This window comes from Diaporthe citri (genome assembly GCF_014595645.1).
Source record: "Diaporthe citri strain NFHF-8-4 chromosome Unknown scaffold_5, whole genome shotgun sequence".
In the NCBI taxonomy this organism is placed as follows: Eukaryota; Fungi; Ascomycota; class Sordariomycetes; order Diaporthales; family Diaporthaceae; genus Diaporthe; species Diaporthe citri.
Genome location: NW_025064850.1, coordinates 5024152 through 5297514, shown reverse-complemented (window position 1 = coordinate 5297514; position 273363 = coordinate 5024152). Strand labels below are relative to the sequence as shown.

At 50.8% G+C, this 273363-nt stretch overlaps 78 protein-coding genes and 1 non-coding gene across 79 annotated transcripts; 45 read left to right on the top strand and 34 right to left on the bottom strand.

The window, feature by feature from the left end:
* On the bottom strand, positions 1 to 1083 carry INS49_011984 (uncharacterized protein; the record flags this gene model as incomplete). Its single annotated transcript, XM_043172691.1, has 1 exon — positions 1 to 1083. One exon carries the CDS (start codon positions 1081 to 1083, stop codon positions 1 to 3), a length of 1083 nt encoding a protein of 360 aa, XP_043024436.1.
* Positions 1084 to 2316: 1233 nt separating this feature from the next.
* INS49_011983 (uncharacterized protein) lies at positions 2317 to 3945 on the top strand (the record flags this gene model as incomplete). The annotated part of the gene is made up of 1 exon (XM_043172690.1): positions 2317 to 3945. One exon carries the CDS (start codon positions 2317 to 2319, stop codon positions 3943 to 3945), a length of 1629 nt encoding a protein of 542 aa, XP_043024435.1.
* A 3366-nt stretch (positions 3946 to 7311) lies between these two features.
* INS49_011982 (uncharacterized protein) lies at positions 7312 to 8784 on the top strand (the record flags this gene model as incomplete). The annotated part of the gene is made up of 1 exon (XM_043172689.1): positions 7312 to 8784. The coding sequence occupies one exon, from the start codon at positions 7312 to 7314 to the stop codon at positions 8782 to 8784; it is 1473 nt and encodes a 490-aa protein (XP_043024434.1).
* A 4080-nt stretch (positions 8785 to 12864) lies between these two features.
* Positions 12865 to 15326, bottom strand: INS49_011981 (uncharacterized protein; the record flags this gene model as incomplete). Its single annotated transcript, XM_043172688.1, has 4 exons — positions 12865 to 12984; positions 13079 to 13200; positions 13280 to 13517; positions 14061 to 15326. The coding sequence occupies 4 exons, from the start codon at positions 15324 to 15326 to the stop codon at positions 12865 to 12867; spliced, it is 1746 nt and encodes a 581-aa protein (XP_043024433.1).
* Positions 15327 to 16250: 924 nt separating this feature from the next.
* INS49_011980 (uncharacterized protein) lies at positions 16251 to 16964 on the top strand (the record flags this gene model as incomplete). Its single annotated transcript, XM_043172687.1, has 3 exons — positions 16251 to 16526; positions 16600 to 16833; positions 16887 to 16964. The coding sequence occupies 3 exons, from the start codon at positions 16251 to 16253 to the stop codon at positions 16962 to 16964; spliced, it is 588 nt and encodes a 195-aa protein (XP_043024432.1).
* A 7025-nt stretch (positions 16965 to 23989) lies between these two features.
* INS49_011979 (uncharacterized protein) lies at positions 23990 to 32053 on the bottom strand (the record flags this gene model as incomplete). Its single annotated transcript, XM_043172686.1, has 9 exons — positions 23990 to 24017; positions 24095 to 24672; positions 24722 to 24988; positions 25199 to 25849; positions 25974 to 26024; positions 26121 to 30475; positions 30516 to 30803; positions 30921 to 31811; positions 31876 to 32053. The coding sequence occupies 9 exons, from the start codon at positions 32051 to 32053 to the stop codon at positions 23990 to 23992; spliced, it is 7287 nt and encodes a 2428-aa protein (XP_043024431.1).
* A 3706-nt stretch (positions 32054 to 35759) lies between these two features.
* On the top strand, positions 35760 to 37238 carry INS49_011978 (uncharacterized protein; the record flags this gene model as incomplete). Its single annotated transcript, XM_043172685.1, has 1 exon — positions 35760 to 37238. The coding sequence occupies one exon, from the start codon at positions 35760 to 35762 to the stop codon at positions 37236 to 37238; it is 1479 nt and encodes a 492-aa protein (XP_043024430.1).
* A 933-nt stretch (positions 37239 to 38171) lies between these two features.
* On the top strand, positions 38172 to 40068 carry INS49_011977 (uncharacterized protein; the record flags this gene model as incomplete). Its single annotated transcript, XM_043172684.1, has 5 exons — positions 38172 to 38333; positions 38387 to 38468; positions 38556 to 38916; positions 38977 to 39148; positions 39214 to 40068. The coding sequence occupies 5 exons, from the start codon at positions 38172 to 38174 to the stop codon at positions 40066 to 40068; spliced, it is 1632 nt and encodes a 543-aa protein (XP_043024429.1).
* A 187-nt stretch (positions 40069 to 40255) lies between these two features.
* Positions 40256 to 41182, bottom strand: INS49_011976 (uncharacterized protein; the record flags this gene model as incomplete). The annotated part of the gene is made up of 3 exons (XM_043172683.1): positions 40256 to 40622; positions 40697 to 41044; positions 41112 to 41182. The coding sequence occupies 3 exons, from the start codon at positions 41180 to 41182 to the stop codon at positions 40256 to 40258; spliced, it is 786 nt and encodes a 261-aa protein (XP_043024428.1).
* A 1180-nt stretch (positions 41183 to 42362) lies between these two features.
* INS49_011975 (uncharacterized protein) lies at positions 42363 to 43619 on the bottom strand (the record flags this gene model as incomplete). Its single annotated transcript, XM_043172682.1, has 2 exons — positions 42363 to 43172; positions 43254 to 43619. 2 exons carry the CDS (start codon positions 43617 to 43619, stop codon positions 42363 to 42365), a joined length of 1176 nt encoding a protein of 391 aa, XP_043024427.1.
* A 2851-nt stretch (positions 43620 to 46470) lies between these two features.
* INS49_011974 (uncharacterized protein) lies at positions 46471 to 46884 on the top strand (the record flags this gene model as incomplete). The annotated part of the gene is made up of 3 exons (XM_043172681.1): positions 46471 to 46506; positions 46619 to 46689; positions 46755 to 46884. 3 exons carry the CDS (start codon positions 46471 to 46473, stop codon positions 46882 to 46884), a joined length of 237 nt encoding a protein of 78 aa, XP_043024426.1.
* A 2623-nt stretch (positions 46885 to 49507) lies between these two features.
* INS49_011973 (uncharacterized protein) lies at positions 49508 to 50380 on the top strand (the record flags this gene model as incomplete). Its single annotated transcript, XM_043172680.1, has 3 exons — positions 49508 to 50120; positions 50182 to 50284; positions 50353 to 50380. 3 exons carry the CDS (start codon positions 49508 to 49510, stop codon positions 50378 to 50380), a joined length of 744 nt encoding a protein of 247 aa, XP_043024425.1.
* Positions 50381 to 55760: 5380 nt separating this feature from the next.
* INS49_011972 (uncharacterized protein) lies at positions 55761 to 56600 on the top strand (the record flags this gene model as incomplete). Its single annotated transcript, XM_043172679.1, has 1 exon — positions 55761 to 56600. One exon carries the CDS (start codon positions 55761 to 55763, stop codon positions 56598 to 56600), a length of 840 nt encoding a protein of 279 aa, XP_043024424.1.
* A 3434-nt stretch (positions 56601 to 60034) lies between these two features.
* On the top strand, positions 60035 to 60949 carry INS49_011971 (uncharacterized protein; the record flags this gene model as incomplete). The annotated part of the gene is made up of 2 exons (XM_043172678.1): positions 60035 to 60263; positions 60327 to 60949. 2 exons carry the CDS (start codon positions 60035 to 60037, stop codon positions 60947 to 60949), a joined length of 852 nt encoding a protein of 283 aa, XP_043024423.1.
* Positions 60950 to 62481: 1532 nt separating this feature from the next.
* On the bottom strand, positions 62482 to 63620 carry INS49_011970 (uncharacterized protein; the record flags this gene model as incomplete). Its single annotated transcript, XM_043172677.1, has 4 exons — positions 62482 to 63191; positions 63247 to 63328; positions 63382 to 63508; positions 63580 to 63620. 4 exons carry the CDS (start codon positions 63618 to 63620, stop codon positions 62482 to 62484), a joined length of 960 nt encoding a protein of 319 aa, XP_043024422.1.
* Positions 63621 to 64305: 685 nt separating this feature from the next.
* Positions 64306 to 64982, top strand: INS49_011969 (uncharacterized protein; the record flags this gene model as incomplete). The annotated part of the gene is made up of 2 exons (XM_043172676.1): positions 64306 to 64545; positions 64617 to 64982. 2 exons carry the CDS (start codon positions 64306 to 64308, stop codon positions 64980 to 64982), a joined length of 606 nt encoding a protein of 201 aa, XP_043024421.1.
* A 67-nt stretch (positions 64983 to 65049) lies between these two features.
* On the bottom strand, positions 65050 to 66693 carry INS49_011968 (uncharacterized protein; the record flags this gene model as incomplete). The annotated part of the gene is made up of 1 exon (XM_043172675.1): positions 65050 to 66693. One exon carries the CDS (start codon positions 66691 to 66693, stop codon positions 65050 to 65052), a length of 1644 nt encoding a protein of 547 aa, XP_043024420.1.
* Positions 66694 to 67483: 790 nt separating this feature from the next.
* On the top strand, positions 67484 to 68365 carry INS49_011967 (uncharacterized protein; the record flags this gene model as incomplete). The annotated part of the gene is made up of 1 exon (XM_043172674.1): positions 67484 to 68365. One exon carries the CDS (start codon positions 67484 to 67486, stop codon positions 68363 to 68365), a length of 882 nt encoding a protein of 293 aa, XP_043024419.1.
* A 489-nt stretch (positions 68366 to 68854) lies between these two features.
* INS49_011966 (uncharacterized protein) lies at positions 68855 to 70107 on the top strand (the record flags this gene model as incomplete). Its single annotated transcript, XM_043172673.1, has 4 exons — positions 68855 to 69015; positions 69073 to 69202; positions 69271 to 69352; positions 69455 to 70107. The coding sequence occupies 4 exons, from the start codon at positions 68855 to 68857 to the stop codon at positions 70105 to 70107; spliced, it is 1026 nt and encodes a 341-aa protein (XP_043024418.1).
* A 3702-nt stretch (positions 70108 to 73809) lies between these two features.
* Positions 73810 to 75812, bottom strand: INS49_011965 (uncharacterized protein; the record flags this gene model as incomplete). The annotated part of the gene is made up of 2 exons (XM_043172672.1): positions 73810 to 74456; positions 74528 to 75812. 2 exons carry the CDS (start codon positions 75810 to 75812, stop codon positions 73810 to 73812), a joined length of 1932 nt encoding a protein of 643 aa, XP_043024417.1.
* Positions 75813 to 76362: 550 nt separating this feature from the next.
* On the top strand, positions 76363 to 78165 carry INS49_011964 (uncharacterized protein; the record flags this gene model as incomplete). Its single annotated transcript, XM_043172671.1, has 1 exon — positions 76363 to 78165. The coding sequence occupies one exon, from the start codon at positions 76363 to 76365 to the stop codon at positions 78163 to 78165; it is 1803 nt and encodes a 600-aa protein (XP_043024416.1).
* A 2213-nt stretch (positions 78166 to 80378) lies between these two features.
* On the top strand, positions 80379 to 81985 carry INS49_011963 (uncharacterized protein; the record flags this gene model as incomplete). Its single annotated transcript, XM_043172670.1, has 5 exons — positions 80379 to 80558; positions 80631 to 81003; positions 81066 to 81183; positions 81241 to 81905; positions 81978 to 81985. The coding sequence occupies 5 exons, from the start codon at positions 80379 to 80381 to the stop codon at positions 81983 to 81985; spliced, it is 1344 nt and encodes a 447-aa protein (XP_043024415.1).
* A 411-nt stretch (positions 81986 to 82396) lies between these two features.
* On the bottom strand, positions 82397 to 84132 carry INS49_011962 (uncharacterized protein; the record flags this gene model as incomplete). The annotated part of the gene is made up of 3 exons (XM_043172669.1): positions 82397 to 82751; positions 82815 to 83742; positions 83820 to 84132. The coding sequence occupies 3 exons, from the start codon at positions 84130 to 84132 to the stop codon at positions 82397 to 82399; spliced, it is 1596 nt and encodes a 531-aa protein (XP_043024414.1).
* Positions 84133 to 85594: 1462 nt separating this feature from the next.
* INS49_011961 (uncharacterized protein) lies at positions 85595 to 86835 on the bottom strand (the record flags this gene model as incomplete). Its single annotated transcript, XM_043172668.1, has 4 exons — positions 85595 to 85644; positions 85700 to 85901; positions 85955 to 86064; positions 86145 to 86835. The coding sequence occupies 4 exons, from the start codon at positions 86833 to 86835 to the stop codon at positions 85595 to 85597; spliced, it is 1053 nt and encodes a 350-aa protein (XP_043024413.1).
* An 810-nt stretch (positions 86836 to 87645) lies between these two features.
* Positions 87646 to 88782, bottom strand: INS49_011960 (uncharacterized protein; the record flags this gene model as incomplete). Its single annotated transcript, XM_043172667.1, has 2 exons — positions 87646 to 88365; positions 88423 to 88782. 2 exons carry the CDS (start codon positions 88780 to 88782, stop codon positions 87646 to 87648), a joined length of 1080 nt encoding a protein of 359 aa, XP_043024412.1.
* Positions 88783 to 89867: 1085 nt separating this feature from the next.
* On the top strand, positions 89868 to 91715 carry INS49_011959 (uncharacterized protein; the record flags this gene model as incomplete). The annotated part of the gene is made up of 4 exons (XM_043172666.1): positions 89868 to 89925; positions 89993 to 90771; positions 90863 to 90919; positions 91032 to 91715. The coding sequence occupies 4 exons, from the start codon at positions 89868 to 89870 to the stop codon at positions 91713 to 91715; spliced, it is 1578 nt and encodes a 525-aa protein (XP_043024411.1).
* An 892-nt stretch (positions 91716 to 92607) lies between these two features.
* Positions 92608 to 92970, top strand: INS49_011958 (uncharacterized protein; the record flags this gene model as incomplete). The annotated part of the gene is made up of 2 exons (XM_043172665.1): positions 92608 to 92761; positions 92834 to 92970. The coding sequence occupies 2 exons, from the start codon at positions 92608 to 92610 to the stop codon at positions 92968 to 92970; spliced, it is 291 nt and encodes a 96-aa protein (XP_043024410.1).
* Positions 92971 to 94379: 1409 nt separating this feature from the next.
* INS49_011957 (uncharacterized protein) lies at positions 94380 to 98385 on the top strand (the record flags this gene model as incomplete). Its single annotated transcript, XM_043172664.1, has 9 exons — positions 94380 to 94853; positions 94919 to 95352; positions 95404 to 95438; positions 96127 to 96144; positions 96198 to 96749; positions 96978 to 97282; positions 97364 to 97631; positions 98103 to 98135; positions 98195 to 98385. The coding sequence occupies 9 exons, from the start codon at positions 94380 to 94382 to the stop codon at positions 98383 to 98385; spliced, it is 2310 nt and encodes a 769-aa protein (XP_043024409.1).
* Positions 98386 to 98985: 600 nt separating this feature from the next.
* Positions 98986 to 100399, bottom strand: INS49_011956 (uncharacterized protein; the record flags this gene model as incomplete). Its single annotated transcript, XM_043172663.1, has 5 exons — positions 98986 to 99241; positions 99319 to 99403; positions 99463 to 99592; positions 99650 to 100069; positions 100133 to 100399. 5 exons carry the CDS (start codon positions 100397 to 100399, stop codon positions 98986 to 98988), a joined length of 1158 nt encoding a protein of 385 aa, XP_043024408.1.
* A 1002-nt stretch (positions 100400 to 101401) lies between these two features.
* On the bottom strand, positions 101402 to 105334 carry INS49_011955 (uncharacterized protein; the record flags this gene model as incomplete). Its single annotated transcript, XM_043172662.1, has 3 exons — positions 101402 to 102581; positions 102642 to 103962; positions 104980 to 105334. 3 exons carry the CDS (start codon positions 105332 to 105334, stop codon positions 101402 to 101404), a joined length of 2856 nt encoding a protein of 951 aa, XP_043024407.1.
* A 595-nt stretch (positions 105335 to 105929) lies between these two features.
* On the bottom strand, positions 105930 to 107569 carry INS49_011954 (uncharacterized protein; the record flags this gene model as incomplete). The annotated part of the gene is made up of 2 exons (XM_043172661.1): positions 105930 to 107215; positions 107299 to 107569. 2 exons carry the CDS (start codon positions 107567 to 107569, stop codon positions 105930 to 105932), a joined length of 1557 nt encoding a protein of 518 aa, XP_043024406.1.
* Positions 107570 to 108442: 873 nt separating this feature from the next.
* On the top strand, positions 108443 to 109120 carry INS49_011953 (uncharacterized protein; the record flags this gene model as incomplete). Its single annotated transcript, XM_043172660.1, has 1 exon — positions 108443 to 109120. One exon carries the CDS (start codon positions 108443 to 108445, stop codon positions 109118 to 109120), a length of 678 nt encoding a protein of 225 aa, XP_043024405.1.
* A 3092-nt stretch (positions 109121 to 112212) lies between these two features.
* On the top strand, positions 112213 to 112877 carry INS49_011952 (uncharacterized protein; the record flags this gene model as incomplete). Its single annotated transcript, XM_043172659.1, has 2 exons — positions 112213 to 112253; positions 112322 to 112877. 2 exons carry the CDS (start codon positions 112213 to 112215, stop codon positions 112875 to 112877), a joined length of 597 nt encoding a protein of 198 aa, XP_043024404.1.
* A 1239-nt stretch (positions 112878 to 114116) lies between these two features.
* INS49_011951 (uncharacterized protein) lies at positions 114117 to 117062 on the top strand (the record flags this gene model as incomplete). Its single annotated transcript, XM_043172658.1, has 4 exons — positions 114117 to 115352; positions 115406 to 116346; positions 116395 to 116727; positions 116798 to 117062. 4 exons carry the CDS (start codon positions 114117 to 114119, stop codon positions 117060 to 117062), a joined length of 2775 nt encoding a protein of 924 aa, XP_043024403.1.
* A 561-nt stretch (positions 117063 to 117623) lies between these two features.
* INS49_011950 lies at positions 117624 to 117722 on the top strand. The gene has a single exon. It is a non-coding gene; the product is annotated as a tRNA-Arg (tRNA).
* A 2076-nt stretch (positions 117723 to 119798) lies between these two features.
* INS49_011949 (uncharacterized protein) lies at positions 119799 to 121191 on the bottom strand (the record flags this gene model as incomplete). The annotated part of the gene is made up of 5 exons (XM_043172657.1): positions 119799 to 120109; positions 120163 to 120424; positions 120475 to 120666; positions 120729 to 120776; positions 120841 to 121191. 5 exons carry the CDS (start codon positions 121189 to 121191, stop codon positions 119799 to 119801), a joined length of 1164 nt encoding a protein of 387 aa, XP_043024402.1.
* Positions 121192 to 122562: 1371 nt separating this feature from the next.
* Positions 122563 to 123113, bottom strand: INS49_011948 (uncharacterized protein; the record flags this gene model as incomplete). The annotated part of the gene is made up of 4 exons (XM_043172656.1): positions 122563 to 122622; positions 122677 to 122756; positions 122852 to 123027; positions 123103 to 123113. The coding sequence occupies 4 exons, from the start codon at positions 123111 to 123113 to the stop codon at positions 122563 to 122565; spliced, it is 327 nt and encodes a 108-aa protein (XP_043024401.1).
* Positions 123114 to 123975: 862 nt separating this feature from the next.
* INS49_011947 (uncharacterized protein) lies at positions 123976 to 124867 on the top strand (the record flags this gene model as incomplete). Its single annotated transcript, XM_043172655.1, has 3 exons — positions 123976 to 124170; positions 124252 to 124379; positions 124471 to 124867. The coding sequence occupies 3 exons, from the start codon at positions 123976 to 123978 to the stop codon at positions 124865 to 124867; spliced, it is 720 nt and encodes a 239-aa protein (XP_043024400.1).
* Positions 124868 to 126893: 2026 nt separating this feature from the next.
* INS49_011946 (uncharacterized protein) lies at positions 126894 to 127688 on the bottom strand (the record flags this gene model as incomplete). The annotated part of the gene is made up of 2 exons (XM_043172654.1): positions 126894 to 127020; positions 127090 to 127688. The coding sequence occupies 2 exons, from the start codon at positions 127686 to 127688 to the stop codon at positions 126894 to 126896; spliced, it is 726 nt and encodes a 241-aa protein (XP_043024399.1).
* Positions 127689 to 128193: 505 nt separating this feature from the next.
* On the bottom strand, positions 128194 to 130059 carry INS49_011945 (uncharacterized protein; the record flags this gene model as incomplete). The annotated part of the gene is made up of 5 exons (XM_043172653.1): positions 128194 to 128215; positions 128301 to 128909; positions 128970 to 129116; positions 129174 to 129900; positions 129957 to 130059. The coding sequence occupies 5 exons, from the start codon at positions 130057 to 130059 to the stop codon at positions 128194 to 128196; spliced, it is 1608 nt and encodes a 535-aa protein (XP_043024398.1).
* Positions 130060 to 130819: 760 nt separating this feature from the next.
* Positions 130820 to 134849, bottom strand: INS49_011944 (uncharacterized protein; the record flags this gene model as incomplete). The annotated part of the gene is made up of 8 exons (XM_043172652.1): positions 130820 to 130967; positions 131182 to 131266; positions 131322 to 131669; positions 131706 to 131947; positions 132014 to 132177; positions 133605 to 133734; positions 133798 to 134714; positions 134775 to 134849. 8 exons carry the CDS (start codon positions 134847 to 134849, stop codon positions 130820 to 130822), a joined length of 2109 nt encoding a protein of 702 aa, XP_043024397.1.
* Positions 134850 to 136060: 1211 nt separating this feature from the next.
* Positions 136061 to 137500, top strand: INS49_011943 (uncharacterized protein; the record flags this gene model as incomplete). Its single annotated transcript, XM_043172651.1, has 1 exon — positions 136061 to 137500. One exon carries the CDS (start codon positions 136061 to 136063, stop codon positions 137498 to 137500), a length of 1440 nt encoding a protein of 479 aa, XP_043024396.1.
* A 28-nt stretch (positions 137501 to 137528) lies between these two features.
* INS49_011942 (uncharacterized protein) lies at positions 137529 to 139235 on the bottom strand (the record flags this gene model as incomplete). The annotated part of the gene is made up of 7 exons (XM_043172650.1): positions 137529 to 137922; positions 137973 to 138036; positions 138086 to 138264; positions 138313 to 138463; positions 138523 to 138769; positions 138918 to 139079; positions 139134 to 139235. 7 exons carry the CDS (start codon positions 139233 to 139235, stop codon positions 137529 to 137531), a joined length of 1299 nt encoding a protein of 432 aa, XP_043024395.1.
* A 621-nt stretch (positions 139236 to 139856) lies between these two features.
* Positions 139857 to 141124, bottom strand: INS49_011941 (uncharacterized protein; the record flags this gene model as incomplete). The annotated part of the gene is made up of 3 exons (XM_043172649.1): positions 139857 to 140669; positions 140733 to 141022; positions 141079 to 141124. The coding sequence occupies 3 exons, from the start codon at positions 141122 to 141124 to the stop codon at positions 139857 to 139859; spliced, it is 1149 nt and encodes a 382-aa protein (XP_043024394.1).
* Positions 141125 to 142712: 1588 nt separating this feature from the next.
* On the top strand, positions 142713 to 144144 carry INS49_011940 (uncharacterized protein; the record flags this gene model as incomplete). Its single annotated transcript, XM_043172648.1, has 3 exons — positions 142713 to 142829; positions 142889 to 143321; positions 143381 to 144144. The coding sequence occupies 3 exons, from the start codon at positions 142713 to 142715 to the stop codon at positions 144142 to 144144; spliced, it is 1314 nt and encodes a 437-aa protein (XP_043024393.1).
* Positions 144145 to 145278: 1134 nt separating this feature from the next.
* Positions 145279 to 147827, top strand: INS49_011939 (uncharacterized protein; the record flags this gene model as incomplete). Its single annotated transcript, XM_043172647.1, has 3 exons — positions 145279 to 145794; positions 145880 to 146682; positions 146738 to 147827. 3 exons carry the CDS (start codon positions 145279 to 145281, stop codon positions 147825 to 147827), a joined length of 2409 nt encoding a protein of 802 aa, XP_043024392.1.
* Positions 147828 to 149273: 1446 nt separating this feature from the next.
* Positions 149274 to 150137, top strand: INS49_011938 (uncharacterized protein; the record flags this gene model as incomplete). The annotated part of the gene is made up of 2 exons (XM_043172646.1): positions 149274 to 149605; positions 149711 to 150137. The coding sequence occupies 2 exons, from the start codon at positions 149274 to 149276 to the stop codon at positions 150135 to 150137; spliced, it is 759 nt and encodes a 252-aa protein (XP_043024391.1).
* Positions 150138 to 151070: 933 nt separating this feature from the next.
* On the bottom strand, positions 151071 to 152465 carry INS49_011937 (uncharacterized protein; the record flags this gene model as incomplete). The annotated part of the gene is made up of 6 exons (XM_043172645.1): positions 151071 to 151533; positions 151598 to 151692; positions 151834 to 151944; positions 152067 to 152131; positions 152186 to 152244; positions 152413 to 152465. The coding sequence occupies 6 exons, from the start codon at positions 152463 to 152465 to the stop codon at positions 151071 to 151073; spliced, it is 846 nt and encodes a 281-aa protein (XP_043024390.1).
* Positions 152466 to 153120: 655 nt separating this feature from the next.
* Positions 153121 to 154179, bottom strand: INS49_011936 (uncharacterized protein; the record flags this gene model as incomplete). Its single annotated transcript, XM_043172644.1, has 3 exons — positions 153121 to 153338; positions 153419 to 154036; positions 154113 to 154179. 3 exons carry the CDS (start codon positions 154177 to 154179, stop codon positions 153121 to 153123), a joined length of 903 nt encoding a protein of 300 aa, XP_043024389.1.
* A 605-nt stretch (positions 154180 to 154784) lies between these two features.
* INS49_011935 (uncharacterized protein) lies at positions 154785 to 155777 on the bottom strand (the record flags this gene model as incomplete). Its single annotated transcript, XM_043172643.1, has 3 exons — positions 154785 to 155258; positions 155323 to 155595; positions 155673 to 155777. 3 exons carry the CDS (start codon positions 155775 to 155777, stop codon positions 154785 to 154787), a joined length of 852 nt encoding a protein of 283 aa, XP_043024388.1.
* A 572-nt stretch (positions 155778 to 156349) lies between these two features.
* On the top strand, positions 156350 to 157580 carry INS49_011934 (uncharacterized protein; the record flags this gene model as incomplete). The annotated part of the gene is made up of 2 exons (XM_043172642.1): positions 156350 to 156403; positions 156531 to 157580. The coding sequence occupies 2 exons, from the start codon at positions 156350 to 156352 to the stop codon at positions 157578 to 157580; spliced, it is 1104 nt and encodes a 367-aa protein (XP_043024387.1).
* Positions 157581 to 158019: 439 nt separating this feature from the next.
* Positions 158020 to 159279, top strand: INS49_011933 (uncharacterized protein; the record flags this gene model as incomplete). The annotated part of the gene is made up of 2 exons (XM_043172641.1): positions 158020 to 158106; positions 158617 to 159279. 2 exons carry the CDS (start codon positions 158020 to 158022, stop codon positions 159277 to 159279), a joined length of 750 nt encoding a protein of 249 aa, XP_043024386.1.
* A 988-nt stretch (positions 159280 to 160267) lies between these two features.
* INS49_011932 (uncharacterized protein) lies at positions 160268 to 160858 on the top strand (the record flags this gene model as incomplete). The annotated part of the gene is made up of 1 exon (XM_043172640.1): positions 160268 to 160858. The coding sequence occupies one exon, from the start codon at positions 160268 to 160270 to the stop codon at positions 160856 to 160858; it is 591 nt and encodes a 196-aa protein (XP_043024385.1).
* A 26-nt stretch (positions 160859 to 160884) lies between these two features.
* On the bottom strand, positions 160885 to 162434 carry INS49_011931 (uncharacterized protein; the record flags this gene model as incomplete). Its single annotated transcript, XM_043172639.1, has 3 exons — positions 160885 to 161463; positions 161559 to 162094; positions 162146 to 162434. 3 exons carry the CDS (start codon positions 162432 to 162434, stop codon positions 160885 to 160887), a joined length of 1404 nt encoding a protein of 467 aa, XP_043024384.1.
* A 4628-nt stretch (positions 162435 to 167062) lies between these two features.
* INS49_011930 (uncharacterized protein) lies at positions 167063 to 169055 on the top strand (the record flags this gene model as incomplete). The annotated part of the gene is made up of 4 exons (XM_043172638.1): positions 167063 to 167244; positions 167310 to 167383; positions 167448 to 167621; positions 167824 to 169055. 4 exons carry the CDS (start codon positions 167063 to 167065, stop codon positions 169053 to 169055), a joined length of 1662 nt encoding a protein of 553 aa, XP_043024383.1.
* Positions 169056 to 171958: 2903 nt separating this feature from the next.
* On the top strand, positions 171959 to 173923 carry INS49_011929 (uncharacterized protein; the record flags this gene model as incomplete). Its single annotated transcript, XM_043172637.1, has 2 exons — positions 171959 to 172132; positions 172193 to 173923. The coding sequence occupies 2 exons, from the start codon at positions 171959 to 171961 to the stop codon at positions 173921 to 173923; spliced, it is 1905 nt and encodes a 634-aa protein (XP_043024382.1).
* Positions 173924 to 174823: 900 nt separating this feature from the next.
* On the top strand, positions 174824 to 176996 carry INS49_011928 (uncharacterized protein; the record flags this gene model as incomplete). The annotated part of the gene is made up of 2 exons (XM_043172636.1): positions 174824 to 175101; positions 175256 to 176996. 2 exons carry the CDS (start codon positions 174824 to 174826, stop codon positions 176994 to 176996), a joined length of 2019 nt encoding a protein of 672 aa, XP_043024381.1.
* Positions 176997 to 184445: 7449 nt separating this feature from the next.
* Positions 184446 to 184678, top strand: INS49_011927 (uncharacterized protein; the record flags this gene model as incomplete). Its single annotated transcript, XM_043172635.1, has 2 exons — positions 184446 to 184622; positions 184676 to 184678. The coding sequence occupies 2 exons, from the start codon at positions 184446 to 184448 to the stop codon at positions 184676 to 184678; spliced, it is 180 nt and encodes a 59-aa protein (XP_043024380.1).
* A 6379-nt stretch (positions 184679 to 191057) lies between these two features.
* Positions 191058 to 191593, top strand: INS49_011926 (uncharacterized protein; the record flags this gene model as incomplete). The annotated part of the gene is made up of 2 exons (XM_043172634.1): positions 191058 to 191200; positions 191356 to 191593. 2 exons carry the CDS (start codon positions 191058 to 191060, stop codon positions 191591 to 191593), a joined length of 381 nt encoding a protein of 126 aa, XP_043024379.1.
* Positions 191594 to 192485: 892 nt separating this feature from the next.
* On the top strand, positions 192486 to 193067 carry INS49_011925 (uncharacterized protein; the record flags this gene model as incomplete). The annotated part of the gene is made up of 4 exons (XM_043172633.1): positions 192486 to 192648; positions 192711 to 192856; positions 192913 to 192977; positions 193037 to 193067. The coding sequence occupies 4 exons, from the start codon at positions 192486 to 192488 to the stop codon at positions 193065 to 193067; spliced, it is 405 nt and encodes a 134-aa protein (XP_043024378.1).
* Positions 193068 to 193509: 442 nt separating this feature from the next.
* On the top strand, positions 193510 to 194599 carry INS49_011924 (uncharacterized protein; the record flags this gene model as incomplete). The annotated part of the gene is made up of 2 exons (XM_043172632.1): positions 193510 to 193554; positions 193613 to 194599. 2 exons carry the CDS (start codon positions 193510 to 193512, stop codon positions 194597 to 194599), a joined length of 1032 nt encoding a protein of 343 aa, XP_043024377.1.
* Positions 194600 to 195035: 436 nt separating this feature from the next.
* INS49_011923 (uncharacterized protein) lies at positions 195036 to 197909 on the bottom strand (the record flags this gene model as incomplete). Its single annotated transcript, XM_043172631.1, has 4 exons — positions 195036 to 195930; positions 196135 to 196228; positions 196281 to 196460; positions 196517 to 197909. 4 exons carry the CDS (start codon positions 197907 to 197909, stop codon positions 195036 to 195038), a joined length of 2562 nt encoding a protein of 853 aa, XP_043024376.1.
* A 763-nt stretch (positions 197910 to 198672) lies between these two features.
* On the top strand, positions 198673 to 199432 carry INS49_011922 (uncharacterized protein; the record flags this gene model as incomplete). The annotated part of the gene is made up of 3 exons (XM_043172630.1): positions 198673 to 198950; positions 199030 to 199290; positions 199345 to 199432. 3 exons carry the CDS (start codon positions 198673 to 198675, stop codon positions 199430 to 199432), a joined length of 627 nt encoding a protein of 208 aa, XP_043024375.1.
* A 1063-nt stretch (positions 199433 to 200495) lies between these two features.
* INS49_011921 (uncharacterized protein) lies at positions 200496 to 202961 on the top strand (the record flags this gene model as incomplete). The annotated part of the gene is made up of 3 exons (XM_043172629.1): positions 200496 to 200690; positions 200790 to 201791; positions 202836 to 202961. 3 exons carry the CDS (start codon positions 200496 to 200498, stop codon positions 202959 to 202961), a joined length of 1323 nt encoding a protein of 440 aa, XP_043024374.1.
* Positions 202962 to 206537: 3576 nt separating this feature from the next.
* INS49_011920 (uncharacterized protein) lies at positions 206538 to 208852 on the top strand (the record flags this gene model as incomplete). Its single annotated transcript, XM_043172628.1, has 3 exons — positions 206538 to 206647; positions 207240 to 207764; positions 207838 to 208852. The coding sequence occupies 3 exons, from the start codon at positions 206538 to 206540 to the stop codon at positions 208850 to 208852; spliced, it is 1650 nt and encodes a 549-aa protein (XP_043024373.1).
* A 2287-nt stretch (positions 208853 to 211139) lies between these two features.
* Positions 211140 to 212572, bottom strand: INS49_011919 (uncharacterized protein; the record flags this gene model as incomplete). Its single annotated transcript, XM_043172627.1, has 3 exons — positions 211140 to 211983; positions 212051 to 212445; positions 212504 to 212572. The coding sequence occupies 3 exons, from the start codon at positions 212570 to 212572 to the stop codon at positions 211140 to 211142; spliced, it is 1308 nt and encodes a 435-aa protein (XP_043024372.1).
* A 739-nt stretch (positions 212573 to 213311) lies between these two features.
* On the bottom strand, positions 213312 to 218272 carry INS49_011918 (uncharacterized protein; the record flags this gene model as incomplete). The annotated part of the gene is made up of 7 exons (XM_043172626.1): positions 213312 to 213702; positions 213762 to 214027; positions 214168 to 214743; positions 214792 to 215117; positions 216091 to 216891; positions 216942 to 217255; positions 217308 to 218272. The coding sequence occupies 7 exons, from the start codon at positions 218270 to 218272 to the stop codon at positions 213312 to 213314; spliced, it is 3639 nt and encodes a 1212-aa protein (XP_043024371.1).
* A 597-nt stretch (positions 218273 to 218869) lies between these two features.
* On the top strand, positions 218870 to 223036 carry INS49_011917 (uncharacterized protein; the record flags this gene model as incomplete). Its single annotated transcript, XM_043172625.1, has 6 exons — positions 218870 to 218918; positions 219003 to 219207; positions 219274 to 219406; positions 219464 to 220898; positions 221672 to 222813; positions 222902 to 223036. 6 exons carry the CDS (start codon positions 218870 to 218872, stop codon positions 223034 to 223036), a joined length of 3099 nt encoding a protein of 1032 aa, XP_043024370.1.
* Positions 223037 to 223716: 680 nt separating this feature from the next.
* Positions 223717 to 224991, bottom strand: INS49_011916 (uncharacterized protein; the record flags this gene model as incomplete). The annotated part of the gene is made up of 1 exon (XM_043172624.1): positions 223717 to 224991. The coding sequence occupies one exon, from the start codon at positions 224989 to 224991 to the stop codon at positions 223717 to 223719; it is 1275 nt and encodes a 424-aa protein (XP_043024369.1).
* A 1857-nt stretch (positions 224992 to 226848) lies between these two features.
* On the bottom strand, positions 226849 to 230352 carry INS49_011915 (uncharacterized protein; the record flags this gene model as incomplete). Its single annotated transcript, XM_043172623.1, has 2 exons — positions 226849 to 229205; positions 229263 to 230352. 2 exons carry the CDS (start codon positions 230350 to 230352, stop codon positions 226849 to 226851), a joined length of 3447 nt encoding a protein of 1148 aa, XP_043024368.1.
* Positions 230353 to 231684: 1332 nt separating this feature from the next.
* INS49_011914 (uncharacterized protein) lies at positions 231685 to 232415 on the top strand (the record flags this gene model as incomplete). The annotated part of the gene is made up of 2 exons (XM_043172622.1): positions 231685 to 231709; positions 231835 to 232415. 2 exons carry the CDS (start codon positions 231685 to 231687, stop codon positions 232413 to 232415), a joined length of 606 nt encoding a protein of 201 aa, XP_043024367.1.
* A 611-nt stretch (positions 232416 to 233026) lies between these two features.
* On the top strand, positions 233027 to 234181 carry INS49_011913 (uncharacterized protein; the record flags this gene model as incomplete). The annotated part of the gene is made up of 1 exon (XM_043172621.1): positions 233027 to 234181. The coding sequence occupies one exon, from the start codon at positions 233027 to 233029 to the stop codon at positions 234179 to 234181; it is 1155 nt and encodes a 384-aa protein (XP_043024366.1).
* Positions 234182 to 234365: 184 nt separating this feature from the next.
* On the bottom strand, positions 234366 to 236137 carry INS49_011912 (uncharacterized protein; the record flags this gene model as incomplete). The annotated part of the gene is made up of 3 exons (XM_043172620.1): positions 234366 to 235699; positions 235753 to 235873; positions 235928 to 236137. The coding sequence occupies 3 exons, from the start codon at positions 236135 to 236137 to the stop codon at positions 234366 to 234368; spliced, it is 1665 nt and encodes a 554-aa protein (XP_043024365.1).
* A 1071-nt stretch (positions 236138 to 237208) lies between these two features.
* INS49_011911 (uncharacterized protein) lies at positions 237209 to 239581 on the top strand (the record flags this gene model as incomplete). The annotated part of the gene is made up of 1 exon (XM_043172619.1): positions 237209 to 239581. One exon carries the CDS (start codon positions 237209 to 237211, stop codon positions 239579 to 239581), a length of 2373 nt encoding a protein of 790 aa, XP_043024364.1.
* Positions 239582 to 239792: 211 nt separating this feature from the next.
* Positions 239793 to 240975, bottom strand: INS49_011910 (uncharacterized protein; the record flags this gene model as incomplete). Its single annotated transcript, XM_043172618.1, has 2 exons — positions 239793 to 240616; positions 240861 to 240975. 2 exons carry the CDS (start codon positions 240973 to 240975, stop codon positions 239793 to 239795), a joined length of 939 nt encoding a protein of 312 aa, XP_043024363.1.
* A 799-nt stretch (positions 240976 to 241774) lies between these two features.
* INS49_011909 (uncharacterized protein) lies at positions 241775 to 242129 on the bottom strand (the record flags this gene model as incomplete). Its single annotated transcript, XM_043172617.1, has 2 exons — positions 241775 to 242019; positions 242078 to 242129. 2 exons carry the CDS (start codon positions 242127 to 242129, stop codon positions 241775 to 241777), a joined length of 297 nt encoding a protein of 98 aa, XP_043024362.1.
* Positions 242130 to 242906: 777 nt separating this feature from the next.
* Positions 242907 to 244987, bottom strand: INS49_011908 (uncharacterized protein; the record flags this gene model as incomplete). The annotated part of the gene is made up of 3 exons (XM_043172616.1): positions 242907 to 243112; positions 243251 to 244345; positions 244567 to 244987. 3 exons carry the CDS (start codon positions 244985 to 244987, stop codon positions 242907 to 242909), a joined length of 1722 nt encoding a protein of 573 aa, XP_043024361.1.
* A 485-nt stretch (positions 244988 to 245472) lies between these two features.
* Positions 245473 to 248184, top strand: INS49_011907 (uncharacterized protein; the record flags this gene model as incomplete). Its single annotated transcript, XM_043172615.1, has 5 exons — positions 245473 to 245540; positions 245611 to 246253; positions 246324 to 246560; positions 246656 to 246969; positions 247026 to 248184. 5 exons carry the CDS (start codon positions 245473 to 245475, stop codon positions 248182 to 248184), a joined length of 2421 nt encoding a protein of 806 aa, XP_043024360.1.
* A 5656-nt stretch (positions 248185 to 253840) lies between these two features.
* Positions 253841 to 254215, top strand: INS49_011906 (uncharacterized protein; the record flags this gene model as incomplete). The annotated part of the gene is made up of 2 exons (XM_043172614.1): positions 253841 to 253906; positions 253973 to 254215. 2 exons carry the CDS (start codon positions 253841 to 253843, stop codon positions 254213 to 254215), a joined length of 309 nt encoding a protein of 102 aa, XP_043024359.1.
* Between the last annotated feature and the right edge of the window lie 19148 nt (positions 254216 to 273363).

Genomic DNA, 273363 nt, shown 5'->3' with positions numbered 1-273363 from the left:
TTAGTCGATGTCAGCGGCCGCGTTGCGACCGTGTCCCTGGCTGGCGCCGGCTCCCCAGAATGCGTCGACGGTATCATCGGCCAAGCCATCAATGACGAGGTCGACCTCGCGTTCGGTGAGCGCATGGCATTTGATCACGCCGTGGTTCTTGACGTAGTCCACGAGGCCGGCAATGCGGCGGCACATAGTCTCCCTGCACTCAGGGGCAAGGTTGCCTGAGTATTTGGCCTTCCAGGCCGCGATCGTTGCATTCTTGTTGAGGCTGTTATTATCGTACCGGAGCTTGACGACGCCAAAGTCCCGGTTCATGCGAAGCATAGCATGGAGAATGAAGCTGACAGGCACCTTGTCGGTTAAGTTATCGGGATCCGCGATGCGTAGCTCATGCATAGCCTTGACCAGGCCGTCAAGAAAGGCAGAGGGGAAAAGGCCGCCAGTGGTAAAACGGTCATATACAAACACAACGTGGATATGCTCTTGGCCAACGGCAAGGGTAGCGTCGCTGCCGATAGGTCGGCCCTCACGAAGGTTTTCCATGGCCGGGCAATGTGCATCAAACGTGAGGTTGGCGATATCACCAAAATTGCCCATGAAAGTAGCCACGTTCTGGAAATACTCCTTGTTCTCAAGGAGGGTGGCGATGGCTGCCGGGTCGGCCTTCTCGGAGCGGGTGGCCTCTGCAGTCTTCTTGGCAGGCGACGCAAAGGGGTTCTTGTTGGCGAAGATGTTCGCCGACTTGTAGACGCGCTGGTCCTCCTCTTCGTCTCCAAGGAGGCTAATGGTCATCTTGCGCTTGCGACTAGGGGTCGCGGAGTCAAGCTGGAGGCGGCGAAGCACCTCGGCTGGGGACTCCGGCTCGGTGGTTCCCTCGCCGATCTGGTTGACCTTGTTGGCCATAGTGAGGATGGCGGCCTTGTTGGTCTTTGCACCGGTGGTCCACTCAGCTGGGTACAGGTCGGGGTTCTCGCTCATGTGAGTGAGGGCTGCCGCGGCGAAGGTGACGGCTGTCGCCTCCTTGGAGGTGACCGAGACCTCCTTGTCCATGCGGGCGGACTTGCCACGAGTGTTGCGTGCCGGAGCCATCTTGTTACAGTTGCGTAGAGTGCAGCGGTGTCAATTGTTGGGAGCAGGGTTGTAGTACCACGGGCTGGGAGGGTTCGCGAAACGGTCTGAAGTGGGAGTGCTTGGTGTGAACTGCTGATCTGTCTCGGTCAGTCCCAGCTCCTCCAGTGTTTGTTCGCCCTTCCATGTGTAGGGGCAGAGGTTCCAGCCGCGATACAATGAGCTCTTGCGGCTGACCGCATGGCTCGGCCACTCGCTTGCTGTGCTCTGATGTGCGGCTGCGCCGCGGGTGTGTCACTCCAGGACCCTGAGCGGTCGGATACGGTACCGCATAGAAGTCGGGCATGTTTGGGGTGACTGACCTCGACAAGATTTAGGGTGACGGAGAGCAAGGGCGCCCGAGAAGGGTATGCCAGCGCGGGTGTGGAGGCAGCGGCGGGATTTGATGGAGCGAGGTAGGCGTCTGGTGTGACAGGACAGAGGGAGTGGGTGGTATCGATGGCGAACGTCAGGACGAGAGTCTTGGACAATTCGCCGTGGATTCACTAGTGGAGGAGGCAAAGTCGAGGTGGACAGACAGTTGCTTTGTGCGTGGGTGAGTTCACCGTTGATTCACGGTGGATTGTTTACTTGGGCCTGGCAGCTCCACGCGTAGTTTGTGCACCTACGTGGGCGACGCGACGGGGGTTACAGTTTGGGATTCTAGGTAGTCTCGATTTCCTATGCTCTGGAAGCTCCTTGTGCCTCGAGCTCCTCGACCAGGTTGTCGTCTACAGCAAGGACGTCCCCGCCGTCTACTTCACCGCAGCCGCTCTCAAATTCGCCGGGGACGCCGTCGCGGGATGCTCTGTTTACTTCAGCAACACGCTGCGCTGCGTTGTGAACCGTGCTGATTGATGCTTGCATACATACTCCAACCTTGACTCTGTTCACCACATAGGCCTGGGCTTTGGCTGTCCGGTTGGTCCTGTCTCTTTATAACCACCCAGTTTGCCTCTCCGTGAATCGCCCTCATCCATCAGCTTGTCCAGTTCAGTACTCCTGCCACTTCATCTCCCTTCACGAACGCCCGCCAGCATAAAGTCTTTAGACAACAGCGCTTTACTCCAACCTCCTGTACCAGAAAGTCCGCCTCGGTTTGTACCCTTTTGTACCCTGTGACCTGGCGCAAGGATTGAAAACGCACCAATACTGACATTCAAGAAGAACGTCGATTCCCCTCCATCTCCTTTCGAACGTGAACTGTCTATAAGAATGGCCGGAAGCATGACCAGCGACGACGAAGAGTTCAAGGACTTCATGGACCTCACCATGTCGGATGTGCGCTCTGCCCGCCGCGCGGACGCTTCTTCCCCAGGTCGTGATGACCTCGCTCCCTCGCCCCTCACGGGCAACAACGGCTCTCTACAGGCGAACGTCAGCAAGAAGCAGCAGCCTGCGGATGGTGTGCCCACCAGTTCATATACTTCGAGCGGCTATCGTCGATCTAGTGGCAACGAGAATGTGTCTGCCGCGGTGCAGACTAGCACTGGTCATGCCGCCGATACTGTCGAGAAACGAAAGCCAATCCTCTCCAAGGGCCACCAAGTCAAGATCGCGGACGTGTGCATCGGTCAGGTCGAAGTTACTGGCACTGATCGCAATGCTGTTATGGCAATCGACGGTTGTCTTGAGTACCTCGCGGAGCACGCGGGCCAGAGCATTCCCGAGTGGAAGGAAACCCTCAGTGGCAATGCTATCGAATACCCGCTGATGGCCAAGAGTGCAATCCCTTTCATCAAGGAGTTTCAAGCCAAGGTAGAGTCTCTGGTCACCAAGGGCACTCCAATGAATGACCGCAACGATTTGGTCCCCGTGGGGGTTCCCGCCAAACTGAGCGCCAACGTCCGTCCATCTGCCGGAGGTGCCGCCGCCGAACAGGAGCTGCTGGCCGTTGACCACCAACGCGCTATAGAGGAGCTCAGTATGATGAAGGCTCTTTGCAAACACCTCAGTCGCCGTCTGATCACGGCCCAGGGACAGGCCAACCACATTGAGTGGCCCATCAACATGGAGGATGACCACCTCGTGGCCGCCATCAGTCTCCCCAACATCTCTGACGAGGACACTGCCGTGTCTTTTACGTTCAGCATCGTATGGAGCACCGACTCAACGTGGATTCTTCCTATCGAATTTGTCCCTGTTATCTACGAGCTGTATACCAAGCACATCCTCCCCGACCAGCCGGACCCTTTCGAGCAGGCTAACCTGGTCTTCCTTGCCCGTATCCTAGGCCTCGACGTCTACCTCCCTGCGTACAGCCACAAGCTCAATGTGGATACCAAAGTTGTTGTCGAATTTTGGAATGAAAGGGAGGTGAACGATAAGTCCAAGCCTATGACTTATAGTCGCATCACCAAGGCCGCCATTCGCTTAGCTATCGCGCATGAGATCATCATCAAGAAGTCTTTCAACCACCTTTTCACAGTCGGTATGAAAACTCTTCGGAAATCCACCGCCATGACCGCCGACGAGGCCTGGAAGATCATCAGGTCATACAAGCGCCTCCGGCCCAATGACGCTTCGGATCCACGGGAGTCCTCCTCCCCTTCATCCGACCTGATCCGCAACGAGGAGGCTTTCCACATGGCCACCATGGACACCGAGCCTGATTCGACTAGTCCTGACCATCGTCTCACCGCCAGCAACGCTCCAGCACCGGTGACTTCATCAAAGCGACCTATATACATATCTTCCGACGAAGAAGGGGAAGCCAACTCTCATGGCAACCTGGATAGTGTGCCAAAAGCATACATGGCTCACGGCGACTCTGCCACTCTCAACAAGGACAGCTCGAAGGGTAAGGAGGAACACAAGCGCCGAAAGCTCAACACTGCCACCTAGGCAGTCAATACAGAGGTCGATCAAACGCAAAGCATTCAGCCGTGTAGAAAGATGTATTATTACCACCGCTCTATAGCCTTCCATCCTACGATGATAGCAATCAACAGACGTGGTTCACCATAAATACCACGCACGGAATTCACTGTGCATTCACGTAGAATTCACACGCAACACCAATCAATAGAATATTGCATCGAGGCGATTTCGCCGGTCGCTTTCCCATACACAACATCCCGCCATTATAGTTCCCTGGACGAACCAATGAGCTTTGAAACCGTTCCGAAGCACAATGGCAGCATTGAGATCAGCCTCCTCCTGCAGATGGTATTCGTTCACAGTTCGGATGGCGGCCTCGATCAGACTGTCGGCGGCCTCGGGCCACGGACACGGAGGAGCGCTGGCCAGTGGTCCACATGTGTTTAAGGTTACACCTCCAAGGCACTTGGGGTTAGGCTTGGGGTTAGGCTTGGGGTTGGGGGGGTTTGGATGGCAGAGCGCTCCTTCCCAAGCTGCTGTGGAAGTGTGGAACTGTGGAACTGTGGAACTGTGGAACTGGTGGAACTAGATCCTGACGGTCGACTGCGAAAAGTCACCGGGGCATTGGATTACTCATAGCATGTAAATCGCGCACGGGTTAAATTTCTGTAGTGTATGCTATGAGAGCGGAAATTCGACGATCGCCAGCCAGCTGATACGGGCAGTTCCCACCTAACTACATAGGTCTGTGATCAACAATAAACTTAAGCAAATCCACGTTCTTCCTGGAATATTAATTGGCGAAAGTAAGGCTGCTTGCATTATATAATAAATCCTTCATTGAACTCGGCGGGTGCCGGATTGAATGCTCGATAATATCACGGGGAATCGGTGAATCATGTGCCACTGTCTTACTCAAGTTTATGAGGCTCTGGCGGAAAGCCTACTCGGTCATTAGTCCTGTACTTCTGCTGCTGACAGCCAGCCGGTGGGCCTCGATCGCGTGGCTTGCCCTCCCACTGGACTCTCCCACAGCTATAGGTGCGGCGGGTCGTCAAGACTCAGGCTCCGGTATGCTAGCCTGGATTGCCCCATGATCCATATCGACCGCCGTTCTCTTGCCGAAAAGGTTGCGGATCACGGGCTCATCGCCTAATAGGGGTTGCTGAAGGGGTATTATCTTGGATAGCATCCGCCTGGGAGCCCTGACTTGGCTTTCTGGATGTGCGAACGGCCTGGTTATTGGACCTTGGTCGTGCCCAGGTTGTGAGGGGGTCACAGGCTGGCTAGTCTGGATGCCGTGGTCTTGCTCGAGTTGGGAGGGTGTTAAAGGCTAGCTAGTCATGGGACCTTTGCCTCGCCTAGGCTGCGACGAGACTATGACTCAAGATGGGAAGACAGATAAATCAACGCCTATTGCTAGGTATATGGACCACAGGGTACCCTCCGACTGCTCCATGATGCTCAGTTCTGGGATATTATAGGTATCATCAATGTCTGTCCAAATTGTGCTCATCTCTCTAATAAGCATATATAGTTCGCTATCATACTCCATATCTTACCAGCCGATAGACAATAACTTATCACTTCTGAGTATTCTAAGCGCAAAGGCGTGGGCGAGCAGCTTCTCGCTTGTTACTTATAGTTGTTCGATCAAGTCCAGGTATGCAATCTCTTCATTGATCTCGATAACGCGCGAGAGGACGAGGCGAACCCTTTGGGTGAGTGCAATCATGCTTATGTAGAACGGTCCGTACAGCTGCCGATGGTTCATTGGGACTTCTCCCAGGCATCCAGCATGGGCGGTAATGTCCGGCTCCATGCCCAATATATGCCTGCTCATAGGTTCGGGGGCGTGGTCATGTAGGAACTTCAGATGCTGCAGCAACAGCACATCTTGTGCCTATATCTCCATAACCCATATCTCGCGGAACCATTGGCGCAGCGCAACGGCTCGGAGGGCTTCTCGCGCTAACATGTACTCCACCATATCTATTAAGACTCCAACATGGCAATAATCAAGGGCCTTACGCTTAACCTCTTTCCCAAGGTTAGCAAACTCTTTCTGCATAGCCAAACGTCAATCCTGCATACTAATACCAAAGGTATAGCAGCATGAGCCTTTCGTGAATGCTATACGCACCACGAAAGGGAGGTGGACGGGTTTTAAAGGCAATGATTGGGCAATAAAGAGACACACCAAGAGTACCAATGCAAAGAAAGCACTAGGGCTATCAACGAAACTTTCTATTGGCAACCCTATCTTATGATCTGGCTTTTCAACAAGCTTCATGCAATGCGCAAAGTCTACATTACGGCTCAGGGGAGAGGGACGTGGTTTGGTTATTGAACCTATGGTGAACATATCTAGCAGGAAACTTAATTCAAAGGGCAGGCTGGGCCTAATGACGAGACTCAATTCGAGGGGCAGGCTTGGCTGGGAGATGAGAATGAACTTAATGAAAGGCCCTATTCCTTGCGCGGAACTCCTACTATATATTAATCACCTGCCACAAGGCTTAACATAATTTATGCTAAAGCATTTAAAGACAAGCCAAATAAGTAAATGGTAAAGGGGCTAATGCTTACCCTCTCACAGCCGAGCTGCGTTGCATGGGATTTAATGCTCCACTTAAGAATGGGGTGGCCATGAGGCTTAAAAGCCCAAATAAGCTCCCGGTAGCCTTCCAGAGCCTTGCCTCGATCGAATAACCATAATCGTGCTCGCCGAAGTCTTCATTCTCTGCCATGATGCTGAGCCGATCTGCTCGCGAAGCGTGTTGGTTTATAATGCGCCCGTGTTTCATTAAAGACGGGAGCAGAGGAACGCCTAACCTTAACTAACTCATTCTCGCCGGAAAAGGTGGTCCGGCATCTCTGCAATTAAGATGGAACGGAAGGTGCGGGTGAGCAGGAGTGTGGATATACACACATCAGCAGGAACAGCCGCATAGTGTCTTATATTTTCTCGATGTGATGTGCGGGAAGGAGCCAGGTGCCTGGACCTCCTGCCTCTCCCCAAATCACCCCTGTCTGTCTCTTCTCCCCCAGAAAGTCCCTTCAAACCATCCCCTTCAATGTAGCCTTCACCATATGCAATTGGCATATTCGCAAGCCCCCCCCCGCCCTGTTCGAAGAATCATTCACATTTGCACTGGCTCAACACAAGAACAGACCATTTCCTACTCAGCTTAATTCGTGCAGCCGCCCGTGTTAGCGGTGGCCGAAGGCCCCTGCCTACCATTAGACGACATCCCAGGCCCAAAGTAAGGAGAACCGTCCCGTGCAAAACGCCTACGTCCCAGTTGTCGCTGCCTCTTCGTCATATCCGAAACACTACTTCTTAGGCGAGCTAATTGACTTACCGACGCCTTCCCAGTTTCTCGCACGATGGCGTTCGTGACGCTATTCGCAGGCGCCGCCGCCGCCGGTCTCATGTGGTGGAAAAGGTCCAATGACAGGGCCGATGAGATTTACCAATGGCTGGCCTCCACTGATTACATTCGGAAACGGGACCATGTGAACGAGGAGAGCCGGCATTCCATGGATGCCATCCTTGTCCACCTACGCTCTGGCAATCAGTACGCAGCCATGGATATTTACAAAAACCTCTGTGGGCAGATCTCGGAGACCACGTATCGCCAGTCCGAGCTCGTACAACGCTTCAAGATCGAGTTCCCTCGAGAAATTGTCCCGTACGAGTTGGCCAAGACCATCTTCTTACCAAAATTCCCTGCCACTATTGAGGTAGGCCCAACGGCCAGCGAAGTAGGCCTAATGTCCGTCGCCGCAGCAAACGCATCGATCATTGCCGATGCTCCCATGTCAGTACGCGCTCAGCCTCCCTTCGAATCACAGCGGCTCCATATGAGCGGTAATTACTTGAACCAACCCGAACCTGCCGCCAGGTATGGTGTTTCGAACGCGCCGAGCCGTGCTGAGCCGCAAGGCTCGGCTGGTGGCGTCCAGCCTGACGCAAGGCCAACGGGAGATCCACGACACGGCATGACCGGTGGTAAACCCAGGAGTCGTCGTCGAAGCATGTCACCGCCCCCCGCCAGGAGGTCCGCTCGGGCGATGGGAGACACTGTCGATATTTTCGACCACCGCGTTAGATATCGTTCCCGGAGTCCAATCAGAGGTACCCAAGCCGACGGGCCATCCAGATCCAATACAACGGCCGTGGATCCGAAGCGTCACACGAGAAACGCCATAGACATCGCCAATGTCGATAGTGACCGGTGGTCGGAGTGGAGCGGATTCACACAATGGAGCCGGCGTCCAATGACCGCATCATCAGACTCGAACGACCGCTCTTTGGCAGATGACGTCTCGAGAAGTCTCACGTTCAACTCCGATTCCCAAAGCGTCGAAAGCGTGGTGCCACCTGCATCTCAAGAGCCCGACGATACGCTGACCAGGATAGAGAGATACGTTGGGGGTCTCAGAAAGACAGAGGTGCTTGGTTACGTTACCCCTTTGCAGATTACCGCCCGGGAATGTCAGATTTCCGTCGAACGGATGATTAGAGATGTGATGAGACTACCCGTGAAGAGGAAAGTTATCATGTATTACTCCGGCAGACCCCGCCTGACCCATGATTCGGCCCACATCGCCAGACACATCAGCGACGAGAGGGCCGACGGCGGTTCCGATCGACCATATCGTCCACATAGATGGTTCTCTGCCATGATCATGGCTACCGGTGATGAACAGGAAGAAGAGTGCCTTCACTGTCGGAAGATGAACAAAGAAGGCAAAGTTATGACATGGGGTCCCAAATGTACGAAGACCAATGTCAATGGTCTGGACCGGTGCGCGAACTGTGAGTGGCACCGGGATAAAGGTTGTCATTCGCAGTGAGAGTATGGCTTCTTCTGGGTCCAATCGCGTCCTTTTCAAAAGGAACTTGGGCTTGAAGACTGCGGATATATATTGTCGCTTCACTCCATCTCTGTATTCTACCCCGATTTCTTTTCTCTTTTGTCTTGAGAACATGCCCAATGGCCATGCACCTCATGGAATCCTAGCTATATATTTGGCAACGCTGGCTATCTCTTCTTTAATGTTACTGCACTTAAGAATTTAAGGTTTGATCCCTGTTTGTTGTCTATGGATTACACCGCTGTGCTCGTGTATGTATGTGCACCATAGAATTGTAACATGCATCCGCAGTCGACCTTGCCATCGACCTTGCCCACCATGTTTCTTGCAAATGTCGACAGTGAAACGGTCGCTGACATTAGGGATGGCTGCGCGAGGGAAACAGCGCGAGTCGGGAGAGCCCCCCAGCCCCTTGGTAAGAAGCCGGGTCTCCAACCCCTCGAGACCAAGAAGCTAAGTCCCAGCCCTTAGAGGGTACCAATCTGTGTCAACCCCATCATTTTCAACGTCAATATCGGGTATTGCCCAGGGCGAAACGTCCATAACGGACCGTCGTCTCCATATCCGTCTTCCACCACCACTCCCTTCCAAGGCTCGTCTAAAGTCCCACGAAATGGTAACGACGCAAGCACCGATTTAACCCAGCTATACTTAGGAAAATTGCATATCAGCCTCGAACACCGCCCAATATAAATGCTTCTATCCACACACACTTCGTCTCCGTTTCCACCTTTGGGTCACTCAGCCAAATACAGTACTCCATGGTGAATTCACTATAAATTCATATAGGATTTACTTACAATAACAATAAACTATAGATTACAGTTTATCAATACTGGGTTGTATCAGAAAAGCTTTTGGTCCAGGAGTTTGGGTAAGATTAGTGCACGTAATAACTCACCTCTTTATAGCTGGAATGTATTCAATCCCATGGCTACATAATCCCGAGACTAAATATTGCCCAAAGGAGTCGGCTGGGTGTCCATAGCTAGGGCCTAAAGAGCAGCAGCTCGTTTAAAGTATGCAGTGGATGGATTTAGCTTAAGAGTACTGCCCTGGGTGGAGCCTACGAGCTTCTCTAGGGTCAAGCTAAACTTAGCTCTCTAGACATCCAAGTGAAGACCGTAGGGCCCATCATCATTAGATTTAAATTGCCACTAAAAAGATGGCTAGCGGCACGCGGATTTATGTGTTGGATCGTCCAGGTCGCACCAACTTCCCCGCCACGGTTTCCATGGAGGAAGCAAAGGAACCAGCGGTATCGGGTAACAAGCTGTGAATTAACCGTCAACAATCGCAAAGCGCAAGTGCAATATAAAATAGCTCTTTTAAATCCATAGTGCTAGATTAAAGGGAAAGTGCGCGACGACGAGGACAGGATTTATAAAATAAACGAAAGCCAATGTTTTAACAGGAAAAACGATTCTGCAATCAAGTATTTGCTAACGATCGCGGAGCTTTCTGCCCACAAAAGGGTCCATTCAACTTTAAGTCGATATAAGACCAAAGCTATGTCATAAGAAAGGTAGGCACATACGCACTTACCTAGGTACCTAGGTATGATAAACTACCCTGGGATAGGGCTGCTCCTGCGTAGGAGGATAAAGCTGCCGCCGGGGACTGCTCCCCCCGCCATTTCCATACCCTCCCAGCTTAGGGTACTTCTTCCTTCCCTTCTTTAAGCGATAACCTGCACCTCCCTCCCACAAGCACCTGCTGCTAAACACATAAGTAAATAATGCCTTTCGTGCTGGCTAGACCTTTATGTCAGAACTTTTAATAAGCTCACCAATCGCTTCATCTCCGGTCAACATTCATCACGCAACACAATCCACATTAGCGATCCTATCTCTCTTGCATACACCCTCTTCATAAATAACAACCACTTACAACCAACCCAGATGACGGCCTCTCACTCATCACGAAATAACGGTGCCAGCTCCACATTCCACTATAAACCCCAACGATCCAACTCATCTTACCCAACATGCCACGGCCGGCCGAATACTCATCCCCGCGCCATTTTCATCAAACACAGCTAATGCTGCCCACAGGACGACCCATAAAGACAAGTACATTCCCGTCCAGCGTCCCACGCAACCAAGTCAACCATTGGTAACTAAGCGCTTGCCCTTGCATAGCAGTCCCAAAACCCTACCAACCGCCATCTCCCACGAGAACATGCACTATCACCAAACTTTCAACGAAGGCCCAATAGCTATAAGATCTACAGCGTCTCACCAAAATAAAATCACTCGTCTAAATCTAGTATAAATAACATCGCCCAATATATTGTGAACATAATACTAATCTCATAGGCAGTCTTCAACATACAAATGAAAACATTCAGGCACATATATACCCAGGCGGTACCCCCAAATATTAGCGAGTACATTAGCTATGCAAGCTCATCTCGCCAGCCGCCATACCTCAGCATCATCACGGGAGAAAGACAATATGCTGGAATCTCAACTACATCGGACATACACCGGCAACCATTCCACCCCAGGTCCAATAACCCCCAAGCCCAAACGCTCTACAGACACCCTCGCAAAGCCCATCTCTCAAGGCTTAAGTCCAATTACCCCCAAGCCAAAAACTCGTAATATAACCGCGAGACATATAAAATATAGCACGGCATATACCATCCCTAAAAGATACAATACCCTAGGCTAAAGCCGAACGCAGTCTCAGCTACGCAGCCCCTGCAACTTCTGCAAAGGCAAAAAGTCAATCGCATCATGCATCTATGCTACATTGGTAGACACCACAGGGCCATGGCGGACTATATTCAAATCATTGCATTCATGCATGCGCGAACAGAAAGTCAACATATGCCTATCTTTTCTACCTTTAAACAAACCTAACGCCTCCATCACCACTCTCATTCAATGTCAACAAGCAAACGCAACTCTAGCGACCCAACATCCGCATCTCCTAAGACAGTGCCTACACTGTATCACTCAACCAAGGAGACTTCGCATACAACGAATCCCGCTCGCGAAGATGTTGTTAATTAAATCCAAGGACGACCTTATTCAAAGCATAACGAAACGCATAACATTATCCCACACATGCAACAATAGGCGATGATGTGATTGGGTGCTCTATTGCCTATTGGAGATCGGGATGATCAACTCTAAAGAGCGATCAAGGTGCTTTCACAAAGCATATACTGCTCATCGCGACGAGAAGCCCATACCCAAATTATGCTCAGCACATCCAAACCGACCGTGTAATCTATAGAAGGCCATCAAGGCAAACTTTTATCCTGGTAGCATAATTATCAAGGAAAAGACTTTCTTCCTGCGGAAAGAGAGCCCATTTGATTTATCCAAGAGGGAGATCGGTAAGATCCGCCCTATTATGTCGGCAAATAGCAGCGTCATACCATGCACAAACCTTGCCGAGCTAAACCTTACCTGGATCGACTGGGATGAGGATCACCCAGATACACCTCAACATGCCTCCCAGCGCGCAAATGTACTGCGGGCTCGGGTCGGCGATATCATACATGAAAGCCAGGCATCAATGGATTTATGCACGGACCCACACCATAACCGGACGAGAGTTGAGCGTGCACTCATCAAGTTTCTTGATATTGATGTTTAACGGCAATGATGCATGTGAACGGGGCGGAGTTTTGTAACATGTCTTTCGTGGCAGGTCCAATGGCCAACAGGACAGACGTCGCATGTTACATAAACGGTTAATATTACGGTGGTTGCTTATGCCCCAAAGCCAAGTATTAACGTAATAATATATGCTCTGGCACTAATAACTAAATCACTTAAGCTTCCGGGAAACCCATAATGATAGGCGAGAAGCACTTATTACTCGATAACACGCTTTAGCGGCCACGTCCTTGCATCTTACTCGCTATTAAAAGCATATCGATGCCCTACCACGACATACCAGCCAGTTCCCACTCCCATATAATTCACATCCAGGCATAATCCGTCAAAAAAAAATCGCGCGCAGGGTGCCGCGCTGCGGCGGCTGAGGCTGGTGTCATGACCGTAGACGCGCGGGGATGTGCTGGCCACGGACACGGAGGCCCTAGTAGTGTCGCAGATCATGGTGGGCCCGGATCTTCTTCAGGCACTTGAGGTCATCACGGAGCTTAAAGTCGACACCATTGGCGGGGACCTGCGAGTCCTTGCCGTCAACAATATCGCGCTGTTGATTAAGGAACCCTGGATTGCTACTAGTCAGCATGATAGTTCTTTCTCTCTTTCCGTCTCTCTCTATCTCTCCCTGTGCTATGTCATACTCTTGCATGATTCCACCATCTGGGGTGCAACGTGGGTTCGGGGTTTGATTTCGACGTATAGGCGGGAATCTTGTACTGGGTGAGGTTCTGGATGATGGTGACGATACGCTTGAGCTCCTTGGCTGTGTGGATGATGTTAGCGATTTGGTTTGATTCCGTTTCAGGCTGGCCTTCAAGGCCTCGTGTGGATATGAATCGTACAGGTGAGCTCTCCGGCGCGCTTGTTTAGGTCGACATCGCCCTTCTTGCAGACGAGGTTGGAGTAACGGCGACCGACACCCTTGATCTTGGTGAGGGCGTAGACAACCTTCTGCTTGCCGTCAAGATTGGTGTTGGGCAGACGCGAGGTGAACTCGAAGTTCGACTTCTCGCCCGGCGCTGCCGTGGTGGCGTTGGGCGACAGGCGACGTGAACTAAGGGCGAGCTGCCATTCATGCGGCTGCGCCGTGTGTGGTGACGTCCAGGGATGTTGTACCAGAAGGGTCGAAGAGGGCCAAGTTACGGAATGTATGGTGAGTTCACGGTGAAAGGCGGCGCGGACGCGGGGAATACGGGAAGGACGCACAAGGAAAGCGGGAGGTGCCTGCCGCGAGTGTTGAGCCACGCCCTTTCGCCAATCAACTTCTTGCCACGATTTTCACATGCACACGAGCTCTTCGTTCAAAATAACCGTTATTGATCTATCTGGGTTCGCCTCATGGTCAACTTGACTGTGGCCCGACGGTGTCATCCACTGCGGTGGGACCACTCGACCAAAACTAAAACAAATACAAAAGAAAGCAGGGACGGCGAAAGCTCGTCAATCTTGCCGCGATTGTCCACCAAGATAGAGAAACGAAGGTCGCCCGTGGTCGCACCAGTGTGAGGTTGCGGTTGCTGTCTAGTCGATATCCGCCGCATTTCCGCCGGGGCGGCCACCGCTGGCGTTTCCCCAAAGGTCGGCCACCGCGTCGTCGGATACACCGGCCGCGATGAGGTCAACCTCGCGATCGGTTAGAGCGTGGCATTTGACCACGCCGTGGTCCTTGACGTAGCCGACTAGGCCTGCCACGCGGCGACGCATCTCCTCGATGCTGGTGGCGTCGAGAGACGCGGCGTACTTGTTCTTCCATGCCGCGATGGTGACCAGCTTGTCAATGCGATCATCCTCGGTGTATCGGATCTTCACGACGCCGAAGTCCCGGTCCAGGCGCAGCAAGGCGTGGAGGACGAAGCAGACCGGTACCTGGTCGGTCTTGTTCTCGGGGTCGGCGGCACGAAGGGTGGTTACAGCCTTCATCAGACCGTCGATACAACCGGCAGGAAACAAACACGCGGTGGTGTACTTGTCGTGCAAAAACACGACGGCAACATGGGCGCCGGCGACGGCGAGCATATCATCGCGCTGGGCAGGGCGACCGGCCAGGAAGTCTTCAACAGCGGGGCAGCGAGGATCGAACTCCAGGTTGGCAATTCTACCGAAGCGACTCATGAAGGTGGTCATGTCACGGTAGAACTCCTTGGTCTCAAGGAGGGTGGCCACGGCAGCCGGGTTGGCCTTCTCGGACCGGGAGTTGTTAGCCTGCTTCTTCGCGGGCGACTCAAACGGGTTGGTGCCGCCAAACTTGGGCGCGGTATTGTAGACGAGTCGGTCCTCGTCATCGTCGACCAGGTTGATGGTTGCGTGGCGCTTGCGGCTTGGAGTGGTTGGGCCAGGCCTGAGGTTAAGGCGGCGAAGCACCTCGGCAGGGGATTGGGGCTCATTGGTTCCCTCGGCGCCCTGGTTAACCTTGGTGGCCAGCGACAGGATGGCGGCCTTGTTGGTCTTTGCTCCGGCGTTCCACTCGGCAGGGTACAGGCCGGGGTTCTCAGCCATGTGGGTAAGGGCCGCCGCGGCGAAGGTGACGGCCGTTGCCTCCTTGGAGGTGACCGAGACCTCATTGTCCTGACGCGCGAACTGGCCGCGGTAGTTGCGGGCTTGGTCCTTGGGAGCCATGATGAAGGGGCGGTTACGGAGAGTTCCGCGTTCGTGAGTGTTTGGTGGCGGGCCGTGTGAATACGGGCTCGGCGGGTTCGTGGTGCCGATCGGGGAAGGAGTGCGTGTCATATGCTCCTGTTCAGGCTCCGCGGTCAGTCCCAGCTCTCCCAGTGTTTGTTCCCCTTCCCAAGTGTTGTCAAAGAGCTCCCAGCCACGGTACAGTGGGCTGTCACGGTTGATCCAGGTGGGAACGGGGTACTGCCGGATGTACGCGCGGGCTTGCGTTTCCATGATAGCTCGACCGATGGGACTGGCTGGTCGTGTAGGGGGTCGCATAGAGGTCAGGCATCATGTGTTGACTGACCTTGGGAGTGAAGCGAACGGCGGGTGATGGTTCGGCGTGCCGGCGACGGAAGGGCAGACTTGACGTCGGCAACAGATGGGATGGGACGGCGACTTGTGTCGCAAGCAAGTTGCGGGATGGTTCGTGGCGCAGTGGAACTTGAGGCCACGAAAGATTGAGAGGCACGGTGGTGTGGTTGAGGGAGCTGGACACGCGCGGTTTCACCGTGGATTCGCGGTGAATTTTTACTTGGGCCTCACACGCGTGGCTTCACCGTGAATCCACAGTGACTTGTTTCCTTGGGCATCACGCCCAGTCAATTGATCCGTGCGCTACGGCGTAATGGCTCGCTGTCACGGCCCTGGCCACTCGGCCCTGGGGGGGCTTCCTCTCCACGCCCTCGGGGCGCGGAGAGCTTGCGGCTCTTCCGCCATAGGCGGGAGGGCTTCGCCTGGATCTGTAAGATGGGGCTCCTCCTGGGCTGCGCCCTTGGCCTGCTTGCGGAGAATGTACATCCTTCGAGCCTCAGAGTCCTTAATCAACTCGTTAGCATGCATATGGCTGGCCGGCATGCACACGTTATACTGATGCGGGTACCTGGCCAATTTAATAAGATACTCTGTTATGGATGGACCTAATGTCAAGTAGGAGCACCTTGAGGTGGGACCTGTGCCCGGACGGTGGAAGCTGGCGGGACGGTACGGCAGGTGCCAGCACCTGCTGTATTTGTCTGCCCAGTGCCCCTTCCATCTCACCAACCACCTGGGATCCTTCTCGCACCCTCTCTTCAGGCGGTATCCCATTCAGCCCATGTCACCAGGTGTGAACTCTTCTTCGCCTCCTAACAAGCAATCAAACGCAACCTGCCCATGATGCCGGTCCCAATACTGAATTACCTCCAACATTTCACCGCTGACGAGCAGCGTAGCACACACGACACACGCGTGTTCGTTGTGACCCTTTCTAACGGCGCTACTCTCGATCCTGTGACGCTCGGAGTTCCGGCCTATGCGACTGTCATGGATGTGGACGCGTTCATCGAGGAAGTTTGCCGTGGTACTGCACCCGATCCTCTCGCACGTGCAGCCACGCTTGTCCAGGACCTCCTGGCCCTCACATTCCCAATTCTTTGCCACGCTCATACAGCTGTTCGTTTTTCTCAGGTTAGCTTCTAGTCGATCCCCCCCGCGCGGCTGGAAATGTTATCTAACATGAAGCTAGATCGTTAACGCCAATCAGGGCTTCGAGGCCGCCGAGAGTCTGATCGAGGCCGCCGTCCGAACTGTGGACGAATGTCACTTGCATGAGGAGGCTGATCTCAATGCTGCCATTCTGCTTCGGAATGATATCTTCGCCGCAGCTGCCACGGTGGTTACCGTGTCTGCCAATATCATGATCAATGTCCTCGGAGAACTTCGAGACGCTGGCGAAATCAGCGAGGAGCAGTTCAATACTGTACGCCATTCCGGGTCGCAGGTGGTACACACAGCAGCTGACCCGTCTTCCAGGATGTCCTCACCGTCTCGCTGAATGGCTTCAAGCTGCGTGTCTTGAGACTTGGTTTCAGGTCTCATTGGTTCGTCTAGGGAACCCGCATGGCTGGCATTCTATGTACGGGAAAGTGACCGGCGAAAGCGCGCACCCGAATCACTGCCTCTCTCGACCCACCTCAGGACTCCAAGTTGTCTCACCACGCGGACGGGGTCCCTTTACCGGCATATGGTACCTCATCTCGTACCGCGCAAGCGTAGCTTCGGCAACCATTCAGTGTGGTGCCTGGACCGGGGAGAGGCTGGGAGGCAGCAGCTTACTGTCATGGTCATGGAGTATATGCGTACAATAACTTTGGTGTTGTGTTCTCGTTCTTGCCTTTGGTCCGCTCGCGTGCGGCTTTTTGGCCCGAGTAGCTTGCTTGGTGTCTAGTCACAGCCCTTCATTTGCATGATGGCAGTGCGGGAGAATACAGTATGGTGGACCACGTATATTCACGGTCAATATTTGCCGGGAGGGACGTTGCGAGAAAAGGGATATGTGGCCATTTGGCCCCTAAATGAATTCAACATGAATACACCGTACAAGTGAAATCACGGGGTATTCACGACTGCACTGTCAACTGCGACAAGCAAGGTAAGAATGTTTTGAAGAACAACTATGCCGACATCCGACCTGTCTGGCTCCAATGCTCAACCAGATGCCATTGACCGCTGCAGCCGCTGTGTTGCGAAGGGCACGCACCAATGCCGCCGCGTGAGCAACCCCAATCTCTAAGTCTGAAATATATGAGAAACTGACAGTGTGAACAGTTCAGTGAGGAGACCTATTGCTTCTAAATCGGACGTGTCCAGGTGGTCACTGGGGAACAGATGATACGGTGGGATGAAATTGTTCGGTCACAGGCGTAATTAGAATCGAGAGACTGCTTACAAAATGCACTCTCATTTGATGTTGATCAATATTGCCACCATCGTTGAAGACGTTAATAAAGTCTAGCCAACCTGCAAACGAGTGGGATTCTTGTGCCGCGGTGCAAACGTGGTTGTACAGTGGTGCAAAGACATTGGTGTTTCGGTACCATTTTCTCCTGCTACAGTTCCCCGATCTTTATGCTTTGGAATGTTCCAGAATGTATCACTTTGGGATCCATAGCAGGTAACTCACGGGTAGTAGCCGCATACCTCGCCGTCGACTACCAGCGCTTCATGAAGGAGATCGGCCTGCGAGGAGAATGTCTAAATCACGGTTGTTACAGTTCCCGGTGAATTCACTGTGAATCCATCGTGGATTTACCGTGAATGCACGAACCATGCTTCCTTAGCGGTGAATTCACCCACAACAACACTATAGATTGCAATCGATCAACGGTGAATCCACGGTGAATTGCCCAGGATAATTAAAGTGGCCTTGGGGGCTACCCATAACCGTTGCAAAATAACCAAGGAACGGCGCCGCCGGATTTCCCATGGTGTATGAGTTACCATGGAGTCCACTGTTATGGTGTAAAAGTCAACTGACTGCGTGAGTCTACTTAACATTAACATTATCGAAGATGGCTAGGAATGTATAATGGTATACCTTCCATAGCGTGCATAGTGCCAGAGACTCTGTTCCCGTTCCTCTCGTAATGCTCAACAATGGAGGCAATACTGCCGTGCTATTGTACCTTTGTTGTGAGAGAACTGTTGATACGATACCCTTTTGGTGAATTCATTGTAAATAAGATTAGTGGCGGGAATAAGAATTATAGATTAACGGCGTTAAGGGTAAATCAAGCTTGCATATCCTATGTGAGAATTAGGTGGTAAAAGATTATTCCTCCAAAGGTAGCGTAGGCTAAGCTTAAGGATGGTTTCGCAGGGAACAGCAACGTGCTTGTGATAAAGAGAGATTTGTTGTGATGTGACTCGATACTCGGATGTATTTGTGATGACTATTTTCAGTCGAGAGGTCGGTTGATATCACACAGGAGGGCCCAGGGTCTGATATCGTGATAATTATTGGAAAAAACCATTCATAGCGCATCCACGGTGGATTCACGCGGGATCGACCGGCTTTTCATAGCATCTAATTAGCGGCATATTTACCATAAACACCGCGCAGGGGACTCACATAGAATTCTCTCAGGCCTAACTAACGGTGAGCGTACCGTGGTTGGGCGGTCCCATAGTGAATCCACCGTAAATCTGCTTTAACCCATTCATACTGCATCGAATCCCCCCCCCCCCAAAGCTGATGATTTGCTTTCCATGTATAATCTTCTCGACGTCTGGGTGGTCGATATGGGTTGATGGGATTCTTGAAGTGTGCGGTGGATAAGCCGTGGAGGAGCGGTAGACGCTTTGGTGCTGCCCGCGCGGTCGCATGTTGATCGTGATCTGCCAGTGACTACCATTATGAATCCGCAGATTCAAGGTGCATCATCGGCGCGAGTGCGCTTCGTGGTTCAGTCGGCGTGTTAGACATGATGAAAGCAACAAATGGCGATGCCAGAGGGTATTCTCCCGTAGACGGTGCTATGAGCTGATTATCGTTCCCAAGTGGACGGCGGTGTTTACTCTGACCCTGGCGTGCCGGCGGAACCCAATCCATTTTTGCCGTATTGGGCGGGTGGCGGGGCGGACTGCGCTGCGCGGGATCTCGAGGGCGGTTGACCGCGGACCAGTCTGTTTTGGCGACGCGTGCAAGTCGCGCCCCGGTGCAATGAGTTGTCGGCAGGAAACGGCAGGGCTGCGGGTTCGAGTCATGCGAGTGGTAAACGGCTGTGAATTTATGTATTGTCGTGAACGCCGTGAAGTCGCCGAGTATGGTTCATGGGATTGGACTGATGGCGTGGCGGGTCGGGCCGCGTGCATGGACGTCACGGCCGTTATTAGGGCCAAGATCATGAATTCTCGACGCCGCAGTGTTCTGAAGTACAAAGTGACTTCCGTGCCAAGGCGCTACCGAAGCTTGCCGAGAAGTTACTCATGGGGGAGGACCCACCTCGGAGCCTCAAAAAATTAGAACACTAGCCAGTGTTATGCAGAACGCTGTGAATTGGGCGTTTTGAAAAACGACGTTCTTATAGAATTCCAGCGTTCTGAAGAGGAAAAACAATGGAGATTATTGCCGAAAAAGGTTGCGGCGCGGACGGAGATTGCGGTGGGTCTCGAGATACTTCCCAAGCCGCGTTTAAAGACCGAGCGCACCCCGTGCTTAAAGTTTAATTCCAGATTGAGTATAGCGCCGCGGTGTGCTTTAGAACACTGCGGCGTTTTGGAATCCGTGATCTGGGCATTATTAGCATACCTGGTCCGTACGACATTCCTCCGCGTTAGCACCAAATCACTGGTATATGAACTGGTCGGCACGCCGGCCGCCAAAGGGAAAACTTAGACTACTTTTGTCCATGATGGACCTGCATGACCAAAGCAAAACCAAACACCTCCGTCTTCCCCGTCCCTCGTCATGGCAAAACATTAGTGCAACCACATGGCCGCATGTGCTCCAGCGTATCGTCCTGCTCGGTGGATGTCGGCGGCGTTGCCACTGACGCGAGAGTTACCGGCGCTCCCCGGACTACATCTATCGCGTCGCCAGCAACGCCAGTGGCAACCAGATCGACCTCGCCGTCGGTCAACGCGTGGCACTTCACCACACCGTGGGTCTTGACGTAGTCGATCAAGCCGGCCACGCGGTTGCGTATGGCGTCTTGGCTGGCGGCGGTCCGGGAGTCGCCAAACTTGGCCTTCCACGCGCAGGTGGTGCTCGGGCGGTCGATGTGGTCGTCGTCGTTGTAGCTACCATAATGATGGAAACAAAGGTATGAAATTCAATGGTCCCTGTGGATTCAAGGTGAATCCCTGGTGAATTTCGGGATACTTATAAATTCACGGTACTTTCACGGTGAACTTCCCATGAATTCACCGTGAACTCGCCGTGAATTTATAAGTATCTATAAATTTATAGAGAATTTACTTAAAATCTACTTAAATTTATTAATATTATATTTATTTTAATGAAATTAAAATGTTATTATTAATTATTCTAAAAATATATGATTAAATTATAATAAATATAATATGATGGGAACCAACGTATGAAATTCGATCTCCCCCGGGGATTCAAAGCGAATTCGCGGGGAATCACTCTATCTATATACATACACGGTGAATTCACCGTGAAACCATGAATTCACAAGTGCCCGTGAATTCACGGCGAATTCACCGTAGATTCACCGTGACCCATCCGTACTGCATCATAATTATAATATTAATTTTTTTAAAAAATAAAATTTATTAAATATAATATATTTTTAAAAGATTTAATTTATATAATAAATAAAGATTTTAAATTAAATAAAATAAACTTTTTAATAATTTTATTTATTAAAAATAATATATTTTTTAATAATTTTATTTATTAAATAAAAATAAAAAAATAAATTAAATTTAATATTAATATAATTTATTAATAAATAATATATATTAATAAATAATATATTTTTATAATTTTAATTAATTTTAATTAATTTTAATTAATTTTAATTAATTTTAATTAATTTTAATTTTTATTTAATATAAATAATTTAATTATATTTAATTTTTTATTTTTAATTAATTTTATTAATTTAAAAATATTAATATAATTATAATATTAATTTAAATTAATTAATTTTTAAAAAAAATATATATTTAATATTAAATAATATTAATTATATTTTTAAAAAAAATTAATTTATTATAAATTATTAATATATATATATATTTATATTAATTAATATTAATTAAATTAAATTTATTATAATATAATTAAAATTTAATTAAATAATTTTTTTTTTATTTTTTTATAAAATTTTTATATTATATTTAATTTTATTATAATTATTATATTATTTTTTAATTAATTTATTATAAATTAATTTTTTAATATTATTATTTATTTTATTAATTAATTATTTTTTTTTTAATTTTTTTTAAATAAAAATTTAAAATTTTTTAATTATAAATATTTTTTTAAATTATATTTAAATTTTTTTAATTTTTTAATATTTAATAAATATTATATTAATTTTTTTAAAAATATAAATTTAATTTTTTAAAATAATAAATTTATATATTATTATTTATATATTTTTTATTATTTAATTAATAATTTTTATAATTAATATAAAAATTTTTTTTAATAAATAAAAATTTTATTTTTAATAAAACTTAATTATTAAATAATTTATTAAATATTTAATAATATTTAAAATTTTTATTTTTAAAAAAAAAATAAAGAAAAATTATATTAAAATTTATAAATAAATATTAAATTTAAAAATTATAAAATTAAAATTTTTAAAAAAAATTTTAATTTTTTTAAATATAAATTTAATATTTTTTATTATAAAAATTTTATTATAAATTTTTTTAAATATAAAAAAAAACTTAAATTTAATAATATAATTAATAAAAACTTAAATATAAAAATTAATTTAATTATTATATATATATTTTAAAAATAAATATAATATAATATTTAATAATTAAAATAAATAAAATAAATATAATAATATATTAATAATAATAATTTTATTATTTTTATAATATTAATTAAATTTAATTAATATATAATTTTTATAATTATTTATAATTAATATTTAATAATTAATATTTTTTTTTAATTTAATATATTTATTAAAATATTAAATTTATTTTAAATTAATTTTATTATTTATTTATTTATTAAAAATAAACTTAATAATTTAATTATTTAATTTATAAAATAATAAATATTTTAAATAATTATAAATAAAAAAAATTTATAATTTATTTATATTAATATATTTAATAATAATTATTTATTTTTAATTATTAAATTAAATTAATTTAATTTTTTTATATTTATTAATATATATAATTATTATTAATATAATAATTATATTTATTATAAAATTAATTTTATTAAAATTATAAAAATTATTATTTATAATTTTATATTTAATTATTATATTATAAAATAATTTAAATTAATTTTTAATAATTTTTAAATTTTTATAAAAAGTTTTTTAATAATTATAAAAATAATTAAATTTAATTTTAAAAATAAATTATAAATTTATAAAATATTAAGCTTAATATTTATTAATATATTTAATATTATATAATATTAATAAAAAATTAATTATATTTTTTATATTAAAAAATTATAAAAAAAATTTTTAAATATTTTATTTAATAATATATTAAATAAATATTTATTTTTTAATTTAATTAAATTTATATATATTAATATATAATTTTTATAAAAATATTATTAATTTATTTTATAATAAAATATAATTTTAAAAATATAAAAAACTTTAATAATTTAAGTTATAAATAAAGATTTTATATTATTTTTTTAAAATTTTTAAATAATTTAAATAATTAAAAGAATTTTATTTTTTTTAAATAAAAAATATATTAATAATTATTAATTTTTAATATATTAAATATTTAAGTAAATAAATTAAAGTAAAATTAATATAAAAAATTAAAATATAATTAATATTAAAATAAAACTTTTTTATTAAAAATTAATTATTTTAAATTAATTAAATTAATTAAAAATAAAAAATTAAAAATAATTAATATTAATTAATATTAACTTTTTATTTATTTATTAACTTTAAAATAATATTAATATTAATTAAAGTTAAATAAAATTATAAAAATTTATTATTTATTAATATTTATTATTTATTAATAAATTATATTAATATTTTAATTTAAATATAAATAAATATATAAATAAAAAACCTTATTAATTATATATATTTATTAAGGCTTTAAGCCTTATACCCTTTAAATATAAAACCCTTGCCTTATAATTTTTATAAAACTTCTTCCTTATAAAAAAGTAGCGCCGTCTTAATTTAAATTAATATATTAAGGATAGCTGCCTTATCTTTATATTCCCTCTTATGATATTAAAAACGTAACTTATTAGCGGCTTAGCTATGGTGCATATTAAAACACTAATAATTATAGGTTTCGGCGCAAATAATGCGAGGGAAGGTGTCCCTCTCCCTTTTGGCACAGTGGAAAGATTGCAGCGTCTGTATTATTAAATATTGGCAGCATTAATACATCTTGCCCCATCATTGCCACTAGCTGCTGGCCCATTTGATATCTTTACTGGAGACCCCATGGGTGGGCCATTAGCATTCACCGGGAATCTCCAGATCTCACCACTGAAATTCTCAGAACCATACAAGTACCCGTCATCCGAAGCATAGACTGCACCCCAGGCGTTCCGCTGTGTATCACCACTACCCGCAATATCCCCGAACTTGGCCACCGTGGTCCAGGACTTGGCAGCACGGTCAAATTTGAGCAGGTAAGTATTCGAGCCCCCAAGTGCCGTCCTGGTGAGGCTGTCAAATCCCAGGGTCCAGAGGTAGTTGCCACCACGCGGTACGTAAGCCCAATCCACAATGGTGTAAGCCGGCGCTGCAGTGCCTTTGGCCACTGTTTTGCCATATGTTGACGAGCTTGGTTTCAGGTCGACCTGTACCCAGTCCTTACCGCCTGCGGAAGCCCAGTACTGGGAGTATTCATCAACATCTCCACTGTTGACGACGTACGAGGTACCCAGGCTCCCCATGTTGACAACGTCACCCGACGCAGATATCCTGAGAAGACTATTGGGGATCTTTGCAGTAGCAGCGGCATACAGGAAATTGTCGCCAATGTTGTAGCCCATTGCATTTATAGACGTGCCGTCTCCCATGGACGCCTTGACGGTGACATATGACCCAGTGGTGATGTTAACCCTGTATAGCGTAGAGCCCTGGACCAAGTATCCACTGGGGTCACATTTCAAGGCTGGTTGTACCGACGGGCTCTGGACTATCGAAGTACTGAGGCTTGTACCAACCTGGGGAGTAGTGGATGTGACAGCAGTGGATGTACTCCCCGATGTAGACGTCAGTACCGATGTCGAAAAGGATGTGAGGCCAGAACTCGTATAAAGTGTAGACCCTGACTGAGAACTGAGGCCGACGGAGGAACTGTTGGCGGCCCGAGATGAGGCCGCAGTGGATGAGGAGCTGAGCAGAGAAACGAGGGTCGTGAATTGGGTATTTGGAGACAGTTGAGAACTCAGGCTAGTGGATACAGTCCGAGAGGAAAGTGTAGTGGGCACGCTGGACACGCCGGACACGCGAGCCGACTGGGTTTCCGAGCTGACGGACGACACACTGGAGGCTGAAGACGAGGATAAACTCTGAGAGGACGTCTGTGAGATCAGATTAACAGAGAAACTGGTCGACGGCTGGGCCAGAAACGAAGTCAAAAAAGTGGCTGGTTGAGATGACAGGCTCGTTGACGTCGAGCTGAATGTCCGTGTTGGGATTTCCATGCCTGATGAAACTGGCTGAGATGATGAGTTCGTTGGCGTTGAGTTTGACGTTCGTGTCGGGATTTGCGTAGGCGGCAAAGATGACTGGAACGATAGACTTGGAGACGTCGAGCTCAATGTCCGGGATACAAAACCCGTGAACGGCAGAGATGGCTGCGAGGATAAACTTGTCGACATCGGGCTCGAGGTTCTTGTCGATAGTTCCGTAGACAGCGAAGATGGCTGGTGGCTTGAAACCTGAGTGCTTGACGGGAGGCTCAATATGACGGTAGACGACAGAATCGACTCGGATCTCGACCCAGTAGACAAGATACTGGACTGAGTGCCTGGGAAAAAGGACGACAAAAATCCAGGGCCAACTGTGCTCATACCAGTCTGAGAGACAGTGGAGTAACTTGGTCCAGTTGGATGCGAGGTGATACTCGTGGACAGTAGGCTCGGGAAAGGGGCAGACGTGGGATCCACGGACAACACCGAACGAGGACCCAGATCCGAAGGCGAAGAGCTCGATTGTACACTGGGACGCAGCGTAGACGACGACGATATAGCCTTGGACGTGGCTCCTGTGCTCGTACCTGTGCTGAGGATCGGCGGCTGGGAGCAACCCCTGTCATAGAAAATGTTACTGGCCCTGATATCCAGAACAACGTGGATGTCCAGACTGAATCCATAGAGGGCACATGCAGGGCCAGTAAGAATGCCGAAACTAAGACAAGCGGGATTAGAATTACAAAGCGCACGGCAGCGACTAAAGGTTGCCGAAGCTGCATCGGCATAGAAACCTATACCAAGGGCAGTTAGCTTTAACATTCTTCCAGAGTCATTATATAACTAGAGTACTTACCGATATTTAAACCATCTTTATCATAACCACGAACCCCATTGCATATTGGTGTAAAGGTGGGTAATGCAGCTGTCGAAGACTCGTCATCACCATCGTCATCTTCGCCACTCGTCGATGTAGCGCTGCTGGTCGGTGATGTTGATCCAGAGGACGTAGCCTCGGTGGACGTTGGTTCGATCGACGTTGATTCGGAAGATGGAGGTTCGGTCGAACTTTGCTCCGAAGATGTGATTGTGGGCTCACTGGAAGTCTGTCCGGCAGACGAAGACTCGGAAGATGTTGCCTCGGTTGATGTAGACTCGACAGACGTAGACTCGGTGGACGTTTGGCTGGGGAAGGTGGACTCAGAGCCACTTGACGCCGTCGACGTTGGCTCAAAGGATGTGGACTCGGATGATGTAAAACCGGAAGAAGTTGGTTCACTCGACGTCTGCCCAGACGTAGATTCGGAGGAAATCTGCTCGGTGGACGTTGACTCAAGCTGTGTGGATTCAGTTGACGTCTGCTCCGTCGATGTCGGTTCCAAGCTTGAGAATGAGCTGCTCGGCTCTGTGGAGCTTGCTTCAGTTGAGGTTGCTTGAGAAGAGCTGGATTCCGTTGAGAACTGCTCGGTCGTGCTCTCCCCAGACGAGCTTGAGCCAAGAGTGCTTTCCCCAGTGGTGCTTGGTGCTATTGAACTTGATTCCGTCGTACTTCCGCCACTTGAGGTGGACTCCGTCGAACTTTGGCCGACCGTGCTTTCCTCACTCGTACTGGCACCCGAAGTCTGTTCGGATGAGCTTGGCTCGGTCGACGTTGGCTCGGAAGACGTGGATTTCGACGAAATCGGCCCGGTGGAGCTTGGACCACCGCTGCTGGGTTCTGTCGAGCTCGATTCGATGGACGTGGATTCAGATGCCTCAGAAGATGCTGATGTGGTTGGCTCAGACGAGCTCGACAATTCAGTTTTAGAGGCCGTGGAGCTGAAGGAGCTCGAAGATGACTCTTGGTCCGAAGCGCTTGTCAGGGATGAGGCCTCAGAGCTGGCAGGTATGGAACTAGTTGCGCCGGGAGAGCTCGACTGCGTCTCGCTTGTCCCGGGCGGGCTTGAAGTTGTGAGGAGGTCGCTCGTCGAAGTACTGACAACTTGCTCCATGGAGGACGACTCCAAGCTGCTCTCTAGGCTGGAGCTCGGGTTTAGGCTACCAGACTCGCTGCTCCCACTGCTCGTCTGTTCCTCAGAAGAGGCAGACGACACCAGGCTGCTCAGTTCAGACGTGCTCGCCTCTGTAGTGGTGCTCTCTAGGCCTGACGAAGAACTCGACTCTGCACCACTAGATTGAGAGGAAGCCAACTCAGTAGAAGCGGTGCTAAGCTCCTCACTCGACAATGAGCTCGGCGGTGTGATACTCGGCTCAGAGGTTATGAGTTCGGTAGAGATGGTGCTCGATTCTCCGGTCGAGAAAGATGTCGACGGCACACCACTCTCTTGAGAGGTGCTTGAGAAGGATGTGGAGCCCACTATTGTGTTACTGGCCTCAGTGGAGCTTTCGCCCACAGTGGAGGACGTCACATCGAGGCCGCTGGTCGGAGTGCTGAACGGTTCACTGGTGGACAGAGACGATTCCGTGCTTTCTTGGCTGCTTAAACTTGAAGTTTCAAGAGCGCTGGTCGAAAATCCCGATCCGGTGGGTGTTGAAGACGTCTCTTCGTTACTGCTTGTGCCAGAAATTCTGGCCGAGGTCTCGGTTGCGCTCTCCAAGCTGGTTGGCTGGGATCCTGTGAAAGACGAGGAAGCTCCAGATTCACCTGTGGAAGTCTCTATCGGGCTCTGGGACTCTGTTGACGTTCCAGCAGAGGTTTCCGAGCTCTCGAAAGATGTGGGTTCGCCACTTGTCGCAGTTATACTGCCAGACTCGGTCGACAATGTACTGCTATCTGGCTGTGAACTCGTTGGCTCTGTCGAGAACAACGATGTACCACTACTAGGCAGCGTACTCTCAGCCTCGCTCGACGGCAAAGAAGTCGAAATGCCTGTAGGCTGACTCTGCGACGAGGATTGTGCCTCCGTGGATAACGAGGTTCCTGTTGAAGCATCGTTGCTAGTGCTCACTTCCGTCGAAGAAGGACCCGGGGTAGGACCTGACGGCGACGTCACTTGTGTAGAAATGCTACCCTGCGAAGTCTCGATAGTTGACACAAAACTACTGGTGCCGGTCGAGAGATCCCCGGGACTTTGTGAGCTCAACGCCTGAGAGCCGGTGGACAAACCCGTCTCACTTGACAGGCTCGAGAAACCTGACTCAGTTGGTGACGGAGAGGTGGTGGCCTGGCTTGACTCAACAGACGAGTCGAATGGAGTGCTCGATACCACCGTTTGGCTCGCCTCAGTAGATGACTCTCCTGGGCTTGATGTGGATTGCTCGGCCTCAGTAGACAAGCTCGGCGGCGTCGATATGCTTGTTGCACCCGAGATCGACAAGCTAGTCGGCGTCGGGCTCTCTGCTGTAAATGAACTCCCTGAGCTTGAGACGGACTGCTCTGATGAGCTCGGGCCTGGCTCGCTCGTTGATTGACTCTCCAGGCTTTCGCTAGACAGAGCAGTTGACAGCAATGGAGTGGAAAATTGCGTTGTAGACTGGGCTCCGGACGACTGGCTGCTCGCTTCAGAGGACGGAAATGGAGTCGTGGAAATCGAATTGCTTCCCGCAGACGTCGACAAACTTCCCGAGGTTTGCGAAACTGTACTGGAGAAGCCAGAAAGCGAGGTTGAGGTGAATCCACTCGAGATCCCAGACGAAAGCCTTGACGTTGATAGGATAGACGAGCTTGACGAGCTTCCTGGGACAACAATCACGTAGAATATCTGGATGTAAGGGATGCTCAGCTGGCCCGTGACACTGAGAGATATAGCAAAAGATCCCTCAATGGCCGTGGTCGGGACAACACCGGCAATCTGCCTTTGAGCAATGTCCAGATCATCCTGGAGGAAGGTTAGCAGGGCTGGAATGGAGACGAGGCCATTGATGGTGTCCGCAGGGTTAACCAAGTACTGGGTCAACGTAATGACGAAAGACTGTCCGATGGTTATGATGTTCGATGGGACAACCAGAACGTAGAGTAGCTTGGTATATAGACCATTTGGCCCTACTGCGCTCATAGCCACCTCAACGAGACCCGCAGCTGTACTGAGAGGAACAGTGCCGACGATTTGCTGGTTAGCAGCGTTCAAGGCGGAGTCGAGGAAGGAGGCGGCAGGGTCGGTGCTGATGCCCCTAATCGTATCTGACGGGCCATCCAGGTAACCGCCCAGCGTTATGGTGAAAGGCTGCCCAGGGAAGACCCTCTGCAGTGGAGCAACCACTATGGAGACCAATCTGGTGTAATCTCCAACCTGCCCTGTGACGGTGAGGGTGGCGGTGATGGTTTCTGGGATGGCACTGATCGGGACCGTCCCGGTTATGGCCCGCCCAGTTGCGTCGAAGCCGTCCTCCAAAAAGCCAATGAGCGGACTGGTTTCAAAGTTCGTGATCGAGTCCGCGGGATCATCCAGGAAATCTTTCAGGTCAACGTTAAAAGGCTGGCCGGGAATTATGGTCAGAGATTCGAGGACCAGTACCAAGAAACTCCTGACATATTCGCCGGTCTGGCCAACAGCTGTGAAAGTCACAGTGATGGCATCTCCGACGGCTGATGCCGGGACAGTACCAGATATGGTTTTGTCCAAAGTGTCGAGTGCATTGAGAAACGCTGTGTTAGGGAGCGTGGAGACGCCAAGGATAGTATCTTGTGCGAATTGCATGTACTGGGTCAGGAAGATATCAAATCGCTGCCCAGCAAAGACTCGTTCGACTTCGAGGACAACCACGTCAAAAGTCTTCGTATAGGTATCACCAAGTAGGCCTGCGACTGAAAGAGTCACAGTAATAGTTTCCGCAGTGGCTTTGACCGGAACCGTACCAGCAAGGACGTTTAGCGCTTGGTTGAGGTTATTCAGGAACGCAGTATCGGGGCTCGTGGTGATGCCTTTAACCTGGTCAACCGCGTTATTCAGGTACTGCACCAGATTGATGTTGAAAGCCTGGCCCGCAATGACCGTCTGAACCGGGTTTGCGCCAGAGCCGGATGGTGACGGCGTCGCACTCGGCAAACCCGAGGCTCGAGATCCTGACTCGGAAGGCGGCAGCACATTCGAGGTAGGGATGACAGGCTGCGATGCAGGTGACGTGCCAGACTCGCCGGCCGGTGGAGAAAGGGGCGGGAGAGACGGTGACGCTGTTGGGAAGCCAGCCGAGGGGGTTGTAGGCTCAGGTATGGGCTCTCCACTGGTAGATCCGGGTCCTGATGGCACCACCGGCGGTGAAATACTAGGCAGCCCGCCTGTAGAAGACTCCCCTGGTGGACTTGGTGCTGACGATTCAGAATTAGGCAGTCCACTCGTAGGGTTGACCGGTGGTGGCGAGCCTGAGGTCGGGAACGGAGGCACACCAGTTGTTGAATCTCCCGGAGGTGGGCTCGGTGCCGATGCTTGGGGACTGGATGACCCACCCGTAAGTCCACCTGTAGAACCAGCCGGTGGCGATGGAGCTGTAGGTATCCCGGTTGACCTCGGTGAGACAGGCACTGAAGAATCTACAGCTGGTGACGACGCCTGAGACGCGCGACTTGTGGAGACCACGTTTGGGGTGGTGGCCGCTCGCGAAGTCGAGCTCGTGCGTATCGAGGCAGTGGATGGCAGCTGGGTGACTGCAGGCAGTTCGTTGATATAACCATCCACGCATTGGTTGGCTGCGCGAATGTTTATGTTCTTTAGCATATTTGAGCGTCAAACGGAAGGACTTCATGGATGACTGACCTCTGAAGAGAAGCAGTTGAACAGTGACACAATCAGCTGGCCGGCCGAACGATGCGAACGTCGCGAAAATAGCGCTGCCCACAACACAGAATGTAGCCTCTCCATTGTAGAACTGTGGATTAAACCAGCGCAAAATGCCGTCGACGATCTCAAATCTGGTTGAGATGGAACCTTGGGCGGCGATCGTGAAGTTGATAAATGGCACTCCGAAGTTGACAGACAACGCCAACCCTGTGGCTACCTCGAACAACTGGCCATTGAACGTGTAGTATGGAGCAGCTCTTGAACAAGTGAAGGTTACATTAGTATTGGAAATGAATCCAAGGTTGGTAGTCAGTGTAGGGTCGACAGCCCGTGGATCTATGTCCCTTCGCTTCCCTGGAGCCGGCTGTGGCACAACTTGAGGTACGAGAGCCTCTACGTTGACTATATATATGTCTGGAGCTGGAGCCGGAGAAGGTGAGCCTTCTGGTGGAGAAGATGCAGAAACTCCGCCGCTCGGTGGGATGACGGGACCTGTTGTGCCAGGAATCGGGGGGGGCGGCGAGTAGGGCGGCGGCACAGGCGGTCCACCGTAACCGGGAGGCGGCGGCGGAGGCTGGGGCCCATATCCGTTAGGCGGAGGCTGTGGACCATACGGATTGGGCGGAAGTTGAGGATCATACGGATTAGGCGGTGGTTGTGGACCATATGGATTAAACGGCGGTTGAGGACCATACGGATTGGTCGGAGGACCATATGGATTGGTCGGGGGTTGCTGGGGGCCATATGGATTGGTCCGGGGTTGCTGCGGACCATATGGTTGGGGTGGAGGCTGTGTGTACTGTGGTGGAGGTTCATTTCCATCAAAGGATCTTGGTGGAAGCGCACCAGGCGGTAGGTTCGGCAATCCTGTTTTTCATCACGTCAACCGTCACGACGACCTCTGTACATCGCACAACTTGGTTTCACGTACCTGTGTTGGTGCTGCCTCTGGGCTCTAGAGTGGCCAGGTAAGTGGTGACATAGGTGATGCAAATGGATTCGGATGTATCTTGAGAGCCATCATGTTGACGTGGGTCTATTGGGCCTTCGATGATCTTGCTTAGGCAGAGCCCAATCGCAGGGACGAGCGCAACCAAGGAGGACCTCATGGCTACGCGCATATGCCCAGGCGTCGTGAGAGGATGAGTGACAGCAGGATCGCGAGTGGAGGGTGAACACGTTCTTCTACGGTGCGCCAGGGTCGAGAGGATTCATAAGTCTACCTTGTCCAGTTTTCGGTACACATTTCACCGGGAAACCAGGTATGACACAGAGTTGTCGATCACTATCAATTGAAAAAGCTGTAGCCATGTGTATACTCATCAGGCCTTACATAGCAATGATCGGGGACACGGTGAACTCGCGAATCAGTCCATCCATCTTTCGGCATGGCTTGCCGGCCCGTCGAGCCACTTCTACGCGAGGTATACATGGGAGCAATCCTCCCGCCATGGTTCATTGGAAACGGCTGGTGGCGAAGAGAATTCTATCCGTGATGGGACTGGATGAGGCTCACTGCTTGTGGAGACTTCGGCCACACCCGCTCCTAGCGAGGCATGGGCTTACGTCGAAGGAATGTTGGATGGATTGAATAGGAAAGGTAGTCCCCGTTGAGTTTCAGCTAACTCAACGGGTAAACCTTCCACGGGAAGACCACGGTCTCGACACCGTATCTGCCAAGGCAACGTCCCTTCAAGTGTAAGACATCATTGCCCACTTTGTAACAATTGAAGTGGCCCCTTGCTTCGAGCTCTCAAGGGGACCCGCCACTCAACACTTGACCTTGGTAAAGCGGGAGCACCCGTCTACTAATTGGGCCTCACAATCATTGAAGATGCAGAGAGAATTGACGGGCGTAGGCCTCCTTCAGTTGGCTTGCTGAGATGTCTTCCCTCAAATTGCCCGTGGACACAACAGACAATATTGGAGTTTCTCACAGGGACTACTAGTAGTGCCCGGCGGCTGTCTTACTTGGGACTTTTAGAATGCCACTATCCAATCTGGCTCTCCTTGTCAATTCGCTAGCGTCGTAGATCAGGGGCAGTCAACATTGACCATTTTGCCTGTTGAGTCTCGACGAGACTGTCACAGCATTCCAGCAGCATGCCTTGCCAGTGAACTCTTACGATCGTAGCTTGAGGTCCCGCGGGGGGCCGGGCAATCGTCTGCACGAGTGACGGGAAGCAGAAATGAGTTGCAATTCTGAAACAGCGCCATTGCAGAAGCTGCATTTCATACTCAGCTCCAGTTCCACTGTCACAATGGGTTTGTGGGATGGCACCATGACATAGCTGCCTATGTGCGGATGTGCTGCCTCATCATGGAATGACGTTGTTCATAACTATCATCGCGTGGTTATGGTCAGAGTAACAGGGTAAACTCAAAACGGAGATGTCATGTCGGACAGTGATACTTGATGGGCTGGTGTCACTCACTTTTATGTTCAATCCAGCACTGCTTGGCAGCAGGTTTTGTGTTTACAGAGTGTTCTGGTCTCCATTCCATAAGATGTCGGTATTGCACATGGTAATTCTAAGAATAGAAAATACTGCCTTTGACGGCTGGAATGTAGGTACAAATTTTTGATGACGAAAGGCAATGACTTTCAACCCCTGCACTTATTTGGAGGTACTGCACTACGCATGTCTACGCTCCGGCTCGGTGAATACCGCCCGGACCTGAGCGCAAGTAACCCTTTATGCTGAAATTTACACGTTATTGAAGCTAGAATAGACGTTTTGGTTTGTAGCATGTAGGGTTGAATGATGAGATAGTTTCAACGGCGCACTTCGTAGTTACTCCACGGCTGCTCAACATCAACTATATGTGAGCTATGCTTTTTGAGTTTCTCTCTTAGGCTAGCAGTCAGCTATGGGCACTTATGTTTACAGCTCTTCATATTCAGGCCACAAGGAAAATAGGAACTGAGCTGTCAACGTGGAAGGTCCGCAGGTCCTTGGACGAACAGGAGAGTGGTGTAAGTACCTTCATGCACTGAAAAGGCGGTCACTTGTCACATGGAATGACAGACGTGGGGGTACCACCGTGTTCAGCGTGTTGCAGACTTTCCTAGAGCGAGAGAACAGTATCGAGATCGGAAGGCGCGCGTGAAATCGGTAGCTGGTCTAACTGGTAAACAAACAACCCGGATGGTAGACGGGGTGACACTGGCATGGGACAAGGAAATGAATTTAGATTTGACCACTAGCCTCGTCGAGGGGGTTTTCTCCCGGCACAAACGTTCTTCATTTATAGCACGACTCTTGTCTCGGGTTGAAACGCGCTTGGCGTAGATATTGCACTTGAGAAAGCACCAAAGGCATGTCACTTCAGTTCAGTTTCCCAAGCCTAGGCGTACTATACGCTGAAATCAGCAAGAGTTCTAGACCTTCTAGACCTCGGACATACTGGGCGAAACGATTCAAGATAATTTGATAATGTCTTTAGCTGTGTTGTGTATTGCTGAATCAATCTCGCAGAAAGCCTCTGGTGCACACAAAGCTTAGATCATTTTTTCAAATTAATGATATCGTCTATGACAAGCGCACTGCATACTCTAGGAAGGCCAATTTCTTGACAAAAGCAATCCAGGTTTCTACAATGTCGCATATACCCCATGGAATGCTAACGGGTATTTCGGGGCACTACAGACTCAAAATATGGGGATGGCATTCAGATAACCAGATCGTAGTCTTGTGCACATAATCAGCCTTGGGAATCTATGAGTGGAAAGACCAAGAGAGCTGTCGGCCGGCTTAGTCGAGGATATACACATCGCCAATTCTTAGTAGTAGACAGTATCATACCGGCCGGGTGCACCTGCAACACCGTGCCAGAGTCTTGGAATCCCAAATACAGATGTGCATTCCTACTAAAAGTATCCAAAAGCCTTCGTAGTTATCGGCTTCGCCTCGCCATGCCTTAACTGCAGCGGGCGGACACGGCGAGCAGAGTACAAAGAATACATCACAAAAACCTTATACATCCGATGCACATTGTGGGAAGTTCAATCCAACGTAGTTAAACTGTCCGCAGACCTTATCTTGTATACCCTATGTTTCCTCTTATAATTTCGGACTATGCACACTCACATCTTAGAATGGATATGGGCCATATACACAACCGGCACGGTCCGCAACGAGCATCAGAAAACTCCTACTGACTCGGTTGACTTCATTATCAACCAGATGGCAGTCGGCACGATTGATAGGACATGCCGACCTGGGTTAATACGGAGCCCCGACTCCCGAGGCATTGCTCGAAGCTGACTAGCCTGTCTTATCTCCACCGGGACGGTGATCACCGGTGGCCCCGGCTATCTCGTCGCAGCGGCACGGTCGTTGGGGTAGTTAGCGGACGGTTTGCCGGGCCTGGAAATCACACATGCAATCGGTAATCCTGGATATCGGGCTCGTGACTGCTTTCTGTCGCGTGCCCGAACGTTGGCAGGCCTGGCCCCCACGCCCCATTTTATCACTCAGGGCATCGTGCATGTGCTGTGGGCCTCGCGTGCCTATCTCGTCTGAATCGTCTCGGATGGATGGACCCCCATGTGTAAGACGAATCACGCCTCCTGCAATGGTAATAAAGCCCACCCCAGCATTGGCTGTCAACCTTCTGACTCCACGTTCGAGGTAACATCTCGTTTTTCAGCAGGCTCCCTTCCAAGTTGTTGACCTAAGATATTGATTTCACGAGGCCCATCAGGCAACTTTCATTACATAGGAGGGCAGTCTGCCCCTCTGGCCTGCCCGTCTTTTGTCTCGGTTGCCCACCCGTCCTCCTTCTTCCTCGCGCCTCTGCCCTCTCTTCACCATGGCTGCATCAGATTCCAAGAGCGACACAGCAAAAGTCGCAACCATGCCCGAAAATGCGACCGACGTCGCCCGCGTCAGCTCGAACCAGGAGACTCAGGTCATCGATGTCGACACGGCGTATCTCACCAGCAGCCGTACCACCAAGTTCTTCCGAAGCGTCTTGTTCCAGATGATCATGTTCGGAGCGCTTTCCTTCGTTGGCCCAGCTATGCAGGATGCCATCTCAAACCTCGGTGGCGGTGGCCTGTCATCTCCTTACCTCGGCAACTTGGCCAACGCTCTTAACTATGCTGCTGGCTGCCTGATCACTCTCTTGGGCGGACCCTTGATTAACAAGATCGGCATCAAATGGAGCTGTATGATCGCTGCTGTGACGTTCCCTCTGGCCGGGTCCGGATACTACACAGCCGCGAGATATGGGACGCAGTGGTACCTACTGTTCGAAACGATCCTGGGTGGCTTCACCGGCGGCTTTCTGTATGTGGGAGAGACTACCGCAATGCTGTCGTACCCACCTCAGAACGACCGCGGCTTCTACCTCGGCGTCTGGTCCGCCATGAGGAGCTCAGGCTCTGTCATCGGTGGCGCCATCAACTTCTCTACGAACTATAGCCAGGACTCGGCTGGTGGAATCGCCTGGTCAACATACCTGGTCTTTGTCGGGCTCGAATGCACCGGTGTCATTTGGGCATTCTTGTTATCACCTACTAAGCAGGTCCGGAGGAAGGATGGAACCAAAGTGCCCACTACTGGGACCGTCACCTGGAAGGGCGAGTTCGCGGCCCTCTGGCAGCACGCGCAGCGGAAGAAGACCTGGCTGGTCTTCCTGCCCGCATTTTACAGCTTCTTCTATGGAGGCACGATGGGGACCTACCTGTCCTTGCATTTCTCCGTGCGGGCCCGCGCCCTCTCCACACTGATCGTACCCATCATCACGATCGTCATGGTCCTCCTGTATGGAAAGATGCTGGACATGAAGCGCTGGTCCCAGGCTGGACGCGCATGGACGGCGTTTGCGTTGTGGCTGGTGCCGCAGATCGGCTGCTTCATCTGGATCGGGATTGAATACGCGAAATTCGGAAAAACCTCCGGTACTGGACTTGATTACGGCCTACACGGCAAACGATGGGCCGAGGCATACCTCCCTTATTTGATCATCTTCACGACCGGGTACTGGACGCAGTTGTCCCTGTATTGGATCTTGGGCACATTCTCAACAGATGTCAAGTCAAGTGCCAGGACGGGTGGCCTCTTCCGTGCCTTTGAGACTGCAGGTCAGGCCGTTTCATACGCCATCAACTCGAACTACGGCAGTGACCCGCGCACGCCTTTCTACGTCAACTGCGCGGTGTTGGCCTTGACCATCCCGTGCATGGTCTTCCTCATCAGGATGGTTCCCGAGGCTCCAGCTGAGATCGACATTGACGCTATTGATATACCCCGGGACGATAAGGACAGCAAGGCGGTCGAGACGTGAGGTGGGGAGGAAATTATCGTCATCTTTGAGGACCGGTAAATTGTTGATCGAGTTATTTTCGCCGAGCCTTAGGCCTAATGCATTTTTTTTTTCATTACAGCACACCTTCCCGGCATGACTCTCGATTTGTAACAATCATCGTGAATGAGTCAGTGGGGCCAGCGAGTCGGGTCAGAGCAGCTAGCCGGTGTCAGTCGGTGTCAGTCAGGGCGGACTATTTAACAAACCCGGCATAGCCGATGTGCCGTCATGGGCCGCGCAGACATTGATTGCCCGAAGTGCTGCGAGCGTGCCTATCACCTGGTATCTCGGCAAGCACTGATGGAATGAATGCCATCACGATTTGAGACGGATCACTATTACAACGGGACGGTGGCTTATCAGATCCGGGGTAGTTTTGGTGGTGGAGGCGGCCCGGGTGACCGGTGCTATCTGATCGTTTCCGGTCAGGGGTAGACCCACAGGGCTCCACACCGAGGCTGATACTGCCGGGGAACAGCTCATCGGGGCTACGCGTCTGCACTTCCGGATCCGATCTCGCCAGCGTGTCGAACAGCCTGTTCCTGGGGATCCGGATCGAGGCGAGAGTGAGTGAGTCCACCCTCGTCCCACCTGACACTTGGCCCTCCATAGAAAAACATGGTACGTCCGCAAGGCGGAAGAATCTCTGGGCAGAGGCAGAATTGTCTGACCGCCACATCTCAACCTGCCCTCAGCCGGCCTTCAATTTCGTCACTCTTCTTCACACACAGACAGAGTCAACGCGAGCAAGAAAGAGCAAACTCATCGTCCAGGCCGACTGCCGACTTCGACTCCTGTTGACAGGCCTGATCCCAGCCGGCAGACCGCTCTATAAAGTCAACACCCTCCGTCTCAAGCTGGCTCCGGCCAATCCATGGTCTCTGCAACGCAGTGCTCTTCTCAGTCAACACCATGGTCCTCCCCATCACTAACCCTTCCAAGTCCTACTGGATCGAGGCCGCGGAGTCTCCCCTGAGGAACTTCCAGTCCACCCCAGACCTCCCCCAGGAAACGGATGTTGTGATTGTTGGGAGCGGTTACACAGGCACCACGACGGCATATTGGTTGCACAAGGTGAGCACCTGAAACATCAATAGCCGTCAATGAGATTCTGACAATGGAAAAAGCACACCGCCAAAGATGGGACCACTCCACGCATGCTTATGCTCGAGGCAAGAGACGTATGTGGCGGCGCGACAGGGCGGAACGGTAAGTGCCGAGATGAATTTTTCAGAGTCATGCCAGCGCGGGGGAAAAAGCAACGAATGCAGGGCTGACATGATTCCACCTCGCCAGGTGGCCAGCTCCGGCCACATGCCTATTCTCGATACCCGAGCTGGTCCAGCAGGTTTGGCCCCGATGGGGCATTGAAGTTGATCAAGCATGAGATGGCCCACCTCGACGCCTTCAAGGCCCTCCTGGCCGAGGAGGGTGTCGCGGAGGAAGTTTGCTTCAAGCTGGGTGAGACATTTGACGCAGCCATGACGCAGGAAGCATGGACGCGCCTCAAGGGAGCATTTGATATGTTTGTCAAGGATCACGGCAGGGACGGCGAGGTGATCCGAGAGTGCCGGCTCGTCGAGGATCCTAAGGAAGCAGAGGCCATCACCCAGATGAAGGGGTGCATCGCAGCTATTCTGCATCCTACTGGCCAGGTGTGAGTGATCTAGCACCACATTTCACATGGTTTCCTCGGACTGACCTAGTGCACAAATAGATGGCCGTATAAGTTTGTTCACGCTATACTCCGCATTGTGTTGGGTACAGGCAAGCTCAACCTGCAATCCAACACTCCAGTTCTGAAGGTTTCCGAGAGAGATCAAGACGGATACATCACTGTATCTACTCCACGCGGCGACGTTCGCACCAAGACCGTTGTCCACGCCACGGTATGTCCAGACCTATCACTCAATTCAATTTTGAACATTAAGAGCTGACAATTGCCAATGACAAGAACCGATGGGCTTCACACCTACTGCCCGAATTTTCTAATCTCATCTTCCCTTGCGTCTGTACCATCGGTGCCATCAAGGCCCCTGAAGGCTTCATGAAGCGCACCGGCGCCCAACACTGGGACAGCTGCGTCAACAACTACCACGTGCAGCTTCCACCACCCCATAACACGCTCATCATCGGCGGAGCAAAGGCTGTCGTCGCTCACTACCCTCACGTTTGGATCCGGACCGATTCAGAGGACAAACTGCAGCCCGGAGTCGCCGAATTCTACAAGACGTGGCCGAAGAGCGACATCGTGGACTGGCCAGGCAAGGAAGACGAGGCGGAGCTTTCCCTCGAGACAACCGAGGGCGGCAACTGGACGGGCGTCGAGTCAACCAGCATCGACGCGTTCCCATTTGTCGGTTCTGCCCCCGGTCACAGCGGCCACTTCGTCGCGGCCGGCTTCAACGGCCACGGCATGCCGAGGATCCTCCTCTCGACAGCCCACATCACACCCCTCATCCTCAAGGAGCTCGGGGTCAAGTGGACCGCCCCTGACCTGGTCGCTGCGTACCCTCCGCTGCCAGAGCCGTTCGTTGCCACAGAGGAGCGCGTCAAGGCGTATACCGAAGCAGACGCCAAGAAGAATTATGAGGACAACGTGCGTAACCACGAGGCGAGCGCCGCAAAGCCGTTCTGCAACGAGCCTCGGTGCCTGTTCTGGAAGACGGACGGCGCGACGAAGGAGGTGGACGCTTCCGTTGCGGCCCAGGGGCCGGTCCCCTCCGAGCATGAGATACTAGACGAGAAGACATACTTGAAGCACACTCTGAGCGGGAATGGGAATATCGGAGTGATGGGCCAGGCGTGACAGCGTCCAAGTGGACCGCCATGTGTGGAGTTATTAGGCGTCAACTGCTGCGTTACTGCACTTATTTTCTTGCAACATGTCGGCGCAATCTGGGAAAAAGGGCCCACTGAAAAGCGTGTAAACAGTTCAGAGCATAGAACACCCGGGTCCATACCCATATAATACAAGTACCATGCCAGCTGATAATCTACTGCTTAATGACAAAAACCCAATCTTGTATCGCCGCGTGTGAAGTCCCCAGTTTTGACTTGAGCCAACACACATTTGACCCCGCCACACTCGTGTCCGGCTGGTAAAAGCCCCAGCCGGCACCCACGCAGCTGTCGTTCGCGGCACACAGGTTGATGCAGTCCTCGGCTATGTCTGCCTCCATGTGGACCAGGTCCCGGGTGTTGGCGTCCGCGTTGCTGTTGTAATCGATCGCGCAGTATACGTCAAACTTGGCTGGGTCTGTTGTCGATGTGAAGGTTGTTCCGTTCGATGTTGGGCATGATATTGATGATTCTGGGGTCGCTGTTGATGAGGGGCTTGGTGTTGATGAAGCAGGTGCGTTGCTAGGTGAAACCAATATAGTCAGTACTGATGAGCATTCCGCCATGGTGAACCGTCCAAAGCCTTGGCAACTCACCTGCTCGACCCATCACCGCTCTTACTCAGACCCAGGCCGAGGCCGAGACCAAGTGATAATCCCAATACCAGTACGGCAGCGAGAGACCCTAAGATCAACCAGAGCTTCTTCCTCCCTATCTTGAGGTGCACTGAGTCTCCCGGCGGTTTCTCCATCGCCGCCGGTGGCGGCCCATCAAACGGTATCTTGCCATCGGGGGTCAAGGCGGAAAAGGCCGGCGATGAGCCCGTACCGGTATATGTTGACTGTCGATAGGGGTCGAATGGAGGCGGCTGACCATATTGCTGTGGATTGTAGTTTGCGAAGTGCTGTGCGTGGTTCAACTCCAGGCCTTCGTGGTAAGCCACCCTGTTGTGTTGCACTGTCAGATACCCCTCTATGTAATTGAGAACCAGATAGTATAGCAACGTATAACAGGGCGCGCTTGATGCCGCCTGAAACTGAAATTTCAAACCCGGCGGGGACGACCGGAGGTCGGAGCGACATACTGGGGAGCTTCAGCTTCGCGGGCAACCTCCAGCCCGGGCTGCTCTTCGTGGGCTCGGTATTGAGCCATCACCCTGTCACGCACCTTGGGCAAAGCCCTCGAGTCAGGTCGGCAGTCTCCGTGGAGGTGTCTATGTGAATACTGGCGTGTGTCGTTGGCAATGAGCAGGCTTATGTGACACCAGTGAATGGAGTTTGTTTCTGACGTGGATCAGAACAAGAAATGGTGGATTAGTTTCCGGATCGCTGAGTCTTGACCGTTTCTCCCAGATTCCCAGGTCTGAGGCGAAGGATCCGAGATCTGCGCACGATAACGCCCAGTATCCTTGCCAGCTGGGTAATGGAGCTCCTAGAAAAGGACTAGACGAGCCACAAGCGCTTATTTACTAGCTCCGCAATTAGAAAATAGGCTCAAGCTGTTGCCTATCCAGTGGGTCTGGATCGTTCCGCCCCTGCCTAACGTGGCGTATTGGAATATTCGTTTGGGGTATGATATAATCAGGCTGCCGTCACTGTCCAAAACATCTAGAGTCTGGATTGTGCTTTTTGTGCGACGCTCCAGCTGCACGGGACAGTTCACCGTGTAACACTCCAATTCTCAAAGCCTCACCACAACGCCCCCAAAGATGCACAACGCAATGTTTCGAGTTTGAAATATTCGAGGGCCCCATGCAGGTCACAGCGACGCCACTCAATTATTCTTGCTTACTGTTTACCTATCCACACGCGGGCGGCCGCCTTTGGCGGTCCTGACTTCAGCCCTCAGCCAAGCGACCTCCATCTGGCCCCAATCCGGCTCCTGGCCGGTGAAACTCAAAGCTCGGATATCCGAAGTGTTTGGCCGCTTTCTAGCAGTAGATTACAAGCGGTCATAAAATGGGCTTTCTGCGGCGTCCTGGGTTACCAAATCAGTATACTGGACCAAGAAGTTGCGCAAGAGCGACACAACTTACCTACTAGTAGGTGCTCATGAAAGTTCCCACAGCTGACACCCTACAACTAGAAAAAGAGAACGTTTGCAAATATACAAAATCTGTTGTATGAATGGTAATGAAGCTCTCTCGAGTTCATGTCGAATATATACATCAAAGAAACTCTCTTCTATATACAGACCCCCAGATCACTACCCACGTACTTGCTCGTTCCCGTCGTCCGCACGACCCGCAACAACCGACCTTTCTTAGGGCTTGTATGTCTTGAGCAGCGAATCGTAGTACTTGTACCCGATTCCACTTGGCGGCTCATATCCATAGATGTAGTCGCCCCACCACGGGCCACCTCCCCACCAGAGCGCGCCCAGCCAGACATCGCTGTTGGACTTGAGGGTGTTGAGCAGGCCCGTGACGGCCGACTTGCACTGGTCGTTCGCCCCGCCCGCAAACTCCCCGATAATACCAATCTTGCCGTTGGTCTTGAGCCACTGCGTCGCGCTGGCGACGCGCTCCGCGCCGATGGTGCCCGAGACGCAGGTGGCCGAGGTCCCCGAGCCGTCCGAGTCGAGGTACTGGTGCATCTCGTAGACGATCTTGTTCTGCGGGTCGGTCAGGGCCTTGAGGTTGTCGTTGACCGTCGCCCAGGTCCAGGCGCCCGAGTACGAGTTGCCCTCGACGAAGATGTACTGGGAGCTGGCCCCCGCGGCGCGGATGCCGTTGATGGCGGCCTGGTTCAGGTTCAGGACGAGGGTCTGGTCCATGTCGTGGTACTCGTTGTTGGTGTCGAAGATGACCTTGGAGTTGCCCTTGTACACGGTGGCCAGGTTCTTCCAGAAGGTCTGGAAGCCGGCGGTGTCGGTGATGATGTTGCCGTAGAACCGCCCAAAGTTGTGCGGGTCGACAATGGCATAGGCACCGGCGTTGGTGATGAAGTTGACCGTCGCGGTCAAGTTGTTGAGATATGCGGTTGCCAGCGAGGACGAAACCGTGGTACCGGTAACGATCCGCTCCATAGAGAAGGGGATCCGGAAGCTGTTGTAGCCCGAGCTGATGAGGGTCTGGTGCCAGGTTAGTTCTCATCTGCAGGTCACACTCACATATGAACACGGACGGTAGAACATGGGGAGCCAGTAACCTACCTGGAGAGCGGTGTTGTCAGGGAAGATGAAGTCCTTGCCCCAAAGCCCAGGGTAAGAGTTCGAGCCAAACTCAGCACCAGACTCATCCACCCCGAGGAACTTGAAGCCCGTCGCAGAGGGAGCCTTCGATGTCGTGGCGCTCGGCTGGGGCGCTGAAGTCGAGCTGGGCTTGGTGGTTGAAGTTGACAGCGTAGTAGCCGCAGAGCCCGGAAGACACTGGGAGTAATACTGGTTGGAGTAGGTGCAGGTGTATCCAGACACACATGTCGTCGTGCCAGTCCATCCCTGGCCACCGCATTGTGCGTAGGCAGCGCCCTGCGCGAGAGCGCCGGCAATGAAGGCGGTCGAGGCGATCAAGGACTTCATGATGAAGGCTGAGATCTGCGATCCTTGGTGGTCCACGAGTCACACAGGCTCTGTCTGCCCAAGAGCTTCGGCGCGGGATGCCAATGCCATTTATACCAAGGTGGGAGCATCCGTGCCACCTGGATGGTGTGAGGCCGAGCTAGGCCGATGCAGTCTCCAATGCGATGGTAATCTTGCTCAAGACGTAAGAGCGCGGGAGCAGGGACGCCGACGCCCACATTAAGACGGGTGTCTTAAGGAGAGAAGCTTCGTTCTAATTAGCTTGTTCGCCTTCGGGACATCTAGCCGACAGTAGTGACATCCAGATGCGCCCCGGGCTTCCTCTTAGTGGCGGGCTCTCGTGAGCCGCATACCGCGATGAGCTTGGACCTGGGCTCTAGGTCCTTGCAGCGTTGCTATAGAAGGCGCCCCAAGGAACGCAGAAACGGCTGAGACTCTGTCTGAGTCCGTGGGCCGGTGGCACAACGCCACGGGTGACATGATGATTGAGGACTGGGGTAGCTCTGGAGTCCGGTCCCGTGATACTGCGTTGCATGTCAGTTGGCAGCAGAACGCGGTGGGTCATCTGGGACGATGGGCGGTTTCCTCCGTGAAATGCGGATGCAGAATCTCCGTCGACGGTTTTGGGCATCACGTACCCTCATCTTAGCCTTTACCCTTCCAATCATCCGCATCCTTGGCGGGAGTCCTGCCTTACATAATCAGCCCAATGCCGAACAACGGCTGCGTTTCCTCCAGACAGGTCAAAGATCAAAGATGGATAGTGACCTATCATGGCTTTGGGGTTGTCTGAGCAGGTAAGTGGTGAAAAACGGGAAGCGTTTCCGGTTAACGCCTGATCAACTACGCTCTTGTTCCCTGTAACACAACGACGACCGATGGCGTCTATTGCTGGGGCGGGATGCGCTTCCGGGCTTTGTCCATCACATCATCTGGGAAGTTGTCGAAATCCAGCAAACGGAGGCAATGGATTCGAAGCCTTCGTTGCATCCAGTCACTCAAGCTCACCGTGACGTGCTCAGACATGTGCGCGTACGGCCTGTAGGACCTCGGGAGTGTTGATACGCTGAAGAGAATGCGTTTGTTCTGGTAATTTCAGCAGAAATATGTCTGGCACCCTCTGCGGCGTTCCCGTAAATTCTCATAACAGTCAGATATTTTTTTTTCCTGGACTCTAATGTCGATTGTGGCTGCTCAAGGGGTAGTGCAAATTGTTCAGTCTCGCTACTCACGCGATGAGTTGACCATTGTCTGGTGGTAGACACGCCATGCCGCCCGCTTTTCCCATTTTCAACACTTGGCAAGAAGAAAACATGTTCTTCAATTTCAAGCAATTTCAAAACAATTTAGCTGCTCGCCCTTTACGATTTGTATCGCATGGTAAGACAAAGACTAAGTTTTGCACACGGTTGCCGGGCAAAGGGGAATCGAGCCATCCGTCAGCAACGACGGGGTGACTCTTCTTAGGCAAGGCAACTGTTTCACTCCACACACTAACGGGTGTAGATTTCAAGGTCACACCATGTTTGGAGAATCTGATTCCTTCAACAATTGCTCAGCCTCAATGTTGCTTGCTAGTGCGATCAAAACCCGGGCAGATGCCCTGGTCACGCAAAATACTGCGGTCGGATCAGTAATATGAAATTCGTGAGAACGTGCCTACCCATGCACCTTCAACCCCTCAGAGCTTCTCCCGTCCAATTAAAATGCAGCTGTTCTCTAGATTACAAAGATTTTGGATCCAACACAGCGCCCGCGGAGGGGTTGCGATCCTAAGCCGTGGAACACTCTCCAGCACCGCGCTGTCCAACCACCTGTCCCAAAGTGCCAGTGCAACTATCGGTGTCAGCTGAGGGTCAAAATTGGCGTCAAATATGTGGTGTTAGAACCTCGGCTGAAGGATAAATTGTAATCACAATGAGCATTTAGTGAGCTGTCACTATTGTTTCTGTACTTGCATCGCTTAGTACATGGCTCGAACACCAAAGTCACTTGTTTTGCATGATTTTATGTTTCTGTGACTGGTGGCATCGCCGGAGTATGAGTAACCAAGAGTTGATTGTTGGAATTGAATTCCCGATTGGATTGTTCGGACTTCAATGCAGAAGATTCACATCCAGCCTTTATCGAATGGGACCCGAGAGACGGTGCTGGGCAAGAATTCATGTGCGGTGAGATTTGTCGTCGAACCCGATCAGCAAACAGGCTCAGAGGGCAAGAAACTCATACAAAGTGAATCAAATTATACGCGTCTCTCTGTTGTTTTCACCAAATCAATCATCCTTGATTTACCTATTGCCCATCCCGAAACAAGTGTCAACGCTCATCCGCCTCTCGCTATGGCCTTTGCAGACCCAGGGACAGCCGCTTCAGCTGAGGAACTTCTACAGCGGAACAGGTGAGAATAGCCGGAAATCCAGTAAATCATTCTTGAGTTTCTTTTAAGTCCGGTACAGAGACAATGCCAAAGTTCACCGTCCTGAACTCCTCCTAGAAGAGAGACGTGCAGCAGGTTCTCCAAGGCCTAGAACGTTTATATGTAGGAACAGGAACATACCTGTCTGATGGAATGATATTAAAGAAGACTGATTTTCCGATGACTAGTCTGCTGCTTTGATCCACGGGTCGACCCGACAACCTTTCTTGGACTCAAACCTTGGGGTGAGACGCCCTGCGTTACCGTTCTTAGCAGATGCGCAGGCGGTGACCCGGATGTCTCAAACAACAACATTCCGATTACTCGTCCAGCGGAGTTGCATTGTGGGTGCAATGGCTAACGCGGGATATAGACGCGCTCGTCGTCAGAAACGGAGGCGGTGCTGTAGGCCCGCAGCTTCAAATTCTCCTCGCCATGGACCACTTCCTCGGCACACTGGAAGATGTATTCGTCATCCAACACACAGGCGAGTCTTCGTTTACAAAGAAATGAACGCGGTATGGTCGCCTGCTTACATGGCACAGACTGCGGAGCATTGCACATGACTGAAGACGGCATCAAGGGGTACCTGAGGGATCGGCACCTGGGCGATGACGAGCAAATTGACAAGCTTCAGTTCGGAGTTGGGAACAAGTACGTGCCAACGCACCTTATTGGTCAGGCCTTAGTTGCTCGTAGGTTTCTAACCAGCATCACAGACTCGAGCAGCGTGTTTGCGATAATGTCAAACTCGTCAAGGATTCGCCTTTCGTGCGTGAGGAGCTCAAGGCTCGCACGAAGGGACTGATTTACGACATCAAGACGGGTGTGCTTACGGAGCTCCAGTAAAGGCAATGCCTTCTACAAGTAAATTCTACTTGAATCAGTGGGCAAGGACAACTTGACACGACAACTTTCTTTCCTATGCGCACACTTGGTTGTATTGTCGATCTCTTATCCCGTGGCCAATTACCATCATCCCTTCTTTATTAGAGGCAGAATACGGACGCGGAGGTTTTGCGAAGAATTAAGCTTAAAATCATTTCGATCTCCATGCCGTAGTCTGATCCAAATCCAGAATAGTGATCTAGGCCCCAATCGAGCGTTCTTGTCATGCATCATTTTCCACCAAAATCATGACTGCAGGAACACCGAGGGTTTTAGGTAAGAGTCGCATCTCAGCGGACAATCCTGGCGTCGACGACAGGATCTTTGCGACCTGATACATACACAGGTCCTGCGGTACCCACGTCTGCGAATCATCTCCGTGCAGATAGAATGCATACCCGATCCTACGCGCAGGGAATAGGCTTACCCTTGTCGCATGCCACGTCTGATGGATTTATGTGAGACACACCGGTCACGTTCTGGATCCCTACATCTTTCTATACCCCAGCACCGTAGGACCGGGTCCGAGCGACTAGAAGGGATTCTCGGCTTTCATGTGGAAGATCAGGGGGCTACGATACATGTGTGAACGAAGCCCCAGATGAAAATGTCACCTTGGTCACGTTGGTCATCTTGAGGGTCGCATAGCGAGATGACCACGTCAGATTCGATCTGGTGATGAAGTCCAGACCTGCTAACGTCCAGTATTGGAAGTGCTCATGGCTTTAGATTATGTGCTGTCGCGAGCTCGGGGGTGGGAGCACGGTGAGCAAGGTCGATGTGCTAGTAACGATCTCATCATGTCATAGAAGCTCGTTGAGCAGAGGACATTTACTACTGCTCATGTTTGTTGAGGATAATAGGGCAAGGATCAAACCTTGAGATGGGAGGCCAAAGCACGTGAGCAATACACTGACGTTTGCTTCAATCTCCGTCCTCACCATGCTTGATCTCCAGCAAGGACACGACCGCACCCGTTTAATTTGTCGCTTCGGACACCTTCCTAGAGAACATGTTGCTCTGTGTGCGTTTTTTCGGCCCAAGATTGAGGTGAAATGAAACGGAGCAGCCGCGAGCATGGGACAGTTCGCTCGCTCGGAGGGCAATATATTCCATGAAATTGGCACATTACCAGCCCTCACATATTATCCTCCTCCGAGCCTCGGCTTTTTTATGAGCACGGGAGCGACGCGGCATGCTGATCAGAGGGTGATGATTGAGGAGGCTCGCGCAAGGTCTAGAACGCACGTAATAACCCATGTTCTGGCTGGACAACGGGAGTGATGGGGTTCGCAGGTAGGGCTGACCATGCACGTCCTCGAGGTGGACCCCAGTGAGGAGCCGAGCGTTGAGTGTGATACATGAGTCGTGAGAAAAGCTACTGGCAGATTGCAGCTGAGCTGGCTGCGTTGGCCCGGGTGCTGAAGTCATCGAGTGCTTGTTTATTGCGGTGGTAGCAGCGAGCTTGGGTAAGGATGGCTGGTCCCTTGCAGGAACAGTTCATCTCATGTTGGGCTCAGGTGGAGGCGATCTCAGGTCGTGGACCCTGTCAGACTGCTTGGATCGGCGCCTGGGCGGGTGGGATACCCCTGAGTTTGCTCATTTGACACCACCACCTGGTGAAACGAGTGCGGAAATGAGCCCCAGATTGTGGTCAAAATAAACTCATGTCGATTCGTCTCACCCACCACTCTTCCGTCGGCTGCAAGCTAGTCGATTCCCTCGCGTAGAGATTATTTTCTCCACCGCAGCTGATGAACAACAAATTCCAACCTCTACCCATGGTTCCACCAGCGGAAGCCCGGCCTTGCCAGGATTTCTCCGTCTTCTATCTTCAGCCATCATCAGCCATCGGCGCCAGCATCGGCGCCCCCCGTTGGCCCCCAGGCACGGTCAGGATCCGTCCTCAGGATCCCCCCCCCCCCGCCGACAGGGACACATCACGCTGTGTCCCGGCGGCGCGGCACACACCTGCCATGTCCCGGGCGGATGCCGATCCGCCAATCCAAGATGACCCAAGATTCGTGGCGTGCGCCAATCGATGAGACTCGGAAGAGCTAGAACCCATGAGAACAGGCGAAGATACTAGGCCTCAATTTGCGTGAAACGAGCAGCCGCCCCAGTCTCGTTAAATGAGTGCGCGGAAAATCCTCCCACCCTTGCTTCGGCACGCTGAGCTGCCCAGGCCTGCCAGGCCCTCGCTCGGCGGGCGAGCACTGCGAAGAAGCAAGAAACCGGCAGATTGATATTTGTTCCTGCACGATGTGATGACGTGCCCCGCCTTGCCCCAGATAATCCAGGTGCCTGGATGCCGGGCGCCATCACCACCCACACGCAGGTACAAATCTACCGCGCAGCCCACGATGCTTCCACTCTTGGAAATCCTTTCTGGCCTCACCCACTGAGCAAGCCTCACAGCGTCTGTCTCTCATTCAGCCCATCGGCATTCCGACGTCACGACACTCTTTTGGAAAAACACCCCACCCGCGGCAGAGCCAGCTTGAACCAAAGTACTCAGACCTCACCGTCGAGCCACCGCATCAACGCTATCACGAGCCTCCCGCAGAATTCACATTCAGCCACAATGCAGTTCTCAACTCGCTCAGCCCTAGCGGCCCTCCTCATGGCCACCGACGCCCTGGCCTGCGGCAAGGGTTACCACCACCGCCCCAGGCCCACGACGCTGCAGACCTCGACCCTGATCGCGACGCCCGTGCCCTCATCCACCCCCATCGCCGAGGCCCCAGCGGTTCCCACCATCCTCCCCACAGTCGTCGAGAGCTCCTCCTCTGCCTCGTCGTCCTCGTCCTCCGTCGTCATCGAGCCGAGCACGACTTCGTCGTCCTCCTCGGCCGCGTCGACGCCCACCACCCCTGCCACGTCCGGCCTCACCGCCGACGAGCAGGCCGCCCTGGACAGCCAGAACAGCGCCCGTGCCGACGTTGGCGCCACCGCCCTCACCTGGGACGCCGGCCTCGCCAGCGACGCCCTCGAGTGGGCCCAGCACCTCGCCTCCTCCGGGTCCTCGGGAACCCTGACCCACTCCACCACCACCTCCGATGGTGAGAACCTGTACTGGCAGAGCAGCTCCGGCTCGCCCTACGCCAACGCGGCCAACGCCTGGGTCGGCGAGAAGGACCTCTACAACGGCGAGGCTATCACCGGCACCGGCAACTTCGAGGAGTACGGCCACTACAGTATGTTTTTCACTAATTCTTTACATCTCCTCTGAATGCTGTATACTGACTACTTCCACAGCTCAAGTCATCTGGGCCTCTACCTCCAAGGTTGGCATGGCTGTTGCATCTGACGGAAGCGGTGGATACTACGTCGTCGCCCGCTACAACCCTGCAGGTAACATGTAAGCGCCTCCCTCCCCCTAATTTCCTCCCGGCAATCAAACCATAAAATGCTGACATAATGAACTAGGATTGGCGAGACTCCCTCTTCTGGTTAAATTTAAACATCTTGCATTTGCCAGCGATTCGCTCGGGCTTTAAGCGACGCGGCATCTGGGAGGCGAAAGCGTTTGACGGTGTAGACCTCCAAGGGTTTCTTGGATCTTGCTTCTGGTCAAGACTAAACAAACCACCAAAAAACCACATCAAAGATGACCTTCATCATTTCTGGGATGGCTGAGGAAAAAGAAAAACTCGCCCATCCATGTGCGCATGGTCCGGTCCTTCACAGGACGGTCCCCGCAATTCCTTGTTTCGTTCACTTTGTACATATTCTGCATACCACGATCATCACGAACGAGATCACGTTGACATCATGAGCTCGGAAATTGTGTGCCTGACACTGAGTGTGATTCTGAATGTGATACTGAGGAAAGGTGACGTCCTATTGTGGATGATAGACGTGTTGTGGTCACTCCCGCATGAATGTAATTCCACCCATGTTGTTGCAGTCTGCAAGGTACGCTGGTAAGGTCCACATCAATTTCGGGATGACATTGAATACATTCATGCACACATGATTTAAGCCGCAACAACCTCCCTCTATCAAGTAAACGTGTTTGAAAGATGGGACGTGCGAGTGAGTGGGTTGAGTCCAGAATGTGGGTAAGTGTTTTGGGAGGGGGGGTGGTTGCCGTGTGGGTTCATCTGCAGGAGTTTTGATGTAACATGATAAGCCTCGACTTGGTTCGGTCGGCGAACAACCACTTCCAGGATGCAAATGCAGCAACGTCCACAACGTGTTTTACGCTCTTGACGCAAATAAGTATGTACAAGATTAATATTTGGTTGAGTGTGACTTCGAGGAATAGGCCTATTGCAGGTCCAAATTGCACTGAGGAGTCCAAGTTTGAATAGCTTCTGCTTGACCATGAACTAAGAGGGCCAGGTTTGGCAAGCACAGAGTCTTTGCAGCCCCCATTACTGGTATTGTGTCGAAAACTGTTAAACTTGCTACATATCTAATTACTATTGATTCATCGGTCCCTAGAGGTTTCATTATTTGGCTACGTGCCCTGTGAACTGTCGTTGCCACCCGGCCGGGGTCCGCGTACGATGGGACAGCCAACAGTCTGGCGGTGCCTCAAGACGCTCTGATCGGCGCCAGTCCGGAACCGAAGGCATGCAGGTCCGACGGGCAAGACAGGCCCCTCTTTGAGTCATGGGCTTCAGGAGACAGCCGTGGCGTTGATGTCCATTGCATCCGGACGCACGTCCAGAGCCCCGAGGACCAATTGCTACACCGACACATACTTGAATGTCATGTTCCGCCCCGACCCGTACGCGAGGCCACTGTGAGGGCATCACCCGACGCCCCATAGTAGGTAGGGTATGCGTCTCTAGTTCCCGGGTGATACACTGGCGTTTGGCCTTCGCCACCGGGGAAGACACATGGACTCGCCTGTCGTGCTTGCCTGAGTAGCACGTATAAAGTAAATCTCCTCACGTTCTCAGCAAGTGAGCTTGTGCGCAGATGGGTGTATCTGTCTCTGAGCTGCTCTCGACGCTCGGACATTGAGCAGTCTCTGCCTTTCAGCTCCGGCACGGAAACGCCTGTGCCTCAAAGTAGTGCCTTTTCTAAATCCGTCCATCATATCGATAGATATGGGAAGAGATCCGAGTCAGTATCTCAGTACCGATTTCTTAAAGGTCCAATGGCTATTGCCACCTGCTATTTAATGGTGATCTGTGTTTCGTTGCAGGCCAAGGCACAATCAAGCGATGGGCAGCTTCACAAAGCCGGATACTTATCCGACATCTGGACACGCGGAAGCACACAAAGCATGTTGCAGCTCGTATACGGGCCCCTGTATCTATCTGGTCCCCTTCAACGCCACTGGCTGGCACGGCTGGATGGACATCTTGATCCGAGGATGTTTGCTGGGAAGTTAAGCTGACTTCCACAGCATTGGTTTCTCCCCCCTGCAGGACCAGATCCTATCAGAGCTCCGCCGACGATCACTGTGGCGACTTGTACAGCTCTACGCAGCATGCGGGCGACTGCGCCATAAACAGACACGACTACCACCCTCCTACAGATCAATAATCCGTCGCCAATGATAGGGGCCGATCGTCGATACCGCCTGTCAACCAGTCTGTCGTAAAACGTGGGACAGCAGCCCACCCAGTACTGATTATTGCACTACGCCCAGGAACTGCAACTGTCCCAGGAGTGGGAGCGACTTCATGGGAGGAATACGGGGAGGCTCAGGCTATGGACGCATCACTGAGAGCTTGTTCTGGCTCACTGCTCGTCGATCTTGGCGCCCGCGCTGGACAGACCCATGCATGCCATGGTTCGGAACAATTGGCCATATGGGTCTATGTTGTTCAACATCTCCACATTGGTCTTAGTGGGAGCTGTAAGCGACGCTTACTCGGCACTTAGCAACATGTCAAATGTCTTTGGCTAGCTCGACTCGGTTTATTCAACCGAAGACAATGTGCAGGCACGGCTTGGCGCAGGGCGAAGGTTGCGTGCGTTGGGATGGACATGTGCATGGGTTGGTTCCTCTGTGATCTTGATGCCCAGTCCTTCCGCGGATTACACCATCGCCTGCAGAAACCTCAACACATGGCTCGAATATGGACATGGCCCATCCCCACCCCGAGCTCCTCTGCAGCTCCCAGCTTTGCAACTTCAATCTTGGTTGCTGCCTGCGCCATCAGCATCGGAGACCGGCACAGGCTACTGACGCCACGTCTTATGATGCCAGCGCGTTGGCAATGAGACGCAGAGTTCGATCAACAGCAAGCATTGCTGACCTTTCAGTCGTCGCAGCTTCAACCAATTGTCTCGACCCGCTGCTCCTCTATTAGGTACTTTTGTGGCCACACCCACCGATAACGCGGCTCGGTTTGTCTCAGCCACATTCGGAGCACCCTCCGACTAAGACCAGAGGTTGCTCGTCCAATCTCAGGCTGCCATTTACGGAGGATGGGGGGGGGGCCCTCTAACCCGCAAGAAGAAGCGAAGGGACGACAGTGGGGGATGATCCAGCCACTTCTTGACGGGATCTGCAAGTGATAAATGATCCAGGCGGTAACTGGAGAAGCAGGTCGAATCAGGCATTGCATACGGTTCCCCTCTGAATGCTTGGTATTTCTCGTGGTTCTCTGCACTCGCATATAAGGCGCATGATGCTCAAAGGTGGGCGACAGTGAATTTGAAAGCTTGGTGTTTGTCTTTTTCAAGAGCACATGTAATTCATCCCACCGATTTCATCCAGTGTTCGGGATCGTTTGCTTCATTTGGACATGATCGACTCGAAATTCAGAGACAACGGTGCGTCCCTCCACGTTCCTTGGGTATTCGTGTTGCCACAATCATGTTTGGCTTGAGTCGCCGATACAGCAACGGTTTGCTGAGTCTGAAAGACATTCAAGGTCGATGATGCGCGTCTGATGCGCTTCCCTTCCCCCGTCCACAGTAGCAGTCTATCCCGTAATTCGGCTCCCGTGCCGTTCATCGGCGACTCTTGCTTTCGTGTCCCAGATGGGCGTTGATAGGGCGACCTGGGAGAAGCAAAACGCAGAGACGCCATTGCACCCAAAGGCAAGCGATGGTTGGAGCGCATATAGACCGCCCTGTACATAGCTGCAAAGGACATTGAACGTCCAGCTCCGCAATATATTGCTCCATCGAGCATGGCTTTCGTTTGTCAAGGACGTTGAGCCTCAACGGTTACGCCCGGCAGGCATTGCGGGCCAGGTCTGGGTGATCTCTGTTGGCACCCGGTCACGCAAAGCCACACGTCCTACCATAACTGCATGAATGGAGGGGCAAAAGGGGCAGATGGAAGGGGGGCCTCTTGGCTATCCAAAGCAGAGACACTTGCATATGTGTGGCGAGTCGACAACCCGATCAGCAGTTACTAGTAGGGCCTAGAACCTCCCGGGTTGACCACTCCCGTGGCCAGTTTTGCTTATGGTTAGGCCGTGTGCAGATCCAACGAGGACAGTCTGCACAGAGGCAGCGCACCCGACCATCAGTTGATCCTGGAGCCCTCAACGGATGGCATTCCATCGATGGCATTCCAGAATCCCATGTAAAAAGATCTAGGTGACATCGACAGGGCATGTGATGAAATCCCGATCTACATAATCATGGTCAGTACTCGTAGAAGCGTGGGCCTACTGCCTGTCATGGTGAGACAGATCGGCTGCAGCAAGGAAGGGGGTGTCTTTAGTTGAGTGCTTATCCAGGCTGACATCGTACTTCACTCGTCCAGCGTATGCAGACCGACGGCAACTTCCATACTCTCGATTCAGAGCAGTCAAGCTCAGATTAACTCACCTTCTGATCTTCATAATGGTAAGAGCCTTTCTGTTCCCTCGTCCTCTCTTTTCGGCCCTCCTATGCCCCATGCACGACTTTCCCAAATTGCCTTTTACGATCTTCTCGCTAAAAAACAGAGCCAAAACTTGTGTACCTTCAATTCCACGATATCTTCGGGCAATCTCTGACTCCTTTGGAGCTGTTTTTCTTTGTTCAGTCTGAATTGAATATCACAGTCACAAGTGCCTTTGGCCTATGTTGATCTTTCTGATTGAACAGGATCTAAACGACTCGCATCGGGCACTCACTGCTCACCCTCGTTGGCACTACATCCAACGCACCGCTCTAGTCCTGCATATTTGCTCAGAGCTAGCCTAGACCTTTGCAGATCCACGTCTTGTCTTGTTGCTATGGCTTCAATGGTCGAACCACCTTGGCGACCGGTCAGTGGGTCCTCATCCCCAAAGAATGTCCACTGTCTCTCCGGAGGAGTAGAAAATGTCGACAACAAGCGGCAAAACATTGGCAACCCTCTGTCCCCTCCTCGGAGTTCGAGTCCTACAGCACCACCAGCGACTGACGTCGACTCGGACTCCTCCGAAGGATCTATACCCAACACTCCACCGCGACCAACGTCGTCAAGTACAACTGGGTCCAGCGTGGGTTTGAACACAACGAAAAGCCGGCCCGGAAGCTTCGCAAATTCTCTTACTTCCACTGTTCTTCCAACAATCGGAGATACTGAGGGGCCGGAGGCACAGGCCAAACAACGTCAGGGCGCTGAACTAAAGCTACAATGCGATTGGAACGGAGCGCCTGGCAGCCTTCACGGCGTGTTTTCCAAACCATCATCTCCCCAACAGTCTGAAAAGAGCAAGGAGCATGGCGCCACTGGCAATGAAAGAACACAAATCAGACTACCGTCTCTCAATATTCCAAACCATAGGATCAATTCGGACACCCAAGCAATGGGTCAACATGCTCACCATCTGGACACAACACCATCACTGAGAACAGCCCCAAACAATAACCCCGATGGCGTACGAAGGGCGTCTTCTGCCTCGGAAAGATCGGGCTGGTCAACCTCTCCGCCTACATCAATGCCGCCCCCGCCATTGCCGTCACAGTCCTGCGCACCACAGCTGGAATCATTCCCTCGGATCGTCGAGAGAGCACCAGGGATGCCTCGAACCAACCCGCTCTCTGTTTCCGAGTTAATTCACCGGGAAGCCACAGGCACAGAAGCCCCACCCACGCCACGCCCCCATGCCCCCACAGCTGCTGGTGACCGTGTCCCCTCACTCGCGAGCGAGTTCATGGACACCCTGAAGCTGCGCGAGAGGGTCTCAGACGCCAACATGCCCACGTTCCTCCGCGAGCTGAACCACCAGCTGTCCCTTACCGGCCTCCTCCGCGAGGCCCGCGAGCACATCTGCGGCACCCTCGACCAGACGGAGCACCAGCGCGACGTCTTCGCCACGCAGACAACGAGCATGCTCAAGATGGACGGCGCCGCCCGCGACATGCGCGAGGTCGTCGCGCGGGCCGTCGTCGGCATGGGCCGGCGCGACCTCGCCGGGTTCGAGTACGAGCTCGTCCACATGCTCGACGGCGGCCTGCACGCGCCCACGAGCCCCTACCGCGAGGCCCTCTGCTGCGCGGCCTACGCGGCGCGGTTCCCCGAGGACCAGCAGGCCGAGCTGAGGAGGCAGCTGAAGAGGATGCCCCCGGCCGCGTTCCAGGGCCGTCAGCCGCACACGGGCACGAAGGGCGGCGGAGCCGGCGCGCAGCCGAGGGCCCACAACCTGCCGCCGCTGAGGGAGTGTGAGAAGCTCGGTGACATCCGGCGAGCCGGGACGACGAACGTCAAAGTCCGGAAAGAGCAGGTCAGGCCTGCAAGTTATAGCTTGAGGGAGTTCCCAATATTCCCAAGTCACTAAGAAGGGCTAAATCGGGAGGCTTGGTTTGACCTGGTTTGAGAGCTGCAACGTTTTCTCGTCCGACTTCACCGGGGTATAGCGACCAGCAGTACTCTCAACCACCTGATAGACATGCTTGGAAGTTAGCCACGCGACATATGTCAGCCATGGTTGAGGGCATGATGGTGACTAGCAAAAGTTTTACGAATGATGAACATTTCTGGGTTAGAGAACATGAGCCGCGGAGCAACAAGAGGCTGCCCTTGGTCTAAAATAGTCACAGGTACTTCCTGTGCTTTGTCGTCTTGGGATTAAATCGGTCGGCAGGACTGCCATAGTCGCCCTAGAAATACGATACGCAGGGCCAATACCTATAATCCGATCAATAGAGAGCTTGATCGTCGAATTGCATATTGAGGTGTGGAAAACAGAGAACGGCTACAACGAGAGCAAACCTGGAAAACAAGGTCTTTCCCAAAGTTCTTGAAATTGCCGCGAACATTCTGGGTGGCCATCCAAGCAACTTCGAACCGCTTACGTGCGTATTACCAATATGCGGGCTGAACAGAAAATTGCTGTGTTCATCGAGAACCAGAGTTCCGTGTATTGCAGCACGTAGAAAACAGAATATCCGTCCGAAAGGCTGAACGTCAACATTCAAGGTCTTGCATCCATAAAAGGGGCGGCTCCGCAACACGATCGACGGATAACCAGATAACGACGCACAAGGTACGAGACTTGGCGCCATCTCTCCACTACATAGTCTATAAGTTGCAAGGACGTTGCTTTCGAAGATCACCTGATTAGGTGAAGGAGATACGAGTACCTCGAGATGTCCCCATTGTAGGCTCACTAGTGAGTCCAATAGTCTAGCTCGGCCGTTTGGAGTGTGGCCGATCCAAACGAGCCTTGCGCCTCCAATGTTTGGTACAACACAGAGCATATGCAGATCGCATACCGCTAGAATCACTATTGATGGGCTGGTGGGCTACATAGTGCCAAGCCTCTGGAGTTGACGTCGTTGACCTCGTCGCTTTTACGAGGTCAAGCAGGGATTCTGGCGAAGAACGCCGCTGAAATGAATCATCTACTAGACTCGAGGCAGTACCAAACTGATATCTTCTGAAGAGCAGCTAATTGCTCTAAAATTCCAAGACAAACTTGAGGATTGGACGAGGGCAAACCAGAAATGGGTTGGGTGTTTTGGGCCTGGGGAGCGGGTGGGTGGGAGGCACTCGGGTCGGGAGAGGACGATGATGACATAAGCCATACAAATGGCAGGCGCCAATTGAAAGGCTCCTTCGGAAAAGATCCTCAGCGGCCTTGTGTGGTGCAGCAGAGGCTGAATGAAGCTGACAATCCCAGATCTTAGCCTGGCCATCCTGCCAGCTGCCAGCGCATCTAGATCCAGGCCAGACAGGCCGACGAGTGGTTGAAAACAGGGTCACAGGTGCAGATGCAGGAACAGGCGGCAGATGCAGGTACAGCAGGCCTGGCCCACAGTTTTCGAGGCCGGATAGCCAAACAATGGCGCGGTGGGCGCGAGTGGGTGCTCAGGCAGCCAGGCACAGGTCGCATGAAGGGCAATCAAATCCGCTATCCCACATGGAATGCCACATCGACAACCCCATCGTCCCCCCACTCATCCGCCGACAGCGACCCTACGGCCTGACAGCTCAGCAGCTCTAGCAGCTGCGCCCCCCTTCTCGAGGTCCACCCTCAAGGCGAGGACGGGCCGACAGAGTGGAAATTCCCCGAGGTCATTTCCTCCCCTCAAGCCCAGCTCCACTAACAGGCTCATCAGCAGGATTGATCACCTTGGAGCCCTCCTTGCCTCCGTCCCACTGGTCCTACCATTCCGCCAAACCGCCAAACCACCAAACCACGAGCAGCCAGGCAGTCCGTGCAGCCTGAAATCATGGCAGCTCTGCAACTTAGGCCCATGCAGCACTTTGCTTAGTGATGAGGACCGGCTTCAGCGCGGATACAAGCGCAGGCTCACGGCTGCCTCTGCCAGAGATTTTCCAAGCCGCGGCACGAGATGACGAAAGGGCCCGGCGTGGAACAGACGCATGCAAATCGATAGCACAGCACGACCCTCGCGAACCCACCGACATTTCTCCCTCACGAGCGCAGGACTGATAACTGTTTAAAAAAAAACAAAAAAACAATGGGACTCACAGTCCCAATAACAACAAGCTTCTGGTTGAGTGGTTCCCAACGGCAGCTGCATTAATGTTATCCCAAAAAGTGGGCTGCGGTGGCCTTCGCCGATGCCGCTAGATTTGGGGACAACATCGGCTGCGTTCCACCTCGGGGGCACCTATTTTTGTCACTGGATTTCGCCGTCTTTGGGTTGGCTGACTTGGCGCGAGCCTGGATGCGACTCATTCGCCACCGCGCTGTTTGGTTCTCGCCAGAATTGTTCAATTAAAGTTACGACACGAGGCCCTGGCCGACGGGGTCTCGGTTGACCCGGCAAAAGAACGGTGCGGCCTGCCAACGTGCAAGGTTCAACGGCCATTCCCTTGCCAGTCGGCTGATGCGTCCAGTTTCTATTGGATGCGAGGCAATGTGAACGGTGTTTGTTGGCAGAGGCTTGCCTGGGGAGAACTGACGAGTCCTGTTTGCAGTCCTCGCTCACAAAATCCAGTGTCTGTTCTCACCAAGCGAGAGCTGTCATCTGATCGCAGGATGTCCATCTAAACTGTGGGATAAGCTTATTCAACACATGCGCGACGATCACTGTGTCGACAGGCGCAGACACAGGGACGTGCACGGGCCCAACAGGACCACGACAGCCTTGAAAAACTTACTCAGCACAGGACTCCCGGTACATTGGTCGAGGCCGCGCTGGCTACGCTGGCTGTTGACCGCCCAGCCCGTCTCAAGGCGTGATTTGCCAGCCATCTGCCATCTTGTGGTTCATCCGCCGCCTGTGTTTACTACATCATTCAACCAGATTGGTCAATATGATGGGCCAGCAGGGGAAATTGCGACGTTAAGCCTGGCAGAACCAGGCGGCGGACGGGGAGGGTCCTACTCTTCCAATTTGCCCCTGAATCTTATTAGTGCAATAGGCCCGGGCTGTGCCTGGGCCGAGTCATTTCTCACCAACGCTATGGATGACCCCTGAACACCCCCGCATAAGCAGATGCAGGTCCCTCCTGCGCTGGCGGGCGCGATACGACGATGGCATCCACCTGGGACGAGGCGCCGGCTGAGGCGCAAGATCCAAATAAAACTCTCGCCCCAACGACGCCGGCCATCTTCCACGTTCCTCCTCTCCTCTTCACCCCCGAAGTAGAAACCGGTCCTGTATAATCGGAATCATTCACCAGTCACTCTTTTAACCCGAATTATTATAATTCAGCCATTCTTTAATCACCTGCTACCTTGCGCACTGCTCAACCCGTCTTCAATATCCAACAAAAATAATTCATAAATCAGCCAAAATGCGTGTCACCATCACCGCCGCTACCCTCCTCGCCTGGGTCTCCGCTGCCCTCGCTCAGACTGCTGGCTTCGATGCCATCACTGTCCCCGCCAAGGACGAGTCCGTCCCGGCTGGCTCTACCTACACCGTCAAGTGGGACTACTCTCCCACCTACGCTGGAACCGTTTCCATCCAGCTGCTCCAGGGCGCTGACCCCACCACCCTCCAGCTTGGACCTGTCGTTGCCAGTATGTCTTCCTCATCCAAAGTAAACAGTACTGCGTGAAACCAGTCACTAACAACATCACTAGGCGGTCTTGACAACGCTGCCGGTTCTTACTCATGGGCCGTCGACTCCTCCCTCGGAGCTGACGCCACCTACGGCCTGAAGATCATCTACGACTCCAACCCCGAGGTGTTCCAGTACTCCTTCCCCTTCCACATCTCCAAGGGCGCCGCCTCCAGCTCCGCTGAGGCCCCGGCGACCACCGCCCCCGCCGCTCAGGTCCCCGCCAACCAGGCCAACGTCGAGTCCACCATCTACTCGACCGAGATGGTCACCATCACCTCGTGCGCCGCCACCGTCACCGACTGCCCGGCCCGCTCCACCGTCGTGAGCTCCACCCTGAAGCCCATCACCACCGGCGGCGCCCCGGCCCCCTCGGGCGCGTCTTCCCCCAGCGGCGTGCCCGTCCCTCCCCAGCCCCAGACCACCCTGACACCCGCCTACCCCGTCGGTAACGGCACGACCCCCGGCGGCGCCATCGGAACCGTCACCCTCAAGACCTCCTCCTCCGTCGCCGCCGGCACTGGCTCCATCCCCGCCCCCACCACCACCGGCTCCGTCCCCGTCACCGTCAACGGTGCCGGCCGCGTTGCCGCTGGCTCCGTTGGCCTGATTGCCGGTGTCATGGCCGCTGTCTTTGCTCTGTAAGATGGGGCACAGTGGATATGGATTTTTCTAGAGAGACATTTGGTTATTGGATGAATGGAGGATACGTGGAACATAATGTTTGGATACCCACCCTAGATGCCCCCGCCAGGCAGCCAGGTCAATTTTGAATGAAGACGATTTTCGGTGTGATTTGATTTTGTACCCGAAATGTGCATGACGATACTGCTTGAAGTGACATGTTTGGCTGCTATTGGAAACCTGCTGCGGTAAGCCAGCTCCTGAGTCTCACTAGAGGCCTAGGGTTTGGTGAGTTACTTGGGTAACCTGTTGTTTCTGGCAAGGCCTCCAAGCGGTGCTGTTTGAAAAAGAAAGAAAAAGAAGGTGCTGATCACGTAGACCTGCCCGGGTGGCTCGCATAGAGGAGGTGAGCAACGACAAGTGGCAGCATTAATTAGATTTCATCTTGTGAGGATACAATCCTCTGAGGCTCAGTATCAAGCCAAATATGTACACTGCAGTAACAAATCTGAGTAGACTGTTCTACAAACATGACGTCCGTGAACGTGCAGCCCCCTTAACTAAAAGAACGGATATTCGCACCGGTCAAAACGGATGGCACACCGGGCACGGACCACCCATAATCACGTGACCTCCCCTAACGTTACCGCACCACGCTTTATAGCTACAACTATTAGCGCCTTGCAAAGCCGTTATTATTATTAATTAATTTAATATTAAAAATAATATTTAATAATTTAAATTTAAAATTATAAATTATAAATATATAAAATATAAATATAAATATAAATATAAATATAAATATAAATATAAATATAATTATAATTATAATTATAACTTTATTTAAATTTTATTTTTTTAATATTATAAAAATATTTTAAGTTTAAAATTACTTTAATTTTAAAATAATAATAATAATAATAATAATAATAATAATAATAATAATAATAATAATAATAATAATAATATTTAAAATAATAATATATTATTTAAAATAATAATAATATTTAAAATAATAATAATATTTAAAATAATAATAATATTTAAAATAATAATAATATTTAAAATAATAATAATATTTAAAATAATAATAATATTTAAAATAATAATAATATTTAAAATAAAATAATAATTTATATAAATTAAATAAGCATTAAAATATTATATAATTAAGTGTAATTAAGCGATTTGCGTCCTTAGAAAGTATAAAAAAAAGCTGCTTATAATGAAGATAATGATAAGTCCATTTTTAAGGGTAACTTAATACTGCACCATACTAATTTGGTGGCAGGGCGTTAATTGTGCGTTAGGGCTGGAATGGGGAGGGGTCCGCGCCCGGTGCGCCATCCGTTTTGACCGGTGCGAATATCCATTCTCTTGACTAAAGGCCTCTGCACCAGGTTCAGACTTTTGAAGCCCCCTTAAACAAAGTTCTTGCGGTCTCCTCAGCCGACGTTTGCATTCGCGAATTAGAAGAATCAGAAGATCAGGTACCCGTCAAACCGTAGCGGTGCCATACATCCACCTCAGCCAGGATCAAGACCACCAAGAGGTTACCTATTGATCATGGCTTCCAAGAGAGACTTGATTGACGAAAAGGCGCAGTCGTTGCACCATTTCCGAGTTCCCAGTGGGAATGGATCAAGTGTCATATCCCGTACTTCGCCGCGTGAGGACGTTGCTTTGCCCATCTCCGGGCTTTGTTCGCCACATTTAGAGCATCTGAAGCCGCTACCGTCTCCAGTTGACCAAACGGAGTCGGCTTTCCAGGCCTCGGAGAGACAGAGGTTTTTCAACCCACCACTCAAAAGTTCGTCGCCAGCCTTGGGGAAGTGGAGTGTAACAAGCGCGTTAGACACGTCCTTTTGGAACTCGGGGACTCGCTTCATGAGATCCCAGATGACATGTTCCGACATGTGCTCGCGCAAGCCACAGGCGAAAGCAGCAAACAACTTGTGAATTTGTCGTGCACCATAACTTTTGTAAATCTCCGCAACCGCTTGACTAAAATCGACGTAGAAATTGGCCAGGGCGTCCTTTTGATCGACGGACTTGTTGTGGAGAGCCTCGCGGGTGACTAGGTAGAACCTGAAATTGTGGAAGAACCATAGCACGGCGGCGAGCCTCGAAATGAGGTACTCCTGGATCGCCTCCTTTAGATCTGGCAGCAAGAAAAAATCGGCGGGGCGCCACAGAGACACGGTCTTCGCCAGAACGGCGATTGAAATACATCCCTTTCTAGGCTCTGCAGCTGGTATGTATCCTGACATCGTGTTAATGGCTTTCTTCAGCATACACATAAAGGAAATTTCACTCACGGCCTATGTAGATGAATTTCAGGAGCTCATTGACCTGCTCTGGCTGTTCGTCTTGTAGGTAAATTCGGCCAGTCTGTGCCTCCTGCTATGAATCAGCCAGGCATCAACCAGATTATGCGGTAGTCTGAAGCCTACCTGCCAGTTGTTCTCAAAAGCCTTCTCAAACCAGCGACATCGACTTTGCAGGATGACTTTGTGCACCTTCCATGTTCTTCCTTGGCAAATGATTTCAACATCGGCAAAATTGCCGGATTCTAACAGGCTGTTGTTCAAATTAGCATCGTAGCTTTGATTAAGATCTATATCATTTGAGTGGAGAGCAAAGGTGCTTACTCAAGATTTTGCTTGGCCAGTCTGTCAAGGTCAGTTGCCATCTTGTCAGGCCGTTGGCAACGCGAGATTTCGACGGCGGAATTGTGCTACCCAAGGTGGAGGCGCAAAACGAATTGGGCGTGCTTTTCATTGCTAGGTGCAGCTGGTTTCCTTTGTCGAGAGTTTTTGGGATGCTGCCGGGTGGGTGAGTGGTTGCACCACACTGTTGCGTATTTGGCAGGCGAGGCACTCGAAAGGGGTGGTGGAGGCGAAAGGAAAGTTCGAGGTTGGCGCAGGGAAGAAAAGCAGCGGGGTTTGCGACCTCATGCGCTTGAAAAGTGTTGCCTCGACACTCCTAGGTGGTGGCTAACCCACTTGCACTCGCTCAAAGACAAAACGCACATGTGTAGTTGACGTTGGTGGGTGTGAGGTACCCTGGCTGTACGAAGAGAGAACCAAGTAAGGAGTGACCCATCCCAATGTTTCTCTTCGACACAAACACCCAGATACCTTCTGACGGCACGCACCCTGGGGAGATTGTATCCTACGCAAGAAATAGCTCATCTCTTGGCCACATTTGCCATGTTCTCTGCAACTCGATTGTCACTCTCCCGGTCTCTGATGGGCGGTCGCAAGTTGACGTCATCGGCCCAGACGTACAAAAACACTGCCCACAAGATCTCAGTCCTGCCGTCGTCACCATTGAGTTCGCAACGGTCCCCAATCAGCTCGAAGCCACGGACAATCATGACTTCCTCGCCGACCGACCCAGGAGTGAGAAGCACCGTGCACGGAGAAGAAACCATAAAGAAGGAAGACATCGCCTGGAGAACCGCGCACCCATACGTGAAGCCCTCAAACGCCGATGACTTCAAGGCAGAATGGGAGGGATCGTGCCACTGCGGAAGCATCAAGTACCTACTGGGTAGGGAGAAGCCACTATCCTCAAAATACTGTCACTGCGTCGACTGCCAGAGGATGCACGCGGTGAGTGAGGCTCCGAGAAGCTGGGGCTCAGGGAACCTCGAGACCGAGGGGACTCTCACATGTCGTCACAGGCTCCGTTCCAGTGGGCAGCAATCTTCCACAAGTCCGACTTCCGCTTTCTCAACGGCGCCCAGGGACTGAACTTCTATTCACCTTCGCTCCGACGGCCTCTCCACGATCTGCCCTGCAAGGTCTACTGCGGGACGTGCCACACACCCATCATGGACGAAGGCAGGCGGATGATTATGCTGTTCCCGGAGCTTCTCAAGGGCATTCACTCTCAAAGGGGAAAGCAGGCGTTCAAAATCGGAGACCACATCTGCTGGGGTGGTCGGGTTGTGGATGAAGGGGTGTTCGATGGCGACGGGGTGAGGAAATGGAAGGGAGTTGACAAGCAGAGTGAGTTGCTTGATGACGGCAAGAATGGGAAGTTATAGAGGAACATACAAACTGTGATCTTTGATGGAAAGGTGGCACATCTCATTACGATATAACCATTATACGTTACAATGCCACCCCCACAGGCAGCGCCACGACCTGTTCGTTCGTCAGGTACCCGCAACTCGCCACCGTTGCAGTCGAGCTCCCACCAGCGGCGGCCTGGTTCTCAGTGAGACACAGCCCCGATGCGCCATTGATCAGGTTGCCCGAGACGAAGTAGTCCCATCTGTTCTCCTTCCCGACGGCACATCCTGACTCCTGAGACGCAAGCTGACCATTCGTGCCGACAGTCAAACATTTCTTGGTGCTGAGCAGGCTGCTGACATGCCCATCCGGCTTGACCCTCCAGACCTGGGCGTCCGTGCCGCTACAATTGGACCACGTGACAGCTCCAGAGCTCGAGTCGGTCAGGCAATGGAGCGAGTAGGTGTTGAAGATGAGCCCGGTTGGGATGGTGCGAATGCCGTTTCCGGCCGAGGGATTCGAAAGACGGAAGACGGCCGTGCCGCGAGATGGCACAGCCGATGCCTTGATGCCGTCTGCCTCGAGGGATACCGAGGTCGTTTGGTTCGTCCAAAGGTCCTTGACGTTGATCGAAGACGGCGTGGGCAGTTCATCAGGGAAGATGCCAATCCGAGCCCACGACACTTCTGTATCCCCGGAGCCGTTGCCGCGATTCAACACCGTGACCAACCGATCCCCGTTGTACAAGCTCTTCGTGAGCACGTCCCAGGTCCTATCCTGGCTGACCAAAGTCGCCTGCTGCACCAGGGGGTCCTGATCCACGGCGATCAGGTCCCTGTTCGTGAGATATTCGACCTCGGCGTGCGTGATGTTCAGCAAGTCCGTGCTGAGTATCAACGGCGCCGAGAGGCTGCACCACAGGGCAAAGTGGCTCTTCTTCTCGGTCAAGGTGTAGTCGAAATGGTCCACGTTGAGGAAGTCTGGGTCGTTGAAGTAGCCGGGCCGCTGAAACCTCGCCAGCCTGACCTCCTGCCCGTAATTGAACAAGACCGAGTCCCAGCCCGTGATATCCGGCCAATAATTCGTACTGTTCCACACCAGCGAGTCCCTCGAGTGCCTTGCGAGCTCGCCGTACTGTGGCACCCACTCCATCACTGCGTACCAGCTGCTGAGGTTGCTGGCCTCGGCGAAGTATGCTGGGGCAGATTCCGAGAAGATCATCTGTTTTGGCCACATCGAGGCCAGGATGTCGTGCCATTTCCCGTACACCCTTCGGTACGTCCCTTCCGTGGTGTCTGGCATGTTGCAACCATCCAGCTTCAGGTACTCGAAGCCCCAGTTCACGAAGTCGTACGCATCGATCTCCTCGTACCCATAGGCCCCAGGGTAGCCAGCACAGGACTTGAGCCCCGCATCGGTGTAGATGCCTGGGATAAACCCCTTGGATTTAATGAAGTCGGTGAGCCACGGCAGGCCGCGGGGAAACTTGGCCTCGTCCCACGCCATTGAGCCGTTCGGTAGGCGCTCCATGAGGGACCAATCGTCGTCGAGGTTCAGGCGGTTGTAGCCGGCCGTCAGCAGGCCTCTGGAGATCATTGCCTCTGCCGTATCGACGAAGAGGGACTCGTTCAGCCCTCCCATATACCTGGCCCAGTTGTTGAACCCCATCGGCGGCAAGGGAGAGAGCAAGCCAGGTGGATTGAAGCCTGCTGCAGCAGGACTTGCGAGTAGGAGCTGGGCCATCGCGAGGAGCATTATGGACTTGCTTGGATCTTCTGGGGCTGGTGCTGTCCGAGTCTATGGCGTGCTGACAGAGTCATGAGCGAGAGACAGTCGACAGGACCAAGAGCTCCCTTGGAAGCACTTGAGTGGGAGGGCAGTAGTGGCCCGGCCTCCATCTCACACAAAGCCACAGATGCAGCGTGTTGAGATTATCCCCGTTCTTCTGGTCTAGCCATATTGTTCATCTCGCGCCAAACTAGCTGCTCACTTTTGGAGCCGTAGTGTGCATATATTGAATGCACACATGCACCCCATCGGAGTTCAGTGGTCTCCAGGCTGCAATGGAGGGTAGAGGGGGTCCGAATTGGCCTGCAGAGCGGGGTCGACATCGTATCCGGCCGCACCGGCCTGACAGTTCCCGGTGTATCGGGCCACCGGCGCGTCTGACGGTTAGCAGCAGCAACGTGCACCGAGGAAAGTTTGTAACGTTTCATGCATTTCGCTGGATACGTGATGCGAGGCTGTCGTGATGACTGACTGCAGTGGTTGTAGTCCAACGTTGCTGGCTGAGCCGCGTCGAGTTCCCAGAGCGAGGGTTCCCATTTCAAAAACCCCGACAACAGGTGCGGGTCAAACCCGGCTTTGTTTCTCAGAAGGGGGGGTTCCCTGTCTCGACTCTATGTCAACCTCACTCCAGCTGACCTCACTCGACGACCAACGCCAAGGCATATTTAAATCCTCAGTCTCACCCACGTCGACTCAAGAGCAGCCTTGGAATCACAACCACAACAAAGACTGGATATTTCTCACAATGGCTGCCGATTCCCTTCTCGAGCGTCTCAACCGCGACGGCTTCGTCGTCATCCCATCCGCCATCACACCCGACCAGCTCACCAAGCTGCGCGAGGCCACCGCCGAAGTGGCATCACTAGCCCGGGAGGGAAAGTGGCCCTCCGTCCGCACACTCCCCAAGCAGTTCCCGCCCTGGCCCAAGAACAGCCCAGAGGTAGCGAAGGGCGGCATATGGGGCGTCCAGGGCATGATGCACCCGGACCTGCCCAACAGCTCCACGTTCGTGCAGGTCTACTTCAGCGACGCCATCGTCAACCCGACCAAGGAGCTGCTCCAGTGCGGCGACGACGAGCTGGTCATGGAGCTGTTCAACCTGCTGGTGCGGCCGGACAGTGACTTCGAGCTGCGGTGGCACCGCGACGACATCCCCGCCACCGCCACGCCCGGGGAGGAGCTGGACAGGCTGAACAAGCCCGCCTTCTCGGCGCAGTGGAACCTCGCGCTGTACGACGACGCCAGCCTGATCGCGGTGCCGGGCAGCCACACGAGGGCGAGGACGGAGTTTGAGAGGAACGCCGACCCGTTCGAGCAGGAGATCCCCGGGCAAATGAGTGTCGAGCTCAAGGCTGGTGATGTGGTGTTTTACAATAACAACATCCTGCATCGAGGGATGTACAGCTCCAAGAAGGAGAGAATGACGCTGCATGGGAGTGCTGGTCACGTCGACGGCTCGGCGTTGAGGGCGAGGAATGTGCTCCAGCATGGGCTGAGGGACTGGATAGATAGGGTGGATTTCAGTGGGCTGGATGGAAAGACGCTCAAGCGTGCTCAGAAGATGAAGGCCAGTCTTGTCAAGCTGGGGAATGAGGCTGGGGATGTTGGGTATTCGCTAGACGGGTGAACAGGTAGCTTCTGGGCAGAAATAGGCACTGACGCAGGCGGTCAGAAGCATCGATGTGGGAAATCTGGCTCTCCTTCACCTCTCTCCCCCTTTTGTGTCAAGGCAGCAGCAGTTTGAGCCCGAGCCACGCAGGCTTTGACAATGAGAAAATCATTTTAGCTGGTAACTCCAAGCAGTGCCTCACTCATGGCATTCCAGCGTACGCCGAACTATCTTTCCAGCTCGCATCTGCAATCAGGGCCTGTTTGCAGCTACACACATGCTGTGAGTCGTTCCCAGTTTACGACCCCGAAGCTGGCTTTGGCCCCACCCAAGACATAGTGTGAATCCCCAGCTAATCGTCAATGTTGTGTCTGCTCAAGACTCCAGAGCTCCTTGGATTGGACTTCCCATTCTCAAATCATTCCCCATGCCCACCCAGGTCTTCTGACACCCTGGTTGCTTCCCGATCGAAATTTGACTAGAAGCCTGGTCGTGGCCCAGTCAGCGATGATGGCTACACCTTCGCAAACGTCAGAGACGCCTGCAGCGTCTACGACGTCTAAGAAGTCGTCGATTACCTCAGATCCAGAGCTCTCAACAGCCGACAAGACCGATGTCAAGATCGTTGGGGCTTGGGTCAACAAAGCTCATCTGGTCTCCGACCTCAGGTAAGTCAACGGCAGTCATCCGCATCAGCCGACCAAATGCTGAATCAAGATCAAAAGTATGCTAGAGAGTGGCTCGTTTTCCGATTTCACTGTGATCTGCGGAAAACAAGAGTGGAAGGCGCATAGACTTGTTCTGAGCCGCTGCTCTTACTTCAAGCCGATTGTTTCTGAGCAAAGCGGCTTCAAGGTGCGTCACTCTGTCGATAGAGATTGTTCGCGCGAAGCACTTGCTAACCGCTCACCGCTTCATTTTAGGAGACAGTCGAGTCCAGCATCACAATCAATGGTTTCGAGCCATTCGAGATCGATTGGCTGCTCCATTACATCTACAGCCTGCGTAAGTTTGTATCCGTGGAGGCCGGCATGGAGGCGGGAAAGCCGAGGCAGCGTGATTCATGGCTATGTATGTACGCTTGCTAGCATTCGCCACTTTCGTTAGAAATCGATTGCGACCAAGCTCAGGCGAGCAGCCCACGCAATTCGTACCTTGAAACCTGCGTCCTTCTCTGGAGTCTCGGAAACCTTTTCTGCCTTGCAGCGATCTGTCAGCAGACCCTGAACCTGTTGACCGCCCGATGTAAGAAGCTATACATCGAATCTCGATCAATCTCTGTCACAATCAATAAAATCAGCTTCTTGCCTGATATCGAAGCCGGCATCCGCGCAGCATGGCGCGCTGACCGGGTCGCGGGGCCGGCGCGCAAACAGCTCTTGACTGTATGCTGCGGTCTTCACCCAGTTCTAGGAGATCAAGAATCATTTATCAGTCTTCTAGAAGAAGTTCCTGAGTTCGCTACCGAATTTTTGAAAGCTCTTCTGGGATATCCTGGGATGCAGGCAGGCAGCTCGGCGCTTCTAAAACCCGTTTGTCACCAATGCAAATCCCCCGTACTCGATCCAAAGCAGGGAGATGGTAAGAAATTCCTCCAGGGCACCTTCATTTCGACACCGTTCTCAGTGAGCATATACAGTGGAGGTTGTGCTTTCTACTGCTCCAAGAAATGCTACAACAAAGGCCGTCTCAGCTCCTGGAAGTACCCAGACAAGCCTGAGGAGGTGCAAGCTGAGGACACAAGTGGCGGTGTGCTTTAATCCTCCAGAGCTTGGTATGTAAAGAGCTTTCAGATTCATGAATCGCGGACGAAAATTCTTGGGCGATGTCTTTGTCCGTTTCCTCAAAGGTCACAGGTAAAGCGAGGTGGGCCACGCTTGTGAGCGTCAGACTGAAGGATCAAGTGGAAGTTGAATCAAAGAGAAGCACAAGACGAAGATCAGTCACATACTCTTAGAGCCACAATGTTGTATAATAAGTTTCTTGAAGACAGCACAGATCGTTGCCTACAATGAACGCTCAGAGTATCAATTTCCCCAGACCCGACTACAGAATCCTCAGGAATTGGCTGACTGCCATGGCGCCGATTTCATCGAGACCCGGGCGTGCTAGCCAGGCGTGGTAACTGTACACGCCTCACACTACGCCGAATCGTTTTCCATCACATCTGAACAGTCTCTTGGTCAGCTTCCTTCGGTGCAGTTGCATTACTTTGAACGTAACACGTCTCGATATGATGCCGTGACAGTCCGCTCCAAGGAAATTGAGGTTCACACTTCAAGCACATATTCCCGTGCGACTACGTATTCCACTTGAGATCGACATTAATGGTCAAGCTTGTAAGATGGCCTGAAGTAGGATACCAGAAACTTCCGAGTAACTGCAAGTTCCAACTTGTATTGGTTGGTCATTCAAGCACGCTTTCATTCTAAGGATCAAAACAAGTAGAGCTTTCTCTATGAAACATGTTGAAGCCAGACACACTGCCCTTTATTGGCTTTCATAGCGACCGACGCTTTTATTGTAAATACAAACATTCGCACCCGCGAAAACGAAAGGTACACCGCTACATCACTTGTACCATAAGTACCTAAGTAGCTACAGTAAATAAAGCGCATTACCCAGGCCAAAAGGCTTTAGCTATACTTTTTTTTTAACTATTTATTAGTTTATTTATTTTTTACTTAACTTTATAATTATTCCTTAATAACCTTAAGCTTAATTCTATAAAAATTACATATAACTTAATAAATATCCTTATTTTTATAATAAATGCCATAAGGGCAATGCATTACATGCACTGCCAACAGGGTGCACGGGCCCCACGGGTCACGTGTTAATTAAATAAGGCGCGCAATGCCCTTTAATAACTCCCTTTAAAAACCCTTTAAATTAAAGTTAATTAAGCCCCGTACTTATTATTTAATTACACCTTAAAGTAATTATTATAATTTTCTCTTTTTAAAGAAATATTATAATATTTCTTTTTACCTTTATTTTTTGCTTTCCTTTTAATTTTTTTAAAAATAATTTTATTATATATATTATTTTTATTTCTTTAAATAATTTTTTATTAATATAAAAAATATTTAAATATTTTAAAATAAAGTATTATTATATTTTAACTTTTATTAAAGTTAATTTTAAGATTTAAAAATTAATTATAATAAAAGTTAAAATAAAAGTTTTTTTAAAGGTTATATATAATCTTATAAAGGGATTAAATGCATATTGCTTAAGAAGTATATATATATAAATTAAAAATGGGACCACTTACCCAGGCCAAATCCATACATGCATACCCAACAAACCCACACACACAACACCCACACACCCAATACCTATACACCCACACACCCATACACCTAACACCCATACACCTAACACCTACACACATAGATGTGTGAGCTAGGTATGGGTGTTGGGTGTGGATGTTTGATGTGTGCATTCTGACATGGTTTAGTGCTAGCGATGTACCGGTGTACCCTCCGTTTTCCCAGGTGCAAATCTCTGATTTCTTTATTGTAGCTGCCTACAAGTCTCATCCAGACTACACTTTTGTTCATCTGTAAACGCGGTGAGTTAGGCCCCAAACACGGGCCACTTTGCCTCCATGTATCCGTGGTAGCAGGCTCACATGGACATGCCAAATAATATATAAGGAAGAGGCTCCGGCTCGTTTGAGATCGAATTGTCCGAACATCCCGTGTCACTGCTCGCCATAGAGCCCGTATCCTACATCTGCCTCCTTTGGAAACGCGTGACTCAAGATGCCGACATCTGACCCATGGGGAAGAGCTTTTTGGCTGATCCCAGACGACATGAGGGAGATTGAGAAACCTGTCCAACAATCAGGGAGCCCCACAATTTCGGCCTCCAAATTTAAGGATGATATCAAGTTTGCACCGGACCTGGCTGACCTCTCCAAATAAACATTTGACTGAAATCTGTGAACAGGATGCTTGAGACCGGATTCTTTGCCGACTGTACTGTGACCTGTAGAGATCAGTCATGGACGACACACAAAGTCATTCTCAGCCGATGCCCCTACTTCGCCCGCGCCTTCTCATCCAGGAACGGCTTCAGGGTACGTACGGGACAGAAGAAGTCAACCGAAGTGTCTCTGAGCTTTCAAGCTAATAGTGGACCATCCATGTCTTGCTAAAGGAAGCAGTTGAGTCAAAGGTCACTATTGAGAACTTCGAACCGTTCGAGGTTTCCTGGTTGCTCCAGTACATATATGGATTGCGTAAGGACATGCTTGACCATCAGTATCGGTCATAGTTCTTTAACTAAACCAAAGGGCTCTAATTTGTGCTAATAAATGGTGCATGCCTAGGAATTGACGTCGAGAGTGCCAAAAAGACCAGCCCGAGCAAATCATTCCTAGAAACCTGCACACTTCTTTGGAGCATTGGCGACTTCTTCCGCCTCACAGATCTGAGCCAGTCTGTTCTCACTCAGCTGCAGCGACGTTGCAGGACCCTACTCCTCCAAACTCGCTGCGCGTCTACAATGCTCAAGAAAATTGAGTTTCCTGACCTGGAGGCGGGCATCCGAGCGGCTTGGCGCCCTGACAGAGTCGCCAGCCCGTTGCAACAGGATATCATGGGCCTCTGTGTCGGCATCCATCCGTTTGTCAAGGACCATAACTCCTTCATTGGCCTCCTTGACGACATGCCCCATTTTACTTCGCAGTATGTGAAGGCGCTCCTGGGCTGTCCCCGAATGCAAAGGGTCGAATCGCACGTGCCGTATGAAACCAACTGCTCGAATTGCCGAAACCCCATTTTCGACCACAACGGGGAGAGCACTAGCAGTGAGGCCTTCGTTTGGACTCCGACATCTTTAAATTTCTGGGACAATTGCCCTTACTGGTTCTGTTCGAGGGCTTGCTATAATGCACAAGTCCTCAAGAGAATTCTGTGAAGATCTGTGGGGCTGACCAGTTGACGGCTCAGAATTGTACCTAGGTGATCATCCTGGAGTCTGTGGGTTTACAAGCCATGCACTTGGGAGGCTAGTGGGAACACTTTGCTGTGGAATCTAAGAAGGGAAAGAGGTAACGAGAAAACTTGGTATTGGATTCCAATAGACTCGCTTGCTTCTCAGATCCGCCAGAAGTTCTTGCTCAATATCACGTTCCCTTTTGCTCCTGACCCGACGAGGAAGCGTCCAAGATCAAGAGGCGCTCAGTCGAGGTCCTTAGCAAGACTAGGGGTAGTTTCTGAAGCCGAACAAAGCATCCTTTTGGTGGCATTTTAATCCATATTCTGGCTGGTCTGAAGCCTCATAATTGAATGCGACTTACATTTCAAGTCCTCCAAAAATGTGCCATTGAGAGTGTCACTACAACAAGACCCCCTAGAGAATCCGAATCAACTGACAATTCCACCACACAACCAGTCGAATATGAACAAGGGCATGGGCTAACGAGATACGTTGACAGTATGCTTCGCAGACTACTGCGCATCCAAATCCAACAAGTCAGACTCAGGTGCACCGCGTCGAACGTAGCACACCTCGATGTCGTCGTCCAAGTTGGCTTGCACGCGATACGTAGTGGTGCCCTGGCCCTCCCTGATCTCATCCTCCATCTCAAGGTAGTGATCAATCACCTCGCCCTCGATCATCCGGTTCACGCCGTTGATGACGCTCCGTGCTCCCAGCTGCTCCACATACTCGTCGTGGGCGATGATCCGGCAGACGGTGTAGTCCTTGGGGACCTGCAGGTCGATGTCGCCGACGAACCGCTGCTTCTCCTCCTCGCGCGAGACCACGACCGGTTTCGCGAGCTCCTTGCCCAACTCAGTCAGGTACTTGTGGGCAACGGCAGCCTGCTCTGTTTGAGAAAAGATCAGGAAGGGAACAAACTCAGTGATCCTTCCTGTCAGCGGCGCGCCGAACTGCGAGATGGATTCTGTGCGAAGGGTCTTGCAGAGACCCTTGACGAGTTTCTCTGAGGTAGCTGGGCCCCCGGATTGAAAGAGAGCTGCTTCGTTGTTCTTGCAGAACTCATGGATGGTGTCGTCAAAGGCGTTGGTGGCTAGGATCCAGATTGCTCTGGAGCAGTCCACTGTCTGCTTGGCCTTCCTGTCTTCGTATTCACCTGGTCATGCCGTTAGTCAGATCAATATCCAAGGCAGCTGGGACTCAACCTCCCGAAGTCTGGGATCTTACCGTTCTGAAATGGGAGCAGCAGCGTCTGGTGAACACCCTTGCTAGTCTTCTCAAACTCGTCCAGAAATACGATGCATCTCTGTCCAGCGTTGCGAGCTAGGAAGCTGTTCAGCGGCGAGCTGTTCTCCCAGCCCTGGTAGGGAGCCCGAGCTCCAAACATCTCCTTCTCATCGCTCTTGTTCGTACAATCCACAATCTCCATCTCGAGGGAGATAAGCTCTCCGAGCCTCCGGGCAAGCTCCGTCTTGCCGTGGCCAGACGGACCAGCGAAGACCATGACGAGGGGTGACTTGGAAGGCTTCGCGAGATGGCGGAGGAGTCGCTTGATGAGGAACTGTCCCGCTGGTGTCTGTCCGATGAGGAAATACGGAACTCCCAGGAGGTTGTCGGCGTCCTTGTACCACGTCACCTGCTTTGCCCGGGGCCCGTGAGTCCTGAGGATGCTGGCCATGTGCATGTAGTACCGCTGCCTGAAGTTGAGACGGGCAGCGATCATAGCCCGCACAGGAGGAGTACACCATGACATGCTGGCCTGCGACAGCTCAGGCATCTCCTGGGTTGGCGGTCCCTCGGCAGCCAGGTCCCGCGTGAGCGGGAAGTAGAAAGCCCCCGGAAGGACTGCTGGGTTGGCACCAACGCTGAGGAGTGTGGCGACTAGATCAGTGGTGTCATTTCTGAACGAGCCGCCCAAGGCCATGGCATAGGCGAGCAAAGGAACACCCTCAGACAGCCCGGAGGAAGCTGTCATGTTGACATCTCCGCCGTACTTGCACCAGAGCCTGATAAGCTCGGGATTGCGCGTCTCTGCCACGTAGAAGACAGCCGGAAAACCCGCAACAGTTGCATTTATATGGGCTTGAACGATGTCAGGGCTGTAGAAAGCCAGGTAGTTGCGGACCCTGTCGCAGCTCTCGCCATGTTGGATGGCACCGACGAGCTCGTCAAGGATGAATTCACCGCTTCCATCCTTGCCTCCGTTTGTGAGGGGCTTGGGAGGTGGGATTCGCGGAAGGATGAAGTCCCACTCCTCAGCGTCGTCTCCGTGGTCCGATGATGACGACTCCGATGGAGGTGTAGGGCTTGCCGTGGTGCTTCCCGACCGAGGCTGCTCGTCCGCTAGTACCACAGGCTTCGAAGGCGGTCCAGGCAAGGCGACGATGATCTTGTGGTACGATTGAATTGCCTTGTCGGGGTCGTTGTCGTTGCTTCGGAGGAGCGCTCGAGCTCGGCCATTGCTCACGCCGAGGGTGTCCGCGACAAGCTGCTCATTGTCTGGAGGATCCATACTGATCCGACACATACTCTTTCGTGTACCTAGATATGGGAAGGGGGCGATGTGGTCGCCGGACTTGCAGTGTTGTCAACAGTCAGAAAGTTTGGAGGGTTGGGCCAGGTCGTCTGGCGTCTCGGCCAAGAATTGACAAGAAAAGAGCAGCCTCAAAACGGTGAGAACATTCGCCCGTTGATCACAGTGAATGGAATGGTTCTCTTATCTGACATCATGGAAGCGCGCAGTGCAACCAGCACTGGCGGTCGGCCTCCTGCATCTACCCCCGCCAGCTCGTTGCAACACACAGGAAGACAAGTAATTCCCTGCCGTTCATTCACCGCAAAATTCACCGATGCTGATCATTGCGAATCTAACATGGGCTCCAAATCCTCATGGGTCTCATAATGCCACTTCACGATGACCTTGCGATTCAATCAGCTTCGTAGGAAGGTGCCACTCAGCCAATTGCCAAATTGCACCGCATGACCACTCAGTTCTGCATACCTCCCCGATACCTGCCCACATTTCTGACAACTCACACCAACTCGCCTCTTGATTCATCAACATGCCGCCGAAAGCTGACGCTTGGCGCGATCGCCCATCCGCTGGCCAGAGTGGCAGCACGTCTGCGGTCTTTGCCTTCACAACAGAGACTCCTCAGCCTCCTCAGCAAACGGGGCCCACACACGGAGCAACTCTTCAAATCGAATCTGACCCCAACTCCGCCGTACCGCAGCCAGGCAACCAATCCCCTACAACAAGTGTACCCACAAAGGATGAGGATGTGAAAGACGCCCCTACCGCGGCAGTAGTAGTCGCAGACCAGATCGACCAGCTGGAGAACGAGGTGGTCCACTTCATGAACCTGTCATTGGAAGAGAAAGAGAAGTCAGACGTTCTGTCTGTGCGCCTTGCGTCTGTGACACAGGAGAAGGAGGATATAGAGCGCCAGGTCGACGAGCTTGATCATGAACTCAGCCAAATTGAATGGCAGAGCCAAGAGGGCCAAGACGATGGAGCGTCTGCCACAGACACAAAAGACACGATCTCAAGAGTGCATGCCAAGATCACCAACCTGAGGACCACGGCTCAGAGACTGGAGAGCGACTTGAACACTCTCGCTATAACCGGCGAGCAACACACCAAGACCATCGCTGAGCTGGAAGAGCAACTCCGCATCGCTAGAGAGCAGCTCACCCAGAAGACGCAAGAGGAAGAGCGCTTGCGCAAGGAACTGGAGCAGGCTACGAAGACCGTCCGACCAGAGAAACAAATCAATGAAGAGCTCCGGGGCAAGATACAGACACTTGAGCATGAGTGCAACACCCTCCGCATCTCGAACGCCTGGACCAACAAGAAATTGACAGAGGCTGAGCAGACTACAGATACTCTCAGTGATCTGGTCAAGCGAAAGGCATCGGAGCTGGAAGGTGTGCGAAAGGCTGGGGCTTCCCAGGGTGGCACTATGCGTCAGGAGCTAGATCTCAAGCAGAAAATGATCGAGAGCCTGACCGCCACACAGAGCGCTCTTGAGGCCAGGTGTAAGGAGGCCGAGTCTGCTCTTCGAGAGCGGCCGAGAGTCAAGCACATACCGGTACAATACCAGCCAAGCGGCGCAGTTGAGGCCGCCCGAACCCAGCGCGAGAAGATTAAGGAAACCAGGGTCAAGCAGCCGAGCCACAAGCACCAAAACATAGAGCCAAGTGGAACAGTCGAAGCCGCCGTCTCCCAGCGCGAGAAGGAGAAGGACGCCTGGATAAATAAGCTCACCCAGGAGCTCCGGGGCAACCAACAACGCCGCGTCCGTGCAGTCGCCATCGGCATCGACCTCAGCGGAAGCGCGGCCGGCAGCCTCACGGAGGGGATCAAGCGCCTCTATCGGCACCTCCTCGGCGAGCTGCGGCGTTCCCCCTGCCAGACCTACGTCATGACGGTCGTCCACGGGCCGGGGGACACCGTGGCCGTCAATTCCAACTTCGGCGACACCTGGTCCACCCACGAGAGGGTGCTGGTGGCTCAGAAGGCCGATGGCATGGAGCAGCACGTCGCGTGCCTCCGGAAGATCAAGGAGGTCGCGGTCAACACGGGACTGGTCCTGGACCTGCAGGTCGTCTTGCTCGGGGACAGCAACACCAGCCCCGCTTCGCATGTCGGCTCGGAGGAGGTTTGTCATGACTTTTCCTGCAGCAACCCGACTGTTCATATCCACTCGGTCGCGGTGAAGACGGGCAGCGCAGAGGAGACGGAGAAGTACTGGAACAACATGGAGGCCTGGCAGCCGTGGAACTACGCGAGTTCCACAGGAGGCAACATGATGGTGTGGTGGCAGAATAGTCCGCTTCCCGACCTGAGCAGCCTTGTGTACTGAGCGAGAGTCTGGATCCTGGTCAGACTGGGCACTTGGAGTTGCCGGAATGAGGACTCACACCTGGGCATCTATGATGCATACCTGGGCATCATAGGACCCTGTCGACACCGGCTCGTGGCCACCGATAAGACGGGGTACAACTATGAGGGGGCTGTCCAAATGTCTTTTGATACTTCAAGCCTGGCTTGCAATTATGCATAACCCAGACACCGCTAGGCAAATGGGGTTTCAGGTAACTACTTACTTTGCTTGGTAAAAAGATCTGTACTGCTTTTTGAGATTCAATAATGCAGCGGTAGACATGAGAGACTGAAGTTTGGACCTCCATGAATGTTCAGCAAGGCGCGTAGCTGACGCGAGCCTTGACAAGGCAAAGCACCAGGGGCGCGACCCCTAATTGAACTTTTTCTCGGTGAGGATTTGTTTTCTGACGAGCCTAACCTGCCTAGTCAAAAGGCCACTAGGCTCGTCTGAACCTTGTACTCCTCGTCCAGAAAGGGACCAAGTGCCGGATAAGCATGGCCGGATACGCTCGTTTCTGCTCAGCTTAATTTAAAAGAACAACCTTAAAAGGGCAGGTCCTGCACAGAGCAGTCAAACACCCCTAATACTCAGAACTCGCCTGCATAAGCTTTCATCTCATACCGACCGCCCGAACTAGTCACATACGAGCAGCTGATGTCACCCCGAGGAGATTTCTGACCCACAGGACTATTGTGACGCTATCGATTCCGACATCGAGACGGGAGAAGATCGTCCAAGGACAAGACGAAAAACAAAATGTAACACCTTGTCTTTGGTGAGACGGACCGCCGTCCTCTTGACACAGACATCCCACGATCTCGGTGTCATTCGATCGCCTATCCACTCTGCCTCGCAGCTCCTTGGTCCAGAGGAGGGGGCCCAAGCCGTGTGGGGCCGCCCCGGCTCGCCACGAGCTGACGGAGCACTCGACACGACGGAGCTCCCTCGATGCCCTCACGCATCCACTGCTCAATGACCAGTGCCAAGACCGCGTGGCATGCATGTGCGTGCCGTCTTATCATTCGACATCACATCCCCCGGCGCCTGGGACGCACCACCCTGCCCGGTTGCTCTGGTGCTATCACTCGCCTCGGGCGGGCACGGTGACATAGTTCGCGCTATGACACTCTGTTCCTTGTATTATACTGATTTTGAGACTTAAGAGGGGGCGTTTTCCAGCGTCGGAACGGGCGGCGATTGAGTCCACGTGCTGTGCCGCCAGGGTCAAGGTTCGAAAGCATCCTTTCTCCTCTTCTTTCCTCTCGTCCGCAAGCCACGGGAGCCACGCACGCCACGATTTCATCGCCAGTTTCTGCATGTTGGTTTGTTTCGTCGTGTGGGGAAGGGTGGGAGGGGAGAAAAAGGTGTGATAACGGCATCCCGAGAGGCGGCGATCTGCAAAGTCGGTCTATAAAACCACCCAATTATGGTCCCTCCCCTGACTGCAACCCTTCCAAACGTAGCTCGCTTCTGCAAGCCACATCCCCACACACATGTCGTTTCCCAGTACGGAAGGGCATTGGCAGTTTGCCAGCTCCCGCCCAATCACCACGGCTGCCGCTTCCGCGGGGGGGGATCACAGAGTTTGGAGCCTCTCCTGTCACCGGTGGCCCAAAACGAGGGCTAGGCTCTGCAGGCTAGGCGGGCCCCACTGCTTTTGGTCTTCCTCCACGCGAGGAGGAGCCGGGTTTAAGCTGTGCCAACGGCCGCGCTACACTATTTTGGGATTTTACGCCGCACGGCATATATGAGGATCGGCTCCACATCCAGCAGTCCTCGCTTCCTTCACACGCCTGACCGTGCGGCCCAGGAGGGCGGCGCAGAGGAAGGAATGACGAACAAGACCTCGTTGGGGGAGAGAAGGAAGGGAAGAGAGGTGCTGTGCCGGGCATGTCATGTGGGCCGACCGGGGGACGAACGACAATGTTGCATCGGTTATCCACCCTCGTCGATTTGCTCCTCTTGGGTCGCCGTTGGGAATCTGGGCCCTGATCTGAGCTGGCCCTAGTGTGCCTTTGCGGATCGATCTGCATAGATTCCCAATTGATCTGTACGATGAATAAAAGCGAGCACGGCCGGCTTTCTCGCCCGTCCGCCTTGTGGAACTTGAGATCTGCTCTGTCTTTTCTCTTTCCCTTCTCTGATCTACACTTACTGCGTTTCATTTTGGAGCGCACCCCATTTTTATCATGGCCTCGTCGGGCCAGTTGTCGCCAGAGATGGCGGCCGAGAACAAAGGCCCTGGGATCCTGGCTGCGTGCTACACTGTCGAGGCCATCGCCAGCTTCTTCGTTGCTGCCCGCCTGTTTGTGCGCGGCCGGATGATGGGCAAGTGGCAGCTCGACGACTGGCTTATAATTGTCTCTATGGTTTGTGGCCCTAAGGTGCCGTCGTGCTAAGCTCGCCCGGATCACATTGACTGATACCTATATCTGATTTAGCTATTCGGCTGGATCGCCGTCGCCTTCACAACTGCTGCCGTCGCCACCGGGAGTGGTAAGCACTTCGAGGTGCTGACGGAGAGCCAACATTCTAAAGCAGTATTTTGGACCGTCATGGGCTTCGGCCCTGGTGTCATGTCGTTCGGCATACCGAAGCTCGCTGTCGTCGCCTTTCTTACACATATAATGAACCCGAGCAGGATCCACCGTATTGTCATGTGGGGGATGGCATCGCTATGCGTTTTTAACTTGTTCCTTTGTGTTGTCTTTCATTTTGCCCAATGCACACCGGCAGCGTCGCAATGGGACTTCTCACTCGAGAGAAAGTGTTGGAGTCCATGGATCTTGATATGGTGGGCCACGTGGTCTGGCTGTGAGTCGCCGTGCCATCCTGGGGCCGTCCTCAACTTCTCGGTTACTTACTCATTGAGACAGATTTCTCTGCTTTCCTCGATTTATACCTGGCCGTGTACCCGTCGATCGTTCTTTACAAGCTCCAGATGAACCGCAAGAAGAAGGTCGCCCTTTGCGGTGCCCTGGGGATCGGTTCAATGTACGTGTCCCGGATCGATGGACTCAGTTGCGTCGATGAAGCTAACTCACTGCCCAGAGCCACCGTCGTCGCGGTATACAAAACAACTAGACTACCCTCATTAGCAAGCGGGGACTTCACCTATTCAACATCCGACCTCGTCGTCTTCACCATCGCCGAGGGCGGCACCATCATAATAGCAGCCTGCATCCCGGTCCTGCAGCCCCTCCTCGAGATGCTCACAGGCAAGCGCGGCTGGATGAGCAGCGACAGGACGTCCGGAGGCCGGCCCTACCACCAGCAGCAGTACGGCGGCCGCGGCGGCCAGAGCTACATGGCGGAGAAGTCGGTGCGGTCCGACTTCGAGCCGCGGCGCAAGCAGCGGCGCCTGGACGACGACGACGACGACGACCTCCTCATGACGAGCTTGGAGATCGAGAGGGCCCAGGGGAAGGACGGGTTCTGGACGGCGGGCCAGCCGCCCGTGCCGCGGAGGGCGGCCCTGCCGAGCACGCCCTCGCGGGCGTCCTCGAGGACGAGCATCCGGGCCCATCCGAAGGCGGCGTGTCCTGCACGTGGAATTTTCAGCCGGCCTCGCAGGAGTGAGGATACGACGGCTATCCCGCCGGTCATCACGAAGACGCACAGTATCAGGGTCGAGTATGAGCCCTACACGGGCAAGTCAGGGTCGTGGCCTCTTCCACAGGATTCGTTTCCGATTGGCGATGATGCAGGCCGTGATGGTTCGAATGCTGGTCTTGTCAATCAGCGCTCATTCTCTTTAAGCAGCGTCCAATCGCAGAGTGCGTTGCGAGGTTCATAGTCCTTGGGGTAGGAATGAACTCATCAGCCCCGAGTAGCTGCAGCGATTAACTGTACAACATATCACCAATCGTCTTGTTGATCGTTGGGGTTGTCATTTCTATTGCCCAGAAATGGGCCCTTTGGATGTGCCCTGATGTCAAGTCGGATTATCACCGGGTATGAACGCCTGTCTGGGCTCTGTGTCACTCCCAGACCTGGGCGTAGTTGGATGGCCATTCACCAATAACCATTAGGTCAAAGCCTTTCATTTAGACATTAGAGTATGTTGGGTGTCCACACCGGACACCATCACGTTTCATACTTCTCATCAGCCGGGTATCAATATGCCAACTCAAGAATCCAAACAACCTGTTCCAAGCCGAAACGCCTGTTGCAACCACCATGCGCTCTCAAACATCTGCATTGCTGCTCAAGCATGGATAGCCTGCTGAACATGCGGGTAGACCTGGACCATCTGGTGATAGAGGTCTCCATGGTCACGTATCATGACCTCGGGGTCCCAGGCCGACGCCACAAATATCGTGTCGATGCCGCTGGACAGCGGGGTGGTAAAGATGTTGCAGATCTGCAGACCGATGAGGAATGCAAAGGCAACGATGACCACCGTATATTGGCCATTTGAGTTGTAGGCCGGGTCTGTGAACTCCAGATACAAGAAAGCGAGCAGGGCGGTGGCGAAACCGATGAATGTGGCACCAAAGGAGAAGACAGGCCCAATAAGGCATTCGTTGACGAGTGCATCAATACCGCGATCCTTGATCATCCTAAAAAACCAAAAGGATTAGTGATCTGGCAACAGTCAGAGTGTCATGAGGGTTAAGACATACTTCCAGGTATCCTTGGCTGACTGGAAGTAAGAACGGCCGTAAAGGGCAATGTGCGAGAAAGCGTATCGGTTGACGAATTCGATGACCCATTGGAGGATGGAGATGAGACAGCTGAGGACACAGAAGAAGATGTAGGCGATCATGTCTCCTGACTGCCCGCTCTGGTCACGCGCTGTCTGGGCCAACATCCTGAGGAAATTAACAATGGCAACAATGAGGCTGCCTAGGCTGATGGATCCAAAGCTGTAGGTCAAAGACCGCCTCAGTGCGCCGCGTGTGACTCCAGTGGGGTACGCGCGCGAGTTAAAGTACCACGATCCGTAGACACCGGAGACAGTGGTGTGGATCGTATTCTTCAGCCACTCAGAGAACCAGTATGAGCAGAATGTGATGAACACTATGAGGCCAGTGACTTTGGCATAACTGCAGCCACCTGCACCAGTGTTACAGGCCGGGTTATCGTTGCTGGGCGAAAATTTGACATAAACGGCCGTGAAAGTAACAGCGAACCAGGCCGCGAAGGCGGCACCGATGAGACCCCCCACAAAACTGACCATGTAGACGTGGCCGTGGTGGTTGGCGACGTTGATGGCGGTACGCAGCATGAGCGCACTGAAGGGTATGCGCGGGATCCACGAGATGAAGGCGAAGATGAGGAAGGCCACAAAGATGAGGAACACGATGCCTCCCGCGTAGTACTTTCGATAAAGCATATAAATGGCCGTTCCCAGGCCCCAGATAATGTTCAAGATGCCGGTCGCCCAGATCAGCTGCTTGGGGAAGGTTCGGGCGAGGAGAACGTAGCCGTAGCTGAAGACGATGGCGATGCAGAGGCAGAAGACGAACAGCAACAAAGTGTTGGTGTTGATGCTGATGTCGCGGCTGTTGCCATTGTAGATTCCGGTGCCGTTGGAGCTTCGAGTGGCAGCTATGGTGGGGGAGAGATCACACGTCAGTCGGTTGTGAGGCTCTGGGGAGACTGTGCAGGACGTGAAGAGATATTACCGTAGCCCTGAATCGCGATGCCAGACACGGCAACGTAGCCAGCCATGGTGAGCACGAAGAGGATGCCGGCCCAGATGTCATTGTACTTGGGCTGCTCGATCTTGAAGGCCTGTTCGAAGGGGATCTTCTCGTTGCCATAGCCGCCGTTGTTGGGCGGAGGAGGTGGCGCCTGCGAGTAGCCATACTGCTGCTCTTGAGGGGGAGGCGGGCCGTATCCCTGGGGAGGGTATTGCTGCTGTTGACCATACTCCTGAGGCGGATATCCCTGGGGAGGGGGATACCCTTGAGGAGGATACCCTTGCTGCTGTTGCATGATGATAATGCTGTTGATCAACTGATGGACCGATGTGGTTGATGAGATGCTGTGGGATTAATTCTCCCAAGCGCGTGCGTCGTGATGATGCCTTGAGGTCGTGAATGGACCGATGGTGTTGTGGAAATGGATGGTTTCCTGGGTGGAATGTGTTTGTTTTGTCTGGCGCGGGCGGCTACGGTGGGGAGATTTGGTGTGACCTCATCTAAAACAGCTGAGAGGGAACTACAGCTCACGAGTGCAAGAGCGAGCGAACAGAGCAGAAGGCCTCAGACTCATGGATAAACGGCAGGTGGGATGTGATGAGAATCGACAGGGATAAGCTGCCGGGAGTCCACTGAACTTTGTTTCTAGCGACTCGCTAAGGCTGAAACGGGTCTGGCGGGGAGTGGCCCTAGCTTCTGATACAACCTTCGACCTCGCCGGCCAACCAACTTGTCTCTGCCAGCTGGACTTTGATTGTTGGCAATGGCAGGATGGCAGACTGGAAGAGAAGTGGGCTGTGGACACCAAGCTGACAGAACGATGGCACTCGGAAGAAGGTGCCGTCTTGGTGACATGTTTTGTGGGCGGCTGAGGCTGGGCATTTCGACGTGCCACGCCTGCCAATGTCCATCGGTGGGCCTCCAGACCTTCCCAAGCAGGGAGGCGAGCTCAGGGGGTGGGCTCCGGAAAGGAGGGGTCGGTGTAGGCACAGAGAAAGCTTGAGTCCCAGGCACAAAAAGCACTAGACTCCCGAAGTCTTATCAGAGTTTGATCATGGCCTGGCTCGTGGTTGCCATTGGGCAATGGCCGCATGGCCTAGGCCTGGTGTTGTCTCTAGTCGGCCTAGATGAAAGATTCCTCCATACCGAATCCATGCAGGCCAAAGCTTTTGGGCTCATGCATTCCATGACCATCCTTGCTAGCAGGACCCTGACAAGCTGAGCCAGTTTGTGCCGCATGGCTCCCTCGTTTATCCTATGTCCAACAACAGAGCCCATGTCGACAAACCCTTCCGCCCATGATTGGCTAGTACCGACTCACTTCCGTCCTGCAATGTGGTCTGGCGGCCTCTTCAGAAGCGGCCACAAGAGGCTTCAGTTTCTGCCCACAGGAGGCCGCAGACTTTTCCACGGCCCAGGAACCACACCTGGGGATTACGGTGCTGATGTCATTGTTTAAGTCCTCAAGTGGTATAAACCGTGCCACTCAAAAATATCGGCTGTATTATAGCGATGCTCAAGACAATTCATATGCCGTGTGTCCAAATTCTACGGCAGACCAACTTCAGATAGAGTCATATGCCATGCTGCCCATCACTGAAATCAATTGCTTCGGCTGAGGACATCACACCCGTTGCGCGACTTCTCGCCGAGTTCATCCGCTTATGGCAAGTTGAAAATTCACTTTTCCAATGCAAGATACCTCCCCAACTTGTGCAATAGCAACGCCGCCTGGCACGTCACTCGTCCTTGGGCGACTACAGTTTACTCTTCTCTTCAGGAGACTTCACCTCGACAAGCAGTTTTCCTACTCGAGTTAGTTTCCAATCAGGACTGCAAAAGGAAGAAGGACGACGCCTTACCTGTGTTTCCACCCTTGAAGAGGTCCACCAACGCTTGCTCAGCCACCTTCAGGCCTCCCTTCACGACAGTCTCTTGTCTCTTGAGCTTGCCCTCGGCGAGCCACTGCGCCAGCTGCTTCCGAGCTGCTGGGTATTCCTTGACAAAGTCGAACACGATGAACCCCTCCATGCGTATTCTTTGTGTAATGACTTTGGATATTTGCTGAGCCGCATGTTAGTGCGAGAACGGGATGTAGGATCAATGCTTTTACATACCCGTGGTCCCTTTGGGTCTTTCGAGTTGTACTGTGAGATGGCACCACACATGACAAACCGCGCATTCTTGTTCGCCCTGCTCAGGGCCATGTCCAGAATGTCTCCACCAACTGCAAGTTCAACCATCAGCCAAGCTCAGCCGAACCGACCAGATCAAGTTGCCAAAACCGCCTGCCAGGCAAAGACTCACCATTGTCGAAGTAGACATCAATATACTTCGGCGTTGCCTCCTTGAACTTCTTCCTGAAGTCAGGGTCCTTATAGTTCAGACACACGTCAAACCCGAGCTCCTTCTCCAGCCACGCGCACTTCTCATCGGATCCCGCCAGGCCAACGACCCTCGCCCCAGCAATCTTAGCCATCTGCGCAGCAACACTGCCCGTCGCCCCCGCCGCGCCGGAGACAACCACCGTCTCCCCAGGCTTAGCCTTCCCGATCGTAGTCATGCCGAAATAAGCCGTAAGGCCCGTCATACCCAGCACGCCCTGGAGGTCCGTGACCTTGCCGTTCGCGGGGAGCGGGATATCTGAGGCCGTCTCGAACTCCTTGGGCCCGGCGATGGCAACCTCGCGCCACCCCGTGGATGCCGTGACGAGGCCGCCCTCGGCCACGCGCGGCGACCGGGACGCGAGCACGCGCGCGACCGACGACCCGCGCATCACCTCGCCGATCTGCACGGGGGGCACGTAGCTGCGCACATCGTCGAGCCAGCCGCGCATCGCCGGGTCGAGCGACAGGTACAGCGTCTCGACGAGGATCTCGCCGTCCTTCAGGTCCTCTGCCCGCGGCGCCGGGCCCTGCTTCTGGTGGAAGGTCTTGCCTGGCACGATGTCGCCCTTGGGGCGCTCGGCCAGGACTACTGAGGTGTTTGTGCGGCTCATGGTGGCGGGAATTGCTGTGAATGAGGAATTGCGACTTGAGCTGGACGGATCGACGGGCTGGCGATAGGTAGGTAGTTGCTGTGTAACTCGACGTTGACCTCGGGACAGCCAAAGGGGCAGAGGGCAAACGTGTGGCAGCCCGCAGCCAAGACTCCGGGAGCCGAGGTACTCGGTGGATCGCCCCTCCGGGATCCGACCTCTAATCGGTGATGATGATTAATCGCGGGGATCATTAACTATCAACTCAATCTTCGGCATCTGCTGTCCTGTCTCGAACTCAAGGCCTTGACGACCTGCCTTGGCTTCATAGAGTCGCTTCCGTCAGCTCTGGGCTTCTCAACTGCGGCCATTTTGATCATAGTGTCTCGAGCGAGCAGTTCCGCCTACCTCAGGGCAAGACTTTCCTGCAGCCGCTCCTTCGATTCTTCGTTAAAATACATGTCTAATATTATACAGAAGCAGCGCCTACCTCGATGGTGAGTATTTCTGTGCACAAGGTTAATCCAGACCATGATAAAAGGGAGCGTCGTAGCATTGATCCCGGGCAGCAACTGATGTTTTGAAAGCAAGCCCGTTACAATAGCCATTGAGGACGGGAAAGGGTTGTCTTTGTCATCGCACAAATCACTAGGGGCAGAACACGGAACACACATGACATTGAATTTATCCTGTTAGGCGTCAGCCCTCATGTGATATCTGATGTCGATGATGGACGGCTGTTATCAGTGAAGCTCGACTAACCTGATGCTGGGTATCCTTGAAAATGTCAATGTGGGTGACATACACAACCCTCCCATCCACGCCATTTCCCTAGAATTTCGTCTTGTCGGCGAGTAGCCTCTTTCCCTCTTTGGTATCTTCAAAACGCTTTCGGAATCGGGCAGCGACTTTTCTTCCGATGGGTGGGATGCTTGTGGTGATCCTCAGTTCCTTGCCCTCACCATCAAGGACGTTAGTCCCATGGATGTTAGACCAGTCGAAATCGTAGTCTGCGACCGCCTCAATGCCCATACTCAGAAGTGATTCGTAGAAGAAGCTGTAGGCGCCGTTCTCGCCCGCCTTCCAGTGCGTATGTGCCAGGCCCTGGACAACATCCACCAGAGACACCTTGTCCTCCTTTGTCTTCGAGGCCTTTTTGATTCGATTCATAAAGGGCAGGCCAGACGGTCTTTTTCGGAGGTCGGCCTGCTTGATTTGGCCGATGATGGTCTCTCGCAGGGTATGCCTAATGGTTTGCGGGAGCTGAGCAATCATGCCCGAGATAGCTAAAACCCTCGCGGGCTCAGAGAGATTGGCGCGCTCCCGGGCGGACGGACAGACCAAGAACTTCGGGAAGGGTCGGTCTCCATCTGGGAAACGGAGTAGAAGCTGGGGGCCGTTTACGCCAGGGTTTTCTCGCGAGGTGTCATCTCGTCTGTTCTCGGTGTTGAAGAGTCCCAGAGAGCTGTTTGTGACTGTGGTGTTCTTCTTGCGACCGGCATCGGCATTGGCCGGCGCGTCGGCTTCTATGTTTCCTCGCGTACCGGCGCTCTGTTGAACGATATCCTTTTATATCATCAAATTAAGCCCCTCGAGCATGAATCCAACCCTCTCTGACCAGGCGTCAGCCTCTAGGTGTTTGGGGTTTCCGACAATTTTAACCATGTAGGGTTTCTCGATAAGCGAATGATGTAGACCGAACTGCGGCAACTTCTTGATGACAATGCACGCCCGCGTCAGGTCGCGCATTGTCCACTTTCCGCCACGGAGCTTGTTGTTGATCCACTTCCAGTGATCCCCGAATCTTGCCTCGCTCAAATCTTCGGCCCGTAAGATGCGCGAAATCTCCTTTCGGTGACGAATCTCGTTCTGGAAATTACTCTTGTACTCTTGGCGAAGACGCTGCGCGTGATCACGGAGAGCACGCGGCATTGGCTGCAAGTGGGGTGGGGTATCGTAGTGAGACATCTTGGTGGTTGAGCGTTGGCGATGGTCGGCGATGGTCGACGATCATGGCAGAGGAGGGATGTGAAGGGTATCTCAACTGTTGCAAAGTGTCAGTGAAAACCCTGTCTTGGTGAGAACGAAGCTGAAGTACCTGTTTACTGAACGAGCCGAAGGGTGGAGTCCTGGTTGACGGGACGTTGGAGGAGCAGAAGAGGCATGCGCATTGGAAAGAGGGACAGCTGAAAGAAGCTACAGGATGCCTACCCAAGGGGGTGGAGAAATCGTGATGTGGTGTGTAAGAAGTTGAAAGTGGCAAAGGAATGGTGGGTTTAAATAGTGGAAAGAAACAGACGCCAAAAAGTAAGGACACGTCCGTTTGCACCTTTTTGCACGTTCGGAATGGCCTATGAAAAGTCAAAACGAGTCTCAGGATGTTGCCAACATGAGATGAAAAGTGTAGTCTCATACCCAATCTCATAGGCAGCTTATCTGGTAAAAATGGCTTCCTATACGAGTTTGAGCCCCTTAATTGGACAATACCATCTGCTGTCATTTGGCGCACCTTTCTATTGTCTCTACCATTCTCGCGTCTGGCAAACATACCCAATGTACGTAGGTGAACACTCGTCAAGAAATGTTCTGGGCAGCCATAGATGATTCCTCAGACTCAGCCAAGTCAACCAGCTCACATCTTCATGTCTTACATTGACCTGCACCCCCTCATCTGCTCACGCAGTGGACCATCACGACGGCCCCCTTTAGCTTCCAGTGATATCCATCAATTGATTTTCTGGTCTGTTAGGTATCAAAATAGGTGCGAGGCGACAAACAATGGCTGCGTGCCGCACCTGGCCATCAGCTCGGAATTGCCTCTTCTGCCTTCTACCTTAGCTACCCAGAAACCCTGGAAACTTTTGATCTCAACTTCGACAACTCTGCCTTTTTCCGCATCAAAGCCCATACCTCCAACCTTCTATTCTGAACATCGACTTTTTTATTGGCGGTCTCTGTATTGAGCGGGTGAGGACCTGGGCAGCTTCACCAGCAATCCTTTTCAGCACTTCGCAACTCAGCTACTGACAGTGTAATCAAGAATTTCGCGCATCATGGCAAACAAGTTTTACCAAGCCCGCTTCAGACATGGCAAGATTCCCCCTACACCCTGTCCGGTCGAGAACGGCGCGTTTTTTTTTGGGGGGGGGGGCCTTTGCTGACCATCACGAACGCGTAGCTGATGGGTACCTGGCGCCCTGTAGCGACGAGGACGTTGCCGGCGATGGCATACTTGACGACATCCGAAACAACAACAAGACCAACTTTGTCAATGCAGTCCACGCTTGCGTTCTCACCCGGCCGGGTATCACATATGCTGACCTCCAAAACTTCCTCGTGGACCATGGCGTCAATTGCACTCAGCCTGTGGTTGATGCAAGCGAAGTAGATATCAATGTACAGCAAACCCTCACGGACCTACAAGGCAGCATCGAAAAGATCTACCCTATTCACTTGGACTTCCTCCCATCCACCACTGACGTGGGCACACGCCGGCGACTCCATGCCATAGTCCCGAGCAAGCATCTAGTGGCAGCAGGCCACGTCATTTCGCGCAACCAACTTCCCGCAGGCACAGGGACTGAATCCCAATCTACTGTCCCAACAGATGACTGCGATGCATTCACTGGCTGGCTCGTTGAGGGTGACCCCGTCACCCCAGGCTCTCCAAACGCTAATGGCCAGCCACCGTTGGCGGTGGCTGCTCCTAAGGAGAACACCATCTCGGTCGGTTCTGGAGCCGACCAAAGCTGTGCCTCGTCAGAGCTTCACGCTCCCTCGCCGACAGCACCGAGCCCGCTTATCCTCCCAGCACAACCCGCGGTGCCGACCCAATCATTGGCTCTGAGAAACAACACCGCTGTCTTCACGATGTCGGCGAGCTTCAACGTCAATGCATACAGCTCAGTTAGCGCCAATGCCCACTCCGAGTCCGTCGTCAAGGACGCAGGTGGTCTGGTAAGTTTACCCTGTACACATGCGATTTAGGTCTTGGAAGTGGTCTGTCCACCTAGCGCACGTCAGGCATAAGCTAATGATAGGGCACCAGGTCCTCCCGGAGATCATCTCGAGCGACAGTGAGCTCTGGGCGCAGGCGAAGCGTGCGGTAAGTCGATCCGATCCCCCCCCCCCCCCCCCTTGGACATATTTCCTCATATTCAGCCATGCCGGCAACGGCCTTTTATCTTTTCTGGGTTGTACACTGAACCGTGTTAAAGATCATTCAAAGACTCCGGTTGACAAACGTCGGCTACGGAGCGTCGGCGGGGATACGATGCATACTCGACCCACCACCACTGATGGGTTGGATGGGAGGCTACACCTTGGGACGCTTCCGCAACTGCTGCAGCCGCATAGTCAAGGCGGCGAACCCAGCTGGCGCACAACATAGGCTCGACGCACACCAGATCATGGCAAAGATGGGGCTAAGGCCGAACGAAGGAGGCTTCGACCCAGCCGCTTCCACGAAGATCGCGAATTCCCTCAACCACATGATCAAGCACATGATGTGGGCATTCGACCTCGTCAAGATGCAGAAGAACAACTACGAACACTTTGTTCCGGCGGACCGATACCGATTCACGAGAATGCTGGGGCTCATGCCAGACGGCAAAATTCCTATCGAATTTGATATCATCTCGACCGATGGCCCGAACAAGGGTCAGAAAATCGGGCTGTGGAAAGGAACCCTGGATCAGCTCTCATGGGACAAAGGCGATCAACGCAAGATCCCGAACAATATACAATGTGAGCTGCTTGTGAAGGAGATCTTCGGCGAGGTGGAGGCCGACGACAGAGCGAACCTTGTGAGACTGGGCAGCGTGGAAGTGAGAGAGTGCTTCGCAGATGAGAACGTCGACCTGAGGGCTTGTTACGAGAAAGTACTAGCATTGAGGGGTTAGGGACCTCGTAGCCGATGAAAACTTGAGACAAGCTGATTGCATTTTCACTTAGCGCAGACTTGCTTACATGGTACTTACGTCAAGAGAGCCTTCTACCTCAGAAGCATAATGTCCCTACTGTGTTATCTCGAGGATCCAAGTACTGTCAATGAAAGAAAGAATTGCCTTACATAACCAAGGGGTCTTGCCAAGTATTTTCCTAAGGCATATTGCTTTGACTGTGTCATGCCGATGGTCCACAAGTATGTAGTTCATGAGCCCCGTTTCCCTTGGTTTCAACGTCGTAAGCACTATGTAGAGTGTGCGAAGATCAAAACCGAGAAAAGTCATTGGCAATGTCATCTTTCTTCGTTTTAGTCAGCCTCGAAGGGACCTGAAAGATGCAAGAGCTCAAATTGGCTTTATCCGTTCAGGTCTGGATTAAAGTATGAATCTACTGCACATGAGAAAAGACTACCTACAAACGGTTGCACCCTACTCTCAAACGATGCTCAAAGTCGGTACCCGGGCCATTGGACCTCAAGTACTAACTGATGCTCCACAACGATACCACGTAGGAGCGAGATCAAACGCGATACTCGCAAGCCTGCAACATTCGTTGCTGAGCAGGGGTCAATTTCAGCTCCGGCAAATCAGAAAAGATGTCCGACACATCATCGACTTCGACATGCATGTTCTCGAAGTCGAACATGCCAGCGTGCTTGTAGTCCATTCCATGTCCTCCACACTCCTTCACCAGGTCGAAGGCTTCGCTCTCAGAGTCCTGTAAATAGACTGCGTCAGCGTATGTTTTTGATGGAGACAGATGTGCTTTGGGTCCAGGCTATGGGATGCATGGGCAAAAGGTCGGCTTTGGCTTCATATCAGCAATGGATTGGTCTGTCTGGCTGTCATGTGGGCCTTCCTTGGCCTCTTTACAGCATACCGCCACGACGTTTTGACCAAAGCTGGCAGCGCGAACGAGGATAACGAGTGGACGTTCGGTCAGGTCCTCTCACTGACCACATGGATACCAATCGGCATTGAACTGTTGGCCGTGTATATATGTAAGTACCCGATTCGACTCCATTGATCGGTTTATCACATAGGTAGATCGACGTGAAACTGACTCCGTCTAGATGACTCGAACAAGTCTTTCCAGATCATTTCCAACCAGTCTCTGGGGATGGAGAGGACTAACACCGAAGGAATTAAGAATGGCATGGCTTACGAGAAGACGTCAGAGGAAGAAGCGATTCCACTAAAAGGAATATAAGGTCAAATGCTGAGAAACGATGACGGCGGGTGGATCGCTAGACGCGAGTGACCTTTCATACGTCGGGGGGTCAAGCGTCTTGACATTGGGACCTCGTACTTGGCCTTGCTCATATGTACAAGGTTGAGACAGCATGAGTCTTTGATAGCGTCGTAGCATAGTAGCATATACGCCATCCCCAAGGGCAACTCATGCAACATTTGGTTGCCCTTTCATTGGATACTTAGATATTCGACGTGTCACATCTTACGCACACGTACAACGAGGTTGAGCATGCCCCTCGACTTGATACATCAGCATCAGGTCAAAGTGCTGACAACAAGCAGTGCTTGGATAAATTTGGATTGGATCTCAAGCGGATAGACCTTGACTAAAAGAGGAAAAGAACCTACGTGGAACCATGCGGCTTTGCATCTGCCGCGAGGGACATTCAGAACACGAAGGTCTTCCGAGATATCCTAGGCTATGAGAAGAAGGAAGAGCGCAACACGGTGGCTTGCCCATCAAGGTCATTGGTCTGAAAATGGTTCATCCCAAGTCTGACTTAGGCTTTTACTCCACTTCTCAACTTGCTCAACGTGATCCAGGAGTGAATCACGACAGGCCGCTCCAGTTAACATTCGAGGACCTGGCTGGCCATTTGGCTGTAGAATAAAGTTTTGAGCTCATGCACTAATCCCCCGGGATAGTTCTTGTCATGACGAGTACACTTTTCAGCCTCTCCGGGCTTCACTGCGACATCCTGCGAGGAATCAGCTCACATCAGGATTCGAGAGCGCTCACGGCATGCGGTCATTCCAAGCCCTCTTAATACTGAAAATAATATACCCGCACCTGTGTAAGTGGAGGTGTGGAAATAAATAGAACTCGGGGTCTAATGGCCCGTATCTAGCCTGCCTTCGAGAAGCAGCTCCCGCCATCCCGGCTTGGCATATTTCCAGATCAGCGAGATGGGGAAACACCATTGAACAATTGATCGCACTGAGGCTGCGGAGAATGCTGGTCTCGACAGGAACACACTCCGAAATTCAGGGATGACCCAAGACAAGGTGGCTGAATCATATCAGGGCAATGAAATGAGATGCTTCACTCCTTTCCCATGGGTAACATCGCGGGCAGGCGCAGCTTTGCATGCTAACGGAAGCCTCTGTGAGATTGATTGTCAGCAGTCTATGACGGCTCCAACGAACTTGCGATCACGGATCGCTGTATGTGTTCAGACACAGTGAGACTGAGTGGAAATGATGCAGGATACGATCAAGAGACACTCCTTGTTGGGACGTGTATTTATGCCGTCGAGTTCCTGCAAACGAGATATAAGAAAGTCGATATGAGCAGGAGAGCTCGCTCCCCCAACGCCACCAGTTGACTCTGTATCACATTTTGTAACTGCCCTTCACAAAGCAAAAATGAGATATCTCTCTGCAGCCACCGTTCTGGCGCTTGCCGCCCAAGCCAGTGCCCAAGATTTGGTCGCAGCCCTGCAGGCGGACCCCGACCTGAGCACCCTCCTGGGCGCCATCTCTGCGGTCCCAGGCCTTGCGGACCAGCTCGACGCCGCCGAAGGCATCACGATATTTGCTCCAGTCAACGCTGCCTTCGAGGCTGTCGACCCGGCCAGTGCTGCCGGGCAGGCAATCGGGAACAACGACGTGGATGGCATCGCCTCGGTGCTGTCATACCATGTGGTCCCGCAGACAATCCCTAGCTCTGCCATCACGGCTACGCCTCAGTTCGTGCCAACTCTCCTCACCCCTGAGAATGTGATTGGCGGTGCTGCAGCGACACTCGTCACCCCTGCTCAGAACCTGGGTGCCCAACTCAACGGGTCGAGTGTCATCCTCCGCTCTGGAAACCTCGCGACATCAACCGTGACCCAAGCTGTAAGTCTATTTTGGAAACTCATAACTCGTAGGTCTTAGCCCGTGGAAATTAACACACGACGTAGGATGTTGTCGTTGGAGGGGCAACAATCCACAAGATTGACTCGGTTCTCACCATCCCAACAAACGCCTCGACCACCGCTACTGCTGCAGGGCTAACCGGCATTGTGGGTGCTCTCACAAGCGCGGGTTTGGTCGAAACCATCGATTCTGAGCCCGATATCACCGTCTTCATCCCTTCCAACGAGGCCTTTGAAGCCATCGCCGATACCGTAGCCGGCCTGACCACGGAGCAGCTCCAGCAAGTGCTCCTCAAGCATATTGTTCAGGGTGCGGTGATATACTCTCCCAGTATTCCTGCTGGCGAGACAGTTGTTGAGAGCGCTCTCGGCGAGCACCTTACTATCACCAACAAGGATGGCGCAATCACTGTCAACGACGCGACGGTGATCTCAGCTGACATCCTCTTGTCGAACGGGGTCGGACACTTGATCGACAGGTAAGAGTTTGAACGCACTTTTGCCTCTACACCTGCTAATAGTTTATTTAGCGTCCTCATTCCAAATGACCTGAGCTCCGGCAGGGGTAAGGAGAATTGCGACTAAGGAGCTGAGATGGGCTTCTGGGCTCTTTCTGCTTGACAAAGCTTGAAGCAAAACAGAAAGCCCTTGGAGCAAGGGCTCGCGACGCAAGTCTTCGTGACGGGAAATTTATTTTTGATCACAAAAGTTCAATTCATCTACCCGAGAATGCCTCTTGGGGACATAGCCCGTATTAAGGACGTGGTCAAATAGTAAAAGACCAATTGGTCGTCTTCACTACCACAGATGCCAAATTTGAGTATTCGGTGCATGAAATGAGTGCAGATGTAACCGACCGATTTGACAGCATCGCGGGGATTGTAAGACAACGGCGCAGTCTGAGACCTCGGAACCTGTTAGCAACCTAGGTGTATGGGCATGAGGTGGATTATCTCGGTCCCGCACCCGGGAATCAGACAGCATTACCGGGCCACGGGTGATCATCCGGGTATTCTTGATTCCCCCTCACGTGTGATTGTACCACATCTGACCCAGAGCTTCGGTTCGCGGGGTACGTGACCTGCTCCGACAGCCAGAGCGGAGGGGCGTCATCAATAACGGGCGTGGCCATATATTCATCGCAAATTATAGTCCGCCGTACGAAGTGTTTCTTGACACAGCTTCTAATTGATCTTGCCTTGTCTCGAGCATTCTGCAAAGCCCTCTAATCGAGATGGCTGTCACTGATGAAGGACCCACCGGCATCAAGGGTGAGTAATCTCGGAAACTCAAATATGTCCACGAACATACTCACATAGTGTAGTGATCGTTATTGGGGCCGGTCTTGGCGGGTGTGCCGCGGCACTCGCCATGAAGCATCACGGGCACGATGTAGTCGTGTATGAGAAGCTCGCAAACTTCCGCCGGTTAGGCGACTCCCTGGGCCTGGGCGAGAACGCACTCAAACTGCTACGACGCTGGGGCGGCGATGCCTTGTATCACTCGCTCACGTCCATTGGAAATCAATCGCCGGATATGCAGATTCGCAGGTGGCACGATGGGAAGATCCTGGCCCAGCAGCCGTTGATGGACATGGCTGGGCACATAGGCCACCGTGGGGATTACCACGAAGCTTTCTTGCGTGGCGTGCGCGATGCCGGCATAGAGATCAAAATGGGATACGAGGTTGTTGGATTTGGTGAGGGCGACGATGAGGATTCCAGACCAAGCGTTGCCTTCCAGGATGGGACAGTGGTCAGAGCTGATGTTGTTGTCGGCGCGGATGGGATCAAGAGCCGCGCACGAGAGCTTGTCCTAGGGTTTACAGACGCCCCGAAAAGCAGCGGGTACTCGTGTTGGAGGGCATATTTCCCTGGTGAGCATCTGAAGGGCGACACATTATGTCAGGACTTCGTTGATCACGATTGCGTGAATATCTGGTGTGTGATCCTTTTCACCTTTTGCATCCACGTTTTCCTATCTACGCTTGTCACCAAATCTGATTTTCGAAGGATCGGACTAGATACGCATCTCGTCCAAAATACCTTGCGTGACGGGGAAGAATTCAATTGGATAATAACACGCAAGCTCTCTCATGAGGCAGACATGGAGATCAAAGAGTCTTGGTTCCAGGAAGGAGACATGGCCGACGTGCGAGAGCATATCCAGGGCTTGGATCCCAGGATCGCCGCGGCAGTCGAGAAAACACCCGCGCTCTTGGACTGGAAGATCTGCTATCGAGATCCATTGCCAACCTGGATTTCCAAACAGCACAATATTGCCCTCCTCGGTGACAGCTGCCATCCACATCTTCCCACCAGTGCGCAGGGTGCGAGTCAAGCAACAGAAGGCGCTGCGGTCCTGGCAGTGTGTTTAAAGCTGGCGGGACGCGATCAGATTCCACTAGCCGTAAGTTTCACCTAATAGCTCAATACTCGCGCCAGTAAGGTGCCATCAAGTTCAACCTCGCACTGACACCATCGGCAACAGACGAGGTCCTACGAGAAAATCAGGTTCGCTCGGACCAGACAGAGTCAGACTGCGGGAGAGGACCTTCGTGATCGATGGCACAACGCTCTTAAAGGGTTAGAAGAGGGAGTAGAGATCGACCCGGAGTCGGTAAAGATGCGCAATAGATGGTTATACGCTTATGATGCTGAGGAAGACACTGTGGCCCGGTGGGAAGAGGTGTCGTCCAGGGTTGCAGAGGAATTGAGGTCGGGCAAGATCGAACCACTTTGCACCGTTCTACCAAAGAGTACGAGTTTGAAAGATACCTAGGTAGCTACCAAGATCTCCGGTATTTGACTGTAGCGGCGCTCGATCACGGCGGCAGGCGCCTACAAACTGCGCTGCGGGGCGGGGCGAGTTCTCTTCACCTGGACATTGAAAAGAAGGACAGGTTCAAAGTAGACTTGCCTATTCCTTGCCCGTGCGTCACACACCACCCAAGGTGCTACTTCCTACTGATATCCTCGGTAATGCTGAGCTCAAGCTCGACTCCATAGCTACAACCGGGCTCGATTGCCGGGGTATTAACATAAAGGAAGCAGCTGTTCCTCCAACGTAATGAGTCCACTGATGCCTTCCATGCTCAACAATTCGCCATTTCTAAGCAGTCACAAACATGGTTTCGAGCTTCCACGTACTCATAATCGCCGGCCTGATGATGGGCCGCGGTGCATTGTGCCTGCCACAGCACGCAGAGGCTTTGGGGACCCGCCCACAGCTGCGACCCAGCCCTACCTGCCAAAAATCACTTGTGAGTTTTTAGCCCAAAGGTTTCAACTGTATTATGCCTGTTTTGACAATCAATCTCAGCGGCGTCGTCCCTTGTCACTCGTATACTAGATCCGAACACCACCACGACCCCTCCAGTCGACAGCACAGATGCCAATACCCAGACGATGACAACCATCACCAGGAGCGACGGCCGTATCCAAACCCTGCCCATCCCGTACCCCATGCCAACCATCATTGACCCTGGCCCTCCAGAAGATAAAGGTCACTAGGGAATGGGCCCCCGATGGCTTGATCTACACCAAATGGTGTATTCTTGATGGCCTCGCCTAGAATCGGGGGGGGGGGGGGTTGCAGTTATTCGTACATGCAAATGTCTTAACAGACTGTCCTGCTGGGTTTGAGCAGTTATCAACGCGATACAGGGGTATTTATTTAATTTATAAAAGTTTAACCCCATTCACTCACTAAGTGACCCATTCCATATAAAGCAATTGTCCATAGGACCGAGCAAGGACTGCACAGATCGACAGCATCTGCTGTTGAGTGATGTGCCCCTGATGATGAATTTATCCCGGAGGGGTTTATCCCAAGGGGGGTTATCGTACAAAATGTACAGCAGAAACATGCCCACTGCAATTTGAGTGGGACGGACGGGATTTTGTACGAGCCATGCTTAGCACGAGTCTGGTTTGATGAACTAAGTAGAGACCCAAGTACCCCGGGAGCCACAAACGCCAGGAGACTGATCTTCCCGACACAACTGCAGTACAGCAATCTGGACAAGAGATAAAATCACCCATGCTGCTGCATTTTGCAGCATCGTTGTCCCGGCCTCCCCACCGGAAAGACGGCATCTCAAGTCCGCTCGTCTACGAGCAAGCCACGCCAGACGGAACGTTTGCGCAACTTGCGTACTTCTTGCCTCCCGTCACCGTGACGCTCTTCCAGGTCCACCCGGTGCAAGCACCTGTCCCACAGACGACCACAACGTCATACCCGCTGCTGGAGACAGCGCCTGACCCGGAGATGGTGTCGAGGGTTAGGCCCGTGATGGGAATGCCCGAGGTAGGAGTGCCGCCGTCGAGGTCTCCTCCGTCGTAGTCCTGCTCGATCAGGATGCCGTACCTGGGAGGTGAAAGAGGTTTTGTCAGGGACAGGGTCCTCCGTCCACGATACTACGGCCCTGTGATAGGGCGACTTACTTCGAGATGCTTGACAAGGTGATCTTCTGGTAGGTAACCCCCTTGATCGTGCCAGTGTCGCCCTCGATTGCCTTGACTCGGATCCCTGATTGGTTGTTAGACTGCACACTTGACATGAATGTGAAAGTCCATTTGTCCACTCACCATTTACTGAGTTCTTGACCTCGTTGTTGTAGAAGGTCACCGTGTCAACCACGTTGTCGGAACGGCCTCCCACCGAGCCAATTGACAGGCCATGACCGCCGGAGCAAACCGAGTTTTCAAAAGTGATTCCCTGGTCATGACATCAGTCCATGGTCAAAGAGAGGCAAACATCAGGCGCTATACTCACGGTTCCGGAATTAACAGCAACACAGTCATCCTGATTATAACAATTCGCACCGGTGATAACAACATTAGACGAACTCCCAATGTCGAAGCAGTCGGTGTTCTTCCCCTTGCTGGTCCCGGCCGAGTTGTCGATGGTCATGCCGGTGATGGTGAGCCCGTCCGCGCCGTTGATGCTGACGGCCTGGATGGGCGTGTTCTGGATGTGCAGGTTGGTGATGGTCGAGGAGGTGAGGCCATGCGCGTAGAAGAACTTGGGCTTCGTCACGCCGCCCGAGCCGCCCTTGCCGTCCCAGTACTTGGACCCGCCGCCATCGAGGACTGCACCGGATGCGCCCTGGATGGTGATGGACTTGCCCTCGATCTGCAGGAGGGGGCCGGCCCACTCTTTGTAGCCCCAGGTTGTCGTGCCCTCGAAAATGACCTGTCATGGTTGGTTTAGATTCTTGTGTGCGCTTTAAGGATGTGGAAAGGAGCCTGCACTCACGGTGGTATCATCCGCGAGGCTGGAGAGGTCTAGAGTGGTACCAGACGGGACGACGAGCGAGGACAGCACGAGAGTGGCGCATGACTTCTGGCTGACACTGGCGAGCGAGGCGCCAGATGAGCCGGAGAAGGTGCAGCTGGTGGCCCTCTTGATCTTGTCGGCGCCGGGGGCAGGGGTGATGGCCGGCCCGGGCTCGGCAACGGGTGAGGCCGACACGCAGGCGGCAAAGGCTGCCACGAGCAGGGAGTAGCAGACGTAGAGCTTCATTGTCGATCTTGACGGCGGCTAGAGACGAATCACGGCAGTGTCTGATGCCAAGGCAGATGCTCAAGAGATGATGTTTGTCTTGGCATCTTGGCAGCCTTATATACACACGAACGCCTCCATCGTGAAGGCGCACCGATCCAAGGAACGCGTCACCGGTGGCCTGTGTAGTCTGCGGAGCATGGCAGCCAACATCCTCCATTTGGTCTTGTCTCCACCACACGAGGGGAAGATCTTCATCCTCCAATAGCAAGACTATCATATAGCCCCCGGGTCGTGTGGTGTCGACGTTGTCTGCGCTTGGAGCCTCGGCTGCCGGACGGGAAATCCCCCCAATCGGGAGGGATGGCCAGGCCAGCACGACCAGCGCCCAATCGCGGCAATCGTTCCGCGGAATGTGAACTTGGCTGACAGCGTCCACATGACTGTTGTTTTCAGCGCGACACGAACATGATTCGTGGCAAATCGTACCTCTAAAGTCCGTCATAACGACTGGTAGACTTGGAGACGTCGCTTTCTATTACGCTGGGGTGCTTGATGGTGGACGACGCCCGTCAACTGGTGTTGGGCAGGTAGCTGCTGCTGTTGAACTCGCAACTGACGGGTGGAATTAATAAAACAGGATGATTAGAGACAGCAATTCTTCACACTATTCTGCTCGCTGGGCAACTGCTCGAAACATTCCCTAGAGCGCTGAACGCTCGTTAGGTCCGCACAATACAATACATTAACTTTTGAATCGGTCAACTCCGCTCTTTGTGTTCCAAAGGATCGAGCCGAAGAGCTGCACTGGAACTGGGTTTCGTCAAAAACAAATTTTTCAACTGTCCAAGCCTTTAGCGATGCTTTGCTCGCATAAGCGGCACCTTCGTAGCATGTGAGCCAAAGTTCATCGCACACATGTCCATTACCAGCCAGACTTAAGCACACTCGAGATAAATCCTGCTCCCCGGAGACTAGAAGACACCAATTTGTGGTTGGCCGAAATTCCTGATACCAACTCTCTCACTTCTTCTTGGGGATGAACATGCCGCCAGTCCAGCCAAATGCCCGATTCAGCCTGCGGCCATATCTTCTGGCGGTGGTGAAAGGCAGTTTGCTTCGTGGATGAGGTTCGTGGAATTGAATGCTTTGACCTAGGCTATTCGTCGCCGGGCAAAAGATCCAGACCGAACCATAAAGCTTCTCAACACTGAAACCCATAGCAGCCATGGCCCGGAGGAAATCGATCCATTGGATCTCTGCCGGCATCGAAGTGGATTCCGCATTGAAGAATAGCGTGCGAAAGACTTTATAGGTGCGCTGGTCCACTTCCACTTGTGTCTGAGAATCTGCGTCGACTGATGATTGGTCTGTGGTATGAACCTCAGGAATGCCAGCCGAGGCGGCTTTCCTGGTCTTCAACTTCGACTTCCGCGGCAGAGAACTGTTCCCATTAGGATGAGACGATCCATGGCTGGGTTGTTCAACATGAATTGCAGAAAATGACATGGCCGCCATGGCGTGGTAATCATCTTGCTGGCGAGGATGGCCAGAACTGGCCGAGCGCATCTGCATTGGCCGTTCGTCAACCCACTCAGATGTTCGCTGGAGTGCTCGGGGTTGTGTAAGCAGTCGATGCAGAGCTGTGGTCTCTATGTTTCCTGCCTTGAGAGACATCTCTTCATCGAATCGAGCCCAAAAGCTATCCAGGTTCGACTCAGCTCGTCGGAGGGTTTCGACTCTCTCTTTCGTGCGGCGCTTCTCAATGGGATAGGTGAACTTGCCCCTCGTTGGCATCCCATGACTCAACACTTCGCGCATGGTTTTGGAGTAGAAAGCTTTGCCAATCTTTTGCCAGGCGCGACTCTGCTCGTCAAAATCCTCATCGATCTGGTTCTTGTGCACGCGCATCTTTTGACTGAAGCCCCTTGCCCATGGCTGATACAGTTCAAGCTGGCGCATGCACTGAGAGATGATCGAAAGCTCACCCACACAACAGGCAATGTATGGAGATAACAACTCTTTCGCACGAGGCTCCGACTCTACAAGTCTCTCAAGCTCGTCCGTCATCAGCGTCCATCGTAGTGCTTCCAGCGGTTTTCCCGACTCCCACAGTGTCTTTAGCAGCAGCATAAGCTGACCGCCAATCTTGTCTATCTTCTTTCCCGGCCGTGGGATGATCCAAAGACCCTTTTCCGAAGAGCTGGGACGCTCGCGTACAACAAATTGCCGCATTGGCGGAGAAGCAAATGACCGTTGCAACTGATAGCAAGCTCCCCACGCCGCCTCGTTCAGATGGAAGTGGAAATTCAGCATCGCACGCTGATATTCCTCGGGCAGATCTTTGTCTGGACAAATACGCGATGCATATTTATCCTGAAGCGACTGCAATTGCCGGGACTCTTGGTGGAGCTGCGAATACATCTCGTAGTGTTTGTAGGCCTCGAATAGGAGTGTCATAACCGCTCTCCCCCAGAATTGCTGCGACTCCTTGTGGTCGTCAAAAGGAGTGTGACCATGGAAATCCTTGATGATTTCTGGATCGTGCTCTTTCATGTCATGAACATGCTCAGAGAAGTAACCAGGGTCCTCGCGCAATGCCCACATGTGGTCCTCGGCGGCTGATGCTCTGGCTGAGAGAAGTGATATGAGTCGATCAAAGTCGAGCTTCGCAGGCACTCGATAGGGTGCCTCGGCGGCAATTATGGCGAGTGAATCGAAACCGTTGACTTCGGTGTCCATCCTGAGACAGGGTTCACTCAAAACTGGAAACCGGTCGCTGAGTATTTCTGTCTCCGTGAGATCATGGAGAATTTGATGACAGCAGTCGACAAGGAAAGCTAACAGCTTCTCTTGTGCTTCGAGGATGAGCAGACCTTCTCCAGGACTGATCTGTTTCTGGTCCCCATCCATCCAATCGGATTGATAGTCACGGGGCACGAGGCTTCCGTACTCATTTTCACCGAGGGCACCATCCATGATCATGATGTATTCACGCAGGAAGTCAGGTTTCAAAGCCTCCAATTTCCTGCCCAGATGCATCGCATCTATATCGCCGGCGGCAAACTGGCCTGGAAGATTTCGGCCCCTGGAGTTGAGAAGCAGTAGCATCAGCTTCGGCTTGCAGAGATCCTCTTGATTGATGTATGGCCATATGTAGTGGTCGCGAAATCTCGTTTGCGTCTTCCGCTCTTCGATCGCTTCTGTTCGAAAGGCGTGGAAGTCGGGGCGATGGACTGCAGCCATGTCGGGCCAGGCGTGAAGCAGGAACTTGAGTCTTTGTGTGCGGGTCTTCTTCATCCAACGCTTTTGGATGGTGGCTTCATGTCGGGCCAGGATTTGATTGAGGGTGTCGTAGTCTTTGAAGATGCTTCGGGTCCTTGTGTTGATTTCCTGACGGACTTCTTGAGGCTCCCGGCGCTTGGTCAAGACCACTTCATGCAATTTCTGCAGGACCACGATCATCCTGAATCGCTCCAAGGCGTTCTTCCAGGAGAAAGCATTGTCCACCTTGTCATCCCAGTAGTTGGCTTCTTCGTTGAAATGATCGTACTCTTGGTATATGTCCTCGACCTCCATCATCGCTGTGGGTCAGGAAGCATGCGTGGTTTTGGGGGACAAATTTGCGGCCGGGTGCGACTCTGCCTGCGGTAGTATCCGTGGTGTGGCAATGGTCGGTGAGACGTACAGCACTTGATTAAATGAGTCGGCGTGTCTTTCCAAGAGGATGAAGCATGATCACTCACGACAGAATAAAAATCAGGTCGCACCTAAGGTTCTGCTACGTAACAGGGTCTCTGTTTTCGTTTGTCCGCGTTGAGTCAGGGCTAGATTTGGGAGACTGCAGTCCACAAGGTAGGTATGCTGCAGAGCTGTCTTTGCAGGAGGGGTTCGGGATGATCGACCTTCTGCCAACCAGATTGTATGGAAGATGGTTTCTTTTGGTAAATTTCAGTGAAGACCACAGTGGTGAGAGATGTGAAGGAAGTCGACTTGCAAGACAGGTTGCGTCCTGGGAACCTTTGAAGTAAGGTGCCAGTGCGTTTGCGTGGCGTTGGTTGTGCGGGAAGGTGCAGGCTCCGTATCAAAACGCGCGCCTGAGTTGAGACTGCAATCAGGTCAAACGGAACAGACTACCGTCTTGTCCGTGCCATTTCATCAAAACGACCACTGTTTAACACACATTGACATTCCAGGTCGTGTGCATTGGAGAAATTCGCTTCTTTTTCGTTCCTGGTATTAATAAACCCAATGGCCAGATAGCAACAGACGCCGTCCCTCCTACGGCATATGTGGAGCCAGGATTTCCAGCGATTGATACCCGATTCTTCTTCCAGAACTGAGCCGCCTCCTCTCCGTTCTTGAACACAAACCGTTCAACAGCCCGTAAACTCGTGCCATGAACCTCCCCAGAATTGCGTCCCCTTGAAAAAAAGAATCTGTGTCCTTAGGCGTTACGTCCTTCCAAACACTGTACTGCTGCATCAAACCCCCTTCCCTAGCGAGCCCTCTGACCAGCTCAAGCCGCCCGTCCACCCAGTCCTGACCAAGCTCGTCGCCCACCTGCGCCCGCCGGTGAGACACATGCACAGCAAACTCACCATCTCCAACAAACCTCTCCGTCACGGCGCCCACCTCGCCCACCTTCCTCGCCAGCACGCCCTTCTGATACAGCCGGCAGAAGACGTGCTTGCCAGCTGTCTCCTGGTACGCGGGGCTCTGGAACCCCTTCCAGACGACGAACGTGCTCGGCCAGTACAGGCACGTCACGAAGTCCCACGCGTCGGTCGAGTTGGCCTCGTCCGGAAGCTTCCGGGCGCCTACCTGCACGTAGTTCAGGGGCAACTTGGTGTGCTTGTGGCCCTCGCGGGCCAAGTCCACATGCACCTTTTGGTACTCGTGAAGGAAGCGGTCCTGCTCCCACGAGGGCTCCTTCTGCACTGCGATGAACCACATCACCTCGTCTTTGGTGTCGTACTGGGGCTGGCTCGGGCCTGATATTGTGAAAACTGGCACTTTGGGTTTTGGAGGGAGCTCTGGAGACCGTTGGTCTATAGACGGGAGAAACAAGTATTTTCTGGACCGCGCAGGCAACGCGACAATTTCGATTGGTAGCCAAGCTCTTGAGGATTATTGGGGAAAGTAGTAATGTATTGGGAAGGGTTGTTTGTCACACATTCTCGGAATCTTCCTCGCGCATATGTGCTGCTTCTGTCCCCGGCAAGTGGGGGGACGCAAGTGTCGTTGGTCGGCACCGGGTCGGGGTCGGAATTACAAGCCAATGCGGGCATTGAGACATGTAAATCCGGGGAAGTGCTTTACACTTCATCCCATCTGTATCAGACGTAGCTTGAAGTCGTCATTGACTGCACGCGAGCGGCCTTTAGGAACCTCCCCCCTTGTGAAGCAAACGTTCAAATCAGATATGTACGCCGTCTGTCTAGTCTAGGTGCTCATGCTACATCCAACAAACCAACCCAATGATACAATAGGCAAAGTTTGACATACAGAAACTCAACTAGCAAACACAACACAGCCCTCACACTGCTGTTTAAATGAAAAGATGGTCGCCGCGGTACTTGACAGTCTGCGCATACTTGTTCGTCTCGACACTGTTCGCCCGTAGGGTATCTGGGTCTCGCTTCGGGAAGCCCTCGAACGAGGCCGCATAGGTAGCCACGCTGTGTGCGACCAGCTTAGTATTGAGCTCCCAGGCGGTCACGTTGACGTTGCCCGTGTCGTCGCAGAGCAGGTGGTAGCACTCGTCGAACGCCTCACCCGCATTGCCGCCAAATAACTCGCGCTCCTCCTCCGTCTTGATTACCTCGGCGCCCGTGGCGATCCCGCCAGCGGGGATTCCGGCACGGATGAACCCGTCGTAGTCGCTGCGGCCGTCGAATGGGATGAAGGTGTAGTTGAGATCGTGGGCCTCGTACCAGTCGACGTAGAGGTCACGGAGCTCTTCTGACCCGGTAGGGTGCGCGTCGTTGGTGGCATTGTAGACTTGATAGGCGAAGTTGGGGCTCGCAAGCATGTCGTAGTCCATGAATAGGCGGACCTTGAGGTTTTCGTCAGAGGACAGGTTGGAAGCGTAGTAGCTGGACCCGACCAGGCCCTCCTCCTCGGCCGACCACCAGGCGAAGCGCACGCAGTTGTTAACACGGAATTTGGTAAGCTGCCTCGCCACTTCTAGGAGAGACAGCGTCCCAGATCCGTCATCGTTAATGCCCGGGCCTGCCTCGACGCTGTCAGAATGTGCGCCGAGAGCGACGCAGTTGTTTGGGTCACCCTCGACGGTCTGAATCACGATGTTCTTCGTGATAGCACTATTGACCCATGAACTGATATAAGCAATCGCATCAACCGTCTCATTGCCCTCCAGCTTCTTGAGGAGAGGCTCGGCATCCGCCAGAGGAATGCCGAAAGTGGCAACGTGGTTGTCATCTGGGGTACCAAGCGTTCCGGAGAGCTCGCCCTTCTCGTTATTGTATATCACAGCGGCGATGGCTCCTGCTTTGCCTGCCTGGGCGGATTTGTCACCAAAGGAGCAAGTCCCACGGCTGATGAAGGCGATGTTCCCTTTGACACTGGATGGGTAATCCTCCGACGAGCATCCAGTATTGTCGACAAGGGCCAGATCACCACGGACGGGCTCCCTGTGCTCCGTTGGGGGAGTTAGACTCATGGGTTGGGCGGCTTCATAGAAATCGTTGCCGATCACGAGACGGAACTCTTGAACCCAGCCAACGTATGCAGGGAAAGGCTGCTCCAAGATCTCGTAATAGTCTCCCAGTTCCGAGATAGATTTTCGGATGTAGTCCAACGTTCCCAGATGCCCTAAAAAGGTGTCAGAAATTGAAATGCCGTTGCAGACGCTGACAGCGCCTCTTCTAAGGGGGCTCAGACGGGTGCGGCATTACCTTCACTGCCGATTACTCGTGTTGGGCGGTTGTACTCATGCGAGCTGAGGTTCGCTATATCATACAAGTCCTGGGCGCCCTTGAGAAGTCTGTCGATGGAAATACTGTCCTGCAGGGCCTCGCTATCAACCAGAGGCTTCTTCGCCTCGGTCAGAGCTGCTTGATGGGCATCGTCAAACAACGGCTGTTGTAGCTGGGCGGAGGACGCAGAGACGGCATGAAGTGAGCTTGTGGCAAGCGAAGCCAGGCCGAAGAGTCGGGACACAGCCATCGTGGTGCCAGCGTCGTGGACCCTCAAGAAGCAGTGATGTGTGTGTTGCTTCTGAGAGACCAGAAATAAAGGCGCGTGCAGCTAGATTGACTTTTGAAGCTGATAAGGCGTGATACTTTGACGTTGCGGCGGTGGATCCCGGCAGGCAAGGGGCGAGAGGCTGGGGAAGCGCAGGGGTCATGCAGGGGCTTGCAGGGGTGGTCGCGGCTCAGATGACCACTGATGATAGTGGGAATCCAGCCAGCAGCAAGTCCCATGGTGCTTGGATGATATCAGCGATATCAAGACATTAGGTTCTCGATCCATAGAGAATATTTCGAGATCTCTTGGGCCCTACAGTTCAACGATCGTACCATACACCGCATGTGCTCCAACCGCCAGAATGTCCAGGACCTCGAACCAAGCTTCTCAGGTCTGTGGGTGCCTCAGTGCCTGCAGTCCAGGGGCAGGCAATGTGCGCTAACCCCTTTCTGTTGGCTGGCTGGCTGTGGGCATTTCCCCAACTGCATCACTCAGCATGTCGACTTGCTTTTCCCTTCGTTTGATTCAGATTTGATCGCCATCTCGTCAAAGTTGTTCGACCTGTCCTTACCTTGATAGCGTTTCTGTTTGCATGGGATCTTCAGCGCAGCTTCGTTCAGATTGACACCGTAGCACCTTACCACGTGCCTCGCTCCATTACGACCCAAGGTCCTTGCGCAATCGAGGCCACCTTTCCACCCTTGTTTCATCACGAAGACAGCTCCGAATCAGGTATATCCTCACGTGCCACCTTCATCCGAGACGGAATTGCTAAGTTCTTGGCAGGCTTTCAGCTGAATTTGAAGCAAGAAGCCAGACAAGGTCTACGACGCGGCTGCAGCGCACTGCAGCATGGCATCTCAGTCGGCTGATGCCACAGACCAACCACGAACCATCACACTGCTCCGTCATGGCCATGCCTGGAACAACATGGTCTCAGGCTTCCCATGCAGAGACCCAATCCTGACGGAACGAGGACGGCGTCAGGCCGCAGCCGTCCAGCTCTCCCAGCCGCCCGACCTCATCGTCGTCTCGCCCCTGACCCGCACCCTCGAGACGGCCATCATCGCCTTCGGGCCCCTAATCCGCGGCGCCGGCGGCCCCAACGCCTCCGTGCCCGTTCAGGTCTGGCCCTCTCTGCGCGAGTGCGGCGACAGGCCCTTCAACCACTGCCGCACCCGCTCGCAGCTCGAGAGGCGGTACCCCTTCCTGGACTTCTCCGAGTGCAGCCGGTCCGGCGTCTACGACAACAGCAGCGAGCGAAGGGGCCACCGCCGGGCCCGGCGCGTGCGCAGGCGCTTGATGGAGCTGTCGCGGACGTACAGCCACATCGTTGTCGTCAGCCACCAGGGCTTCATTCATAGGCTGAACGGGGGCTCGGGGAGGTATCGCAACTGCGAGTGCTGGAGCTATAGGGTTGGCGTCGACTTTAGCATCACGGAGGATGGGGAACTTGCTGCTCCATCGGGATCCAATGGCCCGACGCAGGTGGCGGCCGGTGAGGAGAGCGAGGTCAATGAGGCGGACTGAATGGTGATATAGCCATCAGGTCATCGTTGTACAGCCGTGGGCATGGGAGGAGGGAGTTGTACTTTTTATGCTGATTAGCACATAGTATTTGCAGACAGCTTTTGGGGGAGCGCGCAAGTCTTCTTGCAGGAAAGTCCTCTGGTGTTGCTCGGAATATGATTCGAGAGACCCTCCTCGTTGGGAAAAGTAGAAGGTTCGGGTCATTAGTGACACGCTCATGAGGAAGACAGAAATCCAGGCCACAGTGATTTTCGATGAGAAGACAGGGCGCTTGACGGTAAAGACCATGCTAGATATTGGCACAGCGTTTGACGTATGTCGCATGGAGGGTAGAAAGCAGATCCCATTCTCGAACAGGTACACGTCTCGTCCCTGGCACTTTTTAGACTTGTCTCCCCCCCCCCCCCCCAATAAGACGTTACTTGGATCAGCCCGTGCCAGCTTCCACATCGTATCCTTGAAGCATAAGAGATCCATTGGTCCACTACGCGCAACAGAGGGTCGATCCTACCCACAACGTTCTCGGTCAAACGATCCATAGCAGACGACTGAGTCACGTTGCGTTTACAAAGTCCACAGTTCAGATCTGTGGCAGGTCCATGAATTACCCTATGGGACACGTTGGGTGGCTATGACTTGACTTTGACCACCTCCTTGTCGGCGGATCCTTCGTGCTCCTACTGCTCCTCCTGACTGTTTCCTCCTTGGCCTCCTTCTTCGCGCCAACCCCTAGAATAGAAGCGAAACAGCCTGATCATAGTGACCTTAAGACACTACTTGTCAGAAGTAAACCAGCTTCCCATGTTCCTGTTGGCGACCATGGCTCACATGGGCTGGCACAGACCAAGAGATGTGGCAACCCGCGTTCTGTCAAGGTGTTTGCAGGTCTGCCCGACCTTGCCGTTGGTCAGTTGACATTCGAGGCGTAGGGCTTGTCAGGATGAAAATTGTTGTATCGGGTCCCTTGTCGCTGAACAGCTCTCGAGGAATTTCAAGGAAACTGGTTCTTGTGCCGGGCTACATTGGGATGCCGCCTCGGAGGAGGCCATCTTGGGCGCCGTCTCGGAGTCGATTTTGAGGTGGCCTCGGAAATGGGAGAACAACGAGGAGAGCTCGGTGGGTGGAAAGTCTCGAGGTCTGGGTCCTTGCCGAAGACAGACTCTCAAGCGGGAAACCTGGCGTACGCTGATGGAGATTGACTTCGGGCTGTTTGCTGCCAGATGATCAAAGCCGTGGTCGACTGGAGAGGAATCAGTCTGTGTCACGTAAACGGTGTAGACAGTAACAACCCAGTACCTAGGTAGATCAGACATCAAAGCCAGCATGCTCAGCAGTGACCGCGTCGGCACGATGAACCTTGAATCGGACGCGACGGCATGGTCGAAGAAGGGTTGGGAACTTGAATGATTCAACCAGTACTATATATGATGGCGTCAGCACCTCGATCCAGGACAGATAATGGCAGTTAATTTCAGGTCTCAGGAAAGAAACCCGGTTCAGACTAATCCGGTTAGCAGGGCACCCTTTTCTAAGGGCCAACCTTCAAGAGGGTACGAAGGTGGGCTCTGCTCGACCCCCTGCACCGGATGTGCTGTTGGGGCACTGGAAAGTCCTGAGGAATTCCATAGCTGCACTCACCGAGAGAATGAGGCTACCGAGGATTTCTTTGGCGATGAATTAGACGTCGGACTTGCCGATGACGAGAACGGCTGCTCCTGAGTCGGTCTCAACCTTTGACCGGTGCATCGCGGTACTTGTCGTTTTGGCTTTTGGCCATGGAACCTGTCTTCGTTCGGGACACGGTTCTTGTCGCGGAGGGTGTTGTTTTGTGACGATCCAGTCAAGTCGGCAACCTGTGATATGTTAGTAGATGTCAGTCAACGCGTCCAGGCACATACCTGAACCGATCTCTACCGAAGTAGAGAAAGAAAGAAAGAGCGGACTGTCACAAGGGAAGCCGCGGGTTGCTGGAATAATGCTGGCTGGTATCACACAACAGTCATGACCGGTCACTCTCTCCACTTCTTCCCGCAACACGACTGAAAGTCGACCAGACCACCAGATCACCGAACAACCCAAATCATGTCACCCTAAAAGGGGACATGAAATAATTGCGGACTGTCACGTAGGACAGCCGCGAGCGGGTATCCTCAGTTCACCAGCGGGAATGGAATGGTCTGCAATCAGTCGTGCGCGAAAAGAGTGGATCGAGTGGCGGCGAAGAAGAAAGAAGGAAAGCGACAAAAATCTGGTAGTCGGCCCCCAGGGAAGGTGTAAGCCAGAATTCCATATCGCTTTTATCTCTTATCCACCTCTTATCGCTCAACTGCACCAAGGCACTGGCTGCAGCTTGCAACCTTTTCAAAACATGAGCCATGTTTTTTGCAAGTAGAATTGCGGCCATGTCAAGCCACACAAACCTCGACGTTTCCGAAGAGTAAACTCGGGGCACTTTATTTGGTGTAAACAAGTCTGCAGGTACACGGGCAAGTCAAATTGGGAATTTAGTATGGGTAGCAGTTTCAAGAATTAAATTTGCTACTTGCTCGAAGTTATCATTTGATTGTGCTGATGATGGAGACGTCCACAAGTTGTCACGTTGATGCTCAATTTTTAGCCAACATGTTTGCCATTAGATAATTTGACAGTGTCTTGGAACTGTTGACACAACTGGCATATGGTAGTGCTGTACGGCCTTTTGTTATTAAACATGTGCTGTGTTGTTATGAGCGCGTGCGTCGAGCTGAAAAGGCGTCCGCCCTTGCAGGAGGTGCGAGCGGACACTGAGCGCTGCCAAGACAACAACATGCATTTCGGGATGCGCCGTCGCATACGACCACCACGAATGCGAGCAGCCTAGTGGTCTCCAACGGCGCCTTCTACGTCATGATGTAACCTCTCATCAAAGGAATCACATTTGGGAAAGTCCATGCGTCTGCGGGCCTAGCTGCGGGCATCCCAATCTTGCATCATCCTTCACAAACCCAAGCTTCACGTTGCCACCGTTAGCACCTCAGCCGACCCAGCTCGGGCGGCCACGTTTTTCAGCTTCCGACAGCCAGAGAAAGTGCGAAAGCCGGAAACTTTTCACCATGAAGCTCCTGAGCCATATTTTGGTGGCGTCGATTGTCGCGTAAGTTTTGACCGCCAGATGTCGCCAAACAGGCGCGACCAGCAAAACATCACTGACACTCAAAGCAGCATCCCGGCTCACGGCCAGACTGCGTCGTCAACCTCATCCCGAGAGCCGACGACCACCGTCTCCGCTTCCGGGCTCACGGCCACCCTCACGTCGTCGGCCTCCCTCTCCTCGTCAACCTCCCAGGAAGGCTGCCCCACGGTCACCCTCACGAGCAATGTTTGCCACTCGTGCGCGACGCCGGACTGCGTCGAGCTGGAGCCCCTGACCAATTCCTGCGACTGCCCGTCGGCCATCCCCACCGTCTTCGTCGACTACCCCTGCGAGTCCGGCTGCCGCGGCATCGGGTGCGCTGCCAACTACGTCTTCTTCACGGCCAACTGCACGAGCGAGACATCGAGCTCGTCGTCCGGCTCGTCCGGCGCGGCCTCCGCCAACTCGACCGCGTCGGCGACCGGCACCGGGCTCGGGGGGCTGAACTCTACTGCAAGTGGGATTACCTCGGCCGGCACATCAACGAGGAGCGAGTCTGCCACCGGTACAGGCACAGCGGCGGAGAGCTCGTCCAGTATTGCGGCGGCTGGGAGGATGAGGCCGTTCTGGATGGGTCTTCTGTAGGCCCAACGCGTCTGCGGCGGACCATGTGAGAATACATGCACTGCGGTAATTTTTAATGGGTCACAATCTGGATATCGGTAGGGTCTGAAGTTTCAGCTTTATCCGACCATGACTCGTGGAAAGAAGGATGAGTAACAAGGTGGAGGACTGTGGACAAGGCTCACATTCTTGAGAATACGCTCCGAGCTTCGATTCAAACTGTGCAACAGACTATCTATTTACTGTAATTCTACCTTTTTTCACTTCGGCTCAGGCCTCTGAGTGATACCTCAGTTGGTTCCCCGGTAGACACGATGCCCGGTCAATGTGACGATCCAGCAATTTGGGGTGCAAAATATCGAGATGGTACCACGCGGGATTCTATGGGCACTCCAGTGATTGATTCAGGAAGAAGCCAGCGGTCTGGAAGTTTGAGTGAGGCCCAGTGACCGGATACCGTACCGAGCCATCATGCCGGTCTGCGCCTGGAAGAGGTCAGCTCAAATGTTCTTACTGTAATACACGAAGAATTTGCTTAGCTGCTGCCAGTGGGATATGGTGAACCTAGTTCTCAGGACAACTTCGCAATGCCGTTGAGGCTGTCCAGTGAAACAGGATAAGGAGACAAGTGTTGCAACGACCCCTGTCTGTCCAGTGTCACCTAACACGTTCGCCAGCTCATATCGCATACTGGCTAGACTCTTGCCCTGATTTGAGAAAGGGACAATAGAGAACATGGCAATTCGCAAGATCCGCATATCTTCTTCAACCTTTCCATCCAATGAATTCAGACCGTGTCAGTAATGCAATGCGACGTCGATTCTTAAATATATGTGTGTAACCTGCGTATTTTGGCTATGCTTTGCGGCCGTTTCCCTTGTGTGTTCTCTTGCAGACCTTTTACTCGTTCAATGCTGAAACTTGATCCTTTCACTGAGTATAGCCGTCTCAAATTAATTTGGTGAGAGACACATGTTGGTTGGTTCTCATTGTCCTTGCTGAACTAACCTTCTGCCCGTTCAAATGATGGGGCCAACTGGAATGCAAGAACGCGCCCCAGCCTAATACCATGACAGTGTATGTGCGTTCCTAGTCGTCCCACGTTCTGTGACATTCCAGCACGTATCTGTAAGCTGCTCATTCTCGCATACTTCACGAAAGTCGGCCGTAAATAGAGAACAGGAAAGCATCCAAGCATTACTCTTCTTCAACTCCTTGCCCATCGTTCTTGAATTCAATCATTAATACTCGTCATTGAATATGCGATCCGTGAGACTCTTTGCAATTTTAGCCATTTGGCTGGGCTATTCTATCGCGGCTCCGCTTACAAGCAGCATCGGGGAAGATGACGACGATATTGTTCTCAATATTTTCGGAAATCACCGAATTGTCATCAACGAGGTCGTTGCAACTGTGACGGTGACTGCGTTTCCTGGGAGTGCTACTTCCGGTCCCTACCGCCTCGAGGCTGGACCCGGAGCTACACCACCTGGGTCTTTCCAGCCCAATTCAGCAGTCGGCTCAGGGGCCGGCCCTCCGGGTGATCCCGTCTTGGGCAATACTGATCCTGCAGCTCCTCCTCTCACAAACAAGCCATCACCACCAGCTTCTCAACCTACCGTCCTGGTCCCGGCCTGCGACCCTACTCTGGACCGTTCTTCTTTCGACCATCTTTTATTAAGCCCCAGACAGGATTTCTACTATGTTCAACGGGGTATTGGGTCTGGTAGTGGATCTGTTGCCGTTGTGAAAGTCCCACAACTGATCTATCCTGCCGTCCAGCTGCAGGTCTCCTCGGCCATCCGGCGCGTCACTTGCACCACGGACTCGGCTCAGATTCAGTTTGCCAACCAAGCTGCTTATGATACCGCAATATCTAACTGGAGCAAAGCCGGTACATTCATACTTGTGGCGTACGGTGAAGGTTGCGGGTCTGGCCACGCTGCCGGAGAACAGGATTACCTGGTCGTCACCAGTGTAACCGGAGACGGTTCCAGTATCATCACAGCCGTAATCCGTGTCACTGATTTCGAGGGTGCTGTTGGGCGAGAGACTGTTGTCACCATCGACATCGGCACTTTCAACCCTACAAACGGTACTGGTGGTTTCACTGTCATTCCTGGAGCTGGCGACAATCCGGTCAATTTTACCGTGGGCGGTAATTCGGGCGGAAACGGAGGCGCAAGCGGACCTTCTCCGCCCTCTCCGCCCTCTGCCGACAATCCGGTCAATTTTCCCGTGGCCGGTAGTTCGGGCGGCAACGGAGGCGCTGGCGGACCTTTTCTACCCTCTGGCATGGACAATTTTGACCGGCAGCTTGATAACTTAATCGGATTCGTAAGCATTGATAATCCCAAGTTCGATGCTCAATTCTTCCCAACTCCTGCGAACCCCATTATTCGTCACAGGAGCGCCGCGGATCGTGACTCCAAACTCAACATCGAGAAACGTGGCTTCAGTTCCTTCATATCAACAATAGGCGATAAACTCAAATCAGTAAGTGCTAGTGAACTTGATTGTAGGCAAGATACTGACAACTATCGTCACAGGGGGCACGAGAAGCGGAAAGAAAGGCCACAGAGAATTTGAGTTCAGCTCTTAATTTCTTTAGGGACGCGAGAGACAGTCTTGAAGGAGCAGCTTTGAAAGCCCTGGGTGCCTTGTCTCGCTTCACAAGCATTTCCAAAACGTTGAGCGGAAAATACGGTCTTGACTACTACCCATCGAACACTGATACCAAATGGGGCAGGGCTTACAAGCTGTACGAGGCCAATTCTGTCAGTGCTTACTGTGTTGGGTGCGGTGCGAATGGCCAGGTCATTCTCTCGGGCTCCGTATCTTTCTCAATCGCCAACGGTTTTACTTCCGGCACCATTTCAGCAAACGGCAACCTTCAAGGTGTCGCTCAACTAGGTGTAACCGCGGACGTTGTTAAGCAATTCGATCTCACGGAGCAAGTGATCGCACAAGCAGCATTGAGCGACCTTGTTCTCGGTGGGGTCCTAACAATCGGCCCAGCAGTCAAGCTATCCGCGGGTGCCAATCTCGGCTTCGAGGCCAGTGGTAGTCTTCTTGCAGGAGTCACACTCGACTGGCCTGCCGTCAGCGCGACCGTCGATATTATCAAGCCTGATAACACAAAGATCGACGGATTCAGGCCAGACGTTACCCCTGCCTTCCAAGCCGAGGGGTCTGTCACCGCAAGTGTTACGCCCTATGTGAAAGTGGCACTAGAGTTTACCATCGGTCTCCTCCGGGGCCGGTTCAGCAAATCCGTGGCTCTAGTCGACCAGCCCAGCATCAGGGCGACGGCGAACGTCGCAGGCCAGGCTGGGTCGAGCGATGGTCAAGTTACGGGCTCCTTCACCAACGGGTGCAAAGGCGTTCTCTTGGGTGGCACCTTCAGAAATCAAGTTTATGTCGATATTCTTGGCTTCACGAGGAAATCACTCCTCGATTACACGACCGATCCCGTCTCGCGGTGCTTAGGGTTAGTCTGGACAGCCCTCCCGACTTGAGTCGTACTGACGCTCCATAGAGCCCCTGTTCCTCGAGCTCTTCATGCACGCCAACTACCTGCAAATGGCACCGATGCGCTCACGATTTCTATCATGCAGTCTACAGATGGTAATTTCAACCTGCATGCGGCAGATAACGGAAACATCTACTCGATCTCGTCCGATGATTATACGGACCCTGCCGGCGATGACTCCACGGTCGCAAGCTCTCAGTTCCAAGCTCTCGGCACGACCATCGTTGCGGACTCTAAGGATCGCGTCTTGCATGGCTACGCGGATACCCTTGCCAAGTTTGGCGTGAGCCGCCTTCGATTCTCGCCACCCAGTGCTATTCCTCAAACTGCAAGACTCATGTAAGGCAAACACCAAGCGCTGTGATAAATATGTCGTGCATCATAGAAACTAACGCTACATGTTCCTCAGGGCGATCGATCCTTCTGCGAACCCCGAGGGCGGTGACAGTCTGGGAATCCAAGTAGCTCGTGACACCGCTACGAACGTTTTCCATCTTGTCACCTGTGTCTACGACATGCTCTATCCCAAGGTCTTCCTTGTTGCTGCGGACAGCGTGTATGCGGGTTTGGAAAAGCTTGAAAGCAACGACGCGGACATGACGAAATCAGTAACGGGGGGCCGTGTCCGCCAATGTGGTCTTCTGGCGTATGCAAACGGCTACAGCAAGTCCTAGGCCCGGATGTCCAAATGTTTGATACTAACGCAGTGCACTCATCTAAAGGAAGGCTTTCCTCTTGATGTACTCAGGTGCTTTTTCAGCACACTGATGATGATTGTACTTGTAATGTTTCACTTCGATACTATTTAATACGGCTAAAGAAAATGGAAGGGCTGATTGTGGGAGAATGAGCTGATACAGCGCTGTTCAATCTACTCTTGCAGCGTTGTGCCCAAACCCCAATGCGCCATCTCCTGTCCCACGTTCCTTGACGGTTTGGGTGTCTGTGCGACAGAGGCTTTGTACAATGAGGTACCGGTATACAACTCGCCAGAGGAGTCGCGTGTTTCCAAGTATGTAAATACGGAAGCCTTCTTTCTAATACTAGGTATTTGTGTTCAGTTGAAAACTGAAGGGCATAATTACCCTTATTTGCATATTATCGATCTTCTAGCCCGCCTCCTTAATAAGATCAGTCGGCTATAATAAACGACTCTGTCTCGGACTTCCACTCTAAGCCTGTGATGAAAATCAGAACGGGTCATGGGACATTTCACAATACGAAGCTTTCAACAAGGTCTGTTGGCCCAATGGCAAGGCGTCTGACTACGACTCATGATCAATCGTGAGACACCCGAAATCAGGAGATTGCAGGTTCGACCCCTGCACAGATCAATAACTTACTTTTAGCCGGCGTTGCAAGGTCTTCGCGTTCCATTTTGCCACCACGATCTTCCTACTATTCTGTTCATTCAATTTCAAAGTTTCCTTCTGTGTAGACTGAATACATCCGTTTAGATCTTCTACTAAGCTAGAATAATCCGGAGTGTACCGGGACAGTGCAGCGCAACCATAAGCTTGTACACCGGGCCACAGGTTTCCCCACTAGCGGCCCACATTCCTTCTTCCTGAAAGCGATGCAGCTCAGTGTGTCAATTCTGCGTTCAGCCAGGGGCCCTTCGTCTGTGACAACTTACTTATAATTACAGGTCAACACACTTTGCTATAAATAGCTCAAGATTCACAGCTTTGCACATACATATTCGGGATTTAGCAGTGCAGTGAGGGTCTTCCTGTCAACGGATGGACTAGCTCCCAATGAGTGCAGAGCTCTTCACCACTTGCGTGTGTTATACTTCAATATTACACAAGTTCTCCGAAGCGGTACAGTGGAGATGCGCCTCTATCATATCCGACCAACTCTACGTAAGTACAGGCTCAAAGAGACCTATGATGCATATACTTTCCGTGTCTCAAAGGTTTGACTTGCCGAATAGCAGAAGTACGCAGCAGAAGGCTTGAAACAAAGCCAGCACGCTCTGCACTAAGACATGAAGCACGGTACCTTAGTACATAACGTAAAACATCAGCAAAGTATGTAGCGTACTGACTAGGTACACACTTTGTGGAACTCCTCATACTAAAGCTGGAACAGTACTCAAGAAGAGAAAAGACACGAGAATAAACTGCTGCGTCAGCTCTATATAATTCCTGACAATTCAAATTGTTCTTGCTCTGGATACACACACGCACTGTCTTGTGTTTGCATAGAAGTCTCCAGCAAGCGGAGTCATCAGATCCTTACAACCAAGACGCCGCAATGTACCTACAGTACCTTCTTCACACGACGTTATTCGTCGTTGCGCAAGGCATGATTCCACCGTCCAAGCTGAACGTCACTGCTATTGGAGCACATAACAATAATTCGAGATTCGAGTGTTGGCAGCTCGAAGACTCTGGGTTCACTCCTGCAGTTGTCAAAGGAACAACCGGAACTGCCATTGCATCTTTAGGCGAAGTAGACCGACTCTCAGTGTCAATTGGGCCTGCTGGATTACACGGCGGCCTCCATGTGGCACCACAGCCTCAGTAAGTAACTTTTGATGGACCCAATAGGAGAACCTCTCATTGTCGCCACTGGTACCAATTCCTAACATTGAATAGGTGGGTTGTGATTACCTCCGGAGTCGCACTCCTTACCGTCCCCGAAAAGGATCAGTATCCTGAGCATTTGTTTTCGGCTGGATCGGAATTCGGTCTGCTGTTTGCGGCTGACACAGCAAATGTCAGCCGACTTGGCCATGGTTCATGGTATATTACGGATGTGACATTTCTCCAGGTCCCGACAAAGAATGGAGAAATCCCAATGCATAAGACTTTGCACATGGGATCTTGCTATGCGAATGAGACAGTTGGACTGTCTACCGAACCAATCGATAGTATGGGTCTTCCTTAAGGGATGAATTCTGGACTCATCAAACCGATCCCATGAGGATTCTAAACGTCGACCACATGCTAGGTTTCATGAGAGAAGTGTCCATCTGGTCGAATAATAAGTGCGAGAGGTACCTCAGATACCAGACACTGCTTGCCTTTTATCACCTGGCTTTTTCTAGGTCAGATTTCAACGTACATCTTAATGACACACATCTAGGACACTCAATTTCTGCATGCAACGTGCATTTGGGGCTCGGTTGACAATTATATTTTCATAGGTCCCCAATGGTGAATATCTACAGCACTCATATACTGTCCAGGCAGCCAGTCCGAAAATACAGATCATCCGAGTCTGATTCGATTCCAGTGGTTGAAAAACGCTTGAGCAACAAGGGTTGTACAGTTTGCCTCCCAAAGGACTTTCCCGGGATACATGTACTCAGAGAAGCGAAATCATCGTGGGGCCGGACTGAAGCGCTTGATGCAGTCTGTCCGTCCCCCCCCCCCCCCCCCCCGAGCAAGACACCAAGTGAACTATCCACAGGAGTTGGTGTCGTTTGACGGATACGTTGTCATGACGAACGATGTAGCCTCGTCGCAGTACTGTGTGCAGCCGTTCAGACCGTAGTTGTCGTTGTCGAGCTTCAGGATCCGGCTGATTCCAGTACTGCTTGCTTGGGAGGTACAGTAGGCTGTGATATCAGCCTCACTGGTTGCGGCGGCGCATCCACCCTCAGATCCATCGGCCACACTTTCACCATCTTGTCGCTTCTCGCTGCCGCCGCCGGCCGCCAGGCTTGAAGGGTACTCGATGTCAAAGGCCGGCTTGCCGTTATCGGCATAATCTTGACAAGTCAGAATTAATGATGAGAACAGAAGGTGAGAGAAAGACACTTACACTTTTGGAAGACGGTGCAGAACTCGTCAGGCGCTCCCCTGTTGGAGCCGACGTTCACCGATCCGACGCAATTCTCGGAAATAGCGAAGTCCATGAATGTGTGCACGCTTTCCGTAATGCTCCACGCATTCTTCTGTCCGATCATAAGGGAGTGACCAAGTGTTGTTGTCTTGGAGTGTGCGTATTCCGCGAGAGTCGAGAGGAAGTTGATCATGTCTTCTTGTGTGATCTGCTTGCCGATGGACTCATCCGCCGACAGCTCCTATTCCACCAGTCAGCTTCATCAAACGGAAGACACTCTGATGCACGTACAAATGTATCAATATTATCGGGATCCAGGCCATCGCAACCGATTTGATGAGCGAGGTCGATACGGGATTTGTGGAGCTCGAGGACGGTCGCATCCGTGACGTCGACGTATTTCTCCTGGGCGTAATTTTCTACGGTTTGGCTCGTCTTCATGAGCCCATCGTTCTCCCAGCTTGACCAGTCACAGTCCGTTGTCTTCCAGGGGAAAATAAGTCAGCAGAGTATACAAAATTCGCGGCACTTGCACCTTTACTCACCTGAACTGCGCCCAAGTTGAAGTAGCACAACACAGTGGCCCCGGCCGCCTACTCTCTGTTAGTACACACAATTTGTATCCGAGTAAGTTAATTGCGAGTTGGGTGTACTCACATGAAGTGCGGGTATCACGGTGGGGTCTTTGCTCGCGTGAAAGAGATCGATGTCAATGACCTTGGCATCAGCCGGCTGCAAACCGGCCCGAGGGTCAACTGGGTTTTGAATGTTGATCTGCCACTTGACGCCTGGCTTAAATTCATCTGGGATCTTGGAACCAGAAGTGGCGTTCTGGCCTGCAACGGGCACTGATGAGCCCTCGTTGGCGGCTGCGGGAGAAGTGACGGCTGGGGAAGAGGCGACGGCTGTGGGAGAAGTGACGTCTTGCGGCACCTTGGCAGGGAGGCATTTGGCACTGCAAAGCCCGAGAAGGGGGAGGAACAACACAGTTGCTGCGAATGAAGGCATCCTGATGCTTGGGGGTGTCTAAGGAGCGACTGAAAAGAACGACAAAAAAGGAGCGTAATGGCGTGAAGTGACACCTGGCGGGCACAGGAGGGTTCCCGCCGACCGGGTAACCGTCCTTGATGTTATATTATATATGCTTCCATTTCCGGCTCCTTCACGACCAGGTCGAGTGTAAGCCACAAAACCCTATGCCGAAAATATGCAGGGTGCCGTGACGAAAAGGCTAGTCCGTTTCAATTAAGGATCTACCCGTGCGTGCCCCTTAGACGCGCTTTTTGCCGCCGTCCAATGGGAAAATCTTCCCCAACTCTACTGGCAAAACGAAACAGCCATCACTTTTTAGTCTCCAATAGTGGCCCGAACCGCCGGAACTAATTCTGAGATGACAATCTTGGCAGGACTGTCACGTCTCAATAGCAGAAAAAACGCCGCACAGGCTGTGAGTGATGCTTTTCAGTTATTTTCTCGTGGCGTCAGCCGCTACGAGACGCCGCAAGACCAAAAGGGGATGCAGACGCCAACCAGAGCGGAGCCAAAGCAAGCCAAGAGTCAAAGCATCCCGATCCAAGGGAAGTTTTTTTCCAGTCCTGGCCGGTGTGTCAGCTGCTGTGCCACCCTGCGGCGGCGGCGGGTGTGGCCCAGACCTCCTCTAATTTTCCATCGCAGAATCCTCTGCTGCGTCGAACATTCTCGAGATGACGCGCTGACGGTTCAAAATTCAACATCCAGCCCCTGATTTGGAATTCCTTCCTCACAAATTCACAGCTCCCTTAAAATACACGACCTCACTCTAAAGCATCCCAAGTCTGCACAGACACTCCAGGCGCGATGGTTTAGGCTATTGAAATTTGAGCTTGAAGAGGACTGGCTTACTCAAAGTTCCAGCTCGAGGACAGATTTCATCACGCGGATCTGTCTTGGCGTTTGTGGCGTCTGTTGAAGTCTGAGTTGGTCTCGGGTAGTTGTCAGCGTTGGAAAACGACACGTCTCATACATAAAGGTAACACGTCCAGATCTCGGTACCTACATTGAAGACGACTTCTACGACTCATTAACTCAGCCACAGCAACGGGCGTAAAACATTCCCCCTCGGAGGTACATGTTCAACATCACAAGAAGAACATTCCACACTTTCGATACCGCGAGACGTCAAGAAAAAAAGATTTACTATTATTATTCTAAATGAATGTGGCTACTTTCAGTGTGATAGCTCCAACCGTGAACCCCCGAGTACCATGTATGCAAAAGTCAAGAGTGAGTGACAGGAAAGCAATTGCAATTTCTCCCAGACTGATAACCACACCCTGCAAACTTGTCCCGATCCCGGCATGAGCGCCACCAGGGAGGTCAAAGAAATTCGTGCGTGAGCCGTTAATAAAGCCCAACAATGATATCACCGCGGACGCGGGCAGTAAGGTGGACCTCTGCTTCCTAAATGGCTCATCAGTGTCCCGAGTCAACCTCTTGTGGAATCGGCCAACATACCAAGTCCAGTTTGATCCCAACCTGGAGGGCGGCATCTTTCAAATCACCCTTGGAATCCACAGCCCCACGAAGTAAGTTGCCTGGATGATACATCAGTAAAAGCTTTGGCGTTTCGAGACACGGGTGAACCAGGAGCTCCAATCTGTTGCCAAAGGTCTGGGGCGAGGTTTCTTACCCACTGCCCCGTTCGGGTTACCGCTGAGGCCCGGCATGGGAAGATGATGGTGGCTAGTGAGCTTGTTGTCCCGGTCCCTGTCATCGTTTTGTCCAGCAAAGCGCGGGACGTTGTTGAGGGCGCCTGAGGAGGAGGTCGACGAGGGAGCTGTGGGAGGAGCCGGCGTGGTCTTGGTTCTGTGAATCGATGTAGGTCAGACGGAGGCGATGTCTTGCTTGAACCGGAAAAAGTACATCCGTGGCGATACTCACGGGGAAGACATTGCTTCTCTAAACGGCCTGCCTTGGACGCTTTGGAAAGAAATGGTTTCGATTGGCGGATGCGGAGGAAAACGGGGAGATGTTGGAATGGAGATGTTGCGATGGCGATGCAAGGCTCAAATGAATCCGACTGCTTGTGCTGTGAAGCCTGGTCGATAGCTTAACCTCGAATGCTGAGGGAGGAGGCATTTGGTCTTTATACTTGTCCTCCATCGCATCTTGGTCGAGTCTTGCACCTCGCCTTGGAGAGATGTTAGCACTTGAGAGGTCTGGAGCCCGCCACCTGCATCCCTTCCCGGGTCGCACCCGTGCACCTCGTCGGGCAGCCGCGAGAATTGATCCTACGCTCCGGCCGACGGGATGGGCCGCCGAAGGTGCGGTTTACTCTTTCGAGTCAGCCACATCTAACACATCGAATGTTTTTCATGCGAGGGCTGATGGGAAGCACCGTCGGCACCAAGCTACACGCAAGTGCTAGAGTAGTCTCGATTGCCGAGTCAGCCAACAAAAGCAACTACGGTGCTGCAGCCCGGTGCCAAGCCTGATACACAGCAGCGATCTGCCCGGTTCATCCCCGTCGGGACGTAATTTGGCGCCTGGGATGCACACCCTGCGGGGATCTGCCTTTATGCTTCACATTCCACGTTCAACGTACCGATTGGGCTAAACACGTCACACAAGGGCGCCTCGGACGGAGACATCGAACGATGGCTTGTGCTGTGTCACTCTGGTGGCTCGAGTCAATCTGGGCTCCGGCAGTCCAGGCGGACGCACTTCACATAAGACGCGCCCTCGAGCTGCGACGTCCTCCACGCCCAGAAGGAACACCCGCTAGTGTGGGGTGCTTCCGCTCGCTAAAGCAGCATGTCGCAGCAGGTGTCGTTTATTGTCGCCTTTGCCTCGGTCTTCGGGGCAGCGGAAGCCATCAGGCAGACCCAGGCGAGGGCGCGGAGGCAGGAGCATCGCAGCAGGAAGAACAACCTCGTTGTCCATTGTACAAAGTCTTCGCGGTACAGTCCCTTGCTTGAAGGAAAACATGTGATTCTCTCAGGGGACAAGGTTTGTACCCCTTCTCCCAGCTTTTGTGGTCGCCTGAGGTGCCCAGCTTCGGCCGGCAGTTGACCCAGATATTACTTCCAGCTCTATATCGATACAGGAACAGAGTACGACATTCCTTTCGGTCATCGCTTTGCGGGATATTTCCTCCCGTTCCCAGAGACTCAGCATGAAGGTCTTGTCTCCACAATAATGGATGACCCCCCTATCATGTAAGCAATCCTGACTACATGGAATTGTGGCTCACATCTTCCCAAAACGGTCACTTTAGCATAGATAGACATCGCTGACTGCCTCCGTCAGGAACTGGATCTACATAGATCGCCAGACTTACGAGGTCAAGTTTGGTACACGAGACTGGGCTGAGCCAAACTTCAAAGCCCCGTTCGACTGCACAAGGCAGGACCGAAGACTGACACTCGGTGGATGGGAGGGGTTTATTGCTGTCGAAGAAGGGAATTTTTGGGCCCTGTACTTTGATGTCGAGAATAACCGGCTGCAGTCAAAGATTCCTGAAGGCACTCCTCTACTGGAAGTTGAGCTGCAGCGGATTGAGACGAGGGTACCCAAACCTTTAATGCCCGAGCCCGAGCCCGAGCCCGAGCCCGAGGCCAATGGGGACTGTAAGAAGGAAGATGAGCAAGAGGATATAGAGACACCTCTGAAGTCGGTGAAGCTGGAATCGCCAGAGGTTGATTGAAAGTGCCCCAACTCCTCCATCCAGGCACTCTGAATTCCCAGGTCCACCTTCGATGGGCACAGGATGCTGCGAACTGCATGTGAAGGACACGGTGTCTTCGCCAAAGGACTGGCACGTGGCAGAGGCCGCCCCACGTCGATCCTGCAGCAATTTTAAGCCACAATGTAACCTTCTGGAATGTATGTATAGGCATATTTGGCGTTTGATCGTCTTGCGGAATGTTCTGCAAGCCTAATTCGTTCTCACCCTTCGTATCACTTTCGCCGAACCGGCCCCATGAGGAGGGGCAATGTACGATGTGTATAGACTCAAGCCTCGGATAAGAAGGTCTAGGCCAGAGGCTGCCTGGGACCAACAATGGGGGTCCAGTAAGGCCATGGCTCGCATGGCTCCCACAAGAGCCTTCTCGTGACAATCCTTCAGGAAGAAGCAAGTAGCAGTGGCTGCATGGAATGCGGCCGAGGCCCCTGCGCCAAGAGCAAGGGACGAGACCGCTTCATGAACAGTAGTGATATTGTGGGGAAATAAATTAAACATCGGCAAGAAATGCGGTTTACATCGTGTGCCAACATATTTGCGGCTCGGCTTACTTCGTGCATATTAAGACTCTAACGGTTCCGCTCATCGGGTGTACGGAAGTTGTGGCGGATTGAATTTCTCAGTCACCGTTTCTTTGACCGATGCCGACCCTCGTTGCCTTCTGCGGCTCAATGTTGTCTCTTTCATGCCACAACTGTTTGGGCATCAATTTACTCGCCTCACGTCTCTCAACTTCAGATATTTCTCCGTCAAGACTTGCAACAATAACCTGTCCATCAATCCTTTCGGTGCTTTGCGGACGCCACGGTCGGATCCGCATACGACACGGCCTATTGCCGTATGTACGCATCAGCAATACGTCTCAAGTCCCACGGCATTCTCGTTCCACAACAGTGACCCCACAAGGGCCGCGCGGGTGTCCTAATTACCGCTGCAACGGCTTTTTCACCGCCGGTTCTATGAGCTGATCATTCCCGTCATCAGGTACTCAGGCCGGACCGCTTGTTCAACGGCCGGGCGAGAATGTCCGGCCAAGTGTGTCAGACTCGCACAGGGCAGAGGTCATGGGATGATTGCTCCGCGAGAGAGGTTTCTGTGAAAATCCCTCATACATCATGACTACTAGCTACCCTGGTCCGCTGAGACAATGAAGGCTTCCACTTGTTTTGTTCAATCTACCGCATCCGGTACAATGATGTGCGGATGAGGCGAGATTTCCCATCGACGCTCCTGGTGGACAACACTAATTAGATGTCGAATGGCCCTGACCAGGTATTGACGCCTTCGATCGAAGCTGTGTACTTGCACGAAGCCTGGAGATGTTTTCGACCTCGTAGCGGTGCCGTCTATGAGCGAATTGCAACATTTCAACCATCAGTCTGTGGTTCAGTTCAAGGTAATGCGTCGCAACTTTAGATTATAACTCAGGTATGAGCCCTTGATTTAAGAACTTTGAGCTAAGAGAATTCCAGGCGACAGTCCCCATCAAGTGCATATGTCGTGGCCAAGAATATCAGACGCGTGATATTTGCAAGCGATTCAATCGTTTGAGATCTGGTTTGGATCCGTTGGATCTGCATATTGTTTTATGTGTGCAGTGCTTGTATTATGAGGAAATCTGCCACGCAAGATTGGAAACGGATGCATGCCCAAAATTTGCAGCTGAGCCAGCACAATGATGTTGTTCACGAAACGCTCACCCATCAGAAATTCATCGGGATGCGAGACATCAGCTGGTCAGGAGCCCCATCGAAGTCAAAGACAGGCTGTTCGTGGACCGGCCTAGGCGGCAACCTTCCATTCCAATCTCCGCATAATGTGGGCAATTAGCTTTTGATATATTTCAAGACCTGGTCTGAGCTGGGAACCCCGAGACGAGGTGTGGTCCTTGCAGCTACGTACATGGAGTCAAGATATTGGCCACTCCCTTTATCTTGGGTCCCGTAGCAGCCTGATCCATTGAGTGCGGTGAATACATCGACTTCTCTCATTTCTTGGACGCCTCCATGATCTTCTCTGCCATCTCAACCAAGCTGTCTGAAACCACGTCGACCGCACCAAATACCTCCGGCACCGGCTCGATCTCCCAGACGGAGCACCAGGCAGCCTTGAATCTGATAGGCGAGTCTGTCAGCTTCCTAGAACACTTCGTAGGGCTTCGTCACGGGTTGGACGTTACTCACCCATTCGCCTTTGCTCCTGACGCGTCCCACATGTGCGCGGCGGCAAACCACGTCTCCTCAGCGCCCTTGAACTGGTTCAACACGAACTGGTAAGCCTGGGGCACGGGCTTCCTGACATCCAGCCCATCGCACGTGAAGAAATTCTCGTCGGGACAGTGCAGGCCCGCGCCAGCCAGGTAGCCCTTCACCCTCGCCTTGTCGCCCGTCGTAAGGGCCCAGACGGTAAACCCCGCGTCCCTCAGCTTCTGCCAAGCCTCCTGCACGCCGGGCCTCGCCTTGAGCGCCTTGTACCCCTCGGCGCACACCTCGGCGTCCTCCTCGCTGAAGAGCTCCCTCGGCCTGGGGATGCCCACCTGGCCCAGCACGCGGAAGAAGAGCGGCCTGAAGATGGGGAAGAAGGGCTTGTAGCGGCCCGAGAGGTCGAGGAAGGTGAACTCGCGCTCCGCGCACTCCATCCACGAGAAGCCGAAGATCTTGGCGCTGATGCCGTGGGCGCGGAGGCGGTCGCCGATGCGGGCGTCCAGGATGTCGAAGAAGGCCTCGTACCCGACGCATGTCCCGACAATGTCGAAGACGACGTGCTTGCCGCCACTCGCCATAGTTATTGCGGATCGGCCGTTTGAGAAAAGTTAAAGGCTGGAGAGTAGTGTGGATGAGTGTGGCGATCTTTTCCCTTGGTCTCAATGTGGTCGTTGTGCTGATATTGCTGAGACAGATGTTGAGTGTGGGGTTTGTATGTAGAGGATTTCAAGCTTCTGAGCTGTCCGAAATAAGGTTGCAAACATGTGCGCCGGATGTCGTCGTGACTCGCCGGCCCAGTTCCCGGTCCGTCTCCACTGCACGGGCCGGCCCCGGCAACTTTGCAGTGCGAGATAGGATGTCCATTGGCATCCCTTGATAGGCGATACAGGCCGCTTGTAAACTGCATTACTTTTCGATTGATGACTTAATCTCGGAGGTTTCGAAGCGGGCTACCCATTTCATTTTCAAATGCTGGCGCAAGCGCCAGGGCAAGGAGTATCAGCTTCAAGTTCTAGGCGTGGAGGTACCACACAAATATGCACGCAACATCAAAATCACACTAACTAGAGTGAGGGTCCATGATTAGGCGTCTTTCACGATGTCCCTCGCAATGTGATTTCGATCAGCTTAAATGAGGACCAAGACACAGCGAGTTCTAGCTAAATATAAAGCGCTTGGTCTTAATATACCAGGGAATTACCCTCTTCTCCAAGTCGACATCACTGCTTTCCACAGTCCTTGGGATCTGCCTCCTGCCGGTTGTCAGGTCCATTTCCATGAGTGGCACGACTTTCGTCCGCTTCAGGATCTTCCAACCGCAGAATAAGACGACAAAGACCGCAATGACAATGTAGTTGATGACGAAGCCGACGGCATCGAAATGCCCAATGAAAACACTGTAGCCTGCAATAAAAACAAGCAGAGTGTTAATCGCGATGACAAAAATGGTGCCGTAGGGATACCACAGGGCGCGAAACGGCAGATCCTCAACCCGGTTTCCCTGCGCGATCCAGCCTTTGCGAAACCGCACGTGGGTCACGCCTATGACGGCCCATGCGATGTAAGTAGCCGATCCGCTGATACTCGTGAGGTAGCTGAAGACTTTGCCCGGGCCTGCCTTGTAGTTGAGCATGGAGACGAGGCCGAGAACATTTGAAAAGATGAGGGCGTTTGCTGGCGTCCCATTCTTCGTGGTCTTGGCGAAGAACTTTGGTGCGCGGCCTGCTTTGGCTAGAGAGACCAAACTTCGAGATGCTACGTAAAGCGCTGAGTTCATCGAAGATAGTTGAGCGGTGATCCTGAACAGTGGCAACGTTAGAGGAGGACTGTGGCCTATGAAGAGGAAGGAAGTTGCGTACATTACAACATTAACCACATTCCCCACTTGAGGCGCTCCGGCATTTGCAAAAGCGATGGTCCAAGGTGACTTCCCGGATCTGGTGGCAGCTGTGAGGAGGTCAGGGCTGTCCGACGGCACGATAATACCTGCGAAAAAGACCAGGCCCCTGTGACAGTCAGTGAGTTACAAGACTCCAGAGAAACCATTTGATGAGTTGACTGACATGAATATGATCAAGACTCTCCAGAACGTCTGCTTGATAGCCTTTGGTAAGTCTCTCGTCGGGTTTTTAGACTCCGCGGCCGTGAGTGCCAGCATCTCCGTTCCGCAATAGTAGACCGCTGCAAGCAGGAAACACTGTCCAAACCCATCGATACCGTTGGCAATAGGACCCGGGTCTCTCCAGAACCGGAATCCTATATACTCGCCGCCAATGGCGCCAGTGTTCAGCAGAATGGCGCAGAGGAACCCTCCCAGGATGCAAAAAAGCTTCCAGCATGCGAAATAGAACTCCATCTCTCCCCACACAACAACCCCGAGCAGTGAAGTCACCTGATAAAACGCAAACCATATAAGAATCCAGCCATAGGTTGGTACCTTGTCGGTCCAATATCCCATTATTATCGAGCTTGCGTTGAAGTCGCCGGCGACGTTAGTGACCCACAGGTAAAAGTAATTCCAGCCCAGAGAAAATGCAAGTGAAGGGTCGACAAATCTCCCGGCCAGCTCGATGAAGGCGCCTTGGATGGGAAACAGAGTGCTCATTTCTCCCAGGGACTGCATCACGAAATAGACGTCGACGCCGATTATGAAGAAACATATCAGAGCCCCGACTGGGCCACTGTAGGCTATTGCATAGCCCGTGCCATACCAGATGCTGGCACCAACTACGCCGCCAAAAGATATCATGATGAGATGGCGGTTTTTCAGGCCTCGCTGCAGACCATCATCTAGGCTGGACATCAGCGAGTCTGCTCTTGGCTGTAGAAAGCCATCTTAAACTTACCAATAATGTTCCCACTGTGCAGCACGGCATCGGGGCTCTCCTCCGCAGAATCCTGCGCCGAGGACACATCTGCAGCAGCCCTCTTTCGGTCGTCGGCCGCCATCATGACTATCACTTTCACTCCAATATGGCGGCGCGGCTGAGTTGGACGAAACAATCTCGGAGACAATCCTCAAGCCGAGCCAAGCCAAGCAATGATGCAACACGACGCTCGGCACGTGGATTTTGTTGTACCAGAGCGTAGCTCATGGATTGAGAAATTGTCGTTCGTCCACTAGTTCGCCCACAAGCGCAGAGCCGGCGGTGAAGGAGGTCGGGAGAGCCCTGAGCCCACGAAATAACCCCTCAATCGCTCGCAATAGTTTTTTTTTTTTTTTTTAACCTTCCGGCAATCAGCACGCTGATCTGGGCATGCCGCTCTTATCTCCACCCATGCTAGCAGCGTTGTTGGGGCTTGTTATCGCCTGCGCTTGGACGGGGGCGGAACTGGCGGAGATGAACGCTTGATAAGGTTCAGGCTTTCCTGGCTAACTAGGATCCCCCAGAATTCCCAGCGCCACGGGAGTTGGCTGTCAGGGTTCGTTTTGGAGAGACATAGCGTCATGTCGTGTTACGTGTAAATTGAGTTGCATGCAAACTGTCAAACATTCAAACATCCCGATATTGTTGGAAGAAGGAAATTGACAAGATAGACAACCACATATGCTGTCTTTTAACGCAACGGATACTCCACAGGGACACAAAATATAAGAAATGCTGGGCATCGCTGTTTGAGGACGTTCTCGCCTTGCCTTATCACACCTTAATATTACTTCCTGCCGTCTTGCCACCTGATCTGGATTAATGGCCGCACCAGCGCATGATCATCTGACCATACCATTCGTAACATTCCTAGTTCTCCTCTCGGACTGCTTCAAGCAGGCATCAAAAGCCGTTCTATCCCTCACCTCAAAGTACGCTTCAAAAGCTTTAGGTACGGCGGCCTGAGCGGTAGTATTTTCGTTGTCTTCACTATGTCAGCCATTCTCCGAGTCCATGATACGTAATGTGAAACTTGCGGGTAATACTGTACATACAATCTATATAATGCAAACAAGGAGGCTTGGTCTCGCTTTGCTTGGTTTTGAATGATAAAATCAGGCGTGCGAAAATGGCATAAAGGATTCGATTCGAAAAGGCGATTGCTGTGCAGCCCCGTGATCCAGCTCCGTATGAGAAATGGTACGGTGCAGGCACTTTATCAGCCAGCTCCGGATCAGTCCATCTCTCCGGCCGGAAGATGTGGGCGTCTGGGCCATAGATTGCCGGGTCTGCGAATGTCAGCACCGAGGAGAGCCAGTGGGAGGCATACAGGATTGCGCGTACCGTGGTTTATTGCCTGCGCGTTCGCGAGAATCATGACACCCTTCGGTATTTTTGCACCCTCCCATTCGAATTCCTGGTATGTTTGTCGAGGTGGTAGGATGTGAAGTGGAGGATAGTACCGGAGGGTCTCGCGTACAAATGCCGCCAAGTACGGGGACTTTTCCCCCTCTACAGCTTCCTTGAATGCGGCTTCAGCATCACCTGAGGCATCAATCAACTCCAAATAAGCTTTCTCTTGTGCGGCTTGGCCTGCAGGGCTGGCCAGGTAGGCGATGCCAGCAATCGCTGTGGCTAGTATTGTCTCGAAGCCACCGGACATCAGACCGCCTAGGATTGTGCGAACGTCATCTGGAAGGGCGCCTGTCAGCATTTGCAATACCTTACTTGCAGCAAGATACTTGCCTTTTGTCAGATTCTCCTGTGTATCCGTGAGCAAGCCTGAGGCGACACAATTCTTGTTGCCTTCTGCCGCAATGCTTTCTTTAACTTCCTCGAGCAGTGTGGCAAGCCACTGGTCTCTGCGGCCTCGAACTTGATTCGCAACGGAGGAGCGGGCCTCGTCTCGGAAGAAATAAGATCTGAGATATGGGATGTAATCCTGTGCATTGGAATTCGTAGATCGGAAACTGCACATGCGTGAATGCACTATGTCAGCGCTCGGCCAAGAAGTGGTTTGAAGTGGACCTGCACACCTTGATATGATTTTGGCATCACCCAGGATACGGTGTAGGAGCGGGTCAGCAATGTCTTCGAAGCGTCTCCCGTAACAGAACATCAGAACGAAATTGAGCGCCAGCCGCTTCTGGTAAATGTGGGGCGATACTGATTTGCCTCCTTTGCTCGCCTCGAAGAGTCCCTCGACCATTCGTGAGGTCTCCAGATCCAGCATTCCGGCAAGTCTTTTGATTGCCGGAGACGTTGTCAACGAGCCTACAACACGACGTTGTTTTCTGGTGCGCTCATTCCAAGGATTGCTGCCAATGGTGGAGGCTAGATCTGAGTTAGCTCCGGAGCCCATTACATGAACTTCTCTCAGGCCTACCGGACGTCTTGGAAACAAGATTGTGGAAGGTGTACAAAGAAGGCCTGTCGATGGTGTGGCTCTGCCGGGTGACCAACCACTCTCTCGCGACCTCGAAACCGTTGAGGAAAATCACCCGCCTGTTGCCGAGCCTGGCCTGATAAATTGGCCAGCCATAGTCCTGCGACCATTTCTCCGCTGTGGTCGCATGGTCCTGTCCTAGCATATAGAGGTGCCCGTGCAAGAGAGAGGCGCCTGGGATTTCCGGAACACTCGAAAAGGGAGCAAAGTCGGCATAGAAGAAACGCAAGTAGATGAATGCTGATGTGAGAAGTATCACAGAAATATATACCATTATCGGCGTCACGGCCGGGGCAGGGAAATCTGCCATGGTGATGGTGGCGATGGCGCGTGGACAGGACGAAGCCGAGAGTCTTGAGCACTAGGCTTTAATATCCGCGCTGCAACACACAAGCTGATCTTTCTCAACTCATAAGCTCTCCCCCTGCAGTAAAGTAAAGGGAACTGGATGTGCTAAGATGATTGGGAGGCACACCATTTCGCCTCCTAAACCTGGCTTCGGCATTGCCCGCCGGATCCATTGCCCCAACCGCCGGAACCCGAGACCCGCAGTTTCGCGGTAACAAGGAAGTAACGCTGACACTCCCTTCCTCAGTATGAGCTCGGTGTTTGGTTTAAGACCGTGGAAGCGGGCAGAATATGGTGTAATGTGATTGATCGACTGCAGCAACTTCGGCTCATCACCCAGAGCTGCCGACCCATGTCTGTCAGACTGCCCGCGATATCTGGCGCCAGACATCGTAATAATCCTTGCCGCCCCTCCACAACGGCAAGGTGAAAGCGAGCACTTCCGAGCACTTCAGAAGATATGTCGAATACATCTCTGCTGTAGGCCAGAGGCAGGAAAGCCCCGTCACAAGCACGCACCCGCCGGCAAAAGCTCGACAAGTGGCGAAGATTGGAGGGATGAAAACGTCCCGAGACACCACGACTGAGTGTGCTGCATCGACCAGACACGCTGCCTCTGACAAGATTCTTGCCTGAAGAGATGGGAAATTCTTTGACCGAGCTGTTGTTGCAAACGAGGAGCAGATTCCACATGGTGGGTGATTCACAAGAGCCGGCTGCAGAAGGATCCAGCCCAAGTGGGTCAATATTTCTGACGACGGCATCAACTGGAGAGTCTCGACAGCGTGGGGCAGTGAGGCACGCAGCGGGCAATGCGATGATGATACACTGACAGAGGCCGAGGGCCCGAACAGCTGCTGCATGATCTTGATGCAGTAATTGTACGCCACGTCGCTCTCGGTTTGATTCCAGGGAATGCTACCGCTAAGCACGCTTGTTCGATGAACCAAAATATTCATCATTCTGAGGCAGTTCTGTCAGCATATACACGCCTCAAAATAACAGGGGCTTGGGCGAAAGTCTCACCTTTCAATATAGATCAGCACAGACAACGTCCGCTTCTTGGTTTCTAGCGGCAGTCGCCTTAATTGAGGTGTGGCCGGTATTGTGGGCCCCGGCAATGGGTGGACGGAGGCCTGCTCATCCATGCGATGCCAGCCGAGCTCCAGGCAGGACCTGGTTGCAAAGCTTAAAAGCTCCCATATAAGACCTCTCTCCGGATCCGCGAGCTCGTATATGATGAGCAGCAGCAAGATGACGACGGTATGATCATTCGGCCCCGTCACAGACTGAGCGGCCAGCTCGCCGCCCCACTCACGGCAGGTGGTGGCCACGATCTTCCACGCCGGCGCGTAGTAGCTCTTGTGAGTTGCAGCAATTGCGCAGGCTAGGAGGACGCAGCACCTGTCTGCTTCTCCCATCTGCTTGAGACTCGCCTCGTTCTCATCAGGTAGGGTGACGCTGGCGGGTAGGGCTGGCTCGATGCAGCGCACATAGTGGGCCAGTAACAGACGGACCGTGCTTGGTGACACTGACGCCCTGTCGAGCCTGGACGCTGCGACAACGTTGATGCCCTCTTCTTCGGGATTGATATTCCCGGGGGGCAGGAGCGGTGACTCGATCTTGACACCCTGGTCGAGCAGCTTGCGCACCGTGGCATCGCCGATGATAACTGGAGGGGACTGTTCCAGGAAAAGGGTGCCATTCCGGGAGCGCAAGACGAATTGGAATGCAGCACCCGGATCCGCCGGGTCTGAAGTGGTGTTGTCTGCCTGCTGAGCGTGCGTGTGGTGGACGGCAACGACGGCCTTCAGCTCTTCGATGCGGTCATAGAGGCTCTTGATGTGGCTCCTCGGAACATCTTGCTGCAGCACGTCGTCGTAGAAGGAGCATGAGAGGCCGGATTTATGACAATTTTGGCATGCTGGTAGGCGGGCATCACACTGGGTATGTCAAGTCAACACACCGACCGGGTATGGCACGGCATCCACGCCTCAAGTCACAGCCGCATCTGCGGCCCGAACGGGGTAACAACCAGAGGACTTGCCTTGATACGCCTGGTCCGGCATCGGGTACATGTCTTAAGCATGATCTGTGACTAAGGGACCCGGGGAACGGCAGATGCGATCAGATCCCGAACCTTGGGCGCCAGTGTGTGATCCAGGTGCAGAGGAGAGGACATCGCCGTTCAAATCTGCATGTTTTGTGCGGTGATGCCCGTACGAGCTGCCCCCTTGCCCCTGCCAGCCTACCCGGCTGGTACAGTAAGGTTGGTCCTGGAGGTTACATAGCCAAGGCCAGGCCGGCTGCTAGGTTTGGCGTTGAGAATGACTCGAGGCCGTGCCAGGGCAAACCCTGTCCAAGCTCCAATACGACGACAGCCCAGGGGCGTCTGCGGGCGGGAGGAACCTGGGGGATCGGATCGTCCAACGGCTCCGTCCTCAATCACTGCATGTGATCCTCAAGCTCGTCGTCTCCGGCTCATCTGCGACAGAGGCTGGCACGGTCCAGAAAGTCAGCTTCCTAGACAGGAGTGATAGGATGGACAGCATACCAGACATCCAGCTGGCAGCCTCGGGTCGGCATTCTTCCAAGGTTTGCGCGAGATGCAAGAAGAGGAAGACAAAGGTATGCGCAGCTACACGAGAGACCCCCTTCCTGCCATCGTGGCCCATAGCCACGTGAGATCTGAGTCGCCACCTCAGCTCCACATGCGGCTCTTCGAGTCCCCCGGATCATAATCCGACTTCATCTGAGCTGCATCCTATCCTATCCAAGACATGCGCTGACACCACCCACCATGACCATAGTGTGATTCCGCATGGCCGTCCTGTGGAGCTTGTACCAAAGCTGGCGCTCTATGCAGAGGGTATGGTTCAGGGGGTGAAGAGCTACCCAGGAGGTGAGTTTCCCCTCGGTCCAGGTCGTCATATCCAGACTGCTGACTTGGGATTCAAGTCTTGTACGGGCTCTTGAAACCCACGTCGCTCAGCTGGAGCGTGAGGCAGCGGGTCTTCAGCACTCACCCAACAGCGTGGCCGTTGCATTGGTCTCGAGGCTTGCCCATGCTACGCTGGCAGCAGACAGCCCATCGGCCACGCCATTTTTTCTCTCCTCCCTCTCACCAGCCTTCTTCCTTCGTCCCAGCTGTCCTCCGCTGTTAATATCAAGGATAAAGCCCGACGTGTCACAACCACCTTCACATGCCCGTCAGGTTCGCACGCCGCCTCGCGATGGACCATCGATATCTACAAATCTTGGACAAATCCCACCGGCTGCCCTGGATCAGATGATTTGGAACTATACGAACATCCACCTGCCACAATACCCGTGCGTGCAAGAACAGTGGCTGCGCCAGGTCTTCTCGCGTGTGTTTGCCGTCCACGGAGGAGACACAGATGCCGCCCTGACTTTGGGAATACCCCCTGAGTCTGGCCTGTCCCACTTCGACTACTTCGTTGCCTTCGTTTCGCTCGCCATTTCATCCATCACACTGACCTGGAAGAACGAGACCCAAGCCCGAACGGCCTCTGACGCCTTTTTTGCCATCTCACTGCAGCACCTCCGGCTCGTCCTTGGGGCCACCGAAGTCCAAAAGCTTCAAATCTCACTTCTCCTTGCTCACTATGCCCACATGAGTCCAGGGAAGGTCGATAATTGGGCCTGCATCTCGAATGGTGTCAGACTGGCCCTCGAACTCGGCCTTCACAAGCGGTCTCCAGACTTGGCCTCACACGGTCAGCTCTTCTGGGTTCTTTACGGCATGGAGAGGTCGCTTTGCACTCTGCTCAGGCTGCCTCTCACCTTCCCTGAGGAGTGTGTCACTGCTTCTCTACATATCCCAAATTTTAATGCCATCAACAACGATGACACCAAAAGGCAGTCGTCCGCGACTCACCTCTACCGCCTACGAGCGATGGAAACGGAGATATACCGCGTCTTGTACCTCCAGGACCCCAAAGCTCTGGTCGAGCATGCAGACCTCGATGTTTGGATCAGGAGTATCACAAACCGTCTAGACGAGTGGCTCGAGACGGCAGAGGGCTTCTCGAAGTACCAGATGTTCGAGTTCAGGATGGTCCAGCACTCGTCTGTCAAGTCCCGCGTCTACCGCCCCACGCCGCGCCTGGAGGTCAGGACGCCTGAAGACCGCCGCACCTGCTTCGCTGCCTGCTCAGCGCTGGTGGATGACTATCAGCAGCAGACGAGGCGCCGGCGTCTGTTCTATCCCTGGCACGCCGTACACATCCTCTACGAGGCAGCAATCGTGATGCTGGAGGCTTGTTGGGCCTTACGAGACTACGTACCAGCCAGGCAAGAAGCCCGACAGATCCTCGCGGTCACCATACCGGACTGCTTGGTGCTCCTGACCAAGGTCGGAGAGTCGTGGGATGACGCTGCCCTCTGCTCGAAATATCTCATGCCGATAGTGGATGAGGTTACCGTTGCGTTCAGGGTCAGGATCATGGCCGGCATTGTGTCTCCGCACAAGGTCTCGGAGGCCGAGACGACAGAGAAGCTGCGGAAGCTCCTCTTTCCTGAGGGTCCTCCGTCTTGGAGTGCAGCGGAGTCATCGGAGTCGCTGGCGGCCGAGCCTGAGGTACCTGCTCCCTTGCTGGATAGCAGTGCTCTCGGTGGGCTTGAGGAGTTTAACTGGGATGCGGATTGGAATTTCCTGCAGGACGTGTCACCTGTGTTTACGAAGGATACTCCGTGGGCATCGACTTAGATTGGCTCCCTGATTCACAGCCAGGAATCTACTCTGCTGGCAATGGTCCAGCGCTTTCCACGTCTCTCAGCGCTCCAATCAGGATATCCGCACCTCTGAGCATCTCTTCCACCGATATCGTGAGAGGGGGGCATATCCGAATTCTGTCTGGTCCCGCCGCCCCGGTGAGAAGACCTCTCTGTCCTGCCAAAGATGCCAGTCTCCTTGGTGTGACTCTGGTTGATTTGTCCAGGATCAAAGCCCAAAATAAGCCAGCACCCATATACCCGGCCACGTGTGGTGGGTTCGCTGTTTTCAATGTCGATATGAGCAGCTCCCCCATGCGGTTCGCTTTTCCGGCCAGGTCTTCATCGACGAGCACATCGAGAGCCGCCAACGCCGATGAACATGCTATTGGGGTTGCTGCCATGGTTGATCCAATCCTAGTTGGACTGTTAGCCGTGTTTCGACTCCCGAGTGCCTACTTACGTACTCATAAGGGTCCAGCAGGTCCATAATGCGCTTATCCCCTATCACTCCTGAAAGTGGATACATGCCTAGATAAATTAGAGAGAGTCATCCAGAATGGGTCGAAGGGCGTCATACCTCCTGCCAAAGCTTTCGCCACGACTACCAGATCAGGACGGACACCGTATCTGTGATGTGCCAGGTTCGCACCGGACCTTCCAAGGCCGCACTGTACCTCATCAGCAATGAAAAGAACGTTGTGCTTCCTACACAGCTGCTCAATTTCCTTCAGGTAACCGGAGGGTGGCACGATGACGCTGCTCCAGTCAGCCAAGCCTCCACCTATTTTTATTCGGATATCTCACCCCGCCGAGCCCTGAATAGGTTCCACCATGAAACCGGCGATCCTCTCACCATCCACCTCGAAGGCGTCTCGGACGTCGTCAATGTTACCAAAGCGTATTTCTCTTCCAGCTGGCGATATCGGACCGACTTTTGGCATCAATGGCCCAAAGACTGGTGGCAATCGTCAGACACCTTCCTCCCAAGGTCACCCAAGCCTTCACCGGACTCACGAGGACTTTTCTGATGCTCACTCCTCATCGCCACCGTGCTCAGGGTCACGCCGTGGTAACAACGGCCAGCCGTCAGCACCCAGGCCTCACCCTCGGGAATCCGCTTTCGCAAATATCCCCACTTCCTAGCAATCTTGACAGCAGCATCTGCGGCCTCTGCGCCGCTTGTCAGAGCCACGAACTTGTCGTAACCGAACAGATCATGGAGTCGCTTTGCCAGCTGTCCATAGTATGGGTTGTGGAAAGGCTTCCATGTCAGTCATCGATCAGCAGGTTTCCGTTGGAACTTGATTCGACGAATTCAACAAGCACGGTCCAATGAGAGTGGTGTGATGGACGAGATTCAAGGGCTGCTGGGTATCAAAGGTACGGATAGGGGCGGGAGTGCTACTTACCATGTTCACCACCGCGCATCCGAACGCGGCCTCTGTAGCGGCGGCGACGATCTTGGGATGGCTATGGCCGAAATTCGTAACTGAGTACATGGAGAGAAAGTCAATGTACTCCTTCCCGTCGACGTCCCATGCTTTGGACCCTTGGGCCCTGACGAGGGCTATCTGACCAGTGTATCGGCGTTAGTTTGGCAAGGTGTGGCCTCGGGGAAGACATACCGGGTATGGGGCAAAGCCCCCGGCTACATAATTGTCGTAGAGGTCTACGACCTCCTGGTTCTTCTGGGACACAGAGCTCTGCGTTACCCGAGCTGTGTCCATATTTGGCACCGGCGGGGAGTCTCCTCCTGTTATCTAGAGTAAGCTTCTTACAGTCATCACACCTGCTCGAAGGACGCGCCCAAAGTATCAAGAGGACAGCTCCCTCCTTCGACCAATCACGATACCCTTTCCTGCATGTTCCGCATTTTACGCATTGGCCCGACCGGAGCGCATCTCTCGGCAGCAAGCTAGCAAACCTTACCGCGGGATCGACCCCCTCATGCGCTCGGCTAATCACGCCTCGGGCGGCCCCCAATGCGGGACACTGAATCACACTTGATGCCCAGTGTGCCGCGTGCCGGCCACGAAAAAAAAACGGCATGAATCTGGCGAGATGAGTTGGCTTTGATGCTAGTCCGTGAGCAGCTGGCAACAGCTACGAAATCGGCCTAGCAGGTCCATTTGAGGCGTAGGGGTTGTACCGAGCCACGATGTCCTCAGTGGCACCTAGCGTGCGAGCTTATCAACGAACATCATCTGGTTTCAAATGGGCTAGGAACGTGGAAATCTGCTGTGCAGTAAGATGATCTAAAGTTGATAGGACTCTATCAGCTTTACTACTACCATTATGGCAGGCTATGGACCCTCGAACATGCTTTGAAGACTACGCTTGGTCATGGTCTATATGCCAAGAATGTCGTTCTTGGTGCTCTGCAGCCTCTCTATTGTGGCCTTGAAGACCGCCGGCAATTCCGTCTCCTCAAACGTCTTTTCTTCCCTGATAATCTCAGCTAAGAATTTCGAAGCTAAGTGTATCAGAGGCATTCCATGGCCGTTGAAGCCCGCTGCAATATACTGGCCCTTCTTGCCGGGCACCTCGCCGATATACGGCATGGAGTCGGACGTCCACCCCATGATGCCAGTCCACACATTGTCCGTGTATGCACCAGAATCTTCCCAGCCGCTGAAGTGGCGTTGCATCAGCCCGTCAAAGTATGTGGCGGCGGGCTCGATGAGTTTGCTATCGTCCGTAACGCCGTACCAGTGTGACTTGTCGTGCCAGAAAGGTTGTTTTGCGCCGCCGATAACGATCGACTTGTCGAGGCGCGGGATCATATAGTCGTATAATGCAGGGCCGTAGCGAAGAGAGTAGGTGTGGACTAGGCGAGAGGTGTTCTCTGGCTTTGTGGGGACGATGCGGCTGCATATTCCCCGGACAGGAATGACCTTTTGCTCGAACTGTGGGGCTATAGCTGCAGTGTAGCCATTTGTCGCGAACATGATCTTCTTCGCCAGTATGGGGCCGCGTGGAGTGGTGACTGTCCAGCGTCCAGCTGGGTCTGGCTTGGGCGAGACGGTAGTGACAGGTGTGCCGGTTTGTAGGTTGATACCTTTGGCCACAATCTTGGAGAGCAGGCTCATGACGAGCTTGTAGGGCCATAGCTGCGCCGCAGTGAAAGAGAAACAGCACTTGGCATCTCTTACTCCCGACATCTTAGGCTGTGTTAGAATAATGACCTGAAACTTGGACGGTACAGTCAGGTCTAATCAACTCACAGCTTCAGCATCCGGACCTTCCATGTAATGAACATCACCCAGGTCGGCGACCCCGATTCTTCGTAGCTCCTGATACGCAGCATACGTTGATCTGGCGTGTGCCTCGTCCAGGTACACATCAAGAGCCCTCGTTAGGACGAAGTCACAATCGATCCTCTCCCGGTCTACTAACTCCTTTACCGCAAGCACATTCGCCGCCTCGAAGCGAGCAAAAGCGGCTGCATGGGCCGCTCCATATTTCTCGGTGTACTTCAGGATATTGTAATACACATCAGGCTTGATATGACCGCCTGAAACAGTCAGATTTTACCAAGGTGAACACGGAGGGAAGGGACCACTTCCTCACCATTGCGCCCAGACGCCCCGGAACATGCTTCTCGTGCTTCGAGCATGACTATCTTGGACGGATCCGGGGCATTGTCGGAAGCCAGAAGATGGTAAAGGGTGCTGACTCCGGCGTAGCCAGCACCTATCACGAGTATGTCGCATTCTGAAGGGAGCGCTTCGGTTGATCTGAAGGAGTCAAGTCCGTGGAGTTCGGTTCTCCAATATGGCAGTGTTGCATTGGCCACAGGTAGGCCCGTCTTGGTGCCTGTATTAGTGCTGGAGATCATGTTCATCACGCCGCAAGGAGTTCACGGCTCGATCCTGACCCAGGAGATAGTGGGCTGTCATGTTGTCAAGTCTCTGTTCCCAAGACCACAGCTGCCTACCAAAAGTTGCCGGGCTTAACCGCGAGATTAGCTCCAAACTCAAATCAGGAAGCTCGGCATGTTCCGGCGGACCACGTGGAGGCACCGGCCCGGATCCTTCAATTGTAGGCAACGACGGCATGCTACGTTTGATTCGGTGGTAGGCACCGGTATAGAGTCCTCCGGTAAGAGGTAAGCGTACATAATTCTTAGCCAAAGCTGGGTGGGCTAAAATTGACAAAAACGCCCTTAGTTTTACTCTTCCTGAGCAGGCACCAGGGACCTACACATCGAAACTATGCAACTCTGCCCCTTCATAGGGAAATGGTATTTTCAATATACCACTATCTTTTCGCATTGGAATAATTCGTTGCATCCAGGTTTCGACTTCAATTTGGATGCTGAGCAGCAACTAGAGTGCCACGACCGATCAAGACCACCAGCCAGAGTGCGCATCAAGACTCAAGAATATTAGCCACCGCGAGGGGCAGGTCGACTCTTACAGGGCAGTATCATCGGTGCACGATGTCCTGTTTGTACTGCGGTCTCGCCAGTTCGCAAGACCGTTACTGTTTCGGGCCGCGGCTGCGGAGCGTGGCGGCCCATTTGACGGCCGCATGTCGGCAATGCAACGCCGCTCTGTCAAATCGATTGGCAGATGCTGTTTCAACACTGGGGTGGTCGGCCGACAAAGCGGCCACCCCAACAATGTTCATTGAAGCAAACCAGGGGCCATAGTTTGTGCCACCGGCTCGCCGGTGATGACACAGGTCACCTACCCACGGCCACTTTTCGATGGTTGAGAAGTGACCGACGTTGACCGGCCTTGGCCCACCACTTCTTTGTTCTCTGTCACCAACAGGCTGGCTCTTGACTCGGTAACCCGTCTTAAAATCTGCCTGGACCTTTGAGACCTTTGTCCACGTCCATTCAAAATGGGCTTATCAGATGTCGACATTGTAACGACTCCCATGGCTGACGCAGGGCGGCCATCAGCAGACGCCCAAACCTGACACGATTTCGATCTTGTGTCTCCCATAGGGCCACATTGGAAACAATGACTGTCGAACTTGCAAAGTGGCAAGTTTCGACATTGTCTTTTCAGCTGCCTATGATGGGCTCTCTGATATTTATCTAAGCGTCAAGCCGCAGATCTCCCATCCGGACAGTTTTGGCAACCCGCATTCCTTTCGGTTCTTTCATTTCATAATCCTTCATTATTATAGTACCTTAGATCTCAATCTTATTTCATCTCACGAGCAGGTACTCGACAACACAACCAGTCAGGATGTATCCCATCGCAGGAGTCTCGGTACTCCTTACCATCGTCAGCTTCGTGCTGGTGATGTTGACGATCTTCGCCGGCAACAAGCCCGGATACATGGAAGATTATCACATTCTTTACGTTAGTAGCCTCTTAGTTTGGGCTGCCTGAGACATAGTCACTTCTAACACTGGCCGCAGTTTAATACTTCGACATTGGGCGAGAACCTTATTTCAAATCTGAAGGCCCGGGCCCCCGTCCCTATGCCAGAGCCCACGGCACCTCCAACTCTCCTGGATCGCTTCCACGCCGCCCCAGAGAAGCGCATCGACGTCGGCGGTGTCGTCAATGACGTTGGTAACGGTATCGGAGACGTGGCCGGCCAAGCTGGCTCTGCCGTAGGAGGTGTTGCCACCGCAGCCGGAGCAGCCGCCACCGAAGCGGTCGGCAAAGGTCTTGACGCCCTCCAAGACATCCAGAACAACCTCGCAGACGAGCTGGCGAAGAAGCTTGGTATCAAGGAGTTCTACTCGATCCACCTGGTCGATCTTTGCCAAGGTGACTTCTCGCCCAAAGCCACTGATCCCGAGGCGACCTTCGACGTGAAAGAATGCACCGAGGCGTTCAACTACAGTAAGTGGATGTTTAATACCCCTCTGCGTGAACAGATCGGTGCTGACAAGTACCTGCAGAACTGCTCAACATAACTGCGTTGCTTGACAAGCAGCTCAGCGTTGGCCCCTTGAAGCTGAATATAGCCGACCTGGGCCTCACAGATGACATCCAGGACAAGCTCGACGATGTCCCGAAGATCATCCAGTCCATCGTGGCCATGTACATCATCGCAGCCATATTCATCATCCTAGCCCTGTTCGGATCCTGCGGCGCTATCGCCCTCATCCCCAACTCAGCCGGACGCAATATCGTGATGGGCAACCTGGGCCTCGCCGGCGTAGCGGTCTTCTTCCTCCTGATAGGCAACCTCATCACCACCATCGGCAGCGGCGTGGTGGTCGACAAGGTTACCGACCTCGGCGACAAGTTTGGGCTGTCGGCGGTGCGCGGCGGCAAGTTCATGGCGCTGTCGTGGGGGGCCTTCGCGGTGATGCTGCTGGTGGTGTTCTACTGGGTGTACGAGTTCTTCGCCGAGAAGAAGCGCGGCAGCGACGAGCACAACCGGGCCATCGGCGGGTTCAGCTTTGGCCATGCCAAGTCCGAGGCCGGGTGGAGCGAGACCGACTCGGGCCTTGCGTCCCGGGAGAACTCGTTCCCCCGGGAGCAACAGCAAGACCAGGGCGAATACCCACCGACGCATGACCCCTATGCCCACCGTGCCCCCCGCGGGATGGACCCTGTGAGCCCCCTGGATGAAGTCTCCCTGGGCGGGTATAACAACGACCGGGGCACACACGAGCGCGAGCCTGTCTCGCCGCTTAACTACCGCAACGGGTACTAATGGGTCGGCGGTAAGTTCCAGCTTGAGCATTGAGCCCATTCTGTTCCTGTGGAGCCAGTTGTCGCTGACTTGTCTCAAGCTCGTTTTCTTGAACTTGTTCTGCCTCTGAGGACGGCAGCTCCATGGCCATTAGCCTGAATCCGTGGCAAAACCACCCTTGTGAATGGGTCGATTTAGATGACAGGTTGAGGCGTTGGGGGAAGCTGTCTTTTGTCTGAGTGGCATTGTTTCAAGTTATCTGTTGCTTTTCTGTCTTGGGTATATCACACCTGCGATCCTACACCACCCATGTCCACGTTACATGAGGCTCGTGTGCCAATGCTCCTCGTCTCTTGTACCTGGAAACCGCCTGTCTTTATCAGCTCGAATACCCAATTCTATCCGTTTGTGAATACCTGAGTCCTCAGGCTTGCTCCGAGTGTCTAATCCGGCGACGGGGACCATGCAGTAAAACACGCGTGCGAAGGCTTGTCTTTCCTGCTAATTCCCGAATTTTTGGAATGCTTCCATGGTCACTGTTCAGCAAGCTGGCAGGCTGAGATTATGCCTGATGCACCTTTTGATTACTGCATCTGCAAAAGCAGGTACACAACACAGCTGCCGAGACTCTTGGGATGGTAAGCAGGTAACCTTGGGAGACCCAGGGGCTTGTCGGCTCGGTGCGTGGTCAGTCAATGACGGCAAGCACAATTGTCATGTACCTAGGTAGGTAGGTAGTGTAAACTTTGGGCATTGGTTACCGTGTGTGTCATGTCGTGCCAACACAGCTACTTGTCAGGTAGTGCATTGCTGTGCCCAGACCGTGACCAAAACGGTGGAAGATGGGCGTGGTCCAAGTGGGCTTCCAACGATTTTTAGGTTGCAGCATGGAGGAGCTTGGAGCTTGGAGCTCGGGTCGTGGAGCTTGCCCAGCTGCAGCTGCAGCAGGCGGGTGGGGACGTGTGCTCTCCACCAGCCCACCCGCGTCAGTGTCCGTGCACCGCACTCCACGTCTGATCTGGATTGGAACCACTTTTTGCAACGTCAGTCGCGTACCCGAACATCAACCGGACATAGACCGCACTTCTACCGGTCATCACCCCCCTTCTTCCACCCCCCTGTCTGCGCTGTCTGCGCCTAATGTGATTCCTCGTGATGTCTGGATATCATGAGAATCATCTGGTGTCTGGTACATCAGCCGTACACTCCCTCACAAGCCCACACCCGCTCCCGCACCAACTCCCGCACCAGCACCAGCCCAAGCCGACCACCAGCGTGCCTCCCTACCTGTCACCACCCAATCCAGCCGCTGCACACACACCGCACGCCCTCGCCCACAATGGACGGGCACCCGGCTCGGCCGCTGCATATACTGCCAGTGCCCACGACAGCCTGACCACTGCCCTGCAGGTCCCCATCACTCCCCGCGGCATCGTAAACACCCCGTCGCAGCATCAGCATCAGCATCAACAAGGCCACCAATCGCCGCCGCAGTCACAACACGTCAGGTCCCAGACAGGCCAGTACTCTTCACCCGGAAACCATGCCGCCTCTGCCAGTCCCCAGAGCCAGCAGGCGCCGACGCCCGCTGCTTCCACCTCCTCCGCACATGGCAAGAAGAATACCAGGATACCAAGGGCTTGTGATCTGTGCAGCACGCGAAAGGTTAAGGTGAGCTGCTTTCTGGTCCTGGATTCCCAATGCTGCAGTGAATTCTTCCAGTGGCAGCAACATCAACTTACCCTGCCCGGTACAGTGCGAAGGAGGAACGCCTCCGTGCGCGCCTTGCAGGGACCTCGGCGTCCCATGCACATACGACCGTGTCAAGAAGCGGCGCGGCCCTCCCAATCGAGCTGCCGAGGCTGCGAGGCAGGCTGAGAAACGCCAGAAACTCGAAATCGATGCTCTGAGCGACTCAACGCCACCCCATCAGAATGCCGCCCAGGCCCTGGTCTCTCTGGGCACCCCCGGAACGCCAACAGTCATGGACGCGGAGCAGTGCATCGCGCCTCTCGGCATCCTCAAGCTCTTTGTCGACGATTTCTACACGTACATATTTCCCCTTGTGCCGTTCCCTCACGAACCTACCTTCCGTGCGCAGTTCGAGAGACGCGAGGACCGTACAAATCCCGACTTTCTGGCCTTGTTGGCAGGCATGGTCGCCGCCCTGGTGGCGTCTTTCCCGAGGTCGGCACGCCTCCATCTGAAGGCTTCACACAGCTACGAGAAATTCCCTCGATCTATAATGCTGGTCGACCGTTGTGTCAAGGTGGCCCTAGACATGCGAAATTCCGAGACGATGCTCAAAGATACGGTGACCGTGAATGATGCCGCCGTTAGTTATTTTGTTTGCCTCGGAATGGGCTACACCATGCGTTGGAATCAGTGCCGTCGCTTCATGGGAGAGTGCCTACGCTTTTTACGCGAGATGGGATTCCACAGGAGGAGACCCCCGCCAACTTCTCTTTCCCTGGATGAGCGCAATGACGACCAGCCTAATGATTTTATCACGGAAGAAATTGGAAAACGCATCTACTGGACGCTCTTCTTTGGTGTTCGGTAAGTCATATGGTATTGAACGCAGCTATGGGCTCTCCGTCTAACAGCTTCCTAGGTCCATGACCCAGTTAGGTGCTTCTTCTCGTGACTTGATCGTCCCACCTGCCACACCGAACACGTCATACCCTGACTGGCCTCGAGAGGTCGACGATGCGTACATTTTACCAGACAGGATCCTGCCTCAGCCCGAGGGTACCGTTTCTATCTTGACTGGGTTTGTGAGGTGCATCCAGAATTATCAGACCATGGATGACCTTGTGCGCATAGAGCTCGCACACGGCACGTCGGCATACACCTGGGAGCAGCAGAAGCACTATTTGCATGAATCTCTGATCAAGGTCAAGGCTGTTGAGGCGCAGCTTCCACCAGCTCTGAAGCTTGACCTGAGGGCCCACACGCCCACGAAAACCTATGCAAAACTTGTGCAGAAGACCTCGAGCGATGCCTCGACTTACCAATACGTTCCTCCTGCCTACCCAAATACTCAGCCGACCAACGATGTCCGCCACCTGTTTGCGGCCGATGAGAACAAAAAACGCTACCTGCAGTACGAGATACAAAAGGCCAACCTGTATGCCTCAATTGTGGCTACGCGGTCCCATTATGTCGAGCGGTATATGACTCTTCGCGACATTTATCTCGTGAACAGGCGTGCTGAACAAGCCCGTCTGAACGGCCCCGGGGGCAGTGTTATCTACAGGACAGCCCCCGACATGTCTTCCTCGTCACTAGCCGCAGCGGCTGTACAGGCTGTCAGCGGGCAGATCAACGACAGCATCGACGACATGTTCTTTGCGGAACGTGATGAGGTCGTGCACAACTTCTTCACAGTGTTAATGTCGATCGATCAGCACAACATGGAGCCCAATGGGGCCTCGCTCATCACAAAGATCCGGCAAGTTGCAAGCACGCTACTTGGTGATCCAGATGATCGCAAGCGCTCGTATGAGCTCCAGAACGAGGAGTATTTGAGAGTATTTCTGGAGATTTTGACACGGCTAGAAAAGACGGGCACCGGCACGGGTCCCAGCCCTGGCGGGCACACGGGCGGCACGATGACCAGTGAGGATGAGGAGCAAGAGCTTCGCAGCTGGGCTGATCTACGTGAACAGCAGCAACAGATGGCTCGGATAGCTTTCATCTGAGGGCCGCTGTTGACGCTTCAAGATCAATTCGCACGGAGCTTTCAAAAGGGAAAATGTATAACGGCGCGCTGGTTTGACCGGGAAAAAGTCATTTTTGAAAAAGTATTGATGACATGATGAAAGAGACGAGAGCTTTTACCATGTCTCGCAAAGTATGGTGGATTGGCCCGGCACGATTCGGACATGTCGATCGAGTGCGTCTTTAATTGTGTCAAGGGCCTCGTATTTGTTGGCTACAAGTTGACTGTCATTACTGGGAAAGAATGGGCGCCACCTGACGACAAGATGCAGCCAATCTTGCAGCGAGCATAGCTAAACTGTGCAAGGGCTATGAAAATGGCAGCGATAGCTCCGCGGTTCCAGACCCTGCCCCAAAGGATGTTCTTCTCCACTGAAATGCAGGTTCGTTTCGAGTGCCTCGGGATCGACAGAGTTTGGCCAAGCTTTGCAGTCACGCTGGGCTTCAGGAGCCAAGTTGATCTTGGCTTCAACAGGGGTGCTGCATTGCCGGTCTGCCTCTTGAGCTCGAAGAAAACGATCCACCTCTTCGGCCTAACAAATGAATTAGGAAGATAGCAATAAAGGCCCCATTCAAATTCCACCAACCCGATCGCTTCGGCGCGTCAAGCTGAAGTGCCGTCCGGGGTAGTGCCCGCCTCCATGCTATTGCCAAGACAAAACAGATTCCGTGCGATCCTGAAAGAGGCTTAGTCGAGAGCAGCTTCCATATCCGTCAGTAATATTCGTTGTATTAAGACAAATCCATCGTGACTGACCACCAAGACAGACTATCTAACCGGCCTCCGTCGAGGTAGACTACTTTCGACCAGGCGCACCCACACGCTCGAACTCTTACGGGCGACTTTGGACTAGACTGGCTTGTTGGTCCCTGCTTTGGCCAGTCCCTCCCCTTCAGTCATGGTCTTTTGTTGAAATCTGGTCGAGGCTCTAATCGAGGCTCCTACATGATGTGATTATTGGTGGGACTTCTAGGTCATTCAATTGCTCCTATGCGCATCGTCCTCGATGCTTCTACGGGCCAAGATGGAAGTGTTCCCACCGGATGTTACGTTGTCTCTCGGTCATTTCTCCGAGCTTGTCTAAAGCTTGATGTTGACTCTAGCATGGGCGGGAGGTGTTGAACGCCATTGTTTCATGTATGGTCAGCATAATTGGTGAACCCCGGACGAGGAAGGGGCTGGGTGCGCTGGTGATATGCCTCCTTAGTGGAGGGAGAATAGCCACCAGATGGGGTCAATGCAAGGGCAAAAAGTACGAACGTATAGGTTCCTCGAGCGCGTAGAGATTTTGCACATATAATAAGGATGTCCACCGTGGGTGTCTGTCCATTGCGTGCTCTCCGTCCAGCAGCACGGTCCCAATCCAACCATTACCAGACCAATTATCACATCTCATTCTCACTGACATCTCCTGTCCACCTTCAATATGGTCTCAAAGCTCCTCACCCTGCTGTCCGCCGCCCCTGCGGCGCTCGGTGCGGCTCTCGCAGCGACCAACACCAACCTCCAGACCGCGTTCCCCGCGTCGTCTGGCACCACTGCCCTGGCTGCCGTCAAGACCATCGCCGCCGGCCAGAGCTTCGACGGAGGCCTGAAGCAGTGGGACCGCAGCCCCTCGACATGCAAGGACCAGGCTGAGGGCGGTGACGCCGACGCCGTCTTCCTGCTCGAGGACGGAGCCGTGCTGAGCAACGTCATCATTGGGCCCAACAACGGCGAGGGTGTCCACTGCAAGGGCACATGCACCCTGAACAACGTGTAGGTCTATCCACGCACCAACTCCTTCTTTCCCATACAGACTGCACGCAACCGCGCGATGGATATATACACGCAGTTTAGCTGACAACACACCCCCAACAACAGCTGGTGGACCGACGTCTGCGAGGACGCAGCGACCTTCAAGCAGACCTCGGGGACGTCCTACGTCAACGGCGGCGGCGCGCGCGGCGCCGAGGACAAGGTGCTGCAGCACAACGGGGGCGGCACGGTGGCGGTCAAGAACTTCCTCGCCAGCAGCATCGGCAAGCTGTACCGCTCGTGCGGCAACTGCGACAAGCAGTACGCGCGCAAGAGCACCTTCAGCAACGTCAAAGTCAGCGGCGGCAAGGTCGTCGCGGGCGTCAACGTCAACTATGGAGACGCCACCACCATCTCCGGCTCGTGCGTCGTCGGCGGTGCGCTCTGCTGGCTGTATGAGGGGAACAACAACGGCAAGGAGCCGACCAAGGTTGGGTCTGGTCCTAGTGGCACTGCTTGCGCGACTTCTGCTATCAAGACCAGTGGGTGCTAGGCTTTTCGATGACGGACTGGTGCGAGGAGCTTTTTGGGAGCCGGGCTCGCCTGCGTGACTTCCTTTCTCTTGATATTATTTGAGATGGATGGTGGTGTATATAATCTTCTTCCTATAGTTCGACGCATTGAACACTGAGGTATCTGTACGCATATACGAACTCCTGAAGTCTGTGGGCTAGAAGAAGGTCAGAGAAACATTCGTTGATTCGAAACTTGTGTTCAAGTTTGCGCTCCTCCGTCACACAACTCACGAAAATGCTGCATGCGCCTCGACTTGGAGCGAGGTCGCAATAGATGCATGACTACAGACACGCAGTTACTAACAAAGGACCTGGCCACCTTTGTGCCCATTCGCCAGATAATCGGTAAGATTAGCTCCCGGAAGACCATTGGCCGCAACTCAATCGTGGCCACTTGCAGGGTGACGAATTACCCTGAGATGCTCATCAGGCTAGACTCCTTGGCTGGGCCTGCGGCCAACAGTTTCGCTCAGACACAGCCCCTGCTCTCACTCTTCCTTGCACTTCTTAGCCGCAGCTGCCAAGCACCTTCACTGATGTAGTCAAATGTTGCAGGGACTTGGGAAAGCATCAAAGACTGCTTTTCGCACGTGAGGCTTCCGAGGTGGTCGCGCTGGCGTGCCAGGAGGGTGTATCCATCCTCGTCAGAATTACTGATCTCGCTCATACCTTAGATGTCGACAGGCACGGAGCCCTGCGCCGGACAGATCCGCGTATCCTCTGACGCAGCCTCGTAGAGGTGCTGGCTTCTTGATGATCATTGCGTAGTTGGCCCTGATCTACTACGGTGGCTCTTTATGTATTTCTTCATTCAACATTTTCTCAAAATTTCATATTGTTTGCTGTAATCAAAAGATGTGCTCTACCACATGCTCTACCTGAAATCCTAAAAACGACTTCTTCTCTACTGGCTAAGCCACCGGCGTCTCCTCATTCTCTGGAGACTGTTTCTCGACCTTCGGCGGGCTGGCCTCGCCCTTCGCTCGTATAGGAATGCCCGAAAATGGACAAGTCTTTGGCGTCGTCGGGCTCTTAGGAGCACCATTCGAGGACACAGAGCCCTCGGACTTGTCCTCCTCGATATCGTCCAACACCTTCTGCCCGTCGAGGTAGCCCTCCTTCTCGTACTGGTGCACCTCCATCTCCTCGCGGAACTCATCCCCGTCCCGGACATACCACTTCGCAAACAGGTCGTTCTGTATCCAGATGACCTTGTTGAGCGCCTTGACAAGGGCGATCTTCCTGTCCATCCTGATGCGGGGGTGTGACAGCAGGGCCTCTGTCAGTGTGTCTTGGATGAAGCCTAGGCAGGCGCCGATGTGGACGTACTCCACATGCAGTGGGTGCTCTCTTCCGCGGCCGACATGCATCATGCTAGTAGAATGATACGGTCAGTATTTGTAATTTTTGCGTAATCATAGCCACCATCAAGACTTACCCAACCTTGTCCAAATAGTACCAGAATTCCATTGTGCTGGGATCAGAACACAGTTTGTTCAGGTAGGCCCGCAGGAACATTTTTCTGTGCATGATCTTGAAAAGTTTCTAGTTAGCAATTTGAGGCATATCGCCGTTGAGCACTGTTGACCAACAATCTCCCCATATAAAGGCCGCGCCTCAAACGTTCTGGGTCGACGATGTGGCATTAAAGCGCAAAGAATATCGAGTGCTAACCTGTGGACTGTTCTCAGTCAGAGTCGGGTCGACCGGGCCCTCATAGCTTGTACTCCTCGTCTCGAAAGCACGCGCTGTGATGTCGTATTGTAAGAGCTTGTGGTAGACAATCTATTCATCAATCTGTCAGCAGACTGGCAGTCTAAATCTTCGTGGAGCCTTTTGAAATAGCCTCTCGACCTTGAATCAGGAGTCAAGGATGATGGCAGATTGTGCAGTCAAAGGTGACGTACGTTTACGATGGCGGGTATCAGCTGTTTGATGTATTTTGAACCGGTGATAAGAGCCTCGATATCATCTGTGGCGATGTTAGTATCAATTATGGACGTCCGAAAAGGATTGCAGCACTCACTTGAACCGAAATCTAAGAATGTGTGCAGGTACTGAACCCTGGCCTCGAGATTCGTGTACCTTTCTAAAGTTAGCTACCAAAGAACTGTTGAAGACGTTCCATTTTGCCTATAGACTGTCTCAAAAGCTGCAGCCTAGCAAATGACTCTGGGCATGCAGTGAACCAGACCAAAATTACTACAGCCTGTCCCCTTTAGAGGTGTAATTTCATATCTGGAAGCTACTTACAGATCTTTGCGGTCGACATGGCGCATCGGCCTGAATCCCATAAATGGCCCCATATTCCGCGATTTGGATTATGTGATTTGGGGGTATGAAAGGCTGTGTTTGGCAAAACTGAGGCTGCAACGCAGTGTTGAAAGGGCTGGGCGTGAGATGTGGAGTGATGGATGGCTTGGGTTTTGAGGGGTCCTTTGTCAACTGGGAAATTTATTTCAGAGTTGCACTTGATATCTTTATAAGATGCGCCTATTCACGATGTTTCGTAACGCGCGGGCTCTAATTGAGTCGCCAAAATAAATTGACATCATGTGTTTCTGGGCTCTCTGCTGACAATCGAGGCAGTCTCCTTGGATGGAGTGATTGTGGTCTGACATGTGGGGCCGATTTGGGTGCTGTCGAACCACCACTTCTGTGGAGGCGGGTCCCGAAACGAATCTCCCAGCGCAAACGGCCCTCTCTCAGCCAGGATATAATGGCGCTTTCCAGCCCGATCGCTCCCGCGCACGAAAACGGATTGCCAGGAAGATGACTACTACTTAGTACATATCAAGAATTGCCCGACCTGGCAAGGACTGAAACCCGAGGATTTGGAAGTTGGTAACGCCCGGACCCCTGCACATGGTAAGCTGAGTGAACCAACATCCTCATCTACTCATCGCAGATCCCGCCCGAGTGCCGCCCGAATTTGCCAACAGCAGATGCGCCAGACAAGCCTCAATAGGTCGACGGGATGATTGCTGCACGGCCGCCATCGTTCAGAATGGCATTCCCGTTGGTGAACGAACCGGCGCGACTCGCCAGGTACAAGATCGCCCCAGCCATTTCCTGAGGGCCGCCGAACTTCTGCGTGGGAATCCAGATAGGGTTATCCTGTGTCTCCTGATCCGGGTTGCGGCCGTTCAACAATGTGGTTGTCATTTCCGACGGGAAGACTATTGTTCACCCGTCAGTCTCTCCATTGGGAATACCATAATTGCCTGCTCAGGCGAAAGTTATGGTGGGATGTACTCACGTCCCGGTGCGAGAGCATTGGCTCGAATTGCGTACGGAGCCAGGTTCGTGGAGGCCTGCTTCATGAGGTGCAGGATGGCGACTTTGCTAGCCCCATACGCAGGGGCCGTGAACCAGCTCCTTGAGAAAGACGCCAGGCTCGCTGTGAAGACGACCTGGCTCTGAATGCTTGGGTGCTTGGCCCCCTCGACCGGCGCACCGAAGGCCCCGGCCGCACCAGACACGGCGTGCTTGTTGCCCGCGTCCAGCAGCTCGAGGAAACTGGCCATGGTGAACCACGCCCCGGTGACGTTCACATGGAGCGTCTGGGTGAAGTCTTCCATGGAGGGGCCGAGAAGCTTCGCGCGCAGGTCGGACACGGACAGGGACAAATCGTAGTTGTTCTTCGGTCCGCCGATGCCGCTGTTGGCGATCAGGAGGTTTATGTATCCGGTCTCCTTGGAAACCTGGTCTACGGCAGACTGGAGGGATTCTTTCGAAATCACATCGCACACGATGGGGACCATGACATCTGGGTATTTGGCGGCGGCCTGCTTGATCACATCGGGGCGACGACCGAGGATGTACACCTTGCGAGCACCGTTGACGGCAAGAGCTTCGGCCATGTTCCAGCCGATGCCTATGAGATGGTCAGCGGAGAGTTCAAAATAGAATGCATGGAGGGGAAAGCTTGAGTAGGACGGGTGTGATCTGACCTGTGCCTCCGCCGGTCACGACGGCGACGATGCCGTCAACTCCGAAGATACTCTTGGTATCCAGCATTTTGCTTTTGGTCAATTACGTCGAGAATTATTTGACAAACGGTTGTTATCTCTAGATCTGGCCAGACGTCGACAGTATCTTGGTATCTTGTGGGCGATTCGTGCTTGATGTTGTTCGTCAAGTTCACCAAGCTATCTCGGTAAGATTAGGATCCGCGCCCTCCCAAGCTCGAGGGGAGAGGGGCTAAGCTTAAGCTCGGGGTCCGAACTACAGAAGCTCGCTCAGCAAAGGTCCCGTAGCGCTGAGCCATCTGATTCACAGCTACTCCGCCGTTTGCTCCAGTGCAACGGGAGATGACGTGGGGACTTCCGTGAGTTCGGGGACTGGTAGGCAAGCAGACCTACGTTTGCGCAGTGGCGCAGACATAGACCCGAGCTCAGCCGAACTCCCCTAGCTTTCCGCCAGTCCCGAAACTCACACCAACAGAACTGTGCCCAAAGCATTTGTACCGGCATTGTGTGTACTTCAGGGGCATCTGCAGGTGAATAGAGAGCGGAAGTCTATTGTACGAAGCCAATCGGAAGACCAGGGTTGCCTTCTATTCTCAAGAATTGTACATACAATCAAACATGTTCGAGCCGACAACCGATGACCCGTCGAAGCGATCAAGTCGACCAAGGATATCCACCTGGCTGCATTGTCCCATTGATGAAACCAAGCTTGATGAGCTTCTTCTCAGCAATCTCTTCCTTGTGTGCCTCAAGCTCCTCCACATCCCAGTTGGCATGGATATATCCTCCCCTCAGGAAGTCGGCCTTGTCCGTCGTGAGATAGACCGCAAGAGCCCCAGTCAGACCAGCCTTGTCCTTTGAGAACGGGAGCAGGGCCTCAACGACCATCCCGCGGCCATTCTCAGCCTCGACCATTCCAGGATGGACAGAAAATACGCGAAGCTTGGGGTGCTCTAGATCGAGGAACTCCCCGAGCTTGATAGTAGCCAACTGAGAAGCACTGTAGCCCGACATTCCGGGCATCAGGAAAGATGCACCCAGGCTGACAAGATTGATAATGGTGCCCTGCCCGCCGGTGGCATCGATGAATCCATGGGACATATTGTAAACACCATGCACATTGACCTCCTGTTACACAAGCCACATCGTCAGTCTCGTCATTTAGCCACCAGATGAATGAAGCGAGACTCACAAAGTTCTGCCACCAGTCCGATGACGAAAGCGTGCCAATTGGCCCAACGCCCATGGTGCCAGCGGCGTTGATGAGAACGTCGACGCGGCCGAAGTGCTCTCGAGCCTGGGTGAAGATGGCATCGACCTCATCCTGCACGAGACCATTCGCAGAAATGGGGAGCACCCTGGAGCCTCCGTCGAGCTCTTTAGACACGGAGGTCAACTTGTCCAGGTTGCGACCAGCAAGTACAACTCCCTTGGCGCCAGCAGTCAGCAAAGATCGAGCAACGGCCTGCGTAATGTCAGGTTAGCCTACATGAATCTCCTGACGCTGCTATAGGCGGACGATGGTTATGAGCGTGAACTTACAAATCCGAGCCCTCCAGTCGCTCCTGTCACAACGGCAACCTTTCCCTCGGCCCTGACACCTGGTTTCTGGGCTGGATCGATGGCTGGATATACGTCTCGGTGCATGGTCTTGGTGAGCATGAAGGGCGCCGTGTCTATTATCATTTCGCCAGTCAATAATCCTCCATCGGCTTTCCTGATGCTCATATTCTCCCATGAACAGGAAGGAGGGGGGGGGGGTTTCTGCGCCATGGTATTTGACTTGGATGTGAGATCAGGCAGGGAAAAGGGCTCGCAGGAGGTGACATACAGGCGTTGGCGTCGATGTCTCCTTTAGAAGCCATGTCGAAAAGTTTAATTATTGGAATGTTTGTAGTGATCAAGTCGGATGGGGCCTGACTGAATGAAGCAAAGAGCCAGACGTGTTGAGGACATCTGGAACAGGGCAGCCTTATTTATGCTGGTGGTCGTTGGAAGTCGTAGATACATCTTTTGCTCCTTCCCATAATCAACTGCTAGATCATTAGCAAGCAAGCGGAATCGCGGAATGGCTGACAATAAAAGCACAGATGTTAAAAATCACCAAGAAGATTGGTGTTATTGCAGTGCCAAACACTTAACACTCACTCGCTCAATAAGCAGCGCGGAATAGGGCCGCGACTGCTGATGAAATCACCGTTTCGGCACCGACTGGCCGAATGTCATCACCTAACCCTGGCATTGACATCCTCCCTGACCTGGTCAGTTTCGTTGTTAGCGTGCCGGTCACCGCTTGAGTCAAATGTCATCATCCGAAGATTTGCCAAACCTCAAACTCCCAATCAATAGACTGTATCGAGGCATTTGAAGCTGGCTAACTTTTGCTGCTACTATCTGCAGAGGTGCAACACTCCTGCGGCTGCTTTTGTTTCCTTTGATCTCTCCCTGGCCCTCGACCGGCTTCTCAAGCCAGTCAGTTATCGCAAAGTGCACTCAACACCTTGCCCAGACGCCAGCCACAGTTGGCAAGTCGTCATGTCCATTGTCAAGGTAACCCTTGTTGGGGCGACGGGCAGCCTTGGAGAACCTATTCTTGACGCTCTGGTTAGTGAAGGCAGCTTTGAGATCACCGTCCTACAGCGTGCCTCCTCCAAATCCAAGCCCGGACACCTCGACAAGATCCGCGTTGAGACTATATCCGACAGTCTCCCGATAGACGAGCTCACAGAGAAGCTACGCGACCAAGATGCAGTGGTCGTCTGCTACCGGGCGAAGGACACCTCAGAGCAGATCAAGTTCGGCGAGGCAGCGGCAGCTGCCGGTGTGAAGAGGCTCATCCCGGCCGACTTCGGAAGCTGCGACAGCAGCGGCAAGAGGGAGAGGGAGCTTGTCAAGCTCTTCGACCTTAAGATGCAGATCCGCGGGAGCCTGCAGAAGCTGGTCGAGCAGCACGAGGGTTTCAGCTGGACGAGCCTGGTCAACGGGCACTTCTTCGACTGGGGGCTGCGCGAGAGCTTCCTCCACTTCGACCTGGACACCAGGAAGGCGGAGATCGTCGACGACGGGAACACGAAAAGCTCCCAGGCTACGCTGGCGCAGATCGCCAGGGCGACGGTGAGGATCCTGCAGCGGCCCGAGGAGACGAAGAACAGGATGCTGTTCATCCAGAGTTTCTGCGTCAGCCAGAACGAGGTCCTGCGGTCGTTGGAGAAGGCGATGGGTGTCAAGTGGGAGGTCGAACACGTCGATTCCGAGAAGTTCATCCGCGAGAAGAAGGCTTTGGCGGATCAGGGCAACAAAGATGCCATCGAGGATTTGGTCTTCGTCTTAGGGGCAATCAACGGGAACTGGGAGCAGAAGCCGGACTTTGCTATGGACCTTCTCGGCCTGCAGAACGAGGATCTGGATACCATCGTCCAGCAGGTAGTGTGCGAGAGGACTCCAAATTAAGGCATCTAGACGTGCATCCTGATTGACAAAATGGACATTAAGCTGGAGCAGCTACAACACATCTCCTGCCCTGAACTTGAGACGGGACTGTGCGGGGGTCTTTCACATTGTCATGGTGCCAATCTTGTCATATGGGCGTCCACCAGATGTGCGCCGGGATACATCTCCGTTTTCTCGTGTCACTCATCAGCACACTCTATATGTGTTCCGGCCTCCTAAATCCGGCGATTCGGGCTTTGAAGGATCCAGAAACACGTGTCGTGCCTGAAAGTCACCGAAAAGGCTGGTCTCTCGATGACATATGTTGGACCGAGGAGATACACAATGTAGTTGCCGGAGGAGAATACAATACATTATGTGGGGTGTTGCCATCGTCTAGATTGAACGGCCCGCACGTAACCCACATTTACCAAGCAGATACTCTCACGACAACTGCACCATGTCTTCTCCGACTGGTCTATCCAACACCATTGTGGTACAAGATGTCCTAATTTTCGATGGCAAGGAGTTCACTGAGAATGGCTTTGTTGTTGTGACGAACGGGAGAATTGAAAGGCTGGGCCCAGGAAAGGCAGCCGTTCCGAAAAACACTCCTACACACAGCAAACCCGGATGCACTATTGTACCTGGGCTCATCGATGCGCATGTTCATGCGCTTGGTGGGAATGTTCACTCCATCGAGCAGTCTATCATGTTCGGAGTCACCACTATTCTCGATATGCACAATGAGGCCGAGAACAACAATAGCTTGAAGAAGGTTGGGATTCAAGCACATTCTACTACTCACCATTTGTAACTGAGGCTAATGTATTCATGATACCTGGTGTAGGCTCGCGGACGACCCCTTCGCTAGAGGAAAGTATGCAGATTTCAAGTGCGCCGGACTGGAGCAATGGTCAAAGGTGGCTGGCCAGAGCCTGTCGTCCGGAGAGTCTTCGAGCAGGCCGGCAAGCCAGAAATCGTATGCTGCCCCCCCCCCCCAACATCAGCTGACCCATGGGTTACAATTATAATATTGAAACTGATGCCATACTAGGCCGAGACCCTGATTTCCGCATGGCCCAGGCTCGCGTCTGCCGACGAAGCATCCGCCTTCGTCCAGTCACAGATCGACGAGAGCGGCGCATCGCACATAAAGCTCATGCACGAGCTGGGCGACACCCTCTCCATGCCGGACCTCCCGCGCCCCCGGCTGGACATCCAGAAGGCAGTCGTCGACGCCGCCCACGAGCGCGGGATCATCGCGGTAGGGCACGCCCTCAGCCACGAAGGCGCCTTCGACCTGCTCGCCGCCGGCGTCGACGGGCTCGCTCACTGCTTCCTCGACAAGCCACCGAACGACGAGTGGATCAAGACCATGAAGGAGAAGGGGACTCACTGCAACCCGACCTTGTCGCTGTGCGCGTCGCAGACCGGGCAGGGCGCCGAGCTGCAGCGGCGCTTCGCGGACGGCCCGCTGGCCCGCCGGATGCTGCTTGGCCCGCGGCCGGAGGAGGCCCTCAGGAGCGCAACTTCTTTGACTGCGGAGAGGTTTGGCTTTACTGACAGAGGAACGATTGAAAGCGGAAGGCTTGCGGATCTTGTCTTGCTCGAGGGCGATGGTAGGACGGTTCTGGCGGATGAGGATGTATTGTGCTTGCCTGTTAGCTTGGTCTGGAGGGAAGGAATCCTGGCCGACGTCTTCAGTACCTTGGTGTGAAGTGCCACTTGTTTGGGTATAATTATAGTGCCTCCGCAGGGGAATGAGAATCACTTGCTTGATGACGATTGTGGAGTGTGTCCTATCGACAACTGACAGGCTCTGAAAGGTCGTAAAACCGTCGGATATGGAGCAGTGTGCAAGCCATTTGAGAGCAAGATGCCTAATGGTCATGCAGTCATAAGGCCCGCGTGCTGTTATTCCGTGATCTCGTTTGAGTTGGGTGCTGGCCGCAGCTGGCGGTGATACTGTCACATGCGTCAAGCTGTCCTTGACTCGTTTCCCCCCATCATTTTCTGTGTGCTTTACTACACAAATGTGTTTTCTTTTTTTACATATTATGTTTCCGATGATCCGCTTTCATCAATACTGGATGCGACGTAGCCATGGTTGATCTCGGCCTAGTGCTGCATGTTAGTGGATGGATCCAAGCCAAAAGCATCCCCATGTCGCAGTGAACGAACAGCGATTGCCTCCCATATTATAGTAGCCTAATGCATAAGTTGTGACGCCACTGACACTGAGGCCTCGGGCCCCCAATGTGTACTTAGGCCGGGCTAGGCACTCCCTGCCGCTAGTCGCCTCCCGGGGCTGATCATTTGCACCGCCGAATGACAAAGTCGGATGAGTCGAACTGGCTTGGGGGCTGTGCCACACGGGCACATGATTGCGACCTTTGGGTAACCACACGAACGCCACTAGATATCGCGAACTCGTCCGTTGAGCTGAGAAAACTCATATCAGGCGTCGTCCCGGCTGACAGGCGATTGATGCTCCTCAGAGATCTTGCACAATTCCTGTCGCGCGCGGAAGATCTGTGCTTGTGCACTTCCACCAAAGTCCGGCGCTGACATTTTGAAACCACGAGAAGGAGTCAAAGCGCTAAATGCAAATGTCGCCCGCCATACTTCAGGCCTCACCCCGCCGCTGCCCAAGCTTACCTGGCCCGATCAGAACCCGGACGCTGCCTGCTAGAGCTCATACTTTCATGGGCGCATCAATCGCATGCCTGAGGGCTGTCGGGAGACCGCGATCAAAGACCCACGCGGATGAGATCGACGACAAGCACAAGGCGATCATCATCTCTGGATTCTGTGCCATCGGAAAGACCCATTTCTCATCCAACATAGACGAACAGCGGCAAGGTCGCGGAATGGAGGTCTACGATCTAGACTCGAGCGCATACAGCTCCAAGCCTGGGTTTCCGGAGAACTATATCGCAGAGATCCGGAGGCTGGCAGAGAAGCCGTGCACCATTCTAATCTCAACCCATAGGGGCCTGCCTACGCAGCTAGCGAAAGAGGGTTATTATGTCGCGCTGGTCTACCCTGAGGATGGCCCGGAAGCAAAGAGAGAGTGGCTGCGCAGGCTCGAAGAACGCGAGGAAGCGGGTAAAGACTCGCGACTCTACAAAATCACCGACGAGAACTGGGACCTGTGGTATGAGAGGACCGCTGGTGAACAGATCACCAGTAAATGGACTCTCTCCAACGACCAGTACTTGAGTACTATCTTTGAGGACATACATGCCGACTTCCGAGAGTTCAAAGACCGCGAACGCCAGCAAGACAGGCGATGAAGCCGCGATATCTATCAAGATGGAGATCATTGGATCCGTATCCGACAAAAGATGAAAATGGCCGCGGCATAGCACCCAGCGCTTACGAAGTACGGCATTCCCAACGCAGCGCCGCCTAGGCCGATGCCCCGAACCCAGAGGAACGCCATCAACGGCGCGCCCAGAAGCGAGCCAAGCGTCTTCACCAGCATCACAATTGAGAAAATAGGTGTTTCCGCATCTGCGCCAGGCAATGATGCCTCGCGGTCCCCTTCTAACCGGTCGTCCGCGCTGGAGGAACAGATAGCCGGCGACTTGAGCAGCGAGAGCGTGAAGATCGGGAGGGCGGAACCAAGCGCATAGACAAGCAGCGCCGGCACGAGCAGCCAGATGGTCGCCGATACCGCGATGGCCGCGGCGCCCAGGACCGAGACGCCGAAGCACAGCTTGGCGAACCGGAAGTTGATGCGGCCCGACGCGCCCGGGGACGACCCGTTGGCGCCTGCGACCGCCGAGCGTAGGACGCGAGGGACGATGATGGTCAGCAGCACGAAGTTGACGACCGCCTTCCCCGAGAGGAGGTATCCCGCCGACGCGAACGTCCACCGGTACCGCTTGGAGATGTACTGGACGAGGAGTTTCGTGTCGGAGCTGGCGAGCGATGCGAGGAGGAAGCAGGCGAGCAGGAGGGAGAAGTTGCGGGGGGGTGGCTGGCTAGTACTGCTCGCAGCGCGTGGAAGCGGTCGACGACTGATCGCAGGACCGTCGGCCCCGAGTCCTGGGCTTTGAGAAGCGGGGAGGATAATAGAGGCTGCGACTGTTCGTCTCGCTGGTCTTTTGCTGTATTATGATCGGGAAGCATGGAAATGGTCGGGATAGCGATCGCGAGGAGTGTGATGCCTATCCAGAATGGGAGCCAGAGAAGTAATGTCATCGAGGCAGAGGCAAGCGCTGGTCCCAACAAATTGACAACATATGTAATGGAGCTCATGTACCCGAAATAGGACGCACGAAGTACGTAGTCATCCGTGATTCCAGCGGCGAGTGAGTATGTGATAGAGTTAAAGACGCAATCGCCTCCTAGAAAAGATAGTGCCGGACCTGCTGCGATGGCTTTTGTCGGGAGTATCTGATCGAAGTAGCCGACGATAACGGCCCAAGCCAGCATGAACACCCTGGGAACGAGATTCAGCCACAGGAGGGCCCTTCGGCCGTATCTCTCGGCCACGAACCCAAGAGGTATTGTCATTACGAAGTCTACGTGGGATCAGTACATGTTATCAAAAGCTGGACTGTGTCATTGCTCACCACCAACAATCCACGTTGTGTCCATGAAACCCTGAATCCGGCCCAGCCCAGCTTGTATCGGATCTGCCTTGCAAAGCTTTTCGTCGATATTTCCATCAGGTCCAATGACAGATGGGTCATGCTGGCTGTAGTACTCCTGGCAGAGGCGCTTTTCCACGACCCTGTTCAACGGCAACTGGTACAGGCTCGCCGAGAGGTTGACAAGAAGGAGCAGACCGAGCAGTGCGGCAATGGCGGAGCGCGGCGGCCGTTGGCGGCGGTGCGGCCCGGACTCGGCTCCGTCGTCCATGGTCTTGATATCAAGCGGTAATTCCGCTACTGCCGGCACTGCTTAGAACCATGCGTTGCTCAACGTGGCTCGGCTTCTGTGGCAAAAGTCTTGGCCGAGATATGTCAAGCGGGTCAACCAGAGTGGCTTTGGAAATCAATGTGAAGGCGAGGTGGCGCAAGGTTTGCTTTCCATGCCCTTGAATGAGTGGGTGACACGTGTGTAGGAGATATGGTTGGCGTAGCGTGTACCGCGATACGTTTTCATGGGACCAAGGTAAAGTCAGGTCAAGTGCGGCTCTGGCTGTCCACCTGCTAGGGTCAGATGTGGCCGTTTCATCCAGACCCCCCGGCTAATGGGGGTCGCCCCGAAAGCTGCATATCTGTTAAATGCATCCTCACAACCACCATGGAACCTGCACACAGTTAGGAACACAGAAGAGTCCTAAGTGTGTCGTAATACAGATGACATGCCCGAACCATGATGGCATTTATTAGCTTGCGCTTAGGTAGAAAGCCCTGCTTGGGTTCAGCTTGACAAGGCCAGCGCTCAGCATGGTTGGAAGGTGTCTTGAGCACACTTATTCCAGAATGGTTGGCGCACAGACTTGTAGAAAGGGTCTAAATGAACCAATGACTACATGCTCAGAAGTCACTAATATCTCTGATGGTAGAAACTTGGTATCCGAACAACAATACTATAGCATATATAGATACTCGATCAACAGCCAGTCATAGGAAAACACGCTATATGAAGAGCTACGAAGTGTTCAAATAAAGATACATAAACCGGGAGGGACCTGAATCAGCACTATTACAAGCAGAGTTCAGAGGCGAAGGGGTTGTACTCCAAAAATCAACCAAGGAGAAGTGGGTGCTGCTGTCCATCATACAAAACACATTTCAGAGATTCAAGTTATCAGAGTACCTTACCACGGGACACGATAGCGCTTATGTAAGCAGATTTCATAAGCTTCACGGCCGGCTAGGCCGGCATACACATGCACCTCCAGAGACTATCTTTATATCCAGGAGTTTCTTATCAAGCTTTTTCAACTGCTCTATATAATTTGCTATGTTTTCCACTTCGTACTCCGTGGTCCTTTGGCGCAATGGTAGCGCGGTAAGGAAATATTCCTCCTTTAAATCACGTTAAATAAAATTCTAACTCCAAAATAGTTACTTTCCGGTGGTAAAGGTTCACGGTTCGAGTCCGTGGAGGATCGTTTTTTGCTTCAAAGTCTTCCATCTTTCTCAGTCAAGCCTATTATCCAATCATACCACTATCCAAAGGTGTGAGAGACATATTGAAAGTCGAAACTTGAGTAGCGTTGTTTCGTTTGCTGATGTGTTCAGGTAGATGTTGGTGGATTGATGTGGAACTTTTGCCCTCTGGACGTCGCTCTAGGCCTACCACACGGAGCACTAGGATAACGGGAAAGCTCTCATGTAACATTCCAAGATCTAATGGCTTTGAAAATTTCGGAACTCGTGTAGGGAAAATTTGGTACTTCCGCTGATGGCCTCTGGTGTAAATTAAGTTGATGATTTCTTTACTTGCACCTTCTATTGAGACATACTGTGAGATAATAGCAAGTTGTTCAACATCAAAGAACAACTGAGTAAAATTCTAGAGTCTGTACCAACGGCGCATGCCTTACTGACAGCTTAGTTATTCCACAAGACTGTCGAATGAGCTACATGGCAACCCAACGCATAGTGATGCTATGGAAGATGATCCCCACAACAGCTGTGTGATAGAAAATCATCCCACAGAATTTATTCCACAGCAAATTTTGCTTCAGAATTATCCCACGTAAATTGGTCCCACATAGGATACCCTGAGGGAGGTCACCCTAAAGGGAAATCTCCCATAAAAGATTATCCCATAGAAGGTTATCCTATGGACGGTTGTGCCATGGACGGTTATCCTATGGAAGGTTATCCTATGGAAGATTATCCCATGCAAGTTTGCCCGTGCCAACTCATCCTATGGAAGACTATTCCACAGGAAGAAAGCCCATGGAAGGCTGCGCCATGGAGGTTTATTCTAAAGACTATTCCGCCAGTCGGTGTGTCATTCTCACGGGCCTATCTATCGAAATTTGCCGCCAGGGCGTGAGAGTCATGGCAATCATAGTGTACGCAAATTTGCCCGGGATGGCTGAGTCTGGGCCGAATGATCTGCATTTAGATATCCCTGAGGCCACGACGGCTGCAGCTGTCAACTGAATCATGTCGCTCTTTGGATATGGAGTCGTGTAATCCACCGACAACCTCCATATGCTTGTCAAAGTCGGACATTACTTCTGAGTTCCTATTGTGTCTTGTAGGACAAGAAATCCCGTTTGACTTCAATTTTTCCTTGGTAAAAATGATCAGACGCCTGAGGGCTTTTTGGAATCCTGCAATTGGTAGAATTTATTCTTCTGAAGTACTAGAAATTGATTCAGAGGGGGTATGCGGTTGTACCATAACATTCATATCTGTTTCCAGAGAATATGACAGAAAAGATGGATTTACTTCCCTGGGAACGGATTCTTACAAAGGATGTCCAAGGCTCCATATATGTACCCAGAATTATTGTCGGAATGCACGTCCCAATGACCCGTAAAAAGGTCCACTCATCCTGACAACGTCGAGCAATTGACTTGTGAGCTTTACTGGAGTCGCGTCAGTACATGTACGATAGCTATGCTGAAAACAAAATTCAATGACTGTTGTAGGCATGATCATTTCCACGGTCTACCAAATCCTCACTGTCGCTTAATTGGTCAACATCTTCTGGCATCCCATGTTGCTTGGCGTTATCAATTGAAACTGAGAGTAGCTACAAAGAATGCCCTATGGCATTTCTCATTATCTGTAAGCGCCCAATAGAAGTCATCGGTGGTCCATACGAGGTTTCCAGTGTTGATGAGTTAGGTTCTGTGAAACAAACTATGGTTGCAATTACGTCCGGCGATTACACAGCAATCATGTGTTGTACAAGATGGCATGATGTACACGCAAGCAACTCGATTCCTTCTACACAGCCATCTGTATCATTTTATCACATTGCATTATTCATTACGGAGTCTATTACTGATAAGTTCACTTCGCTACAATTAGCTAAGAACCCCCTTACAGATTTCGATTCTCTTCTAGCTATGAAGTATTCAACAGTGGTATAAGCTGCAAGGCTCACATTCCAAGAGAAACCCATGGTCCGACTGATGCCAGACACTCGGTGAATGACGCGAGTCTTCCCATCAGTGCGGATGGCGTGACGCGTTTTGCCAGAAGCTGCTCACAAGCACCGCCCACAATCATTGCATGGTGTTGGGATCTGGCCCACATACTGCTGTGGCCCACTGTCTGATGCCAGCTGAGTATCAAACGCCGCTCGGAGTTAACAGATCAGTGCCTTGTCCCCGTTGTAAGCTGACGAGAAGTGGATCGGCAAAAGCGGCTCACTGTCCATTCAGAACACTTTGGTCCGAGGAAAGGCACCTCGACCACTCAGCAGAGATGAGTACTGGGAAAACTGGTTCATCTTTGGAATAAATTCCAAAACGCTGGAATTTGAAAACAGGTTTTACTGGTCGAGCAGTCCAACACGCATTCCAGGGAGCTTGCCCATCAGCGGTTTTCCTTCAGGAATGATCCACCAGTCTGCTGGTCAGATTTCTCGCTGAAATTTGGCCATGTAATCGGACTCCCAGCGAGGCTATCTTTGACACGGAAACCACGACAGCCGCGTAGAGGCCACAGACGTACTGTGTAACGTGAAGGCTGGCCGGCTGGCCGCGATGCATACTTAGCCCTGAAGGATTGCGCAAGAGATAAAGAAAAGTGCATGCGGCGGGTCCTCGTAGAGCGATGGAAAGCGAGGTGAGAATCCTGCTAATCAGAGGGCGTGAGGGTCAGACCAGCGTCCAGGCTTTTGACTCGTGTAGGCCGTGCTCTTGATCAATGGGTGTAGGGAGCCAAGTGTTGGGTCATTTATACACCAAACTCAATGTAATCCTCGGCGCAAACGAGGGAGAGATAACGATAGGAACTGCTTGCCTATCTCAGATCTGACAGGATCGACAGGTCGTGTGAGCCCAAAGAGGACAAGATTTGCGTTGCGTTGACTAACAGTTTGCTGCGTCTCCACACCCGTATCTGGTTCCCCGCAAGCCTAAATGCTTTGATATCTGGGGTCGGCTACAAGCGGGTCTCGACCTTGGCCTTCAGTCTCGGTGCACACAATCTAGACTTCAGGCACAACTGGGTCACCTATGCTTAAGAATGGGTCACCTATGCTTAAGAATGGGTCACCTATGCTTAAGAATGGGTCACCTATGCTTAAGAATGGGTCGATCTGCTTCGCAATGGACGGGACAGGAGATGATGAGCACCAATTCACTGACGACTTGCGCCGTCACCAAAGGACCCGTCGTCACACAAGGCTTAGCTAGCTGACATCTGGCGCCCTTCGAGTCGAACCTAGCTGCGACTTGGCGCAATTTTCTCCCACGCCAAGCAGCCGAGCAAAGGCCGCAGGAATAAAAAGGCAGAGCAGACTGCCGGCCGTTGCAGTTTTTTCTCTGACAACATTCGACTTCACATACACGCATTATCCCGAGGCTCCAGCCAGACGCAACCGCAGCTGCAGCCGCGATCATGAAGCGCGACAGCACGACGGATGTTCCGGAGCAATGGCCGGCCTCTAGAGAGGGGAAGGACGAGGAGATTGGCGAGATCAGAGTCCTAGACGATGGCACCCGCAACCTGGTTGGTGCCCAGGACCAGCTTGAGCGAGGCCTCAAGAGCCGGCATATCCAGTTCCTGGCCCTTGGTGGAGCGTGAGCATCCATACCGCTTCCAACCAACAACAACGACGACGACGATGTACTGACCTCTGGTGTAGTATCGGGACTGGTCTTTTTATCGGATCTGGAGCAATTCTTCAGATGACCGGTCCGCTCTCCCTGCTACTTGGATGTAAGTACTCTTCGTCCATCCAACCGAAGGCATCTGCTGGTTGCTAATTACACACCGTCGCTAGATTTGGCTATGATGGCAATGGTGTGGAACATCATGAACAACCTTGGTGAAATTGCTGTCTACCTTCCCCTGAAGGGCGCAACCATTCCCTATTTCGTTGAGCGTTTTGTCGAGCCCAGCCTTGCGTTTGCTGCAGGATGGAATTACTGGTATGCATACGCAATTTTGGTGGCCGGTATGTTGATTTTCTTCCATCTCATTTCACTCTCACGGGTTTCATTTGCCACTTCGTTGCTCTTCAGCATGCTTCAACGAGCTTCCAAATTGTTGGACTGCAGCTCTGAATACTGCTCAGATGCGCATGACCTTGTGTTCCTGCCCTTTCTTCCTCGGCGTGTTTCTGTGTTACCCGATAGCTAACTTGAAATAAAACACAGCCGAGGCTAGTGCAGGTTCCATCATATTGGACTACTGGAAGACGGCCGTCCCTTCAGCGGTGTGGATCGCCATCATCCTTGGTGTCAACCTTGGACTCAACATCTTTGCAGTCAAGATCTTCGGAGAGGCAGAATTTTGGTTCGCTAGCATCAAGCTTATCACCATCATTGGCCTCATCCTCACCGGCCTTGTGATTATGTGTGGAGGAGCCCCAGATGGTGAAGCTATCGGCTTCTGGTACTGGCAGAAGGATGGGCCGATGAAGGAGTATCTTGTCTCAGGAGACACCGGCCGCTTCCTCGCCTTCTGGGCGGCGTTTGCCAAGGCAGGCTTCGCCTTCATCACCTCGCCTGAGCTGATTGCGCTCGCCGCGGGAGAGACGCAGGCACCACGAAGAAACATCCCCAAGGCAGCCCGCCGGTTCATTTGGCGACTGGCCATCTTCTACGGGCTGGGCGCTTTCATGATCGGGACCATCTGCCCCGCGGACGACCCGCGCCTGCTCAGCGACACGTCCAACGCCACAGCCAGCCCCTGGGTGATCGGAATCACCCTCAGGGGTATCCCGGTGCTCAATCACATCATCAACGCAGCTGTCCTTACGTCCGCGTGGTCCGCCGGCAACGCGTTCCTCTACTCGGGCTCACGAATACTGTACAGTCTTGCGCTGAACGGGCAGGCGCCCAAGATCTTCGCCAGGACGGGCAAGCTCAAAACACCCTTCATGGCCATCCTAGCCACCTGGGCCGTCGGGCTGCTCTCCTTCCTGAGCGTGAGCCGCACCAGCGCCGTGGTCTTCGACTGGTTCGTCAACATATCCACCATCAGCGGCTTCATCGCCTGGGTCGTTTGCATAATTACGTACATCCGCTTCAGGAAGGCCATGGTCTTCCGCGGCCTGCTGCACACGCTGCCGTACAAGACGCCACTCCAGCCCTATGCGACCTACTTCGTGCTATTTGTCCTGGTCGTCTTGACGCTCACCAACGGTTTCGCTGTCTTCTTCCCCAGCCAGTGGGACGTCGCTAGTTTCCTGGCTGCATACATCACCTTGCCTATTTTCTTGGCTTTGTACGTTGGTCACAAGATTTGGTTCAGGACGCCGTTCGCCAAGAAGACGGAAGATATCGACGTGATCACAGGTGTGCGGGAGATGGACGCCTTGGAGGCTGAGGATGTTCCACCAGTCCCGAAGAACTGGCTGGAAAAGGCTTGGTTCTGGTTGGCATAAAGAGTTGGCAACACTGCGAGCATCAGAAATAAATTATATTACAAGTGCCCAAATACATTACACACTTTTATACTATTCATCATCATACCCTTTTGTTTGCGCCTCGAGTACATGCTTTCATCCTGTCCAACCTTTTCCATTCATACCAAGGTCGAATCACAGCTGGCAATGTGCCATCCCAATATACAGCATCCGGCATCGTCATACAGAATTCAGTGTAATCCAATGTGGAAGAGCACCCATAGGTCCAGCGGACAAAATGGTTCCACAAAAATGCAGTCCCCTGCGCTCCCCAGCGAGTGTCAACCGCATCTCGTGGCTCTCTGACACGACACCATCTTGGGTTCAGCTGCTCGCTATTTTGCTGAAGAACTGGATCCTCTGCTGAATACTGCTTGGCTTGGCAATCGCTGGTCGCTTCGGCGTGACATCCACCGGCTTGGGCGGTTCGCTTCTTGGTTCGCTTTTTGGCTCGCTCTTTGGCTCACTCCTTGGCTCACTCTTTGGCTCGCTACTTGGTTCGCTCCTGAGCTCACTACTTGGTACACTTCTTGGCCCGCTTCTTGGTTCCTCTCCCTTCGCAGGATTCGCACCCAGCTGCATCTTCTCCTGTAGGAGTCCAAGTTCGACCTGGAGGCCCTCAAGCTCCAGTCTGACTTCGGCTGCTGAACCGTGTATTTGGTCAAGCTGGTTTGAGCAGCGATCGAGTTGCGACGTGGTCCGGTTTACATTGTCCTCTAGCCAGAAACATTCCTGGAGATCGCCGAGTCCCCTTGCAGATTGAGTTGGTAGAGGCGGTGGACGTTGGGTGTTATATTGCAGCGACTGTAATGTCCCCAGCAACGCTCCGCTTGACTTGACATGACGGACTGTCTTCCGGGGAAAGTTAGTGTGCTGAATAGGGTTGAGTGTCACTCCCGGATGTGATGCCCCGGCCTGCACATTGTCGGCAGCAGCCTGAGCCACTCTATCTTGACTGTTTTGACGGAAGAAAAGAGAGCTGAATCTTCGGACCATAGTTTTCTTTTTGTTTGAGAGGTTAATGACGAGATTAGAGACCAACGACACACCTGTGGCCACTGTGTGCTTTAAGGTCTTGAAGTAGTGCTCCATTAGCACAGACCTGTGTTTTATGCGCGCTGGTATGCGGGTGATTAAGGTTTGTCTCTAACGTGGATCAACCCTTGCCTTACAGACTTATTCGCCCGTCACCTGTTTCAAAACAGTTTAGTCTGGGTGTTAGACAAAATCACCCACGTATTGTAGTTCATCCAAGCCTTGCCCATTGTGCATCCTCCCGACGTCCCAAACATTACCTGTCGATCATGCCTTCGGAGCTTAGACTGGTCAGCGCGCAGCGTCTCTTGGCCGCTAGGCGTCTGCTGGTACGTGGATGCATATTGGTGAAAAAGCACAGAAATGATTACATCATCCCATGTCGTAGGTAGTAGGGCATATCTAGAGCTCACTTTCGAATTTCTCCAGGCCGGTTGAATGTGCATTCAAGTCAGAGCATCCAAAGTCTGTGGCCAACTATCCGCATGATACTGGTAAGACTTGCACTGAACACGAAAGAGTAAAGTCATTATCGATCATTTAAGTGCCTTCTTCCGTCCAACGACATAAATTTCCATGTCGCGATGCCGGTAGTTGTGCTACCTTGACATGCCGTTTGGGCAACTGTGGTGGCGTTTTTGACGAGCCCAAGGAAAAGTTTCAAGATAAGATGTGTCTCATGCTTTGAAGCCAGTCCAGCGCTGAGTCGAAATGCTGCCACGTTATTGACACCTCAGCTGCTGCAAGACACGAGGCAGTGGGGACAATGCCGAAAAGATCATGTTATGGACTATCAGAACAATTTTCTCGTGTCAGCCTTGCCATGATGGCTGTGCCTGCGGCTGCATTCAAAACACCCTGGGTGCTTGTCTACCGCCGGGTCTGTAACAGATCGCTTGCACCAGAAGCAAGCACAACGGGTCTTTTACCAGAGCCAGCTGTACAATGACAAGACCTGAAACTTCTCAGGGGCCTGTGCCCTCAAGTAGAAGACAGTCCAAGAGAAAGATGCATGCCTGCTGAAAAGGGCAAGCTCGTGAAAAGGAGCTCGGATGATAGCTTTTCGACTTGCCAGTGCATGAATTGTCGTTGTGTGACTTACACCGTGGGATACATATGTCCAGGCAGCCCACGTCGATGAGGATCCATCCCCAACCCCGGCGCAGCGTAAGGTGTGTGTGTGTTAAACACCATGAATTAAATACCTGCCTGGTCTGCTCCGGCATTTGTCTATGGAGGGAAATGGAAGCACCTGTTTGATTATGGAAGGAGATGTGAGCTGGGATCCAGATTCCAGCGGTGCATATACCCATCCACCCATTATAACTGCTAGAAAGTGGACTGGCTCATCAAAAGGTATTGGAAATATACGTCTGCTTGGCTTGAAGTCGAGAAAAAGAGCTCAACACCGAAGAGCTTTCACACCAGTAGGCAGTGGAAGGATCTCCTGGTAAATACTTACCTCTACTTGCTGACGGAGGCGTACGTTTGCAGCACTTGAGCAGTTTCCTAGTGAATTTGTCCTGGTCGCGTACAGGTGCAACCCAAGTGAAAAGCCTGGGCTTCATAACATAGTGGTGAATACAGACTTAGTCGCCTAGGTATTCAATGGATACACGCCACTTCACCAGGTCGCGAGGTCGCGTACAAAGTGGCAGCTTCGCCCAGGGGTCGCGTTCTCGACCGCGTTCCAACACACCAACATCATCTGGACTTGACCTGACCAGATTGGAATCTGAGACTTGACGACAAATTCCAAGTGCAATTCCATTGTCGTGAAGACATCTGCATCACCACAAACACCTTCCCAAGACAGCTGACGTGACGCGACCGGCGTTGCACTCACCATGGACGGCCAGATCGATGGAGCCGTGGTCGCTCCTCCCCGTTCAGAGCGCGACATGCGTGCCATTCGAAGAGGCATGGGCATACCCGTACCCAACTCACCCGATCAAGAATTCCTTACTGAGGGAATGCGCCGTTCCAAGAGGAGGATGGAATCCGACACCGAGTTTGACGAGGTTTGTAGGGCCGGGAAACCCTTTCTGAAGTAGACTTTACTGACACAAACGCCAAACCAGTACTCAAGCAGCGACCCAAATGCGACTTCCGATGATGAGTATCACACGTCCAAGAAACACCGAGTCGCCGGCCAAAGCAATAGCACCGGCAGAGCAAACACTGGCCGTGTGCACAACATGGTTCTACTTCAGGACAGCAAGTTCTCTGCTGACCGCACTGACATGCGACTCTGGCACGAGCTTCGCTATGTCAGGTCGCTGTGGTCACGAGAGAAGGAGGACAAGCTGCGCCAGGACTGTGCCGCCATCACCGATGGAGACGACATCCAGTCCACCAGCAATGCTGTTCTCTGGACTGCGGCCTTCGATCGATATGGTGTCCCCCTCAGCGACATCTTTACCTACGGAATCCGACCACACCCCAGCAACCTCCGATTCGCCAGGAAGAAGCTCTTGAGCCCCCAGTTCTGCGACCACCTGACCAGCGTCATGGTCCACCCCATCTTCCAGGGCGATGCTGCTCTCCTTCGCTACGTCCTGCAGCTGATCGTTCGCATGCGCGTCGGCATGCATGTGCCGCCAATCGGTACCATGCCAGACATGGACAACGCCACCTTGTGCCAGGTGGATTTACTGGCCGATACGCTTCTGTTGGAGGAGGACACCCCAGAGGAGCGGCTACTCGTCCACGCCGATGCGTACCTGTTGATCTCACAGAAGCAGGGAGCTAGATTCCACCCTGACATTGTCATGCTCGAGGACCTACTCATCGTCCACTTCTCCAACGAGGGATACGAACACACTGCACCCCGGGACGACGCACCCTACTCTCGATGTCTTTTCTACTTGCAGCTGTGGGACCTACAATTCCTTCTCAATGTCCTGGATGGCCTTTCATTCCGCACTTGCTACCTTCCCGTGGATAGGTACAAGGCGATGTGGATCACCGACACCCCCAAGATCCAAGAGTACATTGCCAAGAAGCTGGACGGCCTGGTTCAGCAGTGGTTCCTCAGCGACGAGAGAAACTACAGGATCCGCCAGAATCTGAAGCATGAAAACCGGGGGACGCGTCTGTACGACATTGCCGAAGAGGACTTCAACCCTACCTACGCACGGTCCCAGTATGTGACTCACAAGATGCGGGCGGTGCTGGAGGGTGAGTACCTCGAGGCTCTTTGCCCTCCTCGTCCACTGGGAATCCCCTTCACCCAGAGTCCTGTCACTGCCAGCTCCGCCGCCGAGAGCCCTGCCGTCCAGAGCCCCGTCATCCAGAGCTCCATCGCGCAGAGCCCCATCGCGCAGGATTCCATCGCCGGAACCCCCGTCACTGAGACCCCCGTCGCGAAGAGTGATGCTACCGGAATCCCTGTGGAGATAGAGGAAGAGCCTGGAAGTGGCTTCGAAGCAGTTCAGTTTCCGGTTAACCTGACTAGTTCGCCTCGGGACATACCCATTCGGAGAGTGGAGGAGAACACATGCACGAACACCGCAGGCGCTGCTCTTGATGACCAGCGGACCTCTCCAGAAGCCGAGGTCAAGTTGGAGGCTGAGAGCAGCCTTGAAGACAAGGTCGATGGCAAGAACGGCGACGACGATGGAGCCTACGACGGGGATGCCGATGATTCTGAAGATGATGACGACCAAGTGCGCTCTCGTCGGAAGACCAGTCTTGTCTCGATTCAATCCATCACAAGCTCCCAGTCAGAGGACGACCAGCGTGACAGCCCTTACAGACCTGGTCAGGGACGCTTTCCCCGTCGAGGCCTGCCTCCCTCTGATCCCAAGTGAAGTCGGCTTCGATTCTCCAAGGGCCTCTGAACGGGTCTTGGACATTGTGGTACAGTCCCGGCTCAGCAATATCACCGCACACATAGCACTGATAATGGGCTGAGAACGGTTTCGTGAGCATTACAGGGAGATGGAAGAATGACATCCAGGAAAACTTTACGAAACACTAAAAAACAACGGGGTGAGGCTTGAGGTTCAGGCCTGAGATGCGGACAAGCAAGAGAAGTGCTGGGGGGGGGGGATACCCGAGGCTTTTGTGAAGCCCTTCCAAGCGACCAGGACCGCCACAGGAACATCAACTATCTGGTCAGGGAGGAAGGGGAGAGACATGAGCAGCTCTGTAGTCACTTCTGGAGGGTCAAGTCCGTTTCGAGACTTTGGGGCCTGGCGTTGATAGCGTTGATTTGCATTTCGAGGGGTACCTAGGTGGGTAGCCTCTCATTTATCTGCAGAAAGCACCGACCCCATTCACATAGAAAACTAGTTTTGGTAAACCAGAACTTAGCAAGCATTGCTGCTACCTGTGACCCCACCAACTGTCAGTTTCCATGCCATTACTTCTTGCTGCAGCATTCTGTAAGCTTGCAGCTCGTGTTGACACAATCAACCCTCTCTCCTGGCCAGCACAACAACACCCAGGCGCGACTGCGAGGCAACACTTGCAACACCACCCGTGATAGGTAAGCAACACTCTGTCCTCGAAATAGATAGAACTCCCTAGGGCACATCTACTCATCGCTCAGCTGGGCACTTCTTGACCGTTTTCCCAGGTACTGTTGTCCTGTGCCTCCACCGTCACTGCCCCACCAGCTAGCAACCAGCCTGTGATCGTCTAAGTGTAAATCCCCACCAACAACGGGTCCGACACCAGTGACGAAGTCTCACGCGACAGCGACAACCATGGACCCCAACATGGATCCGAACATGAATCGGACCATGGATCCGTCTAGCGGAGCCGACAACTCTGCTGGTGGCCAGGCCCAGCAACCTCTGGATGCACTTTGGAATGCCTTTCAACAATTCGTTGCCAACCGCGAAACTCCTGTACAAGTTATGCCCCATCAAGTTCAGATGTTCACCAGATTTGACGACCAAGGCCGTCGGTACATGGTCTTGGAAAACTTGCCCCTCGACAAGAATTATGTTGCCAACTGGATCAATAGCGGAGGAGAATTTGCGTAAGTCAATCTCCACAAGACACCCTCCGCCGTGGCCAAGTGGGGTTGGGAAAAGGTTGTTGTTAAAGATATCACGATGCATTGGCATGTCTCGATATCCACGACGGGTCTCTGCTTAGACTTGATATTTCGCTGACTGGTCTCACCAATGCAGCATCGGTGGCGACCCTTGGTTCATCCGCGAAGCTCTTAACAACGAACTTACCGCCAGAGCAGTTGAAGACTCAGTAAGCCAGTACGGAAAGTCAGTGTGGCATGTTGTTGTCTTTCCCGACTCAAACATGTCAAATGCACCGAGGTTCAACTTCTACCGTGACTCTCCAGTGACCCAAGGATATCCCGTGGCCACAACTTTGCGGCCCACTCAGCAGAATCCTCAAAACAACCAGCCGGCTACGGTCTCCCAGAGTATCCCTTACACCAACCAGCAGCCTGTGCTTGCCCGGAACAACCCCATGGGTGGCTTTGGACAGGCCAATTCGTCTGCTGGACCATCTCAGCAGTCCCAATTCACTACTCCCGTGCCTGGCACGTTCAGCAGCCGCGGCGCATCGACAGTGGCGTTCCCTCCGGAGCAGTTTTACTCCCAGGCTCCCCAGCAGGGCAGCTTTCACAGATTCGACCAGAACAACAGACCAGCGCAGGCCAACTACCAACGCCAGAGCAACATCGGCATGTTCAATCAAAGCAGTGGAGCCCCGATGGGATTCCTTCCCCGGGTCCACCGGCCAATATTTGATAGACATGGCTACATCGTTGGTGAGCAAGGCAACATAAATGCCGACAACATGTATGGTGGCAACATGTACGACAGAAATCCGTACAGCAGCAACATGTTCAGTAACATGCACGGCAGCAACATGGGTGGTCCTCACCAACCTATGCCATCTCAAGGACCTCAGCAACAACGCAATCCAGCCCAGCCGGCACGGAATGCAGAGACAAGCAACCCGCAACTTGCGGCTGACGCCCAGTCCTTTTTCTCTTTTGTCAAACATAAGATGGATCAAGACGAGGATTATCAAGACGAGGGCGGCCAAGACGAGGGTAACCAAGACGAGGATGGCCAGGAAGAGGGTAGCCAGGAGAGCAACCGAGCTGAGGTTGATCAAGATGAGAGAGACCGGGACGAGGGCATCGCGTTGGGAAACACCAGCAGCAACAACGCACACAGCATCAACCGCCAGCGAACAGCTCCCCCCAAGCCGGTGCTCGTCTACCCGCCCGACAGCTCAGTCATGAATCTCCTGTCGGCCAGCGAGAGGGAGCCCCACCGCTTCGCCGACAACACGGGGACGAACCTCTGCGACTACTGCGGCCGCGACGGCCACGAGGCCGACGCCTGCATCAAGTGGGACCCGGTCCACTTCGACAAGCCCGTGTGCACGGCGTGCAACAACGACCAGCACTCCCTGGACGAGTGCCCCAAGTTCCGCGCGATGCCATCATCGCAGAGGGAGGCCCTGCTCCTCGGCAAGGGTGGACGCAGACCCGGCGTGCGCAGCGAGTACCACGCGTGGACGCACTACGTCCACCGCGGAGGCAAGTACAACATGGAGGGCGGCGGCGGGCTCCCCCTGACGCGGCTGTTCCTGCGGAACCTCACGCTCGACAGGGACAGCGGCGCAATGATGCAGGACGTGTGGAAGGTCTGGGACTACGAACGCGGCGTGCCGGAGCGGTTCCGGGATCCCAGGGCCGAGTCTCTGGCGGGCGACCCGGCGGCTGACGTGGACGAGAGGTTCAAGGCTGGTCAACACAAGCTGGGTTGGAAGATGCCTGTTCCGCAAAGCGTTTCCCGTGCGGCGCCGAGCCAGGGTCTGACGCCGCCGTACAAGCCGGTGCCTCAGTTTAGGAACGACAATGCGGAGGAGGGAGATGAGACGGAGCTCTGAACAACCGAACCCGCAACTTTACAAAGAGGGGAGACAGTATAAGGTCGACTTGACCTGGTGGTGTAGAAATCCCGGGCATTTTCCGCGGTGTCTTTTGGGGTCTGCGGCCTGCTCGTAGGCATGGAGGCCGATGAGAGGCATGTAAGACACGACACACAAAAGAGTTTTGGCAAGGATGAAAAAGAACGTGCGGCGAGTTGGCCCTGTCTATGGTGTGAAAAAGGAAAGGAGGCCGACTGAGGCATCAATGTCATGAAGCAGACGGGAAAGGGCCAACCGTCACTCCGCGTAAGATAGGATAGAGCCGTCGCAGCTCTTTGCGATACCTGATCAGGATTCTGTGGCATCAGGCTGCAGAAAGAGGCAAATGACGAGACCAATGTGCCAGAATAGGGCTGCTCTCCTAGACTTGGGGCAAAGAATGGTAAAAGCCAGGTGCTCAGCATGACGACTATACCGTAAGTGATGAGCATCAGATTGGGCTAAATAAGAAGTCGCACCAATCTGCCCTAGCCGGCCATGAGCGACCGTACAAAAAGTGTCACTTCTCTCATGAAAGAGACCCTCCGAATTCTGGAGGCTATTTGTGGCACCTCTGGCCTCCGATAGTTGTATGTGAGGCAGGAAAGTCTATTGTAGTTGGTCACTCGTTCAGCCGCCTGACACACGGGTGGAAAGGTGCTTGTGGCGGTGCATAAACTACGAGATTCTACTTTAGCTGGAGCACCGGGGATGGAGGGCGAGCCTGTGTCCACTGACCGAAGCCGGAGGTTGCTCAACAGCGTTGCACGCCGTGTCCCACATTCAGGCCAAGCTCGACATGACGGCGGGGGCGGGGAGCTCTTGTATCGCATGTGAGCCATGGCTATCCAAGGGCCCCAGCAGGACGGCGAACGAAGATCATACCCAATTAGCTGTCTATCTCAAACGAAGTAATGCCCCCCCCCTATCGTTTTAATTAGCTATCCCCCCCCGCACCAAAATTTGGCTATAAACGCGGAATACGCACTAAGATTTTCATAAATACCCTTATTAACATTACTATGCACTTAATTTAGCAAAAAAGAGGTTATTATAACTTTATTTTATATATATTTTTAAAATAATTAAAAATAGCAAAATTAACTTAAGCTTATAATATTAAGGGATATATGCTTTATTAACCCTAGCTTAAGGTAATTATAGCCTACTTAAATTAGCTAATAACTTATTTTAATAATTTTTAAAAAGCAAAAGCTTAATTATTATAACTATATATTTATTTATAACGCTAAGTTATTTACTTTATTAATAAAGTACTTATTAATTAATTAATAACATTATTATATATAAAAAAGCTAATAATAAAAGTAAAAGCTGTTATTATTATAAAATAAAAGCTAGCAGCTTAATTAAAGCCCTTTTAAAATAAGTAAATAACTACTTAATATACTGCTTAACATGCTATTAAAAATGCTAAAAAGGTTGCCCTTAAAGCTATCCTTAATAAGAATAATGCTTTAAGCAGCCTAAATAAAGCTAAAGATACTTATATTAATTAAAAAATATTAAGTATATTTAAACCACTGCTATTAACTAGTAATGCTAAGAATAGCAATATTAAGAAGCTAAAAAGCCATTCCTTGCTAAGGAAATCATTAAACAAAGCATTCTTAATATTATATATAAAAGTTATTAATATAAAGGCTTTTTTAATACTGCTAATAAAGCAATAAAGCTTTAAGTTTAATAATAATAAATATAAGGCTTTTAATATTAATTTATTATTTAATAAGCTTTTCTTTAAAATAAAGAATTAAGTTAAGGCTAAGCTTATTAATATAAAGAATATAATAATTAAGCTATTATAAGTCTTATTTAAGGCAAATTATTAGCTATAAATAAGAACATTCTTAATTTAATTAAATATAATAAAGAGGTTTAAAAGGCATTTAAAGAAAAAACTTCTTAATAATAAAATTATAAAAATACTTTTATTAAGTAAAAGTTTTTATTATTTTATAATTATATATACCTATAAAATAATACTTTTAGCAATATAAATAATGCTTTATAGCATTATAATACTAAGGTAATTAAATATTAAAATCTTTTAACCTTTTTTATTAATAAGGTTAATGCTTAACTTAGCAAATAATTTATTAATAGCTAAGTGCTTATAAAGTATTTCTTTAATAAGAAAGTTATTATTACCTTAAGGCCCTTAAAAAAGTTAATTATTGCTTATATAATAATTATAATAAATAATAATTAATTACTTATTTTTAAGGCTTATAAAAAGCTAATATAAATATAATAATATTTTAAGGGTCCTTATTATAAGGTTAATTATTATTATTATAATAAGGAAAACTTTTTATAATAATAATATTATATTAAAAAGAATAATATATATATAAATATTATTAATATTAATTTAAACTTATAAGCATAAGCAATAATTAATTATAAGGCTGCTATTTAAGGGCCTTTTAAGAAGCTTTTTATTAAGTAAATAAATGCTGCTAAAGTTAATAAAAATAATAAGGAACTTAATAATAATAATATTAACCTTATATATAAATAAAAAAAGCTTAAGAAAAGCAATAAGCAAAGGGAAAGTAGCATTAATATAATAATTAACTTATTAATTAATCTTTATGCTCTTAGCTTTATATATAAGTACTTAGCAATATTACCATTAGTGCCGTTAACACCTTTATTAATATACTTATTAAAAGGCTTTAAAGAGCTATTAATATTACTGGCATTAATAGCTTTTTGCTTAAGCAGCCTTATATGCCATTATTAACTATTTATGCTTTTATTATCGCCATTATAAGTACTTAATAATTAAAAGGCTTTTAGCAAAGACTTTATATTTAAGGCCTTATAAAAGCATTTTTATATATTAATAAAGAAAAGGTAATTAATAAAATTATAAAAAGTTATAAAGCATAAAGGCATTAATTTTTAAGCCTTATATTTAAAGAAAGATATTTAATTTAATAAAAAGAGCTTAAATAATATTAAATTAATTAAAAGGCTTATAAAGCTATATTTAAAAGAAAGGGAGGACTTTTTTAAGCTTTTTAAGAGTAATAAGGAGGAAAAAGACTTGTTATTGCCATTAGCGTTAATATAAAATAAGAATTATAATTTTTAATAAATAAAAAGCCCCTTAATATTAATTAATAATGCATTAATATTAAAAAGTAACTTTAAAGCATTTTTTAATAAATTTTAAGTATTTAATTAATATTATTTGCAAGAAAAAAAATAGTATAATTAGCAAAATAATTAATGAAGTAATTATATATAAAAAAAGAGTATTTATTTAAGTATTTAAAAAGTTAATTAAGAAAATTAAGTATATTCCTTATAATAAATTATTAATTATCTCTTTTTAATTATTTTAATAATACTTTTTTTTTATTAACTTACTTATCATTAAAAAACTTATTATAAATAATCTTTATTGCAATATTCTTTCCTTTTTATTAACGCTACTTTTTTTACCCTTTTTTTAATTATATAATATTTTTATTACCCTTTATCATTATTACTACCCTTAAATTTCTTTTTTAGCATATATATATAGTGGAAATATCCCTTAATTGCCTTTATATGCCAGCCAACCTTTAAAGCGCTTAAATATAAAAAACTTGCAAATTTCTTATTGCTATTATAGTTATTTATCTTATATTAATATTAAAAATAAATATGCTTTTTTAAATTTTTAAAATATATCTTAATTAAGTTAAAATTAAGAAAATATAATAATAAATATATTAATTAAATACTTTTTACCTTAATGGTTATATAAATAACGTAATTATAATGTTATAAGGCATTATTTATTATAAGGATTAATTAAGGGCTTAAATAAATATTTATTTAAGGGAAAACCTTTTTAAGAAGCCATATTAAAAAGAACTTCTTTATTATATGCCCCTTATATATTATAATATTAAAAAAATCATTAATTATAATTATTAGCAATAAAAAAAATAAGCGCCTTGCTTAAGAAAACTCTTAACTTAAGGAGTATAACTTAATAATACCTAGCTTATTCTTTTTATATTATTACGCTTATTAAATCTTAATTTATTATAAAAGATAAATATTTTAATAATATATAATAGCTTAAAGATCTTAAAGAAATAATAGCTTTAAAGATCCTTATTATATTGCTAAGCTAATATATATACCTATTTATTAATTTAATTATATGCCTTAAAAGCCCTTGCAATAATCTTTATTAAGCAATTAATTTAATATACCTTAATAAGAAAGCATTGCATTTTATTAAGGTATATATTTAGCTTATTAAAAAGAAAATCTTTAAGCTTTTATATAGTAATAAAAGGGTATTAATAATGCTTAAAGGGCTTATTATATTAAAAAACGCTATATATCTTTAAAGCTTATTGCTTTAATTTAATAATATTTAATAATAATAATAAGGGTATGCTTAACGTTATAATATTTATAATTATAACTCTCCTTTAATATTATTAAATTATCGCTTTATTACATTAAAATTTAGCTTATAGCTATTTATTTAACGGCAATAAGTTTAAGCATAAATAAAATTGCAATATTTATAATTTATGCTTAATAAGTAGTAGCTACTTATTATAATAACCTCTTTTTTGCTAAATTAAGTATATAGTGATATTAATAAGGGTGTTTATGAGAATCTTGGTGCGTATTTTACGTTTATAGCTAAATTTTGGTGCGGGGGGGGACAGCTAACCAAAACGACAGGGGGGGGCATCACTTCGTTTGAGACAGACAGAGGTTGGGATGCTTGAAGCATATCCCGCAAGGTGGAGCCCTTCACACGAGCGATACTTCAGGCTCTAGCTGAGAGCTCGATTGTAATGAGGGCCTGCCTTATTGGATGCCCAGCTCATGGCGTAGGCTACCCGACTGACCCGCGTCCTCTTTTCAGGTCATAGAGAGGCACGCTTGGTTTGATAAGTTGATCAATTATAGCGCCCGCCAGGTAAGGTTCGACCATGATGAGCCTACCCACAGGTAGCTTCAGCTGGCACGGCTCGCCACCCGATAATGGGCAACCCCAATGTGTTTATTTTGATTCTTTGAACATGCTCGCCTCCGCAGAGCCGAGCCTCGTCAAATATTCAATCGTGCATCCATGAACCGTTTTGTGTAGGACGGACGTCAGAATCGCAGGCTCGCGTGGCTGCTCTGAATCGTGGCTCGTCTTTCCAATTCGGTTCTCGCATCCATCATGCATGCGTACACCCGCGAGCAGGTTGCGTGGCAGCTAGTGAGGCCTGCACAGGGACGCGACAGAGAATAAACCTATGATCTGCATGGGAGTAAAACATTGCAGGTGGCAGGGGCATGGGGCGGGTTTTTTTCTCACTGTCCCGCGCTGCAGGTAACAGCACTTTTCTTTTTGCTCCCGCCCCATCTGCTCCTTGCCCCATACCTGCTCCATGTTCCGTGCTCCGCGCTCCGAGCTTCTTGCCCCGTACCTGGCTTTTAGCCTGTACCTAAGTACCTGCCCATTGCTCCATGCCTGCATCTGCCAGTGTCCGCCGTCATCCAATTCTGCTCATTTTGTCTTGTCCGCTCGACTCACTGTCAAACTTACGCGATGTGCCATGGAACATCCTTAAGCTTGCGGTATTGCAAAGATAAGGTCTAAAGGCAGAATGGCAGTAGTGAGAACTAAAGGAAGAAAAACAGGAGAAGGAAAGATGAGCTACATGTACATGCTCTGACTGGCCGTGGCAGGAAAACAAGACTGAACTCGAGCCTGCCCTCCGCGCAAAGGTCCCGATACCACACCAGCGGAAGGACACATCACTCACTAGTCTCACTAACCATGAAGAAGTCTGATACATCAGGTATAGCCACATTTGTTCCTCGAACATGCACAGCTCTAGAAAGCCTTGTTTTGACAATGTCGCAAGTAGGCATGCCAAAAGAGAGTTCGAGGGTACCAGCAGGTGGTTTGGAAGCCGGTGGTGCTGTACATCGCAGATATTACTCAAAATACGCCTCAAGAGACCAGAGTACAAGAGTCGGTGATAAGCAATATCAGAGTTGCGCTGATAGTGTTCACTATGTGCATCAGCACATATCTTTAACATTCATTTTGGCATCTCATCCCCGTCAGCAGTGCTGACCTAACATTTACTATCTCCGGCCACTGACCAAATTGTGAGATCTGCTTGTCGGTATCCCCCCTCCATCTCCCAAGCCACCATGCACGCTAGGGGGAAGGATCCATACTCCATGCTCCTTTCTTCCTGCACCCTGGCTCCGTGCCCCATACCTTCATCCCTGTTGTGTAACTTCTGCTCGTCTTGTCTCGTCTTGTCTGCCCTACTCGTTGCCCGATATTTCTAGTCCAACCACGCCGAGGACAATGCAGAGCATTTCATTCTCACTTCCACCGTCCGCGCCTTGGAAGACATATAAAGGTGGCCGTCCCCATCCTGAATTGGGCCTCTCTTGTCTCTGTCTACATGTTGATAAATCTAGCTTTTTAATCATTCCTATTACCACGGTCAGGGCCACCTGCTCGTGAATACGTTCGGAAAAGCACGACTTCAGTTGCCTTGGGGCTCGCTGCAATCTCTCGCACCCTCATGTCCTCATTCAAAGTCGTCCCTCTTCCTTAACGTTGTCCTTCTTCCACTCTGCTCAGTGCCCAACCTCGGTACTTGACCCTTAGGAATCCCGACCTCGTCTCCTGCCACGATGTCTACCCAAGCTCATCAGGGCTCTACAACGAGGCATGTTAATAATACTTCCCTATATCACTAAGTGTCTCGTATACCTTCCACTTCCTTTCCCACTCATGAACTCTGGTCTTTCATGCTCGTCTTGGCGTGTCTTCTTCATCTCTGGTTGGTATCTCGCAGCTCTTGATGCAAGTGACAATTTCCCATGAAAATCATCACCTACCCAGCACACTCGATCGTTATCTTTCATGCGCGTCATAAATACAGACCAGAATGGTCGTACATCTCCGTCGCTGTCTCCATCGTCGCAACGGCAGAGACCCGTTCTCCTGTGGACTGGGTCAGCTTCACTGGCCCATTCGGCTGCTTTACCTCCGCTTGCCTTGACCGTTCTGGGCACGCAACTCGAGTGCGAGAGCTTCCCCCTGCCCTTTCTGTCCCCATTTTCATTTCTTTGAATCCACGAATCGTCTCGCCTCCTGTCACCACGACTTGCTGCCCGGGTCCTATGTATTGTCATCCCAACCTGGACCCTCAATCATGTGACCACCGTACAGGACCACACGTGTTGCAACATGGACCTGCATGCAGCTGACAGCAATGCAGCGATCAAGTGTCCCACAGTACACGAACCGCTGGTAATGGCGTCCGCGCTTCAGCTTTTGATTTTGATAACGTTGCCGCGCGCGCTGCCGTCTCGAACCTGACGGCCGCTCAGGTGGCCCAGCGGCAGCGGGACATGATGTCGTCTCAGATCCAGAGTTTCGACGTGGCGTTCAGTGGGAGCACCAAAGCCACCTCGGCAGGAGCCTCTGGCTCTGGCACCACTCATCCTGCCTGGCTCATTGGCATCGGGGCACAGTTCGCAGGCCACTCAAGTGGGCTTACCGGCGAGCAACGCCGAATCATTAATGAGAAGGTATGTTCCGATGCTTCAGATCGCAATGGAAGGCTGCTAAGACTCAACAGAAGTGAGCTCGTCTGAGCTTGGGGTGCTCGCCCACAGCATCTAGGCTTGCAGTAAGCTGGTGTGCATTGGGCTCCCGCGTGAAGCCCTAAGACATGTGGTACCTGACAGCTGCCAAGGATGTCAGAGACAGAGCGTGGTGTTTGCCTCCTCGGTCCACAGTGTATCGTCGTATGCTCGACCTTGATGTGGAGGGCATTTAAGACGGTATGGTTGTAGCCGTGTGGTCATAGCTTGCCGTCGTTATTTTTAAGTTTGTTTGCTGCCGGCTAGGCGGGCCCTTGTTCGGGCGGGTAGGGGAGTGGGACTCGGGACATTCGGTTATCTTATCGATCTTATCAATACCGCGGGGTCCTTCCCTGCAATGATATCATCCTCAACCCCACCTCATCTCTCGTTTTATCTTGCCGTCTTAGGATGTAGATGTTTGTTATTGGACAACACATCCAACACATCTGGTATTACTCGGTATCTTTTGATTTGTTCAAGAGCGAGCTCAAGTCTCGTTGCAACCTGGTCAAGTTCATGCACATCATGCTGCAATGTCTGGATGACAGTGGCCAAGTGTGCGGGGAACAGGTTCCGTGGGGGCATCAGTCACATTCCGCGAGATTCTCGAAGGCAGGAAGGAGTAGTTCTCTGCAGGTCTCTGCAGGACTGAAATTGAGCGAGGCCTCACAAAGGGCCGTTTCACCAATTACCTGCGTGGATTGACCAGGGGCCAGGCACGAAACCTTCCACATACAATCAACGACTGGCTGCACTTCATACCCCACAAACTGGTCCCAGAAGCCTGCCTCCCAGGCCGCCAAAGCAGACTGGCTCACAAATGGCTCGGCCGAATCTGCGGCTCTATTGAATTGGAGAACCCTCAACATACAGGCTGCACCGCCACACCTACTCGCTCACGCGTTTCTCCTTAGGTCTTGGTCATATCTCAAATGGACGAGCTCGGCACTTTCAAGAGGCATCCCATCGTATTGTCGCCTCAGTGGAGCGAGATATTGTTCAACAATCGTTTAGAAGCCATACAGAGGCTCTCTTTTTCCAGACCACCCCAAGAGGCTCGGTCGGACGAACCGGTTGGAGCCTGGTTGGCAGTATCAGGTGTGGCGCGAGACCAGCGACGAGTGGCTGGTGCGAACAGGAGCATCCTGCAGCCCAGAGATCTTTGGGCTGGTGCGCCCGAGACTGGACCTCGGCCCAGGAGCGTACTTGCATATACTGGGCGATATTTGCAGCTCAAATGCAGGCCTGGAATGAGCTGCTGTACGACGTTCACCACTCATCGTCAAGCACCAAGCAAGGCACACTGGTGTCGCGGGAAATTGTTCCACTCAAATTGACTCACAAGCCACAATTGTGCCGACAAGGCTCCGTTTCCTCGCGGGTGGCGTCTGTGATTTGTGGCTTGTGAGCCGGAAGCCTCCGGACAGCCGGTGCTGATGCTGCAGGAGGGCGGCCGGTGGGGCTGGTGGACGTCGTGAACGAACCCAACCCCAAGTCTCCAACCAGTGCTTTGCTCAAACATGCCGCATTGCCAAGGAGAAACCAAAGTGACCCGTTGAGCGCACAAGCCTTTTGACAGTCGCGAATTAAAAGACCACTGTACCAATTAGGGATCTCAAGAGTCCTAGGGGGTACCAAACCTGAGCACGCTTCCAGAAACAGCGCGGGGCAATACAGCGAATAGTGTGGGTCAGCAGTGCAGCCGTGGAGGCTCAAGAATTCCATCCTTCCTACGCCTCCTCGTGCATACGATAGCTTGCTGCATGTATCTTTCCCGGTACATGATGACGATCGCTTCCATGATATGGGGTCGGACCGCATCTACCAGCACAGTTGTTTGACGACAAACACGCTACATCGAAGCCATGTATCCAGGAAGCGAGTGGTCTGGCACTTTTGGCCCCTGGTCTTTTGGCTGACAACCAGCAAGACACCTTCGCGCGGATTAGCCGTCTTTCTCACCAACCTCGTCTTGCGCCTGCATAGACAATTCTCCATGTGCCTTGATCATTCTCACCACTCCGGAAGCCATTCCGAGAGCTGCACGTGCAACCGCACGATCCCCTCTTATTTTCCTTGTCAGACGAGATGGCCAGTGGATGTGGCTTCGGTTCCCGGTCCAGGGCAGCCCCTGCGCTCGCCGGGCCCTCCTTGTTAGCCAGTCTGGTCTAGTTGGATTGGATGTCTTACCTGGCTAGGCTTACTACCTCTCGTGGCTGCCATAAATCTTTGCTGCAGACTGCCGAACCAGAAACATGCTGTTCAAAATTCAGGGGCAGTCTTGCAGCCTCTAGGGGGTGCCCAAGCCGGGCTAGAAGCGGTGGAAGACGGAATGGGGCGTCATCTCCCCAACCTGTTGGCATGGTTCTAGATCGTGTAATCGTTGTTTTAGCAAGCTTTACAACTTGATGGCATCCATAGACATTTTCATAGTAGATCGTGTGTTGCGACTGGGTAGTTGATTTCGGCAGGAGACATGGGCAGCGTACGCTCCCTCGCCCTTGAAGCCGAAAAATTAGTTCTGCAGACTTGCCGAAGCACAAAGACGAGCCGAATCGAGCATGATGAGGTCTTCCAATTAGACTCATCAGAAAATGACATGTCGAAGCTTGGAAGAGTGCGTCAACTACGCGAACGAGGGAGAAGAGTACCGGTACGGATGAGGGTGAGGTCGAGGCAGGGAGGGTGCGCTTAGGAGAGTGGAGGGGTATAGTTTCCAAGTTCGGCCCTGCCAGAGGTAAGAGCAGGGCTCGATCGAGCTGGCAGGGGCCGGGGCAGGAGCAATAAGTGCAGGTGCGGGGGAGAAGAGAGTGAATGGAGAGAGGAGATCTGACAAGGCTCCGGTCCAAACGCCTTGGCGGCATGGAGTTTCTTCGAGAGACCTTGACAAGGGACGCCGCGGGCAGATCGCTGCTCAAACGGCTGGTGTACAAAAGGGCTGACATGGCCGACGCCGACCCATCAGAACCTGCCACCCACGTTTGTTGGCCACTGATGCGTGGGCTGTCACCCAGGGCAGGACTTAAAGGGACGCCGACGGGTACAAGACCCCAGCCAGAGCTTACTACGTCGAGTTCGAACCCTGGTCCCCCCGACGGTGGGTCTGTTGGTAGCAGAGTCCTGCGTCAAATTGTCGTCGAGGTACGCATTTGCCTTGGCACCCTCTTTTCAACGGCCCTTTCATGTTCTTCCAGTGCCCAGCTAAGACCACCGCCGCTTTATTCAACCAAGGCACACCATCCATCCTAACCCTCTGCTTCTTCAAGCCCGAGCACCAGGTTCCTGAATCTGAGTTTGAAATGTGGTCAGCCTCGACAGAGTACGTCGCAGGCGAGGCGGCTAAGAGAGCTACATCTGGACTGGGCTGTCGCTTCAGAGGACAATCACTGCACTTTCAGAGTTTTGGGGGGAGTGGGCAGGCTCCCCTGGGCTTTTGGACCTCCCAATGTACTGTCGCAGTGGGTACCTAGGGGTGTGAGAGAGGGAGCGAGTCCTGGGGGGTGCAACGAGCAGTGGGAAGAGAGGTACGGTATCGTAGTACCTGGACTGGGAGACTTGGACTTGGACTCGGCCAGGAAATCGTCAAGGCCAGGCTCTCTTGTCCATCGCAGGGTGGCAGGGGTGGAGGGATGACGCCTGTGGACCGGCTCCTCTCCATACTGCATCAAACCGTTCGGTGATGCCTGGCGGTGAATGCCACGGCCGGCCGTTTCGAGGTACCTGCCACTGGCAACTGGGGTACTTGGTTCCGTGCTGGATAAAGGGCGTCGTTTCAGAGTTTCCATGGTCCGTGCGTTTGTAACTTTCCCGCTGCTCTGCTCTAGCAGACACTGCTATGCCACAGTGGGCCGCCGTGCCCTTTTCCACCCCTGCCACCATGATTGGAAGAGACGCCTCGACCCGGCGGAGCGGGGGACAACGAGGATGGGCTGTGGGGACCGGTGGATGGCGCGGGGAGGGGTCTGCGCGCATTGGTGGCGCGTCAAAACAGCCCTGACAGTTTGCCTCCAAAGAGTTGCTGATCGCACGCCTTCACTCCTCGTCCCAACCTACTGACCTTGTCAGGCTGCTGCCTTCTTGGTGTCAACTCGTCGCTTCCGTGGCCGTGGGCGCCCGCTACTCCGCCAAATACCCCAGGCGCGCATGAGAGGTGCCACGAAGGTGCTACGCAATGGGAGGGGGAAACACAGGCAGGGGCTTGGCCGTCTATGGTGTTTTCCCTGTCTCTAGTCTGTACCTTGAAGCTTTCGTGCATTCCTTTTCCTATGGCTAGATCGCTCCTCCCCTCAAATACGCAGGTCCCTTTCCCTCCTCGCACCGTACGTCCACTGCGCACACCATTGTTTCTGCGTCCCGTGCTGTGCGGAGTGAAGTCGAGCTTCCTCCGATTTCTTATTCGCAGGGAGCCAAAGAAACAAAATGGATAGCAAGGTTGTTAGTCTGGTGCGAGACGATGTGAGGTGAAGAAGCGGTCGCTATGCAGACTCGGGACGGAGCCATGGACTGCCAGCAGGAATCCTGTGAGGCTGAAGGATGCGGATGGGAATCGATATGTGCAGTCACCCTTCGAAACCTGATGACCGAATAACAGGAATATCAATCTCGACCGTCGCAAAAAAAGATTGGGTCTCATGCGTCGTCTTTCCTTTTCCTGCCGGCGTATGGCAGAATCCAATTTAGGCAACCTGTACTAGGCCGCGGCCATCGCAATGTGTGTTGGCTTGATTTCTTGACGCCCCCACCCCACCAATCCACCTAATCCAGGCCGTCTGCTGCTCCACCCGACCTTTATTCTGCTGCTCCACCCGACCTTTACTCTCCTGCCACCCAAACAGTGAACCTTGGATCGGCTCCCATGAGCCAGGAGTGGATGCCACCTTCCACCTCCTAGCTCCCTACCGTTTCCCAGTCCAACTCTCTATTGATATCGCAGGAGATCGATTCATCTGGACAAAGCTCGCCTTCCTTGCTAGTCGCGTTTCCACCGGAACGATATAATTTCTGGTGCAGGTGTGAGTGCATGAGGAATATCGCCGTCGGTGACTTGTATGCTAAGACCTAAGACCGCTCTTGGTAGAAGCGTGATTGTATTTGCTGTGTAGCACCATTTTCCGTCGTGGACACCTGGAGTGGAGGGGTGATGCGATGCCTTGTGCATTCCCCCAAAAGTCTAAAAGTGCAGTGGTTGTCCTCCCAAGACCGACCCGAGACCGCGACCAGGGACGGAACCGTGGACCGACGTTGGTAGACAGGGAACACCCATGGCGGACAGCTATGGCAGACAGGGGACAGTAGTGCCAGGCAAGGCTTATTAAGTACATTGACTGTGGCCCTGACAGAACTCCTGGCTGATTGCCAGGCAGGTACCTTGAGATACATGGACTGCACGCCAGACAGGCAGGGGCAGAATGTCAGGCTGGGTACAAAAGGGTCTGGACAAAACAGCATGCCAGTCGGGGTACATTGGGATACACAAGTTGTGGCCCAGACAGCCTCCAAAACCCACGCCATGGAGTCTTCTCATCTACGGGGTTTTCTTCCCGTCTACGACTCGGAGGTTTCCCAGCACATCAGTCTTTGCCCGTACTCATCTCCTGCCTCTCTTCTCTCCCACCGTCGTCGAATTTAAAAGAGCCGCCTTTCCCACAGAAAAAGCAGACAAGATGCTGAAGGATTCTTTCTCATATGATCATCGACAGTCCTATATATTGGATACTACAAGTCTACTTCTGACACTGATGTCCTCATCCTCCATTGATCTTTCGCGGACTAGGACACTGTCCATCTCGCTTTCCCATCCTCACATACACCCACCCCATAGATCACCTTGATCACCCACGCCTCGCCTTCAAGCTGTTGCTGCCCTCTGATCACTCACGGTCTCGACAGCTTCGCCCCAGAACCATGTCGTCCACACGAGCCAACGCTGGTTCATTTGCATCAAGGTATGCCAGAACTCCCATCTTGTCTTTTATTCCCTCATGTCTTCCCTTCCTCCTCTTTCCTTCGTCTTTGATGTTCCTTCGCGCCCTTGTCGTGTTCCGTTATCAGGATTGCTCTTGGAGTCGGTGGTTAGCTGCCGCCCTCCTGGTGCAAGCCTTGGCCGTATCCATCGCAGCACACAGCGCCATGCGCGATAAAGGACCGACTCACGGCTGCTCCTCACCGTCTCCCGGTCATGTTCACACGTTAATCCCTTGATTTTCTGGGAGGTGCCAACCAGCGCATCTTGAATTTTGGCTTGGCTCGTCCAGCACTTGGTCCAACACTGGGGCATGTTTCGGCTGCCAGTAGCTTTCATGGTGCTGGTAGTGGTAGTGCCACTGCTGTACAGGAGGTACTTGGATCGAGTGCCTCGGCGACCTCGGCCGCTACTGCATGACCATCGAGGATGAAGACATACGCGACAGGGACTTTTGGTTAGAAGTGTCGAGGTATTGGTATTCCAAGGCTATGGACAAGGCGCCCACTACCGGGAGGCTTTACCATCACCTGGCGATTCTTGCGAGGCTACCGTACCGGTATGGATATGGGTGCTGACGGCGACACTGGCATTCCCACTGGTGCTGTACACCTGATCCTTCTCCTTCCTGTTATTGTCCGGGCCCGATGAGCCTTGTTCGTACCGATTGCAACTCGTCAAATTCTCAGGTTCGGGATGAGCTGACACAAGCAGCACTCGTGGCAGTGCAACCGCTGCCGGTGCCACGTCGACTGGCGGCCACGGACAGCAAGCCCGGCTCGACGAGCCGGGCTACGCCGCGGCCCACGGGTCCCAACAGCAGCACGCTGCTGCTTCTTCGCATGGACAGCAAGGCCGTTCATTCGGAGCCACTGAACCTAAGCCGCCTGTGGACGATGTTCTTCTGGGCATCGGTGCACAGTTCGATGCGTACCGTGGCGGATGTTATTAATCGCCGCTGGATCTTTGCCCCAAGGGTCAGATCAGGGAAATGACGGGAACAACGTCGCATGGCGGCCACTCGGGCGGTAAGTTATCAACCATCTCGGTGCACAGAGACAAGCCCTGATCGTGGTGGCAGCCATCCTCGCCTGGTCGAAAGACCATCTTGTGACGTATCCGACCGGCTGGGTTTCCTTGTGGAGTCGTCAACTTTAGCTTCGGGACGGACCGAGCACTGAACCGTCCGTTCGTGACAAGCCGGGGGCCTTCCCTGCCCATGTCGCATCCCAGGTTGCCCCGTCGCTGACAGGACCGCCTTTGGGCTCAGCAACAAGGGCATTCAAGGTTGTATAAAGAGTCTGGGGCTCATTTCTTTTGTCTGTTTTCGCACGATACGTTCGATCGATGGTAGCGCCGGCGTTGTCTTGTCATGTCATCGATTGGGCGCGTTGGTGGGTCGAATCCCTTTCTTGGACATGTATTATCAGCACCGGCGCTCAAATAGAAATCTTTCCTCATTTGTTTTGACGTTGAAAGAGTTGCAGCGCAAAGAGGTTGTGTCATGACCAAAAGATAAGCAGGAAGACGTTGAGGAGAACGCGCACTTCGTAGTTGAGGGGCGGAGCTCCCTTGCCGGCTTGTCTAATTGATTGGTCCCTGATAATTCCTCCGGCACGACATCGGATCTCACCCCGACCCTAGCCGCCGTTTGTCTCGGCCGGGGTTAGCAATCATTAAACGCAACGGCGAAGGGCGCAGTAGACATTCTTCTGTCTCCTTCTGCTATATGTGCAAATTAATGGGTGTTATGCGTGCAAACAATCTACTGGACATCTAGGCACCTTGTGAGCTCCTCTACCCTGACATTACTTCAAGCGTGTCGTCTCTGCACTACCACCAAGATGAGCAAGATTGAGAGCGTCCTTACAGACAAGGCCCCCAAGCCACTCCCACAGTTTTCGCAGGCGATCAAGTACAATGGCCTGGTCTACTGCTCAGGCAACATCGGGCTCGACCCGGCAACCTTTACAGCCGTCGCGGGTACTGTTAAGGACAGGACGGCATGTCTACCATTACCCGTACAATGCCAGCACGGGCCAAAAGCTAATGATCACTACAGAGGCAAGCCCTGAAGAACCTCGAGGCCGTCCTCGAAGCATCCGGCAGCAGCAAGAGGAATGTGCTCAAGGTCAACATCTTCATCACCACCATGGACGACTTCGCCACGATGAATGAGGCGTACGATGAGTTCTTCTCTTTCGAGCCGAAACCTGTAAGTCAGCTCACCGTGGGCAGAGTGAGCGTCGCGCTAAAATGATTCTGCTGCAGGCCCGGACTTGTGTTGCTGTCAAGCAGCTCCCCTTCAACACTGACGTTGAGATTGAGTGCACAGCGTATTTGAACTAGCCAGGCCTGGGATTTGTTGTGGTATCGGAAGCTGAGACTGTGACAGGGTACTTCCGGGATCATCAGCCAAGCTGTAAATGGGCGTTGAGCATAAGTAATAAACGAGTGCTAGGAGGAAGAACGAAAAAGGAATGGACGCCAATTGGTGGGAGCTGGGGAAAAACCACGAGGAGGAGGATTGACAGGGGTGTTGGCAGATCTCAGGGGTCCCGCATGGCCTAGTAGGCCTTTTCGATCCAAGATCTGGTAGCTCAAAAATGTGATTGACGTAATGCGTCGCATGAAATACCATCCCGCTGGCTTAAATTTCCATCCGTCTTACAATCGCATTTTTTTTCACCTTCACAACTGAGCCCGAACAACCTCACCAGCCAGCGATGAGATGACCTCAACTACCCAATTGCGCATTCTGCGCACCTCATTACAATCCTTCCCATCTCCACTGCTGCTACGCCGAGGCTACCACTACCTGCACACGCCGCCCAGCCAGCGAGCCCAGTCTCCCTCGCATCGACAACCATGCCGATCGCGACAATTCTCAACGTCGCCATGCACCCGCCAGCGGTTCCAAAAGGCCACGGCACAGCTTACAGCAGAGAAATCTGACCGAGACTCCCTGCAGCCGACGCAGACCACCTCCCCAACAGCAGCGAGCCCACCCGCCTCGACGCGCCCTCCCCCACTGAGCCTGCCCGCTCGCGACCCGGCAGCCAGCACCTTCTCCCACCTCTTCGCGACAGGCAAGGCCTACCTGACATTCTACAAGACGGGCTTGAAGCAAATCTACATCAACACCCGACTAGTATGGTCCCTCAGCTCAGCCTCGGGCATCCCAACCGACACACCAGCGCCCGCAGGCCAGCCCGCCGAGCCCCCGACGCTCCGACCGGCCGCGACGACGCGCTCCACGGAGCTCCTCAAGAGGCGCTGGCGCCACGACATAAGGCGCCTTCCGCTATTCGCGCTGATGTTCATCGTCTGCGGCGAATTCACCCCCCTCGTCGTCCTCGCCCTCCCCAGCGTCGTGCCCCTGACGTGCCGGATCCCGCGGCAGATCGAGAAGCTGCGCCAGGCGGCTGAGTCGCGGCGGCGGGCCTCGTCCGCGCGGATACAAGACAAGATGCAAAGTGCCAGTAGAGGCAGTAATAGCACTGATGGCTCCGCCCTCTCCCACGCCGAGGTCACCGCCCACGTCGCGCGCTCGCTGAACCTCATCTCGCCCCTGTGGGACCGCCTGCCCCTTCCGGACAGCGCCGTCGCGGTTCTCGCCTCGCGCAGGGTGCGCGCCCACGTCGCGTACCTGGACCGCGACGGGCACCTCCTCTCCCAGGCGGGGGGCGTGCCCGCGCTCGAGGACGACGAGGTCGCGCTGGCCTGCGAGGACCGCGGCCTGCCCGTCGTGGGCAGGTCGGCCGCGGAGCTGCGGAAGTCGCTGGGGCGGTGGGTGGCCCTGGCCGGCGGGGAGGTCGGTGATGGTGATGCCGGGGGCCCTTGGAGCCCTGCGGCGGTGGCCCGGAGGGAGGCGCTTGTGGTGTCGTTGCTCGCGGCGCAGAAGTGGCCGCTGAAGAAGCATGAGCTTGAGGCACTGGCCAGCAAGATACAATGGTAGGCAGCCCGGGCGAGCAGGCGTCAGGTCGCGTCTCGAATGCTTCCCCGGACAGTGTTCTGTGTATAGATAGATGTATCTGTTTGTAGAGCATCATTGTATATATTCCGCTGCATCTCCCCACTCACACGAGCTGCAGAGATGATAGGTCACGGCACAAATTCAAATGTACAGGGTCTTGATTATCTATTTTCACACTCGCAACGCTCTTGTCTGGTTCTAACTTTCCCCGTTCGTAGAGCTCTTTGATCAAACTTTGTTCCAGACTCCTTCCCATGAGGAACCCCTGGTCCAGCGAGTCTTCGCAAACGCAAAAATCCGGCCTGCTATGGCTGTTCATCATCACCGTACCTTCTAAAACATCATACTCATAGTAGAACAACAGCAATCAGCCTGGTCATCTCGGTCATCAGAGTGTTCCCACCCGGGCCCAGACCGTTCATTGCCTTATCCTGGCAAGCGTGTCCATGATGTTCTGGACATCACGGGCAGGATCCGACGATCCTGCGGCAGGCGGAACAGCTGGACCGCGAGGAGCCTGTGGATAAGCAGGCGCAGGATACCCTGACATGCCAGGGACTCCCATTGCAGCCGGCGTACTATTGGCGGAGGCTGCGGTGAGATTACCGATCAACGCGTTGAGATCGACCCCTGCACTCGGGGCAGCTGGGGCACCCATGGAATGAGCAGGATGCATGGCTGGAGCGGGTGTTTGCGGCTGAGACTGCTGTAGGGAGGCAATGATGGTCTGTAGAGTCGCGGCGTCGACATTGCCCACTTGATTGAGCTGGGCGATGATGGTCGTCAGGTCTGGCACGGCAGCAGGATACTGCTGCGCCGGTGCTGGCGGCTGCTGGTAAGCACCATACGGTGCCGGCGTCCCGTATGGCTGAGGCGGGTAGCTGGCTTGCGGCGGATAGGCTGGCTGTGAGGCAACGGAGCCCTTGGCCCGCAGAACCAGCTGGGCCGCGATCGGTGGGTCCAACTCTTGGTACTGGTCGAAACGAACATTGCTCCCGGCAGAGCGATCAAACACTTGAAGTGGGATCTTCGCAGTCGTTTGGGCGCGCATGTCCAGCTCGACAACAGCATGGACGCCTTCGAGAACCTGTCGCTGGATGACGGCATCTCGAGGGAAACGAGGGTTCAGGAACATGGCGGTTACCCTAAGACGCGCGTCCATAAACGCTCGCTGCACCCATTCGACGAAGTCCTTGTGGACATCCTGCATCAGGAGAATCTGAACGTCGGGCACGTCGTTTCCGTATCGGCGAGGTATGTCAAGATTATCGCTCCCTTGGCGGGAACGACCGTAGGGGCTTGGGCTCCGACGCCTGTATGCATCGTGTCCGTGTCTCCCATATGCGTCTGGAGAACGTGACCGTTTTCGGTTGAACGAGTCGTGATGACCACCACCACGCTCGCGGTTGTAAGAGTCCTGCCTCCCGCGGTGATCACCACGTCTGGGCGGAGATGGTGACCGACCAGGGCGATAATCGTCCCCACCACGAGGACGACGGCTGTCACGTCCGTCATACCGGTCGGCACCCTTACCACCTCGGTCACGATTTTTGCGGTCAGGAGAGTGGTCGCGGTCCTTTTTGGACTTCTGGGTCTTGGAGACCTCAAGATCTAGATAACATTAGTGAGGACTCATCTCAAGGAGCGGGGACAAACAACGTACTGATCTTGCGACCCTTGACCTCGGCTCCCTGGAGAGCATTCATGGCCGCCTGGGCATCGGTATTTGTGTGATACTGGACGAAGCCATAGGCAGACTTGAGTGAAATCTGAGCCAGCCGACCGTACTGGTGGAACAGCTCAAAAACATCGCGCTTGGAGACCCTCTCCTGGGAAAGATTGCCTGCTCGCTTTGTTAACAACCCACACTTACTGCCTTGGCCTGGTGGAGTTACTCACCGATGAAGATTCGAGACCCATCAGGAAAGCGTTCCCACTTGGCTTCAGACATGTGCTTTCGCTCGTCTGCCAGGAACTCGTCATAGGTCTGCTGCAGACCAGCTCCGTTGTTTGCAGGGGCTTGGGAGGGCGCGGTGCCAGGTGGATAAGCATTAGGGTATGAGGCAAAGGGGGGAGTGGGATTGTAAGTGGGTGGCTGCGACATGTGGGCGCCTGGCGCACCGTTGGTGACGCCGAAGGAGGGCTGAGAGGGACTGGCAGCGGGTGCAGATGAATAAGGAGTGGCATTGGGCAGAGAACCATGGTGATAGGTAGCCTGGGAGTATGTTTGCTGGGATTGCTCTTGGGTCAGGGCAGGCTTGGGAGGGAGGGAAGGCTGGTCTACATCCATAGAGGGAGGTGACTGGGGCTGGAGGGATGCGGACGCGGATGGCTTGGCAGCTGGCTGCTCGGATGAAGCCTCGGCCTCGGCTTTTGCAGTGATCTCATCGACAAGTTTCTGGATATCAATGGCAGTGGCATCGGAATCACCTCCCGTGTTCATGTCGACGTCCTCGGGCTGGACGCCGGGCTGCTCTTCGCTGGGGGCAGCCTTGTCTAGCTTATCGGGGTCTACCTTGTCCGGATCGGGAGATGCCACCGACTGCTGGGACTGCTGGGACTGCTGGGGTAGGCTGGGAGGATCGCTGGCGGAGGCATGTGGGAGCGCCTCTTGGACGGCTGGGGAAGGTGCAGGCTGGTGACCGCTCTCTGGGGGGACGAGGGCGTCTTGGGCCGGGTCTGCGGTGTGGGATGGTTGGGAGGCTTCTTGGGCGGGCACGCCGGGGGCGGTGGGATCAGCAGAGACAATTTGGGCGGCAGACTGCTCTGGTACACCTGCAAGCTGCTCGGAAATGTTCATGGATTCTGGCGTCTTTGTTACATCTTCATGTTGTGGTTGTTGAGCCTCTCCTTCCTCATCTGCGACTTCGGCCTGTTCCTTGGGAGAATCAAAGGTTCTCGCATAGTCATCGCTCTCCGGCTCAAGGCCGGCTGTGCCCTCCTGCTGCTGGTGTTCCTGCTCTTGACCACTCCCGTCCTCGTCGTATGCATCGAAGCTGTCGTCGTCGGCTATGCTGACGTCTTGCGACTGGGCATCGTTGCCGTCCGAGTCGGGTGACCCCTCGACAGCAGCAGCGTCGAGGCCCTGCTGGGGCGGGTCTGGGTTTGGAGCCATGGCTGCAGCAGCCGTGCGGAAGATGGACGGTTCGAGGGGGACTACGTCTGGATCTTCGGCCTGATCCTGGAGCTCTGGGAGGACCTGTGGGAGAGTATATGTGTTATGCAGAGGCCGCGGCGAAACGGGGCTGAGGTTGGCAACAGCCTCGAGCTTGGGGCTCTCGTTGTCTGTCATCAAGGGAGCGCGAGGCGCAAGCGAGGTAGATGGCCGGGAAGGGCGTCAAGGAATCTCAGGAAGCAGTTATAAGCCGCAGGGTGTAGAGACATTCATGGTGATGGGGACTGGCGGTGGGCTCAGAGCGGCGACTGGTGTTGATTGGAAATGGAAGTGAAGTGGAAGGCCCGACAGGAAGAAGGAAGCTGCAGACGGGGAGACAGATGCTGCGCGCGTCTGCTCTGCTGAGTGCTAGGCAGTAGAGTTTGCGCTAAAGTGGGGGAGGGGAACCTTGAAAGCTTGCAGGACTTCACGCCAGCATGCCGGGCGCCCGGCGGACGGTCGCCTTGTTCAACCTTGGTGCCTAAACCGTCACTTTCGCCTGCTATGAGGTGAGGCAAACAATTGGGAATAATTGCCAATTGGCTCAATATTACTTTTGGGGGAATCCAGACTGATCGGCTGACCGCAAGAAGCACGACGCGCACGGAGGAGTGCGGATTTGGAATGAGCAACGGATTTAACGAGTCGAAAGCGTCGTCGCTGAAGAGGACGGGGCTGGACCCTTTGTCAAGCTAAACTGAAACGGTTCATCATCTTTTTCTGTTTTTTTCTCGGCTTGTAGACCGAGCTTTGTTCCGCACGAATGACTAAGCCCAAGCAACCCGCATCTCTGTTGATCGATTCGGATGGAGTAAAAAGGACTGGAGTGTATTGCATGCATGCATTCGTACTGTCTGCGGTGATCTGGTCTGGACTTCCGATCTCAACCTCGACAACCCGGATGGCCTTCATTCGGCCTTTGTACAATGATTCCACGATGATGACAAGATCCCTGGTGAGGCTTCCTGGTCTCATCTCTCAGCCTCTGCCCCTCCCCTCAGCCATAGAACTGGCACCGTGGAAGAGATTCGCAAGATACCAGGCTTTCGATGCCTCGTTCGACCCGGATGAGTTGGCAGAAGCCAGGAGATGGCGTCAGGCCTTCAGCGAGGACGCCCTGCCCAAGGGCACCACCACCTTTGCCAGGTCGAGCGGGCCAGGTGGGCAACACGTGAACAAGTCTGTCTCAACCCAGCGGCAACTCGAACCCAAACAGTCAGTCCTTGTTCCATTCACTGACATGCCGCACATGTCCCAGGACTGAGACCAAGGCAATCACCACCTGGGCCGTATCGGAACTGAGCCAGGTCGTGCCGAAACTCATGCGTCCTCTGTTGCGCTCCTCCAAGAACTACGTCAAGGGGAGAGACTGCATCTCGTTTCAGGCGCAGACAAAGCGTGACAGGAATGCGAATGCCGACGAGAACCGGACCAAGCTGCTGGAAGAGCTGCAGAGGATGTACAGTGACGCTGTGCCCGGCGACACAAGCGTCGAGAAAGTGCAAAAGCACAAGGCATTGTAAGCCATCCTCGTCGGACCAGAAGCCATCACAGACTGCTAAATGCCGAACAGGGAGAAGTCATTCCGGGAGTCCAGACTCAAGACGAAGAAGTACCAGAGCTCCAAGAAGCAATCCAGGAAGGGGGGAGGCTCCGAGTAGGAGACAGCCTCGGCTTCAGATTAGTGAATCACCGGCGACTATTGAGTAGATAGGTCGATCTGGCTCCTCCAATGCATGAGACGGTCGTTAGTTCAGACCAAGACGCTAGGATGGGAGCTCTCGATCGGGTCCAGGGGTCCAGCTTTGGCCGTTGGTCGACCTGGGCAGACAGCTCCTGGGATGAAAGACATGATGGCTGGTTTTCCAATCAACAAGACACGCGGAACCAATGTTAAAGAAGTCGGCAAGCATACTTCAACTAGAAGGTAGTCTACTCCATGCGGACCGATGGATTGAATTGTGGACGTTGGACGCGGTCAGGCCGATTCCTTCATCGCACCGCAGCTGAGAGACAGTTGCTTTGTCTCGTTGATTGGCTCGTGATAGTGAGGGGCAGCAGTGCTACAGATACGTAGATAGATGGTCTGCTCTGCGGCTGATGGCGATCTCACAGTAAGGCAATTGTTAACACAAACACAACACGACCGACAAGAACCCCCTTTTGGCGATCCTCGCTCCAACTCAACGCCTCTTGCGATCCACTGCTGGTATATGAGTCTAGTAAATGCGGGCAAGGAAAATCAATCCTTTTTTTTCTTCTCTTCGTATAACCAACGAACCGCCCAGCCCAGGCTCCCAGGCCATCCCAGCCAGCCCGACTCGATCGCCTTCTCCCGGGATAAGATAATACGGAGACGCTGACCCACAGCCTCCTGGGGCCTGGCCACTTGTTTCTGCAGGACCCTGAGACTGCGCAATCTCTCCGTCTCAGGAGATATCGACGACGACAACGACCACGACCCGACGACTGAAAGAGACAATTGCGAACAGAACCATCACCAGTGAACTGCAAAACATTTGTCATCAACGCACCGATCCCAGCGACCAGCCGACAGCCTCGCCCATCGCCTGACGACGACCTCGATTGCGGGGCACGACCCAGACCGGTCTCTTCCAGTCCGCCTCTGCCGCGTCCGCGGAGCTCACACCGACAGTCCGGTAGAGCGACACACACAAACACGCACCCACGCGTGCGCACCACACACGCACACACATACGCACAATGGCGGCAGCGGTCCAACAAGCCGGCGCCAATGCCGGGCAACAACCTCAGGTCCAACCGTGCAGATACAAGGTCGGCAAGACATTAGGCGCCGGGTCATACTCGGTGGTCAAGGAGTGCGTGCACATCGACACAGGGCGGTACTATGCCGCCAAGGTCATCAACAAGAGGTTGATGTCAGGGAGGGAACACATGGTGCGCAGGAAACCCCTCTGACCAGCTCCTCCCCCTCCCCCTCCCCGTCCGCCCGCCTCAGCGTTCGGATGATACTAATACGCCCCGCGCCGCGTACAGGTCCGCAATGAGATCGCCGTGCTCAAGAAGGTGTCGATGGGCCACCAGAACATCCTGACGCTGGTCGACTACTTCGAGACGATGAACAACCTGTACCTGGTGACGGACCTGGCGCTGGGCGGCGAGCTGTTCGACCGCATCTGCCGCAAGGGGTCGTACTACGAGGCGGACGCGGCGGACCTGGTGCGCGCGACCCTGTCGGCGGTGGCCTACCTGCACGACCACGGCATCGTGCACCGCGACCTCAAGCCCGAGAACCTGCTGTTCCGCACCCCCGAGGACAACGCGGACCTGCTCATCGCCGACTTTGGGCTCAGCCGCGTCATGGACGAGGAGCAGTTCCACGTCCTGACCACCACGTGCGGCACCCCGGGCTACATGGCGCCCGAGATCTTCAAGAAGTCGGGCCACGGGAAACCCGTCGACCTGTGGGCGCTGGGCGTCATCACCTACTTCCTGCTGTGCGGCTACACCCCCTTCGACCGCGACAGCGACTTCGAGGAGATGCAGGCCATCCTCAACGCCGACTACAGCTTCACCCCCGTCGACTACTGGCGCGGCGTGTCCGACGGCGCCAAGGACTTCATCCGCCGCTGCCTGACCATAGACCCGGCCCGCCGCATGACCGCCCACGAGGCCCTGCAGCACCCCTTCGTCGTCGGCTACATGACCGGCGACGGCACCGACAAGGGCGCCAACCTGCTGCCCACCGTCAAGAAGAACTTCAACGCCCGCCGCACCCTGCACGCCATCGACACCGTCAGGGCCATCAACAAGCTGCGCGAGGGCCAGGCCGCCGCCGGCCTCATGGATGGCGCCAAGAGCCAGGAGCCCGCGAGGGGCCAGGCCAGCCCCGGGGCCGCTGCCGCCGGCGGTGCCAAGAAGGAGGACAGCGGCGTCAGCATGGTCAGCAGCCGGAACAACGACTCGGGCTACGCCACGCAGCCGGACGGGGACGTCGCCATGGGCGAGGCGCCGCCGTTGGCGGCGAACCAGGTGCCGGTGAGTCTGAGGCCGGGCATGGAGGTGAACAAGGTGGTCGAGACATCTAAGGGGCTGTGGACGCCGCCCAGGAGATGAAAAGGGGAATCACGACGGAGGCCGGGGGTCAAGCCGGAGCTGGTGGTCTGGCGGGCGGTAGGTGATGGAGCAGCGGCAAAGAGAGGGGTCGTGGGGAGGAGGAGAGCCTCAGCGTATTCATTTCATGATATCCGAATGTATCAAGCCTATACGATGCATTTATTTTGGTATATATCTGGGTAGACGGGACAACCCGACGCGTGAACATGTTCAAACTACGGGGCAGGAGTTATGCAGCACAGTCAATATGGCAGCTGGTAGAGACACGCAGCCTTTGTCGAATATCAATCATTAGGGCAAACGGCTGCAGCGGGCAGGTGCAACATCTCCATCTTGTTTGTCATTGGAATACGGCCAAGTTTTGCGGTCACGATAAAACCATGTCAGCTACTCGCAGACATTTGGCAGTCAGGGTAAAGTGCCTTCCGTCCCCTACGACCCATATTCGACAGCTGTTCCACATGGACAAGGCTTAACAGCGCGTGCATGCTTTTTTCGATCAGGGTTGGATGTAGCGTTAAATCAAATCGTCAATTGTACCTAGGTAGCCAACATATCAGTCTGGGCTTGTTCCTCTGGGAGCACATGCCCTGATTCCAGCTATTCGAAGCACAGACCTTGGATTGGAAATCGTCATAATTCAACAATCAAGTAGGCCAGTTAAGAATGCGTCGTGAGCTCAGACTGGACCAAACCAGCTTAAACAGTGCTCAAGCCACAGGCTCGGCTATCACAAAAACCAAGCCCTGGCGGTAGTCCCGCCATTCTGGTCGATGCCATGAGGCCAAGGCAGACAACGGCTGTTAACCCCAGACTTGCCCTCAGCATTTATCTAGAATATCAGGAACCCGTTCATACCCGTGTCGCATAAATCACGAAATAAAACAGGGCGGCGGGAGGAAGGCCCCACCAGTCATTAAAAAACACACACCGGGGGCCAGGGCTGCCAGGATGCCGGTTCCCCAGATGAAGAACCAGATGAAGAACCAGATGAAGAACCAGATGAAGAACCAGATGAAGAACCAGATGAAGAACCAGATGAACGGGCTGTCCGGGCCCCGGGACACACGGCAAGCCCGCCCGTTGGGCTGAACTGAACTCGACACCCGCCCTGCGCCGCCCGAGGAAGCTCGCCGAGACCCGCCACGCCCAAGGGCCTTGGGAGCCCACAAAAGTGACGTACAAAGTACGCCGAGGTTTTGCTCTTTGTTTTCCGGAGCGGCAAGCAATTTTGAGGGATGCAAATCACCCTCGGTCCCTCGGCCTCTGGCTCGTCCCTGGGCACCGATCGCGCGGTCCCTCGCAGCGCCGCAGGGAGGAAGGCCGGAGCCGAAATGGAAGACTTCCGGGCGGTCCCACAGCCAGGAGGGTGAGGGAGGGGCTCGAAAGGCAGAAGTTTATCGCGCCCGGCGGTGATCCGACGAATCCGAGCAGCGAGGTGACCAGACCCTCGCACAACAAGCTTGAGTCTCTGGCGCGATGTTAGCTCACCTTGGCTTGCCTGCCTGCCCCTAGCCAGCAATTGCAGCTAATAAGCTTCTCGTGTGAGGATCTACGGTGATAATTGACCTGTTGCTACACAGCACGCATGTGATCCCGGCCCGTCAGGCTGGCAGAGCACAAGCCCGGGGCTGCCGACCAGCCTCTCGGGCCATCGGGGCGACGCCAGTCATCCCAGTCAGCCAGTCAATGAGTCAGCCAGTCAATATAAGTCAGCCCTTGCCTGGTCGGGCGCGTGTGCGAAGTGGGATTTTGTGACTGCGTCTCTAGGTGCATCTCTGGATGTAGGCTTGACTCGACGTCGACCTTGAGTCGGTCCAGCGCATCATGCTTCCGCTGCATGCAGTGTTGTTCTGAAGCCCGCTGGAGCCCATAGCTAGGGGTTCAGACTAGGGCTGCCAGGCAAAAGTCTGGTTGTCCGTTCATCCCCCTGCTATCCATTACGCGAGCACTACGGGATTGACGGGTCCTGGTCGAAGCCGACCGCGTGGTGTCTGGTATGGGCATCCCGACCTGATATGGTGATAGTGGATAAGAAAATGTCAATATTAAATTGCCATGTACGTGACGGGAAAGCTTGAAGAAGCAGTCGTGTACTACTGAGTAGACTGGTCCACGGAAATCTTCGCGGTTCGGACTCTGTACCGAGGTGGCCGGCGTGTCGGTCCATTCTTAAGGCCCGCCTGCCAGATAATCTTTTCACGCTGCACGCACACTGGCGCTAATGTGGAGAATCTCGTCCGACGACCAGGCGAGATCGAGATCGAGGGTTTTCTCTTACACGTGCCCGCCCGGCACAGCACGAAGCAGAATGGATGGATGGATGGATGGATGGAGGTCCTTTTACCAGACTTATTTGACCCATATGTTTTCGTCAGCAAGCATTTTGGGCGTCGACAAGTTGATTCGCGATGTTGGTGTAGCGTATTCACCGTATCACCGTACATCGTATTAGCACCATGCCGTCCCAGCCGGCACATGGAGATCTGCAGGGCTTGGCTGGTGTCCCAACACCGCCTTCCTCACTCAGTCCCAAGGGATTAGCCGCAGGCGGTATCTCTTTGAACGCTGCAGCCAAGAGCTGACACATACCGTACAAGCTACGATGCTATACGCTTGCGAGCCGGTGCACTGCAACGCCGCGCTGCCTGCTGCAGAGGCGAATACGTTAACGAATTCGCGACCGGCGTGGGTCACATAGGCCGAGTGGAGGAGCCCGCTCGAACGTCGCAAATTGACCGATCCGCAGCCACTTGCAAGAATCATCCGACCGACTTGATCGGGGTTAGATCGGTTGGGCCTGGGACCCTTGCACTGTTTCCGTGCGAAATGTGGGCATGATTTGACTGGTGGTGATGGCAGCTCGACGTCTGCAGGGCCAAGAACCAAAGCCCCAACCTAGGCTCTCTGTCCATCCTCTGTCCAAGGCGAGCTAACAAGCAACAAGCTGAGGAGAAGACAGCAAGCCGTCATGGCATCAACGAGGCGTTGGTGATTGTAAAGCAGAAGGTTAGGTTATTCCATCCTACAGTTCAAATTTAGGTTGTCGAGTTGTGCTAGGTGATCACCAAGTCCAATTGCCTGGCCGTGTGGGGCTTACCGTCGTGCCACCCTCAAACCGCAGGATGGGCTGGCTGGTTGGTGGTGTGCAGAAGTATCGGTACCTTGACCCACCCGCAGGGCGACAAGACCAAGCGCTGGAGTTTCTTGGGGCGGTCCCCAGGGCGGTCAATCGAATTGGGAATCGGGCATGGGACCGGGATTCGGAGGACAGTAAGCTTCGATCCCATCCAGTCCGCCGTCGCCAGAAAGGTTTCAGCTTTGTCGTGGGCCGGTGGTGATTAGGTTCTGAGGCTTGGGTCGAGGCACGCCGCAAAGCTGGGATGAATGTTGCAACAGCCGCGCATGTTGGTGATTGCTTCTTTTTCTGATCGGCAGCAGGGTCCTTTTGGTCGTACGACCCCGACACAAGGTGCGAGTGCGACGGCGCTGCAGTGCGGAAACTGTGGGAATCCCAGTGGTGGCTGTTTTCTCTTGATCCCGGCGAAAGGATGCGAGTGTTGGAAATCCCATGTCTTAGACATATAACATGTGGGAATGTGGGAAATGAGATGCAGCGAGGAAGTGGCTCCTCCGTGCTGTCTGCGCCGTATGTGCTGTGTCCTGACTGGGCTGACAACCGACGACACCAACCTCGGGGGCGGCTCTGCTGACAAGTGCGGCGGTGGTGATCCTGCCGGACTCTCGGGGTTTCTGGCGGATTTCATGCACGACGGTTTTGTCCGGGTTCGTGCAAAAATCAGCCCAACGCGGAACGACGAGCTAGCGTTTGCCTAGGGCAGTAAGATGAGTGATTGATTGACCGACGGGCCTAGAAGTCACAGAGTTTGCTTTTGTCAGCAGAGGCAATAGTAGTAGCTGCTGCTGCTAGCAAGATTACCGTTACTGTGCTACCCTCGAAGACTGGACTGGCAGGTCGGTCACTTTCCGGGAGACTCGGGGCCCGTCCAGAGGCCCCCCGCCCGGTCTGCGGCAGCCCTGGGAGGCAGCTCTTCGAGTGTGTCACCACTGCGGTAGTATGGCGTGGAAGCGAAGTGCTAGAGGGCTTGGCAGAGTCAATGAGTGTTTGACGTCAGGACAGCTGGGCAACAGATAAAGTGTCTTTGTGCTTGCTCGTGCGTGGTGTGGGGGGAAGAAAACGGACGAGTGGGCTGGGGATTGTCTGGTGTAGTTGTCAGACGAAACAAACATCCTCATTGTTGTGTTTTGTTTTGCTGATGTGCTATGCTGCTGATTGCCGCGTGCTGGGTGAGAGACACAGACGGCAAGAGGCTGGCGAATGTTGGGATCAGGATGTCAGGATGCGGTCAAGTGTCAAGCCCGACCCAGTCTCGCCAGACACACACACAGAGGGAGAGAGCTCGCGTGCCCATCGGGTTCGGAAGGCACGGATGGGCCCTCGACACGCTGCACCGCTGATCCCCGCCCACACCCGGCAGACGACAGCTTGGGGGGGGGGGCGCCATGGGGGAAGGAGAGGCAGAGAGGCAGAGGCAAGGACCCCAAGGGTGACATCAAGGGCCAAGAGCTCACCTGGGTCCAGGGTACAGGCTCTGCAAGATTTGCGCGCCATGGTACCCCATCTGACCCATCCTGAACCGCCCAAAAATGTATCTGCGCAGGGAGCCCCTGCGAGATCGCCCGCCCAAGTACCGATACCACCGCCGCCAACAGGAGCCAACATGTGCCAACCCGCCTGCAGCAGCAGAGCGGGAGGCGTGAGTGAGTGAAGCGCTCGCGACATTCGGGCACTTGGGTCCGCCCGACCTCTGCTTCTGATTAGTACACAAGTGCCTCCGTCCCATCTGTTCTGGACCATATCTGCCTTTTTCTGCCCTGCTCTGCTTTGGTTGCTTACTCTTGGGTTGCTGGTTTATTTTCATAATAAAGGATTGCCCTGCCGTCGAATCTTCTCTTCGACCGCCCTTCTGTGCTTTCTTACCCTTTCTGCGACCCGCTTACACACACTTGGACACACGAGAAGCTGCCTCCTTGTGTGCCTGGTGCTGCCTGCTTGCTGTGCCGCGCGGGAGTCTCGGGACGACAGGGACGACAGGAACCGGCCTCATCCTCGCCCCCGACCATATCCACAACCACACGCTCACATATTATCCTGCCCTCCCCGGCTTCGACTCATCCTGTGTCGAGTGTGTTCTCGCCGTTGCTCCGTATTGCGTTTGCGTTTGCGCCCCCGAGTGTCACAGCCTCTAGACCATCTTCGACCATGATATATATGAGCAGGCAATAGCGTCATCCGTCTCCAAAACTGTTGTCGACCTCCTCGCTCACTCTCCAACCACCCTCCCAAAGTACCGATTCCGCCACCGGCCGGGTCGCTGCTAGTCCGCTCCTCGCCCACACCCTCAGCTCGGAACAGGCCGCCGCTGCAACAGCAACAATGCAGGACATCAACTCGTTCCTGAGCCAGGCCAAGCCCAAGCTGCACATCCCACACCTGCAATGGCCTGGCGCACTCAGCATCGCCATCCCCGAGCAGTTCCGTCCCGCCAGTAGCAGGAGCAAGAGGAGTCGTTCCAAGAAGCCATGGAGGCAACCATACCGCGACTCGACCAGCATCACGAAGCTGCAGCGCTCCTTCAACCCCCTCGACGGCGTGCGCGCCATCCAGCGCCATAGGTTTGGCTGGCTGGACATCCAGTACCCCGCCCTGGCTGGCTTCATGATCTTCTCCCTGGCTATCGCGCCCATGCCCATACTCGTCAAGATCGTCGTGCCCATCCTGTCGCTTCTCGTGTGCTTGATGCCCGCAACAAGACAGTTCTTCCTGCCGTCCATGCCCATCTGGATATACCTGCTGTACTTCTTTTGCAGTCGGTGAGTTCGCCCCTTGCCCCGCCTCGTTTGCATTCTCGTGGCGCCCCATCAGCTAACATCGGAACCCCGACAGCTTCATCCCTGTCGAATACCGGCCGCACATCTGGGTCAAGGTCCTGCCCGCCCTCGAGAACGTGCTCTACGGCGCCAACTTGTCCAATATCCTCTCCTCGCATACCCACCCCGTCCTCGACCTGCTCGCCTGGCTACCCTACGGAATCGGCCACTTCGGCGGTCCTGCGGTCTGCTCCCTGGCAATCTTCATCTTCGCCGCTCCCTCGACGACTCCGGTGTTCGCCAAATCCTTCGGCTGGCTCGCCCTGATCGGAGTCACCCTGTCGCTGACGTTTCCCTGCACGCCGCCGTGGTACGAGAAGGAGCACGGTCTGGAGCCCGCCCGTTACGGCATGCCGGGCAGCCCGGCTGGCCTGGCCCGCGTTGACCAGCTTTTCGGCGTCGACATGTACACCACCAGCTTCACCACCGCGCCCGTGCCATTCGGCGCCTTCCCCAGCCTGCACGCTGCTAACGCCACGCTCGAGGCCCTGTTCATGAGCTTCTGCTTCCCCCGCGGCCGCGCCTTCTTCATCATGTATGTCGGCTGGCTGTGGTGGGCCACAATGTACCTGAACCATCATTACGCCGTGGACCTGGTCGGTGGTAGCCTGATCGCGACGGCCATCTACTACATTGCCCGCACGCGCTACCTCCCCCGCCAGCAGCCCGAGAAGCGCAACCGCTGGGAGTACGAGCACGTCGAGATCGGCGAGAAACCCAAGACCCTGGATGAGGAGTACGGCTACGTAGGCCTAGGCGGCGAGTATGGCATGGGCCTGCTCGAGAGGAGGAGCACGCACCTGAGCGAAGATGACGAGTGGACCCTGGGCAGCAGCTCCAGCTTCTCGACCTCATCTTCGCCCCGCACCAGCACCACCAGCCCGACCTTAATGTCCCCGACAACGCCCACCGAGGCTGACTTCAACCACGTCACCATCCCGATGAATCTGAACGGCCAGCTGATGTGGGGTGCTGGCGAGCGCGGCCCTGCGAGGGACGACGAGGTCGCCGAGGTTGTGGTTATGAGGTAGTTGAAGTGCGGGTTCCGATGGTCGCATCTGGGGTTTGGAGGTGCCGCGCACCACCAGAATCAGATCTTAATGACTAGACGCCTGTCTTCACCTTCTCTTGGTCAATTGCGGACCCTGGCTAGCCGGTTTCCGAGCAGGCGCCCATCGCGCCGCTTGGCGGCCGCCTTGGCTTAATGGCGCCCCTTCAGCCCTGCAACGATCCCTCGGCAGCAACCGAGGAGTCGTCTGCGGTGATGGTCGCGCACTGGCGCAAAACCACTCACGCCGATCTGAACGTTTCCACCAGCGCCCTGGTGTTGGATCAGAACGACATGAGCAGAGAGCCCGGTCCGGTTCTTTCGCTATCGACCGCGACCAGCAGTGGACCCCCACTTGGGTCCACGGGGTTCCGAACCCCAACAGCTCTGTTTCTGCAACTCTCGCTTCAGAATACCTTGATACCCCCCCGCCACCTCCGGGTTGTTTGTGTACGGACGACGTCCTCGAGTGTGTCGATGATGCCCGGCAAACCTCCCGAACATGCCCTTTTGGACAACAGCAAGCAGCATTTGCAGCGGCGTTTTGTAAAGCAGCGCAACATGGCTTTGAAAATATTATGGGAAATGAATTAGATGAATGAGTAATGGCACAGGGCCACGAGAAGCGGGAGAGGCGCCCCCCGAGGTGTCAGGAATGGCCCTGGGACGCGTGGCAGGAAGGAGGAGATGAGAGTCCACTTGCTCCGGCATGGCTTCCCCGCTGGAAGGCCCCCGTGTGGCAGTATTATGTAGAAGTAATAGGTGCAGTAATGTAATGAGAGAGAAGAGAGGAATGAATACAAGAAATCTCTGCTGCTACAAGTGTTTTTATCAGTGTCGAGCAGTGGGCGACCCCGCGGGCCATGAAGGTGTGTCTGAATCAGTCCGAGTGGCGCAAAGGGCGGGAGCGGAATCTCAGCCGCGGCAGAGCCGGGCAGGAAAATGGAAGAAAGAGAGGGAAAATGCCGAGACAATCCAAGGGAAGAGGAACCAAGCCAGGAGAAGTCGAAAAGAAAGGAGAGAAGGCCGGCCCAAGACCAGATATACACGGCGGCCAGTCTCGTCTTTTTACCCGCAAGCACATATAACGCACCAAGTCACCCTCCTCCGGCGGAGCACGAGTCCGCTGGCCCTCGACCGGCCCCTTGTCCGCGGCATCCCGTGTCCGATCCTCCTCCTCCGGGGGCGGTAAGAAGTGTGGATGTTGCGCAGCCACAGTCGTGACGTTCCCTGTGCCTATCACCCCGTGGGTGGGGGTCCGCGGAATTTTTCTCTTTATATTTAAGCTTTTGCGTGGAGATGGGCTAGAGATCTGCCGCATGTTGGAATGAAGGAATGCAGGGGATCTGTGTGTCGATCGGGTGCCCACCGAAGGAGGCTGTTGTCGGTCACGACATGCGGCTGAGTGGGTGGGTCCAGTCCGATGCGATGGGCCCGGTTGCTTACGGAGTAGATTACAATTGACCGGGCCTGGGGCTGATTCGTGTGCTGTCCCTATCAGCGTTGATAGAGACTACATTATGACTTTCACTGCTTCACATTGGCTCAAGATCTCTTCGAGGTTGTGGACCAGGAAAATCTATGTTTTGAAACATTCAAATTACCAATGTGAGTCCCTCTTTCATGGCCCAGTGGTGTTGCGATACGAACGACAAACAGTTGCTGAACAATAGAGGGAAGTGGGTGCACCCATCACCCCTGAAGTAAAGGCTAAATTATGTGGGCCGAGACAATTATTAGCCACCCCCCTCCCTCCCATAAATTCCTTATTCCCTAAAAGTCGAGCTGAAGAGAAAGAGTCAGTTCTCAAAACAGGTTTCCCTTGTGGCTCCGAGCGTGATCTGGTCATCTCGGCTCTCGCTGCTCTCACTCTTCCGAGGCTGTAGGCATTGCTCTGACAAGACCTGGCCCCGAACATTCTGCTCCTCAAGACGGAAGTTCACTCCCACACGAGGAGAGGCTCTACCGGGCAGGCCTCCAATAAATCGCGATACACATCAATAATCTTCGTCCTTTCCTCTCTCGCCCTGACGTCAAAACTGTCCAGGGTCCGAAAAGCCTTTTTGGACCCGGGCTTGGGCCTGCAGAGAATCACGTCGACGCGCTCAGAACCAGATGTCCGTCCTCCGTAGGCATAGTCCCCACAGGCGACGAAATTCAGCGAGGGGATCCCGTCTGGTCCAAACGCCCACTCGGCGAGATGCCGCTGACACCAATCTGCTTTCGAGGCACTCACCAGATCTTCGGGGTTGGTGGACAGTCCCATGGCCTCAAGTTGGAAATCTGTCAAAGGTTTGCAGAAAAGCGTCGCCAGGGTCCAACAACAGGTCCGCGTCAACCTCCTGCGTGAGATGCGGATGAACACCTTCACCCCTCTGGTGATGCACAAATCTCTTGAGAGTTGCACGGTGGGCGATGACTCCCGGCCAGAGTTCATTAAGTAGCAGGGGGCCTTCGATTCCCACATAGAGGCCTTCGAGTCCGCCGAATGCTTCCAGGAATCTCAACAAGACCTCATCTGCGCCACAGCTCAATAAGCCGGGCTTTGCAGTGATTTCGAGAGTCTTTAAGCCTATCGGCAGGTGCAGACCAACAGCGTGCTCCAGAAAGCTATCCCAACTCTCGCAGTTACGGAGCCTGAGAGTCCGAAGCACACTGAAATCAAACACCCCGACAGACTTTCTGCTAAGAGCCACCTCAGTGAGACATAGGGTCTGCAGAGCCGCGTGCGTTGGGTCCCAAAACTTCCCTTCTGGCACCCGCCAAAACCGCATCCAATGTTCGAGGCCGCGTGGCCCATCATCGTATGGGTTCCGATGACAGTAGTACCCAAACCTTTCCCAGTTTACGAGATCGATTTCAAGGTACTTCAGGGTCTTGGCGTTGGTATGGATCATGTCGCTGAGGGTGTGTATATCATCACAGTCTGGGGCTCTCCAGCGCAACCGCTTCAAGTTGGTCAGTGTTTCCAGGCCCCCTTTGACGAAATCTGGAGTTTCGTAACATGTACAGTCTGTTGTTATCGAAAGCGATTCGATCCGCTGCTGCTTCTTCCTTTCAATAATGCCCTCCCCTCCGAAAATTCGAATTGGAAGACAAGTCCCTGTATCCCAGCTGATCCAGAAATTAGTAGGATGTCATCGGTCAGAAAACGGTCTGAGTAGTACAGGGAGAGCAGTACCTCAAGCTGCGGAGTGTCCCGGGCTGTAGCTGGTTAAGCACGGATGTTGCCCCCTTCCCCAGGATATCGAAACACCCGTCGGCGCTACTGCCCACATCGTCTTCACTATGGTCATTATCATCTTCGCCTTGGTCAATGTCGCCCTCGCCGCTGTCATTGCCGTGCTGATGAAAATGAGGACACCGTTCTTCAATATTCCTCACAAACTCCGAAGAAAAATGTACGTCTCTAGTATAATTCAGAAAAGCGCTATTGGGGGCGAAACATGGGAAGCTGTCCAGACGGCCTTCGCAGATCTCGAGAGAAACTGATCTCCAGAGATATGCCTGCAAGAAGACGTCATGGACGGCTTTCGATACCAGTGAAAGCGATAGCAAATCTCTCTTCTTTTGCACCTGTTCAAGCTGGTCAGTCTTTGCCATGCAATTAGGCGGGCAATGTTTTGCAGCTTACTTGACACGCTATAACCTGAAGCATCTCAGCCGGCAGAGTGGTAAATTTCAGGGTGCTATTGTTCGCCATCATGTTGCACTTGGGGACTTCGGAATACGTTGTGGAGGATATGATGCTGGCATTTGGGCATCTGTAAAGATACTCAAAGCTTGGTATAGGTCAACCAGACTACCTCACTTGGTGAGCCAGCCAGCCAACTAACCTAACCATGGGTGAAGCAATTGTTCGTTTACGGATAGGGGAAATCTGCTTAGGCTTTGGAGAGGAGGTGTCTCAAAGCAGGGGGTCAACCCCAACCCCTGAAAGTCCCACGAGTCCTTTGCCGGCAGAGAAGATAGCGCCTGTAGTTTATGATGAGATAGCTTCTCTACTTGAAAATCCGAATAAATGTGAGGCATAAAGAAAGAGGGTATACTTGACAAAGACGATAATATGGAGCCTTAGACGGAGTTTGTACAAGAACTCAGGCATCAGCAGTACCAGCACTTCCGCTGGCAGTCAAGTCTATTCGGAGGAAAAACCATGGTGCTTCTTGATTTACCGTCAGAAATGTTTACGGAGTGCCAGGTAGAACTGTACCGTTTTACGACCCGCCTCAGTTTGATGCTCCGGTCCATGTTGCTCAACCTTCTGCGAAGCGTGCGCAAAGCCAGAGGACGCTCCGCATCCTTTCCGGCGTTGGTGAATCGCAAGGGACCAAGTCGAGGCTCAGCAACCATAATTTTTCTCATCATACCAGCAAACAACTCCGGAAGCGGTTTCCTCAATTCTTCTAATCGCAATCACCCCGCTTTGCTTGTCTCATTTCTCAAGGAGTGCACCGTCCCATGAAGCGCGGATACAAACAAGCCTCCCTGACCGTCCGAAGCCCCATGAGCCACGCGAGGAACCTCTCCTCTCCCAAGCCGTAGCCGCCGTGAGGTGACGGCCCATACTTGCGCTGGTCAATGTACCAGGAGTACCCCGCAGGATCGATACCCTCACGCTCGTAAGCAGCAAGCAGCGCGTCGTGATCCCATATGCGCATGCTGCCTCCGACGACCTCGCCGACGCCCGGCATGAGGAGATCTACGGATTCGGTCACGCGCGGGTCCTCAGGGTCGGGCTGCATGTAGAAGGACTTGAGGGCCACTGGGAAGTGTGTCAAGAGGGTAGACCGGTTGATATCATCCGTCATCTTGCGCTCGGCGGCTTCCGCGCTGTTGTGTCTTGATTAGTTCCCCACTGGACATGTCAAATGAGAGTGGATGGAACTCACATATCGTCCCCAAAAACATGGTCCTTGCCCTCAGCGGTCTTGATGTCTCTGGCTCGTAACCAGTCTATCGCGTCTGAGTACCGCATTCTCATAAAGGGACGAGTAGGCTTGATGAACTCCGGGTTGCACTTTTTAATACACTCAGTCGCAGACGGATCCTCAAGAACAGAATCAAGAACACGACAGATAATGTGCTCAAGATGGCTGAGGAGGTCGTCGAATGTTATGAAGTCCAGCTCGGCCTCGATGTGGGTATACTCGGCGAGCTTATGGGAAATGGTCAGGAAGAAGCCCGAAAGTTGAGCAATTTGTGAAAGCATGCGAGGGAAATGGCCATAAATCCTCCTTCTCATGGCCAAGTCGATCCGATCGGAAAACGAGATAACCTCGAACCGGGGTGACTTACATGACGACGAGTAAGTGACTTCTCGGCCCTGAATGACTGCTCAATACAATACACATCACCCAGAGACGGGAGCACAGTCTCCAAGTACAGCTGGCTTGATTGCGTCAAGTACGCCTTCTCACCATAGTAGTCGAACGAGAAAAGCGTGGCGCCACCCTCAACCTGCGTCTGCACGAGCGCAGGCGGGCTGACCTTCGTGATGCTCCGCTCCTTGTACGCGGCATGGAACGCACTCTCCAGCGCATCCCGCACAAACATCACAGCCGCAGCCTTGTCATGGCGCAATGCCAAGTGACGCAGGTTGAGCAAGGTGCTGGGGTCACCGTCCTCGGGCACCCTGTTGGTGAAGGACTCGTCCCCGCCCGGCGCCTTCGCGATGATGCGAAAGAAGTCGGCGTGCAACTCCCGGTCGAGTGGCGCGTGGAGACCGGCTGGCACCCCCCACAGTTCTCCTGAGATCTCCATGGAAGTCTCGCGTGCCAGGGTGAGCGCGTCGTGCGTCTTGGCTAGTTGTCCGGATAGGAGGCACTGCATCAGGCTGAGGCCGCGCCGCAGGGTCACAAATATGAGGCCGCCCTGTTTGGCCACCCGGTGCACTCGGCCCTATACGCGCACACGCCGCACTGGGTCCTCTTGGGGTGGCTCGTCTTGAGCTTTTCGTAGCCGGCCGATGATCTTGGGGTCGGTCTCTCCGATGTTAATCAAGATCGCTTTTGGCAAGGCAGGATCTTCTGCGATGTGTATGCCCCGTGCCGCTACTAGTGCTGCCTCGACATCGGCCGCCTTTTGCTCCTCCCCCTCCGCTCGTTTGGCCGCGGCCTCTTGTTTCTTGCGTTGTGCCTCCACGTAGTTGGCAGCTTTCTTCAAAGCTGCTTTAGCGGCGGGTTTATACTCCTCGTCGCCCTTCTTCTTAACCCGGTACTCGTTATGGGACTCATGCTTGAGGTACGCTTGGGGTAGGCTTTGAAAGGGGCTGGCCTCAGTTCCTAAGGGCCATCGCTGCATCAACCCCCTGCTCTTCGTCGATGAATATGATCGTCATGGTCCCCCACGGTTGAGTAGCTTGGGGCATGTTTGGTGTGTGAAAGATGAAAGCTACGCCCCTGAACGTCTTTGCCGTCCAGTCGGAAGCGTAGTGCATGTGGGAAGGCACGGCGGGTGAGTCACAACAGAAATCCTTCGAAGTCACTGCAAACCATCAGTACTTATCTGCATGTCTGGATATCAGACTCCCGACGTTAATAGCTGGACTTTTTCGCTTGGTTTCGAAAATGAGACCGATGTTGTATAATCAAGGCGGACGTGCAAGTATAGTATCACAAAGAGTGCACATTTATTTGGTTCTAGTCATTAATGTACTGACTCACTGTGGGGTAGCGATTAATTCGAATGTAATCGGCCTCTCCTGCGAAGTCGACTGAAGTGGGCAAGCTACCCTAAAACGCCGTGCTGTCCAGGGAAAACACAGGCCTATGCGACCCCTTCTTGTCAAATTGCGAAGATCAAGCATCGAGAAGCGCATTCAGACGGGCCTTCGTATCCAGGTCTCAATTGCGAGAACCATCAATGCAACCCATCTGCAGAGAAATGGCCATGTCCATCGCGAGCTGCGTTCTCATGTATCCACCCTTGAGAATCAGTTTAGCTTCTCTTGTCTTTGCAACCTCGATGCCTCCAGCTGGGATTTTCTAGCCAGTGCGCAATACGACAGGTTGCAAACCTTGTCCGTGGACGGTGGCTTGCCGTCTCGGTAAGGAGCTGGTAGATTCGAAAAAGGCGAGCGACTCAACGGCTCTGTGAAGGCAACCAGGCATATGGAGCTTCCATTCTAAACATCCTTTTACTGCCGACGTGGTCTTCAAGTTGACTTCCCCCTGCTGTCGTGACGTGGAGGTAAGATAGGTGTGTTCTTCTTGGGCGTACTTGCGCTCTTCTCGGGGGACTTTGCAGACTTCTCAGGCGATTTCGCCGTGGCCGTCTCGCTGGATCGCTCAGCTTCCTTGTCGACACTGGCCAAGTGCGACTTGCTCCTCTTCTTCTCTTTCCGCTCTTTGCCGTCCCGCGCCTTCGCATCAGGAGTGCTCACAGCGCTGCTCACCTTGACTGGCACCGGGATTGGGATAGGCGTCCGCTTGGATGGGAGCTGTGTAGATGGTAGTCGACCTCCGGGGGAGTCAGATCGCCTGTGAACAGGGGTAGGTTGGGTTGCCGGCGGTACTGCTGAGGCGGCTTTCGGGCGGGAGGAATTGGTACCGGAGCTGGATCCGACGCTGAGGTGGGGAGGCAGAGGTACCGGGGTCTCCTTCCGGCCAGCTTGTCCATCGGCGGTATGCTCATGGTCTCTGATGATTTTCTGTTTCTTTACGGACTTCTCAGCGCTGGCACTCTTGCTGGAGTCCTTGGTGGCGGGGGTTTCCACAGGCCCGTTCTCACCGTCATGCTTGCGCTTTTTCTTGGAGCTGGATTTGGGAGTGCTGATCGCTGTTGCCTCTTGAGCTGCAACATTTGCAACATTTGTGTCCTCCGTGCCCGCGATGGGGGCCAGTGGTTTCTTGGAGGCCGGCACGCCCAGAGGAGTGTATCTAGCACGAAGTCCTTCTGGTTGAGGCCGAGCTGGTCTCGTGGTCTTGGAAACTGTCTGGGTTGTAGTAACGCTAGCGGGGCCCTCAGGTAGGAAGGTCTCGCTGCGAGTGAAATGCATGGTCTGATCGACAGGCCGGCCAACTAATACATGGTCAGTCATGCACACATGTTTCACAGAAGCTGGTGCTTACGCTCTGAGTACTCCTGTCCCTTCTTGTTAGGGATGAGGAGTCTGAATGACGAAGCAGCCGAAGGGTCATCAAAAGCAAGACGATAGTCATCTCCATTGTGGGTGAGGACGGGCAGGCCCTTGTGGGCTGAATCCATCGGAATGGTCAAGTCTTGTACGACGGTGACAGGAAGGGAAGCTGGCGCGGTGATGTACCAGACTTGCTTGCCTTCCATCTTGGCCTTCTCAAAGAAGCCAGCGACCTCAGACGCGCCGATGCTGCCGTCGAGCTTGCGCAGATGGAAATCGGGTGCTACAAACTCGGGAACAGAGCCACTGTAATTCTTGTTAGCATTCTGGCTGTGCCTTGCTGGCGATGAGAACTTACACCCTGGTGGGAGCGCCGCCATTCGTCAGGGCAGTCGATTGGTCCGTCATCTCGATGTCGCCATCAACATCTTTGAGAGCAGGTGGGTTAGAGGTCTTGATCTTCTTGTTGCTGGCCTCGGCCTTGGAGGAAGAAGTGGGCTCTCGAGCCTTCGTGGCCTTTGCAGACTTGACATCGTCTCTGATTTGCTGCTGTATTTGAGCCTCGGGATCCTCGCTTCCCTCGCTGTCCTCATCACTCTCACTTCCGCTCTCACTCTCACTCCCACTCCCACTCTCACTCTCAGCCGAGCTTGCTTGCAAGCTGGACTCGGAATCGGATTCAGACTCGGACGGGGTGACCTGCTTGACAGCCTTCGCCTTGGATTTTGCTGGCGCTTCCTTCTTGTCGGCTTTGGTCGCGGGTCTCTTCGCCTTCTCATTCGCGCTGGAGCTGGCGCTGGAGCTGTCGGAATCGTCGGCCGCAGCAGTCTTGGTCTTGGTCTCGGGCTTGTGCTTGGTGCTCTTCTTGACTTCCTCGCCTTTTGCAGGGGCCTTTGTTGGTTTCTCGTCGCTGCTAGACGCGCTGTCGCTCTCACTGTCGCTTTCGCTTTCGCTTCCGCTGCCACTCTCAGATGATTCTGAAGAGCTAGTGGCTTCCTTCTTTATGTTCTTGCTGGGCTGTTCCTTCTTGACTGACGCCTTCAGGCCGTTGACCGTCGGGCTCTTTGCAGGTGTCGCCTTTGCGACATCCGCCTTCTGCTTGGGCAGAGGGGTCTTCTTGACTTGCTTCTTTTCGCTGCCATCTGAATCGGAGCTGCTGCTAGAGCTATCGCTGTCGCTGTCACTGTCGCCGCTGCCAACGAACGTGTTCGCCTTCAGCTTGGGCGCTGACGGCTGAGTGCCGAACACGCTGCCCTTGGAGGCCTTGCTGGCCGTCGAGGCATGGTTGCGCAAGCTGCCAGAGGGAGCCCTGACGCCAGCCATGGTGCGTCGGACTGATTCAACGAGCTGTGGGTAGAATTGCGATTGTTGAGCGACGGAGCGCAGGATCTGGCTTCGTCGCCTCGCGTGGGGCGGGCTGGAAAGTTGAAGGTATTCAGCACGGGTTACAGGCGGTGGAAAGCTGAATATGAGTGGCAATGTGGGCCAATTGTGTAGTAAAGCGCGCTGTGGAGGAGAGAAGGCACGCAAACGGTCGCGTGTTTGGCGCGGGAGCGTGATGTGTGATCGTTGAAGTTTTTGCAAAGTTTCTTCTGGGGACGCCCAAAAAGTCGCGTCTCCAAATGGAAACCTCCAAGACGAACTTTGGCAGGGTCAAAGTGGGCGTGGTGGGGTACAGCTGGTGCTAGCGATTGGGCCAAGTGCTGACTTACAGGGAGCTTGCAAGTGCGATGCTAGCTGGGTAGGCGGGCTGGGGCCACTCACTCCACTGTGGTCGACTTAGGCTAGAAATACCACTCACACCCACTCACACTTGAAGATCAATCTCGCTGTGGTTGGTGAGACGACGGTCGTTTAAACGATTCCCACGAGATGAGGGAGGCATTGGCATAAATTCCCTGCAGTATCAGCGTCGTCAGGATGTCGTCGAGTAAAAAGAGAAAGCTCGAGGTTGGCCAGGGCACCCAGAGTAGGTCATATCTATTCCGGAGTGGAAGATTGCACGTCTCACAAAGTGCGGAAATGTAGCTGACATGGCCTGATCGTCCTGCAGTGCTGAGCGCCGCTGCCCTGAAGAAGAGACTGCTCGAGAGGCAGGCAGCTTCTTTGGCATCATCTGCTTCTCCTGAGGACAACGGGAAGACCATTGACGACGGCAACAAAGCTTCCAGTGCAAGTCCCGGGCCAGGAGATAAAGTCTCCGGTGCTTTCGAGAGGCTGCTGCTAGAGGGTGCCGAGATACCTGCTGGAGGTGATGGGTATGTGTAACATCCTGTTATCCCTCGGGTCAGGGACAAAAACCCGGATATTGACTGTGAGCAAAGTCTGCAGACCCCGGAGCCTGCTGAGGATCCTCCCAAGCGAAAGGTGGTCCAGCTCTCATCCTTTAAGCCTACAAAAAGCAACCTCCAGGTCAAGAAGAACGGCGTTTCTGTGCTGAACTTCCCAGATGGAGAGGTATGATGATCCCGGAAGTAAACCATCCTGAAGATCAGCTTGCTGACCAGAAGACAGCGTCTGGTGATTTTGGGCAGTTATGGCATCAGGGTCAAGAATGGTGAGGCAGCCATCGCCGGCGCTACTCTGCTCCCTTCTCAGACAATACACTGGGTCCATGCACCTCACTGTCATGCCCTGCCTGTCTTGAGATGCACGGAGCAGTCTGTGATTGAGCTTCACAATCACCAAGGCGCCCCTGGGCTCAGGAACTTGGAAAAGCTATCACCTCTATTCGGTGTCCTTTGGAATGAAGTCGGCCAAACAGAGAACACCACAAAACAAACATATCAGATCCTCTCAAGCTCAGCAGATGGCCCTAAGAAGGCCATACTGCAGGATCTCAGATCACCCGCAGAATGGAATAAGAAGGTTGCCGATTTATGCAAAGAGAGGCGAACCAAGCCCCCGGTTGTCCTTGTGTGTGGTCCAAAATCGTCGGGCAAGTCTACCTTCTCCAGGCTCCTGGCCAACAGATTGGTGACCAGTATAGGCAGCAACAAGCAGCGAGTTTGGCCCGGTGTTGCCATTCTGGATATCGATCCTGGCCAGCCTGAGTTTTCACCACCAGGCCTGATCTCTCTTGTCCAGCTCGAGGAGCCAAATCTAGTCCCTCCTTTTGGGCATCCAACTCTAGTCGACACGAAATCCATGCCTAGATCACACGCATTAGCATCCGTCACTCCGGCATCAGATATAGAGCACTATCAGGAATGCATTATGGACCTCTACAACTCTTACCAGTCGTCTCACAAGGACTGTCCCTTACTCATCAACACTCCTGGCTGGGTACAGGGCACCGGCCTCGGTCTGTTAATGGATCTCATATCCAACGTTCATCCAACTGAAGTCATGTATATGTCTGAGGACGGCCCGGAAGACACAGTCGAAGGCTTGAAATCTGTATGTGACGGCAACACCTTCACGTCACTTCCCTCCCAGTCCAGCGAGTATACCTCCAGAACGGCATTGCACCTACGACACATGCAAGCAATGTCTTATTTCCACATGGCCCCCGAATTGAGCCGAGGCACTGCCATTCGATGGGATTCCAAACCGCTAACGTCTAAACCACCGTTGCTGCTGCATTACGCGGGGACGAACGGCGGGATTCTCGGCGTGGTGTGTTACGGATATCAGCCAGGACTAGACCTACTGGCCGACTCCATCAACGGCACTATCGTCGCAATTGTCGAGATCGAAGACCGCAAGGCATTCTGCAACATCACGGAAGCCGGCAATGGGGTGCAACCAGACGAAAAGTCAGAGGAGCCAAACAACGGGCAACACCCAGGTGTACAACGCTACATACGGCGAACACCAGAGAAGATCCCCTATATACGACATGGAACAACTCTTCGGCCCCAATTTTCCCGTTGTTTAGGTCTGGCCCTTGTTCGCGGCGTTGATGTTCAGCGTGCCATCATTGCTCTGGTTTCACCAGTATCCTCAAGTGAGCTTGAAGAGAGGGCGATAGTCCTTATCTCGGGGAAATTCGACGTTCCGACGTGGTCATATACTGAAGACCACTACAATCATGCCTCTCAACGGGGTGAGGACCAGCACGACAACGGAGCTCTGACAGATGAGGTCGGTCAGGCGCAAGATGGGCTCACAGGAGAAATCCCTTGGGTCGAGAGCCTCCATGGCGGTCAGAAAAGGGTGGTTGGATCTAAGGCATGGAGGGTCAGAAGAGATCTTGGGCGGGGTGCAGGAGCTGGTGATTAGATGTGGTGGACTGAAAGGCACCCAGAGACTACAAGACCGAAGATGGCAGGCCCAACATCGCTGGATGCTAAAGGCTTTACGTTACCGGCATCACAGACACTTGATCATTGCCGGCGACAAACGGCCCACACTTGGTGAAAATATCACAGCCACGTTTGTCCCTGGGGATTGATCCCGTGATCATCTATCCATTTCGATTGCAAGTTGTCTTCAGCAGCAACGCCTCCACGAAATCACAACACTTTCTCCTACTTCACCCACCATCCATCCATTCACCTCGATTCAAAGCTGCCTTAAGTAACACTTCGACGATATCACAATTGTTTCTGTTACCCCGCTGACCTTTGACTGTGCATCAATTAACAACACATCCCACGTGTTTGACAACCTCTGCCCTTTCACATTGTTGTCAACAGTCAGTCACTGTCAATACATCTACACTATCGCCCTCTTTCTCGATTGTCTGCACTCGCCTATCACTTTCTGCCTATTCACCAGCTTTGATCATGGACCACCAGTTCCTCACGCGCCTCGCCCAGCACGCGAGCTTCCAGGTGCTGAACTATCATCTCTTGTGGGCCGACAGCAATCGCGGACTATTTGCACTTGACAAAGAGTCGGAGCTCAAGATCAGCGAGAAAATCAAGATGTTCCTTCCCCTGGCCCACAAGTCTCCTAATAAGCAAGAGGCATTCGTCGAGGTCGTCTGCGACGCTGCGCTCGTCGTCGCGGAGAAGTATAATCTTAACAAGCGCGCATTCTACGCTGCTGTTCAGAATCTGGCCACCGTGACGCTTGTTCCAAGCATATACGAGAACGCAGGAGACCCGGTCCCCCTCAGCGCTCACCATCTGCGCTTGTATGGGGACAGCGACGCCGAGGAGGGCGAGAAGGGCAACCACGAGAAGGAGGATCACGAGGAGGAGGACCACGAGAAGGAGGAGGACGAGAAGGAGGAGGTGAAGCCGCACTCGGCGGCCACAAAGGGCGGAGCTCCCTCGAAAAACGGGGTGTTCTGGACCGAGTCACAGATCCGGGAGGTCATTGACCTGAAGACCGCGGGCAAGCCTTATCCGGCCATAGCGGAACGGATGGGCCGCACTGTCGCCGCCATCAAACAGAGGTGGCGACTTGTGGACAAACCTTATTCTGGCTGGAAGGACTACATCGAGAAGAAGACAAGTGAGGCCCGGGATGCGCTGGATAGGCAAGGTGAGCTGTCAGACGGTAGCAACGAGAGCGACGAGAGTGACGAGAGCAGCGAGGACGAGGACGCGGATGGGAGCGAGGATGAGGAGGCCGACCAGGAAGTATGGCCGCCTGTTCCTACTGCGGACACCATCGCTGTCACCAAGACCCCGGCTGCCCTTGAACCAGCCCGCAACTGGACTGATGCCGACATCCGGAAGTTGATCAGATACAAGATCAACGGCCTGAAAGCCCAGCAAATAATGGAGCGCATGCGTCGCCCTAACCGCTCAATTCATTGCCAGTGGCTGAACTTGTCAACCAACATCAATGGCAGGTGGTTCCACTACATCCACAAGAAGTTCAGAGCGAAGAGAAAGAGGGAGAAGCAGGCAAAGGCCTTGCAGGGTGGCACGGGAGGTGATGCGGATGTGACTGGCCAGCCCAAATGGGTAAGTTTATCTCTGTTCACGTAGAATTTGCCATGGCAGCCTCGCGGTTGATATGTGAGGCTAATTCGCGATATATATATACACACAGACTCAGGTTCTCGCCAAGCGAAAGCGTGCTCCTAGCTCCGTCGATCAAGACGCCACCGAGGCCGACGCCATCGAGGCCTCTGACACTGAGGCCACTGAGGCCACCAAGGGTAGCGATGAGGGCCACTCAGCCTAGCCGTCTGCAGCAGAGGTTTCATGTGAATCTTCCTGGAAACATACTAGCTCCCGGGTGTGGCTGCATATGTGGATGCAAAAGGCGAGTAGTATTTGGAGATCAGAAGTTGGTCCATTTACACAGCCAGCCTCATCTGAGTCTGGCGAAACCAATACTACACTTGTTTGAGTATTGGGGCTGTCTGGTATCCGGAAACATACTGTGGAGCTTGGCCATGCGAAAGCCCTGCAAAAGGCCTGGCCGTTGTTGTTCTCCGGCATCTGCTGGGGAAGGGCTCCATTGAGATTGGATTGACTATTCCCACATCTGGCGTGCTCCATCCTGAAGACGAAGCCAAAAGTAGGGGATAGAGATGAAGGGAAATTACTTGTACACTATTTGTGGATCCAGATTGATCCTTTACACTTTGATGGCATTGATATCTATCTTGTACATGAGGACCATCAGGATTCTCTCTAGTAATCAGTCTCAACCATGCAAAACCAACACGCAGAAAGTTACGTCCCAGATGAAATACCCCATAGATTGTCATCTTTTATGTGACCAAAAGCAACGAGGTATTGCAATCCGTGGAGGATAGTCTCGTGAATTTCACACGTCTCTTTGAGACTTTAGTCCCAAGTATTAGCAGCGCCTTTCAAATCTTGAACCTATTGAGAAAGCATCACATGTAAAATACCTTATCCCCTCACCATACTCAGAACCTTGAGAACCTCTTCCTCAGTTGTCAGCGGAACCGGATTCGTCGCAAGCCATGTGTCTTTCAGACTCATCCGGGCCAATTCGTGCACCTTCTCCCCGGTGATCCCCTTCTCTTTGAGTGTCCTGGGCATCCCCAGCGCTCGAACCACCACGTCTAGCAAGTCTCCCAGGTCAGCTTGATCCTCGCGCAGGCCTTTGCTGGAGAAAAGCTGCCGGCACAGAGTGATGTCCCAGAGGACCTCTCTTATCCTGGCCTGCTTCTCCCCGGTGACTCTGGCATTGTACTTGCACACCGCCGGCAGGAGTATGCAGCTAGTCTCGCCATGCCCAACGCCCATCGGGCCCATCATGTGGCCAATACCATGGCTCGCCCCAGCAGGCACGCCCCATGCGATCGGGAGAATCACCAGAGACGCCCCGAGCTGGCAGTTGAGGCGAGCCTCGGCGCTGTCCCTGCCCCCGTGGCTATCGAGGAGTCCCGGCACGAGTAGCCGCAGCCCCTTGAGGCAGGCATCATACACCTCCGGGAACGCATGACCCGACAGTATCGACTCGACGGCGTGGTCGATGCCCCTCACGCCGGACTGCAGCCAGACCGACTCGGGTGTCGTCTGCGCCAGCCACGGGTCGTAGATGGTCACGCTCGCCTGTGCCGCCACGATCTGGTACTTCTGCTTAGTGTCGCCGTCGGTGACCCCGCTGCAGGGCGTGTGCTCGCCTGCCGAGAGCGAGGTCGGGATGAAGACGAGGTTGGCGGTGGGCGGGTTGTGACCCTGGGGCCCTGTCCATTTGCCGTCTTTGACGTTCACCGTGTGCTTTTCGAGCTGGGCGATTGTGCTGATGTCGTTGGTGAGGGCCTTACGCACGAACCTGGCCGCATCGGACAGTGACCCAGCCCCGAGGGTGACGATGGTATCAGCTCCGACTGTTTTGGCTTCGCCTGTCACCTCTAAGCACTCTTGGAAGATTGTATGAGGCGTCATCCCGACCCTTGTGCCCTTCACACGCGTGCCAAGAGCTGTCTTCAGGCGGTCGAGGCTGTTGGTTTTCTCTGAAAGTGTCTTGCTGGCGAGCACATACACTTTGGCATCCGGTCCCACATGGTTGACGATAGCTTTGTCGAATGGCAGACCGTAGCTTATATTTGGGATGACCGGGTCCTTTCGGTGAGCTTTGATAGTAGAACCGAAGACCTCCTGGCTTGGAACTGGAGCCTGAGGGTCCCGGCCAGAGGCGGCTGCTTTGGAAGACATGATAGTAACTCATGTAGGTATCAGGTTCGGAATAGACCCGACGGTCTCATGTGTATAAACAGGTTCTCCAGCAAGCCGTGGGAAAGCGTGGTCAGTAAATAGCATTGACCACAATCTACAACTTGAGATGACAGGCTAAGCTTTTGAAGCGGAGGGCAGGATGCCAGAGGCAGTCTGCGCAATGGAGAGGTTCTTTTTTTGTTTCCTCCCCCCCCCCCCAAAAAAAAAAAAAAAAAAAAAAAAAAAAAAAAAAAACTACGAAATGCCTAGGTGGCTGTCATTTCACGGCGTGACTATGAAAGCCATTCATCTTGACGTCACGATGGGCCTCAGTGCAATGGGTTTCACTACGATCCAGCTTCCGGCCATACCGAGACCCGCAACAGCGAGGATCGACGAGTGCGATCAGCCTCGAAGACGCATGACACGGGTTGTGAGGCACACTGGAGGGCAAGCAGCCAGCCCTGGAGGCTTAGGTGGGTTGTTAGAGCATAGCCGAGGTGCCTTCATGGACAAACACCACTTGCACATTAATTTACAGCAGTCAAAACTGGGAAGTGCTCTCCTGGGACGTCACGGCTGTGAATTGCTGTCAGGAGGCTGGAAGCCAGGCGGTCACGTCGACGAGGCTATCGAGGCAAGAAGCTCAGGTATTTGATGGTATCTACTACGTATCTGCCTTCCCACCAGCAGCCACAGACCCATCAGAGCCACATCCGTCGTCGACCATACGCCATATATCATTGCCCAGCGTACCGATCCCGCCCCAAAGGCGCGTATCACGAGGCCCTGCCCAATCCGTTCATAACATAGCCCATCTTTCGAAGCTGGAACCAATCAAAAGAAGCCTCTCGCCAGACAAAAGCAGCCCATAGGAAGGTATACCAACAGTCGAGCCAGTAATCAACCGGACCAGGAGTGCACCCAGGACGAGGAGGCGCAAAGATAGAGCCCACCGCATAGACCCCCGCATCGCAATGCGGCCCCTGCCACCAAATACATCGCCGTCTAAAACTCTTAAGTACAGATAACGTTCAAGGCCGGTGGCGAGCCTGAGTGAGAAGCGCAAAAAATATCAATCGAGGTAGGTATCTCTTTTTGAAGGTGGGCATTGAGGCGTGGGAGAAGGTGGCACAACAACCAAAACAAGCCATCAATCTGTTCCCGTTTCGTTTCATCCTGCAAAGGATACTGTGACCTGCCCAACCCTTTTATTTCCCTTGGTTTCGATGCAGTGTATCTCCCGAACGCCTATTGGAAAGCAGAAAAGAGAGCCAAAGTTGTTTGAGGTGAAGTGTTGCTGATTGTGGATGTCATCGTGATTATGTTTAAAGCTTAGGACGCTGATGGGCGGGAATCAAGGCCAGACATGGTATGGTAGTGAGGCTCTGTCAAGCCCCTATGGTGGTGTTGTTTTGTGCGAGGCTTTCAGACCAGATCTGCCCACCGACCTGGTCCGGTTCTCCTGAGGCATTGACAAGCTTGGAAAGGTCTGAAACCCGCTCTGGTTTTCTTTTGGCGTGAGTCGGCGAAGTACCCAGACATTGGAGGTCAGTCGCGCGGATGCTGACCAGTAGCATGTGTGAACGAGCATAGACCACGGAGAATGGCTATTCGATTGGGAGTAGCATCATCACAGACGCCAGCATCCGAGACCTGGGTGCGGATGATTCTCTGTGCACAGCGTCCTGGTTGTGCGTGGGGGGAACCATGTCGTTAAGTCGCAAGTAAAGGAAGTGAACGAGTGAGTGTATATAAGATAAGGCTGCTGTCAAGAGGCTTGTCGTTGTCAAGTCATGATGAGCCTCGATGTCGCAAATTGTACCATAATTCTTTGGATTCCGGATATTCGCACGCCTACTGCTCATTACTCTCCGGACTCAGCATACCGACAGCCTCATCCTTGATATCGCCAGGCGGGCTGCTCGCAACACCCTGGCTTTGCAAGCTGTCAACACGTTCCATCGACGGGGCCTGAATGGAGTTGGGGGCTCCGTTGGGCAGCGCAGGAATGTTTTTGCCCAGCTTCTTGCCCTTTTCTGGCGTCGAGTTGGGACCGCCGGGCTTGGGATCGGTGACCTGGGCTTTGCCAGCCTCGAGCTTCTTCTTCTTCTTGGCCAGTGCGATTTGCTCCTTTGGCGGCCGTTTCTGAGGGGACACAATTTTACCAGTTGCGCCAAGGCGAGGGCGAGGCCTCTTCTGCTTGACCGGGAGATCCTCATCCTCTACCAAAGGTTGATCGCCATTAGCATGCAACTTGGCGAGGAAGAAGTTCTTGACAAGCCCGATCTGGTCTTGAATGTTGTCCTTTGTGACCGGGTCCGCAGGAGGAAGCTGCTCAAAGACGTCGTGGATCTCAGCGTCAACGGTTTGTGCCTGGGACTGGAAAGTGTTCCGGACACGAGTCTGGAGTAGATGCAGAGGCACCGACATCATCTCCAAACCGAGCTCTCTGTCAAGACCAAGGGCTTTGAAGCCAAAGAAGTCTTCACCAAGCTCCTCAGCAAAGTCACCACCAACGAACTGCTCACTGCCATCCTTGAAAGCCCCAGCGCCGTCCGGCCCGACGTCGTTGAGTGCTGGCCGAAGCAAGTCCGCGAGGTGGGACTTCATGCGCTCGTGCATTGTTCCGAGCTTGGTGCCTAATCTGTCAACATCATCCTTGGCGTAACCCTCTAATGTCTCCAGGCTGAGGCCGCTCTCGTTCAGGGTGTGTAGGATAACCTCCTCTTGTGTGAAGCGCGGTTGAAATTTGGCCCCACGCTCGGCGTACACACCCGTGGCGTTCTTCTTCTCGGCTTCCTGGTAGACGTTGAAGGTGCGAATAAGCTTTTCGAAATAATCCCCAGCGATGTCTGCAACCACATCGAGCGCAGACGGCTGCAGCTCCTCAAACCCAGCGTGATAGAATATTTTGGCCACCGAACGCTGCAAAGCCGATTTGCAAACGCCAGGCGCCAGAACGGGCGCGTCGCCGGCAACGAAATGAGGTTCGATGTCAGCCTCCACGAAGGGCTCTGGTTCGTATTTGGGAAACTGGTTCGCGTAGACCTGTGACTGTATCTGCATCTGCTTGATGACGCCAATTTTGGAGACAACTTTCCTGGTCTCCTGCAGCTGCCGGAGATTCGCATCGAACTTCTTTGTGAGAATGCTCGGAGGGGCGACGAAAAAGCCTCGCGGTACCATACGCAAGACATCCTCGTGCTGGTTTATTACCTGGCCCTCGTCGTCCTCGACCCATTGCAGCTTGGGTGGAACGTCAGGCACGAGATGGTTGGTCTCGTAGTAATCGGGAATGGCTCGCTCTACTTCATCTTCCATGCCCTCGGCCAGGGTTTCGATCGGCTTCGCTGAGTCCTTTGCAGCGATGGCTGATGAGCCGCCGCCAGACGCAGCGAGAAGACCAGCCGACTCTGCTTGCTTGTGGCTTCGAAGCACGCGTCGCATGCCGGCCTTGGTCCTCACGAGTGCTGGCTCGTCGATGTTGAGCTTGTTGCCCTTGAACAGTTTGTAGCGCTCACGGGCGGCCAAGGCACGATCCTTTTTCGTCACTTGCTTCCAAATCTTGTACTCTTCATCCTCAATCTCCTGCTCGGCAGCTTCACCCAGCGCATGGTCGAGAACCATGCCGCTCAAAGACGGGCCGTCGGTCTCCATGGCGTCGGCATTGCTGCCAATGCCGGACTGGCCGTGCTGGCCCAAGGGCGTGAAGGAGCCGACTGGTGGGGTCCCGAATCCATTGCTGCCCTCGCCCATCTCGGAGCCTTCTCGGCCGGTCTTGGCCAGGATCCCGTTGAGCTGCAGTATGGGCTTGGTGTCATTGTTTGGCGTTCCCTCCTTCTGGTCCGAAGGGGCCTTCCTCGATTTCGTGGCGCCTTTTGTGGCACTGCTACGACCGCGCGAGGATATGATGGGCTCATCGTCACTATCGTCGCCCGCGTCGTCCTCGCCACCGTTCTGCTTGCGCCGCTCTTCGGCCTCAACCTCGGCGCGGGGCCTGATGACCAGGTCAGGGATCAATGGAGTGAGCTTGTCGGCCTCCCTGCGCATACCATTAGCCATGCGAGGGAGATGGTTGTTCAAGTTCTGATTGTATCGGAGACAATTATCCCAGATCAGGCTGAGGTCGGCCACAAAGTCGGCCTTGGATTTATACTGAAGCTGCTTGAGCTTCTTCGTCATGGTACCTAGATCCATAGGCTGCTTGATGACTGTGGAAGTGATCAGTGCTTGCGCAAGTCTTTTCGGGCGGGTAAAATGCTGCCTACCGCTGTAGTAGTCTGGCGCATCCCTCTTGCTAACTTTTTGCAAGAATGGTGTCGAGTACTCCGTGTGCGCCTTCAATTCGCTGAGGACCTTCTCCAACGCCTCATAAAGCTCCTCCTGACCCACGTTGTCTTCGCTCGCCCATTTTGACCGATTCTTCCTAACCTCATTCATCAGACTGCGCAGTTCCTGGTCAGTTGCTTGGACCTGACTGCGCTTCATATCTATCCTGGCGATGAGATGCTTCAGCGTCAGGCTTGAGGCGCCGAGGTTGGCGCTGCTGAGGGATCCGTGGGCCTGGCCGGAGCCTTCGTTGGATGAGCTGCCGCCGTTCTTATCCATCTCCGCCTGAATCTGTTTCTCAGATTCCTCCAGTTGCTGTTGCTCCAACATGGCGGTACGATCATTCTCAAGAGTATAAAAGAGTGTGTGGAAGCTGCGCTTGGCCGCCTCTTCGGTTGCGTTGCGAGCCTCTTCCAGTTCCTTTCGCGCATCTTCGGATGATCTCGCATGGTCTTGCGACGCGCCATCTTCTTTGGATTTATCGCCGTTCTTGCCGGGAGAGGAGACAGAGTGGACAGGAGAGCTCCCGGACTTGGAGGGAGAAAGGTATGTCTTGGCTGCGGCGGCATTTGCAGCAGTCTGTGATTTTGGCGGCGCGGAGCCACCGTCGGCGTTATTGTCCTCTTCCTCGTCATCTTCATCATCGTCGCCATAGTCGTCCTCATCAATTACCCGTTTCGCCTTTTTCAGGGGGGGTGGCTGGATGGGTGCATGGTCGGTGGTAGGGGGCGGCAGGTTGAACGAGTCGTCAGCGGTGGGAGGGCGCTTCAGGGACTCGATTGCAGCGACATCGATGTCGCCGTCATCGGCAAAGAGGGCGGCGATCCTGGCGTCTGTTTTGCGAAAGAGACTGGCGAAATGGGCGCGTCGTTGGTCCTCGTCGTGGTTGTCTGATGCCTCAGGCATCAACAAAGTCGCATCGTTCTGGGATCGCGACGAGCCATCGGAAGGGGGCTGATTCATCCTGATTCCATTTCCCTGGCTGCCAGCGGGCGTTGGCCAGCCATTCTGGGATTGATGCAATGACATATTGGCCCCTGGGGGATGGACAGGACTGATGCACGGCCGCACACCCCATGCGCCGGGGGTCGAGGTGAATTCCACCGCCTTCCGGTCGGAGTCGGTTGACTAGATGGGCACCGGGTGATAGCGCGTCATTGACATAGATGGGGAGGAGGGAGTGCAGGATGATTCGGGGTGTTGTGGTGGAGGAGGTGATGGAATTGCGACGGGCGATGGTCGTGGACGTGATGGATTGACGTTGTGTCTGGAGAGCGCATGTCCCGTTTTGGGTGGAGCAAGTACCGTCGCGCGACGGGACTGTGGGCCTCGGCGCCCAAGGAGCGTCACCGGGTACCTCTGTCTCTGCTCGACGAGGCTACGGGGCACGCTGCGCAATTGTGGGCAGCTGTGGGCTTGTGCAAATATGCTATCTAGTCCAGGCCCCTCTGTTTGCAGCATTCCCATGGCTTACTTTTGCATCTCCTGCCTCGGGGCACTCGATATCCCATCCTGCATTATTTCAGGTGTACCTCACCTTCTGGCTGCCTTACATAATCGCCCGCGCTTATGTGATCCTACCCGGAAGCAGTTGGTATTGGGAGAGCGGGAACATAGTGCCACGATGGTTCGATTCAATATCGAGGCAATGAGTCTGATCACCTCTGAAAATTCATCTGTGCCATTCCATGTTAACTGATCACTGTATTTGGAATTAATGGTAGGAGAGATACAGCGAAGTCATCCTCCACCACTATAACATTGGCGGCGCATCGCTACGCGTCGCCAGAACATGCACGCCCACACACACATATTACTGGATAGTTGATGCGAATGGGCATCAGAGATGCAAAGAAAAGCTCGTTGAAAATGAGTGTAGATGATGGGTGATGATGATCAACATACGTTTTGTACGACAAGGAGGCATAAACAGAGAGTATCTGATGTGCTACTTGAGGCTGCATCATACCTACAGGAGAAACCCCCCTCCCCTCCCCTTCAAAAAGCTCCCTTGGACGATTTGCTGCGAACCGCGTCCACATGGCGTCCGGGTGAGTGGGGATGGCCCGACAGAGCGGTCGCACCTGGCCGTGTGGGGCTCGGCTGCCCAGGGCTGCCAGGTGGCCTGGGAGCTGTGTGGGCGGGCAGCAGGCAAGCAAGCTCCAGGCCACCTCATCCTGGAACTCGTTGCGTATCGCAAACCTCCCAGTGCTCAAACCTCCCAACCGAGTGACACGGCATAACGACTGGACTCCCCACCCCACTCCCCCAGTCTCAGATCCAAGCGGAATTCTTTTAAAAGCCATGGTTATCACCGCAGATCATTTATGATTCGTCCATCTACATAAAACCTTCCCAGAGATGAGGATACGACTTCCATTCGCAGGTTCGTAAGCTGCCGGAGCTGAGCTCAGAAGCTCCCCTCCCCACTCCACCTCCACCTGGCGCTCCAATGCTCCCCAGGCAAGCTCTGGCCCTGCTACCTTTAAGGAGACACTGACAACTCGACAGGAGTCTTCTTCCTGCTGCTCCTCCTCGCAGGCTACGCTGGCCTGACCTCCCTCCAAGTCGGAGCCTACGTCAACGACAAAGTCCTCCACACCGTCACCTTCTTCCTCCTCACCGTAGTCTTCTACTGGATCGTCGACACAAACCGCCGCCGGACCCTTCACTTCACGCTGGTGGTGTGCACACTATGCCTGGGCGTCGGCTCCGAGTTCCTGCAGGGCTTCCTGCCCAACGGCCGCGACTTTGACTTCTACGACATCGTCGCCAACCTGGTGGGCAGCCTGGCGGGGCTGGGCCTGTGCTCCATGTACCACAAGCGCATGTTGGAGAGGAAGAGGAGCCGCAAATCCTACACGGCCGTCCCCGACGGAGCGGAAGAAGAGGGCGACATCGAGCTCGGGGAAGGCGTTGTTGGCGCACAGGAGAGCGGCATCATGGAGGCGTCCGGCGCAGCAGGCGAGGGCCCGTCTAGCAAGACAATGTCCTTGGAGGAGCAGGTTGACAACTGGGACGAGAACGCACCGGATGACTGGGACGGCGTTGATGATGTGCACGATGAAGAGCCGAAGAAACGTGCCGACTGAGTCCCGGCGTCTTTGGGCAATGGACTTTGAAAATGATGGCGCTGGACACAAGAGCGACGGTCTGTTCTGATACCTTCACGGCGATTTGGCTGGCTATTGGCGTTGGGCAGGATTTGTACGACTTGAACGAGGGATTTTGACGTCTATCATTACTTGAGCATTAAAGAAAAGGATATCTCGAAGGGGTGGGCTATCATCTCTCTCTACACAGGGACCAAGCTTATCAAACACCGGCATGAAAATGGCCCCAAGGCTACAGTCATTCCACCTCGCAATGACACTTCTATGTCCCACCAAAGCGTGCAACATCTGGACGAAAACCCCAAGCCTCTCACTAGTCCCTGAGTCGTGGTGGCTGTCCAGCTTCTTGTCCAAAATCAAGATTGACTAACAACTCTGGTAAACACCATGGGAGCTTGCACACTTCAACTGCACTCGCTCAACTGGACAACTTACGGATCGTCAAGGGGCGACCGACTGAAGAATTCCCACAGCACCACCGGACTGACGTTACATCCAGCTCGATTTCATTCTGGTCGTTCTGAATCGCCGTCCTAGATGCGATACGCCAAAAAGTGCAGGAATTTGGACACCAGGCAGTGGGAAGCGCTATGGCAAAGCAACCTACCGGACCTCGTCACGCTGAAGTCACAGGTCTCAGCTCGTGCGGCATCGTCGTCGTTGACGCCGAGCCGTGGAACATGCGCGGCCCCACCGAATGTCGTGAGTTTGGCATCGCGTACATACCTCCCATACAATCGTTCCACGGCGATGATATATGTCTGCCCCAGACTTTGGTGTCATACCAACAACACTATGGATTTCAGAGCCGCTGCTGTCACATTTGGGGCAGGGAAAGGGAAAAGAGCGGCCAGGCTTTCGCGTTCGGCGAAGTTGACGTCGTAGACGCGGAGTTGGTCGAGGAGAGGCTGCTCAGGGTCATGAAGTCCTTCAACAACACCAGCTCTAAACCCGTACTCGTCGGATTCGATCTGAGCTTCGAGCTTCAGGTTATCGCGGCGCACTACCCACGGCTGACGGGGCTGTTCTTGAGCTGGGTGGACGTGCAGGAGCTCGCCGCCGGCGCCTCTGGCCGCCATCCGACGAAAATGCCCAGCCTCCGCGACACTCTGATCGCGCTGGGGTTCGGCGACGACCCGCGTGCGGTGTGCGCCCACAGGAACTGGAGGCACTGCGCTGGAAACAACGTGGTGCGCCTTGCTGCTGGCTTGATTGAGCTACTCAGGCGGCCGGAATCCTGTCCACCTCCAGAGATTGGCCAGTCACAAAAGAAGTCAAGCAAGCAGAAGAGGCACGACACGCCCTCCCTGACACAAAAGCAGTGGAGAGCCAGGCCAAGACCCTACGACTTTTACCCTTTTGTTGCGAGGATATACGAGACCAGTGAGCATCAGGCTTTACGAAGATTCTCGCTGTACAGGTTTTTCGACTACTTCTCAGGCTATAGCCCAACCGCTGCTGGAATTAATCCCAGCAAAAAGTATGGTTGGGTCTGTCTACCCACGCACGAGGAACTAATGACATTTGTCCGACACTTTGACGGTACACAAGAAAGTGAAGAGGGATACATATGGAAGGCCGTTGCGGATCCTACGGACTCAACTACATCGGCTGCCACATCAACCACGCCAAAGAAAAATAGAGTCCACGAGAGAGATTTTAGTCATTCGGATGGTGAGATTGGGGATATCTCGGACATGTTCAGAGGGATGGAACTATTCCTAGAAGTAGACAGCACAATGTAAGATAAGTTTTGTTGTACAAACCAAACGAGCCTTTTCGAGGCTTGGTTGGACGCCGCTACCAGATCACTTCGGTTTTAGCAAGGGAATGAAACGGAACTCCGGCTGCTGACATTTGATAAGCACTTTGGCGCAACGTGATAACTCTTTCCTAACCCTGATGAGTCGAGCTCAGTAATGCTGGACCCTACCACCCGAAGCTCTCGCTGTGCCAAAATACCACCCTCCCCTTCCGCACCCAAGCCCCAACATGATTCCTCAAGTCGCGGCCCATCACCGCCGGCCCACAGAAAAAGACCGCCACCCTCTCATCCTGACCATGCTGGAATAAATCATCCACGATCTTCTTGAGATTGGGCCGCATGAGCTGGTGCCTCATCTCGCCGCCGTGGTGCAACGAGGTCAGCTCCACGTCCTCGCCTTCTGCTCCCTCCGGGCTGCCCAGCTTGTCCTCGCTGGCCGTGACGAATATCTGCACGCCCTCGTCCTCTGTGAATCCCTTGTCGTCTTTTCCGGATGTTACCCACGAGGCATCGCCGACGACGCGCACGGCCCAGACAAGCTGGACCTGGGCGGCCGGGTTGTCTTTGACCAAGGCGCGGTAGAGAGGGACTGTGTAGGTGGCGCCAACGCCCCCTGACACAAGCAGTATGCGGTCGAACTCGCCCTCGGCCAGCGTGGAGAAGTGGCCGGCCACGCCGTATGGCCCCTCGATCGAGAGTGGGATCTTGGTGGCATCGTGGCGGCTGTTGTTGCTCGCGATCTGGTTCAGAGTGGTGGTCATTGGTCCACTGAGGTGCCGCGCCACCAGTGTCAGGGTCCCAGCTTTCGCGTCGACATCGGCTACCGTGAAAGGGTTGTACAGGAACTCGTGGACAAGATAGTCTGCCGAAGCCGGGCTGTCCGAAGGCCGCGCTTCGGCGGGGATCTGGAGGTAGACGTGAGAGCCGGGATGAGTCTGGAAACGGTGAATCTTCTTCTTGGGAATCGGCGCTGTGATTTTGACGAGGGTCGTCCCCGGCACCGTCTCCAGCTTCGCGACAGCGGTGACGGTGTCAAATTTGCGGGTGATAATGTCGGCGAGGAAGACCACGAGTGCCTCGACAAGGAACACTCTCGACGAGTGGGCATGGAACCAGATCAAGGGCGGTATCAGCATCGCCACCATGAGATGGACTATGAAGAATACCCTGTAAGAGTAGTTCCGGACCACTCTCAGGGTTGTTGTGTTCAGAAAGGTCATGCTCCAAATCCCTACCATGCCAGTGATAACTGCGCGGGACGTCTTGAGCTTCTCAGCCAGTATTCCCGAGGCGACAAAGAAGTTGAGGTAAAGGCACGCGTGGGCGAAAAGCCAGGTATAGACAATGCGGCCAAGCACGCGGTGATAGCGGTTGACTTGCTCATGTGACGAGTTGAATATGTAGGCAACCGGGTTGAGGCTCTTGAGTGCCAAGAGGTACTGAAGAGGCAATTGAGATATTGCGATGGCACCAGCTCGCTTTGTGAGATGAAGGTAGTCTGCTTCTTGTCAGTACTCTTGTAATCTAATTCAGACATGTTTGCTACCTTACCATCGGCAGTCTCCGTCACAGTTAGGATCAACATCCAGAAACCCCAGCCGAGTCCAAAGACCCACTCGTCTCTCTGGCCCCAAGTCCGGCCCAGGAAGACAACATCATCTCCAAGCCACCACTGCAGATGGCGGTATCGTGATTCCCAGGTTCCTAGGGGGCCCTGCCTCCTCACTTTCCGCAGTGGTGACTCCGGGATGGCATTGTATGCGCCCTTCTTGGCCTCGACTGCCCTGAAGGCCCAACTTGCCAGTCTCCAGACGAGGAACAACAGGACTGGAAGAAAGGCCGACAGCTGGGCAACTCCGGCATATCTGTTCAATATTTGCCTTCTCAGCCTCACCTGGTCTTCATCCAACGACAAAAATTTCCATGGCCATCCCATTTTATGACGACTGGTTGGTTTGGAATCCGAATGAGTACGGCGGGACTTTAGCTTGTGTCTTCAAACGTCAAGCGCGGAAGGGAGGCAAAGGGAGGGTTAAGGCGACCCGGATGAGTAACTTTGAACAGGCTATGATGTACTACTCTAAACAGAGCATCAGCCGCAAAAAGAGTGAGCACTAGGGGTAGATTTCCAATGATTGGAAATGGCGAAGAGGTCGCTGGCAAAGTCGCAGGGTCCATTCAAGTACTAATAATGTGCTCCGCCTAGTGCCCGGGGGTGTAACAATAAGCTCGGATATCCGCCCTGCGGGGGTCGGACCGCCTGGAAATTCGACGCCTGGAACGTGGGATCCCCCGAGCAGAATCAAACGGCATTTGGATTGATGGTGACAACATTTATGCCTTCGTGTCTGTTGCCAGGGAACACGTTGGGGCCACGTTGGCCATCTTGTAGACTGGGCGTAAATCATTTTCCATTTGTCAGCCAAGCTCATGAGCAGCTCGAAGAGGACAAAACGGACAGCAAGCAAATTAGGACCTCGGGCTTCCTCTTTCGGCGGCGTTGATGGCCATGAGAGACTTCTCAGAACCTTGGAAGCCAGACACAGTGCAGGCCGGCATCTCCGTGCCCAAGGACAAGCTCCCAGGTACTCCGTAAAGATAGATCATCGGCTAGATTCCTTGCGCTGACTCGGTCGATCCAGCTGAGTCGGGGAGTGGATTTCTATCTAGGCTTTGCTGAAAAATGCTTTCAATTGAAGACTCGGTTCCTCACCCAGCACACTTTGTCCCCCAGGTACTGGGAGCTCTACTACCCCTTGCAGCTGGTGGGCCCCGGAATTAGGTGGGGCGCGGAACCGAGGGGCAGCTCCGACCTGGAACCGAAGCTGCAAGTTGGAGACAGCTGTCGGCCGCAAGAGGTGCGATTACCTTGTCTACAGCTTATTGCATACAGGAAGGAGACAAGTGGATTTCACCAACATCAGCCAAAAACACATCATCCATACCACAGCCGGTGCACCTCTTTGACCTCAAAGACTTCCTCGGGTAAAGACACCTGCCGTACGCCATGGCTGTCCAGCTACGGTCCTTTCCCTCGCAGTCTTCGGACGACATGCGATTAGACGACTACCTGGACGACAAGCTCCAGTCCACCATGGACCTGGACAACCTCGACGAGCTGCTCGCCAGTGTCGAGGAGCAGCACGTCCAGCTCCAGTCCCAGCTCGACGACGCATCCCACGCCCTCGAGGTCGCGCGCCAGTCTGCCGACCAGAGCCAGGCCTCGCTGCAGAAGCAGATCGACGACTTCCAGTCCCTACAGCGCAGCATCGACGTCCGCCTGCAGATCGTCTCGAGCTCCGACGCCCCGGACGAGGCCATCCGCAGGCTCGAGGGCCCCATGCACAGGCTGCAGAAGGTCGATCTGGCGCACAAGTACCTGCTGTTGCTGCAGGATGTCGAAAACCTGCGGACAGAGGCCCGGAGCCACCTGCCGAAGAGCCCAAAGGCCGCGCTGGAGCCCTATACCAGGTTGAAGCAGCTGGGGCAGTACCTGCACGAGCTGCAGCCCCAGGCAGACTATGCTGCAACGCATCTGGTGGCGCATGTTGCTAAAATCGCCGAGAATCTCTGGGACGAGATGAAGAGAACCATGTGGGCGGAGATGGATGGGATCCTCATCAAGAGGGGCTGGCCGAAGAAGGTGGATGCCCGGTCAGAGATCGACGAGGAGTGGAAGGAGTGCTTCGAGAAGCTGGTGGACCTGCAGGTCCCAGAGGTTCTCTATTCGGACGGCGTGGTGACGCTGCTGCCTGTCGATGTCATGGCGCAGAACTGGACCAAGGAATTCCGATACCACTTCATGAGCGACAAGCCCACGAGCAAGCCGCAGATCATTGGGGCGCAGTGTTTTCCATGGATTACGACCCTCCTGGAGGAGTGGGACGACTTCATGCGTGACAACTTTGGGTTCATACTCGCGACAAAGTTCAGCGACACGGCAGCGGCCAACAAGATGGTATACATGGACCCGACGTGCGCCCTTATCACCTCGTTGCTGCCCGTCATCAGGGAGAAGGTCAATTCGGCTGTGGAGGTGGCCCTGAAGGACCCGGTGTTTTTGAGCAGCCTGATGTCACAGCTGATGACCTTTGACGATACTTTGCGATCCAGGTTCAACTATGACGGAGGCGACCTCGAGCGAGGCTGGGGTGGTCTCACCTCTGAGGTGCTGGACAAACACTTTGACAAGTGGCTCGAGGCGGAGAAGACTTTTGCCCTGGACAGGTATAAAGGAATCATGGCCACACCAGACGCTGGCCAGATTGACCACGAGTATAACGGCCCGGGAAAGACCAAACCGACTTACGGTGCTGTCCGCGTCACAGACCTCCTTCGCTCTGTGACGACTCAATACGAGCGGGTCAGAAGGTTCTCCCACAAGTTGCGCTTCCTGATCGAGATCCAGCTGGAGATCTTGGACTCGTACCATGACCGGCTAAACGGTTCTTTGGGGGCTTACAAGGCTATGACTTCCACTGCCGGCAAGATGGTGTATGGGGCCACCAAAGAGCAATTAGCAGCCCTCGAGGGGACCGGGGCATTCGAGACGCTTTGCAAGGTCTTTGGTAGCACCGATCACGTTGTCAACGCCCTGAAGGACTGGAGCAACGAGGAGTTCTTTGTGGACCTGTGGGACCGGCTGCAGGCGAGGGCCACCAAGTCCGACGACCAGGGCAACCTCGCGGGCGGAATGAGCCACGACGAGGTCAAGGGCCGGACGTCGCAGACGGTCGGCACAGGCGAGGACGGCGGGATCCTTTTCGACGAGACCATCAAGGCGTACACGGAGCGGCGGACGGCGGCCCAGGACCTGCTGACCGAGGCGGTCATCAGGTCGCACGCGGACGCGTTCCGCGCCTACATCCAGCGGGCGCAGTGGACCGTCGTCAGCGAGGACACGGCCGCCGTCGACCCGTACCAGCTGGCCATCACGGCGGAGCTCGACGAGCCGCTGCGCATCATCAAGCGCAACTTTGACTTCCTCGCGCGCGCCATCGGCGCCGCCGTCGTGCGCCGCGTCGTCCGTGGGGCCCTCGACAGCCTACAGGACACGCTGTGGGGCGACGTCCTGCGAAAGAACAAGTTCACCGCCCTTGGTGCCGCTCAGTTCATGCGCGACCTGCACGCCGTGTTCGCCATGGTCGACCGCTACGTGCCCAACGCATCCGAGGCCATGGCCACGCTCGCGGACGCCGTGAAGCTGCTCAACCTGCCTCTCGAGGCCGAGGACGGCTTCATGTCGCTCAAGAAGGCCAGTGACCGCGTGTTCACTGATAATGCCGAGGCGAGAAAGGTGATAGAGGAGCTCGGCATTGATACGCTTGAGCCCGGAAATGCGAGGATGATCCTGCAGAGGCGCGTTGAGAACAGTGATTAGGCCCTGATCTAGCCCCAAATGTATAAAGCAATGAGGAATTGCCCTCGTCCTGCCAAGTCTATTGCTGTCCCTCTCAATGTGTATAGTGTTGAACCACTTGAGCTTTCCTGATGCAGTAAAATGGTCCCAATGTCCGGGGTCTTGCTTCCTTGCCAGCCATGGATCTTTCTTGCCAAACCCCAGCGCCTAGAGTTTTGTCACACAGCCCCGCCTAGTTGATCGCCCTCATCGTGAGCTCCACCACCGCAAACGTTCCCGCAGAAACAGGCATGGCCCTCAGCAGCGTCGGGCCCAGGCCCCTCCAGAACCCGCCCATGCCCTCCTTCCTCCACGTCTGCGCGAAGCAGTCCCGCATGTTCCTGTACACCTTGTCCTTGCCGAACCCGTCCGTCTGCATCTTGGACTTGACGACGTCAAAGGGGTAGCTGGACAGCCACAGCGCCTCGCCGGCCAGGCCGCCGTAGAAGGCGACCTTGTAGGCGGGAATGTCCTTGCGGTCGACGCCGTTGCGCGCCGCGTCGCGCGCCATGAGCCACTCGAAGGACAGGAACCACACCCCGTACGCCTGCGCCTCCCGCAGGATCGTGACGGCGCTGCCGCGGTAGACGCCCCCCAGGACCCCGCCCCCGGGGGCGGCGGTCAGCTTGCGCACGCAGTCCAGGGGCCCCGAGTACAGCCTCCCCGCGCCGTGGGGCTGCGTCTGCAGCCTGATGCGCACGTGCTCGATCGGGCTCGACAGGACGGTGTTGGCCACGCCTGCAAACGCGCCTGACGCGTAGTACTGCCCGTACCCGAGGGCGGCACCCGGGGCGGCGCCGTGGTTGGCCGTGTTCTGCTCCTCGAAGTAGCGCCGCGCCGCGTGGAAGCCGCCGAACTGGACCGACACGCAGGCGCCGATGCCGATCAGCGGTGTTAGGGTGCCCTTGTAGAAGGCTGCTGGGCCCTCGTTCTTGAGGATCGAGGTTGCTGTTGCCAGGGCTGATGTGTTTGTGGTGGATGTTTGCAGGCGGACCTTCACTATGTCGAAGGGTTGGCCTGAAGGGTGTTTTGTTAGTCAATTGATCGGTGTGTACAGAATATTGACGTGGTTTAAGACAGATAGCCATGATCTCGAATGCCTCAAGTCGGGTTGAAAGCTGGGCACTGGCCCGATCCCCTCCCTCCCTGTGCTTCTCTCATCTAGGCGAGGTGCAGCTGCAGCTGCAGCTGCAGGTACATGCGCAATGTGACGGACGCCATTGAGCCTCGTCTCCCAGCTTCATCGTCCAGGGAACCTTACCCAGTAGTACCTGTGCAACACCACCAGCCGCTCCGGAGAACAGGTCCTTCGCCGTCTGCTTCGCGCCGCCCTGTTGGTGAGGATGAGCCTCCAGGTCCGCGGCAGAGTCAGCCATCTTGAGTTGAGCGCCCGCCTGCGGCTTGCTGCTGTCCCACCCCCACGCTATCGGCAATCTTGTCGGCCTGGGGTGCTGTAGATGGGCTCTCCCGTAACGTTCGGACAAGGCAGGCGTCGGGCGTCAGGCGACGGAGGTGGCAAGGTTAAAATTGGCGATTGGTAGAAGAGGCAGTATGTGAGAGCAGAAAGATCAGTGCAAGATAAGTAGAGTGAGTAGGTCGTCCAAATAATTCGGGTCAGCCACACACACAGCTGAACGCCGACACCGGTGCCGGGGGACCCCCCGGCACCTGCAAGTAGGGACCTGAGTGCTTGTCCCCACTGCACATGGCCGCCGAGTATGGCGTGCTTACGGAATTCCATTGCAGCAGCCTTCATTGGCACCGAGACTGCGCCCCAGGAGCCTTGATTCAGCTGCCTGTGGAAACCTCAAACGAGGTCTAACCTCTACATTTTCATTTTGAGAATGGAGAAGATATGAATTGCGCTCTCCACGATCAGAGATTGTCATCTCTCTCCGGCATGGGAATCCACAAACGACTTGCTTCCACAACTGCATGCTCTCGTCCCACAGGTACAAGTCAGCCCTGCTTGACCCAGAAAGTGAGCGCTGCTAGAGCCATTGCATCAGTCCCCGCCTGCAAAGCAGATTGGAATCCCGGGGCAATGAATGGTGAATGATTTGCCGGCCCAGCACCCTCCTCCGTATCATCGCTGCCACCGAAGTTCCAGTATGAACAAGGCACCCCCGTGTGTCGCGCCCAGCGTGGCGAAGTCCTCGCACGTCCGCGTGAACCTCATCTCAACGGCACGCGCTCCGAAATGAGCCCAAAAGCCTGGCCAATGGCCCCTGCTATACACCGGTCATCCTCGATGAGCGGCGTGCGGGTGGAAAACTTGGTGACCGGTGGCTGCGGTGTGCTCGCTGCCTCGCACTCGTTCCGGATGCGCTTCTCGATGACGGCCAGGGTCCACTCCCGAATGCTCGGCTTAATCGTCTTGGTGTCAAGCATCAAGTCCGCGTAGGCGACGTAGTCGTTGCCTAGGATACTCGCATGGAAACCTCAGCAAGCGACGGTGGCCTCCTCGTCTAGGCCTACGTCGTCGTGCGGCGTCCTCGAGACGGGGGATGGCCTGTGTGGCAACGGCCATCGGGTCGACGCATGCGTGTGGGTTGAGACCGGGGCAAGGCCCGCCTGTTATGCGAACGTTCGCTCAGTCCGCGGCAACGAGGAATAGCCTCCGGCGTATAGCCACCTTCCCGGCTGCCAAGGGGACGAGGTGCTGCCCGAGCATGATATCCGGGACGGGAAACTTGCTGTGCGGTCCGTTAATATGACCTGTGTTTATTAAGCTATCTCTACTCTCATATCTGAGTGTTCCGGACCAGTGTCAACATCAGCCTGCGGCAGTCATCCAGCCTCATACACATCGTCTTGTAGGTTCCAGCGAAATAGTCGAAATTTCAACGCGGTCACCTTGGTGAGTCGAAGATTGAGCATTTGCAACACAATGCCTCTTGCGACTGGCAGCGGACTGCGCCCTGTTCTCGTCACCAGATTCCCCTGCATGCCTGGGTTTCTCGGCCGCCGAGATCTCCGTACCTCCTTCCATAGGCAAACCTCGATCTGGTTTGGAGCTTGCTTATAGTTGGCACATCTGCGATCAGGTCGGCCAGATGACAATCATGTCAATGGGCGCGCACCGTCTACAGTGTATGAATACTCTGCCAGCGGCCTGACGCGAGAAGTGGCCCACAAACCTGACCGAGCCTTGAGCTTCTTTTGGTATTTGAGATCTTGACCAGGTAGCAGGAGTAGCGCAGAGGTATCTGAGCTGCAATGGCAGCCAGAGGAAGCCGGAAGCGGCCAGGCGCCAAAGATTATCGTCCTTGTCGCGTGTCCACGCGCGGTTGACCTGACGGGATTCTCACGAAGTGTCTTCGGCTGTCGCAGACCGGACAAGAAGATTGTTCTGCGAACTGCTTCTGGCCTTCTTGGAAAGTTTGCGAGAGCCAGAGTTGCTGCTGGCTTCTGTTCCTCTCTTCTTGGCCTTCGTGGGAGGGTTAGAAGGGCCAAGGTTGCTGGAAATCGGGACTTTGACCGGTGCTTCGTCGTCACGTGTCGGACCTTTGTCTGCAATGGCTCAGTAACTCCCTTACCATTTGTGCTAGTATGTGGGCATGGCACTTGCCCGGGATGAAAAATTATGAACCCTACCTTTTCTAATTTGGGTGAAGGGGGAGGCGGTGGTGTCATTGTTGGATAGCATACCTTTAGACGGTCGGCATGATTCGACTCGTCTGACCCAGAAGGACTTGCAGGCCTTTTCCGAGCGCCTGAAAGGGTCGGGCAGCTGAGCCGCAATATATTTGAAGTCAATGTCCTCCAATTTATTGAAGCCCTTGGTTAGGTTGGTAAGTATCTCAATCTCTCGGGGAGACCACAACTGTGTACGATGCTCTTTCGCGGGCCGAATCTTGCGTCGCGACACTGATGCCCCGGCCACCTCCGACTGTCCTGGCCGTTCGGAATATGGAAGCCGCGAAGACGATGTTGGAGTCTGCTCTTCTTGCTGAAGCGCAGATTTGGTCAGGACGGGAACCATATTCCTCTTCTTCCATTTCTTCAACCCATTCGAGCCCGGTCTGCTTTCATTGTCGCTGGACTCGTCTTCATCGTCATCATATTCCATGAATGAGCCTGAATGCTTTTCATCATGTGTCTCGAGATCCGGATCTTCCATGAGATCTTTAACTTTGGCGTCACCGACTTGTGTTTGTCCCCTTGTCCCTTTCCACTCGTCCCATATGTCTCTCGTCCTCATGTTCAACCACTTGGCCTTAATAGCTGCGGTAGTCCGGCGGGGAAAGAATTCCTTTAGATTCATGGTGGCTTGGCGGCTGTATCTGAGATGTCCATCGATCTGCAGCTGCGTCGCCATCGTCTCTCGGATCACGGCCTCTTCCTCTTCTGACCAAGGTCCATTTGGTGGCCTACCTGATCCTGGCCTCTTTGAAACGTCTCGTTCATCCTGCTTCGATGGCCGACCCGGCCCTTGTTCCTCCCGTGAGTCCGAGCTTCCGGCTTGGTCTTCTTCAGCCCAGTCCGGCGACGGTGAGAAGCTGTTTCGACCTCTCTCCCTCTCTCTTACCTGGAAAGCCCCAGTTGAGTCGCCACATGACAGAGAGCCTCCGTTCAAAGACGACAGCTCGCTCTCCTTAGAGGAGCTACGTGAGCTGCTTTTCCATGGTCCCAATCCATTTTTCTCATCATCAGAGTGAGTCTGTAGAGCTCGAGATGGTCGACGTTCCTCGGGAGCGTTGGCCAATAGCGAATTGGAATCATCTTTGACGAAGACCTCGTGCACTGGAGAAAGTAGTGGGTATGGTGTCAGTCGCGTCTCACATAAAAGTGACAGCTCCTCGTGGTTTTCATGGTAGCATTCAACTGTCATTTCTGTTGGTGGCGCGCAGGAGGGAGGCGGGCATGATTCTCACAGTCTTTCCACGCATGATGCGACAGGGAATTGAACACCTTAACGCTCTCAGCTTTGTAACTGAAGCTTATCCCACCATGCGAAAATTTACAATTTCCAAATTCCATGTTGGAGCAAACGTCTTCGTCTTTCGCCAGTGTCTCACACACTTTAGCGCGATCCTTGGCCGGCAACTCCTCCAGTCGTTCCCGATACCGTTGGATGGCACCCTCTCTCAGCTGTCCAGCAGTGGCGATAAACGCCTCAAAATACCGGCAAATGAGTGTATCGGCCTTCACACGCGTCTGTTGTATCTCGGCTTTCGTTTCTTGGATGATGGTATCGATATCTGGAAGCACCTGGGTTTGTCCCGGTGCCTCGTCTTGTGGGTCCGGGGTTGCATCCTCACGCTCGGGGTGCCCATCGGAATCGTAGTCAACCAGTGATCTCATGGCTTGTCGCGAGGAATTCGAATCGCCAGATTGCAGGAGCTTGAGCTTGAGCTTGCTTGAACGCTCGAGATCTGAAGCCATGGGTCTGTTCTTCCTTGGAAACCCCCAGGAAGCTACCAGTACGGTGCCATTAGAATCTAGTGAAGTTTCCCGGAGCCAGAGAAGCGGAGTGAGCGGAAAGCAGTGTTGTGGTGCGGCGTGCAGGAACGATGTCGGGGCACTTGAGTCTGCACAATGCACACACGTGGCACATGCGGAGTAAACTTGCTTTTTTCCTTCTGAAAAATGACAGGTGAATTACTGCACAATTCTTATCAGAGAAGCACGAAAGTAGGCTAGACATTTGTTAGAACCCGTGAAATACTGAGTGTCATTGGGTTTTCCTCTCTGTAAACAAAAGCATGCCTTTGTCCTGACGCGACGCGAACTCTCGCGTCTTGTAACCCCTATGCTGACCTTTCTAACGTTGCCACAGAAAGTACAGTCAAAACCAGGTCTAAGGACAACATTGAAAACATCGTGATTTGATCCAGCTAGGCCTCGTTCAGGTGCAGGCTCCCAAGATCATGGCGCAAGCAACCTCATCCCAGGGTCATTCTGGAACTTCCCGCCCGCGGCTAGACACTAGGGATGGGTATGAGACACTGAATCACTTAGTTACCGCGGCTGCCTACAAGACTGACTAATAATATCTGGTGCATTAGGTTTGCTGCCATCGACTTTGGTAGCACGTCGACTCGAGCATATCTGATGACGGTCAACAAGAAGAATAAGGAGCAGAGAAATGGCTACCGCGTGCAGAATACAGGCGTGGATGACTACAAAACCAAGCGTTTTCTGCGAGGGGAGTGGCCTTCCAAGGGCTGTCCCTTCGATGCCCCTTATCCCGTCGGTCACGATGCAACGGACAAAGAGCACGCTGACAAGCGCGACCGCTCGCTAAAGAGCTTCGTGTGGTTCCTAGCTGACGACGACGACCAGCATCCCTACACAAGAGACCTGAAGACCTACTATGACTTGCTTCCCGAGGATCAGAAGGCCAAATTCCGGAAAAGGCTGATCAACATGCTCGTGAGACATCTCGCCATAGTGGCGGAGCAGATCTTCCGGGAAGCTGGGCTGCGCAGGACAACTATGCGGAGGCTGGTGTTCTGCGTCCCCAATGCTTGGGACAAGTCGAATTTCCAGAATGTCCTGCGGCCTGTAATGGACAAGGTCGCGGGAGTCGTCGAGACGTACTGCGTGTTTGAATCGGAAGCGCTTGCGCAGTTTATCCTACATCAACATCCTTATCTATTGCCGAATTACGAATTCGTTCTTGTCTGTGACTTTGGTGGTCACTTCATGGTGAGTCCTAAATGGATGCAAGGGAGGTCAAACAGAATAATAAACAAGGCTGACGTCGAGTCCGTGTCAGGGCGGGAGTCTCTTCCAGTTCTGCAGGGACAGTGATGACGACGCCCATCCCGCCTTCTTCTCCCTACCTCAAGGCAACTTTGGCATTCGTGGGGGCTCTCAACTCTGGGAAGACCATATTCGCCCGTACATTGATGACCATCTGGCCACATTGAGTCTCCCTGCGGATAGGGAAAGTGTACTTCGAGCCAAGTTCCTGGATGCCTTCTTCATTGGCAAGGCCGAGGTGGACGCATCTGTATGTCCTTGCCTACAGGTTTCAAGAAAGAGCAAGGATCCACCCCTGGGATGAGCGATTTTAGTCCTTTCGAGACGTACTGACTGCATTCCTAGTTCTACGAAAGCAACATGCCCATGCGTCTGGTTGTCTCCATTACAGACGTGTTCCCTGATGATACCAACTTGTATCCCTTATCCCTCAAGCCAGCAGATATATCGCAAGCATGGCAGTCCGGGTTCAGGACTGCCGTCGATCTGGCACTCGGAAAGATCCGGTTGCTTCCGGCATCTTCCCGGGGCAGAACTGTTGTCATCCTCTCCGGGGGAAGCATGTTGAACTATCAAGCCAGAACCGAGATTCAGCAAGCGTGCAAAGGGTACGGAATAGATTGCCGGATCATGGGCGTGGACTTCAATCCTGAGTCATGGTAAGCACATCCGTTGAGCCGAGTGTCTGCCCGTCAATTAATAGTATATGGGCCAGCAAGTGGATGGTCTGTGAAGGTGCCGCCACGGCCGAGGCCTGCGCCGCGAGCCCCCGGGAGTTCTTCAAGCGGGGCGCAGCTCTTGCAGTCCAGTCGTACACTATAAATGGCATCTACGAAAGCAAGGCGAAGGTCCTTTTCCGCGGGGGTCGACAAGCGCCTGCATACTCGAAGGACTCCCACTCGCCAGGTCAGCTGGGGCAGGTCGAGGACGACCGCTGCAGCCCTGTCGAGATTGAAATGAGAGAGTACGCACACGAAACTGCCAGGCTTGTCTGCGATCCGCTTTATTGGCGGCACTGCCACCGGTATCCACGAGACTACATCAGCATCTACTCGGACGATGCCGCCGCCGCGGAAAACAACTGCTACGACGTCTGGGATATCAGCCGGCATTTCGAGGTAACGCGGATGGACGGCACGCATCACAGAATGCTGATACGTCCCGGCAAATACGTCCTTGAAGTTGGAGGCATTGAGTACTATCAAAGCGGCGTTGACGCCACTCTCAACCTGCGCATGACACGGCAGGCCACCACGGCGGCTAGGGCGAGGAAGAGCGTCCGGGCCTGCACCATGTCAACAGGCCAAGATATCTACACGTTCGAGGTACCGCTCACGGCCTGTGGGCCGAGCAACCTCGTCCAACTGGACCTCGACAAGGTCAAAACTAGGTTGTGGAAGCCCCTACAAGTGCGCACCGAACTCCCACAGTCAGTCGCGGAGCCGGAGTCAGAGTCAGCAGGTGAGCTCCGACCGGCCGGCAAGCGACAGCGGACTGTGGGCCCTTCCGTTGAGGAGCTGTACAATTTCGGCCGGGTTGTTGTCCCCGCGGATCTCTTCGCAAAGTCTCGCCAGCAGGGGAGCGAGGGCGTCGCCGGCGACTCTCTCGAAGCTTCGGATCCGAACATGTCCTTCGACATACCCGGAAGATCCCCATCCGTGACTGGAACTCCGATCCGGACTGCTCGATCGCACCGTCATAACGGCCGCCCTAGGTCTGGTGGCAGACGGCATTTGCCCGTCAGGCCACCAAAAGGAGAGACGCGTGGTCGTCTTTCCGAGATGAACAACGCGTATGGTTCTACCGACTCGGACTCGGATTCAGACTCAAATTCAGACTCATCTGACATTCCTGACAATTCGGTCAACTTCTAGGCGTTTCAAGTAGGAACTCGGAAGTAATCTGTCTTTGGCCCTGGTTTCACATTGGGGCAAGAATATCAGCGTCTAGGCCAGCCAAACCAACCCCACCCCCGGTCGAGGCACTTTTGTACAAATTGACCGTGGTCCACAGGAGGGTTAAAAAGAGGTCATATTATATCATCTCGCCTGAGACTAGCTAGCTGAAATCAGTCTGGCCACCTTGATATGGCCTTGATCTGATATCGCACAGGAACACTCGGTAGAGGGTTTTGTTCTTTTCTTTTCTTTTTTCCTTCAATCCAATCACAAGAGCGGACAGCATTGAGCACTGAAATTATGGTTGAACAAAAGAAAAATTTGCCCAGCACTTCGCCGCTGGCAGTGAAAGTCTGGAAAAAAATCAAGGGATCCATTTTGTTTCTTACTGGTTGTACCAAGTCTGTTCTTGCTTTGATTGTGTGTTTAAGTACCGCTAGCTAAGCCCCCATTCAAAACGCTGCCATTACAGGCATCCTGGCCTTACGAGGTTGGCCATTAGGCTGCGTTACTCCTGGCTAGGTGGTTGAGGCTTACACTATTAAATGTACTGTGGCCCACGTTCCTACTTGGGAAGTCTCAGCTCGAGGACCGGACCCTATTAATTTGCATTTTCGCCTATCCTGTGCCAGGATTCTCACCAATTTCGTATGTATTTTGGTGAGAAGTTTGGCCCCGGATAATTGGACAGCCACTGGAGAACACCCAAGACGAGTTGCTAGCGTACCAGCTGGTATTATTGAGACACAGATTTAGCCACAGGAGCATGTTGGAAAGTCCCTGTGCTTTAAACCTTCCTGGAGGATTGACAGCGGGTGCTCGGGGCCAACAGAGCGCTATTCTAAGAGCCGTCGAGTCAAGCGAGCCTGGCTGAGGTTACGGGTTGCCGGCCTCACCTCTAGTCAAGGAGATGAGAATAAGGAGCAGGCAAGGGTAGCAGACGACACCAATTATTCCCACAGCCATGCGCCCAGTGGCCAGAGACCAACATCTCTACTCTTGAGAAGGCATTTGAAGAAAACTCGCTGAAGCGTGGTTCCAATCAGGCACCAAAACCCCTGAGACCGCTCTTCTTGGAGCGTGAGAGCCATTCTGCACTCATCAATTCGTATAGTCAGGTGATTGTGGTGACGAGAAACGGCCTGTGGAATTTTGGCTACGACCGCACCCATCCTCAGGGACATTCTGATATTTGCTGGCCGATTCAGAGATAGTGGAGGCCCAGCTCGTGTGGAGTGGCTCGGAGCTCTCTGAGTCAAACAAAGCCCAGATATAAGCCACCACACCGCCATTTCAAGCACATACGGCCATAGATATAGGAAAATACGGGATCCCGTCCGCTCTCCCATAGTCAAGTCTATAATCGATAGACTTGTCGTCGTCGCCGTCTGGGCCCCCGTCCCGCCGTCTACGGAGGACAGCCGGCCGCGCCACGCCCGGCCTCCTGGGTCTGCCCACCGTTTTCCAACCGTACGCAGTGACGCCAGTCCTGCCCGTCTACTCAGGTCTGGCTGCGCCTACCTGGCTGTTCCTGTGCTATTCGAACGCCCCCTCCATTGCGGCGGCCTCGCCTTCTGGTCTGCTTCTGCCCTCGTGTGTCCATCGCGGCCTTTGCGCCCGGGCTGCCCGCGGCCCATGTTGTTGGATTGCCGGCCCCTCCTCGTCAGCTCAAGGGGCGCAGCAGGTCCAACAGCTGACGTCCAACTAGCTCGGCTCCGTTTTCTTTTCGTTTCCTTATTTTTGCTTGTTAAGACTGCGGTTTTCTACATGTTGTAAATAAACTTACCTGCTATCTATCCATGTTCACACATATCCTAGTGCTCACCAGAATGGTTTAACAGAGCCTCCAGCACTGAAAAGGAGATAGGAATACTAAAAGCTCCATCCCAATCGCAAGTCCGTGACATGAACGCCTTCGCCTGTGAGCAAGTTGTGGCCTTCCAAGCTCGGATACGGCGGCTGCGTCGTCGCGCACCTTCGGGGGTCCCTCACACCTCGCCAGGTAATAGAAGTAGACATAGTCATCCGCACTCGGCACAGGACATCCATCTCAAGGCACAAGTGCTAGGGTTCACAACTCGGGTTGGCTCTGCCATGCAACCCACGCCATTTCAGACACACCATGCTCACATCATGGGACAATCTACGTCGAGGCGTCCTTGCCTATGCGTTCTCGTCACTGCCTTGACCTCTGGCAAACCCTGTCAACTCAGCGCGTATGCACAAATGGCACGATGACCTCGCGATGGTGCCTAGATTCACTCTTTGACCCTGTCATGTAACCCGCACCATATAGGACACCCTGCATTCACCTATCATGAGGCACTTGATGTTGGGTCGTTTGGCCATGTGGCCTTGTACTGTGGTCTACCCTGGAAATAAAATCCCCCTACCAAGTTGAAGTGGAGCCAGAGTGGAGGAAAAAGTTGCTTGCAATGATTGAGAGGGAAAAGGTACTTGCTGAATAAGCGTGCTGCAAGAAGCATGGACCATAGGTACAAAGCAGGGGGGTAATAATTACGCTTGGTACCACAGTAAATGCCTCGCCCTCCGGCAAACCTTGTCGATCCAGCGCGTATACACGAACGGCACGATGGTGCCTTCATTCAGCCGTTGACCTTGTGGGTGGCCCAGGCTAATCGTCGCATCGCGGCGCAGTATACACTCGGCCCAAAATTATAGGCTGGTATTTCCGGAAATTACGCCTTGCTAGACTTATGGTACTGATTCTGCCTCATGGTAGCCTGCTTTCGTCGCGTCCAACGGAAGGATGCCTAGAACTATCCCCGAGGACTGCTCGTCAGTGGCTGTGGATGGCCCTTACGCGGCCTCCTGACGTCTCACACAATGATATAGTGTGAAATGTAGATGGCGGCTACTACAACAACATGAGTGGCTGCTGGTGCTCTGTCAAGACGGCCAAGAACTATGCATATCTGCCTGCCAAGCCGCAGGGGTATCCTAGATTGGTGATCTCAATGGTAAACAGTGACTCGACGACGCCACTGCACCAGTGGCAGGATCTCTGTCGCTATTATGAAAAGGACCAACCCCCCCCCCCCCAACTTACCAGTCTGGCTGTGATAATTTCATAGCTCCTCTCTACTGCCTGAATTTACTACCTAACCTATTCTCAGACCGAACCAATCTTTTTGCAACCCGTCATGCCTAGCAAGACTCTCCAAGACAGTCTATATGAGTCCTTGGGGAAACCATTTTGGAAGAACCCTGAAGACACCCCAGATTCTTCAAATGTTCGGCAGGTACACACTATCAATACCATTCATAGCTGGATTAAAGAACCAAAAGAACATTACAGCCATTTCATAGAACAACACAATCGAGAGACGAAAAACTTCCATCTACCGGACAATTATGTTAACAAGAGATTCACAGATATCTGCATATACTTCAGTATCTCGATGCTATGGACCCCCCTATCTTCCGAGTGCATTAGAGGATGGAACACATAAGGAGCACCTTAAAGAGGTCACTAGACAGTTTACGGATAGGCTTTGGAGCAGCAACCTCGATTGGCTGGACTTCTTTTCAGAGCTAATCAGTAAGGTGCTTTCGAGTGAAGACGGACGGCTTATCGAATTTATTCGGCCAGTTTGTAAACTCACCTACTCTGCAACACTTGACCAGCACAGACGCTGCGAGCCTGGAAATCTAGTTCCGGTGGCTGGAAGAAGTCTCTATGGCGACGGTTTCTGTTATAATGGTTTCTATGGGTACTCATCTTGATCATTGTCTTTGTATACTTCAAGGGTAAATAGTTCCTCTTCATCAATATGACAGTTTTCGTTCTTAATCCATATGGATCCTGAAGACGTACAGGGCCCCTTCATATAGCAGTAAATGCTCTAAGACGCAGCTCTTTTTTTTTGGGGGGGGGGGGTGTTCAATCAGGTCACGGGTGCTGGGTGATCTTTCGAGTAGAATCAACCTGTTTACTATCGCACCTTCAGCGGCGCCGTCGGGAGCGATTCTTCCTAGCCTTGTCTGTGCGGCACGAGGCTGAGGCCACGTGCCAGGACAGACGTACTGTATTCTCTCCGTACTGTTATTGGCAATTCTTTTTTGAAACAAGAACGCTGGGTCTTGAGTGTTTACCACTGTATGAAGGCGCTGTGTATGGCTTCTCATTATCACTCTTACTGCTAAAATCTAGCTCCAAGGCCACAAAAGCGCTATCAACAATGAACTTGTAATAGCTGTGGTGTGTAAAGGCGGTGCCCTTGATGTTGACCCCGGAGCGATCCACTCAGTATGCCGTCATACTGGCTCATAACCGCCAGCGCGCGTACCGCGCGCTTGCTAGCAAAATTCAAGACAAGATATCCTTGTCGCATGACCTTCGCGTTAATCAGACAGACCGTGACTTCTTGGCCATGTCTATCTCGGCAGCGTGAGGTTCCCCGCGGCTCAAAGGCACTGGGTTTCACCACTCGCCCAATCGGCATGTTAAGGCGCCGCCGCAATGATCCGAGCAGGTGCGTTGGAATCAGCGTGCTCGCAAAAGGTTGTGATGTGTACTAGTAGACGAAACTTGTGTGATTGCTGGTAGCCAGTGATCTTAAGAAGTATTCCCGAGAGTATGTGATTACTGGCAATTAGCTATGTCCATTATTGCAAATTCCATGAAACCTTCGTTTGCTGGTAGGTGGGTACCTCAAATGCCGCCATGCTTGTAAGCCACGGCCACGACCAGCTCCAATTGAGGGAGGTTGCCACTCCAAAAGCCTGATCTGCCAGCAGACCAGTTTGTGCATCTTCTGTTGTCCAGATGGACGAAGCCAGATTACTAGTAACAGTGTTTTCCACCCAGGTTATTTCAGAGCGGGTGGACACAAGCCATCTCTGTCTTCTTAAGTCTTAGTGGTTCAAGTCATTTTCGTTTTAGAAGTTGTGTTCGAGATGTAAGGCGCTTGCCGTATTCGTACCTAAGGTAGGCGGTTACTGAGAGGGGGATCAAGCGCGAGTGGAGCGTCTGCTCATGATCAGATGGCAGAAAGCACTGCTGTAATCGGGAGTTGCGAAGGCCAGAGTCTTGCCCTGCCCCCCAGCATGGTTCTTCTGAAGGAGCTGCCTAGGAACTCCGGAGCAAAGCCTCCTCTCCGAGCCACTGTGACTTCTCAGGAGGCACTCAAAGTGCCTTCTCAGTTAACCAGGTAGAGAGTATCATGACCTCACAGGAATGGCAACTGGGTATCTCGTGCACAACTTGTTCCCGACGACATTGCTCCAGCACAGCCCATTAGTTCCTCTTGGCATATGTATCAGCAAGAGAACATACGTGTAAATATATATTTACAACTTCATGGAGCGTAGTTCTCGAATAGGTTGGACAATATTGAGTGGTAGACAAGTACATCGATCGGATTCCTGCATGTCCCTCCCCAGTGTGCCTTCCACCACTGGCACACTTGCCTTGCTCCACCCCGAACACAACGCCTTCCTGAACGTTCAACACCCACGTTCCTTCCTTAGAGGTAGATGGAAGCAAGTGTTCAGTGCAATGGAGAACAACACTGAGATCTGGCGTCCGGATCCCGAGAACCCCCTTTTTTCCTTTCCTCTTCACCGCGAACACCTAGAACCCCCTTTTCTTTTCGTTTTTTGGATAGCGATGGAGCCCTCTTTTGGACAGCGCTTCATCATTATCAGCATAAAATATGCCCTCCGCCCATTCACTGTCAGTATACAACTGCTGCACTCTCTCGATTCGCTCCGAACCCATGTGCTGACCACTTTGTTCCAGGCCGGCGTCGCGGCGGCACTGGACTTGCTGTTAGATCGGATTATTGCGCGGACGTTCGACAACCTCCTGCAAGATATTGCGGGAGAGTTTGTCGGAGCTGCAAGCAGGAGGCTCCTCAGAGCCTTCGTGGATGATGCGCAATTTTCCCGACTTCAGCAACGTTTGGCCGATCCTGTTATAGATTGGTTCCGACGGGTATTCTCCGATCCTTCGCAAGAAGGTGACGGGAATGTCCCCGAGTAGCCTCTCTATTTCAGACTAAGATCGGGTGATTGGGTCGCCTTTCGACAACTCAGGGATCCGAGTGAGGGCACGGCTCTCCCTGACGACAATCCGGGGCACTGCGGTGCTGGCCAGCCCGCCCCGGGCCCCACTTCCGGCGGATTTGGTCTTGCTTCCGCCTCTGTTGTTGCGTTGAAGTATACACGGCCATCCAGATGCCTGGCAGCAACGGCTTGAGTCAGTCTTTCATCGCCATCATCTTCTCCGCCAGCATCTCTGCCAGCAGCACTCTCTGCCAGCAGCACTCTCTGCCAGAATCACTCTCTGCCAGCAGCACTCTCTGCCAGCCAGTGTCTCTCAACCGGTACCGGCATCTCGCATAGCCACAGCTACTCAGAGCCAGCACCTCTGAGTTGGCGCCAGCATCCCCCAGCTAGCAACTTGGCCATCATCACTCTTGGGTCATCACCACTCTCGGCCATCATATCTTCCGGTCAGTTTCTTAGAGCCAGCATCTCAGAGTTAGCCAGCACCTCTCGGCCAGCACCACTGTCGGCAAGCACATATCTCAGCTAGCATTGCGCTCGGCCAGCATTGCTTTTACGGCCAGCACCGGTCAGCCTCTCTTGTTCCCGACTAGCATCTCAGCATCTATAAGCCAGCATCTCTGAGCTAGCATCTCTGAGCCAGCATCTTTCGCGGCTAGCATACTCTTTGCCAGCATCTCTGAGCAAGCATCTCTCGCGGCCAGCATCTCTCGCCGTGCTCCTCCGCGGGATTCGGCTCTCGCCCGTGGCTTGAAGGGCCAAGGATCGGGCATCTGTACATGTCAACAACGTCGTCATGTGAATGACTGCAAGAGCTTTCAAGAGAGACAGCGAAGGGATACGTGGTGCGAAGACGGGGAGGACGACATGCGTTGACGGTCGGAAGGTCTGACTCAGGTCCCTTCATGACCATGATCTCAGTGGTGACATGCTCTGCCACGGTGAGACCACGCCGACTCGTCCGTGGCTCGCCAGGTCCAATGCGGGCACGGGTGAGCCAGGAAGGATTCCCGATGAGAACGAGCCGATGAGCAGCACGGACCAGTGCATGGTGGACTCGCCAGCTCAAGCGCCTACGAGCTTGGATCCGGAGATGTGAGGAAAGGAGAATTTTTGGGGCGGAGGACTAGGGTTGTCTGATTGGTGTATGGGCATGAGCCTGCTTGACTTGGGACTGCTTGTCACGGCAAGGATGATGGTCATCGTAGGAATAGGTGAAAACGGACACCGCATATGAGCCATGAGGAGCTTCACCCGGGTACCCAACACGAGGCCGTTGGATGTCTTCTGAAGAAAGACACCTGGTATAACTGGGTGGCCAGTGGGGTGGGCAAAGGGGCCCCACTTCCGGCGGATGTGTTGTGTGGGCAGATTGTTTTTTTGAGAAGCAGTAGGCCTTGCTTGGGATGAAGCTTTTGAGTACTAAGCGAATTTTACTTCAGCTTTGGAATCACTCAGCAAAGGACACCATCGGCCATACGAGTGCGCAGATGGTGCATGCAAAATGTGGCGGTTTGTAGCTGATTGGAGGCGTGCAGAATAAAGCCAAGCACTCAGGCCCCTACCCGCGTTCTGTTTCGCTCAGGTCTGCCTTGCCTAGTCGTTTGATTTGCCATTTCTTTGATCAGTTCCAAGCCCAGCCCGCAAGGTCTTCGAAGCCATCTGTTGCGACTTTCCCTGCCTCATGCAGTGAGTCGCAAGATGGCATACAAGCCTCGAAAGTGTTTCTTCCCTTGGCCAGCCTTTGAGACCTTGTGCTCTTGTCACAGATTCTTCACCCGGCCTGCCCTGGGTCCTATTCACTTGTTCTCATCCAGCGAAGGATCTGAAAGGCACTGTAGGCCAACAGGGCTATACCCCCTCCAAGAACAGCAGCGCCCAACGCATCCACAGCTCTATCCTCCAGCGTTGGGACGTAATTGAGATCCCTCATCCGACGCTCCCTGTCCTCCCATTTTGCCTCCCAATATGCGTCTTGAACCCTGTCCTGCTCTCTCTCACGTGCATATCTCTCATTTCGCTGACGTTGGCAGGACTGGCAGTAGCAACACTCCTGGCTCAGCCGATCACGCTTGTACCAACAGTGCCCAGGACAGCAGTATCGGTGGCAGTGGTCTGGTGGATTTTCGCCGTGGCAGCAGTCCCTTCGATATCTTGAACCACTGTAGCCTTGGCAGCATAGACGGCCGTCGTTTCCGGTCATCTTTGCTGAGAGTCGTGTTAATTCTCGGCGTTCCTTCTTCCCTTGTGTTGAATTTATGGTTGTGCTGCGAGTCGTCTGCTTGAAACCTTGTAATTCTTGAGGATGGCAATGGTCTTCCTGATAGATTACTCATAGAGCTCATGGAAGGCCATTTCGTAGCTACGTGGTGTTTGTTAAGAACAGTGTGGCATGAGGGAGGGGCCGGGACTTTTGGTGCAACCACTAACCTTAGGTAAGTACCTACCCGCCTGGGCACCTAACTACCTAGGTACATACCTAGGGAGCAATGCCTTACCTACTATTGCCACAACATTGAGTCCTCCAGAGTGAACCAATAATTTCTCACAGAGCTTTTACCAGAGAGATGAAGAGGAAGTTTTATAAGGATAAGTAATTCCTTATAGTAGTAATGTGGAATGGTGCCGTTGGTGCCGTGCAGCTGTTGCTGGCTAGCGATGGCTGGCAGTCACATGATCGGCACATGACCTTTGTCCATAGCCTCTTAGCCCATAGCTAGCTGCAGCCTTTACAGCTTCTTTCTTCCTTCCTTCTATAGACAACAATAAACCAACCATTAACCCCCTACATTGTATATTATATTTATTATAGAAAGTTATAAGTTATTTCACTTTATATTATTAAATTAGTAAGTAATTACCTAACAAAGTATATTTAATTTCCAATAATAAGCTAGTAGAGCCTGCTAAGTCTAGCGGCCCACATCTGGTCCACCCCCTCATATGGGCCACCCCTGCACACTATATATCCCCTTCTAACTCAACGGGTTAAATAGCTAATTTTAGGCAGATTTAAATATACATAGAAACTAACAATGGTAATATATAAATAATATTTTAAAAATTATATATATAATACTTTTATATATAATTAAATAAATATATTTTTATTATTTTATATATTTATTTAATATATAATAATAATAATAATAATAATAATAATAATTTATTTATGCTATTTTAAGCTATTATTAGCTAAAAACTATTTAATATGCAGTTTCTTTGCCAATTCACCTATAGGGAAAAACCATGCTAAATAGCTAAAAAAAACCCCTATGCCGCAACCTTTCCGCGATAATGCAGCTACCTATCCGCATTGCACTAAGTAATATAGGCTTTATACCCATATCTAAAAATCCTTAAAAAAGGAAATATTTCCTTTTACCTTATAACTCTTTTGCAAGGTTCTTAACTTACCTATTTACTATTTCCTAAATAGAAAGGCAATAAAAAACCATTTACATAAGTAGCAAAATTTAAGCTAGGGAGTATAAATAATTATAACCCCTTATTTATTTCTCTTCCTTCTTTCTTTAATAATATACCGTTTCCTAAGTAAGTCCTTAATTATTAATAACTTTACAAAGTACTTAAATATTTTATAATAGCATTACAACTCCTTTATAGCCTTTCCTTAATAATTCCTAGCTTTATATCCTTATTATAATCTTTACAACCTATTTATAACTTTTATCATATTAAATAATATTAAAGATATAGCTAAGGCCTTAAATTAATATCTTCGCCCTTATTTTATGATTTTTAGCAATCTTGCTAAGTTTCTTAATAAAATTAGCAATAATAATAATGATTTTTAAAAGGTTTTAATATCTTTTTAAAAGCATTACTATATTAATATTATAATTCTTAAAAAATTTAGCTTTAAGGGCATTACTTTAACTATTATAAAGAGCGTTATTAATAACTTTATTATAACCTTTTTTAAGGCCTTTAAAGCAATATTTATAAATATAATTAAGCTTAATTATATTTTAACTTATGCCTAAATTTTTAAAATATTAAAGCAAGTTTTTAATAAGTTTATTATAACCTTTAGCCATTTCCTCGCTATTATTGCTACTTAAGGTTATATTTTAAATAATATTTATTTTTATTATATTTATACTAAGCGCTATGCTAATTATAGCTATTTTATTACAACTCTTTATACCTAGGTTGTGGGTATATCTTTATAATCTTATTGCATTTCTTTTGCAATCTTACTATTAACTATTTAAATAAAAGGAAAAGCAAAGGGCTATTGCTAATATCGCAAGGGAAATTATTAAGGAAATTACATTATTATAAAATTCCTTTAATATCTCTTTACAACCCATCTTTAACTTTTCTGCAGATTTATGCTAAAGCTCCTACCCTTAAAATTAATGCAGCTTTCTTTAATATTATTCGCGCCTTATGCTTAACCTTTAAGACTAAAAGCTTTAATGGCGCTATTAACACTATAATCTTTATAAATATTCTTTGCTTTATTTTCGCAATCTTAATTAATATTCATAGCTAAATAACCACTACCATTCTTTCCTTAATAAGTACTTGCGTATAGTTAATAAGTTTAAATCCGGCAAGGCAAAGCCCGCGATCGCCGAGACATCTCGGGCCGCCATCCGCGAGCCCTCCGCGGCCTCCAAGAGTACTGATGGACCGTTATTTAATATATAAGCTTTTAGAATTAATATAGATTTAAATATAGATTTATAATATATAATATTTAAAAAATTATAAAAGGATTACTTAAAGAATTATTAATATTTAAACTTTAAAATTTTAAAATGTTAAGATTTATAAGGAATTCTTTAACATTTTATAACATTTATATTTATATATATAATTCTTTTAATTCTTTTATTATTAATATTATATAAATTAATTTAATTTTTAAATATTTTAATTAATATAAAAATAAATATATTTTAATTATATATAATTAAATAAGGTTTATATTTTAATATTTAAAGAAGTGGAGTAAAAGTGGAGAATTTCTTCTTAGAAAAAAACTTAAATCTTTTATATATTATAAAGGAAATTATATATAAAAAGATATTTCTACTTTTTATAAAATAAAATCTGTTAAGAAACACTAATATTATATATATATTCCTTAACAATATTTTTAAAATCTTAATTTTAATATTTAAAAGTTTATAAGTATTTTAATAGATTTTTTAAATAAGTAAAATTTAAAATTTAGCTTTATATATTTATCATAAAGCTGTATTAAAAATATCACGTTTACATATTAAGAAATAATAAAGAAATCTTTATTTATATAAAAAGAGTAATAGATAAATAATTATATATATCTTAGTATATATAATATATATAGAATTCTTTAAATATTATTTCTACATAAAGAAGTGAATATAATACATATATTTAAATCTGTATAAATTTAAATATTTTATTCATTAAATAAATAGTGGTTTTGTTTGGTGAATTTTGTGTGCAGGGGTGGCCCATATGAGGGGGTGGACCAGATGTGGGCCGCTAGACTTAGCCTAATAGTAGTAGAGAGGGCAGATACCGTAGTTAAAGAGAAGATTTAACAAGTAATATACCATATCAGCAGCGTGGAGATTCTTAAGAGACTAACAGGAAGGGTAATTATATGCAAGGAGATTGCATGAAGTTGGTTGCTTGGGGGGATACTGTTGCCTATTTATATCTGAGGTGACACACAAGGGACATATTGGACCAGTAAGTCATGTGCACAGCATTCACAGTGCTGTGAAAGAACACTGGGATGTTGGCAGACTCCTTCTCGTTGGACATAGGGTACCTACCAGGGGGGAGGGGGGTTTCTAACTGGGTCACGTAATACACTCATGTTTTAACATTTAATCAAAATTTCATAATTTTAGTGAAATGCTAGTAAAAGGCTATTAAAACATTATTAAAATAAAATTATATTAAAGCTCCAAATTATATTAATATTAACTTTATATTAATATTAATTATATATTAGTTAATATTATTATAATTTTATATTAAAAGCTTTAATTTAAATCTTATTAACTTTAAATTTATTTTTATTTTTAAATATTTTTATAATTTTATAAATCCTTTTATAATAAATAATTAAGCTAATAAAGAATAAATAAATAATTAAATTAAGGATAAAGAAAAAAAAGGATTTTTCTTTTACCCCTATATTAAAGAGTTAATATAATATTACAGCATATTAGGAACAATTACATGTCAGGAACGACTACATATTAGTAACGTATAAATAATGCAATGTATACATAAAAAAAGCATGTTAAAACCTTGATTGCATGTTATTATTATGTCGCTATGCCATTGATATAGTAGAGCGATGTTGACGAAAACCCCCCCTCCCCCTGGTAGGTAGGCGCTGGACTGACACAATGCCACGTCTAACAACACATTCCATTGGCTCGAGAGGAAGGAAAGTGGACAAGCATGTAGGTTGAGAAAGCATGCAATGTTGCCTATCAGAGTCTCCTGGCACAAGCCTGCCACCACCTGCCGCACTCTGGGTGATAGAGGTATAGGCAAGTGTTGCAGGCTGCGTTCCTGACGTGGCGAGGTTGAAAATTAATAATAAACATTTAGTAAATTAGATTTGGGCCATGGAGGATCAGGGATCAAGGCTTAAACAACCCTGGTCAACAGGGACGCCACCTCCGGCCCAATCCAATGTAACCCTCCCTGCGCTTGCCTGGGTGTGTTCCTAGATACGGCCATAGTTAAGGCCGCATAGTGCCTAGGGTTAGCAACCATCTGCATCAAACGGTTATAAACCTATGCGCATTGCTCCGTTTCTGAAATAATAGCGTTGGATGCTTAGTTTATTAGGCTAGCTAACGTTTATTCTACGGGAGGGAAGGCCCCTATTTATAGTTATTATCCTCCATATAGTGGCAAACGTATGGGGAAAAGGATATCCCGTATTAATAATAGCCTAGATATCTAGAATATTCCAACAGCCCCCCTTAAACTAATTCCCTTTTATTTATTTTATTTTATTTTATATATAAGGGATTTAGTTTATAAAAGAGGAATATTCGGTTATATAGTGAGAAAACCTTATAAAAAGGGGAAAAACTCACTTATTAAGTGTTTATATATTTAGGCAAAAAACCCTAAAAATTTACTATTACTTAAACTTAAACTTATAGCTAATAGGGTATTACATATTAAATTATGATTTTATATGGGATTTACTAATTATTTTATAATGGCTATGGTATATCACGGCATTTTTACATATTAAAGTCACACGTCATTTTATTTATATTATATACACTACGGAAATACGTTTTCTATGTAGAATTAAACGTATATAAACGCAATGTAGGTATATTGTAACTATGTGTATATATGGTATATATGGGCCGTGTAAGTAACGCTTATTTTTCAGGAAAAACCTTTATTATTTTAATTATTTCTTCTAGGGGAAAACATCTAGTATTTAGGGTAATATTATATATATATATAATTAAGTCCGCTTTATTTATTTATATATTTTGTAAGTGGAGGAAAAAATCTTAACCCTAGTTATTAAAGAGTAAACACCTTAATTTATTTTACGCGCATTATAATATAGGTGGAAAATCTCTTTATTCTCTGGCTTAATATTTTTTATATTATTTTTCTATTAAACTATACTTTTCCTTGAACTCTTTATAGTGTAGTTTATTTATTGGTTTTGTAAGCCAATCTGTTAAATTTTGCTTAAAATTTATATGTTTTAATATTACTTTATTATTTTCTATTGCTTCTCTTATATAATGATATGCAATATTTATATATTTAATTCTTTTATAAAATAAGGTATTTTTAGCTAATTTCTCAGCCCCATTATTATTTATATATATAGTAGGGGGCTTGAGATTAAAGCCAATATTTAAATTATTATTAAAATATTTAAGTAAATTATATAAATATTTAGCTTCTTTTATGGCTTCTCTTAAAGCCATATATTCTGCTTTTACAAAAGAAAGTGCTGGTGTTTTTTGTAGCTAAAAATTCCAGCTTATGGGATTTATTTTATTATTATTATTATTATTATTATTATTATTATTATTATTAATATTATATAGGTTAAATATATAACTAAAGGTGCTTTTTCCAGTGGATATATCGTTACCTTAGTTTAAATCTATATAACTTATTAATTATAAATTATTTCCAAAGCAATTATATACTTTAAATATATATAGGAATTTATATATATATCCCTATATTTTATTTAATTCTTTTATATGCTTTGGTCTTAGGTTTGCTATATATTTAGCTAACTTATTTATAAAATAAGTTAAATCTAGCCTTGTTTTTAAGCTAGTATATAATATAAACCCTATTTATTGCTAATATAATTTTATAGTATTTTTATTAGCTTAGTTAATGTATTTTTCTAATTTTCTATTGGAGGTATATAGTATAAGTTAAGAAATTATTTCCTTTTTCTTAACCTTTTCTTTTATATTAAATCTTTTTAATATTTTATTTATATATTTATTTTAGTTTATAGTTATTTGTTTATCTTTTTTATTTATATATATATCGCTTTTAAGGAAATCTGTTAAATCTCCTTAAAAATCTAGTTTTATATTCTTATATAATTTATTAATTATTAAATTTATATTATTATTATTAAGTCCTATAATGATAATATTATTTACATAATATATAAATATAATTTATTTATTAAGGTATAGAAATACCCCTTTATTATATAGGTAAATAATAAATCCTAGCTTAATTAATATATTTTTTAAGTATTTATACTAAAGCATAAATAATTATTTTAGCTTATATAAAGCTTTATTTAATTTTACAACTTTATTTTTATATTTTAATTTATTATATTAAAAACGAGCCACCTAAATAATAAGGGATAGGTTTTGCTAAACCTTCTTAAGGATAACTTAAGAAGGAGCTTTAATATAATAAAAAGGGAAGATAAGAATAAAAGGGAATTAAAAAAAGGGAAAAGATAAATATTTTAAGAATTCTTAAAAATAAGAAAAGCTTAATTAAAACATTAAATATATAAAAAAAGAGAAAAGTTAATTTCTTAAAAGAATATTTAAAATAAGCATAAAAGCTAATTTTTTATAGTTAGCTAAAATTTAGCATAATATTATTTTTTATATAATTTTTATATTTATTAATATACCCCTTTTTAAATACTTTATAATAAATATTATAATAATTATTAAAATAAAACTTTATTATCTTTAATTTAGCTTTTAAGTTTTAAAATTTACCTTATTATAATTTTAATTATTATTATTATCTTTAATTCCTTATTTATTTATCTTATTATAACTTTTATTTTTTTATAAAAGCTTTAAATATTCTTAAGATTTATTTAGCAATATATTTATTAATTATATTTTTTTAATTATTAAAGTTTGCTTTAATAATTAATATTAATATAATTATTAAAAATTTAAATATCTTTATAAAATAAAAAATAAATTTATTTTTCTTTTTAATTATTATATTAAGCATAATATATTAGCTTTATTAACTTTTACTTTTATTTTTTATAAAGCTTTTACTTTTACTTTTATTTTTTATAATATTTTTGCTTTTAATATTTATATTTTATATTTAATTACTTAATTAACTTATTTATAAGCTTTTTAAATTATTCTTAAGTAAACTTTATTATTATTTTAATTATTTTAAGTTAATTAATATATTTTAAGTTTTATTTATATTTATTATTAAGATAAATAAATAAAAAAAATCCTTATATATATTAAAATAAGCATTCTTTATTAACTTTAAAATATCTTATAATATAATGCTTAAATTAAAAGCTTATTTAATTAAAGTTTTGCTTAATTAATTTTAAGTTATTTAAAAATTTATACCTTATTATATATTAAATATTTAAAATTAAGTTATTAAATTAATTTATATTAAAAGTATTATTTCCTTTATACCCTTTTTATAATTAATAATAATCTTAATATATTATAATTTAAATAGCTATTGCTAAATAATATTTCTTTATAATAAAAACTTACTTTTTCTTTAATTACTTTTATATTATTAATCTTAATAAGGAAAACTAATATAAATATTTAAATAACTTTATTAATTTTATTAAGCTTTAATTAAATAATAAATATTTAAATAGCAATATTAATAATAGCTTTAAGTATTTTAAAGTATATAATTTTAATTAAAAAAGCCTTAGCTTAATTCTATACTTTTTAATTATTTTTTCCTTAATTTTCCTTAAAATAGTTTTTAATAAACTTAATAGCATGCTATTTATAAAATACTTTATTAATTTATTTTAATTTTAATGCAAACTCTTTATTAAAATTTTATTTTTTATTTTTTAAGGTAGTTATTAAATATTTATAAATAAGCGCTTTAACATTTTTATTTATTTTATTTTTTTTATTTTTTAATATAAGATTATTTTATAATAAGTAATAATTTTCTATTTTATTAAAAATTGCTATTATTTAATAATTAAGTATATAAATAAGCATAATAATAAATTTATAATTTTTTATTAATTTATATTATTAATATTTCTTAAGTAAGGTATAATTATAATATAAAGATTTTTTAAGTAAAAATATAATATTTTAAAAGTTAAAAAGCTATTAAGTTATAAGGGTTATAATATATTAAGTTCTTAATTCTTTATATTTATAAAGCATTCTTTTTATATTAAAGAAATTAAAAGTAAAAAAGGCTTAATATTATTTTATTAAATTTATTAACTTAGCTAACTTTTTTAGCTTAAGATAAAAATTAATGCTTAAAAAATATTTTTATATTATTTTTATAAGCTTATTATTAAATGCTATTTATTTTATATTAAAGAATAATAGTTAATTAAGAGTTTAGGATTATTAAATATTATTTAAGTAAACCTTATTTATAATAATTTATATTTTAAAAAGATTTTTAAAGAAATTAATATTTACTTTTTAAGCAAAGTTTTATTAATTTTAAATATTTATAATATTTAAAAATTATAATACTTTATTAAATAAGTTTTTAAAGTTATTAAAATAAGGAAGTTTTATAATTATTAATGCTAAATTATTTTTTCTTAAATTAATAAGCTTAATTATTAAAATTAAGGCATTAAGGTTTTAAGGTATTTTATAATATAAGGGTAATTAAAATTGCTTTTTTACCTTGCTTTTTTAATTAAAAGATATCTTAGCTTTTAATTATAAAAAAAGAAAGTAAAGAAAATAAATAATAAAATAAAAAGTAAATAATAAAAGTTAAATAATTAAAAGAAAAGGTATAATAATAAAAAAGCTTTATATTCTTAAGAATTATTATATAAATAATTAAAATAAAGAAGATTAAAAATAAAAAAGAAATATAATTAATATTTAGCTATAGCTTAAAATAGCTTTTATAAATAATTATTACTTATTTTTAAATAAGAATTAAGTAAAGAGAAAAATTAATATATTAAAAGTATATTATTATTAAAATAATTAAATAATAATTAATCTTTAATTTTTAATTAATAATAATATAAAGATAAAAAGAAAAAGAAAAAAAGAAAGAAAGAAAGAAAGCTTAGCTATAAATAAATAAATATAGTAATATATATAGGCTAAAGTAGCAAAAGCTAATAACTTATTGCCCTTAAGTTAAATAATTATATTAATTAAAAGAAAAAAGTAATAAGGAAGCTTATAAGTTATTATTAAAAGCTATTAATTTATTATTTTATTAATAATTAAAATAAAAAGATATATAATTTTCTATTTTTCTTAAATAGCAGTTAATTATAAAGTACTTTTTTTTTAATTTATAAGTTTATTAAGTATAAATTAAAATAAATTACTTAATTAAAATTTCTTTATAGCAAAAAAATAAATAATTTCTTTATAAGTAAGGAATTAAAAATAAATAACTCTTTTTAAGCAATAAATTAACCTTAATTAAAAACAAAGTAATAAATTACTTCTTTTAATAATAAGGTAGCTTATTATTAGCATTACTTACTTCCTTTTATTATAGCAACTTTATATATATAAATCTTTTCTCCTTCCTTAAGTTTCTTTTTTTTCTTTCCTTTTTTTAATATTTTTTTAACTTTAATTAACCTTTAAATTAAGCTAAAATTAAAGCAAAATATTATAATTCTTTTATTCTTTAATATCTTTTTATAATAATATCTTTATTATTAAACCTTTTTTAATTAAGGTTAGAAAGTTTAATATAAAAGGATTTTTTTTCCCCTTTTTAAGCTATTTATTATAACTTATAAGCTAAGTAAGTTTTAATTAAAGGTATTTACATTTCCTTTAAGCTAAAAAATATTTTTAATAAAGATTAGTTTATTAAGATTATCCTTTATAATGCTTTTATAAAAAATATTTATATATATAAGATTATTAATATTAAATAAAATTAATACCTTGCTTAATAATTTACTAATCTTACTTTTAAAAAGATAATTAAGAAATTATTTAATAAATTTCTTAATAAGCTATAAAAAAAATAGTTTTTAAATAATATTAAAAATTTAATTAAAAGCTATATAAATATTATTATTATTAAGAAAAATAATAAAGCTTTTTATAAAAAGTATATAATAATAATATATAATTATTTTAATTACTGCTATTAAATAGCTTTACTTATAGCTTTTTATAATTATTAAAATGCTTTCCCTTATAAATATTACTTAAAGTATATAAATTGCAACTTTTTCTTAATTATAAATAGGAATATTTTTATTATAATTTCCTTTTTTAATTACCACTTTTTATATAATTTTTATAATAATGCTTATGCTAACTATATTTTTAATAAATATAATAATATAAAGAAGGTATAAAAGGTAATAATAATTAAGTAAGTAAAGTTTAAGGATATGCTTAGCTTTATAATTATTATTAATAAGATAATATAGCTTAAAAAAATAATTAGCTTTAATATTATTTAAAATAAAAAGGCTAGCATTATTTAAGGCTAATAATTATAACCTTATAATATAAAATTCTTATTATATTAATTATAAAAATAAGCTTTTAATAAGATATAAATAATAATTAAAATAAAAGGAAAAAGAAAAAAAGTAAATTAAGTTATTAAAAAGAAAAAGAAAGTTTTTAGTTTTAATAAGAAAATAATAAATAAGTATGCAATAAATTTTATAATGCGTTTTTTAAAAATATAATATTTCTTATTTAAACCTAAGGTTAGATTTAATTAAGTAAATAAATGTATATAAAAAGAAATTCTATATTATAATAAATATATATATATATATATATAAGAAAAGATAAACCCCTTTTTTTAAATAAATATTTAAGTTAAGATTTAAAAATATTACTAAGTTAATTATATTAAGAACGTTAAGAATTATTTAATTAAAGCAAAGGAATATTAATAAATTATAAAGGCTTATTTCTTAAGTTTCTTTGCTTTATATATAAATATATTATAGGTTTAGTATATTAAATATTAAAGTTTAAAGAATTTAATAAATTTAAGCTTATAAATAATTAATATGCTTAAATAATAAATAAAGATATATTTAATTAATTTTAATAATAATTAAAGTTAAGGTTATTTAAGTTAAGGTTAAATAAATTAAAATTCATTAAAATATTTAAAAAAGGGCTATTATTTATAATACCCATAAGGTTAGTTTCTTAAAGCAAATAAGATTTAAATTTTTATATCTTAAAATAATTAATAAATCTTTTTAATTATTTTAATAAAAATATGCTTAAAAAGTAAATATTATTAAGTATATAAAGTTTATAAATATTATTATAATAAATCTTATAAATAATAAAAGGATTAAATTAATAATAAGTTAGTTTTTAAAATAAGGAATAATTAGCTTTTTTTTACTTATTAATAAGCAAAATTAAGTTATTCTTTTTTAAGAAAATAAGTTAAGGGAAATTATAATATATATTTTATTATATAGCTTTCTTTTTATAATTTAAAATTAATTTAATTACTGCCTTTATATTTTATAAAAGATTAAGAAGTAATTAAAGCTAGGAATTAAGAGTATTTTAAGTAAATATATTTAAAGTTTAAATTTAAATATATTATATAAAAATAATGGTTTTAATTAAATAATTAGTTTAAAGTTATAAAGAAAATAAAAGGGACTTTTTTTATAAGATTTTTTAAATAAAGTTTAATTAATAAAGAAAGCATAAGGTAAGATTTATATTTAATCTTTAATTTCTTTATTAAGTATTTTTTTAATAGCAATTATAATAATAAAATACTTATATTTAATAATATTATTAATATAAGAGTTATATATTAAGATTATAATCTTTTTAATTTTAATTATTAAAAAATATTAAGCAAATTAACTTATATTTTTTTATCTTTTATTTATTATTATCTTTATTAAAAGCCCTTATTTAAAAAGAAATTTTTAAATAAAAAACTTTTTAATGCTTTTTAAGTTAGCTATTTTAAAAGGCATAGCTTTAATTTATTTTATTAAGTTACATTATTCTTTAATTAATTTATTATATTCTTAATTAAAAAGTAAATATTAAATATTAATATAAATCTTAATAAATAATTAATTTAATATAATTAAAATAATTTTATCATTATAAATTTAAATATCTTACTTATTATAATAAAAATAGCTAATAATAGCTTTTTTAATATTAATATATATTTTTTTAATAATATATAGCTTGGATTTAAAAATAAGTAATATTCCTTTTATAATGCTTAAGAAAAGCATAATAATTCTTAATAATTTCTTACTTTTAATTAAGGTTATTAATAATTTAATATTATAATAAATCCTTTTTAAGTTATCTTTAAAGAGTTTCTTTATAAATAAAGAAATAATAAACCTTTTTATAAAAAAATAATTATTATTATAATATTAAGTTTTTAAAATAAGTTTTATAATAAAGATATTAAGTAATTTTAAATAATTCCTTTAATTAAAAATAATTATTAAGCAATAATAATTTTTAATTAAATAATTAAGGTTAAAATAATTAATTAAGAATAGCATTATATTAATTTTTAATATTTCCTTTAAATTTATAGTTTGCCTTATTTAATGGCTTTAATAGCTTTTTAAAAAGTATATTTATAATAATATTCTTAAAACTTTTAATATAATAAATAATGAAATTATATATTTTAATTATAGCTAATTACTTTATAATATAAGCGCTTAATATATTTAAAGCAAATCTTTTTAATTATTAAATTAAAATATTTAAATTTATTTTTAAAGTAAAGTAAATATTATAAATATAAAAGCATAAGCATTTAATTATATATAAAATAGCTTTATATTTTTATTTTATTATATTATATAACTTTTTAGCTTTTATTTAAATATTATTTTTATATTAAATTAAATATTATAATTTATCTTTAATTTATATAAAGTATATATTTTATTTTTTAAAATTTATATTTATTATAAAAATAATTTTATTATTAAAATAATTAATATTAATTAAGTATAGCTTTAAAGTAATTATAATTTTAAAAGTATTTATAGCTTTTTAATAATTTAAGGTTTATTAATAAGGCATATTTTTTTTTAAAAGATTAAATAATAACTTAATAATAATTTTATAAAAAGGTATTTATACTTTATAAAAGTTTAATAAGCTTAAAAAAAATTTAAGCTTAATTATATTTTTATAAGTATTTTATTTATTAATTTTAATAATTTTCTTATTTAATAAAAATTAATTAAGTATTTTATAAATATAATTAATAATATTAATTTATTACTTATATTATTTTAATTTAATAGCATTAATTACCTTTTTAGCTAGCTTAAAATTATAAAAAATATTATTAAGGTTTTTAATATACTTAATTATATATTTTTAAATTCTTAATAAAGTAAGTATTTCTTTATTTTTATAATTTATTTTTAAATTTTTAATTATAATATTATTAAGAAAGAATTTATATATTATAAGAATTAAGTTATAAAAAATTTAAATTATATATTATATAAATTAAATAATAAAATTTATAGCTTTTATAAATAAGTTATATTATTAAAATAATTTAATTAAAATAAAGAAAGTTATAATATTTTAATTTTTTTTATTTAGCTTAATTTAATTATATTTTAAAAAAAAGTTAAAAAAAAATAATATTTTATATATTATAAACTTTTTAATAAATTTATTTATTAATAATAAGATAAAGGCATTTTTAATTATAACTTTATTAACTTTTAAAATATTATTAATAAGTTAATAATTAAAGTTTTTTTTTTTTATAAGAAATTATTAATTTTTATAAATAATATAAAATTTCTTAATAACTTTATTAACTTATTAATTTTTAAACATTTTAATAGCTATTTTCCTTAAGGCTTTTAAAAATTAAATTATCTTTACTTAATATATTTTATAAGGAATTATTTAAATAAATTATAATAATATTATATTAATATTAATTTAAATAATATAAAATTAATCTTATATTAAAAATTTCTTTTAATTAAAAAGCAAATAAATAAATATTTCTTTTTTTTACTTTAAAAAAAAGTTATAATTTTTTTATAAAAAAGTACTTAATTAATTAAGCATTAATTTTAATCCCTTATTAATTAAAAAAAATTTAAGTTAAATTTAAGCATTATATTTATTTTTATAATTTTTATTTATAATTAATTTTATTTCTTTTTTATAAATAAGTTTTTAATTAATTATACTTTTAAAAATAATATTATTAAAAGAATAATTATTTATAAAATAAACTTTAATGCTTATTTATTTATAAAGAATTTTAATTAAAAGTTAAAAAGTTTTATTAATTAATTTAATAATTATTAAAGCAAAAGAAATTTTATTAATTTATTTTTTAATATATATAATTCTTTTTTATAAATAAGCATTATAAATATACATTAATATTTATTAATTTTTTTTTTAACTTAATAAATTTTTTAAACTTTAGCTTAAAAGTTTTTTATAAATATAAAGATTAAAATTTTTATATTTTTATTTAAAAAAATGCTTAAAATCTTTTTATTTTTTTTTACCTTAATATTAAAATAAATTAATATAATTAATATATTAATTAATATTAAGCTTTAATTAAGGCTTAAAAAAAATAAAGAAATGCTTTTAAAAGTTAATAAATATTTTTAAGGAATTTAAGCTTTTTTAAATAAAGCTACTTTAAAAAGCTTTTAATTTTTTTATCTTAAATTATATATTATTTTAATATTGCTAAGAAAAAAAGCATAAAGATATTCCTTTAATTATTTAAATATTAAATTTATATTTAAAAAAAGGGCATTTTTTAAAAAATATAATATAAAGTATTAAGGGCCTTATTATTAATAATAAAAAATATAGCTTTAATTTTATTTAAATTAATATAAATTTACTTTTTTATAATTTTAATTAAAAATAAGGAATTTTTATTATATATTATTAAATTTATATTATTAAGTAAAGCATATAAAAGTTTATTATATTTATAATATAATAAAGATAAAAAATTTATTTTAGCTTTAATATTTAAAAAAGCAAGCTATAAAAAATAATTATTTATTTTTATATAAATTATTAAGTAAGCTAAATTAAAATATTTTTAATTAATTATATTTATAATAAATATAATAATAAAGTTAACTTAATATTAAATAATTTATAATAAATTAATTAAAGTATTAATTTTAATATTATTTTTTTAAAATAGTAATTATATTAACTTTAAGAAATAAATTTTTAGCATAATTTTTAAAATATATTAACTTAAAAAATATTTTTAATAAAATATATACTTTAAATTATATTATTAATAATACTTAATTAAGATTAAATTAATATTATTAAGTATTAAAATATTTATAATATTTATTTTAATAATTATAATTAAAATTACTTAAGCTGCTTTTTTTTTAAATAATAAAAGTTATTAAATATACTTTTTTAATTTTAAGTTTATTATATTTATTAAGCTTACTTTTATTATAAAAAACTTAATATTTTCTTTTTAAATTTAATTTTAATTAATAAATAAATTTTTTTTTTTCCTTATTTTCTTTTTATTTTTTAATTATAACTTATTATTAATAATTTAAGATTAATTATTTTTTATCTTTTTAAAATCTTTAAGTTAAGCTTAATTAGCCTTTATAATTTTTATAACTTTATTTTAATTTTTAATATTTTTAATTATATACTTTTTCTTAATTATAATAATATTTATTTAAAAAAGCTTATTATTATTTATAATTATAAGCTTTTTTTTAATATAAATTATATAATTTATAAAATTTATAAATATTAAAATTAAGTTAATTTTCTTTTAATTATTAAGCTTTTAAATTACTTTTAAAGTTTTTAATAAGGCCTTTCTTTTAAATAAAGAATTTACCTTAATAAGCTTATAATATTTAATTATATAAAATAAATTAAATCTTTTTTTTTTAATAAGAACTTTAATTAGCTATAAATATATTTTTTTAAATTATAGCTACTTTAATTATAATATAATTAAATATAAATAAGATTTAAATACTTTAAAAAGCTAATTTAAGCATTTTTAAGTAAGCTAAAGAATATTAATAACTTTTTTAACTTAAAAGCTATTAATAAGCTATTTAAAAAAAATTACTTAAGCTTATTATATTAATATATATATATATCTTAAAAAATATAATTATAATAAACTTTAAATAACTTATCTTTTTTAAAAAAAAAATATTAAAATTATAATTTATACTTTATTATTATTAAAATTATTTTAATTAAATTTTATTAAAGATTATTAAATAAAATTTATAATTCTTAGCTTAATTATTTTAAAATTACTTTATTATTTATTATAAAAAAAAGCTTTAATATTTTATTAAAATAACTTAAATTTATTTTTAAATTTAATTAAGTTAAGTTTTAATTTTAAAACCTTTTAATAAGTTTATTTATATTTTTTAAATTTTAATTATATTTTTTAATAATATTAATATAATTAAATTTAAATAAAAATTATTAAATTTATAAGTTTTTATTTTAAAGGTAATTTAAAGAATTAAAATTATTTTAGCTTTTTTAAAGGAAATTTAGCCTTTTTAAATTAAATAAATTTTAATTAAAATTATTTTATATAAATAAATACTTATTTTGCTTAAAA